Below are 288,358 nucleotides of genomic sequence, written 5' to 3'. Positions count from 1 at the left end.
CATTCCGACAAATAATACAAAAGGATTCCCCTTTCTCCACAATATCTATTGTTTCCTGAGGTGTTAATTTTAGCCATTCTGACAGCTGTGAGGTGGTAGCTCGTTGTGGTATTGATTTGCATTTGCCTGGTGATGAGTGCTGTTGAGCATCTTTTCATGTGTCTCAGTCATCTGATGTCTTCTTTGGAAAACTGTCTATTTGTGTCTGTTGCCTATTTATTCACTGGATTATTTGTTGTTTTGGGTGTTGAGTTTGGTAAGTTCTTTGTATCTTTAGATAGTAACCCTTTATCCAATATGCCTCTTGAAAATACTTTTTGAATAAAAATCTTCAATAAGAATAACTAAAAAATATATGGAATGCTTGTCATGGGCTAAATATTTTTTTCTGGTACCATCTCCATTAATGTTCAATATTTGCACAAAATCACAGACCTATAAGTGGTAACTTAGGAATCCAGTGTCTGCATTCTTATCCCAAATTACAGGATTTTTAATGCATGATCTGGATATACTTACAAGGAAAGAAAACAATGACACAATATTGTTAACAAGTACTAGGAAAATAAAATGTAGTATAATGTATAATTAAATTTTTAATCCAAAATAACTCATACAACTCAATAGAAAAAATGCTTTTAATTAAAAAAAGGGCAGAGGAACTAAATGGACGTTTTTACAAAGAAAAAATACAAATGAGAAACAGATACATATAAATGTACTCAGCATCACTAATCAATGGGGAAATGCAAATATCACAATAAAATATCACTTCATCTGTTAATGGCCATTATCAAAAGAGCAAGAGACAAGTGTCAATGAGGATGTGGAGGAGAGTGAACTTTGTACACTGTTGGTATGGAGGCAAATTGGTACAGTCACTATGGAAACGCTATAGAGGCTCCTCAATAAATTTTTTTAAATAACAAAAAAATAAAAATAGAACTATCATTTAAACCATCAATTTCACTATTGAGTATAGGAATAAAAATTACTATCTTTTTTTTTTTTTACCTTTATTTATTTTTGAGACAGAGAGAGACACAGCATGAACGGGGAGTGGCAGAGAGAGAGGGAAACACAGAATTGGAAGCAGGCTCCAGGCTCTGAGCCATCAGCCCAGAGCCCGACGCGGGGCTCGAACTCGCGGACCGCGAGATCGTGACCTGAGCCGAAGTCGGACGCTTAACCGACTGAGTCACCCAGGCGTCCCTAAAAATTACTATCTTGAAGAGATATTGACATCTTCTTGTTCATTGCAGCATTATTTAAATCTAGACATGAAAACTATTTAAGTGCTTATTGAGGGATGAATGGTTGAAAAAAAAAGAATTAATGGTTGAAAAGATGAATGGTTGAAAAAAAAGAGATTGGTGATTGCCAGAGGTGGGGGGCAGTTGTGGGCAAATGGGTAAAGCTAATAAAAGGTACAAACTTTAAGGAGTTGAGATGGCAGAGTAGTATGGTGATGCTGAGTTTGTCTTGTCCTTAAAACCAGATAGATCAGCAACAAATCTCTTTGAACACCTAAGAAATTGATCTAAGGATTAATGCAACAATCTGCATAATATGAACCAGAGAATGTGGCAGGTACAGGTGTAGAGAAGTGAACTGGAGGAGAGAAAACCTGTGGAACCCCAGAGGGTAGGGAGCCATTTTCATGGAGAGGACAGAGACAGAGAAAGGGGGAAAGTGCAGCACATCAAGGTAGTGCAAGAAAAGCACTCCCCCTGAAAGTTGCTGGAGAGAAAGACAAAGAGTGAAAATACTCTCAGGGGACAGGACAAAAAAATCTGTTCCCCCAAAACATTGATGGGGAAAAAGAAAAGGTATTCAATACTGCCAGGATTGAGTCTAAAGGTTCAGAGCTCAGTGCCTGGTGGTGCTCTGGTGAGGAGATAGGGTGAATCTTCACGAGAAGGCAGCATGGTCTGGGGGTTTGTGTGCCACCTGGGGAGAAGTGGATCTCCTGATTGGAGTGCATTTGGTAGAGACCAGATGGCCTTCCAACAGGGAAAGATCCCAGCAGATCCAGGAGAGCAGCCAGGTTTCCTGATATTGGAACAAAGACACCAGAGGGAGCAAAACCTGGTGCAGGCTCTGTGGTGCAATTTGCCATGAACTCTGGGCCTCTGCTCTTTAGTGATTGCACAAAAGTTTTCTGGGACAAGCCAGCACCTGGCCATTGCTCTGTGAGTCACTGCCCCAGACAGTCAGGCCCAAGCTGCAGGGTCTCTGAAGTATGAGGTTTTGAGATAAAACTTTGAGATAAAACTTTGGAGGGAGGTGTCACCTGGCAGGTAGATAGCTTAGACACAGAGTAGAAGAAAGGAACAGATCAAGGCCTGAAATAAAGGAGGGGTGCCTGATCACAGGTCAGTGAGGGCATGGGACTCCTACACCAGAGACTAGGGAGATGGGTGAATCCATTTTTCACTTCTAGCTTGTGCACATACACACACACACACACACACGGATCAACCCCAGTAAGCTAAGCAGCACCACCAAGTGGAGAATGGAGCTGTTACACCAAGTTCTGCCCACCTGTGCCCTCCAGGCACATCCCTCAGAAGCCAGCACAAATCCCTTCCACCTGCTTAGTCTATGGACATTAGTGTGCTGCATACTTTCAGTTCTAGGAGAAACCAGTTGTAATTTCATTTGTTTCATTCTGTTTGCTGGTTAGTTTATTTGTTCATTTTCTTTGCTCCTGTTTTTGCTTACATCATTTTCTTTTCTTCTTTCTTCCTTTCTCTTTCTTAGACACAAAAAGAGAAATTTCTTTTATACTTTTTAAAAATTTTTTATCTGATTTATTTTATTTAATTATATTTCATTATTTAATTTTTTATTTTATTTATTTTATTTTTTTAACGTTTATTTATTTTTGAGACAGAGAGAGACAGAGCATGAACTGGGGAGGGTCAGAGAGAGGGAGACACAGAATCTGAAACAGGCTCCAGGCTCTGAGCTGTCAGCACAGAGCCCAACGCAGGGCTTGAACTCACGGACCGTGAGATCATGACCTGAGCCGAAGTTGGCCACTTAACCAACTGAGCCACCCAGGCGCCCCTTAATTTTTTTTTTATTTTAAACAATTTTTTTAACTTTTTTTTTGTATTTGTCTTTTTTCTCAATTCTGACAAGCTTCTCTCCACAAGCAGACTGACACACACCTAGGAGCTACCTTTTTTATTTGATTTGTTTTGCTTCTTTTTTTTCTTTTTTAATTTTCATTTTTTCAATTTTTTTTTCTTCCTCCAAAATGAAAAGATGGAAGAACTGGCCCAAAAATAAAGAACAGGAAGAAATTAGCCAGGGATTTAATCAACACAGATATAAGTAAGATATCTTAAAATTGAAAAAGCATAAAGACACGAGAAAATCCCTCTCTGTGAAGATAAAAGAATGAATATTTAGTCAGGCTGAAATTAAAAACCCAATTACTGAGATGCAATCTCAAAAAGATGCTGTGATGATAAGGATGGATGAAACAGAGCAGCAAATCAGTGAGATAGAAGATAAAATTATGGAAAATAATGAAGTAGAAAAAGAGAGGGAAACAAAGACAAAAGATCATGACACAAGACTTAGAGAACTCATTGACTTATTAAAAAAGAATAACAATTAAATTATAGAAATCCCAGAACATGAAGAGAGATAAAAAGGGGCAGAAGGTTTATGTGAACAAATTATAACTTAAAATTTTCCTAATCTGGGGAAGAACACAGACATTAAATTCTAAGAAGCACAGAAAACTCCCATTAGATTCAACAAAAATTGACATCACAAAGGCATATAATAATTCACAAAATACACAGTTAAAGAAAGAATTATGAAGGCAATAATGGAAAAAAGCTGTTTACTCACAAGGGAAGACAGGTCAGGTTTGCAGCAGATCTTTCCACAGAAACTTGGCAGGCCAGAAAGAAGTGGCAGGATATATTCAAAGTGTGGAAATGGAAAGATATGCAGCCAAGAATTCTTTATCCAGAAAGGCTGGATTTAAAATAGAAGGAGCAATAAAGAGTTTTCCAGACAAACAAAAACTAAAGGAGTTTGTGATTATGACACCAGGCCTTCAAGAAATGTTGAATGATGAAGGAGCCTGGGGCAGGCTGAGGGCAAAATATAAGCTAGCACACCCCTCCCCCCAGGTGGGATATGTGTGATAATCTTCAGGCACTTTGGCTGCCCAAGGATAAAGGAAAGGAAGGAAACAAATGGCTAACTGATAGGGATTACAGTAATACAGGACATGAGTCTCCATCAGTTTATAAATATCTTAGTAAATTACAAGAAAAATGCAGTCTTATCAATAGCCTAATATCCAGAAACCTATAGATTCAGTTCCCTAGAAGCCCAACATCACCCTTCCATAGTGATATGGGGAACAAAGGCAAAAAAGAAATGACAGGTAAAATTATATTTCCTTATAACCTGCAGCCCAATAACAGATACTTGAGGCAGGCAGAGTAAAACATTTCTGCAGGAACTCCATACTTTCTTAATGTTAATGCTTTGCTAGAGGAAAAACCAACCTTAGCATGACAATAACAAGGCCTCAAGTATCTGAGGAGTCGTCTTTAGCTTATCAAAGTCCCTCTGGAGGCCTCCTATTTGACTTTACCTCCCCAACTTCATTTTATATAAGGAGCCACTTTTCACAACCCCAGTGCAGCTCTTTTGCCCATGGGTCCTGTCCCTGTACTTTTTAATAAAATCACCTTTTTCACCAAGGATGTCTTTCTTGGCTGTTGGCTCCACACCCCATGAACACCCCTAAAACCTCATCATTGATGGTGCTTTGAGTGGTGAAAAAACAAAACAAAACAAAAAAGACCAAAAGCAAAAAAGACTAGAAGGGACCAGAGAACATCACCAGAGACATCAATTCTACAGGCTACACAATGGCACTAATAATCACTCTAAATGTAAATGGACTAAATGCTCCAACAAAATGACAGAGGGTATCAGAATGTATTTTTTTAAAAATTCATCTATATCTTGCCTACAAGAGACTCATTTTAGCCCTAAAGAAACATGCAGATTGAAAGTAAGGGGATAGAGAACTATGTGTCATGCTAATGGATGTCAAAAAAAATTGCCAAAGTAACCATACTTACATCACACAAACTAGATTTAAAAGAAAATAATGTAACAAGAGATGAAGAAGGACATTATATCATAATTAAATGATCTATCTACCAAGAATATCTAACACTTATAAATATTTATAACCCCAACTTGGAAGAATCCAAATATATAAAACATTTAGTTACAAACATAAAGAAACTCATTGATAACAATACCATAATAGTAGGGAACTTTAATACTCCACTTATAGCAATGGACAGATTATCTAAGCAGAAAATCAACAAGGAAACAATGGCTTTGAATGACACACTAGATCAGATAGACTTAACAGATATATTCAGAACACTTCATCCTAAAGCAGTGGAATCACATTCTTCTAAAATGCACATGGAACACTATCCAGAATAGATAAGATACTGGGTCACAAATCAGCCTTCAATAAGTGGGAAAATATTGAGATCATACCATGCATATTTTAGACTACAGTGCTAGGAAACTGTAAAAACAACCACAAGAAAAAATTTGAAAAGACCATGAATATATGGATACTAAAGAACATCCTACTAAGAATGAAGGAGTCATTAATGAAGAAATTAAACAAGAAATTAAAAAGTAGCTAATGAAAAGGAAAACATGACAGTCCAAATCCTCTGGGATGCAGTAAAGGCAGGAATAAGAAGGAAATATACAGCAACCCAGGCCTTCCTAAAACAGGAAGAAATATATCAAATACACAACCTAACCTCACACCTTAAGGAACTGGAAAAAGAATAGCAAATAAAGCCCAAAATAGCAGAAAAATGGAAATAATAAGGATTAGAGCAAAAATTAATGATATCAAAAGAAAAAACAAAACAAAACAAAACAAAACGGTAGAACAGATCAATGAAACCGGGAGCTGGTTCTTTGAAAGAATTAACAAAATTTATAAACCCTTAGCCAGTTTTATCAGAAAGAAAAGGGAAAGGACCCAAATACATAAAATCAATAATGAAAGAGGAGAGATCATAGCCAGCACTGCAGAAATGCAAACAATAATAAGAGAATATTATGAGTAATTGTATGCCAACAAATTGGATAATCTGAAAGAAATGGACAAAATCCAAGAAACATATAAACTACCAAAACTGAAACAGGAAGAAGTAGAAAATTTGAACAGACCCATAACCAGTAAATAAATTGAATTAATAATCAAAACTCTCCAAGGGTGCCTGGGTGGCTCAGTCAGTTAAGCGTCTGACTGGTTCAGGTCGTGGTCTCATGGTTCGTGAGTTCGAGCCCCACATCGGGCTCTGTGCTGATAGCTCGGAGCCTGGCGCCTGCTTCGGATTCTGTGTCTCCCTCTCTCTTACCCTGCCCTGCTCTCTCGCTCTCTCTCTCTCTCTCTCTCTCTCTCAAAAATAAATAAACATTAAAAAAATTAATAACCAAAACTCTCCCAATAACCAAGAGTCCAAGGTTGGATGGATTCCCAGGGGAATTTTACTAAACATCCAAAGAAGAGTTAATACCTATTTTTTCAAGTTGTTCAAAAAAGTAGAAATGGAAGGAAAACTTACAAAGTCATTCCATGAGGTCGACTTTACCTTGATCCCAACACCAAAGATCCCACTAAAATGTAGAATACAGACCAATCTCCCTGATGAACATGGATGCAAAAATTCTCAACAAGATACTAACAAACAGATTCTAACAATACATTAAAAGAATTTATCACCATGATCAAGTGGAATTTATTTCCCAACTTCAGGGGTTGTTCAATATCACAAATCAATCAATGTGATACATCATATCAATAAAAGAAAGGAAAAGAACCACATTATCCTCACAATAGATGCAGAGAACGCATTTGATAAAATACAGCATCCTTTATTGATAAAAACCCTGAAGAAAGTGGGAATAGAAAGAACATACCTCAAGATCATAAAGGTCATATAAAAAAGAACCATGGGTAATATCCTCAATAAATTTTGAAAAGGTACAGGACATAAAATTAGTGTACAGAAATCTGTTGTATTTCTATGCACCAATAATGAAGGAGCAGAAAAACAAATCAAGGAATTGATCCCATTTGTATTGCACCAAAAAAAAAGATACCTAGGAATAAACCTAACCAAAGATTTAAAAAATCTGTACTCTGAAAATTATAGAACATTAAAGAAAGAATTTGAAATGGAAAAGTATTTCATGCTCATATATTGTAAGATCAAATGTCATTAAAGTCTGTATAGTACCCCAAGCAATTTACACGTTTAATGCAATCCCCATAAAAATACCACCAGTATTTTTCACATAGCTAGAGCAAACAATCTTAAAATTTGTATGAAACCACAAAAGACCCTGAAGAGCCAAAGTAATCTTTATTAAAAAAAAAAACTGGAAGCGTCATGATTATGGATGTCAAGCTATATTATAAAGCTGTAGTCATCAAGACAGTATTGTACTGACACAAAAACAGATACACAGATCAGTAAAACAGAATAGAAAACCCAGAAATTGACCCACCACTATATGGTTAACTAATCTTTGGCAAATCAAGAAAGAATATTCAGTGAAAAAAACTTTCTCTTCAACAAATAAAATTGGGAAAACTGGGCAGCAACATGCAGAGGGTTGAGCCTGGACCACTTTTTTACACCATACACAAAAATAAATTCAAAATGTTTGAAACACCAAAATGTAATATAGGAAAGCATCAACATCCTAGAAGAGAACACAGGCAGCAACTTCTTTGACCTTGGCTGGAAAAACTTCTTGCTAGACTCATTGCCCGAGGCAAGGGAAACAAAAGCAAAAATGAAGTATTGGGATTTCATCAAGATAAAAACTCCTACATAGCGAAGGAAACACTCAACCAAACTAAAAGACAACCCACAGAACTGGAGAATATACTTGCAAATGACATATCTGATATAAGGTTAGTATTCAAAATCTATAAGAAACTTATCAAACTCAACACCCCCCCAAAACAAAACAAAACAAAACAAAACAAACAAGCTAAGAAGTGGTCAGAAGACATGAATATACATTTTTCCAAAGGAGACCTCCAGATTGCTAACAGTCATATGAAAAGATGTTCAACATCACTAATCATCAGGGAAATACAAAGCAAAACCACCTCACACCTGTCAGATGGCTAAAATTAAAACACAAGAAAAAGCAGGTATTGGCATGGATGTAAAGAAATGAGAACCCTCTTGCACTGTTGTGGGAATACATACTGGTGCAGCCACTCTGGAGAACAGTATAAACATTTCTCAAAAAGTTAAAAATAGAACTATGCTAAGACCCAGCAATTGCACTACTAGGTATTTACCAACAGGATACAAATATACAGATTTGAATGGGTACATGCACCCTGATGTTCATAAAATCATTATCAACAAAAGCCAAGCTCTGGAGAAAGCCCAAATGTCCACAACTAATGAATGGATAAGGAAGATTTGGTATATGTATGGTATATCTATATGAAGCTAGAGTGTATTATGCTAAGTGAAATAAATTTTTCAGAGAAAGACAAATACCATATGACTTCACTCATATGTAGAATTTAAGAAATAAAATAAATGAACATATGGGATGGGGGAAAGAAGAGAGAGGGAAACAAACCATAAGAGACTATTAACTATAGAGAACAAAATGAGGGTGGGTGGGGGATGGACTAGATGGTGATGGGTGTTAAAGGAGGCACTTATTATAATGAGCACCAGGTGTTGTATGTAAGTGATGAATCACTGTATTCTACTCCTGAAACAAAATTTTGAAAAAATAAAGATTGATGCTGGATTAATTTGCATTGAGAAAAGTGTTGGAGAAGGACTCTAATGTACTTAAGAATAAAAGCTTTAGAGTTAGACCTGATTTTGCATCTCAGCTCAGACACAAGCCTACTCTTGTGATTTGGGACAAGCTGACCCAACACATCAAAGTCTCGGGATTCTTATCTGCAAATTCAGATTTGACTTATCCTGCAAAATTGTTGCAGTTATCAGTCTGTTATCTGTTAACTGCTGTTATCAGTCAGGAGTCTTAGCTGTAGTACCGGAAATTAACCTAATTGACTTTAAAACAAGTAAATTCACTAAATATGCAAGCTGGAATTGTATGCTAAGGGTTTTATAGATTCAATTAAGCTGTCAAAAACAGTTGGGAGAATCAAATACTCCAGCTTACTCTGCATCTCCAACCTCATAGGTGCTGGAATTCTGTCACCTGCACTGCTTCCCTCACTTCCCCCAGGAACTTGACTTCCTGGTAGCTGTCCCTCAGGGGGAGCACCTGTAGTTCCCAGAAGTCAAGAATGGTCATGAAAACTGGCAGAGCTGAACATGAGTCTATTCTATCTCCAAAATAGTCTAGGAAAGGCCTGACGTTTTCATCTCAGTACTAGAGGTTCACTGTGCTTATAATATTGGTAGTCTGCAAACACAGGAGGGTTTCAGCCAAAGAGGATAAAAATGTCCCCTTTAAAAAAAGCATATGTTGGAGTACCGGGAGGCTCAGTTGGTTAAGCATTCATCTTCAGCTCAGGTCATGATTTCATGGTAAGTAGTTTCGAGACCTACATCGGGATCTGTGCTGACAGCTTGGAGCCTGTGCTGTCAGATTCTGTGTCTTCCTCTCTCTCTCTGACCCTCCCCCACTCACACTCTGCCTCTCTCTTAAAAGTAAATAAACGTTAAAAATTTTTATAATAGCATATGTAATGCTCCTGATACGAATCTGGAACTTAAGACATTTGATTAATGCTGACAATTAATATTTTAAATATAGTGTAAGAGAAAGAAAAGAACATAGATATTTGGAGTTAGTAGCACTGGAGGATAGCACTAACTATCCTAGGAAGCTTCTAGCAGGTGCACTGGTTCAGGCAGTAGAAAACTCTCAAGACTTTCCAAACAGAGTGGAATAAAATTCAAGAAATTAGATATATAGGTGTTAGAAGACAGATGGAACAAAAAGTAGATACTAAGGTAACCTAGATACTCAGAAATTAAAAAGAATTGTTATTCCTAGTCTTTGGGGAACAAAATAGAAGTGACATTACAGAATTCCAGTAGTCAGAAAGAGTTACCATCTGTCAAGTGCTGAAAACTTTGTGGGTTTGCCAAGTATCTGATTCTCAGAACTGTGGAGGTCTAACTTGTATTCGAGTTAAGACTTCTAAGAAAAACATGTCTTGGATCCTGAGATGTCACATGTAGCTAATGCTCTGATTTGTGAGAATATTAAGGGGGCTAAAGGTAAGGAGCTGCAGTTCCAGACTGTTGCTGCAACATGACAGTAGGAATCAGAATAGAGAGACTCTTCCCAACCCGCAGTCTCCAGTCACATTCCAGTGCCTCTTATTGTCAGGAACTGACTGAAACTCAGTTGACAAGGTGTCTATAAACATGTAGTTTGAAACTTTCAGCCCCAGCATCACAGAGCACACTGGGCAAGGGTGATTTGGATTGAGATTATGTAGTCAATGTAAGTAGTTTGTTTTTTTTTCTTCATATCATGGGGATAATTTCTCAGATGCAAACATTAGAAGTTGTTAAAAAGGAAACCATATGCCCAAGATGTAGCCACTTTTATTAGGCCACATCACCAAACCAGGGCATAATACCTAACCTAATTATAGTTTCAACCTCCCCCAGAAAATATAGTTTTCACTGGTCAGTTAGAAATTTTCTGATCAGCACCAATAAGGTAATCTGTCACATGGGCCCTACCCATCACTCAAAGGAATATGAGGCAATTCACCTAATAAGACACTTTTGTTCCCAAAAGGTGACTTCATCTGAAATAATCCTTTTTTTTCACTTTTTATGATTTTCTTATCCTTTAATAACATTTTCCTTTATATGGCCCTTTGGAGCTTCCCTCTGCTTGCTAGGTGAGATGCTGAAAATTCTTTAATTAACAAAGTCAATTAAACATTTAAAATTTCCAGGTTGAATTTTTTTATTACTTAACAAGGTAAAGCAAATATAGATTCTAAAACGATGCCTAGCCTATGGTATAATCAATGATAGCTAGTATTATTATTGTGTGATTATCAATGCTTAAATCTGAATAGATATTTAGAATTTTAAAATATGCTCACATCTATTTTCACATTTAATACTAAGAATCCTCGTGGGAAAAGAAATACATTTGGGCACTAATGCCCATTTTACTCAATGATCTATCACAGTCACCAACTCAGGAAATAAATGGGTAAGCCCTGGTACACTGCCATAATCAAGTGCCCTGACCCATAGCACCTCAAAAGGGCTGGAGAAATCAAAGGCACAGCTCCTAGCTAGGTTTTCCAACACTGTTGTGGAACAACTCAAGAGATAAAGGTTTGGAAAAAAGAAATGGAGAAATTTATTTTGGGTGCCCACTGCTAGGAGGAGGTGGCAGTCTAAAACCTTAACAATCCATCTCTCCACCTACATGATGGATACTTAGATTTTTATAAGGAGAGGTTCAATGGTGGTATGTGCAAGGGAGTAGGCAGAGAGCTTGTGATCATGGGCGGGGTTGGTATGTACTCAGCCAATGATCATGTACAGGGAAAGAGTTGTGTGGGGTGTGGTCTTCTAAGAATTCTGTTGCTATCAGGGCTTTTCTGGTCTGGTGGTAGAGATGTTTCAGTCATAGCCAAACACCTTCACCAGTGCATCAAGAAAGTGTAATAAGAAGTAAATGCAATTGGAAGATGGCAGAACAACATGGAAATTTTTTGAATCCCTCATCCCTGAAATGCAGCTAGATCAACACTAAACAATCTTGAACACCTATAAAATTGATCTGAGGATTAACACAATAGTATGCATAACTTGAACCACAGAACTCAGAAGGTACACAGTGCAGAGAGGAGAATTGGGGGGAAGAGAAACCCTGGTGGGTAGGGAGCTGTTTTTGCTTGAGGAGAAAGAGGGAGATTGGGGAGAATACAGGAAAAACACTCCCCCAAATAGCAGATGGAGAGAAAGAGAAAGAGTGGAAACACCCATAAGGAACTTAACAAGAAAGGGAGAAATGATAAAGGACAAAGGATAAAGGTGAGGGTTTGGATACCCTTAAAACTCTATGAACAGGGGAGTGCAGAGTCTGAAAATCCACAGCTCAATACCTGGTGGAGCTCTGGTAGGAAGGGCAAATCACCAGAAGCAGACAGAAAGGTCTGAGGGGTCCTCAGATCACACATGGAGAGGCAGTTCCCCTGCTGAGGGAACATTTGGTAGAGGCTGTGCAGCTTCCCCACAGGCAAAGGTCCCAGCGGGTCTTGGAGAATAGCCACATTTGCTGGTGTTGGAATAAGGACATTAAGGCGTGCTGAAGCTTGGCACCAGATGTGTGTTGAGATTAACCATAATCCCTGAAATGCTGCTACATAATCACGTGAACTTTTCTGGGGTCGGCTGGCACCCTGCTGCAGTATCTGGGCATCTGCAGCAGCACAGTCATGTGAACGTTTCTGGGGGCAGGCTGGCACCTGGTCATTGCACAGTGAGACCTTCCCTCATAGGGTCTGAGAGGATCAAAGCTGCTGGGACCTCAGGAGTGATGAGTTTGGAAACACAGCCCCATCTGAGATAAAACTCAGGAGGGAGGTGCCACTTAGCAGGCTGATGCCTTGGTCATGGATGGTGTAGGAGTTGGGAGTGGATGGAAGCTTGACAAGGGAGGGGTGCTTGATTGCCGGTTGGTGAGAGCACAGAGTTCTGATACCAGAGACTAAGTAGCTGGGTGATGCCATTTTAACCTCTCCGGTGCATGCACATACAAGCATACACACACCACAAGGATCCACCCCAGTAAGTTAAGCAGCACCATCTAGTGGAAAATGGAGCAGTTACACCAAGCCGTGTCTAACTTTGCCAACTGCGCTCTGGAGGAAAACTGCAAGCCACTCCAACTGCTTACGTTACAGACTACAAAGTGCTTCATAGTTTGACTTCTAAGGAAAACTGGAGGCAATTTCAATCATATTCCCTTTGTTCACTAGTCCTTCTGTTACTTTTTATTACTTTTCTTTTGTTTTCTTATTCATGAATACAGAAAGAGAAAAAATTTGTTTTTATTTTCCGTTTTTAAAGAAAAGATTTTTCTTTAATTTTTTTTGTTTTTTTTACTTTTTTGTAAATTTTTAAAATTATGTTTTACTTTCATCATTTCATTTTATGCTATTTAATTGTATTACTTTTTTAATTTTCAAACGTTTTCCTTATTTTCCTCTCTTTTCTTTTCTTTCCTTTTCTTTTCCTTTCTTCTTTTCTTTTCTGTCTTTTCTTTCCCTTTCTTCTCAATTCTATCAAGCTTCTTTCAACAACCAGACTGAGCACATCTAGGACCTAGAATCCTTTATTTGATTTTTTTGGTCTTGCTTTTAATGTTTTAACTTTTTTTTTTAATTTTTTCTTCCTCCAAAATGATATAACAAAGTAATTCACTCCAAAGGAAAGAACAAAAAGAAATGGCAGCTAGGATTCAATCAATAGAGATCCAAGCAAGACGTCTGAACCAGAATTTAGAATCATGATAATAAGAATACTCGCTAGGGTTGATAAAACCATAGAATCCATTTCTGCACAGATGAAAGAAGTAAAATCTAGTAGGGATGAAATTAAAAATGCTGTAACTGAGATATAATCTCAAATGGATGCCACGGTGGCAGGGATGGATGAAGGAGAGCAGTGAATCAGCTATGTAGAAGACAAACTTATGGATAATAATGAGGCAGAAAAAGAGGGAAACTAAGACAAAAAAAAAAAACATGATATAAGAATTAGAGAATTCAGTGGCTCGTTAGAAAAAAAATAGTATCTGAATCATAGGGATCCCAGAAGATGAAGAGAGGGAAAAAGGGGTAGAAGCTTTATATGAACAAATCATAGCAGAAAACTGTCCTAAGCTGGGGAAAGGCACAGCCATCAAATTCCAAGAACTCCCACTTGATCCAACAAAATCGAACCATCAACAAGGTATACCATAGTCAAATTCACAAAATACACAGATGAGGAAAGAATCATGAAAGCCACAAAGGAATAAAAAGTCCTTAACTTACAAGGGAAGAGAGATCAGGTAGGTTCAAAGCAGACCTATCCACAGAAACTTGGCAGGCCAGAAAGGAGTGGCAGGATATATTCAATGTGCTGAATCAGAAAAATACACAGCCAAGAATTCTTTATCCAGCAAGGCTCTCATTCAATATAGAAGGAGAGATAAAAAGTTTCCACACAAACAAAAACTAAAGGAGTTTGTGACCACTAAACCACCCCTGCAAGATATTTTAAAGGGGACTCTCTGAGGGGAGAAAAGACAAAAAAAGTCAAAAGCAACAAAGACTGAAAAGAACCAGAGAATACCACCAGAAACTCCATCTCTACAGGTGACACAATGGCAATAAATTCATAGCTTTCAATACTCACTCTAAATGTCAATGGACTAAATGCTCTAATCAAAAGACATAGGGAGACAGGATGGGTCAGGAAACAAGATCCATTTATATGATTCTTACAAGAGACCCATTTTAGACCTAAAGTCACCTTTAGATTGAAAGCAAGGAGATGGAGAACCATCTCTCATGCTAATGGTCACCAAAAGAAAGCCAGAGAAGCCATACTTATATCAGACAATCTAGATTTTATTTTATTTTATTATTTTTAAAATTTTTAATGTTTTTTTTTTGAGAGAGAGAGAAAAAGAGAGAGACAGAGCTTGAGTAGGGAAAGGGCAGAGAAAGGAGACATAGAATCCAAAACAGGCTCTAGGCTCTGAGTTGTCAGCACAGACCCTGACATGGGGCTTGAACTTGTGAACCACGAGACCATGACCTGGGCTGAGGTCGGACGCTCAACCAATTGAGCCACCCAAATGCCCCTCAGAAAAATCTAGATTTTAAAAGAAAGACTGATTTAAAAGAAAGAGATGAAGAAAGGCATTATATCATAAATAAGGGGTCCATCCACCAAGAAGACCTAACAATTATAAACATTTATGCCCCTAATATGTAAACACCTAAATATATAAATCAATTAATCACAAACATAAAGAAACTCATTGATAATAAGACCATAATAGTAGGGCACTTCAACACCCCACTTGTGGCAATGGACAGATCATCTAAACAGAAATCAATAAGGAAGCAATAGCTTTGAATGACACACTGGACTAGATGGACTTAACATAAACATATATATGCAGAACATTTCATACTAAAGCAACAAATGCACATTATTCTCAAATGCACATGAAACATTCTCCAGAATAGATCATACATTGAGACACAAATTAGCCCCAAACAAGTACAAAAAGTTCAAGATCATACCACGCATTTTTTCAATCCACAACACTATGAACTTGAAATCAACCACAAGAAAAAAAAAAATGGAAAGAAAACAAATACTTGAAGACTAAAGAACATTCTACTAAAGAATTGATGGGTTTACCAAAAAGTTAAAGAGGAAATTAAAAAGTACCTGGAAGCCAATTAAAATAATAACACCACAGCCAAAACCTCTGGGACACAGCAAAGGCAGTGATAAAAGGGAAGCATATAGCAATCCAGGCCTTCCTAAAGAAGGAAGAAAGGTCTCAGATACACATCCTGACCTTATATCTTAAAGATTAGGAAAAAGAACAGGAAATGAAATCCGAAACTAGCAGAAAACAAGGAATAACAAAGAGTAGAGCAGAAATCAATGCTATCAAAATAACAAAAACAGAAATAGTAGAACAGATCAATGAAACCAGGAGCTGGTTCTTTGAAAGAATTAACAAAATTGACAAAATTGTCTGTGCTTACAGCTCAAATCCTAGCTAGTTTGATCAAGAAGGAAGAGAAAAGGACCCAAATAAATAAAATCAAGAAATAATGAAAGAGGAAAGATCACAACCAGCACTGCAGAAATATAAACAATAATAAGAGAATATAATGAGCAATTATATGCCAATAAATTGGGCAATCTAGAAGAAGTATCAAATTCTTAGAAACATACAAACTACCAAAACTGAAACAGTAAGAAAAAGAAAATTTGAACAGACCCATCACCAGTAATCAAATTAGAAATCAAAAATCTCCCAAAAAACAAGAGTCTATGGCCAGATGTCTTTCCAGGGGAATTCTACCAAACATTTAAAGAAGAGTTAATATCTATTCTTTTGAAGCTACTCCAAGAAATAGAAATGGAAGGAAAACTTCCAAATTCATTCTATGAAGCCAGCATTACCACAACCAGACAAAGACCCCTCTAAAAGGAAAACTACAGACCAATTTCCCTGATGAACATGGATGTAAAAATCCTCATCAAGATACTAGCCAATGGATCCAACAATACATTAAAAGAATTATTCACCACGACCAAGTGGGATTTACACATGGGAGGCAGGGCTGGTTCAATATCCGCAAAATAATCAATGTGATACATCACATCAATGAACGAATGGACAAGCACCACATGATCCTCTTACTAGATGCAGAGAAAGCATTTTACATAATACAGGATCCTTTCTTTATAAAAACCCTCAAGAAAGTAGGGATAGAAGGATCATACCTCAAGATCATAAAAGCCATATATGAAAGTACCACCTCTAATATTTATCCTCAATGGGGAAAAACTAAGAGCTTCCCCCCGCTAAGTTCAGGAACATAATGGGATGTCCACTCTTGCCACTGTTATTCAACATAGTTTTGGAAGTCCTAGACACAGAAATCAGACAACAAAAAATAATAAAGTTATCCAAATTGGCAAGGAGGAAGTCAAGCTTCCATTCTTCACAGATGACATAATACTCGATGTGGAAAACCCAAAAGATTCCATCAAAATAGTGCTAGAACTGATCCACAAATTCAGCAAAGTTTCAGAATATAAAATCAATGCACAGAAATCAGTTACTTTTCTACACTCCAATAATGAAACAACAGAAAGAGAGGTCAAGGATTTGATACCATTAAAAATTGCATCCAAAACTATAAGATACCTAGGAATAAACCCAACCAAGGAGGTGAAAACCGTATACACTGAAAACTATAGACACTTATGAAAGAAATCAAAGAAGACACAAAAGAGTGGAAAAATATTCAATGCTCATGGGTTTAAAGGAAAAATATTGTTAAAATGTCTATACTACCCAAAGCAATCTAGATATTCAATGCAAACCCCATCAAAATAACAGCAGCATTATTCACAAGAGCTAGAAAGAAAAAATCCCAAAATTTGTATGGTACCAGAAAAGACCCCAAATAGCCAAAGAAATCCTGAAAAAGAAAACCAAAGCTGGAGGCATCAAAATCCTGGACTTCAACATGTATTACAAAGCTGTAATCATCGGTACAGTATGGTACTGCACAAAAACAGATGCTTAGACCAACTGAACAGAAAATAGAACCCAGAAAACGACCCACAAATGTATAGCCAACTAATCTTTAACAAAGCAGGAAAGAGTATCCAATGGAATAAAGACAGTCTCTTCAGCAAGTGGTGCTGGGAAAACTGGGCACTAACATGCAGAAGATTGGACCTGGACCACTTTTTTAACACTATACACAAAAATAAACTCAAAATAGATGAAAGACCTAAGTGTAAGACAGGAAGCCATCAAAATCATAGAGGAGAAAGCAGGCAAAAACCTCTTTGATCTTGCCTGCAGCAACTTCTTACTGAACACGTCTCCGGAGGCAAGGGAAACAAAAGCAAAAATGAACTACTGGGACCTCATCAAAATAAAAAGCTTCTGCACAGTGAAGGAAACAATCATCAAACTAAAAGCAACCAATGAAATGGGAGAAGATATTTCCTTTTTTTTTCAATATATGAAGTTTGTTGTCAAATTGGTTTCCATACAACACCCAGTGCTCATCCCAAAAGGTGCCTTCCTCAATACCCATCACCCACCCTCCCCTCCCTCCTACCCCCAATTAAGCCTCAGTTTGTTCTCAGTTTTTAAGAGTCTCTTATGCTTTGGCTCTCTTCCACTCTAACCTCTTTTTTTGGGGGAGAAGATATTTCCAAATGACATATCATATAAAGGGTTAGAACCCAAATTCTATAAAGAACTTATCAAACTCAACAACCAAAAAACAAATCATACAGTGAAGAAATGGACAAAAGACATGAATAACACTTTTCCAAAGAAGATATCCAGGTGGCTCACAGAAACATGAAAAAAAATGCTCAATATCACTCATCATCAGGGAAATACAAATTAAAACCACCTCACACCAGTCAGAATGACTAAAATTAACACCCCAGGCAACAACAGATGTTGGCAAGGATGTGGAGAAAGAGGATCTCTTTTGCACTACTTTACTGAATACAAACTGGTGCAGCCACTCTGGAAAACACTAAGGAGGTTCCTCAAAAAGTTAAAAATAGAACTACCCTTTGACCTAGCAATTGCCCTACTAGGTATGTATCCAAGAGATACAAGTATGCTGTTTCAAAGGGGTGCCTGCAATGTTTATACCAGCACTATCAGCAATAGCCAAAGTATGGAAAGAGCCTAAATGTGTATCAACAAATGAATAGATAAAGAAGGCATTTTATATATATATATATATATATATATATATATATATATATATATTCAATGGAGTATTGCTTGACAATCAAAAAGAATGAAATCTTGCCATTTGCAATAACATATATGGAACTAGGGGGTATTATGCTAAGCAAAATTAGTCAGAGAAAGACAAATATGTGATTTCACTCATATGTGGAATTTAATATATAAAACAGATGAACATAAAAGAAGAGAAGCAAAAATAATATAAAAACAGAGAGGAGGACAAAACATAAGAGACTCTTAAATACAAAGAACAAACTGAGGGTTGATGGAGGGGTTGTGGGTAAGGGGATGGGCTAAGTGAATAAGGGGTATTAAGGAAGACACTTATAGGGATAGCACTGAATATTATACATAGGGGATGAGTCACTGGAATCTACTCCTGAAATCATTATTGCACTATATGCTAGCTAACTTGGACACAAATTAAAAAATAAAAATTAAAAAAAATACAAGAAAAACAACAAAGAAATAAGTACAGTTAGTTTTAGTTAGAACATAACTTAAGCAGTATTGTCTGTTTCTGGTTTTAATTGTTGGCGCCTATAGTTAAATAAGAGATCTCACTTATACTCAGATAGGTTTTATTTGCTTTGTTTTTTTGTTTGTTGTTAGAACAACTTAGCAAAACAAAATTCCAGCTTCTTGTTGGACAAAATTGTCTCACACATACGTCAAACAGGCCAAAACAAACAAATAAACAAACAAAAAACCATCAACCTCATAAATAAAAAAGGAAAAACAAAGAAACCTTTTAACTTTGGCCTTTTTAACAATCTCATAAAAACTATTTATAGTGCAGCTAAGTACATGCAAAAAAAAGTTACTAGAATGCTTGGAATAAGATTTTTTGTTGCTGTTGGTTTTGCTTTTTTTTTTTTTTACAAGTTTTTTTTTCTCTTTTGAGATTATAATGAACATGGTCACACCACAGGTAAAGTCAGAAGTAGGAAATAGAATGCGTTGAGGACTAATTTGGTAATCCGATATCATTAAAAATGGCTGACCCCTAAAATTATGTACAAAAATATAAAATGTAAATAAAAAATACAAAATTTCCTTTTTAAAGTACTTTTAAGAAAAATAGCAGCGCCTTGGAAATTTTGGTTCTTTTTCTTCTCCCGTTGCAGATTCCCATTGTGGCTTTGGGTGGCAGGGCATGAGTAGTACCTGCCACAGCGCTGCCCATGTGGGACTACTGGGCAGGTCACCACTCAAAGGTGACCTTGTTTAGAGTCTGAGATGGGAAGCAGAGGCTGTGCATGTTATGGGGTTGGGTGGGGGCTTTGTTTTTGCTAAGTTTAGTTTTTCTCTTTTTGCTATGCAGTCATCCTCCTCAGTCTTCTGCTTCAGGGTGTCCACATCTTCATCCTCATCATCTTCAGCTGCCATGTGCCCATGGTTGCCTCAGTCTCCTCACCTTCCCCTCCATCTTGTTCCTCACTGTCTCCTTCCTCCTCCTTTTCCTCCCCACCGCTTTCTCTTTTCCATCTACGTAGGTTTTGGCCCCCAGTTCCACATTTTCCTCTTGAGAGTTCCCATCAGCAGGCACATCTCTTCCATTCTCAACTCCTCCACAACTTCCTTCTTCTCTGGTAAGTCCTGGCTGGTGATATCAAAGCTGATGTCCACAACTACTTGTGACAGGGTTGGGCACTTCTGTGACCTGATGCAGCAGATTAAAAGGAAAACAAGCGTTCGAGGATTCTGGCAATAAAGTGTCCAGAGTTCGAGATGGAGGTGGTTGCAGCCAGCAGGAGACCCATCCCCTTGGACAATGCAAAGATGGCTTTTCAGAGCAGCCAGTGGGGTAACATAGGTTTTAAATGATGATGTCCTCACTGTGGCTCTGGACTTAGACCCTGGGTAGGAGGATCACTTCATGTAGGTAACCGATGTCACTAGGAAACAGGGCTGTTCCTATCCAGAGTGAAGTGTACATCTGCTTTTATCTGCATATTCTGCTTTCACTAAGGACCTCTTCTTCATATCCCCCCAAATGCGGACATCATCCTGTGATTAAATCAGTTGCAAATAAGTTGGAATCAGTCCCAATCAATTGGAAAAGTAAGATCCTGAAATACAATTGCCTTCTTAAAAAATCCACAAATTTAAATATTTTATAAGACACCTTGTCATAATTCTACATGAAATATAGATCAGGTAAGTTTTGCTATAGAAGTGGAGACTAGGTCTGGAGCTTGTGGCATTGTGTGAGGAGTTAAACCTGAGAGTAGTGATACTGATGAGGGAATGTGGGACAAGCTGAGGGCAAAATACAGGCTAACAGCACCACCTGCCCCAGGTGGAATATGTGTGATATTTCTTGGACACTTCTGGCTACCCAAGAACAAAGGAAAGGTATTTAGGTACTTGCTGTGGTAATGTAGGAAAACAAAATAAATGAAAATTAAATTCTCTTCGTGCCTACAGCCCACTGACAAATCCTTGAAATCGGCAGATGCTTCTAGGGCAAAAGAGAATTTTAACTTAACATTATCCCATCCTCAAGGATCCTGTAAGGCTAATTTAACATATAAAAATTCCTTTGGAAACTTCCTTTATCTCAGCTCCCCCGAGATATATGCTGGAAATCATACTCTAAGCTTAATGGCCAACTATACTCAAACTTATGATATACATCTGAAGGGTCTCATGACTGAAGTTTTACTAAACAGTAAAAAAAGGCATTTCCTTAGCAACAGCTGGACCGTCAAGGTCCTGGAAACCTTGCTTCCAAAATACCTTAGACACTTGCTCTATCCCTAACCCCCTCCCAACGTGAGTGTATATAATGAGTTACCTGTCACGATCCTAGTAGAGCTCTTCCTGCCCACAGGCCCTGTCCCCATGTTTAAATAAAATCATCTTTTTGCACCAAAGATGTATTCAAGAATTCTTTATTGGCTGTTGGCTCCAGACCACCCCACCATCATCACAAAACCTCATCATTTAGCACCCAATGTGTGGGGCTATGAATCTTTTCATCTGAACTCTGAGCTTCGGTGCAAATTTGCTGAATACTTGTTCTTTTCTTCGTTTACTCTCACTTCATGGGATTTTCAAGAAGTATGGTCTTACTGGAACACTTTTATGTCAATTGCTCAGGATGGAATCCTCTATCCTATGGCTACTCTATGGGGAGGAGAAAGCCTTCTTTTTTGCTGAAAGTTGGTACCCTGGCCAGAATGGTATAAGACCCAGAAACTTGATGTCCTCTCTTTATTCCTGTCCTTATACAAAATTGTCTGGTTTGGGTATGGGATGGCTACCTAAGTGACTAGCATGGCTGCCAATCTTAAGACTCCCATATGAGATTTCCTCCTCATTGGTCTAATGTGATCCCCTCCACATCTCTGATCTATCTGCTCAGGCCTCAAGACCTCCATCGGGAGCTAGCCAAAACCAGTACCCAATTGAATTAAAACCCAACTCGGGACTGTTTCCTAGGGAAGTTGGCTATAAAGAATATACGTGTTGAAATGCATTTAGATCATGATGGACTTTTTCCTTTACTGTTTTCAGTTAATGTCCTCTACTACCACTTAAATTACAAACTTGGTTAATTCCCTCTTGTTAAACATTTCTAGAGTTTTTCTTGGCTTAAAAATGTTGGTTTCTTCTGTGCTTTCTCAGTAAGGCAAACTCAGGTCCAGGTTCTGGTACCTATTTTTAGTCTAGAATGCAATGGGGAAGTGGGAGGGATGGGGAGAATGCTGGCATCCCTCCTTCAGGGGCCCTTAGTTGGCTGGTCAGTGATCATAGCAACTTCGTTTGAGGAATGCCTCAGGTTGCTTTGATTCCAGGAACCTCTGACATATCCTGCGTGTGGGACACCAACTGGGAGTCAGGGGGGATTCTTCTGGCAATGGACCTTCTCTCTACATTTCTGTCTACTTTTCTCTCTAGGAGGAACATGGGAGCTTCTTCTTCTGTCCCCAAGGATTCTCCCTTGAGATGCCTTTTTAAACCACTGGAAACATTTTGGATTGCAAAATTTAGGAAAGGACTGATCTCCTGTAACACTGTCTGGCCTTAGTAAACAGAGCAAATGGGCCTTTTTATTTGGTATGCTAAGTTACTTGGAAAAGCACTGTCATATAATGGTAAACCTTAAGCTGTATTGTTTGGGTAAATGCTATGACTGCTCAAATAAACTGCAATTCCTATAGTTTTAATATTTTGATAATAAGTTCATCAATTGATATTTATGATTAGAAGTGTTATGTGTCTTAGAAATAACCAAATTTCCTTATCAATTGCATCATAATGAACTCTCATCAGATCTTCAAAAAAAAGGACTTTTAGGACACATACAGGTATTTGACATCTTGAAAATTCTAAAACTAAAATGGGTAAGACTTTTCAAAACTAAAAAGGCTGGCTGCATTCAAACTGAATAAGAATTAGGAACATGGGACTAAATGAACTGAGGAAGATTGCAGTTTTTCTGACTCTTGTTTTATAGTATTGCTGGTTCTCTAATGTTTGCTCTTCCAGATTAAGAAAACTTTCTCTTAAGATATCTATGATATACAGAAATGTCATAAAGTATTTGTTTTTAAACTGAAGCATTGATTTTTTCCCTCTACCTGAAACCTCTAAAATTCAAAAACTCTTAGTAAGTATTCTTTCTTTCATGGAAATTACAATTATTTGCATAAATTCAATAAGAATCTGTTCATTTTTTAACAGGACACCATTGGAATTACTGGTTATTTTACCAAGGTTTTGACTGAAATGTCATATTTGAGAGACATGAATAGACTCAGATATGATCCTACAGCTTTACAGAACTAAGGTTGACTTTATGAAACATGTACCCATAAAGCCTTTTTGAAATGTTGCTTACAGAGTTCCCAGAAGCCTTACCAGGTGAGTAAAGAATGTCACTTCCTGGCAGGTGAAGGCACCTCAGGATATCTTGGGGGACCTCATGAAGAGGAATTCACCCAGTTCTAGACATATTGTAGACATGTCTAATGGCAACTACTTGGCTTGGCTTCTGGTCTGGATAGGCTACTAAAAATTCTATCTGGAGATTCCTTATAAAAGGTTCCAGCAAAGCAAACTTTAAAAGATCCTTATGATCAATCGCTATTCTTGCTGAGCTTATGTAAATAATTAGGCCAAGTTTGTTAAAAGTGGACTTATTTTACAAATTAATTAGTCTTGATTTGGTTATCTCTAGAAATGAAGGTTTTTAGAGAGAAAAACTATGTTTTAATTATACACCCTTATGGATGTTAAATTCTAGTTCTGATATCTTTAAATGTTTGTTGTTTGCCTAAACTAGACAACTTGTGGTAAACTTTAGAAAAATTGTCACAATAACACAGGTATAGACAATCTTCTTGCTTGTTATTCTGTGGGAATAATAACCCCATAGACATATCATTTAAATAACTGGAATATGGGATGGATTCCCCCAATTATTGTATATAAAAATATTTTCTTGTTGTAAACCTATCAATAGATAGAGACTATAGTGATTTATTAAATTATGCACTTGAGGCCGAGTTAACTCATAAATCTCTAAATATGCAAACCATATGCTTTCTAAACCTAATCTGACATTACTAGAAACCCACCCCATATAAACCCCAAAGACTTGGTTTATCTGAAGATGTAAAGTCTATACAACAGGGGATTTAACTTCAAAATAAAAGGGTCCTTACTTGGTCATATTATATACTCCAACTGCGGTAAAGTTTGAGGGGCATACTTCATGGGCTCCTTCCTGTATCTAAGTAAAACCTGTACCCCTTTACAGGAAATCAATGAGCAAACTAGTGTGCCTTATTATTCCTGTAAACATGTGAAAGACTTCAAACTTCTCTTATGATAGCGGTACCTTTCTTTTTCATCCCCCTTTCCCCAATTTCTGCTAACAATTCCTTCTTACAATAGGTCTTTCAGAGGATCACCACAGACATTTGAGTTACAAACTGGAAAGACCAATCTGATTCCTGCTGCCTGTTCTCACTCCCATCTGAGGAGGCTTCAAGGCTGACATCTAAATATCTTACTGACAGCACTGTTGGACACCCGGTTTGTAATATGCTCTAACAATTAACCTATATTTTTTCTTGTTTCTGTACAAGTACCTCTTAATACTTGATTGCTTAATGAACAAAACAGAGTCTATATGATGGCTAAACACCACCTATTACCCACTTAAGACCTTAAATGACTCTCAAAATAACATATTATTAAATACTAAAATAATTCAAATGCATAAAACAGTGCTACAAAATAGAACGGAAATAAATGTTTTAACTACTGCGTAAGGTGGAATTGGTGCTCTCATAAAAACAAAATGCTATGTATACATTCCAGATTACCACAGAAATATTTCTGGATTTCTAACTGACATGAATACTTAAATTGGCACTTTAAACAATCCCTCTCTTTCCTTTAATGATTGGTTAAACATCTAGACTGGAGGATTTTTGTCAGCTACCAAAGGACTTTCATTTAGGCTAATCTTTCTAGTTATTCTAATTATGTTTTGTTGTTTTCTCCCATGTCTCTCTGCCTGGTGCCAAGACTCCATTACTTCAATAAGTTCAAGCCAACAGATGATCCTTTCTACTCGAGGAGATTCATACATGTTGCCCACATTGGATTCAGCTGCCTCTATGTTTTTGTAACTTCCCTATATTTTCCCCAACTGATCAATATTGACCCATATAGGTAGGTACAACTCTATGCCCCTACTCAGCAGGAAGAAGCTACAGAAGATGAGACCTTCAACAACCTTAGGGATTTAAGGGTTGAATTTGTTCAGGGAGAAATGATGAGGGAGTGTGGGGCAAGCTGAGAGCAAAATACAGGCTAACAGCACTCCCTCCACCCCAGTAGAATATGTGTGATATTCCTTGGACACTCCTGGCTACCCAGAAACAAAGAAAAGGATTCCATGGTGATGTGGGAAACAAGGCAAATGAAAAATTAAATTCCCTTAGTGTCTGCAGCCCACTGACATGTCCTTGAATCTGGCAGAGTGACCTCCCTGTAGGAGTTCAGCTGCCTCACTTTCCTAGGGGCAAAAGAGAATTTTAGCTTAACATTATCCCAACCTTGAGGATCCTGTAAGTCTACTTCCTTTATCTCAACTGTCCAAAGATATATGCTGGCAATCCTACTCCAAGCTTATGGCCCCATGATATACATGTGAAAGGTTTCATGACTGAAGTTTTAGTAAATGGTAATAAATGGTATTTTCCTATTTCCCTAACAGCTAGCCCCTTAAGGTCCTGGAAACCTTGCTTCCAAAATACCTTAGAGACTTATTCTATCCCTGACCCCTTCCCAACCTGAGGGTATATAATAAGTTACCCGTCACGACCCCAGTACAGCTCTTCCTGTCCACGGGTCCTGTCCCCATGTTTTAATAAAATCACCTTTTTTGCACCAAAGACATCTTCAAGAATTCTTTCTTGGCCATCAGCTGTGGACCACCCACCATTATCCCAAAACTTCACTGTGGTATTCTTCTGTTTTGTTTGTTTGTTTTATTTTTAATTAAGAAAAAAATATTGAGTAATTATCAGGAACAAAGTACGTTGCAGAAGACAGGATAAAAGTTAGAAGTTTGAGGAAACTTTAATAAAAAGCAAACTGGGATTATCAGGCATTTAATAAGGAGGAAAAGATTAAGCTAACAAATAAGAACCTTGGAGATGATGTGAACATAAATATTGCCATTGGGACTCAAGGAAACTTACTAGTAAGGCTTGGCTGTTTTAATTGTGAAAGGATTTCAACTTTACAGAAAAATAGAGAATAGTATAGCAAACACATTTTTACAAGTTAAATTTAATAGTAGTTAATGTTTTATTGTATTTTCTTTCTCTGTTCCTCTTTGAAAATATATGTTAAAATAAAGATATCATTACATTTTACTCTGAAATAAGGTAGAATAAATCTGTAAACAAATCAAGACTTACAAATACAAATTTTAATGTTGAAATCTGAGAACCCCCAGAAGACATGTGAGGGCGTTCGCTTTGCAGACTACGGTGTGGAAGCTATAAATTCTAACATAATTGTTTGGGATAATGGAGGGGTATTTTAAAAGTTGTTTAAAAGACTTAAAGGTGGAAAAATATGGAGCTGAGTGCAAGGACCTGAAAAGGAGACAGATATTTAAGGCAAGTTTGATTAAATCCTGCTATTTGGCATATGATTTAACCATTTTTTCTATCTCCTCATAATGTCTTAATTTAAAGTTACATTTTAAAATTGAGTCATAATTGGTATATGGCACTATATTAGTGTCAAGTATAAACCATAATGATTCAATTTGTGTATGTTGCAGAATTATCACCGCAAAAAGTTTACTTAATATTAATCGCCATACATAGTTACATTTTTTCCTTGTGATGAGAACTTTTAAAATATACCCTTAGCAACTTTAACATATACAATATATTATTGTTAACTATAATTACCATGCCATATGTTGTATCCTCATGACTTGTTTATTTTATAACTGGAAGTTTATAACTTTTGACATCCTTCACCCATTTTGTCCACCCTCATCTTCTGTCTCTGGCAACTACCAGTCTGTTCTCTTGTATCTATGAGTGTTTTTATTTTATTTTTAGATTCCACATATAAGTGAAATCATGTGATACTTATCTTTTTCTATCCGACTTATTTCATTTAGCATAATGTTTTCAAAGTCCATCCATATTGTCACAAATGGCAAGTGTTCATCCTTTCTTTATGACTTCCATGTGATATTTATACATATATATACATATATCAAACAATTGTGATATTATATATATATACACATACATGTATGTGTATACACATACACATACATGTATGTGTATACACATATATGTGTGTGTATATATATATATATATATATATATATAATCACAATTTCTTTATCTGTTCATTTGTCAGTGGACACTTAGGTTGCCTCCATGTCTTGCCTATGGTAATTACTGCTGCAATAAACATGGGGGTACACATATCTTTTGAGTTAGTGTTTTTATTTCCCTCAGATAGTGGACTTGGTGGATCAAATGGTAGTCCTATTTTTTTTATATTTTGAGGAAACGTCACACTGTTTTCCATAGTGGCTACACCACTTTATATTCTCACCAATAGTGCATGAGGATTCCCTTTTCTCCACATCCTTGGGGACACTTATTTCTTGTCTTTTTGATGTTAATCATTCTAACCGGTGTGAGATGATATCTCACTGTGGTTTTGATTTGCATTACCCTGATGATCAGTAATATTGAGGTATAGGGAAACTATACCTGTTGGCCAACTATATGTCTTCTTTGAAAAAAAAATGTCTAGTCAGTTCCTCTGCCCACCTTGTAATCAGTTTTGGGGTTTTTTGTTGTTTTTTTTTTGTTTTGTTTTGCTTTGTTTGCTATTGAGTTTTTTGAGTTCCTTATATGTGTTGGATATGACTCTCATTCGTTATATGATGGACAAATATTTTCTTCCTTTCTTTAGTTTACCTTTTCATTTTGTTGACATAGTAATGGTATTCTTTTTTGTTTTGTTTTGTTTTGTTTTGTTTCATGGTTGTTTTCATTATTTTTTTCAATTTTTTATTTAGATTGTAGTTAGTTAACATATAGTGTAATATTGGTTTCAGGAGTAGAATTCACTGATTCATCATTTACCTATTATGCCCAGTGCTCATCATAACAAGTGTCCTCCTCAATACCCATCACCTATTTAGCCCATCCCCTGCCCACTTCCATTAATGCTCAGTTTTTTTCTCTATAGTTAAGAGTATATTACAGTTTGCTTCCCTCTCTCTTTTTTTCTCCTTCCCCTATGTTTGTCTATATGTTTCTTAAATTTCACATATGAGTAAAATCCTATGGTATTTGTTTTTATCTGACTGACTTATTTTGCTTACCATAATATACTCTAGCTCCATCTACATTGTTGTAAATGGGAAGATTTCATTCTTTTTGATGGCTGAGTAATATTCCACTGTTGTATATGTGTGTGTGTATGAGTATTTTTTATTTTATTATAATGGAATGAATATATATATATATATATATATATATATATATATAACATCTTATTTAGCCATACAGTAGTGATGGTATTCTTATTTTGAGATGGTTGTGTTTGTATTTAAAGGGAAAATTAATAACCTGATGCCACTGAAAACCATAAATTTCAGTGAAGGAGACATTTAAAGACATAAGATTGGTAAGGAAATAAAAATCTTGTAGTCATAAATTGAATTGGCATTACCAACATGAATTTATGATTTATTTCATCTTTAAATCAATATATATTATCTACAAATACTTAGGCAAAATACCCACTTTAGTGGCAGTGGACACATAACAGTTCCAAGAAAAGTAATCAGGTTGATTAAAGACTTAACTGGAAATGTACCAAATGAACCTAGGACATCTTACCACACTAGAAAGCAATGTATTTGTTAATGTGACTACAGTAATGTTAACAGACTCAGAATCAACTAAATGGGGCTCCCACTGGCCAAAGAAGAGATCACTTGAGAACCAGTAAACATTAACTGAAATGGATAGAAACAAATTGTGTTTATGAGTCCATAATGTTTTTAAAACAAAAATAGTGGTATGGTTATTAATGTTATTAAAGCAGCATCATTGTCAAAAAAATGTAAATAAATTCATCATATTAAAAACTATAAATACAGAGAAATATGTAAACACTTAAGTTCTCTTTCCTATACAAACTGTAACTAAAGATAATCTAATAGTTTATGAAGGTAAATTTATCTTCATAGAACTATCCCAGCTAGTAAATAAAGGTGGAATGACAGAAAGAGTATCACATTTTGTCAACTTCCTATAAAATGACTCAAAAGTACAATCACTAATGACTGCTAACATTTTTAAAAGATATTATATATTTTCTAGACAGGTACACAATATAACCTAGAACATATTTTTGCCCAAAATTTAAACCTGAATTTAGTTAAACATTTAGATATTATTGATAAGGGGCACCTGGGTGGCTCATCAGCATGGAGCCTGCTTGGGATTCTTTTACTCCCTTTCTCTCTACCCCCCCCCCCTCACTTGCACTCTCCCTTAATGTAAATAAATAAACTTTCTAAAAAAGAGAGATAGTACACCCTAAAAAAAGATATTGTTGACAGGATATACAGGAGTCAGAAGAAACTATATATTATCAATAACACAGGAATGAACTAAGTAAAAGCTATAGTATGGGAAACTTCACATTGAAAAACAATTCCTTTCTTATTTAACAACAACAAAACTAAAACAAAAAATATGAAGAGAAATGTATAGAGGAATCAATCTATCCCTTAAAATAACTTTTAAAAATAAATTAATGAAATTTCAATATATGAATCTTTCTTGGATCCTTTTAAAGCTTTTTATTTTAATTCCAGTTAGTTAACATACAGGGTTATATTAGTTTCAGGTGCCCAATATAGTGATTCAACATTTCCATACATCACCCTGTGCTCATCACAAGTACACTCCTTAATCCCTATCACCTATTTAACTCTTCCCCCAATAACTTGACTCTCCTAACCATCAGCTTTCTCTCTATAGTTAAGAGTCTGTTTTTTAGTTTCTCTCTTTTTTCCTTTGCTCATTTGATTTTTTTCTTAATTGTCACATATGAGTGAAATCATATGGTATTTGTCTTCTTTCACTGACTTATTTCACTTATCATTATGCTCTCTGGCACCATCCATGTTGTTGCAAATGGCAAGAATCCATTCTTTCTTATGGCTAAACACACACACACACACACACACACACACACATATGTGTGTATATATATATATATATATATATACACACACAGACACATATATATACATATATATATATGTATATATATATATATATCACATTTTCTTTATCCATTTACCTATTGATGGACATGTAGGATGCTTCCATAATTTGGCTATTGTAAATAATGCAATAAACATAGGGGTGCTTGTACATTTTTGTATTTTGGGGGCAAATACCCAGTAGTACAATAACTGGATTGTTGGTTAGTTCTATTTTGAATTCCTTAAGGAACATACATACTGTTTTTCACAGTGGATGTACCAGTTTGAATTCCCACCAACAGTGCACAAGTGTTCTTTTTCCTCCATGTCCTCACCAGCACTAGCTATTTCTTATGTTTTTTATTTTAGTCATTCTTACAGGTGTGAAATACCTTATTTTGAAGAAATAAGCATGTAAAATTGATTTTATTAAAAAATAATTAGGGGCGCCTGGGTGGCTCAGTTGGTTAAGCGTCCGACTTCGGCTCAGGTCACGATCTCGCGGTATGTGAGTTCGAGCCCCGCGTCGGGCTCTGTGCTGACTGCTCAGAGCCTGGAGCCTGTTTCAGATTCTGTGTCTCCCTATCTCTCTGACCCTCCCAAATTCATGCTCTGTCTCTCTCTGTCTCAAAAATAAATAAACGTTAAAAAAAATAAAAAAAATAAAAAAAAATAATTATTTTAATATATCATTGAGTTTGGCTTTTTTAATGGGTATATTTTTTAAAAGTGTGTGAAATTTGAATATAAATTATGTATTAGATAATTTCAAAATTAAATTGTTGAGTGGGATCATTGTATTTTAGTAAGAATGTTCCTATTTTTAGGAGATAGTTGCTAAAATATTTATGGTGAAATATCAAGATATATAAAAACTACTTTCAGTGATTTAGTAAATCAAAAAAAGAAAAATATGACTATTAATATACCACACTGGTAACATTTTGACTGTGCATCAAAGACTTCGTCTCTAAGTAGTCCTTTCAGTAGAAAAGACAGAGATTCCAGTTATGAAAGGTGTGGTATGATCACTTCACTCTGCCTCTCCCAATTAGTGCAGTTATAAAAACCTGGAACGAATGCATGGAGCTACTTTGAGAAGTAAATAGTGGGGTACCTGGGTGGCTCAGTTGATTGAGTGTCTGACTTTGGCTCAGGTCAATTCTCATGGCTTACAAGTTCGAGCTCCTCATGGGACTCTGTGCTGACAACTCAGAGTCTGGAGCCTGCTTCTGATTCGGTCTCCTCTTTCTCTGTTCCTTCCCCATTTTGCTCGCCCTCTCTATCAAAAATAAATAAACATTAAAAATTTTACATTAAAAAATAAGTAAATAAGGTGATTGGAGGAAAAGATCAAAATTTACACTAACATCAAACCGATGGTGGGTTTCACCCATTACTTCCCTCCAACATCCCCCAGTCAGGTTTCAAGGCAGCTTTAAAGGCAGAAGTGGACCCTGGACACAGGAACAAAGATAGATCCAGGAGCAGCCTTCCGAATTCTGGCTGAAGGAACAGGAAAAGGGTCTCCTGGCAGCCAGGATCACAGGGGCCTTAACTCTTAAGGAAAGGAAGTTTCCTCCTCTGTATAAGAAAAGCTGTGATCTTGAACATGTGGAACAAATCCCCATTTGTTTCTCTCTCTCCCTCCCTCCCTGTCTTTCAATCACTTGTACCCAAACATAGGTGAAGTCATGGAAAGTGATTGGCAGAGTGGACGTGAATAAAGCTCTAGTCTTTTGGACAGAGGGCCACAAAGGAGAGTCCTGGAAAACTGGAAAGTATTGTGAGGCTGAAGGGAGGGAAGAACTAGGAAAAGTGACCCCATAAAGTCGTTTATGAACTCCAGGCTCGGCCCTGAGCTGTGTATGCGTAGATATGACTCTAAACAGCATGCCAAGAGAATGTAACTAAAAGATGGGCCATTATCCAGGTCTCACACTACCTGCTGGGTGACTGACATTAGGACAGATCAGAATAGCACTTAAAAAAATTTGAAATTGGAATTGAGGTTGAAACCACAACCCACAGAAGTCCATCAGAATGTGTGGTCTGTACCCAATCTCCTTGATTGCCTTCAAAAATAAAGTTACCAAGATTCTCAAGATTTAAACAAGAATGAGTATCATAAAAAATATTCAAAATGTCCAGGATACAATCCAATTACTTGGCCTAGGGAAAACCAGGAAAAACACCTACTCATATGTGAAAAGCCAACATGCCAACACTTGTTGACCCAGAGAGTAGAATTATCTGATAAAGGCTTTAAAACAGTTATTATAAAAAATATTCCAGCTAGAAACTGTGAATGTTCTTGAAATTAATGGAAAATAGAAAGTCATTGTGACATTATAACTTGATGTCATAATAATATCTAAGAAATTTACATCTAATAGAAAATAACATTTAACAAACTATGCCATTATAACATCTAACAAGCTTATTAATTTTTAAAATCATCTCATACCCAAAAATATCTTCTTGGGGCACCGGGGTGGATCAGTCCATTAAATCTCTGACTCCTGGTTTTGGCTTAGGTCATGATCACATGGTTCATGGGTTTGGGCCCCATGTCAGGCTCCATGACTGGTGAGGCAGAGCCTGCTTGGGATTTTCTTCCTCTCCTTCTCTCTCTGCTCTCTCTCTCTCTCTCTCAAAATAAATAAACTTAAAAAAATCTTATAGGGGTTGGTTTGAATAGGGATCCTGTCCACACATAGCATTTTATTATGTTACTTAATTTTCTTTGATTTCGTAACATCACACTCTTAATTTTTGAAGCTGTTGATTTTATTATAGACTAGGACATTTGCCCTATAAATGGTCCCACGTTATGAATTTGGGCAATTGCTTCATTGTGATTTTGTTTAATTGTTATACTAGCCTTATAAACTGGTAATCAGTTCTAGAGCCTTGGTTAGATTTAGGTTTTATTTCAAAGACAAAAATATTTTATATTTGGCACTGAATATCTCCTATTGAATTGCATCATGAGTCTTGTACAATCTAGCTATCACACATTTAATAATTCGAGATTGATCAGTGGCTCAAATGGTGTCAGTTTAATCTCTGTTATAGGCATTCTATTCTATAGGGCATTTCTATTATCAATTGCTCAATTGATTTTCTGTCTAATGATTTTAGCACCTACTAATGATCATTGTCTATATCCATTAGTTAATAGTTGAGAAAATGTTGATTTTGAAAAATTTACTCATTTCTTCTGTTCTTATTAGCCAGAATTTTTAAAAAAGTATTTTACTCATAAAGCATTTGCATATGCTACATTACAGTTTATTCAAAAAAGACAGAAAAAGTAAAAACACACAGTTGTTCACATTATTCAGAGTAATGAGTTAGTGCACTAGTTACCTTCAGCACTAAACAAAATTTTCAAAAATTATTTTATAAACTCATGAATTCATATATATTTTGTTGTTTCAATCTGTATCGGTTAGTTTTCTTTTTTTATGTTCAGATTGTCACTTTTTGGGACAATAAGAGCCCTGTTAATAGTAGACTGCTGTGTCTTTCTCATATGACATCTTCTTATTTTATAGTACAAAAATATATCCTAGGATTATTTTGTACATTTTCTCACCTGAAATTGGTAACTTCTCCAAAGAACCATGCCTCTTTTAGTGGGAAATAGCACTTATAGGCTAGAATCTAGGTATTGGGAGTATGCTATGTTATTCAACCTTCATAATGATTCTGAAATATAGTTATAGTACACATTTTTTAGTAAAGATTTTAAGGTTCAAAGAAGTTGATAAAAATACTCAAGGTCATAAAGTCATTCAGTGATAGAACTCAAAACTTTTATATGTGCTATAGCAGAGTACACAAAACAGAGATGTGACATTTGTGATTTGTAATCTAGTTGATCAAAAATGAAATGGTTCAAGTGTATTATGAGATGGCCAAGAATAACGGTGAATTTCATAGCAATGGAAACATGGTTACTGACATAAACTATAAAGGTAGAGATGATGTTTGAAGAGTTGGGTTTATGCCTTATTGGTAGAATAAGTTGTACCAGTAAGAGGAAGAAAATAACAGCCCTGGTATTTTAGTTTGAGTGATTCTCAAAAACAGCCCCTGAGATAAAAACCTGAATGGTAATGGCTTATTTTGGGATTCTAGGAAGTTGAAGTAAGGAAGCAGAGAGAATGAGGTAGAAGAGAGTAAAGGCCAATCAAGGGTGCATTATCAAAGTTGCTGCTAATGGTTCAAGGGCTCAATTCTGCCTCCAAGAAGTGTACCGAATACCACCCAAATTGTTTATCTTGATACTTGTCCATGGGCTTTCCTACACGTTTTACATAATACCCTTTGCACTTCTGCACTGTATCTGTTTGTAGGTAGGTCGGGCCTAGAGAGGGTTTTAGAGAAGACCCTCAAGCAGATAAATAAAGAGGAGAGGTCTGCACTTAGGTAGGACTCTGTCATTGTGCAGGGAACTATTTGTCACAACTGTGTCTTAAATGACTTAAATGTGGGGAAGTCAGTTGTCTTTGAACCCAGTTCTATGGCCTTCTTCCATTCTGCTTTCTCTAGGATGTCCTCCCCTATTCTTACTACTGCTGAGGGTTTTTCTTGGACAGAGAAGCTTCAGAAGGGATAACAGTGAAAGGACTGAGTCGAGGTGTCACACATGTTTTCTGAATCCTGCCCATGATCCTCCTTTGATCCCCTATGGGAAATGTAGTCCACAGAATAATCTCATTATTATCTCTAATTGGAGATGAGGAGAAGAGTGGAAGAGTCCCTTTTTTATAAGGTCAGGTCTCTGGGTCTTCTAAAGATTTTGTTCCTGTATTTTTAGTTTTAGAGAACTCCACATAAAGTAATGAAACAAGTAGCATTCTTGGGGGACAGAAAATAAACACTAAGATTTTCTATACTAATCACATTCTCACTCACAGAAGAAAGAAGGGAAAACACAAAGGGAAAGGCCTGCTGAGGAAGAATAGTAAGGCAGGTGAGAAAATGCCAGCAGGATATCTGAAAAAGATATCTCCCATGCCTTTCCTAGAAAAGTCCCCACCAGCTGAGTGCCATGCTCCACCTACCCAGCATCCCCTAGCATTATTCTTCTTCCTTCTTTTCTCCATACCATCTAATCCTAATGTCTTAATAACAACACTGCCAACACGTCTTCACATACAAATTTAAAAAAAAAAGCAAAAAACAAACAAACAAAAATACAAAGAAAATAATAAAGTCCTGAGAACATTGAGAATGCTTTATTACTGGCAGCAAATCACTATGTGTATTCAGGAGTCTGATGCTGTGTGTCTATGTGTAGGTGCGCAACCTCAAGAGTCCTTGCTGTATCTTTTTTTTTTCTTAACAGTTATAAAATTTATGTGGTCTGTTACCAGACCTTTCATACACCCAAGACAGTATATAGTAGCTATGTAATGGCAAACATTAATTAATAATAATGACAATTATAATGATTATGAAAGTGGCTAATACAGATATTTACAAGGAAAGGACAGCTCCTTTTATGAGAGTGAACAGAGCTGAGGAACTTCCAGAAGAGTTTTCATTTTCTAACCAACTTATCAAGTTTCCATATATGACTTTTCTTCAAGCATGCACAAATGAATTTCTTTACTTCCTGAAAGAAACCTAACAAATGAGAACGTTTATTTATACATTTTTAAAATTTTATTTATTTGTTGATTGATCGATTGATTTACAACCAAGTTAGTTAGAAAATAGTGTGATAATGATGTCAGGAGTAGATTCCAGTGATTCATCCCCTATGCATAACACCCAGTGCTCATCCCAACAAGTGTCTTCCTTAATGCCCCTTATCATTTAGCCCATCCTCCCATCCACAACCCCTCCAGCAACGCTCAGTTTGTTCTTTGTATTTAAGAGTCTGTTATGTTATGATCCTCTCCTTGTTTTTATATTATTTCTGCTTCTCTTCCCTTATGTTCATCTGTTTTCTATCTTAAATTTCACATATGAGTGAAGTCATACGATATTTGTCTTTCTCTGACTAATTTCTTAGCATAATACCCTCTACTTCCAGCCACATAGCTGCAAATGGCAAGATTTCATTCTTTTTGATTGCTGAGTAATACACCATTATATATACTCCATTATATATACTCCATATATATATATATATATATATATATATATATATATATATACCGCATCTTCTTTATTCATCTGTTGATGGAAATTTGGACTCTTTCCATATTTTGGCTATTGTCAATAACACTGCTATAAACATTGAGGTATATGTTCCCCTTTGAAACAGCACTCCTGTATCCCTTGGATAAGTACCTAGTAGTGCAATTGCTACAGCACTCAATGAAAATCACTCTTGTGTTTCAATGTAAACTAATCACACTGTAAGTGTTTGAAAATATTTTCCATGGATAAATAATAAAGGAAAGCTTTGAGGTGAATTTATATTTTTAATATCACTCAAGGAAAAATTCATAAATATCTTTGATCTATTATCTGGCACTCATTGTCCAGGATCCACAGGGGTTTCAACTTTATATGATATCATTGCTTTACATTGCCCTGGAAGATTTTATAATCACAATTACTACTGAACTCAAATTGTTTCAGTGTTCCAGATAAAACTATTATTATTACTAATAAATACTATTTCTTTGAGAAAGCAGCTCCCAGTTGTTCTTTTCAGCTAGGTTTTGTAAATTATTGTGAAACAGGCTGTTCTTGTCCTCACTTCTTCTTCTGTGAGACTGGCAAACATCTGGGTACCTTTTCCATTCTGAGAGCTTCATTTCCTAAGACATCATGGCAGCTCAGGCAGCTCCTATTATGATATTTGTTCTCCATTCAGATAAGCTCCATTCAGCATAAAAGAGTAAAGACCTGCATTTCTGATGGGGGAGAGGTCCGTGGGGAGTGGGAGTGGCAGACTGATTTCTGCCAAGAAAGTTTTTCCTCTGTCTGAAAATTTCTCACTACAAAGGTTATTCTTTTTTTTTTTATCTTGTGTATTCATCCAATGTATCAATAATAATTTGCTAGGCATTACTCTTGGCACTTAAGTAATAATATATGAGATGATAAAGACATGAATAAAGTGACTTTCTTTAAATACAAATGGAAGGATACCAAAAGCATTGCCCATAAAAGAAATTAGCTAAAAATTAGATTTTATTAAAATTGAAAATTATTTGTGAAAGATACTATTAAAAGACTGGAAAGTCACCCACTGTATGGAGAGGGGAAGTTGGTTTGCAAAGCATATATCTGACTAAAGACTCTTATTTAGAATATATAAATAGCACCTAAAATTCAACAATTAAAAAAAAACAATCTTAAACAAAATAACTGAATGGATAATTCACCAAAGAAGATATGTATATAGAAAATAAACATAAGAGAAGACGTTCCACATAATTTGTTACAAAAGAAATGAGATACTACAACATATCTATTAGAATTATTTTAGGAAAAAAAACATGACAATACCTCATTTGTTACTGGTGTGAGTTTAAAATAGCACAGTAACTTTGAAGGACAGTTTGGGAATTTCTTTTAATATTAAATGTAAACACCAGCATACCAGCAATCTCACTACTGGCTATATATACAAGTGCACTGAAAAAAAAAATACATTCATGGGGCGCCTGTGTGGCTCAGTCTGTTGAGGGTCGACTTTGACTCAAGTCATGATCTTGCATTCATAGGTTTGAGCCCTGCATCAGGCTCTGAGTTGATAGCTCAGAGCCTGGAGCCCGCTTTCAGTTCTGTGTCTCCCTCTCTCTCTGCCCCTCCCCTGCTCACACTCTCAATAGAATAAAATAAAATGTAAAAAAAAAAAAAGAAAAAATACATTCACACAAAAACCTACATGTGAATGTCTATAGCAACTTTACTCACAAATGCTAAAAACAGAAAACAACCATGATGTCCTTCAAAACATAAGGGGATAAACTAGTTCTAGTCCATCCATCACATATAATATTAGCAATAAAAAGACAGGAATAGTTTACTTATGAAACAACACAGAGGAAGCTTAGCTGCAGTTTGCTTAGTGAAATAAGCCAAACCACAAAGACTATGTAGTGTATGATTTAATTTGTATGACATTCTGGAGAAGGTGGAACGATAAAAATAAAAAAAAAAAACAGATTAATGTTTGCCAGGGATTGAGGAAACAGAAAGTGATTCACTGCAGTGGGTCACATAGGGGATTTTTAGGTTATAGAATTATTTTAGCATGACTTGATATGTGTGCGTACATGGGTTAGGATGCATACACATATTTTGTATCTCTGTCCACTGAGATCTAAGAGCAGTAATACCCCAGTAATAATGAGTATTCCCACCATCCAGATCTCTGTTTCTAAATATCATTTTACAATAAAACATAAAATAATTATTGGAGAAATGGCTAATTCTATGGAAGGGACATGGAAAATGCAAGATGATCCTGAAGCATCTTGTAATGTCAAAGTAAGGAAATATTAAAAACAACAATACTACTGGAAACATGAGCAAAATCTGAATGAAGTTAATATTTATTAATCACAGTTTTTTAGTTTTGGCAATTATAACACAGCAATGAAAGATGTCAACACTGAGGAATTTCAGTAAAGTGTATACACATTCTCTCTGTACTATCTTTGCAACTTTTCTTTAATTGCATTAGTCCTGGCAATCACCTGGCTGTTGTCTGGCAAATCATCTGTCTTTCTGCTTCAACATGGAGAAGTTCCTGAGACTCTTACACGTGTGTGTGTGTGTGTGTGTGTGTGTGTGTGTGTGTGTGTGTGTCTTCATGCTTTTGTGGTACAATCAAGGCCAGATGGGGGGCACCACTGAGGGAAAGCTAGAGCTGGACAGAAATGTCTCCTAAGCTTTCATTCACATTACTGCATTTCACAGTGTGAATGAGCCAGGCAGAGGATAGGACACTACATCAGGAAGCTGGTCATCCCCTGCAGGCTGATGTGGCTGTCAATTTGCACCCTTCAATCAACAAAAGAGCCACCTCCTGTAAGATCATTCCCATTTGACTTTATCCATCTTATCAGTGCCCCATGAAAATAATTATTTAAAACCCTAATGAAATATGGATCTATTGTCTAAACAGATCTCTAACATTTCAAAAAATCATGGAAGTACAAATAAGCTCCCTGGAACAATGAAGCAGAATAATAACCCACTTTAATAACCAACCTCTGAGAAAAACATCACTTCCTTTCCTCTTATTATTTCATTTTCTACCCTTTCCCACCTTTACGTCTTCTAACATCAACAGTAAAGCCTGTTGGAACCATTCTTAGATCAGCCAGGGAAGCTGCAGAGGGCTAAATAGTTTCATAAATAAACTATGTTGATTCCTCCTTTCATCCTCTCTCCTTCTCTCCTGTGACCCTGTGTCAGGACCTGTTTGACACCTTAATATCTCCTAATCAGGGAAGACACTTCTACTGACATGATGCAAGGGATAGAAGTGCAGATGAGGAGATGCCTCCAGCTTGGGAGAGGAGTTGGACCCAGGGAACTCAGCTGATATGTGGTCATCATGGGGAGAAATGGTGGCAGAACCAGCATGTACCAGGTGCAGCAGAGGGGGAGGTGCAACTGGGAGAGAGAATCCCAGTCAATAAAACAGTCTTTCACTTAGAGAACAGGAGAGCTTAATGAGGTGTTCAAACAATAAAATTTTAAAATAAAAGTGACTAGTCTTAACTCTTCCACTAGTGTTCCTCTGCAGTGGTCCCTTGAATCAATGGATGAGTAAGCTGTGGGGGCCACCTGATGCTAGATGGATCAGTGGTTTCCTCCTGCCTGGCTGCGAAGGTAAGGTCAATGACTCTGAGATGAGGGATACCTGACATTCTACAGGCTCTGCAGTGGACCTTTGCCAGACCCCTCTTCCTCCTTCTCTCTGACCAAAAAATGCATCCTCACTCCTTCAAATTCAAGCCCATTGTGTCTCCCTTTACTTCACAGAGAAATAAATATCTGTTGTTTAGTGTTGCTGATGGGCCCATCCAGCTGTTTTTCAGCCTATAGCCCTTCTGTAGCCACTCTCCCTGCAACCCTAATTTCAGAGCAATATCTGTCATGTTCACTTCCATCTGCTGTTCTTATTGCTAAAACCTGAGCAAGAACCAGGTATTCAAAAACCTGTAGAAGAGAGGATGGGTCTGGCAGTGGGGTTGCTTGGGAGAAGAGGCAGCCTTACTACAGCTGTGCTCATACTCTGTCACTTCATGTGCCCAGCCTCTGCCTCTTTCCTCCTTCCCAGGGAATGACAACTCCTGTCCTCACCTTCAAGCTGAGTCCTCTCACTGTTCATAAAATCAGGGCTAATCTGACACAGGACAAGTTTGCATTTTGTTGAATTTTTTTTTTTTTTTTTTTTTTGGCCATCATGATAAAAGCAATATAAATTCATTGTAGAAAATGCATTGTCAAATAAGAAAAAAAGAGAAAGTACAAAATACAAATTATACATAATCCCATTATGCAGAAACTATTTTTTAACACTCCTGTTTTATCAGCTTTTCCAATAGAAGACTTGGGAATAAGATTTCTGTAGTCAAATATGTTTGAGAAACATGGTGCATGTCAGGATCTCTGAAGGGCCCTGTGATGGATATCTGCTGGTCTGAATTTTTCAATTTTTTTTCACCACAGACACCACCCCCCATTTATTTTTTAGTAACATTTGTTAAGAAAATGCTTGCTCTAAGTAGAGAAGCATTGATATAGCTCTCTGCATATATACATGTATGTAGTGTGTGTGTGTATTTTTGTGTGCACACCCATATACATATGCATAAAATTATTTAATACTGTTAAATATTATTATCGTGGTGCCTGCATTGCTCCATCAGTTGAGCATCTGACTCTTGATTTCGGCTGAGGTCATGATCTCATGATTTGTAAGATTGAGCCCCATCTTGGGGTATGTGCTGACAGCATGGAGCCTGCTTGATATTCTCCCTACCCCCCCACATTTAAAAAATAAATACTCTTTATTATTAATAACACAAACATATTTTATCTCCTAACCAATAGATTGTTTAACCAAATAGATACTTGTTTTTAGCTATTGATTAAAATGGTGCATATAGTACTTCTATAGCCCTTATCCAGATCCTGCCTCACCCAGGGAGCCCATGTTAGGGTTTGTTTTTACCCCTTTTATGCTGCCCCTCCCTGCTCATATAAGTCCTATGTATTAAGGGATGACACTCTCCAAAATTGCCCTGAGGAGGTGTTTGATGGAGGTGCTCTTGGCTGTGTCACTTTGAGCAGAGAAGCCTCCTCTGCACTGCCTGCTGCCACTGCAGTGTCTTAAATATATGCACCCATGCTACCCTAGAAGGATTATCTATAGATAGCATTTTCCCTCTCGTCCTGAAAGTCACAGCTTAAGGGATCTCACTCACAACAGGATAAGCTCCTCCACTTTGTAATGACCACGAAGGATTCTGCATAGGAACATAACATACCTTATCAAAATCAAACCCAAATCTCCCAAGATGGTCCCTGGAGGGGAAACATTCCCATAGGGAGAGTATGTGTACTGTTAGGTCAAAGAAGATCCATTTGAAGATCAAAGAGGAAATAATTCTACCAAAATATTTCAGATCCCTTCTTGTATAAATTGGAATTCTAATAAAATACCCTTAATACTCATTATCTCAAATGTGGGCATCCTTCTGAGAGTGAAAGGGGTTGGTTTATCTTAGGTACATACATCTAACTCTCTATCCTCCTCAAATGAGAAGAAAAGATAAAAGAATCCATTGAGTTAAAAATAATGAAAATAATCTCTCTCTCTCTCTCTCTTTTGGACGGGGTCTTTGAAGCTTTGGATTGTGTTTTATTTTTGTAAATAATGAAAGTAGCTTGTTTTCTTTAAAGTTAAACCACCAATAATGAAAGTCATATCTTGGAATATGCTAAGATTTTGGGAAATAACTTCATCCCTATTTAAATTTCCAGTATTCACTCACATGTCCTGAGTTTCCCTTTTCACTTGTGCTGCTGGCAGTGAAAATACTAACAGTATTTCCTTCTTTTCTCTCATCTCTCCTCCTGCCCATCTAGTGTGCTCTAGGAGGCTAAACCAAGGACACCAGGCTTGTATGAAGTATATTTGGCCTCTGGAGAAAAATCCACCTTTTAGAACTTCCCTTTGAAGCCTGCAGCCACTTCCAGAGGGACACAGAACTCTTGCTTGTTACTTTCTGCTTCTTGGATTGTAAACACCAGACTACCTACCAGATACCAGAAGGTGGTGGAAGGCAATGGCCTGTCAGCCTTCCTGTCCCTGCAGAGGCAGAAAACATGTCCAGTAAGGGCCTGGATCTCCATGGCTGTTATTTTGCCAGTATCCACCCCCTCCCCCCTACCCCCAAAGACTGAGCTGCATCTTCATCATATCCCTGCTCTGCCTGCTCTCTGGTTTTGTCTTATTATTGTTCCCTCTTGTCTTTTCCAGCTGTCTTCATGACACTAATGTCCTTGCCGAGGTTTGGGCACCTTTGTAGTAGAGGGGAATTATTATTCCCTGAATGGTATATTAAAAGCCCAGCCATTGTGGGTTGTGAAAATATATTTTGCCTGAATTTTGTTTTATTTATCTTGATAATATAAGATACAACCACAAAAGCTATACCTAGGTGGCCCTAGAAAACTTATTTTTGGGTTTCCTTACTTAAGGTTTCAAGGTTCTTGAGAAGACTCAAGACTTCTCTGAGTGTACCTGCTCCTGTATTCAGTACCTCAGTCCCTGTGTGAGACCATGGGGGTATAAATAAAGACCCATTAGGAATCCCCACGCTAATGATTATCAACTATATGAATTACTGGTGTAAACTTTTTAACCTTAAAGCTGTCCCAGTCCACAGTCATCAAATGAGAATTGTTTGTCTTAGAACAGTGCACTATTGACTTTAAACAATTCTTCAGATAATTGCTATGCATATTTCTGGATAATCCTCAAATTGAGTCCAAAAACAGTATATTAATGTAAGGGCATTGAAGGTCAAACAGGTGAAATTACTTATGCAAGAGTTTTATCCAACTCCAGTTCTCCTCATTGGTGAAGGAGGAGCTCTCAGTATAGAGGTAATGGGGATAACCAAGCACATGACACTTGAGAGTGGATAGATGATATTGACAGTTCTTTAGTCATGTATACCCACATCCTGGGAGAGGAAGACACCACATTCCATGCAGGGTCACATAGGGCTTTACAGACTGAATATCAGGAGCTGTCGGAGGAAGACTATAGTATCAAGAATGTGGGGTCCTCCTTAGTTCCAAAGTGGAGGAGCTTCTGCTGTTGTGAGTGAGATCCCTTAAGCTGTGACTTTCAGGAAAAGAGGGAAAATGTTATCTATAGATAATCCTTCTAGGGTAGCATGGATGCATATATTTAAGACACTGCAGTGGCAGCAGGCAGTGCAGAGGAGGCTTCTCTGCTCAAAGTGACACAGCCAAGAGCACCTCCATCAAACACCTCCTCAGGGCAATTTTGGAGAGTGTCATCCCTTAATACATAGGACTTATATGAGCAGGGAGGGGCAGCATAAAAGGGGTAAAAACAAACCCTAACATGGGCTCCCTGGGTGAGGCAGGATCTGGATAAGGGCTACAGAAGTACTATATGCACCATTTTAATCAATAGAGAAAAGCAAGTATCTATTTGTAGGCCCAAGCCTACAGACAAATTGTGGTTCCCCCTCAGGCAGCCTTCACCATATCATGGCATCAGTTAGCCAGGAGAAGCTAGTTAAAGCTGACTAGGTGCCATTGGTCTTGTTTGGGCCACCTTGTTTTTGATACCAATTATTTTCATCACCTGTTATTCATAAGGCAAGGGAGAGTCTCACTCTGGAATTAGGTGGTTGACCAAACACATGACACCTGACACTGGAAAGATAAGCTTGTCAGTTGTTTGTTAGTCACATATACTCAGGAGGAAGGACACCATATGCTACACATGGGCATTGCACTTCTGAACAGAGTGAAGAACTGAAGCCTGTGGGGGTTTCCTCTCATTCCCATGGGAGGATGTTACTGGATTGAACAAATGATTGTGCAGATTGGCGGGGATAAGTAGGCACTGTACCTGGTTTCTTGATAAGGAGGATTGCTTGGGTAAGGGACCTTATCCACATGAGCAGAGTGTGGAGGAGAAACTGCACTTTAGTCATTCAAGGCCCTTCTGGCTTCACCAGATGTCAAGGTACCACCTAATACTGGGCTTTACTTTTAGGCCTTATATAACATCAATGTCATGCACAGGCCTCAATATTATTAGAGAAAGATTGAGGCATTTACAGTCCTATGTTGTATTTCTTCTCCATGCATAATCTTTGAGGTTGAAAGTCCAATTACATCATATAATCAGGACAAATTCCAGAGAATAAAAGGGAAATATAGTGTAGCTTAACAATACAATTAAGTTCATTATGTCAAGTGGGCTAGACAGTTTCTGCTCACAGTTTCTGCTTCTTGAAATTAATCAAACTATTATATTTTTTATTCATATAAAATTAACATAAAATAAAATTAACAATTTTAAAGTGTACAATTCAGTGACATTTAGCACTGATTTTCAACGTTGTGCAATCATTACCTCTGTCAAGTTGCAAAAATTTTTCAGCATAAAAAGAAATTCCTATATCTGTTAAATAGGCACTCTCCATTGCCTTTTTCCCTTAGCCCCTGACAGCCACTAATATGTTCTCTCTCTGCATAGATTTACCCATTCTGAATATTTCATATAAATGGAATCATATTATAAATCATTTTTTGTTTGACACTTTTTACTTAGAATAATATCTCCAAGCTTCATGCATGTTGTAGCATGTTTTAATTTTACTTTTTAATATTTTTTGTAGCTGAGTAATATTCTACTGTGAATGCATCACATCTTCTTTATTCATTCATGTATGTTAACAGAAGTTTGTGAGTTCCATTTCAAATGTCAGAAATTAAAAATGTTTAGAATAGTTTGAAAATTTGTTGGTCCCTAACAATTCATAACATAATCACAATACCCAGTGACAGTATTATAGGCATCAAGTGTTTGCATTAAAGTTTTAATTATTGTATATTTTCAGAATTACTTTGTCTTTTATAACACATTAGACTGTATATTAAAAAATGTTTTTAAAATACCTACCTGGTAAAGAAATTTCATATAGAATATGTAAAGAGGCTCAAAATTTGATAATAAAATTAATAATCCATAAAAATGGGCAAACTATTTAGAGAGACACTTAATGAAAAATAATAACTGAGGTGTTCCCAGGTGGCTAAGTCAGTTAAATGTCTATATCTTGATCTCAGAATTGTGAGTTGAAGCCCTGCACTGGGCTCACATCATGGAGCCTAGTTAAAAAAAAAAGATAATGTCAAATAAGCATATGAAAAAAATACATCACTAGCTGTTATGAAATACAAGCTAAAACCACACTGAGATACCACCATACATTTAATAGAATAGATTAGAATAGAATAGATTAGATAGATGATAGATGATAGCTAGCTAGCTAGATAATAGATAAGTAATTGTAACTCTATCAAGTTCCTTTGTGCATGTGAAGCAGATGTAACTCCGCTACATTGCTGATAGAAATGCAAAACTGGTATAGCCTCTTTGGGAAACAGTTTGGTGGTTTCTTATAAAATTAAATTTATACTTAGCATACAAACAGCAATGCCACTCCAATAAATTTGCCTGATTGAATACAAGTTTATGTTTATGGAAAACATTGCACAATTGTTTATTGTAACTTTATTTGCAAACAAATTAAAAAATATCCTTTAACCGGTAAATAAATTAACTAAACTGTGATACATGCATGCAATGTAATATTACTTGGCAACACAGAGAAATGAACTGCTGAAACATAACAACATGAATGAATCTTAAATGCATTATTGAGATGTGAAAAAGACTGAATACCATATGGTTTCATTATATGATATTGTAGAAAAGACAAAACTTTAGAGTCTGAAGACAAATTGGTGGTTGACAGGGGCTGCAAGTGGAGGGATGAGTTAATTATAAAGCAGTGTAAAAAGTTTTGAGTCTGATGTAAATATACTCCATCTCATTAGCAGTGATGGTGGTTGGATAATGGAATGAATTTCCCAAAACTTATAAACCTTACAAGTGTGTTTTACTCTATATGAATTATGCCTTGCTAAAGAAAAATTTAAAAATCATACAGAGTATGATGCATACAATGCAAGTATGCTAGAAATCAGTAAACACAAGATAAGAAATCCCCTTATATTTGGAAACTAAATAATGTACTTTTTGACAGAATTAAAATATCATCACTTTAAAACCCTAATGAAAACATTTATTAGACTACAAACATTATTACACTACTAAAGCCATTAGAAGTAATGGTAACTGGAAATTTTACACCATCTCTCATGAATTATTTTTGCTAAAAATAAGATCTGAATTTGATCAAAATTTAGATCTAATATATATTTTTTAGGAAATTTTACAAAAGTCAAGGGAGAGAGAAATGTGTTCAGTCAAGCCATGAGTATACAATGATATACAGAACATGGAATTAATGACTCAGTTTCTTCAACAAATAAATGACAATAAAATGACAAAGAATATCAAACTTAAAACAGGGTGGGGAAAGAGAGAAAGAGAGACATAATAAACCAAATACAATGTATGTGGACTTTCTATATCCTGATTTGAACAAATCAATTATTAAAAGGAGTTCTGGACTAAGATGGTGACATAGAAAAAACCTGAACTCACCTCCTCTCACAGAGATAATGAGTATATGGCTACATATAGAAAAATTTTATCTTAAAAATAAAAGTAAATACTGGCTGAGTGATGCTTACACAGTGGGAAAGAAAAAAGAAAACCACGTGAAAGCAGATAGGAGAGGCTAGGACATTATTATCATAAATCCCCACTCCCTGGCATGAAGACCTACAATTGAGAATGAACTGAAAACATGGAGCTTCTGCTTGAGGAGCAAAGGATTCAAACTATACATCATGCAGCCCAACTATTAAGCCATATATTCAAGAGACAAGTGGCCCAAACATCCAGCATTGAAAACCAACAAGGATCATGTTCCCAGTCCCACAAGACTTAGTAATCTCAGAAACTGCTCTTTAAAATGTCCATGCATATGCTTCATTTCTAAAGTCTGGGTATGATTTCACCTACACTGAAAATAAAGAAGGCTTACCTGCTTATATTAAAACATCACACTGAGGGACAGTTATCTAATTTAATATACACATCTAGGAAACTGCTGGAACACTCTCCAGGGTCAGAGAATGGCAAACACCATCTTCATGTTCTCTCTTTGCCATGTTCCAAATGGACCAATATTTCTTGAAAGGGGGCTTTTACATGTGTCTAGTGCCCAATTTTTTTTGTCTGCTACCTACCTTGATTGCCTGGCTCTGGATGCCAGGGAAACTTGTGCTACTGTTCCCATGGAACTGCTCCCTGGTCCCATGTAATAGTTGGTACCAACAAGAAAGGTAGTCATATCCCTATCTGGTGCCCAAATTTTTGTAACTGCTATTAGGGGGAACCTCTACATTGCCTGGATCTAGTAGCAAATGGGGCTTACTTTCATAGTTCCTGCAGAACTGTAACCAATAGAGAAAGTTTTTAAACAGCTACCACACCCAGGGCAAGAGGCAAAAAACCCAGGAGCTCAGTATTTCTATGAAAGAGGCCTATTAACTAACCATTATGACTGCAGCCTGAAAGGGAGCCTTCTAAATAAATATGCACTTGGTAGCTAATTGTAATCCTTTCCAGAGATAGCAGAAACCAGGCAGTATCTTTATGCTCACCTCTCTGTCATGCTCCAGAGCACCAGTATCTCCTAGAGAGGAGATTTATATACATTTGGTGCCTTTGGTGTGTGTGTGTGTGTCTGTCTGTCTGCCTCCCAGGAAAATCCACTTGATGGACTAGCTCTGGTGGCTAGTCTGGAGGGTTTGCATTTCTGGGTCCTGTGAGACTGTGTCAATTGGAGAGATGGTTCTTGGAAGGCTTCCACTCCCTGGTACTGCAACGAAAACAGACTGAGACACATCCCACAGTATTTTTTTTTTTTAAATTTTTTTTTTCAACATTTATTTATTTTTGGGACAGAGAGAGACAGAGAATGAACGGGGGAGGGGCAGAGAGAGAGGGAGACACAGAATCGGAAACAGGCTCCAGGCTCTGAGCCATCAGCCCAGAGCCTGATGCGGGGCTTGAACTCACGGACCGCGAGATCGTGACCTGGCTGAAGTCGGACGCTTAACCGACTGCGCCACCCAGGCGCCCCCACATCCCACAGTATTTATGTGAAGGACTTCCCTTTTTTTTCCCTGGAACTTTGGCTTCAGAGGCTTGCTTCAGGTTTGGTACACACTCCATGGTTTGTGGAGCATCTCTAAAGACACAGATAATATGGATGGGGCGCCTGGGTGGCGCAGTCGGTTAAGCGTCCGACTTCAGCCAGGTCACGATCTCGCGGTCCGTGAGTTCGAGCCCCGCGTCGGGCTCTGGGCTGATGGCTCAGAGCCTGGAGCCTGTTTCCGATTCTGTGTCTCCCTCTCTCTCTGCCCCTCCTCCGTTCATGCTCTGTCTCTCTCTGTCCCAAAAAAATAAATAAACGTTAAAAAAATAAAAAAAAAAAAAAAAGACACAGATAATATGGATACCATCATGGCACTCTATATCTGCCTTGCTCCAGCTTCCTGGCATCACCTAAAGAAGGGCTCACCAGGAACTCCGATTTTTGTGATTGCCACTCAGGGAACACTTTCATATCACTTGGCTCTGGTGGTCAGTGGAAATTATGCTTGTGATCCATAGGACTGTGTATGTTTGCATATTTCCAAAAGTTGATGTCTGACATTCTGAATTCCAGCCTGAAACTAGGGGCTGATATCCTCCCCTTTGGGACACTAACAGGTTTTAGCATATACTCAAATACTGTGAAATATTGAAATGGGCTGCTTGGACAAGTACAAAGCTTTGAGAGACAAATAAGAGTTGAAGTTGGGTTGAATGACAAGATTTATCTCCTACATGAAGTCATTCCTTTGAGACTGAGAGAGGCGATTGTCTCATTTACTGTGTAGAAACCAGCATAGAGAGCCAAGAAAAATGAATGGAGGAATATTATCCAAATGAAAGAACAACATAACGCGTGCACACACACACACACACACACACACACAAACACACACACACAAAACCAAAGCAACAACAACAACAACAAAAACACAAACAAACAAAAACCCTTAATTCACCTTATAAAGACTTCAAAATCATGGTAAAAGAAAAAAAAAGATGCTCAAAAAACTAGGAAGAAGAATGGATGAATACATTAAGAACTTCAACAAAGATATGGAAAATGTAAGAAAGTACCAAATAGGAGTTGCAGAGCTAAATAATACAAAAACTGAGCTAAAAAATACAATTAGAGGTGTTCAATAGCAGACTAGATAAAAAAGAAGAAAGGGCCAGTGAAGTTGAAGACAAGACAGTGGAACTAAACCAATCAGAACAGAACAGAAAACAAATACTTAAAAATAAAATCAAGATAAATAAGGACTAAAAAGATAGTGAATTATCCTTTAGAGTTAGTGTTTTCTTATTATTTGGGTAAATACCACGTATTATAATTACTGGATCATATGGTAGTTATATTGCTAACTTTTTGAGAAAACCTCATACTGTTTTCCACAGTGTTTATGCCAGTTCGCATTCCCACTGACATTGCACAAGGGTTCCTTTTTTTCGCCACATCTTTGCCAAAATTTGTCTCTTTTGTTTTTGATTTTAGCCATTCTGACAGGGATGAGGTGATACTTCTCTGTGGTATTGATTTGTATTTCTCTGGTGATCAGTGACATTTAGCATCTTTTCATGTGTCTTTTGGCCATCTAGATGTCTCCTTTGGAAAAATGTTGATTCATATCATCTGCCTATTTTTAATTGAATTATTTGGGGTTTTTTGGTGTTGAATTATATGAGTTTTTTATATTTTTAGATACAAGCCCTTTATCAGATATGTAATTTAAAATTACCTTCCCTTTCTGTGACTTTTCTTATAGTTTTGTTGGTTGTTACCTCTGCAGTGCAGAAGCTTTTTGGTTTCATGCAGTACCTAAAGTTTATTTTTACTTTTGCTTCCTTTGCCTCAGGTGATATATCTAGGAAAATGTTGTTATGGATGATGTCAGAGAAATTACTGCCTGTTCTCTTTTCTAGATTTTAACATTTCAAAGTCTCACATTTAGGTCCTTCATCCATTTTAAGTTTATTTTTGTGTAGAGTGTAAGAAAGTGGTTCAGATGCATTATTTGCAAATGTAGTTGTCCAGGTTTCCCAACACCTTTTGTTGAAGACATGGTCTTTTTCTCATTGGATATTCCTGCATCTTTTGTCAAAGATAATTTATATACATATAATTGTGGATTTATTTCCAGGGTTTCTATTCTGTTCCATTGATCTATGTGATAAAGAAAAAAATGGAAAAACTAGGGAATAAGGGCAAGAGAGAAGAAAAGGGGAAGAGAGGACACAGAGGATAAGAAAAAAATTAAGAAAATGGGAGAGTAAAGAAAAGGAATAATACCAAAGTGAGGAAACAAAAGAAACAAGCAAGAAAATAGAAAGAGATGGTGAAGAAGATTAAGGAGGGTGCATAATTTTCATGCTTCCAAACAATTTCCCAGAAATAGATAAAATATATGGAATATCTGAGATCGGAAAAAAAATTCACAAATCTATAGGAACACTCAAAAAGTTTAATGAATTATTTAGCAATCTCTAGATACAGAGATATACAGGGGTGGGGAATAGACATAAACCCTATAGATCTTATACAACCCTGCACCACGCCAAACGCCAAAGTTACTTTCATTTGATAAAAATTTCCCTTAATTAAGGGAAATGTTGATGCTCCTTTTTATTTTTAATCTAAACAAAATCACTATTTATATACTAGAATGTGTTATCAAATATCTTACAAATGGGATTTTTCAGTTATATTTTAAAATTTTTTAATGTTTATTTATTCTTGAGAGAGAGAGAGAGAACAGCAGAGGAAGGGGAGAGAGAGAGGTAGACACAAGTCTGAAGCAGGCTGTAGGCTTCAAGCTGTCAGCACAGAGCCCCACGCAGGGCCAGAACTCACAAACTGGGAAATCATGACCTGAGCCAAAGTTGGATGCTTCACCGAATGATCCACTCAGGTGCCCCTAGGATTTTTTCATTCTGAGGGTAAGCACATTTGGTAGCTCGCAAATTCCACAAAACACCAAAACTTTATATTAAAATAGCACAGCTTTGAGGAAGATGGTGGCATAGGAGGACGCAGGTCTCACCTCGTCCTGCTGATCGCTTAGATTCCACCCACATTGGCCTAAATAACACAAAAAACCTCCAGAAGACTAGCTGAACAGACTCTCTGCAACCAAGAGTACACAAGAGGCCCACGGAAGAGGGAAGGAAGGGCTTGAGGCAGTGCATGCTATGCAGACTGGAGGGGAGGGGGGGAGCCGGAGTGGTGGAAGGGCAGCCCATGTGGCAAGGCACAGCCCCCAAAGTCTGGCTTGGAAAGTGGAGTGGCCGGACTCAGTGAGTTCTGACAGCAAGTGGGACTTAACATCTGGAAGGTTAAAAGTCAACAGTTCTACTCTTGGAGAGCCGGGAGGGTGAGAGGAACCCGGGAGGGAGAGTTGTTGAGCCCTGAAGACAGAGCTTAGCTCGGTGGGGGAACAAAGGCGATGGCAAGAACAATTTCCCTCTCCCATCCCCCAGCCAAAATTCCAAAAAGAACCAGTTCCCGTCACCGAACTTGCTTGCGCCACACAAACGCCCAATGCTGTGCTTCTGTGGATTCATCCCTCTGATGGGCCTGCCTCCCTCCCTGTGCTGCAGGGCCCCTACCACAGGGGCCACCAACAGCAAAGCAAGCTAAGCCTTCCTCTCCCACCCCTGTGCACCTTGCAGATCCACCCTGGCTAATATGCCTTTGGACAGATCCCATTGATTTAGCACTATAAGCCTGGCAGTGTGCAAATATCCCAGAAAGGGGTCACACCACTCCACAGTGAGTCCTGCCCCTGGAAAGGGGAAGAAAAGATACACACCAGTATGAATGTGCCCCAGAGGTGGGCTGGGGGCAGATATCTGGTCTGACTGCAGCCTTGCCCACCAACACAAGTTACTCCTGACAGTATAGGGGAAGTGACCTGCAGTTTGGAGCTACCACAGGGACTACTCAAAATGATGAAATGTAGGAATTCTCCTCAACAAAAACTCCAGAAAGCAATGACAGCTAAAAATTGATCAAAAACTATTTAAGCAATATGATGAAACAAGAATTTAGAATAATAGTCATAAAATTAACCGCTGGGCTTCAAAAAGCATACAGGACAGCAGAGAATCTATTGCTACAGAGATCAAGGGACTAAGAAATAGACATGAGGAGGTAAAAAATGCTAAAAATGAGGTGCAAAATAAAATGGAGGCCGCTATAGCAAGGATTCAAGAGGCAGAGGAGAGAAAAGCTGAATTAGAAGATAAAAATATGGAAAAATAAGTTGAGAAAAAGAGAGATAAAAAAAAAATCCAGGAGTATGAGGGGAGAATTAGAGAACTTAGTGAGGCAGTCAAACACACAATATCCATATAATAGGGATTCCAGAGGAGAAAGAGAGAGAGAAAGAGGCTGAAGGTGTACTTGAACAAATCATAGCTGAGAACTGCCCTGATCTGGGGAAGGAAAAGGCATTGAACTCCAAGAGGCACAGAGAACTCCCTTCAGATGTAACTTGAATCAATCATTTGCACGACATATCATAGTGAAAATGAAAAAATACAAGGATAAAGAGAAAATTTTGAAAGCAGCTAGGGATAAACAACCTCTAACTTACAAAGGTAGACCCATAGGAGTAGTGGCAGACCTATTACTGAAACTTGGCAGGCCAGAAAGGAATGGCAGGAAATCTTCAATGTGATGAACAGAAAAAATATGCAGTTGAAAATCCTTTATCCAGCAAGCCTGTCATTCAGAATAGAAGGAGAGATAAAGGTCTTCCCAAACAAACAAAAACTGAAGGAATTCATCACGACTAAACCAGCCCTACAAGACATCCTAGGGGGGATTCTGTGAGTGAAATGTTGCAAGGACCACAAACTACCAGAGACAGCGCTACAAGCATGAAACCTATAGGCATCACAATGACTCTAAACCCATATCTTTCTATAAGAACACTGAATGTAAATGGACTAAATGCTGCAACCAAAAGACATAAGGTATCAGAATGGATTAAAAAAAAAAGACCTATCTGTGTGCTGTCTACAAGAGACTCATTTTAGACCTGAGGACACCTTCAGATGGAAAGTGAGGGGATGGAGAACTGTTTATCATGCTACTGGAAGTCAAAAGAAAGCTGGAGTAGCCATACTTATATCTGAAAAACTAGACTTTAAATTAAAGTCTGTAACAAGAGAATAAGAAGAGCATTATATAATAATTACAGGGTCTATCCATCAGGAAGAGCTAACAAGTATAAATGTCTCTGCACCAAATACAGAAGCCTCCAAATATATAAAACAATTACTCACAAACATAAGCAACCTTACTGATAAGAATGTGGTAATTGCAGGGGACTTTAATTCACCACTTACAACAATGGATAGATCGTCTAGACACAGGATCAAAAAAGAAATAAGGGCCCTGAATGATACATTGGATCAGATGGACTTGACAGATATATTTACAACTCCTCATCCCAAAGCAACAGAATATACGTTCTTCTCAAGTGCACATGGAACATTCTCCAAGATAGATCACATACTGGGTCACAAAACAGCTTTTAAGAAGAATAAAAGAATTGAGAGCATACCAGGCCACAGTGCTATGAAACTTGAAATCAACCACAGGAAAAATCTGGAAAACCTCCAAAAGAATGGAGGTTAGAGAACACCCTACTAAAGAATGAATGGGTCAACCAGGCAATTAGAGAAGAAATTAAGAAATATATGGAAACAAATGAAAATGAAAATACAACAATCCAAATGCTGTGGGAGGCAGCGAAGGCAGTCCTGAGAGGAAAGTACATTGCAATCCAGGCCTATCTCAAGGAACAAGAAAAATCCCAAATACCAAATCTAACAGCACACCTAAAGGAAATAGAAGCAGAACAGCAAGGACACCCCAAACCCAAAAGAAAAAGAGGAATAATAAAGGTCACAGCAGAAATAAACAATATAGAAGCTAAAAATCTATAAAACGGATCAATGAAACCAAGAGGTTTTTTTTTTTTTTTTTTTTTGAAAAAATAAACAAAATTGATAAACCTATAGCCAGGCTTCTCAAAAAGAAAAGGAAGATGACCCAAATAGATGAAATCATGAATGAAAATAGAATTATTACAACCAATCCCTCAGAAATACAAGAAATCGTCAGAAAATACTATGAAAATTTATATGCCAACAAACTGGACAACCTGGAAGGATTGGACAAATTCTCCTAAGCACCCACACACTTCCAAGACTCAAACAGGAAGAAATAGAAAACTTGAACAGACCCATAACCAGTGAAGAAATTGAATCAGTTATCAAAAATATCCGAACAAATAAGAGTCCACTACCAGATGGCTTCCCTGGGGAATTCTACCAGACATTTAAAGCAGAGATAATACCTATCCTTCTGAAGCTGCTTCAAAAAATAGAAAGGGAAGAAAACTTCCAGACTCATTCTATGAAGCCACCATTACTTTGATTCCCAAACCAGACAGAGACCCAGCAAAAAAAAAAAAAAAAAAAAAAAAAAGAGAGAGAGAGAGAGAGAGAGGAAGAGAACTACAGGCCAATATCCCTGATGACTATGGATGCAAAAATTCTCAACAACATACTAGTAAATTGAATTCAACAGCATATATAATGAATTATTCACCATGATCAAATAGGATTCATTCCTGGGCTGCAGGATTGATTTGCAAATCAATCAACGTGATACATCACATTAATAAAAGAAAATATAAGAATCATATGATCGTTTCAATCGATGCAGAAAAAGCATTTGACAAAATACAGCATCCTTTCTTTTTTTTTTTTTTTTCAACGTTTATTTTATTTTTGGGACAGAGAGAGACAGAGCATGAACCGGGGAGGAGCAGAGAGAGAGGGAGACACAGAATCGGAAACAGGCTCCAGGCTCTGAGCCATCAGCCCAGAGCCTGATACGGGGCTCGAACTCACGGACCGCGAGATCGTGACCTGGCTGAAGTCGGACGCTTAACCGACTGCGCCACCCAGGCGCCCCTACAGCATCCTTTCTTAATAAAAACCCTCAAGAAAGTCGGGATAGAAGGAACATACTTAAACATCATGAAAGTCATTAATAAGAGCCCACAGCTAATATCATTCTCAATGAGGAAAAACTGAGAGTGTTCCCCCTGAGAACAGGAACATGACAGGGATGGCCACTTTCACTGCTGTTGTTTAACATAGTGCTGGAATTTCTAGCATCAGCAGACAACAAAAGGAAATCACAGGCATAAAAATTGGCGAAGATGAAGTCAACCTTTCACTTTTTGCAGATGACATGACATTATACATGGAAAACCCAATAGACACCACCAAAAGTCAGCTAGAACTGATACATGAATTCACCAAAGTCGCAGGATAAAAAATTAATGTACAGAAATCAGTTGAATTCTTATACAGTAACAATAAAGAAACAGAATGAGAAATAAAGAAAGTTATCCCATTCACAATTGCACCAAGAAGCATAAAATGCCTAGGAATAAACCTACCCACTGATGTAAAAGATCTGTATGCTGAAAACTATAGAACATATGTGAAGGAAATTGAAGATATAAAGAAATGGAAAAACATTCGGTGCTCATAAATTGGAAGAATAAATATTGTTAAAATGTCAATACTACCCAAAGCTATCTACACATTCAATGCAATCCCAATCAAAATTGCACCAGCATTCTTCTCGAAGCTAGAACAAGTAATCCTAAAATTTGTATGGAATCACAAAAGACCCCGAATAGCCAAAGTAATTTTGAAGAAGAAGGCCAAGGCAGGAGGCATCACAAACCCAGACTTTAGCCTCGATTACAAACCTGTGATCATCAAGACAGCATGGTACTGGCACAAAAACAGACACATAGACCCATGGAATAGAATAGAGACTCCAGAATTGGACCCACAAAAGTATGGCCAACCGGTCTTTGATAAAACAGGAAAGAATATCCAATGGAAAAAAGACAGTTTCTTTAACAAATGGTGCTAGGAGAACTGGACAGCAACATGCAGAAGAATGAAACTAGACCACTTTCTCACACCATTCACAAAAACAAACTCAAAATGGATAAAGGACCTGAATGTGAGACAGGAAACCATCAAAACCCTAGAGGAGAAAGCAGGAAAAAACCTCTGACCTCAGCCGCAGCAATTTCTTACCTGACACATCTCCAAAGGCAAGGGAATTAAAAGCAAAAATAAACTATTGTGACCTCATGAAGATTAAAATCTTCTGCAGTGCAAAGGAAACAATCAACAAAACTAAAAGGGAACCAGTGGAATGGGAAAAGATATTTGCAAATGACATATCAGAAATAGGGCTAGTATCCAAAATCTATAAAGAGTTCACCAAACTCCACACCCAAAAAACAAATACTCCAGTGAAGAAATGGGCAGAAGAAATGAAGAGACGCTTCTCTAAAGAAAACATCCAGATAGCCAACAGGCACATGAAAAGATGCTCAATGTCACTCCTCATCAGGGAAAGACAAATCAAAACCACACTGGGATATCACCTCATGCCAATCAGAGTGGCTAAAATGAACAAATCAGGAGACTATAGATGATGGAGAAGATGTGGAGTGCAACTGTTGTACTGTTGGTGGGAATGCAAACAGGTGTAGCCACTCTGGAATCAGTGTGAATGTTCCTCAAAAAATTAAAAATAGACCTACCTATGACCCAGCAATAGTACTACTAGGAATTTACCCAAGGTATACAAGAGTGCTGATGCCTAGGGGCACTTGTACCCCAATGTTTATAGAAGCACTTTCAACAATAGCCAAATTATGGAAAGAACCTAAATGTCCATCAACAAATGAATGGATAAAGAAGTTGTGGTTTATGTATACAATGGAATACTACTTGCCAATGAGAAAGAATGAAATATGGCCTTTTGTAGCAATGTGGATGGAACTGGAGAGTGTGATGCTAAGTGAAATAAGTCATACAGAGAAAGATAGATACCATATTTTTTCACTCTTATGTGGATCCTGAGAAACTTAACAGAAGACCATGGGTGAGGGGAAGAAAAAAAAGTTAGAGAGGGAGGGAGCCAAACATAAGAGACTCTTAAAAACTGGGAATAAACTGAGGGTTGATGGGGGTGGGAGGACGAGGAGGGTAGGTGATGGGTATTGAGGAGGGCACCTTTTGGGATGAGCACTGGGTGTTGTATGGAAACCAATTTGACAATAAATTTCATAATTAAAACACAAAAATAAATAAATATTACAGCTTCTTCCAGGTGTGGCAAGTGTTATATATTCTTCTGAGGTCCACACAAAAGTCTACTTACAGACATATTCTATACTCTGTGTTTGATTGTGTGTGTGTGTGTGTGTGTGTGTGCGTGTGTGCACACACGTGTGTTCATTCCTTAGCCCTGGAATCAGACGTACTTTTTGCTCCTGATTTTGGGAGATTGCATTCAAAGTGATTATTAAGACATCATTGATAGCAAGACTTATTCTTTGTGTCCAAGTTGGGTTTCAAATTATTTATATGGAAAATGAGACTCAACTATGATTACAAATAAAATATTTCTATGCTTAACTTCTCAAAAAATTTAAAATTCAAGTAATCAGTCACTATGTCTGCCCATAGCATCACATATTTGTTTGAGGCTGCTTTTCTCCTACACCCTCAAGTGCCAAGGGAAAGATGCACAGTTGATGGCAACTTCTAGTTAATATATCTTCCTGAATCCCAGGCCTCCAAGTGGCTATTCTGGTAGACACTAAGAAAGCTGGTCTTAGGTAGATTTCAGTTTTTATTGACCTTAATGTGTTAGCAATGTCTTTTATTTTCTGTATTTCTGTTTTTATTTATCCTAAAAGGACTGCCTTTTCTAAGGTTAGCCAGTCCCTAGAGATAGTAAACAACAGGCCTTAGAGTGAGATGTTCAAATGCAAAGCAACCAATCCAGAAGCTACATCCTAATCATATCCTTTATCGGACATACACACTCTGGGCCACTATCCACCTGCCCTAATCACCCTAAGGCCAAGTGTCAGACAAAAGATGACTACTCTGACCCAGAGCCTACTGAAATTTTTCATATTAGCTGATTATAAGCCTCCTTACTTTGTCTTTTCAAACATAAAGACCAACACCTTTATCCTCCTGGCTATCCATGATGTCTGCCCCATGATGTGGCATGCCTTCTTCTCTTAAGACCTGTGAGTATAACAAACTACCTTTTGAAAAGCAGTCATATCCTGATCCATTCACCTTGCCATGCCTAAATCATAATAAAACTATAGTTTAAAATACTTATATGGGTCCATACAGATTCAGATAAATGCTGTCTGAATATCTCTGAAAAATTTGGAAGAAGTAACAGAAAATCCTAATATAGTAAATAATAAACTCCATACCCTGAGAATATGTTACCCTGAATGCTAAAATGGACTTTGCAAATATGGTTAATGTAAAAATCTTGAGATAGGGAGATTACTTGGAATTATCTAGGTGATTCAATAATCTTGTTTCCTCATAAGAGGGAAACAGAAAGATCAGAGTGATAAAGACAGATTAGAAGATGCTATTCTATTCACTTTGAAGATGGAAGGTAGAACCATGGGCTGAGATATGCCAGCAGCTTTTAGATGTTGGAAAAGACAAGAAGACACTTTCCTTTAGAGCCTCCTAAAGGAGCAGAGTGTTGCTGACAGTTTGGTTTTAGTCCAATGAAACTTACAGTTTTCTGGCTTCCAGAACAATCAAAGAATAAATTTGTGTTGTGTTAAGCTTTTAAGCTAGTGGTAATTTGTTAAAACAGCAAAAGGAATGGTACTAGAAGTGGTATCTTCTATAACAGTGGTGCTGATGATATAACAAGTATCTGGAAATGTGGAGGAGGCTTTGTAACTGGGTAGAGGGTGGATAAATTTTGAGAAGTATAAGATTATAAGTTTATATTGCCTTTAGCATACTGTAGAAATGTGGATGTTAAATACACTGCTGTTGAGAGCTTAGAAGGAATTGAGTAGCATGGTACTGGAAACCTATATCAACTTGTATAATACCTAAATCAGGGGCGCCTGGGTGGCTCAGTTTGTTAAGCAGCTGATTTCTGTTCAGGTCATCTCATAGTGCATGAATTGAGCCTCACACTGGGCTCTCTCTGTCAGCACAGAGCCTACTTTGGATCCTCTGTCCCCTCTCTCTCTCTCTCTGCCCCTCCCCAGCTTGCACTTTCTCTTTTTATCTCTCTCAAAAATAAATAAACATTAAAAAAGAATACCTAGATCATTATAAACAGATCATAGAACTCAGAAAGAAATGAGAAACATGTTATTGAAAACCAAAGGGAATAGAATTCTTCTTATATAATGGCAAAAAAAAAATTAGCTGAATTGTGCTCTACAGTTATGTGGAAAGCAGAACTTGTAAGTAGTGAATCTGTATATGTAGCCAAGGAGACTCCCAAACAAAGTGTTAAAGGTATGCCTAATTTCTTCTTGCTGTTTATAATATAATGTATATATAGGGGCGCCTGGGTGGCGCAGTCGGTTAAGCGTCCGACTTCAGCCAGGTCACGATCTCGCGGTCCGTGAGTTCGAGCCCCGCGTCGGGCTCTGGGCTGATGGCTCGGAGCCTGGAGCCTGTTTCCGATTCTGTGTCTCCCTCTCTCTCTGCCCCTCCCCCGTTCATGCTCTGTCTCTCTCTGTCCCAAAAATAAATAAACGTTGAAAAAAAAAATTTATAATATAATGTATATATAAAGAGACAGATTGAAAAAAAAAACTGTTAAACAAGAAGAACTAGGGTTTGATCATTTGGAAAATTCTCAGGCTATTCAGATTGTATAATAATAATACTTAAAATTAATAGATTCACTGATAGGAAGCATGCTCTGGAGAGAAAGCCAATGCTGCTAACTTGCTTAGAAAGCCTTAGAAGAGTCAAAATAACAGAGTATTCAACCATACAGGTGGCTATTTAAGAGCTTAGGCATTCAACCCAAGGATCCATTTAGTCATATAAGTAGAAGTCGGAAACAGAGATTGAATTATCCTGGAAAGAGCTGTGAAGGAAAAGTCTTGTATCTAATGAAATGAATATCCAAGAAATACATAAGAGATCCAAAAATTTCTGTAGAATGTTATACCAGCATAAATAATGTCAGTGTGGACAGAAAGGGATGAAGAAAAGATAAAATAAAAGAAGGTTATAAGATTCCCAAAATTATATATAGAGGCAGGAAACAGACTGGTAAAAACTACTCAGTTACCAAAACATGCTATCTCTCAAGAAAACAGAAGGATTACTCTATGGGTAGATCTGGGAGTCCAGAGACCATAGTTATGAGCCACAAATGACTTTTGCAAGTCTTGAAACCAACTGCAATTTGTCCAGTTATATTTCAAATTTCCTGGGACATAAGTGACTTCGTTTTAACTCTCTTTTTTTAACTAATACATATACATATGTATATATGTGTGTGTGTGTGCATGTATATGTATATATATATATTTTTTTAATTTACTTTTTATTTTTTAAAATTTACATCCAAATTAGTTAGCATATAGTGCAACAATGATTTCAGGAGTAGATTCCTTAGTACCCCTTACCCATTTATCCCATCCCCCCCCACAACCCCTCCAGCAACCCTCAGTTTGTTCTCCATATTCATGAGTCTCTTCTCTTTTGTCTCCCTCCCTGTTTTTATATATTGTTGTTTCCTTTCCCTTATGTTCATCTGTTTTGTCTCTCATATGAGTGATGTCATATGATTTTTGTCTTTCTCTGACTAATTTCACTTAGCATAATACCCTCCAGTTCCATCCATGTAGTATGAAATGGTAACATTTAATTATTTTTGATTGCCAACTAATAATCCATTGTATATACACCACTTCTTCTTTATCCATTCATCCATCGATGGACAGTTGGGCTCTTCCCATACTTTGGCTATTGTTGATAGTGTTGCTATAAACATGGGGGTGCATGTGTCCCTTTGAAACAGCACACCTGTATCCTTTGGATAAATGCCTACTAGTGCAATTGCTTGGTCGTAGGGTAGTTCTATTTTTAGCTTTTTGAGGATCCTCCATACTGTTTTCCAGAGAAGCTGCACCAGCTTGCATTCCCATCAACAACGCAAAAGAGATCCTCTTTCTCCGCATCCTGGCCAACATCTGTTGTTGCCTGAGTTGTTAATGTTAGCCATTCTGACAGGTGTGAGGTGGTATCTCATTGTGGTTTTGATTTGTATTTCCCTGGAGATGAGTGAGGTTGAACATTTTTTCATGTGTCGGTTGGTCATTTGGATGTATTCTTTGGACAAGTGTCTATTCATGTCTTTTGCCCATTTCTTCACTGAATTATTTGTTTTTTGGGTGTTGAGTTTGATAGGTTCTTTATAGATTTTGGATATTAACCCTTTATCTGATATGTCATTGGCAAATGTCTTCTCCCATTCTGTCGGTTTCCTTTTAGTTTTGCTGATTGTTTCTTTCACTGTGCAGAAATTTTAATTTTGATGAGGTCCCAGTAGTTCATTTTTGCTTTTGTTTCCCTTGCCTCTGGAGACGTGTTGAGGAAGAAGTTGCTGCAGCCAAGATTTTTAAAGAGGCTTTTGCTTGCTTTCTCCTCGAGGATTTTGATGGCTTCCTGTCTTACATTTAGGTCTTTCATCCATTTTGAGTTTATTTTTGTGTATGGTGTAAGAAAGTGGCCCAGGTTCATTCTTTTTCTTGTTGCTGTCCAGTTTTCCCAGCACCACTTGCTGAAGAGACTGTCTTTATTTCATTGGATATTCTTTCCTGCTTTTTCAAAGATTAGTTGGCCATACGTTTGTGGGTCCATTTCTGGGCTCTCTATTCTGTTTCATTGGTCTGAGTGCCTGTTCTTGTGCCAGTACCATACTGACTTGATGATTACAGCTTTGTAGTATAGCTTGAAGTCTGGGATTGTGATGCCTCCTGCTTTGGTTTTCTTCTTCAAGATCGCTTTGGCTATTTAAGGTCTTTTCTGGTTCCATAAAATTTTAGAATTATTTGTTCTACTTCTGTGAAGAATTCTGGTGTTGCTTTGATAGCGATTGCATTGAATATGTAGATTGCGACTTAGCTTTGGAATTTTCTTTCACAAGGTAAAACTGGGGGCTTCTGGATTGCCTTGTCAGGATTGGGCCAGGCAGACAGGCTGGAGTGTCCTTCACCTAAAGACACCTGGGAGCCTTGAACTGGGCTGGATTTCACGAGCTGGCTGATATATCTTCCGAGAAGAGACTCGTGGGAACCTTGATTGCTGCAGAAGCCCAGGACACCAGCAAATGGAAGATGGCCACGTAGGAGATGCTGGGCTCATCGTGTCTTGCTGATCACTTAGATTCCACCCACACCTTCCTAAACAACCCAGAAAACTGCCAGAAGACTACCAGAATGGATTCTCCAGAGCCAAGCATAGACAAGAGGCCCACAGAAGAGGGTAGGAAGGGCAGAGAGGCGGTGCATGCTACACAGACTGGCGGGAGAGAGCCAGGGAGGAGGGGCAGCCCACCGGCAAAGCAGAGCCCCTGAGTCTGGCTTGCAAGAGCAGAGGGGCTGGATGGAGTGTGTTCTGTCAGCAAGCGGTACTTAACATCTGGAAAGTTATAAGTTAACAGCTCTGCTCGGAGAGTGGGAGGGCTGGAGGACAATGGGAGGGAGAGTTGTTGAGCCCCAGACAGACAACAGAGCTCAGCTTGGTGGCGAACAAAGGCACTCGCCAGCGCCATCTCCTTCGCCCATCCCCCAGCCAAAATCCCAAAGTGAACCAGTTCCTGTCAGGGAACTTGCTTGCACCGTGCAAACACCCAATGCTGTGCTTCTGCAGATCCATCCCTCTGGAAGCAGGTCTGACTCCCTCCCAGTGCCACAGGGCCCCTCCCGAAGCAGATCACCGAAGGATAAGTGAGCTGAGCCTGCCCCTCCTGCCCTGTGCACCTTGCCTATCCACCCCAGCTAATGCACCAGATCCCCAGCACCACAATCCTGGCAGTCTGAAAGTAGCCCAGATGGGTCACACCACACCACAGTGAATCCCACCCCTAGGAGAGGGGAAGAGAAGGTACACACAAGTCTGACTGTGGCCCCAGTGGTGGTCTGGGGGCAGATATCAGGTCTGACTGTGGCCCCGCCCACCAACTCAAGTTATTCAAGACAGCACAGGGGATGTGCCCTGCAGTTTCGCACCACTCCAGGGACTATCCAAAATGACAAAATGGAAGAATTCCCCTCAAAAGAATGTCCAGGAAATAGCAACAGCTAACGAACTATCAAAAATGATTTAAGCCATATAACAGAAAGTGAATTTAGGATAATAGTCATAAAATTAATCGCTGGACTTGAAAACAGTATAAAGGACAGCAGAGAATCTATTGCTACAGAGATCAAGGGACTAAGGAACAGCCAGAAGGAGCTAAAAAATGCTATTCATGAGCTGCAAAATAAAATGGAGACAACCACAGCTCGGATTGAAGAGGCAGAGGAGAGAATAGGTGAACTAGAAGATAAAATTCTGCAAAAAGAAGAAGGGGAGAAAAAGAGAGATAAAAAAAATCCAGGAGTATGAGGGGAAAATTAGAGAACTAAGTGATGCACTAAAGAGAAATTATCCGCGCGTAATTGGTATTGTAGAGGAGGAAGACAGAGGGAAAGGTGCTGAAGGTATACTTGAAGCAATAATAGCTGAGAATTTCCATGATCTGGGGAAGGAAAAAGACATTGAAATCCAAGAAGCAGAGAACTCCCTTCAGACGTAACTTGAATCGATCTTCTGTGGGACATATCATAGTGAAACTAGCAAAATACAAGGATAAAGAGAAAATTCTGAAAGCAGCTAGGGATAAACGTGCTCTAACATATAAAGGGAGACTGATAAGACTCATGAGGGATCTCTCTACTGAAACTTGGCAGGCCAGAAAGGAATGGCAGGAAATCTTCAATGTGATGAACAGAAAAATATGCAGCTGAGAATCCTTTATCCAGCAAGTCTGTCATTCAAAAGATCCTAAGGGGGAGCCTGTGAGACCAAGTACCAGAGACATCGCTACAAGCATGAAACCTACAGACATCACAATGACTCTAAACCCATATCTTTCTATAATAACACTGAACGTAAATGGACTAAATGCACCAACCAAAAGACATAGGGTATCAGATTGGGTAAAAAAACAAGACCCATCTATTTGCTGTATACAAGAGACTCATATTAGATCTGAGGACACCTTCAGATGGAAAGTGAGGGGATGGAGAACTGTCTACCATGCTACTGGAAGTCAAAAGAAAGCTGGAGTAGCCATACTTATATCAGACAAACTAGACTTTAAATTAAAGGCTGTAACAAGAGATGAAGAAGGGCATTATATAATAATTACAGGGTTTATCCGTCAGGTAGAACTAACAATTATGAATGTTTATGCACCGAATATGGGAGCCCCCAAATATATAAAACAATCACTCACAAACATAAGCAACTTTATTGGTAAGAAGGTGGTAATTGCAGGGGACTTTACTACTCCACTAACAACAATGGAAAGATCATCTGGACACACGGTCAATAAAGAAACAAGGTCCTTGAATGATACATTGGATCAGATGGACTTGACAGATATATTTAGAGCTCTGAATCCCAAAGCAACAGAATATACTTTCTTCTTGAGTGCACATGGAACATTCTCCAAGATAGATCACATACTGGGTCACAAAACAGCCCTTCATAAGTATACAAGAATTGAGATCATACTATGTATACTTTCAGACCACAATGAGATGAAGCTTGAAATCAACCACAGGAAAAAGTCTGGGAAACCTCCAAAAGAATGGAGGTTAAAGAACACCCTACTAAAGAATGAATGGGTCAACCAGGCAATTAGAGAAGAAATTAAGAAATATATGGAAACAAACGAAAATGAAAATACAATGATCCAGACTCTTTAGGATACAGCAAAGGCAGTCCTAAGAGGAAAATACATTGCAATCTAGGCCTATCTCAAGAAACAAGAAAAATCCAAAATACAAAAACTAACAACACACCTAAAGGAAATAGAAGCAGAACAGCAAAGACAGCCTAAACCCAGCAGAAGAAGAGAAATAATAAAGAGCAGAGCAGAAATAAACACTATAGAATCTAAAAAAACTGTAGAGCAGATCAATGAAACCAAGAGTTGGTTTTTTGAAAAAATAAACAAAATTGATAAACCTCTAGCCAGGCTTCTCAAAAAGAAAAGGGAGATGAACCAAGTAGATGAAATCATGAATGAAAATGGAATTATTACAACCAATCCCTGAGAGATACAAGCAATTATGAAGGAATACTAAGAAAAATTATATACCAACAAACTGTACAACATGGAAGAAATGGACAAATTCCTAAACACGCACACCCTTCCAAAACTCAAACAGGAGGAAATAGAAAGCTTGAACAGACCCATAACCAGCGAAGAAATTGAATGAGTTATCCAAAATCTCCCAACAAATAAGAGTCCAGGACCAAATGGCTTCCTACAAGACGTTTAAAGCAGAGATAATACCTATCCTTCTCAAGCTATTCCAAAAAATAGAAAGGGAAGGAAAACTTCCAGACTCATTCTATGAAGCCAGCATTACTTTGATTCCTAAACCGGACAGAGACCCAGTAAGAGAACTACAGGCCAATATCCCTGATGAATATGGATACAATACTTCTCAACAAGATACTAGCATATAAAAATTATTCACCATGATCAAGTGGGATTCATTCCTGGGCTGCAGTGATGTTTAGACACTCGCAAATCAATCAACGTGATACATTACATTAATAAAAGAAAACATGAGAACCATATGATCCTGTCAATTGATGCAGAAAAGCATTTGACAAAATTCAGTATCCTTTCTTAATAAAAACCCTCGAGAAAGTCGGGATAGAAAGAACATACTTAAACATCATAGAAGCCATTTATGAAAAGCCCACAGCTAACATCATCCTCAATGGGGAAAACCTGAGAGCTTTCCCCCTGAGATCAGGAACATTACAGAGATGTCCACTCTCACCGCTGTTGTTTAACATAGTGTTGGAAGTGCTACCATCAGCAATCAGACAACAAAAGGAAATCACAGGCATCAAAAGTTGCAAAGATGAAGTCAAGCTTTCACTTTTTGCAGATGACATGATATTATACATCAAAAATCCGATAGACTCCATCAAAAGTCTGCTAGAACTGATACATGAATTCAGCAAAGTTGCAGGATACAAAATCAATGTGCAGAAATCAGTTGCATTCTTATACACTAATAGTGAAGCAACAGAAAGATAAATAAACTGATCCCATTCACAATTGCACCAAGAAGCATAAAATACCCAAGAATAATTCTAACCAAAGATGTAAAAGATCTGTATGCTGAAAACTTTAGAAAGCTTATAAAGGAAATTGAAGAAGGTATAAAGAAATGGAAAAACATTCCGTGCTTATGGATTGGAAGAATAAATATTGTCAAAATGTCAATACTACCCATTCAATGCAATCCCAATCAAAATTGCACCAGCATTCTTCTTGAAGCTAAAACAAGCAATCCTAAAATTCATATGGAACCACAAAAGTCCCCGAATAGCCAAAGTAATTTTGAAGAAGACCAAAGCAAGAGGCATCACAATCCCAGACTTTAGCCTCCACTACAAAGCTGTCATCATCAAGACAGCATGGTATTGGCACAAAAACAGACACAGAGACCAATGGAACAGAATAGAACCCCCAGAAGTAGACCCACAAAAGTATGGCCAACTAATCTTTGACAAAGCAGGAAAGAATATCCAATGGAAAAAAGACAGTCTCTTTAACAAATGGTGCTGGGAGAACTGGACAGCAACATGCAGAAGAATGAAACTAGACCACTTTCTCACACCATTCACAAAAACAAACTCAAAATGGATAAAGGACCTGAATGTGAGACAGGAAACCATCAAAACCCTAGAGGAGAAAGCAGGAGAAAAACCTCTCTGACCTCAGCCACAGCAATTTCTTACTTGACACATCCCCAAGGGCAAGGGAATTAAAAGCAAAAGTGAACTATTGGGGCCTCATGAAGATAAAAGCTTCTGCACAGCAAAGGAAACAATCAACAAAACTAAAAGGCAACCAACGGAATGGGAAAATATATTTGCAAATGACATATTGGACAAAGGGCTAGTACCAAAAATCTATAAAGAGCTCACCAAACTCCACACCCAAAAACAAATAGTCCAGTGAAGAAATGGGCAGAAAACATGAATAAACACTTCTGTAAAGAAGACATTCTGTTGGCCTAGTCTGGGTGCAGTATTCCCTTCAAAGTCTCTTTGTGCACTGACCAGTGCAGCCAGGGGAGGGAGGCCAGCTGTCTACTTATTCTTGCAATGACTCTAGCTAATCACCAGGCCTCCAGGGACACAGGGGACTGCCTTCCTCTGGGTTACCAGACACTGAACTGAGCGCTGCAATTTGGCTCATCAACTGGGAACTCCACAGCCCGAGATGTGTACCTGACCCAGACCCATGGATCCTGGAATGTTTTAGTTTAAACAGAGTACATTCTTCTGAGGATCTTGCCATTAATGGCTCCCAGGTAGTACCTAGTTTGAAAAAAAGGAACAAGAAAATGCAAATGGGTACCCAGAGGACCAAAGTTCTTCACAACAGAACACAATGGGCTCCAGTTAGAATTAAGTGCCTACTCTTATCTCCTGGCAGGCTGGCTGTCTGGGGAGTAAGAAATACCTGAGGGCTGGCGTCAAAGGAAACCTCCACTGGCTACACCTGAGAGTGAAATTCTGCAGGCGGTCTGTGCCTTTCCTTCAGAAACAGGGAAAACTGGATTTTGTGTTTTTTCCTGTCCTTCCCAAGAGGAAACAAACGTAACAGTGATTCAGAGGCAAGGGGTTCCTCCTCCCAGCTGGTGATCAAGTGTTTGGAACCTGGACCTGATGGAGTAGTTCTTGAAAGAGTCATTTCTGTGCTGAGCAGGTCCTGGGGCATAGTGTGCCTATGGGAATCATGTTTGACACAGAATGAAGGCATGTGTACCCTTCACTGCACTTACCAGAGCTGGCCTAGCACCAAGCACTCAGGGACAAGAAGGCTCCCTTTTTGTGATGTAAAGTTACTGTTTGCTTTCTCGGAGCACAGGACCAGAGTGGGAGTTTGGCATCAGTCTTTGGGCTCTGCTTGGGTCAAGGGAGTGAAAGACTAGTCGTCCCTGAATCTGACCCAAGACATAGAAAATAGCAAATTGTTGGGAATGGCTACAAAGGAAACTGAGGCTCTACATTACAGATGGGAATGGGATAATGCCTGCCACACATATCTACCTCATGTCCCTTTGCAGCATGTGTAAGGCCAGACCCTCCCCCAACCCTCTGGGACTGCCTGCAGATAACCATACATAACCTGCTTGGCAACTTCTTATGACCTAGGCCTCTCATTGTGAACAGAGTTCTAATGGGAAGTTACAAGGGGTCGTGGTGCCAGTCAACCTATGACAGAATCCCCAGGACTCGGCCAGGGCCCACAGTTTAAAGTGGAGGATATTACTCTGAGACACTGACTCTGAATGGACTCCAGTGAGATTGTAGTTTAAAAAAACAAAAGGAGCGAAATGATGGAAGGGCCAAACTGCTTCATTACAAAAGGAGCAGGATGAAGCTGGGAAGCAAGTGCCTACCTAAATCTCCTGAGAAATTAACTGTTGTCTATAAGGAGAAACACCTGTGGGCAGGGGCAAAGGGAAATGTCCATTGCCTACTCTGGGTGCTCAGTTAGCATGAGGCCTGCACTTTTCTTTGAGAAAGAGAAGGCAGGTTCCTTACCTTGGATCCTTTGTATGCCCTATCCCTCAGGACATCAAAAGGGCAGGGATTCAGTGGTAGCAGGTTAGTGGTCACGTTGGTGCCTTAGATATTGTAACCAAGTAATGGTGCAGTATTGCTTGTTAATGGCTTTTTTGGCCTAATTGCCCTGCAGAATACTGTGCACGTCTGATCCTTCTGCCTTAGAAATGAAGACATTTCAATCAGCCAGGGGAGGGAGGCAAGATGGCTACCCACCAAAGAGATTACCAGGGGCTATCAAGCAACAGGTGCTCATGGGAAAGAGGGTCATTCTTCTTTGGGATAACGTAACCGCTTGCTCTCACATAGCACAGGACTAGAGTGTAGTTTATCACAAATCCTGGATGTTGGCTGTGTGGCTGACAGACCAATTCCTCCTGGTTGTGATGCATGACATAGTTATGAAAACAGGAAATGATTGGCAAGGGCTAGAGGGAAGGCCAAGGTTCTACATTCCAGAGGAGATTAGGATAAAGCTGGGAATGAAATGTCTAACATCGTTTCTCCTTCAACCAGAAGTGAGGCCAGCTCCCTCCCAAACCCTGGCATTGCCTGCACATGGGTTCTCTGCTGGGCACCTTCAAGGGCCCTATTCCTCCCATTGTCAACATAGTTCTGAAAGGCAAATAATGAGGGGTTCCTGGTCCCAGCCTATGCCAGAGACATAACAACTTGACCACATTCCCCAACTTAAAGGAAAGGATATTTCTCTGAGACACAGGCTCTGAATGTCACCCAGGGAGAAACTACTTTGCAAAAAGAAAACAGGTCTTCATTGAACTTGAAATGGGGAAGGCCAATGTGCCTCATTATTGATGAGAAGGGGGCAAACATTAGAAATGAGGTGTCTAGAATGACAATTCCTTGCAAGGTCCTGTATAAGGAGGAAGAAACACCTGTGGCCAGAGACAAAGTAAACCTCTAAAGGGAAACCTCCTGAGAGCCCAGTCTACAAGAGGTCTGCATATTTCCTTCTGAAAGACAGGGAAAGCTTGTGGCCTTGGCTCTTTTTCCTGACCTTCCCATCAGGGAATACATGAAGCAGGGATTCAAGGGTAGTGGGTCCAGGCTCCAGGTTGCTGCTCAAGTGTTGGGAACCATTGTTGTGATGCATTAGGTTTTGAATGGCCACTTTCTGCCTAGGTCCTGGAACAAACCTGGTATGCATGGATTATGGGCTCTTCAGACTCCTAGGTCAAGCACTAAGTACTCTCTGCCAGCAGGACAATCTTTCTTGTGGGTTGTCAGAAACTAATTACTCTTGGTTAGCAGGGAAGCAGAGTGAGAACTCACCACCAATCCCTGGGGGCTCACTGTGTGATTGACAGCCTCACTTCCCCACCCAGCCTACAAACCAAGTCTTAGTTAGCAAAGAACACCCCCAGGAGCTTTATGTGTGACATTCCTCAGGCGCTCATGGTTGCCCAAGGACAAAGGAAAGGACAGAAAACAAATGGTTAAACTGACAGAGCCTCCATGTTCCTGGCTCTTGAGTTCCAGTCCCATATGGGGCTCTGTACTGACAGCTCAGAACCTGGAGTGGGCTTCAGATTATGTGTCTCCCTCTCTCTCTGCCTGTCTCCCAATACATATTCTTTCTCTCTCTTTCCCTCTCTCTCGCTCTCTCTCTCTCTCTGTCTCTCTCTCCCCCTACTCTCAAAAAATAAACATTTAAAAAATTAAAATTTAATTTCCTTCTCATCTGCAGCCCATGGACAAATACTTGAGGCTGGCAGAGTAAAATGCTTCTTCAGGAACTCCTTATTGTCTTAATGTTAATGTTTTGCTAGAGGGAAAAACAACCTTAGCTTGAGAATAGCTAGGCCTCCAGGAATCTGAGTCTTTAATATATGGAAGTGCTTGCCACTTGCCATTTGACTTTACCTTCCCCAAGCCCATATTATATAAACAGTCATTCTTCACATTATTAATAACAACAACAACAACAACAACAACATAACAACAACAACAACAACAAAACAACAACAACAATAATAAAATAAATTCGAAGAAGCACACTGAGGACCAAAGTTGTTCACCTCAGGTGAAAACGGAATGAAGCTGGGACCTTTGACATGAGCACCACTTCCTAGGCAATTTGGTGTCCTGAGAGTAAGAAGGAAACCCCTGTGGGGTTGGGATGCAAGGAAGAACCAGTCACAGGAACGTGGCATCCTGACCTGGATGGCACAGGAAGGCTTGTAGCTCTTGCCTTACTCTTCTATTCAGTGGGTCTATCTGAATGTTGGCTTGTCTGTGCTGGCTGGCAGCCATGCCTGTGGAATTGGGTTCTGGACCCAGAGTTTTTGAATGGACTCTCTGCCCTGACCATCTGGAGAAAAACAATGCTCATGCTCCAACTTTGATCTTCTCAGAATGCAGGATCATCACAGGGGCCAGTGGGGTCTGAGTGGCCAACAAAATCAGAAGCCTGCCAAGTGCAGACATCTCCATGAAGGAGGGCAATATGTGTCCTTAGGAATCACCATGTGTTAGCTGGTTGTAAATGCTGGGCACATGGTTCCTGACTCTGACCTCTGATCTTCATCTCCCCTTGCACAGAGGGAGGATGGCTCCCTCCCAATAACACTTGCCCCTTTCCAAGACTTGCCTTCTTTTGCCAAGATAGGTCTCACAGGTGAGCCCATGGAGAATGAATATCCCACGTTCTCCTGGATTCAGGAGAACTTAGCAGGACTTCACAAGTAAAATTGGAGAGAAATACTTCCAGGCTCGGATCCCCACACCCTGAATGGAACACCTGTTTAGAAAAAGATGAAGGGAATTGGAAGGGATGTACTTTGGTCCAAATTCTTTGTCTCAGATGATAATGGAATAACGCTTGGAAAGAAGTGACTGACACACATCCCCAGGGAAGCTTGGAAACCTGTGGGCTATAGACAAATGGAACATAGTTTAACTACACATGGGAATGCCAAAGGAGCATAAACACCCTACAATTGACCTCAAAGAGTGTAGGAGAGCTCGGGACATTTGCCAGATTTGCAGCTGTTCCTGCCAGGGGGTAGAAGCGGTAGGATTTGGAGGGCAGAGTCTCTGCCTGGGCTGGTGTCCGAGTCTGTGGGACTGGGTTCTCATTTTTTAAGTTTTGAGTAGTTTAATTCACATTCACCTGCTGTGGAAACCCCTAGTGGCTCAGAAATCAGGATGTTCAGGCAGACTATGGCAGCAGAACAGAGCACAGTAATAGTCACTGCAAAAACATAAGACGTCAATGCCCCCAAGTTTTTAGAAGGGCAACATTATTCTCTTGATATCAGCAATTAGTTGCTGTGGGGGCAGAAAACAACCTTCATGTATGCTCATTCACAGTTAATCAGCCCTATCAGTGTGGCCTTTTTTTTTTTTTTAACTTTTGACTGTGGCCCTAAAGGCCACATCTTCATCAGCTTTGGCCACAGAAGTGAGGCAAACTGACTCCGAATGTCACCTGCCGCTACCCACAAGAAATCCTCTTGTGCTCAAGACATTCAAGTCTCCAAGGTTGGTCTGGCAGACACCCCAGGGGCGCCTGTTCCTCAAGCGATTCCAAACACATGAGAACTTGGCATGACTCCACAATTGAAACTGGAGCAAAAGGCTGCCAGACTCTGGCACTGAATGTCTCACAGTGAACACAAGATTGGGATAAGTGTAAGGGAAAGGATACATTGAAAAGGATACACTGAGGCATAAGGTTCTTCATCTCAGAGGAGACCAGAATGAAGCTGTAGATAATGTTACTGGCACAATTCCCTAGGCAAGTTTGGTGATCCAAGGAGTATGAAAGACCTGTGGCCTGAAGAGAAGTGGAACATCCAGTAGCTATACCAGGGAGTTCTGTGGGCAAAGGTCATGCACCCCAACTTCAATAAGATCAGGAATGTGTCAAGCTCTCACCAGCTTTCAAGCCCTTCGTATCTATGGACAGACAGAGTTGTGACTCACAAGGTAGTATCTTGCTCCTGGCAAGTGTGCAGATTCAGCTCTGATATTTCAGTCTTTGAGTATTTTTGTGCCCTAATCTGCTCAGTGAATGGACTTTACATGCATGAACCAGAGTGTCTCAGGAGGTAGGGAGCTCAGGTTTTCCTGAAAGGGGTGGAAAGAGAGCAGGACACTGGTCCCATGCCAACAGAATCCTGCGAAACACAGAGTTCTTACTGGCTGGAAGTCAACCTTTAAACTTTGGTATCAGAAGTTAATTGCTATGTGATGACAACACGGTGTGAGTGCAGGCTCTCTGCGAATTACTGGGCGCTGTCCGAGTGACAGCCATAGAGCTCCTGAATTTGCCCTTAGGCCCTTGCTTCCGAAAGGAGATCAGGTCCTTCCCAACATCATCTGCCCCTGTGCACATGCAAACCTTTTCTGGTGAACAGTTTCAAGTGCCCGGTGCCTCTTTGTGCCAAGGTAGTGCTTGCAGAAGAGTTCCATCGACTCCTGTTTCCCAGTGAAAAGAACAGCTTTAAATCCAAATGAGAACCCTGCCTTAGTTTAAAGCTAAGTTCTCTTTTCTGCTTATTATGGATCTTTGATAAGAAATACAATTGGTGAGAAGTCTGTTTTGCTTGCTGTTTGCTACGAGCATTGTGAGACCTTTCCTGAATGTAACCCGCTGTGTAGTAGAATGGGTTGTGAAACTTCCTAAATGTAGTCTGATATGTAATGGAATGAGTGATTGTACATAAACTAACCGGCATTTCTCGCTTCTGTAAACCTGCTTGCTTAACACATTCCTCCCCTTCCCCCTTCCCCCTTCCCCCTTTTTCTCCCGACAAAGCTTTCCCGCCAAAGGACAAAGGACGCCCAATCAGAGAACGACAAATCTCCTTACTTTAAAATCAACTAATCAGGCCCCTCATAATTTGAAACCTCCCCTGTGCTATTTTTCTCTGTCTATAAAAACGCTGTACCAACCCTGATCGGGACCTCTTAGCGTCACTGGCAACCAGTGAGCAGAGTTCCAGGTTCGAACCTGCAATAAATGACCCTTGCCGCTTGGCTTTGGCTTACGACTCTGGTGGTCTCTTGCGGGGGTTCCGCGACCTCAGGCATTACACCAGACCCTCCCACATTACTGAGAACTAGTCACGACTCCGTGATTAACATCAGAAAATGCTCCCAGATTGTGTCTGTGAATGTCCCCTAATGAAATCCTCAGTCATGAAAGAGCAAGGGAATCTGAAGGGATGCACCGAAGGCCAAAAGTCTTCATCTCACATGAAAATGGTATAAAGCTCCATGTGAAGTCACTAGCACTTTTCCCTAGGCAAGGTTGGTGTCATCACCAACATGAGTGGGCCAGATAGATCTAAGGGGAAACATCCTTTTGTTACACTTAGGAGCCCTGTGTACAAACGGGCTGTCACTAGTTTCCATTCCTTTCCTTCAGTGATAGAACGGTGATTTGGGGGCTCTTGCCTGGTTCCTGCCTCACACCCAAGTCTGTTGAAACGGGCTCTGGTCTTTTAGCTCTTGAGTTTCTTGTTTCTATCCCTACATCTTCAAGGTATGGGCATTGCATGGACAAACCATTTGTATCTCAGAATGAAGGAAGTTCAGGCATTCCAGGAGTTTGGTAGAGAGCAGGGAGTGACCATCTGGGCCAACACAATCCAGCCAAGCACTGAGTTCTCAGTAACAGAAGAACAAACTTTCCTCCCCAAAATCAAAAATGAATTGTGGTGTGGTAGCACACCACCAGCGTGGGAGCTTGCCTAACGTTTCTTGTCACTGTCTGAGGACAGACCAGTTGATCCTGACTCTGACCCCTGATCTCAGTCTCTTCTTGCCCCTGAAGCGAGTTGGGCTCTTTCCAGCACTACCTGCATTGAAGTGCATTTGGGTTTTATATTCTCGACTCCATTTAACATCTCAGCTGATTGCTTGGCAGCATGAAAGCTGTCTTTGGATTTCATTAAACACACAGGAACACATCACTCTGTTTTTATGTCTTCGCCTGCATAATTACATATGGGACTAAATGGAAAGCCATCCAGAGGTTGGTTGAGCTTTCAGTAATTCTATGTGATCTCCAAACAGGTAACTGACATCTGACATACATTTACAAATATCTATAATAATTTTTTTAATGTTCATTTTATTTTTGACACAGAGAGGCAGAGCATGAGTGGAGGAGGGGCAGAGAGAAGGGGAGACACAGAATCCAAAGCAGGCTCCAGGCTCTGAGCTGTCAGCACAGAGCCCGACGTGAGGCTGGAACTCACAACCGTGAGATCATGACCTGAGCCAAAGTCGGACGCTCAACCGACTGAGACAGCCAGACACCCCTACATATACAAATATCTAAATTCCCTTGAAAGACAGTCTGTCATTTGTGGTTCCTGCATTTTGTGAAATTCTGCTATCACCTAAAAATGAGGAGTTTGAATATTTTGAAACACCTCTGACTAGGAAATTTCAAAAGGAACCATTGAAACTTCATCATAACACATCCTGTGCTCATTTATTTCTTCATTTATTCTATATATCTGAGTGGCAAACATTTGCTTTTATGATGTTAGTGCTGAACTATAAGCATAAAGACAAAATAAAAGCTAGCATTCTAGGAATGAGTCAGTCACAACAAACCATAAGAAAGTATTTCTTCTTTTTCTTAGGTTTTTTTTTCTTTCAAAGTGTTCTTTGGAATATGTTCAACAATGATGCCTCCAGCTTTCCTTTTATTTCTCAGGATAACTTTGGTGCTTCAGGGTCTTTGGTGATTCCATATGAATTTTAGGATCGTTTTTCTACCTGTGTGAAAGTTTCTGGTGCTATTTATTTTCCTAGGGATTGCCTCAATGTGCACATTGCTTTGGGTAGTATAGACATTTTAACCATGTTTGTCCTTCCAATGCATGAGCATGGAATGTTTTCCCATGTCTTTGTGTCATCTTCCATTTCCTTCATAAGTTTTCATAGTACAGACCTTACACCTCTTTGGTGAGGTTGATTTCTAAGTATATTACAAAGTAACCTTGGTGCAATTGTCAATGGGATCAATTCACTGATTTCTTTTTCTGGGTGGGTGGAGGCTGGGATAGATGGGTGATGAGTATTGAGGAGGGCACTGGTTATGATGAGCCTTGGGTGTTGTCTGTAAGTGAGGAATCGCTGAATTCGAATCCTGAAACCAATATTGCACTGTATGTTAACTAACGAGAATTTAAATAAAAGTTTTGGGGGGAAAATCTCAGAAAAAAATGAGCAGATGATGTGTTCTAGCCATTTGCACACCTCCATTTTGACCCTGGTATCCTGACTCAGACATTTTATCTTGGAGAACGTAGCTCACACACACACAATTTTGTTTGGGTGCTGTGCTTTATTAACATTGATATCAGAAATATACGAGCACAGAATATCTTTGGATAAAGTGTTTCTCAGGTTGGAATACTAAAAATGTCATTTACTTGATCAATTTAAAAATGTATAGCTCAACGTTCCAGTTCTAGTTTATCTGAATTCATTATATTGAATGATTTTTTTTTCAGGTCTAGTTAATTTTTATGTAAATGACTTGAGGTTCTAGCCACACCACAATGCATTAAGTATATATTCTGCTTTTTTTTAATTTAAAAAAGGAAATATGCTACTGAGATGTAAGAGGAGGGAGATCAATAATATGTGATCTCCCATGGTGGGCAATCCATAGTCAGTATAGACTAGCCACATCCGGGGTTCATGTATATGAAGAAGAAACACATGTGTATTCCATTTGTGCCACTGTTACTTTGAAATCTACTGCAGGTGTCCCAATTTCACCCCTAACCAAAGCAGAACTTCACCGTTGGAACATCGTGTGACTTGGGAAAGGAGCTATGTCTTTCTGAAGGAAAGACCTCTGCATGCCTAGCAGCAGAGGTAGGTGTGGAGGTAGACTGATGCTGAGATATAATGCTTCTGCCTGGTTGATAGCCGTGCCTTCTCTCCTGGGAATAGTAGGTGGTAGTGGGGTGGAGTTGATGCTTCAGACCTACATCTTGAGCAGTGTCTTTACTGCATTACCTTTCCTCATAAGACAGGGAGCACACTCATGCACTGCTGGGTTAGTGATGTCCTGGTACCTGGTGGTGGACTCAGACCTGATTTTTCCTCATTGGTTCAAAACACTTGCCTGTTTCATGCAGGTTTTTATGCCTGTTGAAAGTAAGCCTGTATCCTTAGTATAAGGGTGTGGCTGAGTACTCCCTACTGGACACCCTAAGCAGTGTTAATAGAGCCTGACCTCACATCCTCTGGAGAACTGGCCTTTAGATTTGTGTACTCAGGCTCTCAAGGTACAGAGGGATGAGTGATCTAATCAAGACACTAAGACTGTTCCAGATTACAGGAGGTGGGACGAGTCCAGAGGACAAGGCTCGGCTCTGCCTTTTTAAGCCATGGCTCAAATCCTTCCAATCATTTATGCTTCAGAAATGAGAGAATCTACTCTTCTGGAAGACATCCTGACCACTTGCTCTCCATTTGGGATCATTTTACTCTCCAATGTGCTCTGGCACACACATACTGACATTGTGTTCAAGAAACAACAGACACTGGGGAAGTGACAAGAGAGAAAGAAGAAAGCGGTTAGAGGGAGATCGGCCATGGGGCAGTAGCATCCATTTTCGTAGCTGCATGTTCAAAGACCCAAAGTTGGGCAAGGATTTCCTAATGTTAATAGGTTTCTGCTGGACCCAGGGTCATCCTTGGCCCAGCCTCCAGAGGAAAGGCCTATGGTACTGCAGTCCAACTCTGTGGGAACCTGGAATTATGATGAGCTGCGTCCCCTTAAGTTAGATAATAGCTACAGGAGAAAAGGCTTCAGTGTTCTCCTGTATTTTGTTCTCCATAGTTTCATATAATCATAAAGTGTCAAGTGGCCTTTTTTCTCTATCACTGTGTTCCAATTTAGTAGGGACATGCTTTATACTTGATGGAATTCTTTTAGTGACAAGAGAAGCTTGGAGACTTGGGTTGGTGAGGACTTGGGATAGGAAAGCACATGTCAGAGCACTATACACTGAGTCTAGAGTGCAACCAAAAATACCAGTCCTTGTTGGACCCCCAAGGTCTTCATTTGGAAATAAGGGGTCATTTTTCTGGTTGACATGAGGATGACTAAAGAGTAAAGAGTATACTCAGGGGATGGTCAGACAAAGGGGAATGGCCAGCTCCTGAGTTCCCTTGTACAACCCTGAAGCCTGTAGGCCCTGAGCTTTACCCTGGGACCTCCAAGGCCCACTGCCTTCATGTCATCCACATAAAAGTGCTGATTTTGTTTGGTGTTCTTCATGCCTATGGCTCAACTGCTAGTGCTGGACACCAGCGACCAGGCAGCCTCCTGTGTCAGTGGTGCCCACTGAGATTTGCTGGAGGAACTGGATCAAGGAAAGGTCATGCAGAGGTCGTTCTGGTTTTCACCTACCTCAGATACAACAGGAATTTCCCATTACTACCAGCCTTATCCACAGATGAAGCTGGTTAAAATCTAGATGAAGGGCCACAAGGTCCTTCTCTTTATTCATTCAATAACTGCTCCAAGCACTCACCTTGTGCTTGGGATCTGGTGGGCCTAAGTACAAGGCTTACAATGACAAAGTGGCCTCTGCCTGCCAGGTCTTCACAGTCTGTAGGGGAGATGGACATTGGTATCAAAGACAGGACATGTGAAAAAAAGGCAAGAACTGTAATAGTGAAAAGAATGAGTGTGCTGAGAGGACAGGCTGGGGAGTCATTGGAAGGTATGAGAGGCTTCACTGAGGTGACATTTACTGGCGCCAAAATGACAAGTGGGAACCACACTGCACATGTCTGCAGTGTGTCAGGGAGAAGATACTGCTGGTGCAGAGACTAGGAGACAGAATTGAGTTTGTCCATTAGAAACATTAGAATGGTGCAAAATACACTGTGAGTTCCTGAGAGGGGAGAAGCATGGAGGAGGCAGAGCATAGACCAGATTCTGTGACTATGAATTATCCATTCCTCTCTTGCAGCATTATCCAAATACCTTGACTCTTAAAGCTACAAATATTTAAGAGCTCACATTTTTGTGCAAGAGGAATCCAGGCACAGCATAGCTTTGTGACAATGCCTCAAACGCTCTATGAAGCCAGGGCCATCGTCTCAAAGGAGACTGAACAGGGTGCTATTTTGCTCCCAAGCTCACTCACACAGACAATGCCAGAATTCAGTTTGAACTGCGAGCCCATTTCAATCTTTTGACCTGAGAACTTGTATCTGTCTCGCCTATATAGGGGTCTCATATGGTAGCCCCTAACTTAAATGCTTGAACCTCCACTCCGTGGGTAGAGGAGAGACAGAGAGAGCACATGAGCGCAGAGAGCAGAAAGAGAAGAGAAAGAGAGAGACAGAGAAAGAGGACTAGGGAGACATAGAGGGAGAATGAACAAACTCAGAATAAAGAAGAAAGTAACAGAATTTGTGTCATGAAATCTTGAAACTGGCCTCTCATCACTCCAAATGTGTTCTGCTGGTTAGAAGGCAGTTACTCACAGCTTAGTGGCTTTACAAGTAGTGGTGTTTACTGGTAGGAATGGATCACTGTCTGTGTCCCCTGGCAAAGTCCATGAGAGTGTGTTGAACAGGCTCACCCCAGAATTAAGAAGAGTGGCTACATTTTTGGAAATGGCTTTAAGTGATGAACATCGAGCCTCACTCATCACTAGAAAATTGAACATAGGACAATGGATTTGGTGGAATTTCTCATCCACAAAACCAGCAAAAATATTTCACCAAACCCCTAAACTAGACTCCTTGTTGTGCATTAGAGATAAGGGCACTCGTTTTTCAGTAGTGAGAGGGGCCTCAACTCTGTTACTGGAGGCTGATTGTTGCCATGATTTCAGCTGCCATCCCCTTTGATTCTGGTGGGGAGGGGTCTGCTTCCAGAAATCAGTCAGTGATTGGAGATTTGCACAAAGAATTCACGTAGGCATGTATCTTCTCTGCTTTGACACTCAGAGGCCTGAATGGGACACCTCCTCAGACAGAGAGCAACCCTTTCCTCTGGCAGCAGGACCATGCTACAGCCATGTAAAATGATGGTGTCAGACAGAATGTCTCACACTGTTGTCAAAACCCTTTACTGGGCCATTAGCAAGTGAGTGGGCTGTTATGATATTTTTTCTTTTTTAATTTAAATGGTAGTTAGTTAGTTAGTTAGTTAGTTAGTTAGTTAGTTAGTTAGCATTTTGGTTTCAGAAGCAGAATTCAGTGATTCATCACTTACATATAACATCCAGTGTTCACAAGTGTCCTCCTTAATGCCCATCAATCATCCAGCCCATCTCCCACCCATCTCCCGCCATCAACCCTCACTTTGTTCTCTATCATTAAGAGTCTCCCTTTCTTTTCTTTTGCACCTTCCCAAATGTTAAATTCTACATATAAGTGAAATGGTATGATATTTGCTTTTCAGATGGACTCATGACGCTTGGCGTAATACATTCTAGTTCCAACCATGTAGTTATGAATGGCAAGAATCCATGCTTTTTGATGGCTGGGTAATATTCTCACCAAGATAAAAAAAAAAACCTTCTAGATAGTGAAGGAAACAATCAACAAAACTCAAAGCACTTTAAGGGTTGGGAGAAAATATTTGCAAGTGACATGTCTCATGAAGGGTTAGGATACAAAATCTAGAAAAAACTTATGAAACTCAACACCCAAAAACAAATAGCCTAGTTATGAAATGGGTAGAAGACATGAGTAGACTCTTCCCCACAACTTTCAGATGGCTGCCAGACACATGGAAAGATGTTCAACATCACTGTTCATTAGGGAATGCAAAGCAAAACCATAATGAGAGACGACCTCACACCTGTTAGAATGGCTAAAATTAACTTCATAAGAAACAACAGTTGTTGGTGAGATATGGAGAAAGAGGAACACTCTTGGACTGTGGGTTGGAACGCCAACTTGTGCAGCCACTGTGTTATGATTTTTTAAAGGAAAATGTTAGAGAGCACTCCTCCTTCTATGGTTACTTGTTGCTTTCATTTCTGTCTACTATTTAGGGCACTGTCAGCAAGTGAAGTTTTTCCCTATGATGAGTAGAGTAAAAACAAATTGAAAACCAATATAAATCAGTATTTAAAGATATGGAGTAGGGTTTACTCAGTTAAAATTAAAACAGAACAAAAACAAAAACAAAACAGTTTACCCAACCAAATAACCAAATTCCCATTGTGAAAAAAAATGCTCATGTGTAGAAAAATATGTTGGGCTGTGACAGTCTTTGAATACCAGGATTTTTATTTTCTTCATTGTCCTTGTCTTTCCAAACAATACAGAAAGCTGCTGGGGGCACCTGGGTGGCTCAGTCAGTTAGATGTCCCACTTCAGCTGGGGTCATGATCTCACCGTTTGTGAGTTTGAGCCCCGTATCAGGCTCTGTGCTGACACCTTGGAGCCTGGGGCCTGCTTTGGATCTGTGTCTCCCTCTCTCTCTCTGCCCCTCCCCTGCTCGCATTCTGTCTCGCTCTCTCAAAAATGAATAAACATTAAAAAAAATTAGCAAAAATACAGAAAGCTGCTGGCAAATGTAACCTGGTTTGGTTAAGCTTCTTCACCTAGTAAATGATTGGATAGGTCCTCACTTAATGTTCTTTCTTCTTCACTGTGTATTTTCTTTTTGGTTTATTTACTTCCAATTAGTTAATATGAAGAGTTATATTACTTTCAGGTCTACAATTCCATATATCACTCTGTGCTTATTATGACAAGTACACCTCTTAAACTCCATCTCCGATTTCACCAACAGCCCCCGCACGCACTACCCATCAAGTACTATCAGACTGTTCTCTATTCTTGAGTGTACTTCTTGATTGTCTATTGCCTCTCTCTCTCTCTCTCTCTTATTTTTTCCATTTGGTTGTTTGTGACTTTAATGCCACATATGAGTAAAATTATTGGATGGTATTTGTCTTTTTCTGACTGACTTATTTCACTTAACATCATACTCTGTACCTCCATCCATGTCCTATAGATGAGTATATATAGATATAGATATATAGATATAGATATATGTAGGTAGATATATATGAATGTATATACATGGATATATATATAGACAGAGATGGATATATAGATGATAGATGGATATATAAGTGGATACACATTTATGTGGATATACACCTATGGATATATATATATATATACACATTTATATTTATATTCATATTATTTATATTCTGGTGTCTTTTAAACAACTGTGTGACACAGGGCAGTATTCCCAACTAAGGCAGCAAACCCAGCTTCATATCACTGTCAGTAAAGCAATGCACTAAAATAGTGCAGTGAATTTTACACAGGCTACCCTATTATAGGGGATTCTAACTCTCTGTTTCTCACTCTTTCTCCCTATACACTCTGGTTACTCTATGTGTGAGGGCTTCTCCCTCATTCATTTCCTGGATTCATAGCCAACTGTCTCTGGCTGGTGTACCTGGGGATGGAGATTTTAAGAAATATTCCCAAGCAGCTGCCAAAACTCCTTTTGTTTCAGGGAACTTCTCTATCTTCTCTGGCCTGAGATAGACTGCCTAATTCCACTAGTGGAAAACAAAACAAAACAGCACAAAACACAAACAAAACAAAAGTAGTATCTTTTCATCTATCTGAGTTGACAGGCTTTAGGAACCATGTGAAGTCTTTTCTCTGCCCTCTGTGGCCTCTTGGTGGCTTCTCACCTTTTCTGCCTTCCCTTCCCCCTCCTCCCTTTTCTGCATAGCCTGCATCTGCAGGGGCAAATTTGCAGGTGATGCCTGCAAATCTGGCACTTCATTGTCTCAGACAACACTCCTCCTCCCTACGCTGTCAAAAGGGGAAAACACACACACACATACACCCTTAAACTTTAAAGTTCCTCACTGGTTCCATGGGAAAAAAATTGACAATGGTAAACTTTTGAGGGGACAGAGATGAAATATTATTAAGATAGGCATGTCTTTTAAATTATAAAACTTTATTAAGGTTAACTGAAGGTCAAATAAACTCATGTTATATCTGTTCCAATTTATTATCAAAAGGATGAATTAAAGTAATGGCTAACTTTGTGTGTCTCATAGTTTTCATGTGTAATTGTTAAAATAGATTTCAGAGTCTTTGGTGACCTAAAACTTGAACGTTTTGCTTAAATGATAAATCGAATTAACTTCATCAGACGTTTAGGCCTCTTTCAAATCAAATGAAATGCTGAAAAATTTCTTACTAAACGTAGGTTGATGCTTCTGACTTCTATGGTAAAAAAAAAAAAACCCACTAAAACTATTTCAATCCAGTAAAAAGCATGCTTTATGGTTAATGGATTCCTAAGTCTACCACATTAAAAAATATTCTGATGTAACATACAAGTCACAATTAGTTACTACTTAGTTTTCACTGGAAACTAAGGTTTCTAAGTGACGATTCTGCATAATGTAATTAATAGAAAAAAGTGAGATATGTAAAAAACATATTAAAAATAAAAGCACATTTTTGCTAAAGGGAGTAAATAATCAAGTCAATAAATGAGTAAATATGCTTATTTATGTAACGAATGAACATATAAATGTTTGTTTATACATAAATGAATATATGAATATATTTACATATAAATTATAAATAAATAAATAAAGTAGTTAAATATAATTTTAATAAAAGGGAAAAACAAGAGGACAACATGCCCTTTTAAGTTGTTTTACTTAAGCCTTGTTTGGAATTACCCATTCCTGATAAACCACAAGGCCAAGCAATTGAAAAATTAGCACATAATGGGCTCAAAAACATGTTAAAAAAACAAAAAGGGGAGATACACCTGGCTGTTTGTATGACAACCTCAGCTGCTTCTTGATCACGCTATGATTACTCTTAACTTTTACAATCTTAATCCTCAAGGGCTAATTGCATCTGAGTGACATTCTTCAAAATAAGATAAAACCTCTCACCCTATGGTGCTATGCAAAACCCCCGAAGGGGGCCCACACGGACTGGGCCCACTAAACGTCTCACCTAGGGTCGAGGATAGGCTTGTGTTCTTTAAGATTCCGAACCTCTGTGGATTTCCTCTCAGTTGGCAAACACTTACCATGGCATCATGGAGACCCCCAGGATATCTTCCAATGAACCAAGACTTCCAGAGAATGACTGAGTAAGCAGCCACTGTCCCCCTTTTTCAAGATGAAAGAAGCTTCTTCATGGACTCCTCATCCTGATGCCACTCCACAAATGCACGTCCTTGCTCCTGATATCACGTGGGGAAGCCTGAAATGCCTAACCAGGCCGGCATCCTGGTTAGATGATATTGCATATACCCCTCATTCACATCTGATGGCCATGATTTCTGTCATGAACAAAAATGTGATATGTGTAACCCTGATTCTTCTCCTTGCCCTCATGTGTCCAGCCCAGGCTCAATATTCATATTGAGCTCATCTCCTTAACCCACCTCTATTTGAGAGCATAACACTCCTAGCCCAGGACATTTCTATTAGCAATAATGACACAGAGTTCATGGAAGGAGGCAATCTTAACCCGCCCTTCCAAACGGAGCAAGAACATTGGCTTTATATGCCAAGACCTCAATGGTGGCTTCCTCCAGCACCTCCTATGTGTGTCACTGAATATAGCATCTTCTTGTCTCCAACTAAAACTCAACTGGCTTTCACATGCACAGCCCAAAACCTCGACAAGACCAGACAATTCTACCCTTTTCTCAGCCACAAGCTTTGATATACCTCAAAAAACAAGCACATCTCACACTCCTAATGTTATAGCTTGCTCTAGTCTCAAATATTCAGACCATCCCTGGAATAATAGTCCTTGGACAACTTGCTATGGAGAGATTGAGCATAATCTTTACTGGGGTACTTGGACTAGTGTTGACAGGGGCTCCAGAGGACATCTTGAAACAAAATGTTCAAATAAGACCATGTCCTTTGACCAGTCTAGTAGGAAGAATATTTTTGGAAAGATGGAGGCTTGTCTGGCCCTCTAATTTATGTACCTAAAAGGAAATTGAAAGGACCTTGGCTTGTCAATCTTTGAAAGCATGGTCTTCCCTTCTTGACTCTTGCTATTAGCCACAGTGAAATTTATGCAAATTGACATATTAACATAACTTTGGTCTCCCTTCACAACAATCAATTTGCATAGACCAGTTTGTGTCCTTCTCCCTAAATTCTCTTTGCGACCCCCACTTTACAGATCAAACAACTAGAAAATAAGTATAATATCCCTACTTCCCAGGGCTGGTTTATGTCCTGCGTAAGTAATGATAACATCATCCAATGAAATATGTCCTCTTTATTAGTACTTAGTGCGTCTCAGCCTGGGTTCCTGTTAATAGCTCTGAGCCCTATATGCATCCTGCAGGACTAGGCACACTTTCCAACCTTGTTCACCTCAGTGAGACGCTTTCTACCCTCCAGTGACTCCCCAACCTGGGCTCACAGCACACTTGTTCTTTTCACTATTACAGTTCTTGCCCCACCACCCTTTCATTTTCACATGTCTTGTCTTTCATACCTTTGTTCATCTCCCCACCAGACTGTGAAGGCCCCTGGCAGGCAGGGACCACTTTGTCATTGTAAGCCTTGCACTTAGGCCCACCAGATCCCCAAGCACAAGGTGAGTGCTTGGAGCAGTTACTGAATGAATACATAGAAGCACCCTGGAGCCCTCCCTCTAGACTTTGATTGGCTCACTCTGTGGAGATGACTGCTACTAATGGGAGATTCCTATTGTGTGTGAGGCAGAGGAAATCCAGAATGACCTCTGCATGACCTTTCCCTGGTTCCATTCCTCCCACAAATCTCAGTGAGCACCACTGACACAGGAGGTGGCCTGTTCCCTGCTGTCCAGCGCTTGCACTGGAGCCACAGGCATGAAGACCACCAAACCAAATCAGCACCATTGTGTGGCGGACATGAAGGCAGTCGCCTTTTAAGGTCCCTGGGTAAAGCTCAGGACCTACAGGCTCCAGGGCTATGCAGGGGATCTCAGGCTTCTGCCATTACACTTTCTGTGTCCATCCCCAGTGTATACTCTTGACTCATGAGTCATCCTCCTTCAGCCAGGAAAATTACACCCCCCCCCCCCCGTTTCCAAATGAAGAGCCTGGGAGCCTAACATGGATTTTATTGGACTTGGACTCTAGACTCAGTGTCTAGGGTTCTGACATGTCCTTCCCTATCCCAAGTACTCACCACCTCAAGTCCCCAATCCTCTCTAGACTCCAAAAGGCTTCCAGCAAGTATCAAGCACTTCTCTAGTATCCCAGAACACAGTGAGTCATTGATGGAGAACGAAGGCCATTTGACACTTTATGATTACATGGAACTCTCAAGAAGCCCACTGATAACACAATACTATATGGGAGTATATGGGAATACCCTTAAGCCTTTTTTCTAGAGCTATTATCTAAACTATGGGGAGTTAGCTCATCATAATTCCAGGTGCCCACAGAGTTGGGCCCAGTCCTTTCCTCTAGAGGCTGGGCCAAGGATAGCCCTGGGTCCAGCAGAAACCTACAAACTTCAAGAATTCCTTGCCCATATTTAGAACTTTATTCATGCAGCTATGAAAATGGATGCTGGTACCCCATGGCAGAACTCTCTTTCTTTCCTCTTCTTTCCATCTTGTCACTTCCCCAATGTCTGCTCTTTCTTGAACACACCTTTCAGTTTGTGTGTGCCAGTGCACATGTGAGGATTTGGATAGCAAAATGATCCCAAATGGACAAGTGCTGGCATGATTCCTCCCAGAATATCAGGGTCTCTCATTTGTAAAGCAAGCGTGATGGGAGGGGTTTGAGCCATTGCCTAAAAAGGCAGAGCCCAGCCTTCTCCTCTGTACTCTTCCCACCTCCTGTGATCTGAGCCAGTCCTAGTCTCTTTATGAGATCAGTCACCCCATTGTACTAGAAAAGCCAGGTCTCCAAGAGGAAGTAATGTCAGTCTCCATTAACACGGGATGTGGCGTGAGCTTGGGAGTGCTCAGCCACACTCGTGTACTAAGTATTCTGGTTTATTTTATACAGACATAAAGGCCTGCATAAAACAGGCAAATGTGTGGAACCAGTGAAGATAAATCAGGTCTGTGTCCACCACCAGGTACGTAGGACATCACTAACCAAGCAGTGTATGAGTGTGTTCCCTTGCCTTATGATGCATGGTAATGCAGCAAAGTGCTTAAGAAGTAGGTCTTCAGCACCCACCCCACCCCACTACCACCTACTATTCCCAGTAGAGAGGGCATGGATAACAACCAGGCAGAAACACTATATCTCTGAATCATATAGTCTACTTCCACACCTACCTCTGCTGCTAGCCCTACGGAGAACTGTCCTTCAGGAGGACATAGATCCTTTCCAATGTGACACAATGTTCCAAAGGTAAAGTTCTTGCTTTGGTTAGGCTTAGATTTGGGCCCCTGTAGTATATGTCTAAGGAAGAAACAGGACACAGATGTGTTTCTTTTTCACATAAATGAAACCTCGTTGTGGCTAGTTTATAACTGATTATGGACTGCCTACCATGGGAGATCACATACCATTGAAATCCCTGCTCTAACATCTTAGTATATGAATTTCTTTCTAAAAATTTAAAGAACCAGCATCTATACTTCATGCATTATGCAGTGGATAAAACATCAAATTTTTTACATAAAAATTAACTGGTCCTGAAAAAATTTCCTTTAATTATAAAAGAAATTCAGATAAACTAGAACATGTACATTGAGCTATAGTGTTTTAAGTTGATCAAGCAATTGAAATGTCTTATTATTTTTCTCTTAAAAACACTTTATCCACAAACATCCTATGTTGCTAATGTTTCTGACTTTGATGTTTATGAAGCACAGCACCGAAACAAAATTGTTTGTGTGTGTGACCAAAGTTTTCCAGATAAACTATCTCAGTCAGGATAGAAGGGTCAAAATGGAGGTGTAAGAGTAGCAAGACTAAACCATCGGCTCATTTTTTTCCTAGTTTTCTTCCAAGTTTTTATTGAAATTCTCGTTAGTTAACATACAGTGCAATATTGGTTTCAGGATTCGAATTCAGTGATTCCTCACTTACACACAACACCCAGTGCTCATCATAACAAGGGCCCTCCTCAGTGCCCATCACCCATAGCCCATCCTCCACCCACCCAGAAAAGAAATCAATGAAATGATCCCATTGATAATTGCACCAAAGATACTTTGTAAAATACTTAGAAATCAAGAGGTATAAGATGTCTACTCTGAGAACTTATGAAGGAAATGGAAGAGGACACAAGGAAATGGGAAAACATTCCATGCCCATGGTTTGGAAGTACAAAATTCATTAAAATGTCTATACTACTCAAAGCAATCTACCCATTCAAGGCATTCCCTAGCAAAATAGCACCAGCATCTTTCACAGAAGAAACAATCCTAAAATTTGTATGGAATGAAAAAAGACCCTGAAGCACCAAAGCAACCCTGAAGAAGAAGCTCAAAGCTGGAGGCATCATTTTGAACATATTCCAAAGAGCATTTAAAAGAGAAAAAAAGAAAATGAAAAAAAAGCATAATGATTTACTGTGACCAGCTCACTAATTCCAAGAATGCTTGTTTTTATTTTGTCTTTATGCTTATAATTCAGCAGTAATCAAATAAAGTCAAATGTTAGCCACTCAGATATTCAGAATAAATGAAGAAATAAATGAGAGCAGAATGTGTTGTCATGAAGTTTCAAAGTTTCTTTACGACATTTCCTAGTCAGAAGTATTTCAACATGTTCCAAAACCTCGTTTCTAGCTGATAGCTGAACTTGACAAAATTCAGGAACCACAAATGACAGACTGTCTTTGAAGTGAATTTAGATATTTGTATATGTATTTCAGATGTTAGTTACCTGTTTGGAGATCACACAGAATTACTGAAAGCTCAACCAACTTCGGGATGGTTTCCCATTTAATCACACATGTTATTACAGTGACTATGTAGCCGAAGACATAAAAACAGAGTGATGTGCTCTTGTGTGTTTAATGCAATACAAAGGCAGCTTTCATGCTGCCAGGCAATCATCTGAGATGTTAAATGGAGTCGAGAATATAAAACCCAAATGCGCTTCAATGCAGGGGGTGCTGGAAAGAGCCCACCTCACTTCAGGGGCAAGAAGAGACTGAGATCAGGGGTCAGAATTAGGAGTGACTGGTCTGTCCTCAGACAGTGACAAGAAACACTACGCGAGCTCCCACTCTGATCAGAGCTAGGGAGCTAGGGAGCTCCCACTCTACCACACAACACTGTGTATTTGGTGTTGGGGAGGAAAGGTTGTTCTTCTGTTACTGAGAACTCAGTGCTTGGCTGGATTGTGTTGGTCCCGATGGTCACTCCCTGCTCTCTACCAATCTCCTGGAATGCCTATGCTTCTTACACCCTGAGATATACTACCGGTTTCTCCTCACCAAGTCCATACCTTGACGAGGTGAGGATAGAAAAAATAAACTCTAGAACTAAAAGACCAGAGCCCATTCCCACGGACTTGGGTGTCATCTAGGAGCCAGACAAGAGCCACCAATACATCACTGCTGTATCAATGAAGGAAAGGAATGGAAAACAGTGATAGCCCTTTTGCACACAGAGTTCCTAAGTGTAACTAATGGATGTTCCCCTTAGACATACCCCATTCATGTTGCTGATGACACCAACCTTCCCCAGGGAAAAGTGCTAGGGACTTCATTTTAACTATACCATTTTTATTGGTGATGAAGATATTTGGGCCTCGGTGCATCCCTTCAGACTCTCTTGCTTTTTCATTATTGACGATTTCATTAGGGAACATTCATATACATAAACTGGGAACATTTTCTAATGTTAATCACGGAGTTGTGACCAGTTCCCAGCAATCTGGGATAGCCTGGGCAATATGAGCCCATTGAATTCCTCTGCAAGACCTACCTTGGCAAAAGAGATCATAGGGCTTTGGATACTGCTCAGCACAGGAGATTTGCCTGTGCACAGGGGCAGATGATGTTGGGATGGATCCGATCTCATTTGTGGAATAAGGCCCTAGGCTGAATTCAGAAGTTACAGGGCTGTCATGCAGACAGCACCCAGGAATTCCCACGGAGCCTGCACTCACACCCTGTGTCATCACATAGCAATTAATTTCTGGTATTGAAAGGGAAAGACTGACCTCCTGCCAGTAAGAACTCTGTGTTTGGTCGGCTTCTGTTGGCATTGGACCATTGCCCTGCTCTCTGTCCACCCCTTTCAGGAAAGCCTGAGGTACCTAACTCCTGAGACACTCAGGGTTCCTGCATGCAAGTCCACTCACCAAGCATGTTAGGGCACAAAAATACTCAAAGACTAAAATACCATGGCCCAAATATGCAGACTTCCCAGGAGCAAGAGTCCACCTTGTGAGTCACAACTGCTTCTGTCCACAGATGGGAAGAGCTTGAAACCATGGCGATAGCTTGACACATTCCTGACCTTGTTGACATTGGGGTGCATGACGTTGCCCACAGGACTCCCTGGTATAGCTAGTGGTTGTTCCATTTGTCTTCAGGTCACAGGTCTTTTTATCTCTCGTAAACCAAACTTACCCAGGGAATTGGGCTCGTGACATTATCTACAGCTTCATGCTGTTATCATCTGAGATGAAGAACTTTAGCCCTCAGTGTGTCTTTTTCAATTCCCTTACATTTATCCTAACTGTGTGTTAACTGGGAGACATTCTATGCTGGAGTCTGGCAGCCTTTTTCTCCAATTTTATTTGTGGAGTCTTGCCAAGATCCCATCAGTTTGGAATAGCTTGAGTAACAGGTGCTCTTGGGGTGTCTGCCAGATCTAACTTGGGAACAGGAGGTATTGGGGACTTGAATGTGTTAAGCACAAGAGGAGTGCTTATGGGTAGGGGTAAGTGATATTGGGAGACAGTTGGCCTCATTTCTGTAGCAAAACCCATGCAGATGTGGCCTTCAGGCTGTTTGTAACTGTTGTTTCCCCTTCCTTTCCCCCATGGTCTTCTGTTAAGCTTTTCAAGAACCATGTATGGGTGAAACCATATGATATCTGTCCTTCTCTGACTTCTGTCCCTCAGCATAATACCTTCCAGTTCCATCCACGTTGCCACAAGTGGCATGATTTCCTTCTCTCTCATTGCAGACAGGGCTAGTTAACTCCGAGTGAGCATACATGAAGGTTGTTTTCTACCCCCACCATAACTAATTTCTGATATCAAGGAAAACATGTTGTCCTGATGAAAACTTGGGTCATTCAAGTCTTATGGTTGTGCAGTGACTGTTACTGTGCTCTCAGCCCCCACCATAGACTGCCTGAACATCCTGCTTTCTGATAATCTAAGAGATCCTGCATGCTCCATCGTTTCACCATCAGGTGAAGTTAGAGAGAAACGACTCAAAAAACTAAACAAAATCAGAACCCAGTCCCCCAGACTTGGGCATCATCCCATAGTGAGACTCTACCCTCCAAATCAACACTGCTGTTACCTCTGGCAGGAAAAGCTGCAAAGCTGGCAAGAGCCCAAAGCTCTCCTACACTCTTTGAGGTCAATTGTAGGGTTTCTTATGCTAAATTAAGTCTCCTGTGTGTAGCTAAAATATTTTCCATTCGCTATAGCCCACAGGTTTTCCAAAGTCGCCACCCAGCTTCCCTCAGGCACTGTGCCAGTTACTTCATTCACAGCTTTCTTCCTTTATCATCTGAGACAAAGAATTTGGACCCAAGTGCATCCCTTCTGACTTCCTTGATGTCTTTCTAACAAGGTTTTCCTGTGAAGGATTGAGAGTCTGAGCCTGGATGTATTTCTCTCTGATTTTAATTGTGGAGTCCTGCTAAGTTCCCCTAAATCAAGGAGAACCTGGGCAATGGGTTCTCCATGGCCTCATCTGTGAGACCTATCTTGGCAACAGAAGGCAAAAAGCATGGGAATGGTGCAAGTGTTCCTGGGAGGGAGCCATCCTCCCTTCTGTGCAAGGAAGGGGAGATGGAGATCAGAGGTCAGAGTCAGGAACCATGTGGCTGTTATGCAGACAGGGCCCAGCATTCACAACCAGCCATGTGTTAACATGGTGATTCCTAAGGACACATTGCCCTCCTTTCTGAGACCTGTGTGCTTGGCAGGCTACTGTTGGCCTGATTATTTTGGTTACCCAGATCCCACTGGCCCCTGTGAGGTTCCTGCATTCTGAGAAGATAAATGTTGGAGCATGAGCATTGTTCTTCCCCAGATGGTCAAGGCAGAGAGTCTGTTCAAGGACTCTGGGACCAGAACCCAATTCCACAGGGATGGCTGCCAGCCAGCACAGGGAAGCCAACATTCAGAAAGATCACGAGTGCCTCTGACCACTGGTTGGAAGTCTAAGGTAAGAGCCAGAAACCTTCCTGCCCTGTCAAGGTTTCTTGTGGACCCCACAAGTTTTCTTGTGGCTGGTGCTTTCTTGCATCCCAACCCCACAGGTGATCCCTTTGTACTCTCAGGACACCAAGCTTGCCTAGGAAGTGCTGCTCAGGTCAGCAGTCCCAGCTTCATTCCATTTTCATCTGAGGTGAACAACTTCGGCCCCCAGTGTGTTTCTTCTAATTTATTTCATTATGATTATGGTTATTATTATTATTATTATTAACAACCAATTGTTTCCTGTGGGGCTTTGGGGGCAGGAGTCTGGAAGTCTCTCCTCCGATTTTAATTGTCAAGTCTTTGGTAGTAAGTTCCCTGATTGTGTGATCTCTTGGACAAAGGGTGCCTCATGGGCTTCCCTGTCAAACTTACCTTGGCAACAGGAGGCAGGAGCCTGAGAACATTGGGAAATGTTTAGCACAAGAGGTTTGCCTATGGACAAAGGGCAGTGTTTAGAGCACACTGTCTTACTCCTAGGGCACAGTAAATATATCAGGAGTAAGGAGTCAGGGGCAATGCAGCTGTCACCTAAACAGCAATCTTCCAGCAGTAGGCAGCAAGCTCCCACTCCCTTCCTGTGCCAACCTGGACAAATCTGTTTCTGATATCACTGAGGAAACATTGTCATCTTCTTCCTGAGAAGAAGGTGCTTGGCAGGCTGTGGTTGTCATGACAATGATCACCCTGCTGAGACCTTCCCCGTGTTGCCTGAAATGTCTGCATTCCTAGCAGCTGTAGTTTTACCTATGCACACTGCAATCCCTGAGCTTGTCAGCCAAGAAAAAGATCAATCAACGTGTATAAGACCAGAGTCCCATTCCGCACTCTTAAGCGTTAGCTGAGAACCAACACCACCATCACCTAATTACCACTGCCTCTATCCATTGAAGGAAAGTGCTGGAGAAAAGATGAGGGTCCAAAGACTCTTTGACCTATATGAGATAAAAATGTACAGAGTTTGCAGATGGGGCTCTCAGGTTTAGAGTGATAAAGCTTCGGGGGATGATGGTGGGGTTTGTGGGGTCCAGAGCTGACGGCCAGGAAAGAATTCTTGGAGACTTCTTTGGTGCAAAAAGGTGATTTTACTAAAGCAGCGTGACAGGACCTGTGGACAGGAAGAGCTGCCTGCACTGGGGCTGTGAAGAGTGACTGGTTATATACTATGGGCTTGGGGAAGGTAAAGTCCAAGACAAGTTTCCAAGGAGACTTTCATATGCTAAAGACTCACAGATCACTGGAGGCATAGCTATAGTCAAGCTAAGGTGGTTTTTCCCTTCTAACAAAGCTGAACATTCAGACAGTAGGGAATTCCTGGAGAAACATTTTTACTCTGCCAGCCTCAAATATTTGTCATTTAGCTGCAGGTTGCAAGGAAATTCAAATTTAATTTTTTAATGTTTCTTTATTTTTTATCAGAGAGAGAGTGAGAGAGAGAGAAGGAGAGAATGAGTGGAGGAGGGGGAGAAATATAGATAGATAGATAAAGAGAGAGAGAGAGAGAGAGAGAGAGAGAGAGAGAGAGAGAATCTGAAGCAGGCTCCAGGCTCTGAGCTGTCAGCACAGAGCGTGACATGGGGCTGGAACTCAGGAACTGTGAGATCATGACCTGAGCCAAAGTCAGAAGCTTAACTGGCTGAGCCACCCAGGCACCCCAGGAAATTCTATGTTTTCTGCCATTTCCTTCTTGCCTGTTTTCACCATATCACTATGGAGAGGAGGGTGATGTTGGGACTCCAGGAAACTGAGTAGATAGGTTTCTGGAGATTAGGCTTTTGAGAAGATTGTCTTTTTCTTGTAATTTACTAAGATATTGAGTGGGGTAGGGCCAGAAAGAGGGAGACAGAGGATCCGAAGCAGGCTTCACGCTGTAATTGCAAAGCCAGATGCGGGGCTTCAACTCATGACCCTGATATCATGACCCGAACCAAAATCAAGAGTCAGCCTCTTAACCCACTGAGCTACCCAGGCACCACATCTCTTGCTGTTTTTCTAATTCTATCTTGGTTCCTACAAGGCACAGTGGGCCTATCAATAACTCAGTGAAAAACTAGGGTTTGGTGGAGAGCTCGCACTCTGCTCCCATGCTACCTGAAAGCAATCAGTTTCTATATACAAAAGGATCCATTGACCTCCTGTCACTGATGACTTGGTGCTCGAAAGGCTGGAGGTGGCATGGTAATACTTATGATGAGGGAGCATGAGGCAGGCTGAGGGGTAAAGTGCAAGCTAGCACCCCCCTGCCACCCCAGGGGGATCTGAGTGATATCCCTTGGACACTCCTGGCTACCCAAGAACAAAGGAAAGGGACTTAAGTTGTTGCCGCCAGCAATGTGGGAAACTAAAGCAAATGAAAAATGAAATTCCCTTACTGCCTATAGCCCACCGTCAAGTCCCTGAAACAGGCAGAGTTCCTCCTTCTAAAGGGAAGAGCTCAGCTGCCTGGATGATGGCACTTTGCCAGGGGCAAAAGAAAACTTTAACTTAACATTACCCCAATTTTGAGGACCCTGTAAGTCAACTTCCTTTCTGTCAACTGCCCCAAGATATATGCGGCCAATCATCCCGCAAGCTTATGCTATGGCCCCTGATACACATCAGTCTCATGACTGAAGTTTTATTAAATGGTAATAAATGGTATTTCCCTACCACAGTTAGCCCCTCAAGGTGCTGGAATCCTTGCTTCTAAAATTCAGTAGAGACTTACTCAATCCCTGACCTCCTGCCAACCTGAGCATGTATAATGATGAGTTACCCATCAGAACTCCAGTGAAGCTCTTCCATGCTTGAATAAAATCACCTTTTTGCACCAAAGACGTCTTCAAGAATTCCTTCTTGATCATCGGCTCTGGACCTCTCCACCGTCATTCAGAAACGTCATCATTTTCGAGTGCGGATGTGGGGCTTCGGGTCTCGTCAACTGGACTCCGTGCTTCAGTGCAAATTTGGTGAGTATGCTTTCTCTTTCCTCCGTTACTCTCATTTCAGGGGATTTTTGAGAAGTGTGGTCTGATTGGAACACTTTTATGTGGATTGCTCAGGCTGTAATCCTCTAGCCTGTGGCTACTCTACTGGGAGGAGAAAGCCTGCCTTTTGGTAGAAAGTGAGGACTTTGGCCAGAATGGTAATAAGATCCAGAAACTTGATGCCCTGTCTTTATTCCCGTCCTTATAAGAAGCTGTCTGTCTTGGGCAGGGGACAGCCACCTAAATGACTAGCATGGCTGCCAATCTTAAGACTCCTGTGTGAGGTTTCCTTCTCATTGGTGTAACGTGATTCCCTCCACATCTCTGGTCTAGCTGCTTCTGGTCATGAGACCTCCACTGAGAGCTAGTGGAAACCAGTGCCTGATTGAATTAAAAGCCAACTGGGCACCCTTTCCTATGGGAGTTGGCTTTAAAGCCTATATGGGTTCGGGGCGCCTGGGTGGCGCAGTCGGTTAAGCGTCCGACTTCAGCCAGGTCACGATCTCGCGGTCCGTGAGTTCGAGCCCCGCATCAGGCTCTGGGCTGATGGCTCAGAGCCTGGAGCCTGTTTCCGATTCTGTGTCTCCCTCTCTCTCTGCTCCTCCCCCGTTCATGCTCTGTCTCTCTCTGTCCCAAAAATAAATAAACGTTGAAAAAAAATTAAAAATAATAATAATAAAGCCTATATGGGTTGGAATGTTGCTTAGATCATGATGGATTTCTGTCTTTACTGTTTTCCATCAATGTCCTTTACTAACTACTACTTAAAATTGGGTAATCCCCCTTGTCAAACTTTTCTAGTGTCTTCCATGGGTTAAAAATGGCAGTTTCTTCTGTGCCTTTTTGGCAAGGCAGACTAAAGTTCATATGCCAGGCACCCATCTGTAGTCTAGAATACAACGGGTTAGCAGGGGGATGCTAGCATCTCTCCTTCAGGAGCCCTTGGTCAGCTGGTCGGTGGTCGTAGCTATTTTGTTCGAGGGATGCCTCAGGCCATTTTGAGACCTCGGGAACCTCTGACATATCTTGTGCATGGGACGCTACCGGGGAGTCAGGATGGATTCTAGGGGTGATGGACTCTCTCTCTCTCTCCTTTTCTCTCTAGGTGGAACATGGGAGCGTCGCTTTGGTTCCCAAGGATTCTCCCTTGGAATGCCTTTTTAAGCCACTGGTAACAATTTGTATTGCAAAGTGTAGAAAGGACTGATCCTGTAACATTGCATAGCCTTACTAAACAGGGGAAATGGATGGAGGCTACCCTAGGTCCAGGCCTTCACAGCTACCCGGACCCAGAAGCCTCTTGCAGAATGTGTTTGGTTAGTAACCAGGCCAGTTAGCTCCCTCCTGATATACTGGATGACCAATGTCTAAACAGGCCTCATCCTCATACAACCCAGTTGCTGAAGGAAACATAGGCCTTCCCTGGAAAGGGGACGCTGACTCTTTCTCTCTGTTCCTCGGCCTAATAGATGTGAGGGCCTCTCCCTCATTCCTTTCCTGGATTAAGGGCTATTATTGGAGCCAACTGTGTTTAGTCTATCTCAGGAAGGGGACTTTAAGGAATATTTCCAAGCAGCTGCTGAAAGTCCACTTGTTTCGGGGAAATTCCCTGTGTTCTCGGGCCTGACATGAACTGCCTAATTCTGCTTCGGTGGAACAAAAGACATGGCATCTGCTCCTCTGTCCCAGCTGACAATGTTAGAACTGGGAAATGCCTTCTCTGCCTTCTGCTGGCACCTCCCCTTTTCTGCCTTCCCTCACTCTCCTCCTGTTTCTGCACCACCTTGGGTGTGACATACCTAACTGGTTCCTATATCATCCTCAGTGCCTCAGGCACCATCAGCTCCTCTTCCTACCCTAAATGTCAAGGAGCAAAGAGCACCCCTTAGACCACCCACTTCAGATTCCTGGGCGCCACAGGCGTCCCAGGTGAAAACTGATAATAGGCAACAAATGGATTGTCTTTTCAGTGGATGCAGGTGAAACAATTTGGTGTTTAAACTACTTTAAGTTTACTGGTTTAACTAAGATAGACCTGCCTTTAGAGTTATCAGGATTAAATATTACACTTTTATTCTACCAAGGTTTACTAAAGGTGAAATCTCATTTTATCTTGATTGCAAATTGTTAGGCAAATGATGACTTGAAATAATGATTAATTTCAACCATCTCCAAGTATTCATGGGTATTGTTAACAGAGCTCTCAAAGTCTTTGGTAACCTGAAACTTTAAAGTTTTGCTTTAGCTTGCACGACAAATGAGATGAAATTCATGGGACATCTAGGTCTTTTCCAAATGGAATGCAGTGCAAAGCTATGGTTACTGAACATCGGTTTGTGCTTTTAACTTCTTATTGCAGAGAAACTAAGGCTATTTGAGCCTACTGGAGTACATGCTTTGTGCTTAACTGATTCATGAACTTGTGGCCTAAGGAATTCTGCCATAAACAGTGCTCAACTGGTTACCAAGTTGGCATTGGAGACTAAGGTTTCTAGCAGTTAAAATTCTGCAAACTGGACTTAAAACTGATGGAAATAAGGAAAGCAACTCTGTATGTAGGAATGTAGGAGGTATGTGAGAAAGACAGAAGGAATGGGAATACATTTTTCATTGAGGGTAAAAGAACGTAATTTTGTTTGGATGGGTTGTTTGGAGAGAAATGACTTGGGACAAAATCTGGAGGTAAAAGAAAGTTGTAGAAAGTTCGTGAAGGGAAATCTTTGGAAAGGAATTTTATGTGTGGTAAGGATGAACTAAGTCTGCCATGGATGGATTTTACAACTTCACTCCTGTAGGATTAAAAGCCTGCTTTTCTCTTTTTTGGAAAGACAAAGTTCTCTTGGATTGTTGATCTGCTCTTGATAAGAAAATGTAAACAAAGCTTTGTTTTGTTTTATATTGTTTCTCTTTTCTCTGCCAGGAAAACCAAGGTTTTAGGTTTCCTCTTTATGAAGTCTTTGATTACTTAAAGTTAAAACTTCTCAATGGTAAAGGAGCTACGTTGTGCCAACAACTATATGATGCTACACATTTGCCTTTGGAATCTCTTATCGCCACTTTTGTTAAATAAGTAATTTAAAGTTTGAGATTTGTAATGATCTGTCATCGTATTTAGAATGTGCTCTATCATTTCCTAAGGTTTGAACAAACTCTCCCAAGATTTCAATTGTAAATGAGGTCTTTTTGACGAAATAGGCGTTTTGATGTGGTATGCTGAGTTGCTTGGAGAAGCATTGTCAAATAGTGGAAAACCTTAGGTTCTATTGCTTGGGTAAATACGGTAACTGCTCAAAGATATATGCAATTCCTAAAGTTTTGATTTGTTTCGCTGTAAGGTCCACCTTTGATATTCTGATTATCAAAATGTTACGTGCCACAGAAATCACCGAATTCCCTTGTCAGTTGCATCATCATGAACTCTCATCAGATCCTTACCAATGTCCATTTCTGAGATTGACTCATTTGTAATTGTTCTTATTCTCTCACAAAACATATTTCATCTTTGAGGATATTACAGAACGAGGCTGGAACACTGGCAGAAAAACCAAGCAGCACTCGGAGATCTTGGTGGATTGGAGACTTATTTTACACCAGTGGGCTCAGAGGAGACTGTTTCTCCAAAGTTCTGAGCACGGCATGCCAGTGGGGAGGGTAATGTACAGCTGACAGCCTCCATATCTGTGGGAGTTTTGCATGCACAGCAAACAAAGGAAGAAGAAACCGGAGAAGTGTTCTCTAAGCTAGAGACCAGAGTTTGTTTTAGTCCAATCTGCAATCTTTGGGGTACTTTATCCATTTCTCCAGCATTCCCCCTTTTGATTCCTTGAAAAAAACTTTTAGTAGGCATAACCTTTCAGTTTTATAGGTTGGTACTCTCATAAGGCTAAGACATGTGCAGTAGTTTGGCAACCAACAGTGTTTTCAATAAAACGTACCATGGCATTCAATATACAGGGGCCGATGGTTACATGTAACAGTATGGATAGGAGGGGCCCCACCAACGCAGGAAGCCAGGATGCCCAATCTGTGAGATCCCATCCTTTCCATGGATTGATATTTTCCTGTTATCTATGTTGAATTATTTCCTTGAGTTCCTTAACCTTAGTTGTAACTATTCCTGACTGGTTTATGAAATAACAACATTCCTTCCCCAGAAAGATGCAAGTCCCTCCTTTTTCTGAAGTGAGGAGTTTGAGGGCTCACCTATTGCGGAGGGTCACTGCCACCAGAGAGTTTATTTGGCTTTGTAAGATTACCAGAGAATCTGCCACCCATTCCATGTCTTCATTTATCTCTTGAGATAGTCTATGGTATAGTCCTATGGATGAACCTATGCCCCCTATTCCAGTTCCTATTCCTGGCACAATTCCTGCTCCTATCAGAACAGGTAGCAGGATTGCCCGTTTAGTCCAGGACTTGGGGCTAAAGGCCGTTAGGAGCTGATCTTCAGTGTGTATGGATATCTCTGGGGTTAGGAAGATGGAATAACACATCTGAGTCCAGATGGCCTCTAAGCATCGGTAGGCCAGATTAGAACACAAGGGAACACCCCAGGGGTTGAACATAGGGTTGTATTCCTCTTTAAGGTTATATTTCTTCCATATAGAGAGGTACCATTCATATCATCAGGGACTGTACAGATTAGATTTTTGGCATTTGTGACATGGATCCCAGGGGTCAGGGGTCCAATTAAGACAGAGGTGTTGGTTTTGAGATTTTCAGGAGCTTCCCAGGTCAAGGGATAGGAGTAGCTAAGTAAGCCCTCCGGCTGAGGGGAAGCACATCCAGCAGGCTTGGGTGTGATTATCTATTTTATGGAGGACTTGTAGAGTAGTGTTAGTTCAATGCTGGAGTGGGGAATTGGTAAGCATCTGATTGAGGGCTGAAAGGCTCAAACCCTGGTAGGCTTCCAGGGAAGTGGTCGCCTATATGGCTTATATTACCCTGTATTGGGTATCCTTTGTAACCTTTTGAAGGGCCGTGTCTTGCATCTCTTCCCCGAGATTCCAAGATTCTCCCATTGAAGAAGGTGAGTGTAGCAAGCTCCTTCCCTCTCTAGAGGCCCTTGTTGTGACATGGTTTCCTGACATTTTAGGTTATCTCAATGGTCCAAAACTTAGTCCTTGGGGCAACAGGTGACTGACAGAGAGTGGGTGTTTTTCCCTTTTAGCAATCTTTGTGGAGGGAGGTGAAGGCACTGAATGCCCTGGATCCCTTTATTGTCATATAACAATCCTGGGGGAAAAGTGGGTAAGCGGCAGTTGTGAGGATGAAAGAGGTTATCATAAAATACAGGCAATACTTAATAATCCTCCCATCCAGAGGAGGTATGTGAGACCCATCGGGCATCTTTTTGTCCCATGTCCAGCTTGTTCGTGCAGTCTCTATCATCCCAACAGTAAGAAGTAGGATAAGGGCTATGACAGCAGTGAAGGGCAAGGGCTGGCAGAGTTGCATCCAAACCCCTGGGCTTGGTCCACATGTTGATTCCTCAAGCTTCTGTTGTGTGCAGGCCAGCCAGCTTCTGGAGTGTGGCTAGAGCAGGGCCAGAAATCTCAGGTGCCAGTGTCTTTTTGAGGGTCAGTTTAAGCGGGTTGACTGGATCTGGATCACTTTGCCAGATTGAGGGCTCCTCTGAGTTGGCCTTCTTAGCTCTGGTGTGATGTACCCATTGAGTGATACCTGAAACTGAATACTCTGTTTGGTTATATGTCTGTAAAGTCCACCTCCAAGTCTTCAAAAGGGGCAGGTTTCTGGTAACTGTCAGATCAAGTTTAGGGAAGATACGGTATGCATATTTAGAGTTCCATCCTGTTTTCCAGTTGTTTAAATAATCATATGCCCATGGGGTCTTATTATTATCCCCATAGTATAACAAGCACACAAGATTGCCTATATATGAAATACTGTGACAATTTTCTGAACTTTGTCTCAAGTTGTCTAGTTTAGGCAAACAAGAAACATTTAAAGGCAATCATAACTAGAATTTAACATCTATAACGGTACATTATTGAAACACAGTTGTTCTCTCTAACTCCCCCCCCCCCCTTTCCGGGGATACCCAAATTGAGACCAATGCATTTATAGAACAAATCCAGTGTTCACAAATCTGGCCTAATTATTTACATAAGCTCAGCAAGAATAGCGATTGATCATGAGGATCTTTTAAAGTTTGCTTTGGGGGCGCCTGGGTGGCGCAGTCGGTTAAGCGTCCGACTTCAGCCAGGTCACGATCTCGCGGTCCGGGAGTTCGAGCCCCGCGTCGGGCTCTGGGCTGATGGCTCAGAGCCTGGAGACTGTTTCTGATTCTGTGTCTCCCTCTCTCTCTGCCCCTCCCCCGTTCACGCTCTGTCTCTCTCTGTCCCAAAAATAAAAATAAAACGTTGAAAAAAAAATTTTAAGTTTGCTTTGTTGGAATCTTTCATAAGGAATCTCTGGGTTGAATTTTTAGTAGCCTCTCCAGACCAGAAGCCAAGCCAAATACTTGCCATCAGACAGGCCTGAAATACCTGTAGAATTTGGTGAATTCCTCTTCATGAGGTCCCCAAGATATCCTGAGTTTCCTCCACCTGCCAGGAAGTGACCTTCTTTACTTACCTGATGAGGCTTCTGGGAACTCTGTAAGCAAGGCACCAGACCAACAATTACAAGGGGCTTTATGGCTCCATGTTTTATAAAGCCAACACTAATTCCTTAAAGTTGTCTGGTCATATCTGAGTCCATGAATGTCATCCTCAAATATGGCATTCCAGTCAAAGCCTTGGTAAAATAACCAGTATTTCCAAATGGTGACCTGTTATAAGATGAACAGATTCTTATTGAACTTATGCACACAATTGTAATTGCCATGAAAGAAAGAATACTCATTGAGAGTTTTGAATTTCAGGGGAATTAAGTAGAGAAAAGAAATAAATGCTGCAGTTTACAAATGCATACTTTATGACATTTTTTTATATCATAGATATCTTAAGAGAAAGTTTCCTTAATCTGGAAGAGGAAACATTAGGGAACAAGCAACATTTTCAACAAGAATCACAAAACTATAAGCTTCCTCAGTTCATTTAATCCCAAGTTCCTAATTCTTGTTCAATTTGAATGCAGCTTTTTAGTTCTGGAAAATTTTACCCATTTTAGTATTATTCTTAAAGATGTCAAATACCTGTGTTTATCCCCAAAGTCCTTTTTATAAATCTCCTTGAAGAAGAAACACGTTTTGTGAGAGAATAAGAACAATTATAAATGGCAAAATCTCAGAAATAGACATCGTTAAAGATCTGATGAGAGTTCATTATGATGCAATTGACAAAGAAATTTGGTTATTTCTGTGACACATAACATCACAAGTAATCATAATATTAAGTGATGACCTCACATCAAAACATTAAAATTTTAGGAATTGCATATATTCGTGCAGTTACAGCATTTACCTGTGCAATACAATCTAAGGTTTACCATTGTATGACAGAGCTTTTCCAAATAACTTAACATCCCAAATAAATGGACTTAATTGGTCAAGAAGACTTCATTTACCATTTAAATGCTGAGAAGTTTGTTAAAACCCGAGAAGTCATAAGTGCATCCTAAATAGGATTTGCAGATCATTACAAATCTTACAATTTTATATATTCAACCAAAGTGGAAATAAAAGATCCCAAAGGTGAATGTATAGCACTCTACAGTTGTTATCAAAACCTAGCTCCTTTAACATTCAGAAGTTTTAACTTAGTGATCAAAGACCTGATAGAAATGAGACCTAAAACTTTGATTTTCCCAGTGGATAAACCTTTGTTTGCATTGCCTTATCAAAAGCACATCAACAGTTCCAGAAAACTTTGTCATTTGAGCAGAGAGAAAAGCAGGATTTCAACCTTATACCAGTGTATTTTTAAAATTTCATTCATCTCAAACCTTCTATAACTTTTTTTTGCTTCTAAATTTTGTACAAAAGCCATTTCTTTCCAAATAACCGGTCTCATTTAGGACAAAATTACTTTCTTCTGCCCTCAACAAAACTGTATCTCCATTCCTTATATCTTTCTTATATACCTCCTATTTTCCTACATAAAGAGTTGCTTTCTTTATTTTCATCAGTCTTAAGTACCTTTCGCAGAATTTTAACTCTTAGGAAACCTTAGCCTCCAATTTAGGACTTAGTAACCAATTGAGAGGTGTTTACATCAGAATTTTTTTTAGATGGTAAATTCATGAACTAATTAAGTACAAAGCATGTTTTCCAATATGTCTGAATAGCCTTAATTTCTCAGCAATAAGAAGTTAAAAACACAAACCTATGTTCAATAATCAAAGCTTTAGCATTCCATCCTATTGGGAAAGTTTCAGGTTACCAAGGACCTTGAAAGTTATCTTAACAATTACCCATGAAAACTTTGAGACAGACAAAATTAACTATCATTAACAAATTGCAACAGAGATAACATGAGCTTATTTGACCTTTGCTGATAACTTTAAAGACAGGTCCAATAAACTTAAATTATTTTAAACATCGAATATATTTCACCTGCATCCACCTAAAAGTCAATCATTTTTTTCCCAGTGTCAATTTTCATTTGGGGCACCAGTGGAGGTATCTGAAATGGGTGGTCCAAGGAGAGGGGGTGCACTTTGCTCCTTGACTTGGAGGGTTGGAGGAGGAACCAATGGTGCCTGAGACACTGAGGATGGTATAGGACCACACCCAAGTTGGCGCAGAAACATGAGGGGGAGGGGAAGGCAGAAGCAACAACTCCTTGGGAATATTCCTTAAAGTCCCTGTCCTGAGGTAGACTAACCACAGGTGGCTCTCATTATAGCCATTACTCTGAGAAATGAGGGAGAATCCCTCACATCTGTTAAGCAGAGGAACAGGGAGAGAGAGTCAGTGTCGCCTTTTAGTCTGGTTCTATCTAGGCTAGACCAATAAGGTCCCCTTCTCGAGGTTCCTCCTGATTTCCAGTAGGTTTTGGGGACTTTCTCTGGTTGAGACATTTATTCTTTTTAATGTCCTTTCCCCTTGCAGCTGGGTGTATTTATGGCCTTCTCAGCCCTCTGATTTGATTCCCCTGAGGGCCTCTTGATATCAGCGGATGTGAACTGGCATCTGGAGAGCGGAGAGCGCCTGCTCCTGGCCAAGGGCACAATCTGGCTGGGGGGCCTCTTGGGGGAGTGTTTTCTGGCCTGGAAGGGGGGAAGAAATGGGCGGCTGCCATGGCAGCGTCCTGGCTGTGGTGGCCAGCAGCAGCAGCGGCAGTGGCAGTGGCAGCAGTGAGTCCACCAGAGCAGGAGTTTCAAGCTCAGGGGAGAGGGGGAGGGAGCCTAAAGAGTCATGAAGAGGGGAACATTAGGGGAGGGGTGGGTCGCTTCTTTGGCTCCCTTGGTGAGTCTAGGGATAAAGCAGCTAAAACATTTGCCTGGCTCTCTTGGCTCCATCCTGACTTCACAATGCTCCTGTGAGGTGGAGTCACAAAGACAGAGGGACAGGGACACCCCCTCCAATGAGGAGGCCAGCCAGATGCCCACCTGGCAGTGTCCTGAAGGAACCCAGGTGATGCTCAGCCCCACAGGTCCCAGCCCTGCGACCGATGATCAGAAACATCCTGATATCGCCACAGACCGAGCACCATCCATCACGGAATCGCAGATGGGCCCACTCAGGTTCCATGGCCCCCCTGGGGAGCCCAAGGATGCCTGCCTGTGGAGCCACAGAATCAAACTCAGCAGGCAGGCTAGACCGAGTCACACATTCACATTCACATACACATCAGAGGTTATTATATTCCCTACCATAGAATCCCTACCTGTGAGACTTCTGAAGTCTCGGGAAGTGATCAGGTCCCCCTTCCACTCTTGCGAGTGGGCCTGACTAGATTGGGCCCCAGTCTTACCGGTTCTGACATCAGGTCCAGGTCCTCACCTGCCAAGACTCCTTGAGTCTGGCGGGAATGGCGGAGCGGGGTGGCCTGAAGGGGACAAAGAAAGAGACTGCTGAAATTTAGGTAGGGCGTGCGCTCTCCCTTGTGATCCCTCATTCCATCACTGCCTGGCTGTTCTCCCAAACCGGTGGCAACAATGGGCCAGCATGGTTGGTTTTCCTGGTCAGGGAACCAAGTATGTTACAGAACCAGGCTGGAAGGCTGGTGGAAAAACCAAGCGGCACTGGGATATCTTGGTGAATTGGAGATTTATTTTACACCAGTGGGCTCAGAGGAGACTGTTTCTCCAAAGGTCTGAGCCCAGAATGCCAGTGGGGAGGGTAATGTACAGCCTACAGCCTCCATATCTGTGGGGTTTTTCATGCACACAGCAGACAAAGGAAGAAGAAACTGGAGGAGGGGTCTCTAAGCTAGAGGCCAGAATTTGTTTTAGTCCAATCAACCATCTTGGTGTACTTTATCCATTTCTCCAACAATGAGATTCACCAAAATAAAGGCCTTTTGGGACAAATAGAGGTATTTGAAATCTTTTAGATTAATACTAAAATGGGTAAGAATTTTGAGAACTACAAAGCTGCATTCAAACTAAACAAGAATTAGAAACATGGGACTAAATGAGTTGAGGAAGATTATAGTTGTGTGGCTCTTGTTGGAAATATTGCTGGTTCTCTAACATTTGTTCTCCCAGATTAAGGAAAAGTTCTTTTCAGATATCTATGATATACAGAGATGTTGTCAAATATTCACTTGTAAACTGAAGTGTTGAACTTTTCTCTACCTAAACCCTCTGAAATTCAAACACTCTCAGCGAGTATTCTTTCTTTCATGGCCATTACAGTTATTTGCCTAAGTGCAGTAAGAATCTTCTCCTTGTAACAGGACACCATTGGAAATACTGGTTATTTTACTAAGTCTTTGACTGGAATGCCTTATTTGAGAGACATGCCTAGACCCAGAAATGACCCTATAGCTTTAAGGAACTGACGTGGACTTCATGAAACATGGAGCCAATAAAGCCCATTGGAAATGTTGGCCGGATATCTTGCTTACAGAGTTCCCAGCAGCCTCACCAGGAGAGTCAAGAATGTCACTTCCTGGCAGGTGCAAGAACCTCAGGATATCTTGGGGACCTTGTGAAGAGGAATTTGCCCAATTCCCAAGGCATTGCAAGCCTACCTGATGGGAAGTACTTGGCTTGGCTTCAGGCCTGGAGAGGCTACAAAAGTTCAGTCTGGAGATTCTTTATGAAGGCTTCCAGAAAAAGCACACTTTAAAAGATTCTTAAGATCAATGACTATTCTTGCTGAGCTCATGTAAATAATTAGGCCCATTTGGTAAGACTGGACTTGTTTTACAAATGAATTAGTCTTGATTTGGCTATCTCTGGAAATTAGGGTTTTTAAAGAGAAAGATAACGCAGTTATGGATGTTAAATCCTAGTTGTCTTTAAATGTTTGCCTAAACTGGACAACATGAGGTAAACTTGAGAGATCCTGTCACAATAGCACAGGTTATCCTGTGGGGATAGTAAGAGGACCCTATGCATATATTATTTGAAAAACTGAAAGCTGGGGTGGATTCCCCCAACAACTGTACATAAGGACCTTTCTCACTATAGACCTGTCAAGAGATAAAGATGATAGTGATTTATTATTCACTTAAGTCTGGGTTAATTCATACATCTCTAAGTATGCAAACCATGTCCTCCCTAAACCTGATCTGACAGTTACTAGAAACCCACCCCATATAAACCCCAAAGACCTGGTTTATTCAAAGGAGGGAAATTCTCATACAATAGAGAATTTAACTCCAAAATAAGAGGAACCCTACTGGGTCATATTATGTACTTCTACTGCCATAAGTTAGAGGAGCATTCTTCATGGGCTCCTGTATCTAAATAAAACCTGTACTCCCTTTACAGGAAGTCAATGAGCAAACAAATGTGACTACCTATTCCCAGGAACCTGTGCAAGACCTCAAACCTCTCTTATGATGGTTGTCCCTTTCTTTTTCTCTTTCCTTTAGCCATTTATACTAACAGTTCCTTCTTACGATGGGCCATTCAGAGGATCACCACAGACATTTGAGTTACAAACTGGAAAGACCAATCTGATTCCTGCTGCCTGTTCCCACTCCCATCTGAGGATGCTTCAAGCCTGACATCTAAAAACCTCACTGGCAACACTGGTAGACACCAGGTTTGTAGTTTGCTCTAACAAAATGTTGTGCATCCATTCCAGATTACCACAAAAAAAAAAATTCTAGACTTCTAACTGACACGAATACTTAAATTGGCTCTTTAAACAATCTCTCTCTTTCCTTCAGTGATTGGCCAAACTCCTGGACTGGAGCATTGTTGTCAACTACCAAAGGAATTTTCTTGGGGCTTCTCTCTTGTTATTCTAATTATGTTTTGCTCTTTTCTCTCATGCCTCTCTGCCTGGTGCCAAGACTCCATCACTACAATCAGTTCAGCCAACAGATGAGTCTTGATCTTCAAGAAGGCCTACCTTGGATTCACCTGCCTCTGCCTTTTGTAACTCCTCTATGTGTTCCCCAACAGACCAATATTGACCCATCTAGGTATGGAAAACTCTACACCCCTACTCAGCAGAAAGAAGCTACAGAAGATGAGACCTTCCATATTCCTCAAGCTTAAAGATTTAAGGGTCAACATTGTTCAGGGGGGGATATGATGAGGAAGAATGAGGCAGGCTGAGGGGTAAAGCACAAGCTAGGCCCCCCCACGCCAGGTGGGATCTGAGTGGTATTTCCTGGACACTCTTAACTACCCAAAAACAAAAAAAAGGGGGATTAAGCGCTTGCCATGGTAATTTGGAAATGAAGGCAAAGGAAAAATTAAATTCCTTTACTGCCTATAGCCCATTGCCAAGTCGCTGAAACAGGCAGAGTGACCTCCATCTAGGAGTTCAGCTGCCTCGATGATGACACTTTGCTAGGGGCAAAAGAGAACCTCAGCTTAACACTATCCCAAACTCAAGGGCCCTGTGAGTTTACTTCTTTAATTTCAACTGACCCCAAGATGTATCCTGGCAATCATCCTCCAAGCTTATGCCCCCCCCCAATATACATCCAATGGGTCTCATGACTGAGAGACCCGTTACTTAAGTGGTAATAAATGGTATTTCTCTAGCAACAGCTAGCCCCTCAAGGTCCTGAAAACCTTGCTTCCAAACTTCCTCAGAGACTTACTCTATCCCTGACCCCTTCTAACCTGATGGTATATAATAATGAGGTACCCGTCAGGACCCCAGTGAGGTTCTTCCTGCACATAGGTCCTTTCCCCATGATTTAATAAAATCACCTTTTTTTTGCACCAAAGATGTCTTCAAGAAATCTTTCTTGGTGGTCGGCTCTGGACCACCCTCACCATGACCCGCAAACTTCATCAGTTTGACAGCACAACTCCAACCACTGGCTGCTACAGATGCCTTCATTCTGAAGAACAGACAGTTTACCAATTGACAGTCTTCTTCAGGAACTGCTATGTTCAGGAAACAGCCCATTCGAGAACTAATGCACCAGAGCCACTTTCTAAATACCTGAGGGTAAGCCACAAGCCAAAACCTGCTAACTAGGAGTTATTCCTGGCCTCAAAGGACAGGGCAAAAAAAGCAAATATCAGAAACTTTCCATCTCTTTCTGAAAGAACAGTGCAGGTTTCCCTTGTTCCTAGCTCAAACATCGTTCTTACTCCTGAGGCAACAATCTTACCAGGAGATTGTGCTAGTCACGTTCATGTTTTGCTCTATGACTTTCTCTTCTGCTAAGAGGGAACATTGGCCTTCTCTGTATCCTTCTCCATCCTGTTTCTCTTTTCCAACAAATTTCTCCCTATTGTCTATTCAGAAACAATGTCTCAGAGCCATTTTTTTCTACTTTTAACTTGGGTGTCGGGCCATATTTTTGTCACTCCAGGATATGTTGGGCCACAGGGTCCCTCAAAAATTGTCTCTCAGTATTGTGTTGACAAAGGTAAGCCCAGGGCACTTCAAAGTGCCCAGCAGGAATGCTCATGTGTGGTCAGGGTCACCGATATTGGGAGGAAGCTATCCTCACTTCTGGGACCATGGAGCTAGACATTTCATTCTATGCTTGATCCCATTCTCAGCTGAAATGGAAAACTTTGACCCTGTGTATAGCTATTCCAATTTCCTGATTGTATTGATAACTATGTCTTGGGCCCCAAACAAGGGCACTGAGGCTATCCCCCAGGTCGTGAGTACCCAGCCATTCCTAATGAGCTCTGACTCTGGTCTCTGCTAACCAAGAGCAATCAGTTTCTGATATCCCAAAGGAAAGATTGCCTTCCTGTCAGTATTTGGTGTTTGGCTGGCAGATATAAGAAATAATGGTTAGACAACTTGTTTCCCTCCCTGGCCATTAAAGATGCTTTCACTCTGAAGAGGAGTTGGTTCACCCAGGTGCAGTGTTCTTGAGGACCTGCTTTGCTCAGAAAGAGAGCATTCGAGAACTACTGCACCACAGCCCAGTTCCAAACACTTGAGCATTAGTCTGGAGCACAAACCTGCTACCTTTGAATCACTGCTGCCTCTATCCACTGATAGGATAGGAAGGGAAAACAGTGAACCTCAGAGTCTTTCCCTCTCTTTCTGAAGTAAGGATATAGGTATCTTGCCTTTGGGCTCCCTCTGTAGACCATGGAGGTTTCCCTTTGCCCTAGCCCATGTGTGTTTTTTATCTATGTGATTCTTATTCCTGAGACTGTCAGCTTGCTTGCCAGGGGATTGTACTTGGCATTTCCTCCTCCGGTTTATCACATTCTCGTCTCTCATAAGGAACATTGTCCCTCGGTGTATTCATTTCCATCCTTTTACTCTTCTTTTAAATATTCTTTTATTTTTGAGGGAGAGAGAGAAAAGAGGGAAGGCATATGCAAGCGGGGAAGGGGCAGAGACAGAGGGATGGAGGATCCAAAGCAGGCTTTGCGCTGACAGCTGAGAACCCCCGGCAGAGCTCAAAATTGCAAACCATGAGGTCATGACCCCGAGACAAAATCGGATGCTTAACCCACTGAGCCTGGCAGACGCCTGGGTAGGTATCTCATCCCTTTTCACTTTTCAAAATTAGATTCTCCCATGGGCCAATCAGGGCCCTGGGAGCAATTCCTTCGGATTTTAATTATGGGTTCAGGAGGAATTTTTGTGACAACAGAATAAGTTGGGCCACAGGAGCCCTGCCAACTTGCCTTCCAGATCTATATCGACAACACTAGATGTAGGTCAGTGGCAGGTACCCAGCACAGAATATTTGTGTGTTGGTAGGACTAGAGGTGTTGGGAGGGAGCTTTCCTCACTTCAGGGGCAAGCGCAAATGGAGACATTTCTTTCTCAGATTTATTTCATTCTCATCTAAAAGGAAAGTTGTCCATAGAGTCATTCCCATCCCATTGCTATTTGCTCACGAGGACTTGGTTTGCAGGCTGGGTGGGGCAGTGAGGCTGTCAATCACACAGTGAGCTCCCAGGGATTGGTGGTGAGTTCTCACTCTGTTTCCCTGATAGCCAAGAGTAATTAGTTTCTGACAACCCACAGGAAAGATTGCCCTCCTGGCAGAGAGCACTTAGTGCTTGGCCTAAGATGCTGAAGAGCATATAATTCACACATACGAGATATGTTCCAGGACCTAGACGGTGCATAAAGTGGCCACTGTAAAAGTAATGGGCCACAGGAACCAAGTTTCCAAACATTTGAGCAACAGGCTGGAGCATGGACCCACTACCCCTAAAGCCCTGCTGCCTCTATCCTCTGATGGGAAGGCCACAAGCTTTCCCTCTCCTTCAGAAGGAAATATGCAGACCTCTTGCAGCCTGGGCTCTCAGGAGGTTTCCCTTTAGAGGTATCCATTGTCTCTGGCCACAGGCGTTTCTGAGTCCTTAGGGAGAACCTTGCCAGGAAATTGTGCTAACACTCCCTTCTAACCTTTGTCCCATTCTCATCAATAATGAAACACTCTGGCCTTCTGCTGTTCCATTTTTTTTTTCTTTTTGCAAAGTAGTTTGTCGCTGGATGCCATTTAGAGCCAATGTCTCAGAGAACTAACCTTTCCTTTAAGTTGGGGTGATCTGGTCAAGTTTTTATGTCTCTGGCATATATTGGGACACAGGACCCCCACTATTGACCTTTCAGAACTATGTCGACAATGGGAAGTATAAGGACCTTGAGGGTGCCCAGCAGAGTGTCCATGTGTAGACAATGTCAGGGTTTGTGAGGGAACTGGCCTCACTTCTGGTTGAAGGAGAAACCATGGTAGACATCTAATTCCCAGCTTTATCCTAATCTCCTGTGTCATATAGAGCCTTTGTCTTCTGTACAGCCATTCCCATCAATTTTCTGTTTTCCTAACAAGGCCATGGGTCACAGCCAGGAGAAATTAGTCTGTCTTCCACACAGCCAACATCCACAATTTGTGATGAACTATCACTCTGGGCCTGTGCTATGTGAGAGCAATTAGTTACTTTATCCCAGACAACAATGACCCTCCTGTCCATGAGCGCTTGTTGCTTAACAGGCCCTGGTAATCTCTGTGATGGGTAGCCAGCTTGCCTCCCTCCCCTGGCTGATTGAAATATCTTCATTCTCTAAGGCAGATGGATCAGGCATGCACAGTAGACTGCAGGACTATTCAGCCCAAAAAAAGCCCTCACAGGGAATACTGCACCATGACGTGGTGACAAAACCTAGAGGACCAATGGGAGCACGGACCTGCTACCACTGAATCACTGCTTTTTCTATGCCCTGAGTGGTAGGGCATACAAAGGAGCCCAGGGCATAAGCCTTCTTTCTCTTTCTAAAAGACAAGTGTAGGCCTCGTGGCAACTGGGCACCCAGGTGTAAGCCATGGATGGGTCCCTTTACCCCAGCCCACAGGTGTTTCTTACTACAGACAACAGTTAACTTCTCAGGAGATTGTGCTGGGAGATTGTGTTTCTCAGCTTCATCCCACTGTCATTTGTAGTGAAGCACTTTGGCCCTCGGTGTCTTTATTTCCATCCATTTTTTCTTTTTTTCAAACTAGGATCTCACTGGAGTCCATTCAGAGTCAGTGTCTCAGAGCAACATCCTCCACTTTATACTGGGGGCTCTGGCTGAAACCTGGGGACTCTGAATAGACTGGAAACAGGACCTCTAGTAATTGCCCATTAGAATTCTGTGCACAATGAGAGATGTAGTGCATAGGAAGGTGCCAAGCTGTGTATGTATGGATGCGTGTAGGTGGTCCCAGAGGTTTAGGGAGGGACTGGCCATACACATACAGCTGGGAGAAAAGAAGGTAGATAGATGTGCCCAGCAGCATCATCCAATTCCCGTGTGTAATGGAGAGCCTTGGCCTCCCTTGTAGCCATTCCCACCAACTTGCTATTTCTAAGTCTTGGGTCACATTTAGGGACAACTGGGCTTTCACTCCCATAAGCAGAACCCAAAGATTGGTGCTAAATTTCCACTCTGGTCCTGTGCCTGTGAGAGCAAACAGTACCCTTATATCAGAGGAATGATGGCCTTCTTGTCCTTGAGTGCTTGATACTTGGCCAGCTCTGGTGAGTGCAGTGAAGTACAGAGATGCCTTCATTCTGAGTCACCCATGGCTCCCATATGCACACTAGGCATCGGGACCTGGTCAGCACTGAGAGGGCCCTTTCAAGAACTTTCAAGTCCAGGTTGCAAACACTTGATCACCAGCTGGGAGCAGGAACACCCTGCCTCTGAATCAATGCTGCATTTATTCCCTGATGGGAAGGACAGGAAAAACCTCCCAAACCACTTTTCCCTCTGTCTCTGAAGGAAGAAAACACAGCTCCTGCAGAATTTCACACTCAGCTGTAGCCAATGGAGGTTTCCTTTGACACTGGCCTTCAAGTGATTCTTACACCCCAGACAGCCAGCCTGCCAGGAGATAGGAGTAGACAATTCTCACTTTAGCCCATTCTGTGTTGTAAGGAAGAACTCTAGTCCTCCAGGTCCCTACTTGCATTGTATTGCTCTTTGCTCAAATTAGGTGCTACCTGGGAGCCATTCAGAACAAGAGGTTCAGAAGAATGTCCTCTGTTTAAACTAGAAGATTACAGGATCCACGGGTCTGTGCCAGGTACACAGACTGGGTGCAAATATTGCTGTGCGGTGCCCACTCAGTTCCTGAGCCAATGGACAGCTCTCCACGTCTGGTATCCCAGAGGAAAGCAGGTCCCTTTGTCGCCAAGGGTTTGGTGCTTAGTCAGCTGGAATAATTGCAGGGATGGGCAGCCTGTTGGCCTCCCTCCCCTGGCTGACAGAGGTGCATTCATCCTGCAGAGTAGATGGTTCATGCATGCTCACCATGTTACAGGTCCTGGTCAGGGTGCAAAGGGACTTTGAAAGGAGTACAGCACCAGGCTGGGTTTTAACCACTTGACCATCGGCCACAGCTAAATCCCTGCGCCCCTGTCTACTAGTGGGAAAGGGCAAGAAACACACCCAAAGGCAGGGCTTTCCCTCTCTTTCTCAGGGAAAAATGCAGCCCCCTTGCTGACAGAACTCCCAGGTGTAGCCTATGGCGGGGGGGGGGGGGTCCCTTCACCAAAGCCCACAGGTGTTGCTTCTTCCTGAGACAGCCAGCTGGCTACAACATGGCACTAGTCGCTTGATTATCCACATCATCCCATTCTCATCCCTAATGAAGAACTCTGACCCCTGTGGATCCATTTTCACCCTTTAGGTCTAATTCCAAACTAGGTCCTCTTTGGGGCCCATTGCATATAGTCTCTTAGTGGAATATCCTCAGCATTCTGCTGAGGATCCTAGTCTGGTGCTGGTGACTGTGTGAAAGGTTTGGCCACAAGGGCCCCTGGCAGGTTGGTGTCGAAACCATGGAGGCATTCAGAGGCCAAAGGCACTGGAAGGGCCCAGAAGAGAACATTTGCCCTTCGACTGGGCCAGAAGGCTGGGAAGGGAGCTGGCCTCCTTTCTTAGCTGAGGGTACATGAAGTTGCATAGCCCCTTTTGAGATCAATCCCATTGCCATTGGAGATATTGAGCTTTGGCCTCCTTATGGCCATTCCCTTCCCTTGGCTCTAGGTCTGACTATGTCTCCATTTAGACTCAGGAGCCATGGAGTTGTCACACACTCAGCCCACGCCCATGGATAGATTTTCACCCAAGCCTGTGCATATGGGAGGTGGGCACCAAGCAAGGCAGACCAGCCCCTGCTAATGGCAGCACTTGCACTTACTCGGACTTGGATTTACCTTCCAGCTGAGTCAGAGAAGCCAGCAGCATCACAGGCATCAGTGCTGGGTTCAGGACACAGCCACAAGGAGGCTTCTAGGTCAGGTGCCAAGGCCGAACAGCCCCGTGCATTAGGCAGTGCCACAGTTGCCTCAGCTTCCCTGTGGTCATGGTGTGGCAACTATTACATTGGCCTATGCAGCCCTCTCCTTCAGCACACTCAACAGTAGCATCAGTGACAGTTCTGGCTGGCAGAACAGGGTGTACAAGAGCCTCAGGACAGTGGCAGAAGGCAGGGACTGTCAGGGTGGAACCCATGAGAACAGCACCTGGTCCTTGCCTCCTTTCCAGGTCACTTCTCTCAGCCCACATTTGTTAGATTAACGCACTCTCACACGTGGATCCTCACACAAAAGGGATATGCATGATGGGATGTGTTGAACAAAGCCAGGAATAACCTCTAATGAGGATGAACTGAGTAGAGGTGCTGGCCAGCGTGCAATACATCTGGAAGAAATGCAGAGGGAGGTACCAGAGCAGGGTTGCCTTGCCTGTTCACATATAATTAAAGTTGCAGTGGTTTAAAAGAAATAGATCTTGCCCTCTATAGAGGGCAAATAGATCAGCACCATTCACCTATTGTAAGGACTTCCCATTTTACAGCTATTCTTGTCTTTTCAAGGTCTGTGAAAGCCTGAGAGGATCTGAGGATCTGTCCCTGTGGTAATACAAAAACAAACACAAAAATACAAGCCTATTTGCCCGAAATCCAAGTACTGAGACAGACATGCAGAGATGAACCGTTATACAGAGAAGACTCTCTTGTTGAAGAGCCAGGGGCCTGTTGGCCAAGCAGATTCCACAGTCACAGGAAATGGACCAGAATGCCCAGTTGAGGGCCAGGTCATGACTCTCAGACACTCACATGGAATGGAGCCCAGGGAGGGCTCAGTGTGAAAATAGAGCAAAGGGGTGACAGTGGGTAGAGGGAGGGCCAGAGTCGTGCATTAGGGATAAGAATGAGATCATGTGGAGAGTGACGTGACTAGCACTGTCTTCCCCCCCCCACTATTGACTCAGGAATGAGAAACACCTGTGGGCTTTGGCAAATGGTGCTGTCTATAAGTTCCACCTGAAAGCCCGGTTGGCAAGAAGCCTGCCCAGATTCTTTCAGCATCAGAGGGAAAGATCTGTCTCTGGCTATGTGTCCTGCCCTTCCCATCTGTCCATAGGGGCCACCGTGATACAGCTGTAGCAGGGATGTGCTCCTGGCTGATGGGCAAGTGTTTGGAAGTGGGGCGTCATGCAGGATTCCATCCCAAGGTACTTTGTGTGCAGAGCAGATCCTGGAGCATCCTGCCCACACAAAAACCTGCTGCTCTTCCAAATGAAGGGGTCTCCGTTAGTGATGGGAGGGAGGCTAACTGGCTTCCCATACTCGTGCATACCTTAGCTGGCTAAGCAACACCATGTGGTCCGGCATGGAAGGACCAGGGTTCCTCTGGGATATTAGACCCAGAGAGCCTTCAATTTCCTCAGGAACTGACTGGGAAACTGACACCATTCATACAGCCATGGTTGTCTAAGTGGAACACACACCAATGGTCCTGGAATGTGAAAGGAGACCTAGTGAGAAAAGCAGCAATGGCATGGGGATGAGTACGAGCAGGGCAAAATTTCTGCATCTCCAAAGGGAATGGCATCCATCTAGGAAAGAGATATCTTTCTTAATTCACTCTCGATCCAGACAGGAGACTGGCTCCTTTCCTCAATCCTCTGGCTTGCCTACTCACAAGCAGTTTCCACGGGGCAACTGCAGATACCCTAGGCCTGGTGATGTCCACAAATTCTGAAACCCAATTCCCACGGCCCCTTGGCCAAACCTCTTGCACACTCACCAGGATTGTATCAGACTCCTCACTTCATAAGAAAGAAGAGGACTCTGAGACGCTGACTGTGACTAGACTCCAGGGAGAACCTGGTTGCCAAAGAAGAGCAATTATTTACTATTGCTATAATACCCTGCTACACAACAGGAGCTACGGGACAGAGGGTCAGCTGACCAATGGGACATCAGCCTCTGAGAGTCCTCTATGGACTCAGGACTGGAAACTCGCCTCCAATCCTTGGAATTTAGTTCTGGACAGGACAGCCCTGATGGGTGTCTTGATGGGTGACTGTGACCAAGGGAGAAAAGCAGCAATGGGATAGGAAGTTGCGTCTAAGTCCTGCATTCCAGTGGGCATGAGTCAAATCAAAGAAGGAGATATTTCTATCATCCCTTCATCTTCTCCCACACAGGAGGCAGTATCCTCCCCTAACCACTGGCTTCAACTACCCTCAGGCATTCACCCTGGGTATCTTTACACACCCTAGGTGTGTGGTTGGCCACAAATTTTAAAACTATCTTGAGGAGGACCCAAAGTATAACCTATATCGCCATCCTAAGCACACTGCCAAACCCCAGGCTGAAAGAAGAGGATATTCCTGTAAGACGCTGGCTCTGCATAAACGCCATGCAGAAACTTTTGGACAAAGAAGACTAAGTGGTGGAAATGGAGACACAGACCCTCCAAGTTTTTCATCACACTTGAGATGTGGAGAATTTTGAGAATGAAGTACCCAGAACAGTCTCCTATCAAGCTGTTTGTATCTGGAAATAGAAATGCCCATGGGCTTAGGCAAAGGGAGCCCTCTGAAAGGGCACACCTGAAAGCCCTGTCAGGTAGAAGCCTCCATTCATTCTTTTGGACCCAGAGATTTCTGGCTATGTCTGTCCCTCCAATTTTTTGTAGCAGTTGGTGGAGGCAGCAGTATTTGAGGTGTCATTATTGGGTTCTCCTGGTTCTTGCTAAGGAGTCTGGAATGAGGATGTCGTTCCCTATTCCTGGAAAAAGCTCTCCCTGTGCTCACCACGGCCTGCTCCATACTGCCCATGTGCAAACTGTGTGCTTCCTGGAATGAAGGCAACTCAACCATCCAGTTCAGGGAAAAAAGATGGCTCCCCTTCACCTCCCATACCACAGAAAGCAAAGCAACAAAAACTCAGGGACTAAAGGCCATCTTTCCGTGGTTAAATCAGAGTCTGAGAGCTCTCCCTGAGAATAGGAGCAGAGTGGGAGTTTGATGCCCACCCAGAGGTGCCAGCTGAGTGATGGCTCTGTGGCTCATAAGGGGAGGGGGGGTGGAAAGTCAGAAATAAAGCTAGGGGAAGGACATGGGCCCAAGGGGGACCAAAGGTTGACATTTCCAGTGGGAATTGGGACCCAATTGAAAAGAAGATGTCTTCCTTCATTGGCCTTTGGCCAAAAGGAGACCAGCTCACTGCCCAAATCTCTGGCACAGCCTTCACACAAACATCTCTTTTGAGGCAATGACAAATCCCTGGGGCTATTGAGGGCCACAGACTTCTGAAACCCAATGAATTAATGAAGAAGCCCTGTGGGAAAATATCTCCCACAGTCACAAGGACTGAGTTAGACTCCCACCTGAAAGGCAGAGGATGTGACTGTGAGAAACTGACTCTGCACAGACTGTGGGAAGAACCCTGTTTCTAAAAATGAGCAACCATGTGTGATGGTGATAAGGAAGGCCTGAGCTCTTCAGAGATAGGAGAAAGAAGTGCCCAGCACCTGATCCTGGGAAAATGGCTCTGGGAAAAAGAAGAAACTCCTGAGGACTTATGCAAAAGCCTCTAGAGTCTGCATTTGGGAAGCCTGGGAGCAACAGGCCTGCCTTCTTCCTTCAGAAGGACCTAGAGAGCCCTGGGACTTTGTCTGCTTTTTTTGTTTTCCCAGCACTGAATGGAGTAAGCAGTGACAGTGCTGTGGCCATGAGGTGCCCCCAGCTGTTGTTGCAAAGTGTGGAAAGGGACCTTGGTGCCCTCTTCCTGTAATGGGCTCTTTCTGGACTGACCAGCTTCTGGAACCTCCTGCCCGTGTGAACAGTTTGTTTTTCAGAAGGAAGGCCCCTCCATCAGGCAGAGCAATGAGGCCATCTGGCTCCCCTCCCACCACCCGATGCTACAAACCGCCCACCACCTAGCTCAGGGATTAGAGGGCAATTCTTTTGGATATCACTTACTCATGGCTGTCACTGAGCGAGAGACTGAGTGGGCACCCAAAGCCCATCCCTTGGTGCCCTCTGCATGACTGCCAGCTCCATGGCTCCTAAGAGTGAACAAAGACTGAGTCAGAAAGGCTGTAAGCAAAAGGGACTGGCTGAATCCCGGACCAAAGGGAGTTTGATATGTCTATCCAATGGGAATGTGATCAATATGAAAAGGACATGGGAAACTCCATTTGTCCTAGACCCAGCAAGGAGGCCAGCTCCCCCATAATATGGCTGGCCCAGCCTCCACCCCAACAGTTCTAGGCTGGACCCTTTCAAATGACCTAGGGCTCTGCATGTCCATGGAGTCCTGAAACCAACTTGGTCTCAGCCTGTACCACAGACACAAGGGTTGGTCCACACTGGACATTGCAAGCCTGAGCTATTATTCGGGCAGACAGAATTGTATGGACCCCAAGACAAACCTTGATGGATAGTAAAGCACTCTCATGAAACTTGAGACTCATACGGTTACAGATCTTCACTCAGGATGAGGGTTGCATGATGCTTAGAAAACACAGACCAACACAATAAAGGAGCAAGCAGGCTTGGTCAGGAGTCATAAAAATCTTTGTGGGCTTTGGCTATGGTACTACCCCAAAGGATTCCCCTTGGAGCCCTGTGAACAAGAGAGCCTCATTGTCCCTTAACAAATAGAAGGAAACTTTGGATTTTGGTGTGTTTCTGTCCATCATATCAGTAGATAGGGGCAGCAGTGACTCTGAGATATGAAGAAGGTGCCTCCACGTGATGATCAAGAGGTGGGAACAAGGCCTTAGTGCATGATATTTTCAAAGGGTGTTTTGTGCACTGATCAAGTCATGCAGCAAATGGCAGATGCACAGACTGAATGTTCTTCTGAGTGAGGGTATCCCCTTCAATTACAGGTGGAAATCAATGTGGCTATGCAATCCTTGGATACTGTAGCCTGCTAAGCACTGAGGGCTCAGGGACAAGGGTGTTAGCTGTCCTCTCAGACATCAGAATCTTAGAACCCTGCATTGGCTCAGTAACTTCCTGGAAGGTCACCTCCAATCCATGGACATTGGTTGTGTATGGAATGGCCCCATGACCTTGGTGTGTGAACTGAGACCACATTACCAAAGCAGCAATGGGTTAGTAATGACTCCCAGGCCAAAGTTCTGCATTCAGATGGATATGGGTCAACTCGAGGAAGGAGATGTCTATCTTCCCTACCATCCATCTTCCCACACATGAGGCAGGATCCACTCCTAACCCGTGGCTGAGCCTATGCACAAGTATTCAGCCTCATCACCTTCACACACCCTAGGATTGGTGATGTTCACATCATTCTGAAACCAGATTGAGAGGGGCCCTATGTCACCATCACAGGGACCCCACCAGACTCACAAGCCAAAAGAAGGGAATAGTACTCTCAATGGCATGAATACATGCCATTCAGAACCTTATTCAACAAGAGGGTAATGGTTGGACATGGAGACACAGACAGGCAGAGTTCTTCATCACACATGAGATGTGGGAAATGTTGAGAATGAAGTACCCAGCACCATCTCCTATCAAGCTGGCTGAATCTGGAATAAGGAATGGTTAGGCAAAGGGAACCCTCTGAACAACTACACCTGGGAGCGACTATCAGCAACAAGTCTGCAATTTTTCCTTAGGAGCCAGAGATTTCTGGTCATGTCTCTCCCAGCCACTTTTTCTATCAGTTGATCGGAGTTATCAGTGTGTGAACTGTAGCTACTGGGTTCTGCGGGCTCTTGCTCAGGAGTTTGGAACAATGTCATTGTTCCCTATTTCTGGAAAGGGCTTTCCCCATGCTGACACCCTCCTGGCCCATACTGCCCATGTGGCAACTGTCTGCTTCTCAAAATGAAGGTAACTCAATCATCCAGGTCAGTGAGGGAGGCTGGCTCCCCTTCACCTTCCATACGACAGCAGGCCTATCCCCAAGCACTCGGGGACTAAAGGCCTGCTTTCCTTTGTTAGATTGGAGACTGATAGCTCTCACTGAGCACAGGAAGAGAGATGGAATTAGCGGGCTACCAAGGAGTGCCAGCCAAATGCGTGATGGATCCATGGCTCTAAAGGGAGAAAAAAAATTGTCAGAAATGCAGCAGGGTGAAGGAAATGGGCGCAAGAAGGGCCAAGGCTCCACAATTCTCCATCAGGAATTGGGATCCACTTGGAAAGAAGATGTCTTCCTTCCTTTTCCCTGGGCCCACAAGGCATTCAGCTCCCTGCCCAAATCTCTGGCCCAGCATACACACAAACATCCTCTGCTGGGCCCCTTCAAATGCCCTGGACTCCTGAATGACAACACACTTATGAAACCCAATGCATTCATGAAGAAGAAGCCCTGTGGCAAAAATCTCTCCCACAGTCACAAGGAGCAGACAAGTCTCCCAGGTGGAAGGCAGAAGAGACAAGTGTGAAACACTGACTCTGGACGAACTGTGGGAAAACCCTGGTTTCTACAAAAGAGCAAAGATGTGTAAGGTGGATAAGGAAGGCCAGAGCTTTTCAGAGATGGGAAGGGAGTTATGTGGAGAAGGAAGGGCCCAGCACCAGGTCCTGCCAACCTGGCTATGGGAAAAAGAAGCACCAGAAGCCTTAGGGAAACGCCCTCTAGTGTCTGCATCTGGGAACCCTGAGAGCAAGAAGCCTGCCTCTTTTCCTTCACAAGGACCTAGAGACTCCTGGACTTTGTCTGCTTTTGTTCCTTTTCCCATCACTGAATGGAATGAGCAGTGAGGGTGCTGTGGCCTTCACTTGCCCCCCGCTGTTACCCAACGAGGGGAAAGGGGCATGGGGACCCTCTTCCTGTAAAGGACTCTTTTGGGGTGCCTGAACTTCTCGAGCCTCCTGCTCTTGTGTGAACCGTGTGTTTTTCAAAAGGAAGCCTCCTCCATCAGGCAGAGCAACAAGGCTGGCCGGCTCCCCTCCCCACCTCTTCCTACAAAGAACCAAGCATCAAGCTCAGGGGTAGGAGGGCTATTCTCCTTTGGTATAGCCAATGCTTATGGCTGTCACTGAGCACTGGACCAAGCGGGAAGCTATAGCCCACCCTTTGGTGCCCGCTGAGTGAGTGCCGGTGCCATGGTTCATAAGGGTAAAGAAATAATGAGTCAGACATTAAGGAAAAGTGCACAGCTGCATCCAGGACCAAAGTGTGCAATATTTCCAACCAATGGGAATATGATCGATGTGGACAAGACACGTTAAACTTCATTTCCTCTAGGCATAGCATAAAGGCCAGCTCTCGACTAATACCTCTGGCCCATCCTCCACACAAACACATCTCAGCTGGACCCCTTTCCTTGCCCTACATCTCTGGATGTCCATGTAGTCCTGAAACAAATATGCCGGCCCCTTTACCTCAACCTGTCGTCACAGCAGCCACACGGGCTGGTCCATATTGGACATTTGTAAGGCGGGTCTATGACTGCAAGGCTGAAATGTATGGAGCCCAAGACAAACCTTGATGGCTAAACAGCAATGTCATGAGACTTGATAAGCCTAGGGTAAGAATTCTTCCTTAAGGATGAGAATGGGATAATGTTTAGAACAAACTGACTAGCTCAATACATTAGTAAGCTGGATTGCTGAGAAATCAGATCTGTTGTGGGATTTGGCTACAGAGTTGTCCAAAGGGAACCACTTGGAGCACTGTGAGCAAGAGACCCACATTCTCCCTTAAGAAGTAGAGGGAAACGGTAAGCTGTTTGTGTGCTTCTCTGTCCATTGTATCAGAAGATCGGGCCCTAATGACACTGAGATACAAAAAATGTGCTTCCATGGGAGGATCCAGTGGTGGGACCAAGGCCTGGGGCAGGATACATTCAAAAGGCCTTGTGTGCTCTGGTCAGGTCATGGAGCATGCTGCACATGCACATCCTGTCTCTTCCTCCGCATGAGGGTATGTCCATCAATTAGGGTCGGCGGTCCATGTGGCTCACCATTCCCATGGTACAGTAGTCTGCTATGAACCTAGGGTTCAATGACACAATATATAGCTCTCTTCAGCGATATCAGACTCTGAGAGTCCTGCCTTGACTCGGGAATGTTCTGGAACCTACATGTCCATCCTTGCAACTTGCTGGTTTACAGAACAGCCCCGTGGTCTTGGTGTGTCAAGTGAGGTTAAGTTAGAAATGCAGAAATGGGATAAGAGTGACTACCAGGTGAGTCAAAGTTCTGCATTCACAAGGCCCCTGGTCAAATCGAGGAAGGAGATATCTAGCTTCCCTCACCCTCTAAGCACACAGGAGGCAAGATCTACCCCCAACTTCTGGATGAGCCTACCCACAAGCATTCTGCCTCGGAACCTTCACACATCCTGCGTTAGGAGATGGTCACATAATTCTGAAACCAAATGGAGAGGGACCCATTGCCACACCTATATCATAACCACAGGACAACACCGGACTCGAGTGCTGAAAGAAGAAGATATTATTCAAAGACACTGGCTCTGATAAATTCCATGCAGCACCGCTTTTCAAGAAAACGGAAAATGGTGGGCCTTTTGAGACACAGACTTCCAGAGTTCTTCCTCACACATGGGATGTGGAGAATCTTGAGAATAAATACCCATCATGGTCTCCTATCAAGCGGGTTGTATCCAGAATAAGAAATGCTTGTGGGCTTAGGCAAAGGGAGCCCTCTGAAGGAATACACCTGGGGGCCCTGCCTTCTGATTTTAGGAGACAAATTTCTGGCTATGTGTGTCCCTCCCACATGTTCTATCAGTTGATGCAGACCCCAGTTTTGAACTCTAAGTATTCGGTTCTGCTGGCTTTTACTCAGGAGAGTGGGACAAGGAAATCCTTCTCTGTTCCTGCAAAGGGCTTCCTCTGTGCTGACCCTCTCCTTGTCCATACTGTTCATGTGCAAACTGTCTACTTCTCAGAAAGAAGGCAACACAGTCATCCAGGACAATGAGGCAAGCTGGCTCCCCTTCTCCTTCCATACCACAGCAGTCCAGTCACCAGTCTTCCAGGGAATAAAGGCCATCTTTCCTTTGGTACTTCAGAGCCTCAGCACTCTCACTGAGCACAGGAGCAGAGTGGGAGTTTCATGCCTATCCGGGTGACCTCCCTGGGTTTCTGACAGCTCCCTAGCTCCTAAGGGGGAAAAAATAGTCGGAAATGCAGTAAGGTGAAGGAAATGGGCACAAGGAGGGCCAAAGCTCGGCATATCCAGTGGGAATTGGGATCCACTTGGAAAGAAGGTGTCTTACTTCGTTTGCCACTGGCCAGAAGGCCAACTCCATTCCCAAATCTCTCGTCCAACCTATACACAAACGTCTTCTGCTGCAACCCTTCCATTGGCCTGGGTCTCTACATGCTTCTGGAACCCAATGAATTAAGGAAGATGGAGCCCAGTGGCCAAAATCTCTCCCACTGTCTCAGGGTTGAGCCAGACTCCCAGGTGGAAGGCAGAGGATAGGACCGTGAGACACTGCCTCTGAACCCATGGTGGGAAGAACCTTGTTTCTAGAAGAGATCAAAGATGAATAAAGGTGGATAAGGAGGGTCAGAGATTTTCAGAGATTGGAAGGGGAATTATGTGGGAAAGGAATGGTCCAGCACCAGCTCCTGGCAAGGTGGCTGTGGGAAGAAGAAACAGGGGTTTCTGTTGCCTCAGGCAACAGTGCCATCTAGCATCCACATCTTGGAGCCCTATCAGCAACAGGCCTACCTCCTTCCTTCAGAAGGACCTAGAGAGCCCTGGACTTTGCTTTTCTTACTTTTCCCATCATTGAATGGAGTGAGCAGTGAGTGTGTTGTGGCCATAACGTGCCCCCAGGTCTTCTTCCAAAGTGGGCCCTCTTCCTGTAAAGGGCTCTTTCTGTGCTGACCACCTTCTGGAGCTTTCTGCTCCTGTGTGAACTGTCTGCTTTTCAGAAGGAAGGAAACTCCATCAGGTAGAGAAATGAGGCAGGCTGGCTCCCTTCCCCTCACCCCTTGCTAACAACAGCCAATTACCAAGCTCAGGGATTGGACTTCTCTACTCCTTTGGGATAGCTGATGCTCATGGCTGTCCCTGAGCATGGGACTGAGTAGGAACCTGATGCCCATTACTTGGTGCCCGCTGACTGAGTGCCAGCTCCATGGCTCCTCAGGTTGAACAAAGACGGAGTCAGAATGACAGTTAAGGAGAAGGAATGGCTCCAGCCTGGAACAAAGGGCATTCAGTATTTCCGGGAAATAAACTTTATTTTCCCTAGGTATGAGGGCCAGCTCCCCACTAATACACCTGCACAGCCTCCGCACAAACAGTTCTCAGCTGGACCTCTTTGAATGGCCTAGGGCTCTGCATGTCCATGGAGTCCTGAAACCAAAATGCCAGGGCCCCTTGTGCCACAAGTCACAAGGGCTGGTCCACATTGGACATTTGCAAGCTGGTGCTATGACTCTGCGTGACTGAATTCGTGGGGATCACAAGAGGAACCGTGGTGGAGAATAAAGCAATGTCATGAAACTTGAAACCCTGAGGGCCAGAGCTCTTTATTAAGGATGAGATTTGGGAATGTTTAGGACACTCTGACCAGCACTGTATATTAGCACGCTCGCTGGCTTGCTCAGGCATCAGAAGAACCCTTAGTTGCCTTGACTAAAGGAGTACCCAAAGGATGCCCCTTGGGGCCCTGTGGGCAAGAGACCCACCTTATCCCTTAAGACATAGAGGGAAGCTTTGGCTTCTGTTGTCCTTTCTGCACATCGTATCAGTAGACAGGGGCACAGGTTATTCTGAGTCATGGAAACATATGCTTCCCTGTGATGATGAATAGGTTTGAACGAGGCTATGGTGCAGCATTTATTCAAAAGGCTTTTGGTCTACCCTAGGGTGCCAGCTGAGAGAGGGACAGTTCTGTGGCCCTTACGTGTGAACAAAAATTTATTTTGAAACACAGCCATGGGAAGAAAATGACTAAGTGGACCCAAGTGCGACCTTCCAAAGGGGAATTGGATCAGTCTGAAAGGAGATGTCTCATTTCATTTCTTCTCAGCGCATAAAGGAGGCAAGCTCTCTCCTGCAACCTCCGGCCCAGCATACATACAAATGCCTCCATTAGGCATCTTCCAATGACCCAGGCCTCTTGATGTCTGTATATTTCTGAAACCAGATGAAGCGGTGGTCCTGCTACCAAACCCATTGCACACTCGCAAGGACGTCACCACACTCTACACTTGAAAGTAGAGCCCGGTGCTCTGAGAGACTCACTTGGCATGAACCCCAGGGAGAAACCCCTTTGAAAGTAGAGCAAAGGGGTTCAAAATGATAGTCAGCTTGCTAGAGTCTGTCGTCAGATGATGGGAATGGGAGACTGTTATGAATGAAGTGACTAGCACAATCTTTCAGCAAGTTGACTGTCTCAGAAATTAGAAAGAGCCAAGGGCTTCGGTAGAGGGACCTCTCTCCAGGCCACACCTGAAGCACTGTCATCATGAGGCCTGGGTCTTTAAATAGAGAGGGAAAGCCTTTAAATAGAGAGGGAAAGCCCTGGCTTTGGATGTCTTTCCTGCCATCCCATCAGCAGATAGGGTCAGCAGAGATGTAGCAGAGTATATGTAGAGCATTGGTGTGTTGTGTTTGTTATGTGTGTGGTGTATGGAAAGGGCATGTGTAGGTGGTTTATAAGCAGTATGTCCCTGGTGGATGTGTGGTGTGTGCATTTCTGTGCATGGCATATGTGAAGTGTGTGTGTGTGGAATATGTGTGCTGTATAGGTAGTGTGGTGTGTGTGTGGTGTTCGGACTGTGTGATGGATATTTTGTCCATGTGATGTAGTGGGTTGGCCATGTTACCTGCATATTGTGCATGTCGTTTCTATATGTGGTATATGTCCCATGCGAGTTTTAAGTAGAATAAAAGCATTCTCCATAGGATATTTGAATGTGTCTGGTGCTTGCGGTATGTTGGGGTGTGTTTTGTCCGTGTGTGATGTGTTTGGTGTTTGTGTGTTTCCTAGGCACTGTGGGATGCTGAAGTGTGGTGTCTGTGGTGTTTAAGAGGTAGGTGTGTGGAGTGTGCTTGGTGTGCAGACCTTGGTGAGTGTTGACTAAATGTTGGTTGTAGTGCGCTGTATGTGAAACAAGATGGTTGTTTGGTGTATTAACTGGGAGGCAGTTTCTCAACATTGTTGTTTCACATGGTTGAGGATATGGCACTTTCCTTAGAGTTCCTTGCATAGGTTTTCAAACACTTCTCATGTAGTGAAACAAGATGTTAGGGGAAAGATGGTTTCTCCATAGTTTTATTTCAAGGACTTGAGGGTGTATGGTACTGTCCCTATACGTTTAGGCCTAGATTTTCAAACACTTCTCAGGTGGGGAAAGAAGGGGTTAGTTGAAAGATGCGATCTCCACAGTGTTTTCTCACAGTGTTGCGTATATGGAACTCTCTTTTTTCTTCCCCGCATAGCTGTGCAAACCCTTGTCACTCAATGAAACATGGTGTTACTTTAAAAATAGTTTCTCCACACTATTGTTTCACAGTGTTGAATTCGGCACAACTCTAAAAACATGGCTTGGAGTTCACCTCTTCCATTTCAAACACTTCTAAGGTAGTGAAAGAAAATGTTAGTTGCAAGGTCGTGTCTCCATGTGTTGTGTCAGAGTTAGGTACATGGCACTTTCCTCATAGTTGCCAGCTTAGGTTTTCCGACACTTGTTACACAGGGAAATGAGAGATTCATTGAAAGATGGTTCCTCCACAGTCTTACTTCACAGTGCTGAGTCTATGCCATTCCCCTATATTTTCTGCATAGGTTTTCCAAGACTTCTTTCTTAGTGAAACAAGAAGTTCTTTGAAACGTGGTTTTCTCCACAGTATCATTTCACCAAACGGAGTATATGGCACTTTTCTTACAATTCCTCACACATGTTTTCAAACATGTCTAAGTGAAACAGGAATTTGGTTGAAAGACAGTTTCCCCACAGTGTCTTTTCACAGAGTTGAGTATATCCTGGCCCTTTTCTTATGGTTCCCTGTAAAGGTTTTGAGAAACTTGTAACTCTGAAAGAAGACATTAGTCAAAAGATGGTTTTATTTCAGAGTTGAGCATATAGCACTCTCACTGTACATTTAGGCCTATATTTTTCAAACACTTCTCACTCAATGAAACATGATAGTTAAAAATGGTTTCTCGAGAGTGTTGTTTGCAAAACAGAGTTAAGTGTATGGCATTTGCCTTAGAGTTTGCCGCTTACTTTTTCAAACACTACCAACTTGGTGAAAAAAGAGGTTAGTTGAATGGTGGTTTCCCTGCCGTGTTTTCTTTCACAGAATTGAGGTGAGGCCACCGTCCTCATAGTTCCCTGCTTGGGTTTTCAAACAATTTTGAAAAAAGTGTTTCAAAACACCTGAAACAATGCATTAGTTGAAGGATGGTCCCTCCACAATGTTATTTCATACAGTTGAGTAGATGGCACTTTCTTTAGAGTTACCAGGACAGGTTTTCCAACACGTCTAACTTAGTGAGACAAGAAGTTGGTTGAAAGACGGTATCGCCATAGTGTTTTTTCTGAACTCAGCATGGGATCCTTTCCTTAAAGTTACCTGTAAAGGATTTCAAACACCACTCGATTTGAAAGCAGACTTTAGTTGAAAGTTGTTTCTCCATGGTTTTCCTTCAAGGAGTTCAGCGTATGGCACCATCATTGTACATTTAGTCCTAGATTTTTACTCACTTCAAACTTAGAAAAGATGTTACTTGAAAGATGATTTGTCCACAGTGTTTATTCAGAGAGTTGAGTGTATGGAACTTTCCTTAATGTTTTCAAACGCTTGTAACTCAATGAAACATGGTGTTAGTTCAAGAATGGTTTCTCCACACTGCTGAATCTATGGTATGGCACTTGCCTTCGAGCTCACCACTTACATTTTCAAACACTTGTATGGTAGTGAAACAAAATGTTCATCTAAAGGTCGTTTCTCCACGCTGTGTTTTCCTCAGAGTCCGGCATAGTATTTCAGACAGTGGATACTTAGTGAAACAAGGAATTAGTAGAAAGGTGTTTCTCCCACCATATTATTTCACAGTGGTGAGTCACTGCCATTCCCCTTTATTTTCTGCATAGGTTTTGGAAGGCTTCTAAGTACGTGAAATAAGAAGTTATTTGAAAGATGGTTTCCCCACAATATTATCTCACAGAGGTGAGTATATTGACTTTCCCATGATTCCACACACAGGTTTTCAAACATGGCTAGCTAAGAAGTTGGTTCAACAAGAAGTTGGGTGAAAGACCTGTTCCCCAGTGTTATTTTCGGAGAGTTCAACTTCCCGAAAGGTAATGGTAGCTGAAAGATGGGATACCCACAGTGTTGCTTCACAGAGTGTGGATATGTTACTTTCCTTATATTATTCGGTTGCATTGATTTTCAAAACGCGTTTTCAGACACAAGAAGTTATTTGAAAGATGGTTTCCGCACAGAGTTGTTTTGCAGAGTTAAGTATGTGGCACTTTGCATATTCTTCCCTGCATATGTTTTCAAACATTTCTAACACTGTGAAGGAAGCAGGTCGCTGAGAGCAGTTTTCTCCACAGTGTGGATTCACAGAGAGGAGAGGAGTTCATGGCACTTTCCTTATACTTGCCCACAATAGAGAGTCAAAGCTTCCTAACCTACTGAAACAGGGAGTTGGTGGAAGGATGGTTTTCCCCTGTGTTTTCTCAGAGTTGACTGTATGACCCTTTACCTAAGTTCTCAGTGTAACCTATCAACCCCCTAACCTAGTGAAACAGGATGTTATTTGAAAAGCAGTCTCCCCACTCTGTTATTTCACAAAGTTGAGTATATGACAGTTTCCTTACATGTAGTTCCCAGCATCGATTCTCCAAAACGTCTGAAATGAGAAGTTGGTTGAAAGACCATGTCCCTGTTGTGTTTTTCACAGCGTTAGGATTGTGGCCTTTTCCTTATTCTTCCATCTAAAGGTTTTCAAACACTTCTAACTGGAAAGAAGATGTTAGTTGAAAGTTGGTTTCTTGACAAGGTTTTAATTCAAGGAGATGAGCTTATAATACTCTCGGTTTACATTTAGGCCTAAATGTTCAAACACTTCTAACTTAGGGAACAACAACGTTATTTGAAGGGTCGTGTCTCCGGTATGTTTTTTTTTTTTTTCTCACAGAGTTAAGTACATATCACTGCCCTCATCATTACCCACCTAGGTTTTCATACACTTCTTAGTGAAACAAGAGATTCGTTGAACCTGGTTCCTCCAGAAGGTTATTTCACAGAGTTAAGTTGAAGGAACTTTATAGTCCCCAGATTAGGTTTTTCAACACGTCTAATGTTGTGAACCAAGAAGTTGGTTGAAAGACGGTGTCTCCATAGGTTTTCTCCCAGAATTAAGTATAAGCCATATACTTCTTATACAGCTTACAGTTCTCTGTAAAGGATTTCAAACACCTCTCAATGTGAAGCCAGACTTTCGTTGAAACGTGGTTTCTCAGTTGTTTTATTTCAAGAAGTTGAGTGTATGGCACTGCCATTATACATTTAGGACTACATTTTCAAACACTTCTAACTTCGTGAAGGAAGGTTTTCAGTAAAAGAGGCTTTCCCAATGGTAATTTTTCACAGACTTGAGTCTAGAGCCCGTCTGTTATCATTTTTGGTTTAGGTTCTCACACACTTGAAACCTAGGGAACAAGGGGTTAATTGACAAAAGTATTTCCCCCCACAGTGGTGGGCATAGGGAACTTCTCCTGAATGTTCCCTGCTTAGGTGTTCAGACACATCTCAATGAAACAACATGTTAATTTAAAATCCATTTCCCCATGGTGGTTTTTGTAAACCAGAGTTGAGTATACGGCACTTGCCTTAGAGTTCGTCCCTTATTTCAAAGACTTCTAACATCATGCGACAAGTTGTTGGATGCAAGCTGGCTTTTCCACATGTTTTGTCACAGTGTGGAGGAAATGCCACTGTGTCCAGGAAGACCCACATAGGTCCTCAGACACTTCTACTTAGTGAAGCAAGAAAGTAGTTGAACGATGGTTCCTCCACTATTATATTTCACAGAGTTGAGTAAAAGGTACTTTCCTAATAGTTACCAGGACAGGATTTCCCACACGTCAAAACTTAGTGAAACAAGAGGTTGGCTGCAAGCTGGTTTCTTTTTCTGAATTAAGTAGAAGGCCCTTCTGTTTTAGTTCCCTGTAACTATTTCAAACACCACTCAAAGAGAAACCAAAGGTTGGCTGTAAGATCGTTTCTCCACAGGGTTCCTTCAAGGAGTTGAATGTATTGGCACTGTCATTATACATTTTAGGCCAAGATTTTCAGTCACTCCTACTTCCTGAAAGATGTTGCAGAAAGACGCTTGTCACATGATTTTTCACAGAGTTAACTGTATGGCACTTTCATCTTAGTTGCCCGCCTAAGTTTTCAGACACTTCTTACATAGTGAAACAAGAAATTATTTGAAAGATGATTTCTCCACAGAATTATTTAAACAAACTGAGTAAATGGTCCTTTTTCATAATTCCCCACAACCATTTTCAAGCATTTCCAACTTAGTGAAAACACATGTGAGGTCGAAGATGGTTTCCTCAAAGTACAGTTTCACAGAGTTCAGAACATGGCACTTTCCTCCTGGGCCGTGCAAGGTTTTCAAACCTTTCTAACGTAGTGAAACGAGATGTTATTTGAAAGCTGGTTACGACACAGTCTTGTTTCAGAGAATTGAGTCTATGGCACTTTCTGCATAGATCTGCACAGCTTTCAAACACATTAACATAGCAAAACCATATGTTGGTTGAAAGATGGTTCACCACGGTATTTTTTCATAGAGTGGAGTATACGGTACTTTCCTGTTAGTTCCCCACATAGGTTTTCATACACTTCGAAATTAGTGAAACAAAATGTTAGTTGAAAGATGTCCCAGAGTGTTCTTTGACAGAGGTGAATATATGGCCTTTTCTGCATAGGTCCATGTAGCTTCCCACAATATTTCCCATAGTGAAACCAGATGTTAGTTGAAAGATGGTTTCACCTGACTGTTGAGACTAAAAATTGAGTCTATATCACGTTCTGCCTAAGACCAGCATAAGTTTCCCAACGCTTATAACTTAACGAAACAAGATGATAGTGAGTAAACAGATGGTTTGCTCACAGTCTTTCATTCTACTGACTATGTGGCTCTTGCTGTGTTGGACCTGCATTTGTTTTCAAATTTTCTGAGTGAAACAAGATTGTTGAAAGATGGTTTCCACAGTTGGTCACTAGAAAGATGGTTTCCTCACTGTCATGGGTCAAAGACGTGTGTATACTGCACTTTCCATATAGGCTCCGTATCACTTTCAAAACTTTTAACTTAGTGAAGCCAGATGTCAGTTGAAAGAACCTCCTGTCACCACATAGCTGATATCAGGGTTCAGTTGATGCCTCCTTCCATATAGGCTCACCTAGGTTGTCAAAAACTTCTACCTTAGGAAAACCAGATGTTCGTTGAAAGACGGTTTGCCCACAGTGCACTTTAAAACAGCAGAGCAGGGGCGCCTGGGTGGCTCAGTCGGTTGAGCGTCCGACTTCAGCCAGGTCACGATCTCGCGGTCCGTGAGTTCGAGCCCCGCGTCGGGCTCTGGGCTGATGGCTCAGAGCCTGGAGCCTGTTTCCGATTCTGTGTCTCCCTCTCTCTCTGCCCCTCCCCCGTTCATGCTCTGTCTCTCTCTGTCCCAAAAATAAATAAAAACGTTGGAAAAAAAATTAAAAAAAAAACACAAAAAAAAAACAGCAGAGCACAAGATTCTATCACACTACGCAACGCCCGCATTTTCAAACACTTGGTAACTTAGTGAAACCCAATGTTCAGTGAAATATTGTTCTTCCACAATATTGTTGAACACAGTTGAGGGTATGGCACTTTCAATGTAGGGCCCGCACGGTTTTCAGACACGACAAATGTCGTGAAATGAGAGGTTAGTTGCAAGATGGTTTCCCCACAGAGCTGTATCACAGAGATGAGTACCTGGCACTTCCCTCAAGGTGGCCCACATGTGTTTTCAAACAGTACTAACTTAGTGAAAGAAGATGTAACTGGAAAGGCGGAGGGCTGCACTGTCCTTAGACAGAAGTGAGTGCAGGGAACTTTCTGCATTGGCTCCGAGTAAGTTTTCGAATACCTCTAACGTGGAGAGCCAAGATGTTAGTTGAAATCTTTTCAACACACTGTGGTTTAACACCTGCGAATGTGACACTTTCCCTGTGAGCCCTGCCTAGGTTTCCAGACACTTCTAACTTAGTGAAACCAGAAGTTAGTGGGAAGCCTGTTTCCCCCGTGTTCTTTCACAGAGTTGAGGACATGGCATGTTCTGCTCAGATGCCGCACAGGTTTTCAAACACGGCAATCTTCGTGAAACCAGGAGTTACTTGAAAGATGGCTCCCCCACAGTGTGGTCTCACAGAATTGAGTACACAGCCCTTTCCGAATAGCACCCGCATGGGTGGTCCCACACGTCTAACTTACTGAAACAAGATGTGGGTGGAAACACGGTTTCCCCCAAATGCTCTTTGACCCTATGGAAGTACAATGGCACTTTTCGCCTAAGCCCCGCACCGGGGTTCAAACAATTCTAACTTTGTGAAGTGAGGTGACAGTTGAAAGATGGTTGCAGCTCAACGTCGTTTCACAAAGTGGAGTGTATGGTACTGTCCGCGCAGGTCGCTCATAGGTTTTCGAACACTTCTACGTCTGTGAAGCAAGACGTAGACTGAAAGATGACTGGCTATGCCACCGTTTTTCCCAGAGTAGACTGGAAGGCCCATCGCATTATGTGGACTTGGCAGCCAAACACTGATCCTAACCGGCACACTCCCTTGTGCCCTCAACTCAGCCCTTCAGGGAGACCACTGCCTTGCTGTGGGTTCGGCACATGGAGCCTCCTGGGACCTAACCCTAAACCTAAACTTACGCAAAACTGGAACCCTCCATTGAAACCTAAGCCGCCCTCGAAACCTTAGCCTCCACTTGAGCCACCCTGTCGCATGGGCCCTCACTTCAGCCCTCGAGGGAGATCACGAATCCAGAGTCGCTTCGGCCCTGGCGACATCCCTGGAAGGAACCCTAAGCCTAGCTAAGCCTCTCTCCACGTGGGGACCCAATCCCAACATCTGACAACACCACACGCCTGTGGTCCAGAAGTGTTGCAGGCTGAATCGGCATGGAACTTGGAAGCCCATCATGTTGTTTCCCAGGCCCGGCTGCAGCTGCCCGAGCAGATTCCTGAGGCCTACCTTACCAGGGCCCATCGAATTATATGGCCTTGGCAGCCAAAGACTAATCCTGACTGGCACCATTCCTTGTGCCCTCAACTCAGCCCTTCAAGGAGACCATTGCTGTGCTGTGGGTTAGGAACCTGGAGCCTCCTGGGACCTAACCCTAACCCTACCCCAAGACAGAACCCTCCACTGAAACCTAAGCTGGCCTCGAACCCTATCCCTACAATTTACCGCCCCATCGCATGGACCCTCACTTCAGCCCTCGAGGGAGATCATGAGATTGGAGGCGCTTTGTCCCTGGCCATGTCCGTGCACCACCCTAAACCTAGCTCAGGCTCTCTCCCCATGGGGACCCAATCACAAAGAATGTCAACACCACGTGCCTGGTGTTCAGAAGCAGTGCCGGCTCACTCGGAATGGAACCTGGAAGGTCAGTATGTCGTTTCCCAAGCCCAGCTGCAGCTGCCCGAGAGGATTCCTGAGGCCTCCCTTAACAGGGGCCCATCGAATTATGCGGCTTGGGGGCCAAAGACTGATTCTAACTGGCACCCACCCTTCTGCCCTCAACACAGCCCTTTGGGGAGACCACTGCCCTGCTGTGGGTTCGGCCCATGGAGCCTCCTTGGACCTGACACTAACATAATCATACAACGAGACAGACCCCTCCACTGGAACCAAAGCCGGCGACGAACCCTAACACAGCAATTGAGATGCCCTGTCACATGGGTACTCACTTCAGCCCTTGAGGGAGATCACGAGACAAGAGTCACTTTGGCCCTGGCTACGTCCCGGGAACGAACCCTAACCCTAGCTAAGGCTCTCTCCCCATGGGGACCCAATACCAAAGTCTGAAAACACCACGCTCCTGGGATCCACAACCGATGTAGGCGAATATGGCATGGAACCTGGAAGCTCAGCATGTCGTTTCCAGTCCCGGCTGCATTTGCCATCGAGGATTCCTGAGGTATCCCCGACTAGGGACCCATCGAATATTTTGGGCTTTGCAGCCAAACACTGATCATGACCGGCCCCATCGCTTGTGCCCTCAACTCAGCCCTGCAGGGAGACCAGGGCACTGCTGTTTGTTCGGCGCCTGGAGCCTCGTGGTACCTAAACCTAACCCTAACCCTACCCTGAACCGAAACCCTCCACCGAAACCTAAGCCGGCCTCAAACCCTAACCCTACACTTGAGCCGCCGGGTCGTATGGGCCCTCACTTCAGCCCTTGATGGAGATTACGAGACCGGAGTCACTTCGGCCCTGGCGGCGTCCCTGGGCTGAACCCTAACCCTAGCTAAGGCTCTCTCCCATGGGGTCCCAATCCCAAAATCTGATGACACCACGCGCCTGGGGTCCAGAAGCAGTGCAGGCTGACTCGGCATGGAACCTGGAAGCTCTTCATGTCGTTTCCCAGTCCTGGCTTAAGCTGCCCAAGTGTATTCCTGAGGCCACCCCAACTAGGAGCCAACCGACTCTTGTGGCCTTGGCATACAGAGACTGATCCTGAAAGGCACCCTCCGTTGTGATCTCGCCTCAGCCCTTAGGGGAGACCACTGCTCGAGGACTGAAGTGATGGCCCATGCGACAGGGCGGCTCAAGTGTAGGGTTACGTTTCGAGGCCGGCTTAGGTTTTTTTGGAGGGTCTTGTTTTGGGCAGATTTAGGGTTAGGGTTAGGACCCAGGAGGCTCCAGGCTCAGAACCCACAGCAGGGCAGTGGTCTCCCCGAAGCGCTGAGTTGAGGGTAAATGGGAGGGTGCCTCTCAGGATCAGTCTTTGGCTGCCAAGGCCACACACGTGGATGGGCCCCTGGTAGGGGAGGCCTCAGGTATCCTCTTGGGCAGCTGCAACCAGGCCTGGGAAACGACATGGTGAGCTCCCAGGTTGCATGCTGTGTGAGCCTGCACCGCTTTGGGACCCTAGACGCGGGGTGTCATCAGACTTTGGTATTGGGTCCCCATGGGGAGAGAGCCTTAGATAGGGTTAGGGTTATGTCCAGGGATGTCGCCAGGGCCGAAGCGACTCTGGTCTCATGGCCTCAATCGAGGGGTGAAGTGAGGGCCCATGCGACGAGGCGAGTCAAGTGTAGGGTTAGGGTTCAAAGCAGGCTTAGGTTTCGGTGGAGGGTCGTGTTTCAGGGTAGGGTTAGGTCCCAGGAGGCTCCAGGATCCAAAACCACAGCAGAGCAGTGGTGTCTCTGAAGGGCTATGTTAAGGACACAAGATACGGTGTCGGTCAAATTAAGTCTTTGGCCCAAATGTCAATGGGCCCCTGGTTGGGTAAGACTCAGGAATCCTCTCGGCCAATTGCAGCCGAGCCTGTGAAACGACATGGTGAGTTTTCAGGTCCATGTCGAGTAAGTCTGCACCACTTGTGGACCCCAGGTGCGTGGTGTTGTCAGACTTTCGTATTGGGGTCCCATGGGGAGAGAGACTTAGCTAGGGTTAGGGTTCGGACCAAGGACGTCGCCAGGGCCAAAACGTCTCCAGGCTTGTGATCTCCCTCGAGGGGTGAAGTGAGGGCCCAGGAGAGGGGGCAGCTCAAAAGTAAGTTTAGGGTTCGAAGCCGGCTTAGGTTTAGGTGGAGGGTCCCAGTTCGGGGTAGGTTTAGGGTTAGTGTTAGGTCCCAGGAGGCTCCAGGCGACAAAAATACAGCAGAGCAGTGGGCTCACTGAAGGGCTGAATTGAGGGCACAAGGGAGGGTGCCAGTCAGGATCAGTCTTTGGCTGCCAAGGCCACAACATCGATCGGCCCCTGGTCGTGAAGGCCTCAGGGATCCTTTCAGGCGGCTGCAGCCTGGCTTGGGAAATGACATAGTTAGCTTCGAGGTTCCATGTTGAGTGAGGCTGCACAGCTTGTGGACCCCAGGCTCATGGTGTTGTCAGACTTTCTTATTGGGACCCCATGGGGAGAGACCCTTCTATGGTTGGGGTTCAGACCACGGACATCGCCAGGACTGAAGCGACTCCGGTCTTGTGACCTCCCTGAAGGGGTGACGTGAAGGTTCATACGATGAGTCGGCTCAAGTGTATGTTTAAGTTTCAAGGCCGGCTTGGTTTTCTGGGGACATTCCAGGTTCTGGGTAGTGTTGGGGTTAGGATTAGGTCCTAGGAGTCTCCAAACGCCGAACGCACAGCAGGGCAGTGGTGTCCCTGAAGGGCTGAGTTGGGGGCACATGGGAGGGTGCCGTTCAGGATCAGTCTTTGGCTGCCAAGGACACACACGTCAATGGGCCTCTGGGCGGGGAGGCCTTAGGAATCCTCTTGGAAGCTGCACTAGGGCCTGGGAAACGACATGGTGAACTTCCAGGTTCCATGCCAAGTCAGCCTGCACCGTTTGTGGACCCTGGGCGCATGGTGTTGTCAGATTTTGGAATGGGTTCCCATGGGGAGAGTACATTAGGGTTTTGGTTAGGTCCAGGGACGTCGCCAGGGCTGAAGTGACTCCAGTCTCGTGATCTCCCTCGAGGGCTGAAGTGAGGGCCCTTGCCAGAAGGTGGCTCAATTGTAGGGTTAGGGTTCGGGGCCGGCTCAGGTTTCGGTGGAGGATCCTTGCTCAACGGAGGGTTAGGGTTAGGGTTAGGTCCCAGGATGTTCCAGGCGCTGAACCCAGAGCAGGGCGGTGGTCTGCCCAAAGGGATGAGTTGAGGGCACAGGGATGGGGCTGGTCAGGATCAGTCTTTGGCTGCGAAGGACACACACGTCGATGGGCCCGCGGTCAAGAGAGCATCAGGAATCCTCTCGGGCAGCTGCAGCCCGGCTTGGGAAATGAAAAGGTGAGCTTCCAGGTTCCATGCCAAGTGAGTCTGCATCGCTTCTGGACCCCAGGCGCGTGGTGTTGTCAGACGTTGGGATTGGGTGACCAGGGGAGAGAGCCTTAGCTAGGGTTAGGATACCGTCCAGGGATGTCGCCAAGGCTGAAGCGACTCCAGACTCATGATCTCCCTCGAGGGCTGAAGTGGGCGCCATGCCACAAAGTGGCTCAAGTGCAGGGTTCGATTCAAGGCAGGCTTACGTTTAGGTGTAGGGTCCCGGTTTGGGGTAGGGTTGGGGTTAGGGTTAGGTCCCAGGAGGCTCCAGGAGCCAAACCCACAGCAGGGCAGTGGTCTCCCCGAAGGGTTGAGTTGAGGGCACAAGGGAGGGTGCCGGTCAGGATCAGTCTTTGGCTGCCAAGACCACACACGTCAATGGGCCCCTGGTCGAGGTGGCCTCTGGAATCCTCTCAGGCAGATGGAGCCGGACCTGGGAAATGACATCATGAGCTTCCAGGTTCCATGCTGAGTGAGACTGCAAGGCTTCTGGGCCCCAGGCAAGTGGTGTTGTCAGAGGTTTTAATTAGGTCCCCATGAGGAGAGAACCTTACCTAGGGTTAGGGTTCGGTCCAGGGACGTCGCCAGGGCCAAAGTGACTTCGGTCGCTTGTTCTACCTCGAGGGCTGAAGTAAGGACCCATGCCATGAGGCGACTCTACTGCATGGTTAGGTTGCGAGGCAGGCTTAGCTTTCGGTGGAGGGTCCCAGTTCGGGGTAGGGTTAGGGTTAGGGTTAGGTCCCAGGAGGCTCCAGGCGCCGAACCCAGAGCAGGGCGGTGGTCTCCCCTAAGGGCTCAGTTGAGGGCACAAGGGAGGGTGCCAGACAGGATCAGTCTTTGGCTGTGAAGGACACACATTCGATGGGCCCCTGGTTGAGGAAGCATCAGGAATCCTCTCTTGCAGCTGCAGCCCGGCTTGGGAAATGGCATGGTGAGCTACCAGGTTCCATACTGAGTGAGCCTGCACCGCTTATGGACCCTAGGCGTGTGGTGTTGTCAGACGTTGGAATTGGGTCCCCATGGGGAGAGAGACTTAGCTAGGGTTAGGGTTCGGTCCAGGGACGTTACCAGGGCCGAAGCGACTCCGGTCTTGTGATCTGGTTGGAGGGCTGCAGTGAGGGACCATGCCACAAGGTGGCTCAAGTGCGGGTTTACTTTTCAATGCAGGCTTAGGTTTTGGTGGAGGGTCCTGGTTTGGAGTAAGGTTAGGGTTAGGGTCAGGTCCCAAGAGGCTCCTGGGTCCGAACCCACAGCACGGCAGTGGTCTCCCCGATGGGCTGAGTTGAGTACACAAGGGAGGGTGCCGGTCAAGTTCAGTCTTTGGCTGCCAAGGACACACACCTCGATTGGTCCCCGGTCGACCAGTCCTCGGGAATCCTCCAGGGCAGCTGTAGCCCGAACGGGGAAATGGCATGGTGAGCTTCCAGCCTCCATGCTGAGTGAGCCTGCACCGCATCTGGACCCCAGGCGCGTGGTGTTGTCAGACGTTGGAATTTGGTCCCAAGTGGAGAGAGCATTAGCTATGTTTAGGGTTCGGTCCAGGGACGTCACCTTGGCCGAAGCGACTCCTGTATCGTGATCTCGTTTGAGGGCTGAAGTGAGGGCCCATGTCACAAGGCGGCTCAAGTGCAGGGTTAGGGTTCCAGGCAGGCTTAGGTTTAGGTGGAGGGTCCTGGTTCTGGTTAAGGTTAGTGTTAGGGTCAGTTCCCAGGAGGCTCCAGGTGCCGAACCCACAGCAGGGTAGTGGTCTCCCCGAAGGGCTGAGTTTAGGGCACAAGTGAGGGTGCCGGTCAGGATCCATCTTTGGCTGCCAAGGCCACACACATCGATGTGCCCCTGGTCGAGGTGGCCTCAGGAATCTTCTCATGCAGCTGCAGCCAGGCCTGGGAAACGACATGGTGACCTTCCAGGTTCCATGCCGAGTCAGCCTGCACCGCTTGAGGACCCCAGGTGCGTGGTGATGTCAGACGTTAGAACTGGGTCCCCATGGGGAGAGAGCCTTAGCTAGGGCTAGAGTTCGGTCCAGGGACGTTGTCAGGGCCGAAGCGACTCCGGTCTCCTGATCTCCCTCAAGGGCTGAAGTGAGGGCCCAGCCAGAATTCGGCTCAAGTGCAGGGATACGATTCGAGGCAGGCTTAGGTTTCGGTGCTGGGGCCTGGTTCGTAGTTGGGTAAGGATTCGGGTTATGTCCCTGGAGGCTCCACATGCTGTACCCGGAGCAGGGCAGTGGTCTCCCCGAAGGGCTGAGTTGAGGGCATAAGGGAGGGTACCGGTCAGGATCCGTCTTTGGCTGCCAAGGACACACAGGTCGATTGGCCTCTCATTGAGGGAGGCCTCTGGAAACATCTCGGGCAGCTGGAGCCGGGCAGGGAAACGACATGGTGAGCTTCCAGGTTCCATGCCGAGTCAGCCTGCATCGCTTCTTGACCCCAGGCGCGTGGTGTTGTTAGACGTTGGACTTGGGTCCCCATAGGGAGTGAGCGTTCGCTAGGGTTTGAGTTCGGTCCAGGGACATCATCAGGGCCGAAGCGACTCCGGTCTCGTGATCTCCTTCGAGGGCTGAAGTGAGGGCCCATGCCACAAGGCAGCTCAAGTACAGGGTTAGGGTTCGAGGCAGGATTAGGTTTCAGTGGAGGGGCCCGGTTCAGGGTAGGGTTAGGGTTAGGGTTAGGTCCCTCGAGGCTCCAGGCACCGAACCCACAGTGCAGCAGTGGTCTGCCTGAAGGGCTGATTTGATGGCACAAGAGAGGGTGCCGGTCACTATCCTAATTGGATGCCAAGGCCACACATTTCGATGGACCCCTGTTCGAGAACTCCTCCGGAATCCTCTCGGGCAGCTCTACCGGGCCTGGGAAAGGACATGGTGAGCTTCCAGGTGCCACGCCGATTCAGCCTGCACCGGTTCTGCCCCCCAGGTGTGTGGTGTTGTGAGACGTTGGAATTGGGTTCCCATGGGGAGAGTGCCTGAGGTAGGGTTAAGGTTCGGTCCAGGGATGTCGCCAGGGCTGAAGCGACTCCGGTCTCATGATCTCCCTTGAGGGCTGAAGTGAGGGCCCATGTAGCAAGGCGGCTCAAGTGCAGGGTTAGGGTTCGAGGCAGGCTTAGGTTTCAGTGGAGGGGCCCGGTTCGGGGTAGGGTTAGGATTAGGGTTAGGTCACAGGAGGCTCCAGGCGCCAAACCCACAGCAGTGCAGTGGTCTCCGCAAATGGTTGAGGGCACAAGGGAGGGTGCCGGACAGGATCCGTCTTTGTCTGCCAAGGCCACACACATGATTGGTCCCCTGGTCGAGGCGGCCTCCAGAATCCTCTCGGGCAGCTGCAGCCGTACCGGGAAACAACATGGTGAGCTTCCAGGTTCCATGCCGAGTCAGCCTGCACTGCTTCTGGACCCCAGGCGCGTGGTGTTGTCAGACGTTGGAATTGGATCGCCATGGGGAGAGGGCTTTAGCAAGGGTTAGGGTTCTGTCCAGGGACGTCGCCAGGGCCAAAGCGACTCCGGTCTCGTGACCTCCCTCAAGGGCTGAAGTGAGGGCCCATGCCAGAAGGCAGATCAATTGCAGGGTTAGGGTTCGAGGCAGGATAAGGTTTCATTGGAGGGTCCTGGATTGGGGTAGGGTTAGGGTTAGGGTTAGGTCCCAGGAGGTTCTAGGCGCTGAACCCACAGCAGGGCAGAGGTCTCCCTGGTGGGCTTAGTTGAGGGCACAAGGGACGGTGCCGGTCAGGATCGTCTTTGGCTGCAAAGGCCACACACGTCGATCAGCCCCTGGTCGAGGAGACCTGTGGAATCCTCTCGGAGAGCTGCAGCCGGGCCAGGGAAATGACATGATGAGCTTCCAGGTTCCATGCCGTGTCAGCCTGCCCCGTTTCAGGACCCCAGGCGCGTGGTCCTGTCAGAAGTTGGAATTGGGTCCCCCAGGGAATAAAGAGCTTTAGCTAGGGTTACGGTTCGGTCCAGGGATGTCGCCAGGGCAGAAGTGACTCTGGTCTCCTGATCTCCCTCGAGGGATGAAGTGAGGGCCCATGCCAGAAGGTGGCTCAAATGCAGCGTTAGGTTTCGAGGCAGGCTGAGGTTTCAGTTGAGGGTCCCGGATTGGGGTAGGGTTAGGGTTAGGGTTAGGTCCCAGGAGGCTCCTGGTGCCAAACCCACGGCAGGGCATAGGTCTCCTGGATGGGCTGAGTTGAGGGCACAAGGGTTGGTCTCAGTAAGTTTCCTTCTTTGCCAAAGCCACGCACGTAATTGGGCCCCTGGTCGAGGAGGCCTCTGGAATCCTCTCGGGCAGCTGCAGCCCGGACTGGGAAACAACATGGTGAGCTTCCAGGTTCCATGCCGAGTCAGCCTGCACCGCTTCTGGACACCAGGCACGTGGTGTTGTCAGAGGTTGGAATTGGGTCCCCATGGGAAGAGAGAGCTTTAGCTAGGGTTAGGGTTTGGTCCAGGGACGTCACCAGGGCCGAAGCGACTCTGGTCTGGTGATCTCCCTCGAGGGCTGAAGTGAGGGCCCATGCCAGAAGGCAGCTCAAATGCAGGGTTAGGGTTCGAGGCAGGCTTAGGTTTCCGTGGAGGGTCCCGGTTCTGGGTAGGGTTAGGGTTAGTGTTAGGTCCCAGGAGTCTCCAGGCGCCGAACCCATGGCAGGTCAGTGGTCTCCCAGATTGGCTGAGTTGAGGGCTCAAGGGATGGTGCTGGACAGGATCCGTTTTTATCTGCCAAGTCCACACACGTGATTGTGCCCCTGGCCGAGGAGGTCTCCGGAATCCTCTCGGACAGCTGCAGCTAGGCCTGGGAAACGACATGGTGAGCTTCCAGGTTCCATGCCGAGTCAGTCTGCACTGCTTCTGGACCCCAGGCGTGTGGTGTTGTCACACTTCGGAATTGCGTCCCCATGGGGATACAGCCTTAGCTAGGGTTAGGGTTCGTTCCAGCGACCTCGCAGGACTGAAGCGACTCCGGTCACGTGATCTCCCTCGAGGGCTGAAGTAAGGCCCATGCCAGAAGGTGGCTCAATTGCAGGGTTAGAGTTCGAGGCAGGCTTAGGTTTCGGTGGAGGGTCCTGGATCGGTGTAGGGTTAGGGTTAGGGTTAGGTCCCAGGAGGCTCCAGGCGCCGAACCCATGGCAGGGCATTGGTCTCCCCGAGGGGCTGAGTTAAGGGCACAAGGGAAGGTGCCGGTCAGGATCCGTCTTTTGCTGTAAAGGCCACACACGTCGATTGGCTCCAGGTTGAGGAGGCCTTCGGAATTCTCTCGGTCAGTTGCAGCCGGGCCTGGGAAAACATGGTGAGCTTCCAGGTTCCATGCCGAGTCAGCCTGCACTGCTTCTGGACCCCAGGAGCGTGGTGTTGTCAGACGTCGGAATTGGGGCCACATGGGGAGAGAGCCTGAGCTACGGTTAGGGTTCGTTCCAGTGATCACGCCAGGGCTGAAGCGACTCTGATCAGGTGATCTCCCTCGAGGGCTGAAGTAAGGCCCATGCCAGAAGGCGGCTCATTTGCAGGTTTAGGGTTCGAGGCAGGCTTAGGTTTCACTGGAGGGTCCCGGATCCGTGTAGGGTTAGGGTTAGGTCCCAGCAGGCTCCAGGTGCCGAACCCACAGCAGGGCAGTGGTCTCCCAGATGGGCTGAGTTGAGTGCACAAGGGATGGTCCCGGTAAGGATCCTTCTTTATCTGCCAAGGCCACGCACGTGTTTGGGCCCCTGGTCGAGGAGGCCTCCGGAATCCTCTTGGGCAGCTGCAGCCCGGACTGGGAAATGACATGTTGAGCTTCTAGGTTCCATGCCGAGTCAGGCTGCACCCCTTCTGGACCCCAGCGCTGGTGTTGTCAGACGTTGGAATTGGGTCCCCATGGGGAGAGGGCATTAGCTATGGTTAGGGTTCGGTCCAGGGACGTCGCCAGGACCGAAGCGACTCCGGTCTCGTGACCTCCCTCGAGGCTGAAGTGAGGGCCCATGCCAGAAGGCACCTCAATTGCAGAGTTAGGGTGGTAGGCAGGCTTAGGTTTCGGTGGAGGGGCCTGGATCGGGGTAAGGTTATTGTTAGGGTTACGTCCCAGGAGGCTCCAGGCGCAGATCCAACAGCAGGGCAGTGGTGTCCCCGAAAGGCTGAGTTGAGGGCACTAGGGACAGTGCCTGTCAGGATCCATCTTTGGCAGCCAAGGCCCCACACGTCAATGGGCCCCTGGTTGAGGAGGCCTCAGGAATCCTCTCGGGCAGCTGCAGCCGGGCCTGGGGAACGACATGTTGAGCTTCCAGATTCCATGCCGATTCAGCCTGCAACACTTCTGGACACCATGCACGTGGTGTTGTCATACGTTGGAATTGGGTCCCCATGGTGAGATAACCTGAGCTAGGGTTAAGGTTCGTTCCAGGGGTTCGCCCGGGCTGAAGCGACTCTGGTCTCGTTATCCCCCTCGAGGGCTGAAGTGAGGGCCCATGCCAGAAGGCGGCTCAATTGCAGGGTTTGGGATCGAGACAGGCTTGGGTTTCAGTGTAGGGTCCCAGTTTGGGGTAGGTTTAGGTTTAAGGTTAGGTCCCAGGAGGCTCCAGGCACCGAACACACAGCAGGGCAGTGGTCTCCCCGAAGGGCTGAGGTGAGGGCACAAGGGAGGGTGCCGGTCAGGATCCTTCTTTGGCTGCCTAGGCCACACTCGTCGATGGGCCCCTGGTCTAGGCGGCCTCCGGAATCCTCTCGGGCAGCTGCAGCCAGGCCTGGGAAACGACCTGGTGAGCTTCTATGTTCCATGCAGAGTCAGCCTGCACCGCTTCTGGACCCCAGGCGCGTGGTGTTGTCACACGTTGGAATTGAGTCCCCATGGGGAGAGCAACTTAGCTAGGGTTAGGGTTCAGTCAAGGTACGTCGCCAGGCCCGAAGCGACTCCTGTCTTGTGATCTCCCTGGAGGACTGAAGTGAGGGCCCATTGCAGAAGGCGGCTGGAATGCAGGGGTAGGGTTCGACGCAGGCTTATGTTTCGGTGGAGGGGCCCGGTTAAGGTAGGGTTAGGGGTAGCGTTAGGGCCCTGGATGCTCCAGACCGCGACCCGCAACAGGGCCGTGGTCTCCCCGAAGGGCTCAGTTGAGGGCACATGGGAGGGTGCCGGTCAGGATCCGTCTTTGGCTGCCACAGCCACACGTGATTGCGCCACTGGTCGAGGAGGCCTCCGGAATCCTCTCGGGAAGCTGCAACTGGCCTGGGAAACGACATGGTGAGCTTCCAGGTTCCATACTGAGTCAGTCTGCACTGCTTCTGGACCCCAGGCGCGTGGTGTCGTCAGACTTTGGAATTGTGTCCCAATGGGGAGAGAGCCTTAGCTAGGGTTAGGGTTCGGTTCAGGGACGTCGCCATGGTTGAAGAGACTCCGTTCTCGTGATCTCCCTCGAGGGCTGAAGTGAGGGCCCATGCAGCAAGGCGGCTCAAGTGCAGGGTTAGTGTTCGAGGTAGGCTTAGGAGTCGGCGGAGGGGCCCAGTTCAGGTTATGGTTAGGGTTATGTTATGGTCCCTGGAGGCTCCAGGTGCCGAACCCACAGCAGGGCAGTGGTCTCTCCGAAGGGCTGAGTTGAGGGCACAAGGTAGGGTGCCGGTCAGGATCCTTCTTTGGCTGCCTAGGCCACACACCCCGATGGGCCCCTGGTTGAGGATTCCTCCGGAGTCCTCTAGTGCAGCTGCATCCGGGCCTGGGAAACGAAATGGTGAGCTTCCTGGTTCCATGCCCAGTCAGCCTGCACTGCTTCTGGACCCCAGGCGCGTGGTGTTTCAGACGTTGGAATTGGGTCCCCATGGGGAGAGAGCCTTAGCTAAGGTTAGGGTTAGGTCCAGGGACTTCACCACGGCAGAAGCGACTCTGGTCTCGTGATCTCCCTCGACGGTTGAAGTGAGGGCCCATGCCAGAAGGCGGCTGGAGTGCAGGGTTAGGGTTCGACGCAGGCTTAGGTTTCGGTGGAGGGGCCTGGTTCAGGGTAGGGTTAGGATTAGGGTTAGGTTCCTGGAGGTTCCAGGCCCCGACCCGCCGCAAGGCAGTGGTCTCCCCGGAGGGATGAGTTGAGGGCACAAGGGAGTTTGCCAGTCAGGATCAGTCTTTGGCTGTCAAGGACACACACATCGATGGGCCCCCGGTCGACGAGGCCTCTGGATTCCTCTTGGGCAGCTGCAGCCCGGCCTGGGAAATGACATGGTGAGTTTCCATGTTCCATTTCGAATGAGCCTGCACTGCTTCTGGACCCCAGGCGCGTGGTGTGAGACGTTGGAATTGGGTCCCCATGGGGAGAGAGCTAGGTTTAGGGTTCGGACCAGGGACGTGGCCAGGGTCGAAGCGACTCCGGTCTCGTGATCTCCTTTGAGGGTTGAAGTGAAGGCCCATGCCACAAGTTGGCTCAAGTGCAGGGTTTGGTTTCGAGGCAGGCTTAGGTTTTGGTGGAGGGTCCCGGTGCGAGGTAGGGTTAGGGTTAGGGTTAGGTCCCAGGAGGCTCCTGGCGCCGAACCCACAGCAGGGCAGTGGTCTCCCCAATGGGCTGAGTTGAGGGCACAAGGGAGGGTGCCGGTCAGGATCTGTCTTTGGCTGCCAAGGCCACACACGTCAATGGCCCCTGGTCGAGGAGGCCTCCGGAATCCTCTCAGGCAGCTGCAGCCTGACCTGGAAATGACATGGTGTGCTTCCAGGTTCCCTGCCGAGTGAGCCTGTACCACTTCTGTCCCCCAGGCGTGTGGTGTTGTGAGACGTTGGAATTGGGTCCCCATGGGGAGAGAACCTTAGCTAGGGTTAGGGTTCAGACCAGGGACGTCACCAGGGCCGAAGCGATTACGGTGTCGTGATCTCCTTTGAGGGCTGAAGTGAGTGCCCATGCACCATGACAGCTCAAGTGCAGGTTTAGGGTTTCTGGCAGGCTTAGGTTTAGGTGGAGGGTCCCGTTTCTGGGTAGGTTTAGGGTTAGGGTCAGGTCTCAGGAGGCTCCTGGCTCCGAACCCACAACAGGGCAGTGGTCTCCCTGAATGTCTGAGTTGAGTGTACAAGGGAGGGTGCCGTTCGGTGTCAGTTTTGCCTGCCAAGGAAACACATTTCGATGGGTCCCCGGTTGAGGAGGCCTCCGGAATCCTCTCAGGCAGCTGCTGCCCGGCCTGGGAAAAGAAATGGTGAGCTCCCAGGCTACATGCTGAGTGAGCCTACATTGCTTCTGGATCACAGGTGCGTGGTGTTGTCAGACATTGGAATTGGGTCCCCATGAGGAGAGAGCCTTAGCTAGGGTCAGGGTTCGGACCAGGGAGGTCGCCAGGGCCGAAGCGACTCCAGTCTCATGATCTCCTTTGAGGGCTGAAGTGAAGGCCCATGCCACAAGATGGCTCAAGTGCAGGGTTACGGTTCCAGGCAGGCTTAGGTTTCAGTGGAGGGTCCCGTTGCGGGGTAGGGTTAGGTTTATGGATAGGTCCCAGGAGGCTCCAGGCTTCCAACCCACAGCAGGGCAGTGGTCTCCCCGATGGGCTGAGTTGAGGTCACAAGGGAGGGTGCCTGTTAGGATCAGTCTTTGGCTGCCAAGCACACACACGTCGATGGGCCCCCTGTCGAGGAGGCCTCCGGAATCCTCTCCGGCAGCTGCAACCCCACCTGGGAGATGACATCGTGAGCTTCCAGGTTCCATGCAGAGTGAGCCTGTACCGCATCTGGACCAAGGCGCGTGGTGTCGTCAGAAGTTGGAATTGGGTCACAATTGGGATAGAGCCTTAGCTAGGGTTAGGGTTCGGTCCAGGGACATCGCCAGGGCTGAAGCGACTTTCGTCTCTTGATCTCCCTCGAGGGGTGATGTGAGGGCTTATGCCTCAAGGCAGCTCAAGTGCAGGGTTTGGTTTGAGGCAGGCTTAGCTTTCGGTGGAGGGTCCCGTTTCGGGGTAGGGTTAGGGTTATGGTTAGGTCCCAGGAGGGTCCAGGCGCCGAACCCACAGGAGGTCAGTGGTCTCCCTGAGGGCTTAGGGTTAGGGGTCGTGTTGAGGGCACAAGGGAGGGTGCCGGTAAGGATCAGTCTTTGGCTGCAAAGGCCACACACGTCAATGTGCCTCCGGTCAGGAGGCCTCCGGAATCCTCCTGGGTAGCTGCAGCCAGGCCTGGAAAACGACATGGTGAGCTTCCAGGTTCCATGCTGATTGAGTCTGCACAGCTTCTGGACCCCAGGCACGTGGTGTTGTCAGAAGTTGTAATTGGGTCCCTTTGGGGAGAAAGCCTTACCTAGGGTTAGGGTTTGTTGCATCCACGCGACTCCTGTAACAGAATGCTACGGGCACCAGTGACAGTTGCAACAAAGTTTTTTACAATGAGAGGCAAGGTCGGCCGATCGGGACCAAAACTCTTCATAAGAGTGTGTCCCCGAAGAGCCGAGGTACAGAGTTTTTAAAGCCTATCATATCGTTTTATCATTATCTGGGAACAGAACAGAGAAACAGTTCCCAGATGAGTCAGAAACAGTTATCAAGTGAGGTGATTATTTTAGACTTTCTGCCGCTAAGTTGCAACCTGTGGATCTCCTTGACCTTGTCTCTGATGCTCTTTTTTGAGATTTTGTTTCCTTCATTGGTAAAGCCTGATTCCCAAGAGTATGAAGTATGACAAGAGTAAAAGCAAGGTTGTTATCTTTTGACCTTCAGTGTCAGAACAAAGTTGTTATCTTTCAAGCTAAGCTTTAGCCTTACAGTACAATTTAACCCTTACATTTCCCCCTTTTCTTGTCAGTGAATCAATCCCTTGATTCATCATTAGGAACTAAGGGGACATAGTTGGCCTTAATTATAATTTTTTTTTCCAACTCGCCTTTTGACAACTGTACTAATCAAATGATAATGTACGGGCCAATAGTTAACCCGAGAAATAACAATAGCAGTGGCCCAGCTATGGTGGTTACAGTGATATGAGCCAGGGGGACCAAGAGAATAAACTCTGAGCCAGTTTTTGTTCTTGATCCCTGTGTCTACATTTATAAAGTCACCCATGAGTCCCCCACACTTATCATTATATAACCCCAGAAAATTTAAGCACCAGCCATGGCACCTTCAGTTTTCCAGCCTTCCTGGTTCTTACCTAGAGCTGGAAGCCCAGCCCACCTAAGATTTCCCAACACCAGTACACTAGACCCAGCCCCCATCCTGCCACTTTTCTTGTCCACCATCTTTCTTTTTCTACTTTCAACACACCTGTCTCCTACTTCCTGGTTCCTCCTCTAAATTACACACTTCCTCTGCCAGGCTTAGCGTCTCCTTTTCACTCAAGACAAAGTGCCCTCAGTGGCTTGGCATAGAGGCACAGACAGCCATGGATAGTAGGTGACAGTGCCTAACAGCGGAGTCAGGACACCAACCCTCAGCCGGCCGCAGGCTTGCAGCTCCGAACACACAGCCACACTGGGCTGGCCTGGGCACAACGTGGGCATTCCCTCCAGCAACCTATGCAACCCAGCCTGTATGTGAACATGGATTACTTCCTTCCCTCATCACCAGCGGCTGCATGTTGATGTCACAGGAGGGTGGGAATCACAAGCTTTATCTACTTTAAACAGTCACACATCTCATCAATAGTCTTAGAAGCATTACAACCTTCACAGAGATTTTTTTCCTTGCTTCTTGGTGACAAAGGGGTAGAGGAAGGAGATGGGGCACAGACAGTGCCTCTGCTGCCCTGGGAACTGAAGGCAAACCATAACCCCAAACGAACATGGGCTTAACTCTGTGGGATTGTCCATTTGAGCCACCTGTGTCTTAGAGTCATGAAAAGCTCAGCAGATGGGCAGGGATGTTCCATTCACAGCATTCATCCAATTTAACAAGGAAAGCCATTGTCTTCCTCCAAGGATTTTGTGGGTTCAGGTCTGAAATGGTCCCGGATTTACAGGCTCCTGGAACAGGAGAGCGTCTCTCTTTTCTCCAGCACTCCCGCCACCCGAGTGCCACGGGTAAGAGTATCTTACCTTCAGGATCCTGAAACCACTTTTGTCCCGGCATCTTCCCCCTTTTCTTGAAATTCACTCCAAATCTTTAGGAGTGTAACCGGGCTCTGGTGGAAGCAAGGGCTCTGTCAAGATCAGTAGCTCCAAGGCACTTTTGACTTGTTTCTTCTAAGTTTTAGGGCTTTTGTTAGTGTGATGAGCTCTGTGTGCTGGGCTGTAGTTTCTGGGGGAAGGGTCTGTTGCCATAAAACTTCATGGTCTGTCATCACTGCAGTACTGGCATACTTTTGCCCTTGAGATACAAAATTACTGCCATCTGAAAACATGCTGATATCACGGTCTGGTAAGGGAATGTCTGTAAGATCAGAGCAGAGGGACGAGATCATTGCCAAGGTTTCTGGGCAAGAGTGCAGAGGGGGCAGCCACTTAGTCCCATCAAGATTCTTATTCTGAGCTCCAGATGGGCTGCCTTTGAGTACTAAAAGCCTGTACTTTAGGGAGGCAAGGGGGAAGAGGAAGAAGTTTTCGAGAATCTGGAGGTTTTTCAATGAGGGTTCTCCATGCCCCAATGTATGGGATTTGGTCTTTGTGCCTCGCAGAGAGTTCGAAGGACTGGCTTCTTAACGTGGAGTCTGAAAATTGAGGCAGCTCTCCTATAGTCCTGGAAATGGGTTAGTATGAGACTCAGAGGTGTGGGGGTACCCTGATTTTGACCCATGACAAAGATAGGCAAAATTAACAAAGACACACAGACAGTCAACAGGAAGAAGACAATTAAGACATGGAGAAAACACAAGTTTGAGATCTCAAGACCAGTAGGCCGTGGCAGCCACCTGAAAATAGGTTCCTTCTTGACAAAAGCCAAACCAAATGGAGTCCACCGGCGTCCCAGTAGGATCCCTGACTCTGGGTCTATAGCCACGTCCGGCAGACCCTCCTGAGTCATTCAAATGGTGCGCCCCAAGAATTCCTTACCTCTCCCAATCCTGAGCTTCCTCTCAGGGGTCGGTGGAGCAATCTGAGGAAAGGGCCCTGTTTCAGACCTTTAACTTTCCCAGCCAATGCACCAAAAGTTGCATACACGCAACTCCTGAAACAGAATGCTACGGGCACCAGTGACAGTTGCAACAAAGTTTTTTACAATGAGAGGCAAGGCTGACCGATCGGGACCAAAACTCTTGATAAGAGTGTGGCCCTGAACAGCCAGGGTACAGAGTTTTTAAAGCCGATCACATCGTTTTATCATTATCTGGGAACAGAACAGAGAAACAGTTCCCAGATGAGTTAGAAACAGTTGCCAGATGAGTCAGAAACAGTTATCGAGTGAGGTGATTATTTTAGACTTTCTGCCACTAAGCTGCAACCTGTGGATCTGCTTGACCTTGTCTCTGATGCTCTTTTTTGAGCTTTTGTTTCCTTCATTGGTAAAGCCTGATTCACAAGAGTATGAAGATTGATTTACAAGAGTAAAAGCAAGGTTGTTATCTTTTGACCTTCAGTGTCAGAACAAAGTTGTTATCTTTCAAGCTAAGCGTTAGCCCTACAGTACAATTTAACCCTTACATGTTCGGTCCAGGAATGTTGCCAGGGCCAAAGTGACCTCGGTCTTGTGATCTCCCTCGAGGGCTGAAGGGAGGACACATGCCACAATGCGGCTCTAGTGCAGGGTTAGGTTGCGAGGCAGGCTTAGCTTTTGGTGGATGGTCCCAGTTCGGGGTAGGATTAGGGTTAGGGTTAAGTCCAGCGTCCAGGCGCCAAACCCACAGCAGAGCAGTGGTCTCCACGAAGGGCTGAGTTGAGGGCACAAGGGAGGGTGCTGGTCAGGATCAGTCTTTGGCTGCCAAGGCCAGACAAGTCGATAGGCTCCTGGTCAGTGAGGACTCAGGAATCCTTTGGGGCCCATGAAGTCGGGCCTGGGAAACAAAAATGTGAGCTTACAGGTTCCATGCCGAGTGAGCTTGCACCGCTTGTGAACCACTGGCGCGTGGTGTTGCCATATTTTGGAATGGGTCCCCATGGGGACAGTGCCTAAGCTAAGGTTAGGGTTCGGTCCAGGGACGTCGCCAGGGCCGAAGCGACCTCGGTCTCGTGATCTCCCTCAAGGGCTGAAGGGAGGACCATGCCACAAGGTGGCTCAAGTGCAGGGTTAGGGTTCCAGGCAGGCTTAGGTTTTGGTGGACGTTCTCGGTTCGGGGTAAGGTTAAGGTTAGGGTTAAGTCCCTGGAGGCTCCAGCGGCTAAACCACATCAAGGCAGTGGTCTCCCTGAAGGGCTGAATTGAAGGCACAAGGGAGGGTGCCAGTGAGGATCAGTCTTTTGCTGCCAAGGCCACACACGTTGATGTCCCTTTGTCGAAGAGGCTTCCAGAATCCTCTCGGGCACCTGCAGCCGGCCCTGGAAAACGACATGGTGACATTCCAGGTTCCATGCCATGTAAGCCTGCACCGTTTCTGGACACCAGGCACATGGTGTTTTCAGACGTTGGAATGGGACCACATGGGGAGAGAGCCTTATCTAGGGTGAGGGTTCGATCCAGGGACGTCACCAGGTCCGAAGCCACTCCGGTCTCGTGATCTCCCTCAAGGGCTGAAGTGAGGGCCCAAACCACAAGTTGGCTCAAGTGCAGGTTTAGGGTTCGAGACAGACTTAGGTTTCGTTGGAGGTTCCCGGTTGGAGGTAGGGTTGGGTTTAGGGTCAGGTACCAGGAGGCTCCAGGTGCTGAAACCACAGAAAGACGAGGGTATCCCGGAAGCGCTGATTTGGGCGTACAAGGGAGGGTGCAGGTCAGGATCAGGCTTTGGATGCCAAGGCAACAGATGTCCATGGGCCCCTGGATTGGGAGGACTCAGGAATCCCCTCAGGCAGCTGCAGCCGGGCCTGTGAAAGGACATGGTGAGTTTCCAGGTTCATACTGATTGAGCCTGCACCGCTTGTGGACCGAGGATCGTGGTGTTATCAAACATTGCTATTAGGACCCCATGGGAGAGAGCCTTAAGTACGGTTCGGGTTAGGAACAGAGACGTCGCAGGCGCTGATGGGACTCCACTCTCGTGATTTCCCTCCAGGGGTGAAGTGAGGGCCAAGGCGACTGGGTGGCTCAATGGTCTGTTTAGGTTTCTAGCTGCCTTAGGTCTGATGGAGGGTCCATGTTCGATGTAGGGTTAGGGTTAGGTTAGTTACCAGGAGGCTCAAGGCGCCGAACTCACAGCAGGGCAGTGGTCTCCCCGAAGGGCTGAGTTCAGGGCACAAGGGATGGTGCCGGCCACGATCCGTCATTGGATGCCAAGGCCACACACGTCGATTGGCCCCTGGTCGAGGAAGCCTCTGGAATCCTTTCGGGCAGCTACAGCCGGGCCTGGATAACGACATGGTGAGCTTCCAGGTTCCATGCCCAGTCAGGCTACACTGGGAAAAGACACTGTCGGTAAAGCATCGTACAACGAACATCTTTTCCTCTAAGAAGAGTTTGGACACCACTGCGAGGCCTACCCACAAGGGTGCCAAACCCTCGACTCTGGGGGAGGGGAGGGGGGTGGGGAAGTTTGGCGACACCATCTCTCAACTAGCGTCCGGTTTCACGAAGCTAAACTCTCGCTCGCAAACTATGCAGGACTTAATGCGGAAAAGTGCCAGACACTCAACTACGTGATCTAACGCTGTGGGGACACCATCTTTCAACGCTCATCTCTTTACACGAAGTCGGAAGTGCCGGGAACTCGAGGTGGGGCCTACGCGGGAAGTGCCATTACATACACGCAACTCGGTGAAACAGAACCCTTTCACCTAACGTCAGGCTTCAATAAGTTGCAAGTGTTTGAAAACACACGCGGTGCCTGGGCGGACGCTGCCACAGGCCCCACTCTGTCAAACAACACTGTGGGGGAAACCATCTGGTTTCGCAAAGCTAGAAGTGGTGGAAAACCTATGCGAGGCCTACAAGGAAAGTGCCGTCTATACTCAACTCTAAGAAACCGCATTGTGATGAGAAGACCTTTCAACTGACATTCGGTTTCGCTAAGGTAGATGGTATGGCAGCTCGACGCGGCCCGTGCGGACACTGCAATGTACTCACCTCCGTGACACAACACTTGGAAAGCCATCTTGCAGCTGACGTCGTTCTCGCTCACTGAGAAGGGATTGATGCGTACGCGCGGCCTCGGCGGAAAAGTGCCACGCACGCAACTAGGTGAACAACGCTGTGGTGAAATCAGCGTGCGACTGTCATCCCGTTTCACAAAGTTAGAAGCGCTCGAAAATCCACGTGGGGGCCCTACCAAGTGCCATAGAGTCAACGCCGTAGAACCACACCGAGGGGAATTCATCTTTCGCCTAACTTCTCGTTTCACGGAGGCAGAAGTGGCTGCAAAGCTCTGCGGGTTCTACCCAGAAAGTGTCACGTCCTCAACTTTCGCAACCAACACTCACTGTGCTCAAACCGTGTCTCAAATAACTTCTGGGGTCACTTGTCCCGAAGGGTTCGAAAACCCTATGCAGAAGCTACAGGGGAAGGGCCTACAGGGGAAGTCTACTCCGGGAAACACGGTGGCATAGCCAGCCATCTTTCGGTCTACGTCTCGCTTCACAGACGTAGAAGTGTTCGAAAACCTATGAGCGACCTACGCGGACAGTACCATACACTCCGCTTTGTGAAACGACGCTGAGCTGCAACCATCTTTCGACTGCCACCTCACTTCACAAAGTGAGAATTGTTTGAACCCCGGTGCGGGGCTTAGGCGAAAAGTGCCATTGTCCTCCCATGGGGTCAAAGAGCATTTGGGGGAGACCGGGTTTCAACCCACATCTTGTTTCCGTAAGTTAGACGTGTGGGACCACCCATGCGGGTGCTAGTCGGAACGGGCCGCGTACTCCACTCTGTGAGACCACACTGTGGGGGGGCCATCTTTCAAGTAACACCCGGTTTCACGAAGATCGCCGTGTTTGAAAACCTGTGCGGCGTCCGAGCGGAACGTGCCATGTCCCCAACTCTGGGAAAGAACACGGGGGAAACAGGCTTCCAACTAACTTCTGGTTTCACTAAGTTAGAAGTGTCTGGAAACCTAGGCGAGGCTCACAGGGACAGGGCCACATTCGCAAGTGTGAAACAAACCACGGCGTGTTGAAAAGATCTTTCAACTCACGTCTTGGCACACCACGTTAGAGGTGTTTGAAACCTTACGCGGGGCCGATGCAGAAAGTGCCCTACGCTCCCTTCCTGTCTAGGGACACTGCGGCCGTCCGTCTTCCCAGTTAACATCTTCGTTCACGAAGTTAGTACTGTTCGGAAACCCTTGCGGGCAACCATGCACCTCAGGGAAGTTGCCAGGCACTCAGCTCTGTGAATACAGCTCTGTGGGGGTGGGGGGGGGGGTGGGGCGGGGGGGAAGCATCTTGCCACGAACCTCTCGTTTCACGACATTGGTCGTGTCTGAAAGCCATGCGGGGCCTAGGTCGAGAGGGCCGTACACCCATCTGTGTTCAACAACATTGCGGGGGGACCATCTTTCGGCTCTCACCAGGTTTCGCTAAGTTACCGAGTGTTTGACAACACGGGCGGTGCCTTGGGGGATGGAGCCATGCGCTCAGCGGTGCGAAAGAGCGCCGTGGGCGAGCCAAACCGTCTTTCAACGAGCCTCTGGTTTCCCTAAGGGAGAAGTGTTTGACAACCTAGGCGAGCCCACACGGAAAAAGAGGCCTCGACTCAACCCCGAACACCACGATGTGGTGACGGGAGGATCTTTCCAACTGACATCGGGTTTCACTTCAGTTTAATAAGACTTTGGAAACTGATACGGGGCCTCGGTGGAAAGTGCACTAGACTCACCTCTGTGACCCGTGACAGTGAGGAAACCATCTTTCAAGCGACCACCTTGTGGAAGCCGTCTTTCAACAATCCCGTTTCACTCAGCCAGAAGTGGTTGCAAACCATTGCGAGGCCTACAAGGAGAGGGCCACAGGGACTCAACTCTGTGAAACCACATTGTGATGAGAAGCTCTTTCAGCTGACAGCTTGTGTCACCAAGTTCCAAGAGCTGGGAAGCCGATGTGGGTGGGGCCTATGCAGAAAGTGCCCGACACTCACGTCTGTCCGGCAGTTCTGCGGGGAATCCATCCTTCAAGCAACGTCTTGTTTCTCTAAGCCAGCCGTGCTTGAAAACGCAGGCGGGCAACTGTGAGGGAAGGGTCACACACTCAGCTCTGTGATACTCAGCTCTGTGGCCGACTCGCTCTAAGGAGGGTCTGAAGACCACGCAGGGCCCACACCGAAGGGGCCGTATGCTCAGCTCTGTAAAACCACACTGTGAGGAAACAGTCTTTTACCTACCGAACATCAAGTTCCGCTAAGTAACAAGTGTCTGAAAACACATGCGTGGGGCGGGGGGGGGGGGGGTTGTCTACGGGGATGGGGCCCTACACTCGACTCGGTGAAACAACACTGCGGGGAGTCCAGGTTTCAAGTAGCACCTGGTCTCACGCAGACAAAAGTTTCAAGCAGATACAACTTACGCAGCGCCTATGCAGAGTGTGTGGCGTGTACTCAACTCTGTGAAGGAACACTGTGGTGAAACTGCCTTTCCACTAGCCTCTGCTTGCACTCCCTTCGAAGTGTTTCAAAACCTATAACGAGGCCTACCGGGAAGGCGACGTACACGTCAAGTCTGGGACACCGCACGATGGTTGGACAGGTCTGTCGCCTAACCTCTGGCTCCACTCAGAAGTGCTTGAAAACCTATGCGGGGCCTAGGCAGAAAAGCGCCGTTCACTGAAGTCTGTCAGACAACTCTGTGGGGGGGATCCCTCTTTAAAGAGCATCTTGCTTCGGTGAGTTGGTACCGTTTGAGAACCCGTGCCGGAAACCACGAGGGAAGAGCAGTATCCTCAGCTCTGGGAGACAGCTCGGCGAGAAAAGCACCTTCCAACTGAATTCTTGTTTCACTACGTTAGTGGTGTTGGAAAACTACGCAGGGCCTCCAGGGAAAGTGCCATACACTCGACTCTGTGACACGAAACTCTGGGTAAACCACCTCTCACCCAACGTCAGGTTTCCGCGAGTTGCCGGTGTCTGAAAACACGTGCGGTGCCTAGGCGGACAGTGCCGCGGGCTCAACTCTGTCAAACCACACGGCGGGGAGGCCGTCTTTCAACTCTCGCCTCGTTTCCCAAAGCTACAACTGTCTGAAGACCCATCCCTGGATACCGTGAGGGAAGGGCAATATATTGCCTCAGCTCCGGGAGACACCTCGGCGAGAAAAGCACCATCTTCCAACTACACACCCTTGTTTCACTACCTTAGTAGTATTTGAAAACTACGCGGGGCCTACCGGGAAAGTGCCACACACACAGACTCAAGTCTGTGAAACGAAACTCTGGGTCAACAATCTTTCGCCCAACGTCAGGTTTCAGTAAGATGCAGGTGCTTGGAAGCACGTGCGGTGCCTCGGCGGATAGTGCCACAGGCTCCACTCTGTCAAACAACACTGTGGGGAAACCGTCTTTCAACGACCGTCTCGTTTCACAAAGTCAGAAGTGCTGGAAAAGCCAGGCGGGGCCTACAGCCAACGTGCTGTCCACTCTGTATCACAGTCGACCCTGCATAGCAACCCTGTGGGGGGATTTCCTCTGTCAAGTAGCCCCTCGTTTCACGTGGCTACAAGTGTTTGAAAACCCGTGCGCCACTTACGGGGCAAGTGCCAAAGACTCAACTCTGTGAAACGACGCGGAAGGGAAACCCTCTTTCAACTACCACCGCGAGTCACAAAGTTGGCATGGTTTGCGAACCCAGGCGGAGAGTGCCAGTTCCACGCAACTCTGTCAAAGAGCATGTTGACAGAGGGCGAAACCGGCTTTCAACTAACGTCTCATCTCACTAAGTTAGAAGTGTCTGGAAACCATGGCGGAGACTGCGGCAAGTTCCATGGACTCAACTCTCTCATGCAGCACTTTGGGGACACGGTCTTTCCACTAGCCTCTCTTTTCACCAAGACTTGCTTGAAAAACCAAGGCGGGGCCTACCCCGAAAGGGCCCTGGGCTCAGCTCTGGGAATCACTCTGGGGAAACCCTCTTTCAACTCACAGCAGCTGCACGTCACCAGCAGACAGGTGTTTGCACACCATCCAGGGCCCAGGCGGTACGTTCCATGGGCTCCGCGCTGCGAATCCCTGTGGGGAAACCCTCTTGCAACGTTAGTTAACGTCTCCTTTCCCTCACTCGGCAGTTTCTGAAAACTCCTGCGGAGCCCGGGCAGGAAGTTTGCACACACTCAACTCTGAAGCAGCACTTTAGGGAACCTGCCAGTCAACTGAGGGTCTCCTTTCACTACGTGACCTGTCTTTGAAAACCAATGCGGGGCCTACCCCGAACGGGTCACACACTCAACTCTCAGACACGCTGTGGGGTATCCCCTCTTTCGACGAACCGCTTGTTTCCCTGAGTTAGGAAGTGTCTGAGACCTTAGGAGGGGCCTACAAGGCAAGTGCCATATGCTGAACTCTGGGAAACGACAGTGTCGGTAAAGCGTCGTTCAACGGACATCGGCTTCCTCTAAGTAAGAAGGGTTTGGACACCACTGCGAGGCCTACCCACAAGGGTGCCAAACCCTCGACTCTGGGGGAGGGGAGGGGGGTGGGGAAGTTTGGCGACACCATCTCTCAACTAGCGTCCGGTTTCACGAAGCTAAACTCTCGCTCGCCAACTATGCAGGACTTAATGCGGAAAAGTGCCAGACACTCAACTACGTGATCTAACGCTGTGGGGACACCATCTTTCAACGCTCATCTCTTTACACGAAGTCGGAAGTGCCGGGAACTCGAGGTGGGGCCTACGCGGGAAGTGCCATTACATACACGCAACTCGGTGAAACAGAACCCTTTCACCTAACGTCAGGCTTCAATAAGTTGCAAGTGTTTGAAAACACACGCGGTGCCTGGGCGGACGCTGCCACAGGCCCCACTCTGTCAAACAACACTGTGGGGGAAACCATCTGGTTTCGCAAAGCTAGAAGTGGTGGAAAACCTATGCGAGGCCTACAAGGAAAGTGCCGTCTATACTCAACTCTAAGAAACCGCATTGTGATGAGAAGACCTTTCAACTGACATTCGGTTTCGCTAAGGTAGATGGTATGGCAGCTCGACGCGGCCCGTGCGGACACTGCAATGTACTCACCTCCGTGACACAACACTTGGAAAGCCATCTTGCAGCTGACGTCGTTCTCGCTCACTGAGAAGGGATTGATGCGTACGCGCGGCCTCGGCGGAAAAGTGCCACGCACGCAACTAGGTGAACAACGCTGTGGTGAAATCAGCGTGCGACTGTCATCCCGTTTCACAAAGTTAGAAGCGCTCGAAAATCCACGTGGGGGCCCTACCAAGTGCCATAGAGTCAACGCCGTAGAACCACACCGAGGGGAATTCATCTTTCGCCTAACTTCTCGTTTCACGGAGGCAGAAGTGGCTGCAAAGCTCTGCGGGTTCTACCCAGAAAGTGTCACGTCCTCAACTTTCGCAACCAACACTCACTGTGCTCAAACCGTGTCTCAAATAACTTCTGGGGTCACTTGTCCCGAAGGGTTCGAAAACCCTATGCAGAAGCTACAGGGGAAGGGCCTACAGGGGAAGTCTACTCCGGGAAACACGGTGGCATAGCCAGCCATCTTTCGGTCTACGTCTCGCTTCACAGACGTAGAAGTGTTCGAAAACCTATGAGCGACCTACGCGGACAGTACCATACACTCCGCTTTGTGAAACGACGCTGAGCTGCAACCATCTTTCGACTGCCACCTCACTTCACAAAGTGAGAATTGTTTGAACCCCGGTGCGGGGCTTAGGCGAAAAGTGCCATTGTCCTCCCATGGGGTCAAAGAGCATTTGGGGGAGACCGGGTTTCAACCCACATCTTGTTTCCGTAAGTTAGACGTGTGGGACCACCCATGCGGGTGCTAGTCGGAACGGGCCGCGTACTCCACTCTGTGAGACCACACTGTGGGGGGGCCATCTTTCAAGTAACACCCGGTTTCACGAAGATCGCCGTGTTTGAAAACCTGTGCGGCGTCCGAGCGGAACGTGCCATGTCCCCAACTCTGGGAAAGAACACGGGGGAAACAGGCTTCCAACTAACTTCTGGTTTCACTAAGTTAGAAGTGTCTGGAAACCTCGGCGAGGCTCACAGGGACAGGGCCACATTCGCAAGTGTGAAACAAACCACGGCGTGTTGAAAAGATCTTTCAACTCACGTCTTGGCACACCACGTTAGAGGTGTTTGAAACCTTACGCGGGGCCGATGCAGAAAGTGCCCTACGCTCCCTTCCTGTCTAGGGACACTGCGGCCGTCCGTCTTCCCAGTTAACATCTTCGTTCACGAAGTTAGTACTGTTCGGAAACCCTTGCGGGCAACCATGCACCTCAGGGAAGTTGCCAGGCACTCAGCTCTGTGAATACAGCTCTGTGGGGGTGGGGGGGGGGTGGGGCGGGGGGGAAGCATCTTGCCACGAACCTCTCGTTTCACGACATTGGTCGTGTCTGAAAGCCATGCGGGGCCTAGGTCGAGAGGGCCGTACACCCATCTGTGTTCAACAACATTGCGGGGGGACCATCTTTCGGCTCTCACCAGGTTTCGCTAAGTTACCGAGTGTTTGACAACACGGGCGGTGCCTTGGGGGATGGAGCCATGCGCTCAGCGGTGCGAAAGAGCGCCGTGGGCGAGCCAAACCGTCTTTCAACGAGCCTCTGGTTTCCCTAAGGGAGAAGTGTTTGACAACCTAGGCGAGCCCACACGGAAAAAGAGGCCTCGACTCAACCCCGAACACCACGATGTGGTGACGGGAGGATCTTTCCAACTGACATCGGGTTTCACTTCAGTTTAATAAGACTTTGGAAACTGATACGGGGCCTCGGTGGAAAGTGCACTAGACTCACCTCTGTGACCCGTGACAGTGAGGAAACCATCTTTCAAGCGACCACCTTGTGGAAGCCGTCTTTCAACAATCCCGTTTCACTCAGCCAGAAGTGGTTGCAAACCATTGCGAGGCCTACAAGGAGAGGGCCACAGGGACTCAACTCTGTGAAACCACATTGTGATGAGAAGCTCTTTCAGCTGACAGCTTGTGTCACCAAGTTCCAAGAGCTGGGAAGCCGATGTGGGTGGGGCCTATGCAGAAAGTGCCCGACACTCACGTCTGTCCGGCAGTTCTGCGGGGAATCCATCCTTCAAGCAACGTCTTGTTTCTCTAAGCCAGCCGTGCTTGAAAACGCAGGCGGGCAACTGTGAGGGAAGGGTCACACACTCAGCTCTGTGATACTCAGCTCTGTGGCCGACTCGCTCTAAGGAGGGTCTGAAGACCACGCAGGGCCCACACCGAAGGGGCCGTATGCTCAGCTCTGTAAAACCACACTGTGAGGAAACAGTCTTTTACCTACCGAACATCAAGTTCCGCTAAGTAACAAGTGTCTGAAAACACATGCGTGGGGCGGGGGGGGGGGGTGTCTACGGGGATGGGGCCCTACACTCGACTCGGTGAAACAACACTGCGGGGAGTCCAGGTTTCAAGTAGCACCTGGTCTCACGCAGACAAAAGTTTCAAGCAGATACAACTTACGCAGCGCCTATGCAGAGTGTGTGGCGTGTACTCAACTCTGTGAAGGAACACTGTGGTGAAACTGCCTTTCCACTAGCCTCTGCTTGCACTCCCTTCGAAGTGTTTCAAAACCTATAACGAGGCCTACCGGGAAGGCGCCGTACACTTCAAGTCTGGGACACCGCACGATGGTTGGACAGGTCTGTCGCCTAACCTCTGGCTCCACTCAGAAGTGCTTGAAAACCTATGCGGGGCCTAGGCAGAAAAGCGCCGTTCACTGAAGTCTGTCAGACAACTCTGTGGGGGGGATCCCTCTTTAAAGAGCATCTTGCTTCGGTGAGTTGGTACCGTTTGAGAACCCGTGCCGGAAACCACGAGGGAAGAGCAGTATCCTCAGCTCTGGGAGACAGCTCGGCGAGAAAAGCACCTTCCAACTGAATTCTTGTTTCACTACGTTAGTGGTGTTGGAAAACTACGCGGGGCCTCCAGGGAAAGTGCCATACACTCGACTGTGTGACACGAAACTCTGGGTAAACCACCTCTCACCCAACGTCAGGTTTCCGCGAGTTGCCGGTGTCTGAAAACACGTGCGGTGCCTAGGCGGACAGTGCCGCGGGCTCAACTCTGTCAAACCACACGGCGGGGAGGCCGTCTTTCAACTCTCGCCTCGTTTCCCAAAGCTACAACTGTCTGAAGACCCATCCCTGGATACCGTGAGGGAAGGGCAATATATTGCCTCAGCTCCGGGAGACACCTCGGCGAGAAAAGCACCATCTTCCAACTACACACCCTTGTTTCACTACCTTAGTAGTATTTGAAAACTACGCGGGGCCTACCGGGAAAGTGCCACACACACAGACTCAAGTCTGTGAAACGAAACTCTGGGTCAACAATCTTTCGCCCAACGTCAGGTTTCAGTAAGTTGCAGGTGCTTGGAAGCACGTGCGGTGCCTCGGCGGATAGTGCCACAGGCTCCACTCTGTCAAACAACACTGTGGGGAAACCGTCTTTCAACGGCCGTCTCGTTTCACAAAGTCAGAAGTGCTGGAAAAGCCAGGCGGGGCCTACAGCCAACGTGCTGTCCACTCTGTATCACAGTCAACCCTGCATAGCAACCCTGTGGGGGGATTTCCTCTGTCAAGTAGCCCCTCGTTTCACGTGGCTACAAGTGTTTGAAAACCCGTGCGCCACTTACGGGGCAAGTGCCAAAGACTCAACTCTGTGAAACGACGCGGAAGGGAAACCCTCTTTCAACTACCACCGCGAGTCACAAAGTTGGCATGGTTTGCGAACCCAGGCGGAGAGTGCCAGTTCCACGCAACTCTGTCAAAGAGCATGTTGACAGAGGGCGAAACCGGCTTTCAACTAACGTCTCATCTCACTAAGTTAGAAGTGTCTGGAAACCATGGCGGAGACTGCGGCAAGTTCCATGGACTCAACTCTCTCATGCAGCACTTTGGGGACACGGTCTTTCCACTAGCCTCTCTTTTCACCAAGACTTGCTTGAAAAACCAAGGCGGGGCCTACCCCGAAAGGGCCCTGGGCTCAGCTCTGGGAATCACTCTGGGGAAACCCTCTTTCAACTCACAGCAGCTGCACGTCACCAGCAGACAGGTGTTTGCACACCATCCAGGGCCCAGGCGGTACGTTCCATGGGCTCCGCGCTGCGAATCCCTGTGGGGAAACCCTCTTGCAACGTTAGTTAACGTCTCCTTTCCCTCACTCGGCAGTTTCTGAAAACTCCTGCGGAGCCCGGGCAGGAAGGTTGCACACACTCAACTCTGAAGCAGCACTTTAGGGAACCTGCCAGTCAACTGAGGGTCTCCTTTCACTACGTGACCTGTCTTTGAAAACCAATGCGGGGCCTACCCCGAACGGGTCACACACTCAACTCTCAGACACGCTGTGGGGTATCCCCTCTTTCGACGAACCGCTTGTTTCCCTGAGTTAGGAAGTGTCTGAGACCTTAGGAGGGGCCTACAAGGCAAGTGCCATATGCTGAACTCTGGGAAACGACAGTGTCGGTAAAGCGTCGTTCAACGGACATCGGCTTCCTCTAAGTAAGAAGGGTTTGGACACCACTGCGAGGCCTACCCACAAGGGTGCCAAACCCTCGACTCTGGGGGAGGGGAGGGGGGTGGGGAAGTTTGGCGACACCATCTCTCAACTAGCGTCCGGTTTCACGAAGCTAAACTCTCGCTCGCCAACTATGCAGGACTTAATGCGGAAAAGTGCCAGACACTCAACTACGTGATCTAACGCTGTGGGGACACCATCTTTCAACGCTCATCTCTTTACACGAAGTCGGAAGTGCCGGGAACTCGAGGTGGGGCCTACGCGGGAAGTGCCATTACATACACGCAACTCGGTGAAACAGAACCCTTTCACCTAACGTCAGGCTTCAATAAGTTGCAAGTGTTTGAAAACACACGCGGTGCCTGGGCGGACGCTGCCACAGGCCCCACTCTGTCAAACAACACTGTGGGGGAAACCATCTGGTTTCGCAAAGCTAGAAGTGGTGGAAAACCTATGCGAGGCCTACAAGGAAAGTGCCGTCTATACTCAACTCTAAGAAACCACATTGTGATGAGAAGACCTTTCAACTGACATTCGGTTTCGCTAAGGTAGATGGTATGGCAGCTCGACGCGGCCCGTGCGGACACTGCAATGTACTCACCTCCGTGACACAACACTTGGAAAGCCATCTTGCAGCTGACGTCGTTCTCGCTCACTGAGAAGGGATTGATGCGTACGCGCGGCCTCGGCGGAAAAGTGCCACGCACGCAACTAGGTGAACAACGCTGTGGTGAAATCAGCGTGCGACTGTCATCCCGTTTCACAAAGTTAGAAGCGCTCGAAAATCCACGTGGGGGCCCTACCAAGTGCCATAGAGTCAACGCCGTAGAACCACACCGAGGGGAATTCATCTTTCGCCTAACTTCTCGTTTCACGGAGGCAGAAGTGGCTGCAAAGCTCTGCGGGTTCTACCCAGAAAGTGTCACGTCCTCAACTTTCGCAACCAACACTCACTGTGCTCAAACCGTGTCTCAAATAACTTCTGGGGTCACTTGTCCCGAAGGGTTCGAAAACCCTATGCAGAAGCTACAGGGGAAGGGCCTACAGGGGAAGTCTACTCCGGGAAACACGGTGGCATAGCCAGCCATCTTTCGGTCTACGTCTCGCTTCACAGACGTAGAAGTGTTCGAAAACCTATGAGCGACCTACGCGGACAGTACCATACACTCCGCTTTGTGAAACGACGCTGAGCTGCAACCATCTTTCGACTGCCACCTCACTTCACAAAGTGAGAATTGTTTGAACCCCGGTGCGGGGCTTAGGCGAAAAGTGCCATTGTCCTCCCATGGGGTCAAAGAGCATTTGGGGGAGACCGGGTTTCAACCCACATCTTGTTTCCGTAAGTTAGACGTGTGGGACCACCCATGCGGGTGCTAGTCGGAACGGGCCGCGTACTCCACTCTGTGAGACCACACTGTGGGGGGGCCATCTTTCAAGTAACACCCGGTTTCACGAAGATCGCCGTGTTTGAAAACCTGTGCGGCGTCCGAGCGGAACGTGCCATGTCCCCAACTCTGGGAAAGAACACGGGGGAAACAGGCTTCCAACTAACTTCTGGTTTCACTAAGTTAGAAGTGTCTGGAAACCTAGGCGAGGCTCACAGGGACAGGGCCACATTCGCAAGTGTGAAACAAACCACGGCGTGTTGAAAAGATCTTTCAACTCACGTCTTGGCACACCACGTTAGAGGTGTTTGAAACCTTACGCGGGGCCGATGCAGAAAGTGCCCTACGCTCCCTTCCTGTCTAGGGACACTGCGGCCGTCCGTCTTCCCAGTTAACATCTTCGTTCACGAAGTTAGTACTGTTCGGAAACCCTTGCGGGCAACCATGCACCTCAGGGAAGTTGCCAGGCACTCAGCTCTGTGAATACAGCTCTGTGGGGGTGGGGGGGGGTGGGGCGGGGGGGAAGCATCTTGCCACGAACCTCTCGTTTCACGACATTGGTCGTGTCTGAAAGCCATGCGGGGCCTAGGTCGAGAGGGCCGTACACCCATCTGTGTTCAACAACATTGCGGGGGGACCATCTTTCGGCTCTCACCAGGTTTCGCTAAGTTACCGAGTGTTTGACAACACGGGCGGTGCCTTGGGGGATGGAGCCATGCGCTCAGCGGTGCGAAAGAGCGCCGTGGGCGAGCCAAACCGTCTTTCAACGAGCCTCTGGTTTCCCTAAGGGAGAAGTGTTTGACAACCTAGGCGAGCCCACACGGAAAAAGAGGCCTCGACTCAACCCCGAACACCACGATGTGGTGACGGGAGGATCTTTCCAACTGACATCGGGTTTCACTTCAGTTTAATAAGACTTTGGAAACTGATACGGGGCCTCGGTGGAAAGTGCACTAGACTCAGCTCTGTGACCCGTGACAGTGAGGAAACCATCTTTCAAGCGACCACCTTGTGGAAGCCGTCTTTCAACAATCCCGTTTCACTCAGCCAGAAGTGGTTGCAAACCATTGCGAGGCCTACAAGGAGAGGGCCACAGGGACTCAACTCTGTGAAACCACATTGTGATGAGAAGCTCTTTCAGCTGACAGCTTGTGTCACCAAGTTCCAAGAGCTGGGAAGCCGATGTGGGTGGGGCCTATGCAGAAAGTGCCCGACACTCACGTCTGTCCGGCAGTTCTGCGGGGAATCCATCCTTCAAGCAACGTCTTGTTTCTCTAAGCCAGCCGTGCTTGAAAACGCAGGCGGGCAACTGTGAGGGAAGGGTCACACACTCAGCTCTGTGATACTCAGCTCTGTGGCCGACTCGCTCTAAGGAGGGTCTGAAGACCACGCAGGGCCCACACCGAAGGGGCCGTATGCTCAGCTCTGTAAAACCACACTGTGAGGAAACAGTCTTTTACCTACCGAACATCAAGTTCCGCTAAGTAACAAGTGTCTGAAAACACATGCGTGGGGGGGGGGGGGGGGGGGTGTCTACGGGGATGGGGCCCTACACTCGACTCGGTGAAACAACACTGCGGGGAGTCCAGGTTTCAAGTAGCACCTGGTCTCACGCAGACAAAAGTTTCAAGCAGATACAACTTACGCAGCGCCTATGCAGAGTGTGTGGCGTGTACTCAACTCTGTGAAGGAACACTGTGGTGAAACTGCCTTTCCACTAGCCTCTGCTTGCACTCCCTTCGAAGTGTTTCAAAACCTATAACGAGGCCTACCGGGAAGGCGCCGTACACTTCAAGTCTGGGACACCGCACGATGGTTGGACAGGTCTGTCGCCTAACCTCTGGCTCCACTCAGAAGTGCTTGAAAACCTATGCAGGGCCTAGGCAGAAAAGCGCCGTTCACTGAAGTCTGTCAGACAACTCTGTGGGGGGGATCCCTCTTTAAAGAGCATCTTGCTTCGGTGAGTTGGTACCGTTTGAGAACCCGTGCCGGAAACCACGAGGGAAGAGCAGTATCCTCAGCTCTGGGAGACAGCTCGGCGAGAAAAGCACCTTCCAACTGAATTCTTGTTTCACTACGTTAGTGGTGTTGGAAAACTACGCGGGGCCTCCAGGGAAAGTGCCATACACTCGACTGTGTGACACGAAACTCTGGGTAAACCACCTCTCACCCAACGTCAGGTTTCCGCGAGTTGCCGGTGTCTGAAAACACGTGCGGTGCCTAGGCGGACAGTGCCGCGGGCTCAACTCTGTCAAACCACACGGCGGGGAGGCCGTCTTTCAACTCTCGCCTCGTTTCCCAAAGCTACAACTGTCTGAAGACCCATCCCTGGATACCGTGAGGGAAGGGCAATATATTGCCTCAGCTCCGGGAGACACCTCGGCGAGAAAAGCACCATCTTCCAACTACACACCCTTGTTTCACTACCTTAGTAGTATTTGAAAACTACGCGGGGCCTACCGGGAAAGTGCCACACACACAGACTCAAGTCTGTGAAACGAAACTCTGGGTCAACAATCTTTCGCCCAACGTCAGGTTTCAGTAAGTTGCAGGTGCTTGGAAGCACGTGCGGTGCCTCGGCGGATAGTGCCACAGGCTCCACTCTGTCAAACAACACTGTGGGGAAACCGTCTTTCAACGGCCGTCTCGTTTCACAAAGTCAGAAGTGCTGGAAAAGCCAGGCGGGGCCTACAGCCAACGTGCTGTCCACTCTGTATCACAGTCAACCCTGCATAGCAACCCTGTGGGGGGATTTCCTCTGTCAAGTAGCCCCTCGTTTCACGTGGCTACAAGTGTTTGAAAACCCGTGCGCCACTTACGGGGCAAGTGCCAAAGACTCAACTCTGTGAAACGACGCGGAAGGGAAACCCTCTTTCAACTACCACCGCGAGTCACAAAGTTGGCATGGTTTGCGAACCCAGGCGGAGAGTGCCAGTTCCACGCAACTCTGTCAAAGAGCATGTTGACAGAGGGCGAAACCGGCTTTCAACTAACGTCTCATCTCACTAAGTTAGAAGTGTCTGGAAACCATGGCGGAGACTGCGGCAAGTTCCATGGACTCAACTCTCTCATGCAGCACTTTGGGGACACGGTCTTTCCACTAGCCTCTCTTTTCACCAAGACTTGCTTGAAAAACCAAGGCGGGGCCTACCCCGAAAGGGCCCTGGGCTCAGCTCTGGGAATCACTCTGGGGAAACCCTCTTTCAACTCACAGCAGCTGCACGTCACCAGCAGACAGGTGTTTGCACACCATCCAGGGCCCAGGCGGTACGTTCCATGGGCTCCGCGCTGCGAATCCCTGTGGGGAAACCCTCTTGCAACGTTAGTTAACGTCTCCTTTCCCTCACTCGGCAGTTTCTGAAAACTCCTGCGGAGCCCGGGCAGGAAGGTTGCACACACTCAACTCTGAAGCAGCACTTTAGGGAACCTGCCAGTCAACTGAGGGTCTCCTTTCACTACGTGACCTGTCTTTGAAAACCAATGCGGGGCCTACCCCGAACGGGTCACACACTCAACTCTCAGACACGCTGTGGGGTATCCCCTCTTTCGACGAACCGCTTGTTTCCCTGAGTTAGGAAGTGTCTGAGACCTTAGGAGGGGCCTACAAGGCAAGTGCCATATGCTGAACTCTGGGAAACGACAGTGTCGGTAAAGCGTCGTTCAACGGACATCGGCTTCCTCTAAGTAAGAAGGGTTTGGACACCACTGCGAGGCCTACCCACAAGGGTGCCAAACCCTCGACTCTGGGGGAGGGGAGGGGGGTGGGGAAGTTTGGCGACACCATCTCTCAACTAGCGTCCGGTTTCACGAAGCTAAACTCTCGCTCGCCAACTATGCAGGACTTAATGCGGAAAAGTGCCAGACACTCAACTACGTGATCTAACGCTGTGGGGACACCATCTTTCAACGCTCATCTCTTTACACGAAGTCGGAAGTGCCGGGAACTCGAGGTGGGGCCTACGCGGGAAGTGCCATTACATACACGCAACTCGGTGAAACAGAACCCTTTCACCTAACGTCAGGCTTCAATAAGTTGCAAGTGTTTGAAAACACACGCGGTGCCTGGGCGGACGCTGCCACAGGCCCCACTCTGTCAAACAACACTGTGGGGGAAACCATCTGGTTTCGCAAAGCTAGAAGTGGTGGAAAACCTATGCGAGGCCTACAAGGAAAGTGCCGTCTATACTCAACTCTAAGAAACCACATTGTGATGAGAAGACCTTTCAACTGACATTCGGTTTCGCTAAGGTAGATGGTATGGCAGCTCGACGCGGCCCGTGCGGACACTGCAATGTACTCACCTCCGTGACACAACACTTGGAAAGCCATCTTGCAGCTGACGTCGTTCTCGCTCACTGAGAAGGGATTGATGCGTACGCGCGGCCTCGGCGGAAAAGTGCCACGCACGCAACTAGGTGAACAACGCTGTGGTGAAATCAGCGTGCGACTGTCATCCCGTTTCACAAAGTTAGAAGCGCTCGAAAATCCACGTGGGGGCCCTACCAAGTGCCATAGAGTCAACGCCGTAGAACCACACCGAGGGGAATTCATCTTTCGCCTAACTTCTCGTTTCACGGAGGCAGAAGTGGCTGCAAAGCTCTGCGGGTTCTACCCAGAAAGTGTCACGTCCTCAACTTTCGCAACCAACACTCACTGTGCTCAAACCGTGTCTCAAATAACTTCTGGGGTCACTTGTCCCGAAGGGTTCGAAAACCCTATGCAGAAGCTACAGGGGAAGGGCCTACAGGGGAAGTCTACTCCGGGAAACACGGTGGCATAGCCAGCCATCTTTCGGTCTACGTCTCGCTTCACAGACGTAGAAGTGTTCGAAAACCTATGAGCGACCTACGCGGACAGTACCATACACTCCGCTTTGTGAAACGACGCTGAGCTGCAACCATCTTTCGACTGCCACCTCACTTCACAAAGTGAGAATTGTTTGAACCCCGGTGCGGGGCTTAGGCGAAAAGTGCCATTGTCCTCCCATGGGGTCAAAGAGCATTTGGGGGAGACCGGGTTTCAACCCACATCTTGTTTCCGTAAGTTAGACGTGTGGGACCACCCATGCGGGTGCTAGTCGGAACGGGCCGCGTACTCCACTCTGTGAGACCACACTGTGGGGGGGCCATCTTTCAAGTAACACCCGGTTTCACGAAGATCGCCGTGTTTGAAAACCTGTGCGGCGTCCGAGCGGAACGTGCCATGTCCCCAACTCTGGGAAAGAACACGGGGGAAACAGGCTTCCAACTAACTTCTGGTTTCACTAAGTTAGAAGTGTCTGGAAACCTAGGCGAGGCTCACAGGGACAGGGCCACATTCGCAAGTGTGAAACAAACCACGGCGTGTTGAAAAGATCTTTCAACTCACGTCTTGGCACACCACGTTAGAGGTGTTTGAAACCTTACGCGGGGCCGATGCAGAAAGTGCCCTACGCTCCCTTCCTGTCTAGGGACACTGCGGCCGTCCGTCTTCCCAGTTAACATCTTCGTTCACGAAGTTAGTACTGTTCGGAAACCCTTGCGGGCAACCATGCACCTCAGGGAAGTTGCCAGGCACTCAGCTCTGTGAATACAGCTCTGTGGGGGTGGGGGGGGGGGTGGGGCGGGGGGGAAGCATCTTGCCACGAACCTCTCGTTTCACGACATTGGTCGTGTCTGAAAGCCATGCGGGGCCTAGGTCGAGAGGGCCGTACACCCATCTGTGTTCAACAACATTGCGGGGGGACCATCTTTCGGCTCTCACCAGGTTTCGCTAAGTTACCGAGTGTTTGACAACACGGGCGGTGCCTTGGGGGATGGAGCCATGCGCTCAGCGGTGCGAAAGAGCGCCGTGGGCGAGCCAAACCGTCTTTCAACGAGCCTCTGGTTTCCCTAAGGGAGAAGTGTTTGACAACCTAGGCGAGCCCACACGGAAAAAGAGGCCTCGACTCAACCCCGAACACCACGATGTGGTGACGGGAGGATCTTTCCAACTGACATCGGGTTTCACTTCAGTTTAATAAGACTTTGGAAACTGATACGGGGCCTCGGTGGAAAGTGCACTAGACTCACCTCTGTGACCCGTGACAGTGAGGAAACCATCTTTCAAGCGACCACCTTGTGGAAGCCGTCTTTCAACAATCCCGTTTCACTCAGCCAGAAGTGGTTGCAAACCATTGCGAGGCCTACAAGGAGAGGGCCACAGGGACTCAACTCTGTGAAACCACATTGTGATGAGAAGCTCTTTCAGCTGACAGCTTGTGTCACCAAGTTCCAAGAGCTGGGAAGCCGATGTGGGTGGGGCCTATGCAGAAAGTGCCCGACACTCACGTCTGTCCAGCAGTTCTGCGGGGAATCCATCCTTCAAGCAACGTCTTGTTTCTCTAAGCCAGCCGTGCTTGAAAACGCAGGCGGGCAACTGTGAGGGAAGGGTCACACACTCAGCTCTGTGATACTCAGCTCTGTGGCCGACTCGCTCTAAGGAGGGTCTGAAGACCACGCAGGGCCCACACCGAAGGGGCCGTATGCTCAGCTCTGTAAAACCACACTGTGAGGAAACAGTCTTTTACCTACCGAACATCAAGTTCCGCTAAGTAACAAGTGTCTGAAAACACATGCGTGGGGCGGGGGGGGGGGGGGGGTGTCTACGGGGATGGGGCCCTACACTCGACTCGGTGAAACAACACTGCGGGGAGTCCAGGTTTCAAGTAGCACCTGGTCTCACGCAGACAAAAGTTTCAAGCAGATACAACTTACGCAGCGCCTATGCAGAGTGTGTGGCGTGTACTCAACTCTGTGAAGGAACACTGTGGTGAAACTGCCTTTCCACTAGCCTCTGCTTGCACTCCCTTCGAAGTGTTTCAAAACCTATAACGAGGCCTACCGGGAAGGCGCCGTACACTTCAAGTCTGGGACACCGCACGATGGTTGGACAGGTCTGTCGCCTAACCTCTGGCTCCACTCAGAAGTGCTTGAAAACCTATGCGGGGCCTAGGCAGAAAAGCGCCGTTCACTGAAGTCTGTCAGACAACTCTGTGGGGGGGATCCCTCTTTAAAGAGCATCTTGCTTCGGTGAGTTGGTACCGTTTGAGAACCCGTGCCGGAAACCACGAGGGAAGAGCAGTATCCTCAGCTCTGGGAGACAGCTCGGCGAGAAAAGCACCTTCCAACTGAATTCTTGTTTCACTACGTTAGTGGTGTTGGAAAACTACGCGGGGCCTCCAGGGAAAGTGCCATACACTCGACTGTGTGACACGAAACTCTGGGTAAACCACCTCTCACCCAACGTCAGGTTTCCGCGAGTTGCCGGTGTCTGAAAACACGTGCGGTGCCTAGGCGGACAGTGCCGCGGGCTCAACTCTGTCAAACCACACGGCGGGGAGGCCGTCTTTCAACTCTCGCCTCGTTTCCCAAAGCTACAACTGTCTGAAGACCCATCCCTGGATACCGTGAGGGAAGGGCAATATATTGCCTCAGCTCCGGGAGACACCTCGGCGAGAAAAGCACCATCTTCCAACTACACACCCTTGTTTCACTACCTTAGTAGTATTTGAAAACTACGCGGGGCCTACCGGGAAAGTGCCACACACACAGACTCAAGTCTGTGAAACGAAACTCTGGGTCAACAATCTTTCGCCCAACGTCAGGTTTCAGTAAGTTGCAGGTGCTTGGAAGCACGTGCGGTGCCTCGGCGGATAGTGCCACAGGCTCCACTCTGTCAAACAACACTGTGGGGAAACCGTCTTTCAACGGCCGTCTCGTTTCACAAAGTCAGAAGTGCTGGAAAAGCCAGGCGGGGCCTACAGCCAACGTGCTGTCCACTCTGTATCACAGTCAACCCTGCATAGCAACCCTGTGGGGGGATTTCCTCTGTCAAGTAGCCCCTCGTTTCACGTGGCTACAAGTGTTTGAAAACCCGTGCGCCACTTACGGGGCAAGTGCCAAAGACTCAACTCTGTGAAACGACGCGGAAGGGAAACCCTCTTTCAACTACCACCGCGAGTCACAAAGTTGGCATGGTTTGCGAACCCAGGCGGAGAGTGCCAGTTCCACGCAACTCTGTCAAAGAGCATGTTGACAGAGGGCGAAACCGGCTTTCAACTAACGTCTCATCTCACTAAGTTAGAAGTGTCTGGAAACCATGGCGGAGACTGCGGCAAGTTCCATGGACTCAACTCTCTCATGCAGCACTTTGGGGACACGGTCTTTCCACTAGCCTCTCTTTTCACCAAGACTTGCTTGAAAAACCAAGGCGGGGCCTACCCCGAAAGGGCCCTGGGCTCAGCTCTGGGAATCACTCTGGGGAAACCCTCTTTCAACTCACAGCAGCTGCACGTCACCAGCAGACAGGTGTTTGCACACCATCCAGGGCCCAGGCGGTACGTTCCATGGGCTCCGCGCTGCGAATCCCTGTGGGGAAACCCTCTTGCAACGTTAGTTAACGTCTCCTTTCCCTCACTCGGCAGTTTCTGAAAACTCCTGCGGAGCCCGGGCAGGAAGGTTGCACACACTCAACTCTGAAGCAGCACTTTAGGGAACCTGCCAGTCAACTGAGGGTCTCCTTTCACTACGTGACCTGTCTTTGAAAACCAATGCGGGGCCTACCCCGAACGGGTCACACACTCAACTCTCAGACACGCTGTGGGGTATCCCCTCTTTCGACGAACCGCTTGTTTCCCTGAGTTAGGAAGTGTCTGAGACCTTAGGAGGGGCCTACAAGGCAAGTGCCATATGCTGAACTCTGGGAAACGACAGTGTCGGTAAAGCGTCGTTCAACGGACATCGGCTTCCTCTAAGTAAGAAGGGTTTGGACACCACTGCGAGGCCTACCCACAAGGGTGCCAAACCCTCGACTCTGGGGGAGGGGAGGGGGGTGGGGAAGTTTGGCGACACCATCTCTCAACTAGCGTCCGGTTTCACGAAGCTAAACTCTCGCTCGCCAACTATGCAGGACTTAATGCGGAAAAGTGCCAGACACTCAACTACGTGATCTAACGCTGTGGGGACACCATCTTTCAACGCTCATCTCTTTACACGAAGTCGGAAGTGCCGGGAACTCGAGGTGGGGCCTACGCGGGAAGTGCCATTACATACACGCAACTCGGTGAAACAGAACCCTTTCACCTAACGTCAGGCTTCAATAAGTTGCAAGTGTTTGAAAACACACGCGGTGCCTGGGCGGACGCTGCCACAGGCCCCACTCTGTCAAACAACACTGTGGGGGAAACCATCTGGTTTCGCAAAGCTAGAAGTGGTGGAAAACCTATGCGAGGCCTACAAGGAAAGTGCCGTCTATACTCAACTCTAAGAAACCACATTGTGATGAGAAGACCTTTCAACTGACATTCGGTTTCGCTAAGGTAGATGGTATGGCAGCTCGACGCGGCCCGTGCGGACACTGCAATGTACTCACCTCCGTGACACAACACTTGGAAAGCCATCTTGCAGCTGACGTCGTTCTCGCTCACTGAGAAGGGATTGATGCGTACGCGCGGCCTCGGCGGAAAAGTGCCACGCACGCAACTAGGTGAACAACGCTGTGGTGAAATCAGCGTGCGACTGTCATCCCGTTTCACAAAGTTAGAAGCGCTCGAAAATCCACGTGGGGGCCCTACCAAGTGCCATAGAGTCAACGCCGTAGAACCACACCGAGGGGAATTCATCTTTCGCCTAACTTCTCGTTTCACGGAGGCAGAAGTGGCTGCAAAGCTCTGCGGGTTCTACCCAGAAAGTGTCACGTCCTCAACTTTCGCAACCAACACTCACTGTGCTCAAACCGTGTCTCAAATAACTTCTGGGGTCACTTGTCCCGAAGGGTTCGAAAACCCTATGCAGAAGCTACAGGGGAAGGGCCTACAGGGGAAGTCTACTCCGGGAAACACGGTGGCATAGCCAGCCATCTTTCGGTCTACGTCTCGCTTCACAGACGTAGAAGTGTTCGAAAACCTATGAGCGACCTACGCGGACAGTACCATACACTCCGCTTTGTGAAACGACGCTGAGCTGCAACCATCTTTCGACTGCCACCTCACTTCACAAAGTGAGAATTGTTTGAACCCCGGTGCGGGGCTTAGGCGAAAAGTGCCATTGTCCTCCCATGGGGTCAAAGAGCATTTGGGGGAGACCGGGTTTCAACCCACATCTTGTTTCCGTAAGTTAGACGTGTGGGACCACCCATGCGGGTGCTAGTCGGAACGGGCCGCGTACTCCACTCTGTGAGACCACACTGTGGGGGGGCCATCTTTCAAGTAACACCCGGTTTCACGAAGATCGCCGTGTTTGAAAACCTGTGCGGCGTCCGAGCGGAACGTGCCATGTCCCCAACTCTGGGAAAGAACACGGGGGAAACAGGCTTCCAACTAACTTCTGGTTTCACTAAGTTAGAAGTGTCTGGAAACCTAGGCGAGGCTCACAGGGACAGGGCCACATTCGCAAGTGTGAAACAAACCACGGCGTGTTGAAAAGATCTTTCAACTCACGTCTTGGCACACCACGTTAGAGGTGTTTGAAACCTTACGCGGGGCCGATGCAGAAAGTGCCCTACGCTCCCTTCCTGTCTAGGGACACTGCGGCCGTCCGTCTTCCCAGTTAACATCTTCGTTCACGAAGTTAGTACTGTTCGGAAACCCTTGCGGGCAACCATGCACCTCAGGGAAGTTGCCAGGCACTCAGCTCTGTGAATACAGCTCTGTGGGGGTGGGGGGGGGGGGTGGGGCGGGGGGGAAGCATCTTGCCACGAACCTCTCGTTTCACGACATTGGTCGTGTCTGAAAGCCATGCGGGGCCTAGGTCGAGAGGGCCGTACACCCATCTGTGTTCAACAACATTGCGGGGGGACCATCTTTCGGCTCTCACCAGGTTTCGCTAAGTTACCGAGTGTTTGACAACACGGGCGGTGCCTTGGGGGATGGAGCCATGCGCTCAGCGGTGCGAAAGAGCGCCGTGGGCGAGCCAAACCGTCTTTCAACGAGCCTCTGGTTTCCCTAAGGGAGAAGTGTTTGACAACCTAGGCGAGCCCACACGGAAAAAGAGGCCTCGACTCAACCCCGAACACCACGATGTGGTGACGGGAGGATCTTTCCAACTGACATCGGGTTTCACTTCAGTTTAATAAGACTTTGGAAACTGATACGGGGCCTCGGTGGAAAGTGCACTAGACTCACCTCTGTGACCCGTGACAGTGAGGAAACCATCTTTCAAGCGACCACCTTGTGGAAGCCGTCTTTCAACAATCCCGTTTCACTCAGCCAGAAGTGGTTGCAAACCATTGCGAGGCCTACAAGGAGAGGGCCACAGGGACTCAACTCTGTGAAACCACATTGTGATGAGAAGCTCTTTCAGCTGACAGCTTGTGTCACCAAGTTCCAAGAGCTGGGAAGCCGATGTGGGTGGGGCCTATGCAGAAAGTGCCCGACACTCACGTCTGTCCGGCAGTTCTGCGGGGAATCCATCCTTCAAGCAACGTCTTGTTTCTCTAAGCCAGCCGTGCTTGAAAACGCAGGCGGGCAACTGTGAGGGAAGGGTCACACACTCAGCTCTGTGATACTCAGCTCTGTGGCCGACTCGCTCTAAGGAGGGTCTGAAGACCACGCAGGGCCCACACCGAAGGGGCCGTATGCTCAGCTCTGTAAAACCACACTGTGAGGAAACAGTCTTTTACCTACCGAACATCAAGTTCCGCTAAGTAACAAGTGTCTGAAAACACATGCGTGGGGCGGGGGGGGGGGGGGGGGTGTCTACGGGGATGGGGCCCTACACTCGACTCGGTGAAACAACACTGCGGGGAGTCCAGGTTTCAAGTAGCACCTGGTCTCACGCAGACAAAAGTTTCAAGCAGATACAACTTACGCAGCGCCTATGCAGAGTGTGTGGCGTGTACTCAACTCTGTGAAGGAACACTGTGGTGAAACTGCCTTTCCACTAGCCTCTGCTTGCACTCCCTTCGAAGTGTTTCAAAACCTATAACGAGGCCTACCGGGAAGGCGCCGTACACTTCAAGTCTGGGACACCGCACGATGGTTGGACAGGTCTGTCGCCTAACCTCTGGCTCCACTCAGAAGTGCTTGAAAACCTATGCGGGGCCTAGGCAGAAAAGCGCCGTTCACTGAAGTCTGTCAGACAACTCTGTGGGGGGGATCCCTCTTTAAAGAGCATCTTGCTTCGGTGAGTTGGTACCGTTTGAGAACCCGTGCCGGAAACCACGAGGGAAGAGCAGTATCCTCAGCTCTGGGAGACAGCTCGGCGAGAAAAGCACCTTCCAACTGAATTCTTGTTTCACTACGTTAGTGGTGTTGGAAAACTACGCGGGGCCTCCAGGGAAAGTGCCATACACTCGACTCTGTGACACGAAACTCTGGGTAAACCACCTCTCACCCAACGTCAGGTTTCCGCGAGTTGCCGGTGTCTGAAAACACGTGCGGTGCCTAGGCGGACAGTGCCGCGGGCTCAACTCTGTCAAACCACACGGCGGGGAGGCCGTCTTTCAACTCTCGCCTCGTTTCCCAAAGCTACAACTGTCTGAAGACCCATCCCTGGATACCGTGAGGGAAGGGCAATATATTGCCTCAGCTCCAGGAGACACCTCGGCGAGAAAAGCACCATCTTCCAACTACACACCCTTGTTTCACTACCTTAGTAGTATTTGAAAACTACGCGGGGCCTACCGGGAAAGTGCCACACACACAGACTCAAGTCTGTGAAACGAAACTCTGGGTCAACAATCTTTCGCCCAACGTCAGGTTTCAGTAAGTTGCAGGTGCTTGGAAGCACGTGCGGTGCCTCGGCGGATAGTGCCACAGGCTCCACTCTGTCAAACAACACTGTGGGGAAACCGTCTTTCAACGGCCGTCTCGTTTCACAAAGTCAGAAGTGCTGGAAAAGCCAGGCGGGGCCTACAGCCAACGTGCTGTCCACTCTGTATCACAGTCAACCCTGCATAGCAACCCTGTGGGGGGATTTCCTCTGTCAAGTAGCCCCTCGTTTCACGTGGCTACAAGTGTTTGAAAACCCGTGCGCCACTTACGGGGCAAGTGCCAAAGACTCAACTCTGTGAAACGACGCGGAAGGGAAACCCTCTTTCAACTACCACCGCGAGTCACAAAGTTGGCATGGTTTGCGAACCCAGGCGGAGAGTGCCAGTTCCACGCAACTCTGTCAAAGAGCATGTTGACAGAGGGCGAAACCGGCTTTCAACTAACGTCTCATCTCACTAAGTTAGAAGTGTCTGGAAACCATGGCGGAGACTGCGGCAAGTTCCATGGACTCAACTCTCTCATGCAGCACTTTGGGGACACGGTCTTTCCACTAGCCTCTCTTTTCACCAAGACTTGCTTGAAAAACCAAGGCGGGGCCTACCCCGAAAGGGCCCTGGGCTCAGCTCTGGGAATCACTCTGGGGAAACCCTCTTTCAACTCACAGCAGCTGCACGTCACCAGCAGACAGGTGTTTGCACACCATCCAGGGCCCAGGCGGTACGTTCCATGGGCTCCGCGCTGCGAATCCCTGTGGGGAAACCCTCTTGCAACGTTAGTTAACGTCTCCTTTCCCTCACTCGGCAGTTTCTGAAAACTCCTGCGGAGCCCGGGCAGGAAGGTTGCACACACTCAACTCTGAAGCAGCACTTTAGGGAACCTGCCAGTCAACTGAGGGTCTCCTTTCACTACGTGACCTGTCTTTGAAAACCAATGCGGGGCCTACCCCGAACGGGTCACACACTCAACTCTCAGACACGCTGTGGGGTATCCCCTCTTTCGACGAACCGCTTGTTTCCCTGAGTTAGGAAGTGTCTGAGACCTTAGGAGGGGCCTACAAGGCAAGTGCCATATGCTGAACTCTGGGAAACGACAGTGTCGGTAAAGCGTCGTTCAACGGACATCGGCTTCCTCTAAGTAAGAAGGGTTTGGACACCACTGCGAGGCCTACCCACAAGGGTGCCAAACCCTCGACTCTGGGGGAGGGGAGGGGGGTGGGGAAGTTTGGCGACACCATCTCTCAACTAGCGTCCGGTTTCACGAAGCTAAACTCTCGCTCGCCAACTATGCAGGACTTAATGCGGAAAAGTGCCAGACACTCAACTACGTGATCTAACGCTGTGGGGACACCATCTTTCAACGCTCATCTCTTTACACGAAGTCGGAAGTGCCGGGAACTCGAGGTGGGGCCTACGCGGGAAGTGCCATTACATACACGCAACTCGGTGAAACAGAACCCTTTCACCTAACGTCAGGCTTCAATAAGTTGCAAGTGTTTGAAAACACACGCGGTGCCTGGGCGGACGCTGCCACAGGCCCCACTCTGTCAAACAACACTGTGGGGGAAACCATCTGGTTTCGCAAAGCTAGAAGTGGTGGAAAACCTATGCGAGGCCTACAAGGAAAGTGCCGTCTATACTCAACTCTAAGAAACCACATTGTGATGAGAAGACCTTTCAACTGACATTCGGTTTCGCTAAGGTAGATGGTATGGCAGCTCGACGCGGCCCGTGCGGACACTGCAATGTACTCACCTCCGTGACACAACACTTGGAAAGCCATCTTGCAGCTGACGTCGTTCTCGCTCACTGAGAAGGGATTGATGCGTACGCGCGGCCTCGGCGGAAAAGTGCCACGCACGCAACTAGGTGAACAACGCTGTGGTGAAATCAGCGTGCGACTGTCATCCCGTTTCACAAAGTTAGAAGCGCTCGAAAATCCACGTGGGGGCCCTACCAAGTGCCATAGAGTCAACGCCGTAGAACCACACCGAGGGGAATTCATCTTTCGCCTAACTTCTCGTTTCACGGAGGCAGAAGTGGCTGCAAAGCTCTGCGGGTTCTACCCAGAAAGTGTCACGTCCTCAACTTTCGCAACCAACACTCACTGTGCTCAAACCGTGTCTCAAATAACTTCTGGGGTCACTTGTCCCGAAGGGTTCGAAAACCCTATGCAGAAGCTACAGGGGAAGGGCCTACAGGGGAAGTCTACTCCGGGAAACACGGTGGCATAGCCAGCCATCTTTCGGTCTACGTCTCGCTTCACAGACGTAGAAGTGTTCGAAAACCTATGAGCGACCTACGCGGACAGTACCATACACTCCGCTTTGTGAAACGACGCTGAGCTGCAACCATCTTTCGACTGCCACCTCACTTCACAAAGTGAGAATTGTTTGAACCCCGGTGCGGGGCTTAGGCGAAAAGTGCCATTGTCCTCCCATGGGGTCAAAGAGCATTTGGGGGAGACCGGGTTTCAACCCACATCTTGTTTCCGTAAGTTAGACGTGTGGGACCACCCATGCGGGTGCTAGTCGGAACGGGCCGCGTACTCCACTCTGTGAGACCACACTGTGGGGGGGCCATCTTTCAAGTAACACCCGGTTTCACGAAGATCGCCGTGTTTGAAAACCTGTGCGGCGTCCGAGCGGAACGTGCCATGTCCCCAACTCTGGGAAAGAACACGGGGGAAACAGGCTTCCAACTAACTTCTGGTTTCACTAAGTTAGAAGTGTCTGGAAACCTAGGCGAGGCTCACAGGGACAGGGCCACATTCGCAAGTGTGAAACAAACCACGGCGTGTTGAAAAGATCTTTCAACTCACGTCTTGGCACACCACGTTAGAGGTGTTTGAAACCTTACGCGGGGCCGATGCAGAAAGTGCCCTACGCTCCCTTCCTGTCTAGGGACACTGCGGCCGTCCGTCTTCCCAGTTAACATCTTCGTTCACGAAGTTAGTACTGTTCGGAAACCCTTGCGGGCAACCATGCACCTCAGGGAAGTTGCCAGGCACTCAGCTCTGTGAATACAGCTCTGTGGGGGTGGGGGGGGGGGTGGGGCGGGGGGGAAGCATCTTGCCACGAACCTCTCGTTTCACGACATTGGTCGTGTCTGAAAGCCATGCGGGGCCTAGGTCGAGAGGGCCGTACACCCATCTGTGTTCAACAACATTGCGGGGGGACCATCTTTCGGCTCTCACCAGGTTTCGCTAAGTTACCGAGTGTTTGACAACACGGGCGGTGCCTTGGGGGATGGAGCCATGCGCTCAGCGGTGCGAAAGAGCGCCGTGGGCGAGCCAAACCGTCTTTCAACGAGCCTCTGGTTTCCCTAAGGGAGAAGTGTTTGACAACCTAGGCGAGCCCACACGGAAAAAGAGGCCTCGACTCAACCCCGAACACCACGATGTGGTGACGGGAGGATCTTTCCAACTGACATCGGGTTTCACTTCAGTTTAATAAGACTTTGGAAACTGATACGGGGCCTCGGTGGAAAGTGCACTAGACTCACCTCTGTGACCCGTGACAGTGAGGAAACCATCTTTCAAGCGACCACCTTGTGGAAGCCGTCTTTCAACAATCCCGTTTCACTCAGCCAGAAGTGGTTGCAAACCATTGCGAGGCCTACAAGGAGAGGGCCACAGGGACTCAACTCTGTGAAACCACATTGTGATGAGAAGCTCTTTCAGCTGACAGCTTGTGTCACCAAGTTCCAAGAGCTGGGAAGCCGATGTGGGTGGGGCCTATGCAGAAAGTGCCCGACACTCACGTCTGTCCGGCAGTTCTGCGGGGAATCCATCCTTCAAGCAACGTCTTGTTTCTCTAAGCCAGCCGTGCTTGAAAACGCAGGCGGGCAACTGTGAGGGAAGGGTCACACACTCAGCTCTGTGATACTCAGCTCTGTGGCCGACTCGCTCTAAGGAGGGTCTGAAGACCACGCAGGGCCCACACCGAAGGGGCCGTATGCTCAGCTCTGTAAAACCACACTGTGAGGAAACAGTCTTTTACCTACCGAACATCAAGTTCCGCTAAGTAACAAGTGTCTGAAAACACATGCGTGGGGCGGGGGGGGGGGGGGGGTGTCTACGGGGATGGGGCCCTACACTCGACTCGGTGAAACAACACTGCGGGGAGTCCAGGTTTCAAGTAGCACCTGGTCTCACGCAGACAAAAGTTTCAAGCAGATACAACTTACGCAGCGCCTATGCAGAGTGTGTGGCGTGTACTCAACTCTGTGAAGGAACACTGTGGTGAAACTGCCTTTCCACTAGCCTCTGCTTGCACTCCCTTCGAAGTGTTTCAAAACCTATAACGAGGCCTACCGGGAAGGCGCCGTACACTTCAAGTCTGGGACACCGCACGATGGTTGGACAGGTCTGTCGCCTAACCTCTGGCTCCACTCAGAAGTGCTTGAAAACCTATGCGGGGCCTAGGCAGAAAAGCGCCGTTCACTGAAGTCTGTCAGACAACTCTGTGGGGGGGATCCCTCTTTAAAGAGCATCTTGCTTCGGTGAGTTGGTACCGTTTGAGAACCCGTGCCGGAAACCACGAGGGAAGAGCAGTATCCTCAGCTCTGGGAGACAGCTCGGCGAGAAAAGCACCTTCCAACTGAATTCTTGTTTCACTACGTTAGTGGTGTTGGAAAACTACGCGGGGCCTCCAGGGAAAGTGCCATACACTCGACTCTGTGACACGAAACTCTGGGTAAACCACCTCTCACCCAACGTCAGGTTTCCGCGAGTTGCCGGTGTCTGAAAACACGTGCGGTGCCTAGGCGGACAGTGCCGCGGGCTCAACTCTGTCAAACCACACGGCGGGGAGGCCGTCTTTCAACTCTCGCCTTGTTTCCCAAAGCTACAACTGTCTGAAGACCCATCCCTGGATACCGTGAGGGAAGGGCAATATATTGCCTCAGCTCCAGGAGACACCTCGGCGAGAAAAGCACCATCTTCCAACTACACACCCTTGTTTCACTACCTTAGTAGTATTTGAAAACTACGCGGGGCCTACCGGGAAAGTGCCACACACACAGACTCAAGTCTGTGAAACGAAACTCTGGGTCAACAATCTTTCGCCCAACGTCAGGTTTCAGTAAGTTGCAGGTGCTTGGAAGCACGTGCGGTGCCTCGGCGGATAGTGCCACAGGCTCCACTCTGTCAAACAACACTGTGGGGAAACCGTCTTTCAACGGCCGTCTCGTTTCACAAAGTCAGAAGTGCTGGAAAAGCCAGGCGGGGCCTACAGCCAACGTGCTGTCCACTCTGTATCACAGTCAACCCTGCATAGCAACCCTGTGGGGGGATTTCCTCTGTCAAGTAGCCCCTCGTTTCACGTGGCTACAAGTGTTTGAAAACCCGTGCGCCACTTACGGGGCAAGTGCCAAAGACTCAACTCTGTGAAACGACGCGGAAGGGAAACCCTCTTTCAACTACCACCGCGAGTCACAAAGTTGGCATGGTTTGCGAACCCAGGCAGAGAGTGCCAGTTCCACGCAACTCTGTCAAAGAGCATGTTGACAGAGGGCGAAACCGGCTTTCAACTAACGTCTCATCTCACTAAGTTAGAAGTGTCTGGAAACCATGGCGGAGACTGCGGCAAGTTCCATGGACTCAACTCTCTCATGCAGCACTTTGGGGACACGGTCTTTCCACTAGCCTCTCTTTTCACCAAGACTTGCTTGAAAAACCAAGGCGGGGCCTACCCCGAAAGGGCCCTGGGCTCAGCTCTGGGAATCACTCTGGGGAAACCCTCTTTCAACTCACAGCAGCTGCACGTCACCAGCAGACAGGTGTTTGCACACCATCCAGGGCCCAGGCGGTACGTTCCATGGGCTCCGCGCTGCGAATCCCTGTGGGGAAACCCTCTTGCAACGTTAGTTAACGTTTCCTTTCCCTCACTCGGCAGTTTCTGAAAACTCCTGCGGAGCCCGGGCAGGAAGGTTGCACACACTCAACTCTGAAGCAGCACTTTAGGGAACCTGCCAGTCAACTGAGGGTCTCCTTTCACTACGTGACCTGTCTTTGAAAACCAATGCGGGGCCTACCCCGAACGGGTCACACACTCAACTCTCAGACACGCTGTGGGGTATCCCCTCTTTCGACGAACCGCTTGTTTCCCTGAGTTAGGAAGTGTCTGAGACCTTAGGAGGGGCCTACAAGGCAAGTGCCATATGCTGAACTCTGGGAAACGACAGTGTCGGTAAAGCGTCGTTCAACGGACATCGGCTTCCTCTAAGTAAGAAGGGTTTGGACACCACTGCGAGGCCTACCCACAAGGGTGCCAAACCCTCGACTCTGGGGGAGGGGAGGGGGGTGGGGAAGTTTGGCGACACCATCTCTCAACTAGCGTCCGGTTTCACGAAGCTAAACTCTCGCTCGCCAACTATGCAGGACTTAATGCGGAAAAGTGCCAGACACTCAACTACGTGATCTAACGCTGTGGGGACACCATCTTTCAACGCTCATCTCTTTACACGAAGTCGGAAGTGCCGGGAACTCGAGGTGGGGCCTACGCGGGAAGTGCCATTACATACACGCAACTCGGTGAAACAGAACCCTTTCACCTAACGTCAGGCTTCAATAAGTTGCAAGTGTTTGAAAACACACGCGGTGCCTGGGCGGACGCTGCCACAGGCCCCACTCTGTCAAACAACACTGTGGGGGAAACCATCTGGTTTCGCAAAGCTAGAAGTGGTGGAAAACCTATGCGAGGCCTACAAGGAAAGTGCCGTCTATACTCAACTCTAAGAAACCGCATTGTGATGAGAAGACCTTTCAACTGACATTCGGTTTCGCTAAGGTAGATGGTATGGCAGCTCGACGCGGCCCGTGCGGACACTGCAATGTACTCACCTCCGTGACACAACACTTGGAAAGCCATCTTGCAGCTGACGTCGTTCTCGCTCACTGAGAAGGGATTGATGCGTACGCGCGGCCTCGGCGGAAAAGTGCCACGCACGCAACTAGGTGAACAACGCTGTGGTGAAATCAGCGTGCGACTGTCATCCCGTTTCACAAAGTTAGAAGCGCTCGAAAATCCACGTGGGGGCCCTACCAAGTGCCATAGAGTCAACGCCGTAGAACCACACCGAGGGGAATTCATCTTTCGCCTAACTTCTCGTTTCACGGAGGCAGAAGTGGCTGCAAAGCTCTGCGGGTTCTACCCAGAAAGTGTCACGTCCTCAACTTTCGCAACCAACACTCACTGTGCTCAAACCGTGTCTCAAATAACTTCTGGGGTCACTTGTCCCGAAGGGTTCGAAAACCCTATGCAGAAGCTACAGGGGAAGGGCCTACAGGGGAAGTCTACTCCGGGAAACACGGTGGCATAGCCAGCCATCTTTCGGTCTACGTCTCGCTTCACAGACGTAGAAGTGTTCGAAAACCTATGAGCGACCTACGCGGACAGTACCATACACTCCGCTTTGTGAAACGACGCTGAGCTGCAACCATCTTTCGACTGCCACCTCACTTCACAAAGTGAGAATTGTTTGAACCCCGGTGCGGGGCTTAGGCGAAAAGTGCCATTGTCCTCCCATGGGGTCAAAGAGCATTTGGGGGAGACCGGGTTTCAACCCACATCTTGTTTCCGTAAGTTAGACGTGTGGGACCACCCATGCGGGTGCTAGTCGGAACGGGCCGCGTACTCCACTCTGTGAGACCACACTGTGGGGGGGCCATCTTTCAAGTAACACCCGGTTTCACGAAGATCGCCGTGTTTGAAAACCTGTGCGGCGTCCGAGCGGAACGTGCCATGTCCCCAACTCTGGGAAAGAACACGGGGGAAACAGGCTTCCAACTAACTTCTGGTTTCACTAAGTTAGAAGTGTCTGGAAACCTAGGCGAGGCTCACAGGGACAGGGCCACATTCGCAAGTGTGAAACAAACCACGGCGTGTTGAAAAGATCTTTCAACTCACGTCTTGGCACACCACGTTAGAGGTGTTTGAAACCTTACGCGGGGCCGATGCAGAAAGTGCCCTACGCTCCCTTCCTGTCTAGGGACACTGCGGCCGTCCGTCTTCCCAGTTAACATCTTCGTTCACGAAGTTAGTACTGTTCGGAAACCCTTGCGGGCAACCATGCACCTCAGGGAAGTTGCCAGGCACTCAGCTCTGTGAATACAGCTCTGTGGGGGTGGGGGGGGGGGGTGGGGCGGGGGGGAAGCATCTTGCCACGAACCTCTCGTTTCACGACATTGGTCGTGTCTGAAAGCCATGCGGGGCCTAGGTCGAGAGGGCCGTACACCCATCTGTGTTCAACAACATTGCGGGGGGACCATCTTTCGGCTCTCACCAGGTTTCGCTAAGTTACCGAGTGTTTGACAACACGGGCGGTGCCTTGGGGGATGGAGCCATGCGCTCAGCGGTGCGAAAGAGCGCCGTGGGCGAGCCAAACCGTCTTTCAACGAGCCTCTGGTTTCCCTAAGGGAGAAGTGTTTGACAACCTAGGCGAGCCCACACGGAAAAAGAGGCCTCGACTCAACCCCGAACACCACGATGTGGTGACGGGAGGATCTTTCCAACTGACATCGGGTTTCACTTCAGTTTAATAAGACTTTGGAAACTGATACGGGGCCTCGGTGGAAAGTGCACTAGACTCAGCTCTGTGACCCGTGACAGTGAGGAAACCATCTTTCAAGCGACCACCTTGTGGAAGCCGTCTTTCAACAATCCCGTTTCACTCAGCCAGAAGTGGTTGCAAACCATTGCGAGGCCTACAAGGAGAGGGCCACAGGGACTCAACTCTGTGAAACCACATTGTGATGAGAAGCTCTTTCAGCTGACAGCTTGTGTCACCAAGTTCCAAGAGCTGGGAAGCCGATGTGGGTGGGGCCTATGCAGAAAGTGCCCGACACTCACGTCTGTCCGGCAGTTCTGCGGGGAATCCATCCTTCAAGCAACGTCTTGTTTCTCTAAGCCAGCCGTGCTTGAAAACGCAGGCGGGCAACTGTGAGGGAAGGGTCACACACTCAGCTCTGTGATACTCAGCTCTGTGGCCGACTCGCTCTAAGGAGGGTCTGAAGACCACGCAGGGCCCACACCGAAGGGGCCGTATGCTCAGCTCTGTAAAACCACACTGTGAGGAAACAGTCTTTTACCTACCGAACATCAAGTTCCGCTAAGTAACAAGTGTCTGAAAACACATGCGTGGGGCGGGGGGGGGGGGGGGGGGGTGTCTACGGGGATGGGGCCCTACACTCGACTCGGTGAAACAACACTGCGGGGAGTCCAGGTTTCAAGTAGCACCTGGTCTCACGCAGACAAAAGTTTCAAGCAGATACAACTTACGCAGCGCCTATGCAGAGTGTGTGGCGTGTACTCAACTCTGTGAAGGAACACTGTGGTGAAACTGCCTTTCCACTAGCCTCTGCTTGCACTCCCTTCGAAGTGTTTCAAAACCTATAACGAGGCCTACCGGGAAGGCGCCGTACACTTCAAGTCTGGGACACCGCACGATGGTTGGACAGGTCTGTCGCCTAACCTCTGGCTCCACTCAGAAGTGCTTGAAAACCTATGCGGGGCCTAGGCAGAAAAGCGCCGTTCACTGAAGTCTGTCAGACAACTCTGTGGGGGGGATCCCTCTTTAAAGAGCATCTTGCTTCGGTGAGTTGGTACCGTTTGAGAACCCGTGCCGGAAACCACGAGGGAAGAGCAGTATCCTCAGCTCTGGGAGACAGCTCGGCGAGAAAAGCACCTTCCAACTGAATTCTTGTTTCACTACGTTAGTGGTGTTGGAAAACTACGCGGGGCCTCCAGGGAAAGTGCCATACACTCGACTCTGTGACACGAAACTCTGGGTAAACCACCTCTCACCCAACGTCAGGTTTCCGCGAGTTGCCGGTGTCTGAAAACACGTGCGGTGCCTAGGCGGACAGTGCCGCGGGCTCAACTCTGTCAAACCACACGGCGGGGAGGCCGTCTTTCAACTCTCGCCTCGTTTCCCAAAGCTACAACTGTCTGAAGACCCATCCCTGGATACCGTGAGGGAAGGGCAATATATTGCCTCAGCTCCGGGAGACACCTCGGCGAGAAAAGCACCATCTTCCAACTACACACCCTTGTTTCACTACCTTAGTAGTATTTGAAAACTACGCGGGGCCTACCGGGAAAGTGCCACACACACAGACTCAAGTCTGTGAAACGAAACTCTGGGTCAACAATCTTTCGCCCAACGTCAGGTTTCAGTAAGTTGCAGGTGCTTGGAAGCACGTGCGGTGCCTCGGCGGATAGTGCCACAGGCTCCACTCTGTCAAACAACACTGTGGGGAAACCGTCTTTCAACGGCCGTCTCGTTTCACAAAGTCAGAAGTGCTGGAAAAGCCAGGCGGGGCCTACAGCCAACGTGCTGTCCACTCTGTATCACAGTCAACCCTGCATAGCAACCCTGTGGGGGGATTTCCTCTGTCAAGTAGCCCCTCGTTTCACGTGGCTACAAGTGTTTGAAAACCCGTGCGCCACTTACGGGGCAAGTGCCAAAGACTCAACTCTGTGAAACGACGCGGAAGGGAAACCCTCTTTCAACTACCACCGCGAGTCACAAAGTTGGCATGGTTTGCGAACCCAGGCGGAGAGTGCCAGTTCCACGCAACTCTGTCAAAGAGCATGTTGACAGAGGGCGAAACCGGCTTTCAACTAACGTCTCATCTCACTAAGTTAGAAGTGTCTGGAAACCATGGCGGAGGCTGCGGCAAGTTCCATGGACTCAACTCTCTCATGCAGCACTTTGGGGACACGGTCTTTCCACTAGCCTCTCTTTTCACCAAGACTTGCTTGAAAAACCAAGGCGGGGCCTACCCCGAAAGGGCCCTGGGCTCAGCTCTGGGAATCACTCTGGGGAAACCCTCTTTCAACTCACAGCAGCTGCACGTCACCAGCAGACAGGTGTTTGCACACCATCCAGGGCCCAGGCGGTACGTTCCATGGGCTCCGCGCTGCGAATCCCTGTGGGGAAACCCTCTTGCAACGTTAGTTAACGTCTCCTTTCCCTCACTCGGCAGTTTCTGAAAACTCCTGCGGAGCCCGGGCAGGAAGGTTGCACACACTCAACTCTGAAGCAGCACTTTAGGGAACCTGCCAGTCAACTGAGGGTCTCCTTTCACTACGTGACCTGTCTTTGAAAACCAATGCGGGGCCTACCCCGAACGGGTCACACACTCAACTCTCAGACACGCTGTGGGGTATCCCCTCTTTCGACGAACCGCTTGTTTCCCTGAGTTAGGAAGTGTCTGAGACCTTAGGAGGGGCCTACAAGGCAAGTGCCATATGCTGAACTCTGGGAAACGACAGTGTCGGTAAAGCGTCGTTCAACGGACATCGGCTTCCTCTAAGTAAGAAGGGTTTGGACACCACTGCGAGGCCTACCCACAAGGGTGCCAAACCCTCGACTCTGGGGGAGGGGAGGGGGGTGGGGAAGTTTGGCGACACCATCTCTCAACTAGCGTCCGGTTTCACGAAGCTAAACTCTCGCTCGCCAACTATGCAGGACTTAATGCGGAAAAGTGCCAGACACTCAACTACGTGATCTAACGCTGTGGGGACACCATCTTTCAACGCTCATCTCTTTACACGAAGTCGGAAGTGCCGGGAACTCGAGGTGGGGCCTACGCGGGAAGTGCCATTACATACACGCAACTCGGTGAAACAGAACCCTTTCACCTAACGTCAGGCTTCAATAAGTTGCAAGTGTTTGAAAACACACGCGGTGCCTGGGCGGACGCTGCCACAGGCCCCACTCTGTCAAACAACACTGTGGGGGAAACCATCTGGTTTCGCAAAGCTAGAAGTGGTGGAAAACCTATGCGAGGCCTACAAGGAAAGTGCCGTCTATACTCAACTCTAAGAAACCGCATTGTGATGAGAAGACCTTTCAACTGACATTCGGTTTCGCTAAGGTAGATGGTATGGCAGCTCGACGCGGCCCGTGCGGACACTGCAATGTACTCACCTCCGTGACACAACACTTGGAAAGCCATCTTGCAGCTGACGTCGTTCTCGCTCACTGAGAAGGGATTGATGCGTACGCGCGGCCTCGGCGGAAAAGTGCCACGCACGCAACTAGGTGAACAACGCTGTGGTGAAATCAGCGTGCGACTGTCATCCCGTTTCACAAAGTTAGAAGCGCTCGAAAATCCACGTGGGGGCCCTACCAAGTGCCATAGAGTCAACGCCGTAGAACCACACCGAGGGGAATTCATCTTTCGCCTAACTTCTCGTTTCACGGAGGCAGAAGTGGCTGCAAAGCTCTGCGGGTTCTACCCAGAAAGTGTCACGTCCTCAACTTTCGCAACCAACACTCACTGTGCTCAAACCGTGTCTCAAATAACTTCTGGGGTCACTTGTCCCGAAGGGTTCGAAAACCCTATGCAGAAGCTACAGGGGAAGGGCCTACAGGGGAAGTCTACTCCGGGAAACACGGTGGCATAGCCAGCCATCTTTCGGTCTACGTCTCGCTTCACAGACGTAGAAGTGTTCGAAAACCTATGAGCGACCTACGCGGACAGTACCATACACTCCGCTTTGTGAAACGACGCTGAGCTGCAACCATCTTTCGACTGCCACCTCACTTCACAAAGTGAGAATTGTTTGAACCCCGGTGCGGGGCTTAGGCGAAAAGTGCCATTGTCCTCCCATGGGGTCAAAGAGCATTTGGGGGAGACCGGGTTTCAACCCACATCTTGTTTCCGTAAGTTAGACGTGTGGGACCACCCATGCGGGTGCTAGTCGGAACGGGCCGCGTACTCCACTCTGTGAGACCACACTGTGGGGGGGCCATCTTTCAAGTAACACCCGGTTTCACGAAGATCGCCGTGTTTGAAAACCTGTGCGGCGTCCGAGCGGAACGTGCCATGTCCCCAACTCTGGGAAAGAACACGGGGGAAACAGGCTTCCAACTAACTTCTGGTTTCACTAAGTTAGAAGTGTCTGGAAACCTAGGCGAGGCTCACAGGGACAGGGCCACATTCGCAAGTGTGAAACAAACCACGGCGTGTTGAAAAGATCTTTCAACTCACGTCTTGGCACACCACGTTAGAGGTGTTTGAAACCTTACGCGGGGCCGATGCAGAAAGTGCCCTACGCTCCCTTCCTGTCTAGGGACACTGCGGCCGTCCGTCTTCCCAGTTAACATCTTCGTTCACGAAGTTAGTACTGTTCGGAAACCCTTGCGGGCAACCATGCACCTCAGGGAAGTTGCCAGGCACTCAGCTCTGTGAATACAGCTCTGTGGGGGTGGGGGGGGGGTGGGGCGGGGGGGAAGCATCTTGCCACGAACCTCTCGTTTCACGACATTGGTCGTGTCTGAAAGCCATGCGGGGCCTAGGTCGAGAGGGCCGTACACCCATCTGTGTTCAACAACATTGCGGGGGGACCATCTTTCGGCTCTCACCAGGTTTCGCTAAGTTACCGAGTGTTTGACAACACGGGCGGTGCCTTGGGGGATGGAGCCATGCGCTCAGCGGTGCGAAAGAGCGCCGTGGGCGAGCCAAACCGTCTTTCAACGAGCCTCTGGTTTCCCTAAGGGAGAAGTGTTTGACAACCTAGGCGAGCCCACACGGAAAAAGAGGCCTCGACTCAACCCCGAACACCACGATGTGGTGACGGGAGGATCTTTCCAACTGACATCGGGTTTCACTTCAGTTTAATAAGACTTTGGAAACTGATACGGGGCCTCGGTGGAAAGTGCACTAGACTCACCTCTGTGACCCGTGACAGTGAGGAAACCATCTTTCAAGCGACCACCTTGTGGAAGCCGTCTTTCAACAATCCCGTTTCACTCAGCCAGAAGTGGTTGCAAACCATTGCGAGGCCTACAAGGAGAGGGCCACAGGGACTCAACTCTGTGAAACCACATTGTGATGAGAAGCTCTTTCAGCTGACAGCTTGTGTCACCAAGTTCCAAGAGCTGGGAAGCCGATGTGGGTGGGGCCTATGCAGAAAGTGCCCGACACTCACGTCTGTCCGGCAGTTCTGCGGGGAATCCATCCTTCAAGCAACGTCTTGTTTCTCTAAGCCAGCCGTGCTTGAAAACGCAGGCGGGCAACTGTGAGGGAAGGGTCACACACTCAGCTCTGTGATACTCAGCTCTGTGGCCGACTCGCTCTAAGGAGGGTCTGAAGACCACGCAGGGCCCACACCGAAGGGGCCGTATGCTCAGCTCTGTAAAACCACACTGTGAGGAAACAGTCTTTTACCTACCGAACATCAAGTTCCGCTAAGTAACAAGTGTCTGAAAACACATGCGTGGGGCGGGGGGGGGGGGGGTGTCTACGGGGATGGGGCCCTACACTCGACTCGGTGAAACAACACTGCGGGGAGTCCAGGTTTCAAGTAGCACCTGGTCTCACGCAGACAAAAGTTTCAAGCAGATACAACTTACGCAGCGCCTATGCAGAGTGTGTGGCGTGTACTCAACTCTGTGAAGGAACACTGTGGTGAAACTGCCTTTCCACTAGCCTCTGCTTGCACTCCCTTCGAAGTGTTTCAAAACCTATAACGAGGCCTACCGGGAAGGCGCCGTACACTTCAAGTCTGGGACACCGCACGATGGTTGGACAGGTCTGTCGCCTAACCTCTGGCTCCACTCAGAAGTGCTTGAAAACCTATGCGGGGCCTAGGCAGAAAAGCGCCGTTCACTGAAGTCTGTCAGACAACTCTGTGGGGGGGATCCCTCTTTAAAGAGCATCTTGCTTCGGTGAGTTGGTACCGTTTGAGAACCCGTGCCGGAAACCACGAGGGAAGAGCAGTATCCTCAGCTCTGGGAGACAGCTCGGCGAGAAAAGCACCTTCCAACTGAATTCTTGTTTCACTACGTTAGTGGTGTTGGAAAACTACGCGGGGCCTCCAGGGAAAGTGCCATACACTCGACTCTGTGACACGAAACTCTGGGTAAACCACCTCTCACCCAACGTCAGGTTTCCGCGAGTTGCCGGTGTCTGAAAACACGTGCGGTGCCTAGGCGGACAGTGCCGCGGGCTCAACTCTGTCAAACCACACGGCGGGGAGGCCGTCTTTCAACTCTCGCCTCGTTTCCCAAAGCTACAACTGTCTGAAGACCCATCCCTGGATACCGTGAGGGAAGGGCAATATATTGCCTCAGCTCCGGGAGACACCTCGGCGAGAAAAGCACCATCTTCCAACTACACACCCTTGTTTCACTACCTTAGTAGTATTTGAAAACTACGCGGGGCCTACCGGGAAAGTGCCACACACACAGACTCAAGTCTGTGAAACGAAACTCTGGGTCAACAATCTTTCGCCCAACGTCAGGTTTCAGTAAGTTGCAGGTGCTTGGAAGCACGTGCGGGGCCTCGGCGGATAGTGCCACAGGCTCCACTCTGTCAAACAACACTGTGGGGAAACCGTCTTTCAACGGCCGTCTCGTTTCACAAAGTCAGAAGTGCTGGAAAAGCCAGGCGGGGCCTACAGCCAACGTGCTGTCCACTCTGTATCACAGTCAACCCTGCATAGCAACCCTGTGGGGGGATTTCCTCTGTCAAGTAGCCCCTCGTTTCACGTGGCTACAAGTGTTTGAAAACCCGTGCGCCACTTACGGGGCAAGTGCCAAAGACTCAACTCTGTGAAACGACGCGGAAGGGAAACCCTCTTTCAACTACCACCGCGAGTCACAAAGTTGGCATGGTTTGCGAACCCAGGCGGAGAGTGCCAGTTCCACGCAACTCTGTCAAAGAGCATGTTGACAGAGGGCGAAACCGGCTTTCAACTAACGTCTCATCTCACTAAGTTAGAAGTGTCTGGAAACCATGGCGGAGGCTGCGGCAAGTTCCATGGACTCAACTCTCTCATGCAGCACTTTGGGGACACGGTCTTTCCACTAGCCTCTCTTTTCACCAAGACTTGCTTGAAAAACCAAGGCGGGGCCTACCCCGAAAGGGCCCTGGGCTCAGCTCTGGGAATCACTCTGGGGAAACCCTCTTTCAACTCACAGCAGCTGCACGTCACCAGCAGACAGGTGTTTGCACACCATCCAGGGCCCAGGCGGTACGTTCCATGGGCTCCGCGCTGCGAATCCCTGTGGGGAAACCCTCTTGCAACGTTAGTTAACGTCTCCTTTCCCTCACTCGGCAGTTTCTGAAAACTCCTGCGGAGCCCGGGCAGGAAGGTTGCACACACTCAACTCTGAAGCAGCACTTTAGGGAACCTGCCAGTCAACTGAGGGTCTCCTTTCACTACGTGACCTGTCTTTGAAAACCAATGCGGGGCCTACCCCGAACGGGTCACACACTCAACTCTCAGACACGCTGTGGGGTATCCCCTCTTTCGACGAACCGCTTGTTTCCCTGAGTTAGGAAGTGTCTGAGACCTTAGGAGGGGCCTACAAGGCAAGTGCCATATGCTGAACTCTGGGAAACGACAGTGTCGGTAAAGCGTCGTTCAACGGACATCGGCTTCCTCTAAGTAAGAAGGGTTTGGACACCACTGCGAGGCCTACCCACAAGGGTGCCAAACCCTCGACTCTGGGGGAGGGGAGGGGGGTGGGGAAGTTTGGCGACACCATCTCTCAACTAGCGTCCGGTTTCACGAAGCTAAACTCTCGCTCGCCAACTATGCAGGACTTAATGCGGAAAAGTGCCAGACACTCAACTACGTGATCTAACGCTGTGGGGACACCATCTTTCAACGCTCATCTCTTTACACGAAGTCGGAAGTGCCGGGAACTCGAGGTGGGGCCTACGCGGGAAGTGCCATTACATACACGCAACTCGGTGAAACAGAACCCTTTCACCTAACGTCAGGCTTCAATAAGTTGCAAGTGTTTGAAAACACACGCGGTGCCTGGGCGGACGCTGCCACAGGCCCCACTCTGTCAAACAACACTGTGGGGGAAACCATCTGGTTTCGCAAAGCTAGAAGTGGTGGAAAACCTATGCGAGGCCTACAAGGAAAGTGCCGTCTATACTCAACTCTAAGAAACCGCATTGTGATGAGAAGACCTTTCAACTGACATTCGGTTTCGCTAAGGTAGATGGTATGGCAGCTCGACGCGGCCCGTGCGGACACTGCAATGTACTCACCTCCGTGACACAACACTTGGAAAGCCATCTTGCAGCTGACGTCGTTCTCGCTCACTGAGAAGGGATTGATGCGTACGCGCGGCCTCGGCGGAAAAGTGCCACGCACGCAACTAGGTGAACAACGCTGTGGTGAAATCAGCGTGCGACTGTCATCCCGTTTCACAAAGTTAGAAGCGCTCGAAAATCCACGTGGGGGCCCTACCAAGTGCCATAGAGTCAACGCCGTAGAACCACACCGAGGGGAATTCATCTTTCGCCTAACTTCTCGTTTCACGGAGGCAGAAGTGGCTGCAAAGCTCTGCGGGTTCTACCCAGAAAGTGTCACGTCCTCAACTTTCGCAACCAACACTCACTGTGCTCAAACCGTGTCTCAAATAACTTCTGGGGTCACTTGTCCCGAAGGGTTCGAAAACCCTATGCAGAAGCTACAGGGGAAGGGCCTACAGGGGAAGTCTACTCCGGGAAACACGGTGGCATAGCCAGCCATCTTTCGGTCTACGTCTCGCTTCACAGACGTAGAAGTGTTCGAAAACCTATGAGCGACCTACGCGGACAGTACCATACACTCCGCTTTGTGAAACGACGCTGAGCTGCAACCATCTTTCGACTGCCACCTCACTTCACAAAGTGAGAATTGTTTGAACCCCGGTGCGGGGCTTAGGCGAAAAGTGCCATTGTCCTCCCATGGGGTCAAAGAGCATTTGGGGGAGACCGGGTTTCAACCCACATCTTGTTTCCGTAAGTTAGACGTGTGGGACCACCCATGCGGGTGCTAGTCGGAACGGGCCGCGTACTCCACTCTGTGAGACCACACTGTGGGGGGGCCATCTTTCAAGTAACACCCGGTTTCACGAAGATCGCCGTGTTTGAAAACCTGTGCGGCGTCCGAGCGGAACGTGCCATGTCCCCAACTCTGGGAAAGAACACGGGGGAAACAGGCTTCCAACTAACTTCTGGTTTCACTAAGTTAGAAGTGTCTGGAAACCTAGGCGAGGCTCACAGGGACAGGGCCACATTCGCAAGTGTGAAACAAACCACGGCGTGTTGAAAAGATCTTTCAACTCACGTCTTGGCACACCACGTTAGAGGTGTTTGAAACCTTACGCGGGGCCGATGCAGAAAGTGCCCTACGCTCCCTTCCTGTCTAGGGACACTGCGGCCGTCCGTCTTCCCAGTTAACATCTTCGTTCACGAAGTTAGTACTGTTCGGAAACCCTTGCGGGCAACCATGCACCTCAGGGAAGTTGCCAGGCACTCAGCTCTGTGAATACAGCTCTGTGGGGGTGGGGGGGGGGTGGGGCGGGGGGGAAGCATCTTGCCACGAACCTCTCGTTTCACGACATTGGTCGTGTCTGAAAGCCATGCGGGGCCTAGGTCGAGAGGGCCGTACACCCATCTGTGTTCAACAACATTGCGGGGGGACCATCTTTCGGCTCTCACCAGGTTTCGCTAAGTTACCGAGTGTTTGACAACACGGGCGGTGCCTTGGGGGATGGAGCCATGCGCTCAGCGGTGCGAAAGAGCGCCGTGGGCGAGCCAAACCGTCTTTCAACGAGCCTCTGGTTTCCCTAAGGGAGAAGTGTTTGACAACCTAGGCGAGCCCACACGGAAAAAGAGGCCTCGACTCAACCCCGAACACCACGATGTGGTGACGGGAGGATCTTTCCAACTGACATCGGGTTTCACTTCAGTTTAATAAGACTTTGGAAACTGATACGGGGCCTCGGTGGAAAGTGCACTAGACTCACCTCTGTGACCCGTGACAGTGAGGAAACCATCTTTCAAGCGACCACCTTGTGGAAGCCGTCTTTCAACAATCCCGTTTCACTCAGCCAGAAGTGGTTGCAAACCATTGCGAGGCCTACAAGGAGAGGGCCACAGGGACTCAACTCTGTGAAACCACATTGTGATGAGAAGCTCTTTCAGCTGACAGCTTGTGTCACCAAGTTCCAAGAGCTGGGAAGCCGATGTGGGTGGGGCCTATGCAGAAAGTGCCCGACACTCACGTCTGTCCGGCAGTTCTGCGGGGAATCCATCCTTCAAGCAACGTCTTGTTTCTCTAAGCCAGCCGTGCTTGAAAACGCAGGCGGGCAACTGTGAGGGAAGGGTCACACACTCAGCTCTGTGATACTCAGCTCTGTGGCCGACTCGCTCTAAGGAGGGTCTGAAGACCACGCAGGGCCCACACCGAAGGGGCCGTATGCTCAGCTCTGTAAAACCACACTGTGAGGAAACAGTCTTTTACCTACCGAACATCAAGTTCCGCTAAGTAACAAGTGTCTGAAAACACATGCGTGGGGCGGGGGGGGGGGGGTGTCTACGGGGATGGGGCCCTACACTCGACTCGGTGAAACAACACTGCGGGGAGTCCAGGTTTCAAGTAGCACCTGGTCTCACGCAGACAAAAGTTTCAAGCAGATACAACTTACGCAGCGCCTATGCAGAGTGTGTGGCGTGTACTCAACTCTGTGAAGGAACACTGTGGTGAAACTGCCTTTCCACTAGCCTCTGCTTGCACTCCCTTCGAAGTGTTTCAAAACCTATAACGAGGCCTACCGGGAAGGCGCCGTACACTTCAAGTCTGGGACACCGCACGATGGTTGGACAGGTCTGTCGCCTAACCTCTGGCTCCACTCAGAAGTGCTTGAAAACCTATGCGGGGCCTAGGCAGAAAAGCGCCGTTCACTGAAGTCTGTCAGACAACTCTGTGGGGGGGATCCCTCTTTAAAGAGCATCTTGCTTCGGTGAGTTGGTACCGTTTGAGAACCCGTGCCGGAAACCACGAGGGAAGAGCAGTATCCTCAGCTCTGGGAGACAGCTCGGCGAGAAAAGCACCTTCCAACTGAATTCTTGTTTCACTACGTTAGTGGTGTTGGAAAACTACGCGGGGCCTCCAGGGAAAGTGCCATACACTCGACTCTGTGACACGAAACTCTGGGTAAACCACCTCTCACCCAACGTCAGGTTTCCGCGAGTTGCCGGTGTCTGAAAACACGTGCGGTGCCTAGGCGGACAGTGCCGCGGGCTCAACTCTGTCAAACCACACGGCGGGGAGGCCGTCTTTCAACTCTCGCCTCGTTTCCCAAAGCTACAACTGTCTGAAGACCCATCCCTGGATACCGTGAGGGAAGGGCAATATATTGCCTCAGCTCCGGGAGACACCTCGGCGAGAAAAGCACCATCTTCCAACTACACACCCTTGTTTCACTACCTTAGTAGTATTTGAAAACTACGCGGGGCCTACCGGGAAAGTGCCACACACACAGACTCAAGTCTGTGAAACGAAACTCTGGGTCAACAATCTTTCGCCCAACGTCAGGTTTCAGTAAGTTGCAGGTGCTTGGAAGCACGTGCGGGGCCTCGGCGGATAGTGCCACAGGCTCCACTCTGTCAAACAACACTGTGGGGAAACCGTCTTTCAACGGCCGTCTCGTTTCACAAAGTCAGAAGTGCTGGAAAAGCCAGGCGGGGCCTACAGCCAACGTGCTGTCCACTCTGTATCACAGTCAACCCTGCATAGCAACCCTGTGGGGGGATTTCCTCTGTCAAGTAGCCCCTCGTTTCACGTGGCTACAAGTGTTTGAAAACCCGTGCGCCACTTACGGGGCAAGTGCCAAAGACTCAACTCTGTGAAACGACGCGGAAGGGAAACCCTCTTTCAACTACCACCGCGAGTCACAAAGTTGGCATGGTTTGCGAACCCAGGCGGAGAGTGCCAGTTCCACGCAACTCTGTCAAAGAGCATGTTGACAGAGGGCGAAACCGGCTTTCAACTAACGTCTCATCTCACTAAGTTAGAAGTGTCTGGAAACCATGGCGGAGGCTGCGGCAAGTTCCATGGACTCAACTCTCTCATGCAGCACTTTGGGGACACGGTCTTTCCACTAGCCTCTCTTTTCACCAAGACTTGCTTGAAAAACCAAGGCGGGGCCTACCCCGAAAGGGCCCTGGGCTCAGCTCTGGGAATCACTCTGGGGAAACCCTCTTTCAACTCACAGCAGCTGCACGTCACCAGCAGACAGGTGTTTGCACACCATCCAGGGCCCAGGCGGTACGTTCCATGGGCTCCGCGCTGCGAATCCCTGTGGGGAAACCCTCTTGCAACGTTAGTTAACGTCTCCTTTCCCTCACTCGGCAGTTTCTGAAAACTCCTGCGGAGCCCGGGCAGGAAGGTTGCACACACTCAACTCTGAAGCAGCACTTTAGGGAACCTGCCAGTCAACTGAGGGTCTCCTTTCACTACGTGACCTGTCTTTGAAAACCAATGCGGGGCCTACCCCGAACGGGTCACACACTCAACTCTCAGACACGCTGTGGGGTATCCCCTCTTTCGACGAACCGCTTGTTTCCCTGAGTTAGGAAGTGTCTGAGACCTTAGGAGGGGCCTACAAGGCAAGTGCCATATGCTGAACTCTGGGAAACGACAGTGTCGGTAAAGCGTCGTTCAACGGACATCGGCTTCCTCTAAGTAAGAAGGGTTTGGACACCACTGCGAGGCCTACCCACAAGGGTGCCAAACCCTCGACTCTGGGGGAGGGGAGGGGGGTGGGGAAGTTTGGCGACACCATCTCTCAACTAGCGTCCGGTTTCACGAAGCTAAACTCTCGCTCGCCAACTATGCAGGACTTAATGCGGAAAAGTGCCAGACACTCAACTACGTGATCTAACGCTGTGGGGACACCATCTTTCAACGCTCATCTCTTTACACGAAGTCGGAAGTGCCGGGAACTCGAGGTGGGGCCTACGCGGGAAGTGCCATTACATACACGCAACTCGGTGAAACAGAACCCTTTCACCTAACGTCAGGCTTCAATAAGTTGCAAGTGTTTGAAAACACACGCGGTGCCTGGGCGGACGCTGCCACAGGCCCCACTCTGTCAAACAACACTGTGGGGGAAACCATCTGGTTTCGCAAAGCTAGAAGTGGTGGAAAACCTATGCGAGGCCTACAAGGAAAGTGCCGTCTATACTCAACTCTAAGAAACCGCATTGTGATGAGAAGACCTTTCAACTGACATTCGGTTTCGCTAAGGTAGATGGTATGGCAGCTCGACGCGGCCCGTGCGGACACTGCAATGTACTCACCTCCGTGACACAACACTTGGAAAGCCATCTTGCAGCTGACGTCGTTCTCGCTCACTGAGAAGGGATTGATACGTACGCGCGGCCTCGGCGGAAAAGTGCCACGCACGCAACTAGGTGAACAACGCTGTGGTGAAATCAGCGTGCGACTGTCATCCCGTTTCACAAAGTTAGAAGCGCTCGAAAATCCACGTGGGGGCCCTACCAAGTGCCATAGAGTCAACGCCGTAGAACCACACCGAGCGGAATTCATCTTTCGCCTAACTTCTCGTTTCACGGAGGCAGAAGTGGCTGCAAAGCTCTGCGGGTTCTACCCAGAAAGTGTCACGTCCTCAACTTTCGCAACCAACACTCACTGTGCTCAAACCGTGTCTCAAATAACTTCTGGGGTCACTTGTCCCGAAGGGTTCGAAAACCCTATGCAGAAGCTACAGGGGAAGGGCCTACAGGGGAAGTCTACTCCGGGAAACACGGTGGCATAGCCAGCCATCTTTCGGTCTACGTCTCGCTTCACAGACGTAGAAGTGTTCGAAAACCTATGAGCGACCTACGCGGACAGTACCATACACTCCGCTTTGTGAAACGACGCTGAGCTGCAACCATCTTTCGACTGCCACCTCACTTCACAAAGTGAGAATTGTTTGAACCCCGGTGCGGGGCTTAGGCGAAAAGTGCCATTGTCCTCCCATGGGGTCAAAGAGCATTTGGGGGAGACCGGGTTTCAACCCACATCTTGTTTCCGTAAGTTAGACGTGTGGGACCACCCATGCGGGTGCTAGTCGGAACGGGCCGCGTACTCCACTCTGTGAGACCACACTGTGGGGGGGCCATCTTTCAAGTAACACCCGGTTTCACGAAGATCGCCGTGTTTGAAAACCTGTGCGGCGTCCGAGCGGAACGTGCCATGTCCCCAACTCTGGGAAAGAACACGGGGGAAACAGGCTTCCAACTAACTTCTGGTTTCACTAAGTTAGAAGTGTCTGGAAACCTAGGCGAGGCTCACAGGGACAGGGCCACATTCGCAAGTGTGAAACAAACCACGGCGTGTTGAAAAGATCTTTCAACTCACGTCTTGGCACACCACGTTAGAGGTGTTTGAAACCTTACGCGGGGCCGATGCAGAAAGTGCCCTACGCTCCCTTCCTGTCTAGGGACACTGCGGCCGTCCGTCTTCCCAGTTAACATCTTCGTTCACGAAGTTAGTACTGTTCGGAAACCCTTGCGGGCAACCATGCACCTCAGGGAAGTTGCCAGGCACTCAGCTCTGTGAATACAGCTCTGTGGGGGTGGGGGGGGGTGGGGCGGGGGGGAAGCATCTTGCCACGAACCTCTCGTTTCACGACATTGGTCGTGTCTGAAAGCCATGCGGGGCCTAGGTCGAGAGGGCCGTACACCCATCTGTGTTCAACAACATTGCGGGGGGACCATCTTTCGGCTCTCACCAGGTTTCGCTAAGTTACCGAGTGTTTGACAACACGGGCGGTGCCTTGGGGGATGGAGCCATGCGCTCAGCGGTGCGAAAGAGCGCCGTGGGCGAGCCAAACCGTCTTTCAACGAGCCTCTGGTTTCCCTAAGGGAGAAGTGTTTGACAACCTAGGCGAGCCCACACGGAAAAAGAGGCCTCGACTCAACCCCGAACACCACGATGTGGTGACGGGAGGATCTTTCCAACTGACATCGGGTTTCACTTCAGTTTAATAAGACTTTGGAAACTGATACGGGGCCTCGGTGGAAAGTGCACTAGACTCACCTCTGTGACCCGTGACAGTGAGGAAACCATCTTTCAAGCGACCACCTTGTGGAAGCCGTCTTTCAACAATCCCGTTTCACTCAGCCAGAAGTGGTTGCAAACCATTGCGAGGCCTACAAGGAGAGGGCCACAGGGACTCAACTCTGTGAAACCACATTGTGATGAGAAGCTCTTTCAGCTGACAGCCTGTGTCACCAAGTTCCAAGAGCTGGGAAGCCGATGTGGGTGGGGCCTATGCAGAAAGTGCCCGACACTCACGTCTGTCCGGCAGTTCTGCGGGGAATCCATCCTTCAAGCAACGTCTTGTTTCTCTAAGCCAGCCGTGCTTGAAAACGCAGGCGGGCAACTGTGAGGGAAGGGTCACACACTCAGCTCTGTGATACTCAGCTCTGTGGCCGACTCGCTCTAAGGAGGGTCTGAAGACCACGCAGGGCCCACACCGAAGGGGCCGTATGCTCAGCTCTGTAAAACCACACTGTGAGGAAACAGTCTTTTACCTACCGAACATCAAGTTCCGCTAAGTAACAAGTGTCTGAAAACACATGCGTGGGGCGGGGGGGGGGGGGGGGGTGTCTACGGGGATGGGGCCCTACACTCGACTCGGTGAAACAACACTGCGGGGAGTCCAGGTTTCAAGTAGCACCTGGTCTCACGCAGACAAAAGTTTCAAGCAGATACAACTTACGCAGCGCCTATGCAGAGTGTGTGGCGTGTACTCAACTCTGTGAAGGAACACTGTGGTGAAACTGCCTTTCCACTAGCCTCTGCTTGCACTCCCTTCGAAGTGTTTCAAAACCTATAACGAGGCCTACCGGGAAGGCGCCGTACACTTCAAGTCTGGGACACCGCACGATGGTTGGACAGGTCTGTCGCCTAACCTCTGGCTCCACTCAGAAGTGCTTGAAAACCTATGCGGGGCCTAGGCAGAAAAGCGCCGTTCACTGAAGTCTGTCAGACAACTCTGTGGGGGGGATCCCTCTTTAAAGAGCATCTTGCTTCGGTGAGTTGGTACCGTTTGAGAACCCGTGCCGGAAACCACGAGGGAAGAGCAGTATCCTCAGCTCTGGGAGACAGCTCGGCGAGAAAAGCACCTTCCAACTGAATTCTTGTTTCACTACGTTAGTGGTGTTGGAAAACTACGCGGGGCCTCCAGGGAAAGTGCCATACACTCGACTCTGTGACACGAAACTCTGGGTAAACCACCTCTCACCCAACGTCAGGTTTCCGCGAGTTGCCGGTGTCTGAAAACACGTGCGGTGCCTAGGCGGACAGTGCCGCGGGCTCAACTCTGTCAAACCACACGGCGGGGAGGCCGTCTTTCAACTCTCGCCTCGTTTCCCAAAGCTACAACTGTCTGAAGACCCATCCCTGGATACCGTGAGGGAAGGGCAATATATTGCCTCAGCTCCGGGAGACACCTCGGCGAGAAAAGCACCATCTTCCAACTACACACCCTTGTTTCACTACCTTAGTAGTATTTGAAAACTACGCGGGGCCTACCGGGAAAGTGCCACACACACAGACTCAAGTCTGTGAAACGAAACTCTGGGTCAACAATCTTTCGCCCAACGTCAGGTTTCAGTAAGTTGCAGGTGCTTGGAAGCACGTGCGGTGCCTCGGCGGATAGTGCCACAGGCTCCACTCTGTCAAACAACACTGTGGGGAAACCGTCTTTCAACGACCGTCTCGTTTCACAAAGTCAGAAGTGCTGGAAAAGCCAGGCGGGGCCTACAGCCAACGTGCTGTCCACTCTGTATCACAGTCAACCCTGCATAGCAACCCTGTGGGGGGATTTCCTCTGTCAAGTAGCCCCTCGTTTCACGTGGCTACAAGTGTTTGAAAACCCGTGCGCCACTTACGGGGCAAGTGCCAAAGACTCAACTCTGTGAAACGACGCGGAAGGGAAACCCTCTTTCAACTACCACCGCGAGTCACAAAGTTGGCATGGTTTGCGAACCCAGGCGGAGAGTGCCAGTTCCACGCAACTCTGTCAAAGAGCATGTTGACAGAGGGCGAAACCGGCTTTCAACTAACGTCTCATCTCACTAAGTTAGAAGTGTCTGGAAACCATGGCGGAGGCTGCGGCAAGTTCCATGGACTCAACTCTCTCATGCAGCACTTTGGGGACACGGTCTTTCCACTAGCCTCTCTTTTCACCAAGACTTGCTTGAAAAACCAAGGCGGGGCCTACCCCGAAAGGGCCCTGGGCTCAGCTCTGGGAATCACTCTGGGGAAACCCTCTTTCAACTCACAGCAGCTGCACGTCACCAGCAGACAGGTGTTTGCACACCATCCAGGGCCCAGGCGGTACGTTCCATGGGCTCCGCGCTGCGAATCCCTGTGGGGAAACCCTCTTGCAACGTTAGTTAACGTCTCCTTTCCCTCACTCGGCAGTTTCTGAAAACTCCTGCGGAGCCCGGGCAGGAAGTTTGCACACACTCAACTCTGAAGCAGCACTTTAGGGAACCTGCCAGTCAACTGAGGGTCTCCTTTCACTACGTGACCTGTCTTTGAAAACCAATGCGGGGCCTACCCCGAACGGGTCACACACTCAACTCTCAGACACGCTGTGGGGTATCCCCTCTTTCGACGAACCGCTTGTTTCCCTGAGTTAGGAAGTGTCTGAGACCTTAGGAGGGGCCTACAAGGCAAGTGCCATATGCTGAACTCTGGGAAACGACAGTGTCGGTAAAGCGTCGTTCAACGGACATCGGCTTCCTCTAAGTAAGAAGGGTTTGGACACCACTGCGAGGCCTACCCACAAGGGTGCCAAACCCTCGACTCTGGGGGAGGGGAGGGGGGTGGGGAAGTTTGGCGACACCATCTCTCAACTAGCGTCCGGTTTCACGAAGCTAAACTCTCGCTCGCCAACTATGCAGGACTTAATGCGGAAAAGTGCCAGACACTCAACTACGTGATCTAACGCTGTGGGGACACCATCTTTCAACGCTCATCTCTTTACACGAAGTCGGAAGTGCCGGGAACTCGAGGTGGGGCCTACGCGGGAAGTGCCATTACATACACGCAACTCGGTGAAACAGAACCCTTTCACCTAACGTCAGGCTTCAATAAGTTGCAAGTGTTTGAAAACACACGCGGTGCCTGGGCGGACGCTGCCACAGGCCCCACTCTGTCAAACAACACTGTGGGGGAAACCATCTGGTTTCGCAAAGCTAGAAGTGGTGGAAAACCTATGCGAGGCCTACAAGGAAAGTGCCGTCTATACTCAACTCTAAGAAACCGCATTGTGATGAGAAGACCTTTCAACTGACATTCGGTTTCGCTAAGGTAGATGGTATGGCAGCTCGACGCGGCCCGTGCGGACACTGCAATGTACTCACCTCCGTGACACAACACTTGGAAAGCCATCTTGCAGCTGACGTCGTTCTCGCTCACTGAGAAGGGATTGATACGTACGCGCGGCCTCGGCGGAAAAGTGCCACGCACGCAACTAGGTGAACAACGCTGTGGTGAAATCAGCGTGCGACTGTCATCCCGTTTCACAAAGTTAGAAGCGCTCGAAAATCCACGTGGGGGCCCTACCAAGTGCCATAGAGTCAACGCCGTAGAACCACACCGAGGGGAATTCATCTTTCGCCTAACTTCTCGTTTCACGGAGGCAGAAGTGGCTGCAAAGCTCTGCGGGTTCTACCCAGAAAGTGTCACGTCCTCAACTTTCGCAACCAACACTCACTGTGCTCAAACCGTGTCTCAAATAACTTCTGGGGTCACTTGTCCCGAAGGGTTCGAAAACCCTATGCAGAAGCTACAGGGGAAGGGCCTACAGGGGAAGTCTACTCCGGGAAACACGGTGGCATAGCCAGCCATCTTTCGGTCTACGTCTCGCTTCACAGACGTAGAAGTGTTCGAAAACCTATGAGCGACCTACGCGGACAGTACCATACACTCCGCTTTGTGAAACGACGCTGAGCTGCAACCATCTTTCGACTGCCACCTCACTTCACAAAGTGAGAATTGTTTGAACCCCGGTGCGGGGCTTAGGCGAAAAGTGCCATTGTCCTCCCATGGGGTCAAAGAGCATTTGGGGGAGACCGGGTTTCAACCCACATCTTGTTTCCGTAAGTTAGACGTGTGGGACCACCCATGCGGGTGCTAGTCGGAACGGGCCGCGTACTCCACTCTGTGAGACCACACTGTGGGGGGGCCATCTTTCAAGTAACACCCGGTTTCACGAAGATCGCCGTGTTTGAAAACCTGTGCGGCGTCCGAGCGGAACGTGCCATGTCCCCAACTCTGGGAAAGAACACGGGGGAAACAGGCTTCCAACTAACTTCTGGTTTCACTAAGTTAGAAGTGTCTGGAAACCTAGGCGAGGCTCACAGGGACAGGGCCACATTCGCAAGTGTGAAACAAACCACGGCGTGTTGAAAAGATCTTTCAACTCACGTCTTGGCACACCACGTTAGAGGTGTTTGAAACCTTACGCGGGGCCGATGCAGAAAGTGCCCTACGCTCCCTTCCTGTCTAGGGACACTGCGGCCGTCCGTCTTCCCAGTTAACATCTTCGTTCACGAAGTTAGTACTGTTCGGAAACCCTTGCGGGCAACCATGCACCTCAGGGAAGTTGCCAGGCACTCAGCTCTGTGAATACAGCTCTGTGGGGGTGGGGGGGGGTGGGGCGGGGGGGAAGCATCTTGCCACGAACCTCTCGTTTCACGACATTGGTCGTGTCTGAAAGCCATGCGGGGCCTAGGTCGAGAGGGCCGTACACCCATCTGTGTTCAACAACATTGCGGGGGGACCATCTTTCGGCTCTCACCAGGTTTCGCTAAGTTACCGAGTGTTTGACAACACGGGCGGTGCCTTGGGGGATGGAGCCATGCGCTCAGCGGTGCGAAAGAGCGCCGTGGGCGAGCCAAACCGTCTTTCAACGAGCCTCTGGTTTCCCTAAGGGAGAAGTGTTTGACAACCTAGGCGAGCCCACACGGAAAAAGAGGCCTCGACTCAACCCCGAACACCACGATGTGGTGACGGGAGGATCTTTCCAACTGACATCGGGTTTCACTTCAGTTTAATAAGACTTTGGAAACTGATACGGGGCCTCGGTGGAAAGTGCACTAGACTCAGCTCTGTGACCCGTGACAGTGAGGAAACCATCTTTCAAGCGACCACCTTGTGGAAGCCGTCTTTCAACAATCCCGTTTCACTCAGCCAGAAGTGGTTGCAAACCATTGCGAGGCCTACAAGGAGAGGGCCACAGGGACTCAACTCTGTGAAACCACATTGTGATGAGAAGCTCTTTCAGCTGACAGCTTGTGTCACCAAGTTCCAAGAGCTGGGAAGCCGATGTGGGTGGGGCCTATGCAGAAAGTGCCCGACACTCACGTCTGTCCGGCAGTTCTGCGGGAAATCCATCCTTCAAGCAACGTCTTGTTTCTCTAAGCCAGCCGTGCTTGAAAACGCAGGCGGGCAACTGTGAGGGAAGGGTCACACACTCAGCTCTGTGATACTCAGCTCTGTGGCCGACTCGCTCTAAGGAGGGTCTGAAGACCACGCAGGGCCCACACCGAAGGGGCCGTATGCTCAGCTCTGTAAAACCACACTGTGAGGAAACAGTCTTTTACCTACCGAACATCAAGTTCCGCTAAGTAACAAGTGTCTGAAAACACATGCGTGGGGCGGGGGGGGGGGGGGGGGTGTCTACGGGGATGGGGCCCTACACTCGACTCGGTGAAACAACACTGCGGGGAGTCCAGGTTTCAAGTAGCACCTGGTCTCACGCAGACAAAAGTTTCAAGCAGATACAACTTACGCAGCGCCTATGCAGAGTGTGTGGCGTGTACTCAACTCTGTGAAGGAACACTGTGGTGAAACTGCCTTTCCACTAGCCTCTGCTTGCACTCCCTTCGAAGTGTTTCAAAACCTATAACGAGGCCTACCGGGAAGGCGCCGTACACTTCAAGTCTGGGACACCGCACGATGGTTGGACAGGTCTGTCGCCTAACCTCTGGCTCCACTCAGAAGTGCTTGAAAACCTATGCGGGGCCTAGGCAGAAAAGCGCCGTTCACTGAAGTCTGTCAGACAACTCTGTGGGGGGGATCCCTCTTTAAAGAGCATCTTGCTTCGGTGAGTTGGTACCGTTTGAGAACCCGTGCCGGAAACCACGAGGGAAGAGCAGTATCCTCAGCTCTGGGAGACAGCTCGGCGAGAAAAGCACCTTCCAACTGAATTCTTGTTTCACTACGTTAGTGGTGTTGGAAAACTACGCGGGGCCTCCAGGGAAAGTGCCATACACTCGACTCTGTGACACGAAACTCTGGGTAAACCACCTCTCACCCAACGTCAGGTTTCCGCGAGTTGCCGGTGTCTGAAAACACGTGCGGTGCCTAGGCGGACAGTGCCGCGGGCTCAACTCTGTCAAACCACACGGCGGGGAGGCCGTCTTTCAACTCTCGCCTCGTTTCCCAAAGCTACAACTGTCTGAAGACCCATCCCTGGATACCGTGAGGGAAGGGCAATATATTGCCTCAGCTCCGGGAGACACCTCGGCGAGAAAAGCACCATCTTCCAACTACACACCCTTGTTTCACTACCTTAGTAGTATTTGAAAACTACGCGGGGCCTACCGGGAAAGTGCCACACACACAGACTCAAGTCTGTGAAACGAAACTCTGGGTCAACAATCTTTCGCCCAACGTCAGGTTTCAGTAAGTTGCAGGTGCTTGGAAGCACGTGCGGTGCCTCGGCGGATAGTGCCACAGGCTCCACTCTGTCAAACAACACTGTGGGGAAACCGTCTTTCAACGACCGTCTCGTTTCACAAAGTCAGAAGTGCTGGAAAAGCCAGGCGGGGCCTACAGCCAACGTGCTGTCCACTCTGTATCACAGTCAACCCTGCATAGCAACCCTGTGGGGGGATTTCCTCTGTCAAGTAGCCCCTCGTTTCACGTGGCTACAAGTGTTTGAAAACCCGTGCGCCACTTACGGGGCAAGTGCCAAAGACTCAACTCTGTGAAACGACGCGGAAGGGAAACCCTCTTTCAACTACCACCGCGAGTCACAAAGTTGGCATGGTTTGCGAACCCAGGCGGAGAGTGCCAGTTCCACGCAACTCTGTCAAAGAGCATGTTGACAGAGGGCGAAACCGGCTTTCAACTAACGTCTCATCTCACTAAGTTAGAAGTGTCTGGAAACCATGGCGGAGGCTGCGGCAAGTTCCATGGACTCAACTCTCTCATGCAGCACTTTGGGGACACGGTCTTTCCACTAGCCTCTCTTTTCACCAAGACTTGCTTGAAAAACCAAGGCGGGGCCTACCCCGAAAGGGCCCTGGGCTCAGCTCTGGGAATCACTCTGGGGAAACCCTCTTTCAACTCACAGCAGCTGCACGTCACCAGCAGACAGGTGTTTGCACACCATCCAGGGCCCAGGCGGTACGTTCCATGGGCTCCGCGCTGCGAATCCCTGTGGGGAAACCCTCTTGCAACGTTAGTTAACGTCTCCTTTCCCTCACTCGGCAGTTTCTGAAAACTCCTGCAGAGCCCGGGCAGGAAGTTTGCACACACTCAACTCTGAAGCAGCACTTTAGGGAACCTGCCAGTCAACTGAGGGTCTCCTTTCACTACGTGACCTGTCTTTGAAAACCAATGCGGGGCCTACCCCGAACGGGTCACACACTCAACTCTCAGACACGCTGTGGGGTATCCCCTCTTTCGACGAACCGCTTGTTTCCCTGAGTTAGGAAGTGTCTGAGACCTTAGGAGGGGCCTACAAGGCAAGTGCCATATGCTGAACTCTGGGAAACGACAGTGTCGGTAAAGCGTCGTTCAACGGACATCGGCTTCCTCTAAGTAAGAAGGGTTTGGACACCACTGCGAGGCCTACCCACAAGGGTGCCAAACCCTCGACTCTGGGGGAGGGGAGGGGGGTGGGGAAGTTTGGCGACACCATCTCTCAACTAGCGTCCGGTTTCACGAAGCTAAACTCTCGCTCGCCAACTATGCAGGACTTAATGCGGAAAAGTGCCAGACACTCAACTACGTGATCTAACGCTGTGGGGACACCATCTTTCAACGCTCATCTCTTTACACGAAGTCGGAAGTGCCGGGAACTCGAGGTGGGGCCTACGCGGGAAGTGCCATTACATACACGCAACTCGGTGAAACAGAACCCTTTCACCTAACGTCAGGCTTCAATAAGTTGCAAGTGTTTGAAAACACACGCGGTGCCTGGGCGGACGCTGCCACAGGCCCCACTCTGTCAAACAACACTGTGGGGGAAACCATCTGGTTTCGCAAAGCTAGAAGTGGTGGAAAACCTATGCGAGGCCTACAAGGAAAGTGCCGTCTATACTCAACTCTAAGAAACCGCATTGTGATGAGAAGACCTTTCAACTGACATTCGGTTTCGCTAAGGTAGATGGTATGGCAGCTCGACGCGGCCCGTGCGGACACTGCAATGTACTCACCTCCGTGACACAACACTTGGAAAGCCATCTTGCAGCTGACGTCGTTCTCGCTCACTGAGAAGGGATTGATACGTACGCGCGGCCTCGGCGGAAAAGTGCCACGCACGCAACTAGGTGAACAACGCTGTGGTGAAATCAGCGTGCGACTGTCATCCCGTTTCACAAAGTTAGAAGCGCTCGAAAATCCACGTGGGGGCCCTACCAAGTGCCATAGAGTCAACGCCGTAGAACCACACCGAGGGGAATTCATCTTTCGCCTAACTTCTCGTTTCACGGAGGCAGAAGTGGCTGCAAAGCTCTGCGGGTTCTACCCAGAAAGTGTCACGTCCTCAACTTTCGCAACCAACACTCACTGTGCTCAAACCGTGTCTCAAATAACTTCTGGGGTCACTTGTCCCGAAGGGTTCGAAAACCCTATGCAGAAGCTACAGGGGAAGGGCCTACAGGGGAAGTCTACTCCGGGAAACACGGTGGCATAGCCAGCCATCTTTCGGTCTACGTCTCGCTTCACAGACGTAGAAGTGTTCGAAAACCTATGAGCGACCTACGCGGACAGTACCATACACTCCGCTTTGTGAAACGACGCTGAGCTGCAACCATCTTTCGACTGCCACCTCACTTCACAAAGTGAGAATTGTTTGAACCCCGGTGCGGGGCTTAGGCGAAAAGTGCCATTGTCCTCCCATGGGGTCAAAGAGCATTTGGGGGAGACCGGGTTTCAACCCACATCTTGTTTCCGTAAGTTAGACGTGTGGGACCACCCATGCGGGTGCTAGTCGGAACGGGCCGCGTACTCCACTCTGTGAGACCACACTGTGGGGGGGCCATCTTTCAAGTAACACCCGGTTTCACGAAGATCGCCGTGTTTGAAAACCTGTGCGGCGTCCGAGCGGAACGTGCCATGTCCCCAACTCTGGGAAAGAACACGGGGGAAACAGGCTTCCAACTAACTTCTGGTTTCACTAAGTTAGAAGTGTCTGGAAACCTAGGCGAGGCTCACAGGGACAGGGCCACATTCGCAAGTGTGAAACAAACCACGGCGTGTTGAAAAGATCTTTCAACTCACGTCTTGGCACACCACGTTAGAGGTGTTTGAAACCTTACGCGGGGCCGATGCAGAAAGTGCCCTACGCTCCCTTCCTGTCTAGGGACACTGCGGCCGTCCGTCTTCCCAGTTAACATCTTCGTTCACGAAGTTAGTACTGTTCGGAAACCCTTGCGGGCAACCATGCACCTCAGGGAAGTTGCCAGGCACTCAGCTCTGTGAATACAGCTCTGTGGGGGTGGGGGGGGGTGGGGCGGGGGGGAAGCATCTTGCCACGAACCTCTCGTTTCACGACATTGGTCGTGTCTGAAAGCCATGCGGGGCCTAGGTCGAGAGGGCCGTACACCCATCTGTGTTCAACAACATTGCGGGGGGACCATCTTTCGGCTCTCACCAGGTTTCGCTAAGTTACCGAGTGTTTGACAACACGGGCGGTGCCTTGGGGGATGGAGCCATGCGCTCAGCGGTGCGAAAGAGCGCCGTGGGCGAGCCAAACCGTCTTTCAACGAGCCTCTGGTTTCCCTAAGGGAGAAGTGTTTGACAACCTAGGCGAGCCCACACGGAAAAAGAGGCCTCGACTCAACCCCGAACACCACGATGTGGTGACGGGAGGATCTTTCCAACTGACATCGGGTTTCACTTCAGTTTAATAAGACTTTGGAAACTGATACGGGGCCTCGGTGGAAAGTGCACTAGACTCACCTCTGTGACCCGTGACAGTGAGGAAACCATCTTTCAAGCGACCACCTTGTGGAAGCCGTCTTTCAACAATCCCGTTTCACTCAGCCAGAAGTGGTTGCAAACCATTGCGAGGCCTACAAGGAGAGGGCCACAGGGACTCAACTCTGTGAAACCACATTGTGATGAGAAGCTCTTTCAGCTGACAGCTTGTGTCACCAAGTTCCAAGAGCTGGGAAGCCGATGTGGGTGGGGCCTATGCAGAAAGTGCCCGACACTCACGTCTGTCCGGCAGTTCTGCGGGGAATCCATCCTTCAAGCAACGTCTTGTTTCTCTAAGCCAGCCGTGCTTGAAAACGCAGGCGGGCAACTGTGAGGGAAGGGTCACACACTCAGCTCTGTGATACTCAGCTCTGTGGCCGACTCGCTCTAAGGAGGGTCTGAAGACCACGCAGGGCCCACACCGAAGGGGCCGTATGCTCAGCTCTGTAAAACCACACTGTGAGGAAACAGTCTTTTACCTACCGAACATCAAGTTCCGCTAAGTAACAAGTGTCTGAAAACACATGCGTGGGGCGGGGGGGGGGGGAGGGGGGTGTCTACGGGGATGGGGCCCTACACTCGACTCGGTGAAACAACACTGCGGGGAGTCCAGGTTTCAAGTAGCACCTGGTCTCACGCAGACAAAAGTTTCAAGCAGATACAACTTACGCAGCGCCTATGCAGAGTGTGTGGCGTGTACTCAACTCTGTGAAGGAACACTGTGGTGAAACTGCCTTTCCACTAGCCTCTGCTTGCACTCCCTTCGAAGTGTTTCAAAACCTATAACGAGGCCTACCGGGAAGGCGCCGTACACTTCAAGTCTGGGACACCGCACGATGGTTGGACAGGTCTGTCGCCTAACCTCTGGCTCCACTCAGAAGTGCTTGAAAACCTATGCGGGGCCTAGGCAGAAAAGCGCCGTTCACTGAAGTCTGTCAGACAACTCTGTGGGGGGGATCCCTCTTTAAAGAGCATCTTGCTTCGGTGAGTTGGTACCGTTTGAGAACCCGTGCCGGAAACCACGAGGGAAGAGCAGTATCCTCAGCTCTGGGAGACAGCTCGGCGAGAAAAGCACCTTCCAACTGAATTCTTGTTTCACTACGTTAGTGGTGTTGGAAAACTACGCGGGGCCTCCAGGGAAAGTGCCATACACTCGACTCTGTGACACGAAACTCTGGGTAAACCACCTCTCACCCAACGTCAGGTTTCCGCGAGTTGCCGGTGTCTGAAAACACGTGCGGTGCCTAGGCGGACAGTGCCGCGGGCTCAACTCTGTCAAACCACACGGCGGGGAGGCCGTCTTTCAACTCTCGCCTCGTTTCCCAAAGCTACAACTGTCTGAAGACCCATCCCTGGATACCGTGAGGGAAGGGCAATATATTGCCTCAGCTCCGGGAGACACCTCGGCGAGAAAAGCACCATCTTCCAACTACACACCCTTGTTTCACTACCTTAGTAGTATTTGAAAACTACGCGGGGCCTACCGGGAAAGTGCCACACACACAGACTCAAGTCTGTGAAACGAAACTCTGGGTCAACAATCTTTCGCCCAACGTCAGGTTTCAGTAAGTTGCAGGTGCTTGGAAGCACGTGCGGTGCCTCGGCGGATAGTGCCACAGGCTCCACTCTGTCAAACAACACTGTGGGGAAACCGTCTTTCAACGACCGTCTCGTTTCACAAAGTCAGAAGTGCTGGAAAAGCCAGGCGGGGCCTACAGCCAACGTGCTGTCCACTCTGTATCACAGTCAACCCTGCATAGCAACCCTGTGGGGGGATTTCCTCTGTCAAGTAGCCCCTCGTTTCACGTGGCTACAAGTGTTTGAAAACCCGTGCGCCACTTACGGGGCAAGTGCCAAAGACTCAACTCTGTGAAACGACGCGGAAGGGAAACCCTCTTTCAACTACCACCGCGAGTCACAAAGTTGGCATGGTTTGCGAACCCAGGCGGAGAGTGCCAGTTCCACGCAACTCTGTCAAAGAGCATGTTGACAGAGGGCGAAACCGGCTTTCAACTAACGTCTCATCTCACTAAGTTAGAAGTGTCTGGAAACCATGGCGGAGGCTGCGGCAAGTTCCATGGACTCAACTCTCTCATGCAGCACTTTGGGGACACGGTCTTTCCACTAGCCTCTCTTTTCACCAAGACTTGCTTGAAAAACCAAGGCGGGGCCTACCCCGAAAGGGCCCTGGGCTCAGCTCTGGGAATCACTCTGGGGAAACCCTCTTTCAACTCACAGCAGCTGCACGTCACCAGCAGACAGGTGTTTGCACACCATCCAGGGCCCAGGCGGTACGTTCCATGGGCTCCGCGCTGCGAATCCCTGTGGGGAAACCCTCTTGCAACGTTAGTTAACGTCTCCTTTCCCTCACTCGGCAGTTTCTGAAAACTCCTGCGGAGCCCGGGCAGGAAGTTTGCACACACTCAACTCTGAAGCAGCACTTTAGGGAACCTGCCAGTCAACTGAGGGTCTCCTTTCACTACGTGACCTGTCTTTGAAAACCAATGCGGGGCCTACCCCGAACGGGTCACACACTCAACTCTCAGACACGCTGTGGGGTATCCCCTCTTTCGACGAACCGCTTGTTTCCCTGAGTTAGGAAGTGTCTGAGACCTTAGGAGGGGCCTACAAGGCAAGTGCCATATGCTGAACTCTGGGAAACGACAGTGTCGGTAAAGCGTCGTTCAACGGACATCGGCTTCCTCTAAGTAAGAAGGGTTTGGACACCACTGCGAGGCCTACCCACAAGGGTGCCAAACCCTCGACTCTGGGGGAGGGGAGGGGGGTGGGGAAGTTTGGCGACACCATCTCTCAACTAGCGTCCGGTTTCACGAAGCTAAACTCTCGCTCGCCAACTATGCAGGACTTAATGCGGAAAAGTGCCAGACACTCAACTACGTGATCTAACGCTGTGGGGACACCATCTTTCAACGCTCATCTCTTTACACGAAGTCGGAAGTGCCGGGAACTCGAGGTGGGGCCTACGCGGGAAGTGCCATTACATACACGCAACTCGGTGAAACAGAACCCTTTCACCTAACGTCAGGCTTCAATAAGTTGCAAGTGTTTGAAAACACACGCGGTGCCTGGGCGGACGCTGCCACAGGCCCCACTCTGTCAAACAACACTGTGGGGGAAACCATCTGGTTTCGCAAAGCTAGAAGTGGTGGAAAACCTATGCGAGGCCTACAAGGAAAGTGCCGTCTATACTCAACTCTAAGAAACCGCATTGTGATGAGAAGACCTTTCAACTGACATTCGGTTTCGCTAAGGTAGATGGTATGGCAGCTCGACGCGGCCCGTGCGGACACTGCAATGTACTCACCTCCGTGACACAACACTTGGAAAGCCATCTTGCAGCTGACGTCGTTCTCGCTCACTGAGAAGGGATTGATACGTACGCGCGGCCTCGGCGGAAAAGTGCCACGCACGCAACTAGGTGAACAACGCTGTGGTGAAATCAGCGTGCGACTGTCATCCCGTTTCACAAAGTTAGAAGCGCTCGAAAATCCACGTGGGGGCCCTACCAAGTGCCATAGAGTCAACGCCGTAGAACCACACCGAGGGGAATTCATCTTTCGCCTAACTTCTCGTTTCACGGAGGCAGAAGTGGCTGCAAAGCTCTGCGGGTTCTACCCAGAAAGTGTCACGTCCTCAACTTTCGCAACCAACACTCACTGTGCTCAAACCGTGTCTCAAATAACTTCTGGGGTCACTTGTCCCGAAGGGTTCGAAAACCCTATGCAGAAGCTACAGGGGAAGGGCCTACAGGGGAAGTCTACTCCGGGAAACACGGTGGCATAGCCAGCCATCTTTCGGTCTACGTCTCGCTTCACAGACGTAGAAGTGTTCGAAAACCTATGAGCGACCTACGCGGACAGTACCATACACTCCGCTTTGTGAAACGACGCTGAGCTGCAACCATCTTTCGACTGCCACCTCACTTCACAAAGTGAGAATTGTTTGAACCCCGGTGCGGGGCTTAGGCGAAAAGTGCCATTGTCCTCCCATGGGGTCAAAGAGCATTTGGGGGAGACCGGGTTTCAACCCACATCTTGTTTCCGTAAGTTAGACGTGTGGGACCACCCATGCGGGTGCTAGTCGGAACGGGCCGCGTACTCCACTCTGTGAGACCACACTGTGGGGGGGCCATCTTTCAAGTAACACCCGGTTTCACGAAGATCGCCGTGTTTGAAAACCTGTGCGGCGTCCGAGCGGAACGTGCCATGTCCCCAACTCTGGGAAAGAACACGGGGGAAACAGGCTTCCAACTAACTTCTGGTTTCACTAAGTTAGAAGTGTCTGGAAACCTAGGCGAGGCTCACAGGGACAGGGCCACATTCGCAAGTGTGAAACAAACCACGGCGTGTTGAAAAGATCTTTCAACTCACGTCTTGGCACACCACGTTAGAGGTGTTTGAAACCTTACGCGGGGCCGATGCAGAAAGTGCCCTACGCTCCCTTCCTGTCTAGGGACACTGCGGCCGTCCGTCTTCCCAGTTAACATCTTCGTTCACGAAGTTAGTACTGTTCGGAAACCCTTGCGGGCAACCATGCACCTCAGGGAAGTTGCCAGGCACTCAGCTCTGTGAATACAGCTCTGTGGGGGTGGGGGGGGGGGGTGGGGCGGGGGGGAAGCATCTTGCCACGAACCTCTCGTTTCACGACATTGGTCGTGTCTGAAAGCCATGCGGGGCCTAGGTCGAGAGGGCCGTACACCCATCTGTGTTCAACAACATTGCGGGGGGACCATCTTTCGGCTCTCACCAGGTTTCGCTAAGTTACCGAGTGTTTGACAACACGGGCGGTGCCTTGGGGGATGGAGCCATGCGCTCAGCGGTGCGAAAGAGCGCCGTGGGCGAGCCAAACCGTCTTTCAACGAGCCTCTGGTTTCCCTAAGGGAGAAGTGTTTGACAACCTAGGCGAGCCCACACGGAAAAAGAGGCCTCGACTCAACCCCGAACACCACGATGTGGTGACGGGAGGATCTTTCCAACTGACATCGGGTTTCACTTCAGTTTAATAAGACTTTGGAAACTGATACGGGGCCTCGGTGGAAAGTGCACTAGACTCACCTCTGTGACCCGTGACAGTGAGGAAACCATCTTTCAAGCGACCACCTTGTGGAAGCCGTCTTTCAACAATCCCGTTTCACTCAGCCAGAAGTGGTTGCAAACCATTGCGAGGCCTACAAGGAGAGGGCCACAGGGACTCAACTCTGTGAAACCACATTGTGATGAGAAGCTCTTTCAGCTGACAGCTTGTGTCACCAAGTTCCAAGAGCTGGGAAGCCGATGTGGGTGGGGCCTATGCAGAAAGTGCCCGACACTCACGTCTGTCCGGCAGTTCTGCGGGGAATCCATCCTTCAAGCAACGTCTTGTTTCTCTAAGCCAGCCGTGCTTGAAAACGCAGGCGGGCAACTGTGAGGGAAGGGTCACACACTCAGCTCTGTGATACTCAGCTCTGTGGCCGACTCGCTCTAAGGAGGGTCTGAAGACCACGCAGGGCCCACACCGAAGGGGCCGTATGCTCAGCTCTGTAAAACCACACTGTGAGGAAACAGTCTTTTACCTACCGAACATCAAGTTCCGCTAAGTAACAAGTGTCTGAAAACACATGCGTGGGGCGGGGGGGGGGGGGGGGGGTGTCTACGGGGATGGGGCCCTACACTCGACTCGGTGAAACAACACTGCGGGGAGTCCAGGTTTCAAGTAGCACCTGGTCTCACGCAGACAAAAGTTTCAAGCAGATACAACTTACGCAGCGCCTATGCAGAGTGTGTGGCGTGTACTCAACTCTGTGAAGGAACACTGTGGTGAAACTGCCTTTCCACTAGCCTCTGCTTGCACTCCCTTCGAAGTGTTTCAAAACCTATAACGAGGCCTACCGGGAAGGCGCCGTACACTTCAAGTCTGGGACACCGCACGATGGTTGGACAGGTCTGTCGCCTAACCTCTGGCTCCACTCAGAAGTGCTTGAAAACCTATGCGGGGCCTAGGCAGAAAAGCGCCGTTCACTGAAGTCTGTCAGACAACTCTGTGGGGGGGATCCCTCTTTAAAGAGCATCTTGCTTCGGTGAGTTGGTACCGTTTGAGAACCCGTGCCGGAAACCACGAGGGAAGAGCAGTATCCTCAGCTCTGGGAGACAGCTCGGCGAGAAAAGCACCTTCCAACTGAATTCTTGTTTCACTACGTTAGTGGTGTTGGAAAACTACGCGGGGCCTCCAGGGAAAGTGCCATACACTCGACTCTGTGACACGAAACTCTGGGTAAACCACCTCTCACCCAACGTCAGGTTTCCGCGAGTTGCCGGTGTCTGAAAACACGTGCGGTGCCTAGGCGGACAGTGCCGCGGGCTCAACTCTGTCAAACCACACGGCGGGGAGGCCGTCTTTCAACTCTCGCCTCGTTTCCCAAAGCTACAACTGTCTGAAGACCCATCCCTGGATACCGTGAGGGAAGGGCAATATATTGCCTCAGCTCCGGGAGACACCTCGGCGAGAAAAGCACCATCTTCCAACTACACACCCTTGTTTCACTACCTTAGTAGTATTTGAAAACTACGCGGGGCCTACCGGGAAAGTGCCACACACACAGACTCAAGTCTGTGAAACGAAACTCTGGGTCAACAATCTTTCACCCAACGTCAGGTTTCAGTAAGTTGCAGGTGCTTGGAAGCACGTGCGGTGCCTCGGCGGATAGTGCCACAGGCTCCACTCTGTCAAACAACACTGTGGGGAAACCGTCTTTCAACGACCGTCTCGTTTCACAAAGTCAGAAGTGCTGGAAAAGCCAGGCGGGGCCTACAGCCAACGTGCTGTCCACTCTGTATCACAGTCAACCCTGCATAGCAACCCTGTGGGGGGATTTCCTCTGTCAAGTAGCCCCTCGTTTCACGTGGCTACAAGTGTTTGAAAACCCGTGCGCCACTTACGGGGCAAGTGCCAAAGACTCAACTCTGTGAAACGACGCGGAAGGGAAACCCTCTTTCAACTACCACCGCGAGTCACAAAGTTGGCATGGTTTGCGAACCCAGGCGGAGAGTGCCAGTTCCACGCAACTCTGTCAAAGAGCATGTTGACAGAGGGCGAAACCGGCTTTCAACTAACGTCTCATCTCACTAAGTTAGAAGTGTCTGGAAACCATGGCGGAGGCTGCGGCAAGTTCCATGGACTCAACTCTCTCATGCAGCACTTTGGGGACACGGTCTTTCCACTAGCCTCTCTTTTCACCAAGACTTGCTTGAAAAACCAAGGCGGGGCCTACCCCGAAAGGGCCCTGGGCTCAGCTCTGGGAATCACTCTGGGGAAACCCTCTTTCAACTCACAGCAGCTGCACGTCACCAGCAGACAGGTGTTTGCACACCATCCAGGGCCCAGGCGGTACGTTCCATGGGCTCCGCGCTGCGAATCCCTGTGGGGAAACCCTCTTGCAACGTTAGTTAACGTCTCCTTTCCCTCACTCGGCAGTTTCTGAAAACTCCTGCGGAGCCCGGGCAGGAAGTTTGCACACACTCAACTCTGAAGCAGCACTTTAGGGAACCTGCCAGTCAACTGAGGGTCTCCTTTCACTACGTGACCTGTCTTTGAAAACCAATGCGGGGCCTACCCCGAACGGGTCACACACTCAACTCTCAGACACGCTGTGGGGTATCCCCTCTTTCGACGAACCGCTTGTTTCCCTGAGTTAGGAAGTGTCTGAGACCTTAGGAGGGGCCTACAAGGCAAGTGCCATATGCTGAACTCTGGGAAACGACAGTGTCGGTAAAGCGTCGTTCAACGGACATCGGCTTCCTCTAAGTAAGAAGGGTTTGGACACCACTGCGAGGCCTACCCACAAGGGTGCCAAACCCTCGACTCTGGGGGAGGGGAGGGGGGTGGGGAAGTTTGGCGACACCATCTCTCAACTAGCGTCCGGTTTCACGAAGCTAAACTCTCGCTCGCCAACTATGCAGGACTTAATGCGGAAAAGTGCCAGACACTCAACTACGTGATCTAACGCTGTGGGGACACCATCTTTCAACGCTCATCTCTTTACACGAAGTCGGAAGTGCCGGGAACTCGAGGTGGGGCCTACGCGGGAAGTGCCATTACATACACGCAACTCGGTGAAACAGAACCCTTTCACCTAACGTCAGGCTTCAATAAGTTGCAAGTGTTTGAAAACACACGCGGTGCCTGGGCGGACGCTGCCACAGGCCCCACTCTGTCAAACAACACTGTGGGGGAAACCATCTGGTTTCGCAAAGCTAGAAGTGGTGGAAAACCTATGCGAGGCCTACAAGGAAAGTGCCGTCTATACTCAACTCTAAGAAACCGCATTGTGATGAGAAGACCTTTCAACTGACATTCGGTTTCGCTAAGGTAGATGGTATGGCAGCTCGACGCGGCCCGTGCGGACACTGCAATGTACTCACCTCCGTGACACAACACTTGGAAAGCCATCTTGCAGCTGACGTCGTTCTCGCTCACTGAGAAGGGATTGATACGTACGCGCGGCCTCGGCGGAAAAGTGCCACGCACGCAACTAGGTGAACAACGCTGTGGTGAAATCAGCGTGCGACTGTCATCCCGTTTCACAAAGTTAGAAGCGCTCGAAAATCCACGTGGGGGCCCTACCAAGTGCCATAGAGTCAACGCCGTAGAACCACACCGAGGGGAATTCATCTTTCGCCTAACTTCTCGTTTCACGGAGGCAGAAGTGGCTGCAAAGCTCTGCGGGTTCTACCCAGAAAGTGTCACGTCCTCAACTTTCGCAACCAACACTCACTGTGCTCAAACCGTGTCTCAAATAACTTCTGGGGTCACTTGTCCCGAAGGGTTCGAAAACCCTATGCAGAAGCTACAGGGGAAGGGCCTACAGGGGAAGTCTACTCCGGGAAACACGGTGGCATAGCCAGCCATCTTTCGGTCTACGTCTCGCTTCACAGACGTAGAAGTGTTCGAAAACCTATGAGCGACCTACGCGGACAGTACCATACACTCCGCTTTGTGAAACGACGCTGAGCTGCAACCATCTTTCGACTGCCACCTCACTTCACAAAGTGAGAATTGTTTGAACCCCGGTGCGGGGCTTAGGCGAAAAGTGCCATTGTCCTCCCATGGGGTCAAAGAGCATTTGGGGGAGACCGGGTTTCAACCCACATCTTGTTTCCGTAAGTTAGACGTGTGGGACCACCCATGCGGGTGCTAGTCGGAACGGGCCGCGTACTCCACTCTGTGAGACCACACTGTGGGGGGGCCATCTTTCAAGTAACACCCGGTTTCACGAAGATCGCCGTGTTTGAAAACCTGTGCGGCGTCCGAGCGGAACGTGCCATGTCCCCAACTCTGGGAAAGAACACGGGGGAAACAGGCTTCCAACTAACTTCTGGTTTCACTAAGTTAGAAGTGTCTGGAAACCTAGGCGAGGCTCACAGGGACAGGGCCACATTCGCAAGTGTGAAACAAACCACGGCGTGTTGAAAAGATCTTTCAACTCACGTCTTGGCACACCACGTTAGAGGTGTTTGAAACCTTACGCGGGGCCGATGCAGAAAGTGCCCTACGCTCCCTTCCTGTCTAGGGACACTGCGGCCGTCCGTCTTCCCAGTTAACATCTTCGTTCACGAAGTTAGTACTGTTCGGAAACCCTTGCGGGCAACCATGCACCTCAGGGAAGTTGCCAGGCACTCAGCTCTGTGAATACAGCTCTGTGGGGGTGGGGGGGGGGTGGGGCGGGGGGGAAGCATCTTGCCACGAACCTCTCGTTTCACGACATTGGTCGTGTCTGAAAGCCATGCGGGGCCTAGGTCGAGAGGGCCGTACACCCATCTGTGTTCAACAACATTGCGGGGGGACCATCTTTCGGCTCTCACCAGGTTTCGCTAAGTTACCGAGTGTTTGACAACACGGGCGGTGCCTTGGGGGATGGAGCCATGCGCTCAGCGGTGCGAAAGAGCGCCGTGGGCGAGCCAAACCGTCTTTCAACGAGCCTCTGGTTTCCCTAAGGGAGAAGTGTTTGACAACCTAGGCGAGCCCACACGGAAAAAGAGGCCTCGACTCAACCCCGAACACCACGATGTGGTGACGGGAGGATCTTTCCAACTGACATCGGGTTTCACTTCAGTTTAATAAGACTTTGGAAACTGATACGGGGCCTCGGTGGAAAGTGCACTAGACTCACCTCTGTGACCCGTGACAGTGAGGAAACCATCTTTCAAGCGACCACCTTGTGGAAGCCGTCTTTCAACAATCCCGTTTCACTCAGCCAGAAGTGGTTGCAAACCATTGCGAGGCCTACAAGGAGAGGGCCACAGGGACTCAACTCTGTGAAACCACATTGTGATGAGAAGCTCTTTCAGCTGACAGCTTGTGTCACCAAGTTCCAAGAGCTGGGAAGCCGATGTGGGTGGGGCCTATGCAGAAAGTGCCCGACACTCACGTCTGTCCGGCAGTTCTGCGGGGAATCCATCCTTCAAGCAACGTCTTGTTTCTCTAAGCCAGCCGTGCTTGAAAACGCAGGCGGGCAACTGTGAGGGAAGGGTCACACACTCAGCTCTGTGATACTCAGCTCTGTGGCCGACTCGCTCTAAGGAGGGTCTGAAGACCACGCAGGGCCCACACCGAAGGGGCCGTATGCTCAGCTCTGTAAAACCACACTGTGAGGAAACAGTCTTTTACCTACCGAACATCAAGTTCCGCTAAGTAACAAGTGTCTGAAAACACATGCGTGGGGCGGGGGGGGGGGGGGGGTGTCTACGGGGATGGGGCCCTACACTCGACTCGGTGAAACAACACTGCGGGGAGTCCGGGTTTCAAGTAGCACCTGGTCTCACGCAGACAAAAGTTTCAAGCAGATACAACTTACGCAGCGCCTATGCAGAGTGTGTGGCGTGTACTCAACTCTGTGAAGGAACACTGTGGTGAAACTGCCTTTCCACTAGCCTCTGCTTGCACTCCCTTCGAAGTGTTTCAAAACCTATAACGAGGCCTACCGGGAAGGCGCCGTACACTTCAAGTCTGGGACACCGCACGATGGTTGGACAGGTCTGTCGCCTAACCTCTGGCTCCACTCAGAAGTGCTTGAAAACCTATGCGGGGCCTAGGCAGAAAAGCGCCGTTCACTGAAGTCTGTCAGACAACTCTGTGGGGGGGATCCCTCTTTAAAGAGCATCTTGCTTCGGTGAGTTGGTACCGTTTGAGAACCCGTGCCGGAAACCACGAGGGAAGAGCAGTATCCTCAGCTCTGGGAGACAGCTCGGCGAGAAAAGCACCTTCCAACTGAATTCTTGTTTCACTACGTTAGTGGTGTTGGAAAACTACGCGGGGCCTCCAGGGAAAGTGCCATACACTCGACTCTGTGACACGAAACTCTGGGTAAACCACCTCTCACCCAACGTCAGGTTTCCGCGAGTTGCCGGTGTCTGAAAACACGTGCGGTGCCTAGGCGGACAGTGCCGCGGGCTCAACTCTGTCAAACCACACGGCGGGGAGGCCGTCTTTCAACTCTCGCCTCGTTTCCCAAAGCTACAACTGTCTGAAGACCCATCCCTGGATACCGTGAGGGAAGGGCAATATATTGCCTCAGCTCCGGGAGACACCTCGGCGAGAAAAGCACCATCTTCCAACTACACACCCTTGTTTCACTACCTTAGTAGTATTTGAAAACTACGCGGGGCCTACCGGGAAAGTGCCACACACACAGACTCAAGTCTGTGAAACGAAACTCTGGGTCAACAATCTTTCGCCCAACGTCAGGTTTCAGTAAGTTGCAGGTGCTTGGAAGCACGTGCGGTGCCTCGGCGGATAGTGCCACAGGCTCCACTCTGTCAAACAACACTGTGGGGAAACCGTCTTTCAACGACCGTCTCGTTTCACAAAGTCAGAAGTGCTGGAAAAGCCAGGCGGGGCCTACAGCCAACGTGCTGTCCACTCTGTATCACAGTCAACCCTGCATAGCAACCCTGTGGGGGGATTTCCTCTGTCAAGTAGCCCCTCGTTTCACGTGGCTACAAGTGTTTGAAAACCCGTGCGCCACTTACGGGGCAAGTGCCAAAGACTCAACTCTGTGAAACGACGCGGAAGGGAAACCCTCTTTCAACTACCACCGCGAGTCACAAAGTTGGCATGGTTTGCGAACCCAGGCGGAGAGTGCCAGTTCCACGCAACTCTGTCAAAGAGCATGTTGACAGAGGGCGAAACCGGCTTTCAACTAACGTCTCATCTCACTAAGTTAGAAGTGTCTGGAAACCATGGCGGAGGCTGCGGCAAGTTCCATGGACTCAACTCTCTCATGCAGCACTTTGGGGACACGGTCTTTCCACTAGCCTCTCTTTTCACCAAGACTTGCTTGAAAAACCAAGGCGGGGCCTACCCCGAAAGGGCCCTGGGCTCAGCTCTGGGAATCACTCTGGGGAAACCCTCTTTCAACTCACAGCAGCTGCACGTCACCAGCAGACAGGTGTTTGCACACCATCCAGGGCCCAGGCGGTACGTTCCATGGGCTCCGCGCTGCGAATCCCTGTGGGGAAACCCTCTTGCAACGTTAGTTAACGTCTCCTTTCCCTCACTCGGCAGTTTCTGAAAACTCCTGCGGAGCCCGGGCAGGAAGTTTGCACACACTCAACTCTGAAGCAGCACTTTAGGGAACCTGCCAGTCAACTGAGGGTCTCCTTTCACTACGTGACCTGTCTTTGAAAACCAATGCGGGGCCTACCCCGAACGGGTCACACACTCAACTCTCAGACACGCTGTGGGGTATCCCCTCTTTCGACGAACCGCTTGTTTCCCTGAGTTAGGAAGTGTCTGAGACCTTAGGAGGGGCCTACAAGGCAAGTGCCATATGCTGAACTCTGGGAAACGACAGTGTCGGTAAAGCGTCGTTCAACGGACATCGGCTTCCTCTAAGTAAGAAGGGTTTGGACACCACTGCGAGGCCTACCCACAAGGGTGCCAAACCCTCGACTCTGGGGGAGGGGAGGGGGGTGGGGAAGTTTGGCGACACCATCTCTCAACTAGCGTCCGGTTTCACGAAGCTAAACTCTCGCTCGCCAACTATGCAGGACTTAATGCGGAAAAGTGCCAGACACTCAACTACGTGATCTAACGCTGTGGGGACACCATCTTTCAACGCTCATCTCTTTACACGAAGTCGGAAGTGCCGGGAACTCGAGGTGGGGCCTACGCGGGAAGTGCCATTACATACACGCAACTCGGTGAAACAGAACCCTTTCACCTAACGTCAGGCTTCAATAAGTTGCAAGTGTTTGAAAACACACGCGGTGCCTGGGCGGACGCTGCCACAGGCCCCACTCTGTCAAACAACACTGTGGGGGAAACCATCTGGTTTCGCAAAGCTAGAAGTGGTGGAAAACCTATGCGAGGCCTACAAGGAAAGTGCCGTCTATACTCAACTCTAAGAAACCGCATTGTGATGAGAAGACCTTTCAACTGACATTCGGTTTCGCTAAGGTAGATGGTATGGCAGCTCGACGCGGCCCGTGCGGACACTGCAATGTACTCACCTCCGTGACACAACACTTGGAAAGCCATCTTGCAGCTGACGTCGTTCTCGCTCACTGAGAAGGGATTGATACGTACGCGCGGCCTCGGCGGAAAAGTGCCACGCACGCAACTAGGTGAACAACGCTGTGGTGAAATCAGCGTGCGACTGTCATCCCGTTTCACAAAGTTAGAAGCGCTCGAAAATCCACGTGGGGGCCCTACCAAGTGCCATAGAGTCAACGCCGTAGAACCACACCGAGGGGAATTCATCTTTCGCCTAACTTCTCGTTTCACGGAGGCAGAAGTGGCTGCAAAGCTCTGCGGGTTCTACCCAGAAAGTGTCACGTCCTCAACTTTCGCAACCAACACTCACTGTGCTCAAACCGTGTCTCAAATAACTTCTGGGGTCACTTGTCCCGAAGGGTTCGAAAACCCTATGCAGAAGCTACAGGGGAAGGGCCTACAGGGGAAGTCTACTCCGGGAAACACGGTGGCATAGCCAGCCATCTTTCGGTCTACGTCTCGCTTCACAGACGTAGAAGTGTTCGAAAACCTATGAGCGACCTACGCGGACAGTACCATACACTCCGCTTTGTGAAACGACGCTGAGCTGCAACCATCTTTCGACTGCCACCTCACTTCACAAAGTGAGAATTGTTTGAACCCCGGTGCGGGGCTTAGGCGAAAAGTGCCATTGTCCTCCCATGGGGTCAAAGAGCATTTGGGGGAGACCGGGTTTCAACCCACATCTTGTTTCCGTAAGTTAGACGTGTGGGACCACCCATGCGGGTGCTAGTCGGAACGGGCCGCGTACTCCACTCTGTGAGACCACACTGTGGGGGGGCCATCTTTCAAGTAACACCCGGTTTCACGAAGATCGCCGTGTTTGAAAACCTGTGCGGCGTCCGAGCGGAACGTGCCATGTCCCCAACTCTGGGAAAGAACACGGGGGAAACAGGCTTCCAACTAACTTCTGGTTTCACTAAGTTAGAAGTGTCTGGAAACCTAGGCGAGGCTCACAGGGACAGGGCCACATTCGCAAGTGTGAAACAAACCACGGCGTGTTGAAAAGATCTTTCAACTCACGTCTTGGCACACCACGTTAGAGGTGTTTGAAACCTTACGCGGGGCCGATGCAGAAAGTGCCCTACGCTCCCTTCCTGTCTAGGGACACTGCGGCCGTCCGTCTTCCCAGTTAACATCTTCGTTCACGAAGTTAGTACTGTTCGGAAACCCTTGCGGGCAACCATGCACCTCAGGGAAGTTGCCAGGCACTCAGCTCTGTGAATACAGCTCTGTGGGGGTGGGGGGGGGGTGGGGCGGGGGGGAAGCATCTTGCCACGAACCTCTCGTTTCACGACATTGGTCGTGTCTGAAAGCCATGCGGGGCCTAGGTCGAGAGGGCCGTACACCCATCTGTGTTCAACAACATTGCGGGGGGACCATCTTTCGGCTCTCACCAGGTTTCGCTAAGTTACCGAGTGTTTGACAACACGGGCGGTGCCTTGGGGGATGGAGCCATGCGCTCAGCGGTGCGAAAGAGCGCCGTGGGCGAGCCAAACCGTCTTTCAACGAGCCTCTGGTTTCCCTAAGGGAGAAGTGTTTGACAACCTAGGCGAGCCCACACGGAAAAAGAGGCCTCGACTCAACCCCGAACACCACGATGTGGTGACGGGAGGATCTTTCCAACTGACATCGGGTTTCACTTCAGTTTAATAAGACTTTGGAAACTGATACGGGGCCTCGGTGGAAAGTGCACTAGACTCACCTCTGTGACCCGTGACAGTGAGGAAACCATCTTTCAAGCGACCACCTTGTGGAAGCCGTCTTTCAACAATCCCGTTTCACTCAGCCAGAAGTGGTTGCAAACCATTGCGAGGCCTACAAGGAGAGGGCCACAGGGACTCAACTCTGTGAAACCACATTGTGATGAGAAGCTCTTTCAGCTGACAGCTTGTGTCACCAAGTTCCAAGAGCTGGGAAGCCGATGTGGGTGGGGCCTATGCAGAAAGTGCCCGACACTCACGTCTGTCCGGCAGTTCTGCGGGGAATCCATCCTTCAAGCAACGTCTTGTTTCTCTAAGCCAGCCGTGCTTGAAAACGCAGGCGGGCAACTGTGAGGGAAGGGTCACACACTCAGCTCTGTGATACTCAGCTCTGTGGCCGACTCGCTCTAAGGAGGGTCTGAAGACCACGCAGGGCCCACACCGAAGGGGCCGTATGCTCAGCTCTGTAAAACCACACTGTGAGGAAACAGTCTTTTACCTACCGAACATCAAGTTCCGCTAAGTAACAAGTGTCTGAAAACACATGCGTGGGGCGGGGGGGGGGGGGGGTGTCTACGGGGATGGGGCCCTACACTCGACTCGGTGAAACAACACTGCGGGGAGTCCAGGTTTCAAGTAGCACCTGGTCTCACGCAGACAAAAGTTTCAAGCAGATACAACTTACGCAGCGCCTATGCAGAGTGTGTGGCGTGTACTCAACTCTGTGAAGGAACACTGTGGTGAAACTGCCTTTCCACTAGCCTCTGCTTGCACTCCCTTCGAAGTGTTTCAAAACCTATAACGAGGCCTACCGGGAAGGCGCCGTACACTTCAAGTCTGGGACACCGCACGATGGTTGGACAGGTCTGTCGCCTAACCTCTGGCTCCACTCAGAAGTGCTTGAAAACCTATGCGGGGCCTAGGCAGAAAAGCGCCGTTCACTGAAGTCTGTCAGACAACTCTGTGGGGGGGATCCCTCTTTAAAGAGCATCTTGCTTCGGTGAGTTGGTACCGTTTGAGAACCCGTGCCGGAAACCACGAGGGAAGAGCAGTATCCTCAGCTCTGGGAGACAGCTCGGCGAGAAAAGCACCTTCCAACTGAATTCTTGTTTCACTACGTTAGTGGTGTTGGAAAACTACGCGGGGCCTCCAGGGAAAGTGCCATACACTCGACTCTGTGACACGAAACTCTGGGTAAACCACCTCTCACCCAACGTCAGGTTTCCGCGAGTTGCCGGTGTCTGAAAACACGTGCGGTGCCTAGGCGGACAGTGCCGCGGGCTCAACTCTGTCAAACCACACGGCGGGGAGGCCGTCTTTCAACTCTCGCCTCGTTTCCCAAAGCTACAACTGTCTGAAGACCCATCCCTGGATACCGTGAGGGAAGGGCAATATATTGCCTCAGCTCCGGGAGACACCTCGGCGAGAAAAGCACCATCTTCCAACTACACACCCTTGTTTCACTACCTTAGTAGTATTTGAAAACTACGCGGGGCCTACCGGGAAAGTGCCACACACACAGACTCAAGTCTGTGAAACGAAACTCTGGGTCAACAATCTTTCGCCCAACGTCAGGTTTCAGTAAGTTGCAGGTGCTTGGAAGCACGTGCGGTGCCTCGGCGGATAGTGCCACAGGCTCCACTCTGTCAAACAACACTGTGGGGAAACCGTCTTTCAACGACCGTCTCGTTTCACAAAGTCAGAAGTGCTGGAAAAGCCAGGCGGGGCCTACAGCCAACGTGCTGTCCACTCTGTATCACAGTCAACCCTGCATAGCAACCCTGTGGGGGGATTTCCTCTGTCAAGTAGCCCCTCGTTTCACGTGGCTACAAGTGTTTGAAAACCCGTGCGCCACTTACGGGGCAAGTGCCAAAGACTCAACTCTGTGAAACGACGCGGAAGGGAAACCCTCTTTCAACTACCACCGCGAGTCACAAAGTTGGCATGGTTTGCGAACCCAGGCGGAGAGTGCCAGTTCCACGCAACTCTGTCAAAGAGCATGTTGACAGAGGGCGAAACCGGCTTTCAACTAACGTCTCATCTCACTAAGTTAGAAGTGTCTGGAAACCATGGCGGAGACTGCGGCAAGTTCCATGGACTCAACTCTCTCATGCAGCACTTTGGGGACACGGTCTTTCCACTAGCCTCTCTTTTCACCAAGACTTGCTTGAAAAACCAAGGCGGGGCCTACCCCGAAAGGGCCCTGGGCTCAGCTCTGGGAATCACTCTGGGGAAACCCTCTTTCAACTCACAGCAGCTGCACGTCACCAGCAGACAGGTGTTTGCACACCATCCAGGGCCCAGGCGGTACGTTCCATGGGCTCCGCGCTGCGAATCCCTGTGGGGAAACCCTCTTGCAACGTTAGTTAACGTCTCCTTTCCCTCACTCGGCAGTTTCTGAAAACTCCTGCGGAGCCCGGGCAGGAAGTTTGCACACACTCAACTCTGAAGCAGCACTTTAGGGAACCTGCCAGTCAACTGAGGGTCTCCTTTCACTACGTGACCTGTCTTTGAAAACCAATGCGGGGCCTACCCCGAACGGGTCACACACTCAACTCTCAGACACGCTGTGGGGTATCCCCTCTTTCGACGAACCGCTTGTTTCCCTGAGTTAGGAAGTGTCTGAGACCTTAGGAGGGGCCTACAAGGCAAGTGCCATATGCTGAACTCTGGGAAACGACAGTGTCGGTAAAGCGTCGTTCAACGGACATCGGCTTCCTCTAAGTAAGAAGGGTTTGGACACCACTGCGAGGCCTACCCACAAGGGTGCCAAACCCTCGACTCTGGGGGAGGGGAGGGGGGTGGGGAAGTTTGGCGACACCATCTCTCAACTAGCGTCCGGTTTCACGAAGCTAAACTCTCGCTCGCCAACTATGCAGGACTTAATGCGGAAAAGTGCCAGACACTCAACTACGTGATCTAACGCTGTGGGGACACCATCTTTCAACGCTCATCTCTTTACACGAAGTCGGAAGTGCCGGGAACTCGAGGTGGGGCCTACGCGGGAAGTGCCATTACATACACGCAACTCGGTGAAACAGAACCCTTTCACCTAACGTCAGGCTTCAATAAGTTGCAAGTGTTTGAAAACACACGCGGTGCCTGGGCGGACGCTGCCACAGGCCCCACTCTGTCAAACAACACTGTGGGGGAAACCATCTGGTTTCGCAAAGCTAGAAGTGGTGGAAAACCTATGCGAGGCCTACAAGGAAAGTGCCGTCTATACTCAACTCTAAGAAACCGCATTGTGATGAGAAGACCTTTCAACTGACATTCGGTTTCGCTAAGGTAGATGGTATGGCAGCTCGACGCGGCCCGTGCGGACACTGCAATGTACTCACCTCCGTGACACAACACTTGGAAAGCCATCTTGCAGCTGACGTCGTTCTCGCTCACTGAGAAGGGATTGATGCGTACGCGCGGCCTCGGCGGAAAAGTGCCACGCACGCAACTAGGTGAACAACGCTGTGGTGAAATCAGCGTGCGACTGTCATCCCGTTTCACAAAGTTAGAAGCGCTCGAAAATCCACGTGGGGGCCCTACCAAGTGCCATAGAGTCAACGCCGTAGAACCACACCGAGGGGAATTCATCTTTCGCCTAACTTCTCGTTTCACGGAGGCAGAAGTGGCTGCAAAGCTCTGCGGGTTCTACCCAGAAAGTGTCACGTCCTCAACTTTCGCAACCAACACTCACTGTGCTCAAACCGTGTCTCAAATAACTTCTGGGGTCACTTGTCCCGAAGGGTTCGAAAACCCTATGCAGAAGCTACAGGGGAAGGGCCTACAGGGGAAGTCTACTCCGGGAAACACGGTGGCATAGCCAGCCATCTTTCGGTCTACGTCTCGCTTCACAGACGTAGAAGTGTTCGAAAACCTATGAGCGACCTACGCGGACAGTACCATACACTCCGCTTTGTGAAACGACGCTGAGCTGCAACCATCTTTCGACTGCCACCTCACTTCACAAAGTGAGAATTGTTTGAACCCCGGTGCGGGGCTTAGGCGAAAAGTGCCATTGTCCTCCCATGGGGTCAAAGAGCATTTGGGGGAGACCGGGTTTCAACCCACATCTTGTTTCCGTAAGTTAGACGTGTGGGACCACCCATGCGGGTGCTAGTCGGAACGGGCCGCGTACTCCACTCTGTGAGACCACACTGTGGGGGGGCCATCTTTCAAGTAACACCCGGTTTCACGAAGATCGCCGTGTTTGAAAACCTGTGCGGCGTCCGAGCGGAACGTGCCATGTCCCCAACTCTGGGAAAGAACACGGGGGAAACAGGCTTCCAACTAACTTCTGGTTTCACTAAGTTAGAAGTGTCTGGAAACCTAGGCGAGGCTCACAGGGACAGGGCCACATTCGCAAGTGTGAAACAAACCACGGCGTGTTGAAAAGATCTTTCAACTCACGTCTTGGCACACCACGTTAGAGGTGTTTGAAACCTTACGCGGGGCCGATGCAGAAAGTGCCCTACGCTCCCTTCCTGTCTAGGGACACTGCGGCCGTCCGTCTTCCCAGTTAACATCTTCTTTCACGAAGTTAGTACTGTTCGGAAACCCTTGCGGGCAACCATGCACCTCAGGGAAGTTGCCAGGCACTCAGCTCTGTGAATACAGCTCTGTGGGGGTGGGGGTGGGGGGTGGGGCGGGGGGGAAGCATCTTGCCACGAACCTCTCGTTTCACGACATTGGTCGTGTCTGAAAGCCATGCGGGGCCTAGGTCGAGAGGGCCGTACACCCATCTGTGTTCAACAACATTGCGGGGGGACCATCTTTCGGCTCTCACCAGGTTTCGCTAAGTTACCGAGTGTTTGACAACACGGGCGGTGCCTTGGGGGATGGAGCCATGCGCTCAGCGGTGCGAAAGAGCGCCGTGGGCGAGCCAAACCGTCTTTCAACGAGCCTCTGGTTTCCCTAAGGGAGAAGTGTTTGACAACCTAGGCGAGCCCACACGGAAAAAGAGGCCTCGACTCAACCCCGAACACCACGATGTGGTGACGGGAGGATCTTTCCAACTGACATCGGGTTTCACTTCAGTTTAATAAGACTTTGGAAACTGATACGGGGCCTCGGTGGAAAGTGCACTAGACTCAGCTCTGTGACCCGTGACAGTGAGGAAACCATCTTTCAAGCGACCACCTTGTGGAAGCCGTCTTTCAACAATCCCGTTTCACTCAGCCAGAAGTGGTTGCAAACCATTGCGAGGCCTACAAGGAGAGGGCCACAGGGACTCAACTCTGTGAAACCACATTGTGATGAGAAGCTCTTTCAGCTGACAGCTTGTGTCACCAAGTTCCAAGAGCTGGGAAGCCGATGTGGGTGGGGCCTATGCAGAAAGTGCCCGACACTCACGTCTGTCCGGCAGTTCTGCGGGGAATCCATCCTTCAAGCAACGTCTTGTTTCTCTAAGCCAGCCGTGCTTGAAAACGCAGGCGGGCAACTGTGAGGGAAGGGTCACACACTCAGCTCTGTGATACTCAGCTCTGTGGCCGACTCGCTCTAAGGAGGGTCTGAAGACCACGCAGGGCCCACACCGAAGGGGCCGTATGCTCAGCTCTGTAAAACCACACTGTGAGGAAACAGTCTTTTACCTACCGAACATCAAGTTCCGCTAAGTAACAAGTGTCTGAAAACACATGCGTGGGGCGGGGGGGGGGGGGGGTGTCTACGGGGATGGGGCCCTACACTCGACTCGGTGAAACAACACTGCGGGGAGTCCAGGTTTCAAGTAGCACCTGGTCTCACGCAGACAAAAGTTTCAAGCAGATACAACTTACGCAGCGCCTATGCAGAGTGTGTGGCGTGTACTCCACTCTGTGAAGGAACACTGTGGTGAAACTGCCTTTCCACTAGCCTCTGCTTGCACTCCCTTCGAAGTGTTTCAAAACCTATAACGAGGCCTACCGGGAAGGCGCCGTACACTTCAAGTCTGGGACACCGCACGATGGTTGGACAGGTCTGTCGCCTAACCTCTGGCTCCACTCAGAAGTGCTTGAAAACCTATGCGGGGCCTAGGCAGAAAAGCGCCGTTCACTGAAGTCTGTCAGACAACTCTGTGGGGGGGATCCCTCTTTAAAGAGCATCTTGCTTCGGTGAGTTGGTACCGTTTGAGAACCCGTGCCGGAAACCACGAGGGAAGAGCAGTATCCTCAGCTCTGGGAGACAGCTCGGCGAGAAAAGCACCTTCCAACTGAATTCTTGTTTCACTACGTTAGTGGTGTTGGAAAACTACGCGGGGCCTCCAGGGAAAGTGCCATACACTCGACTCTGTGACACGAAACTCTGGGTAAACCACCTCTCACCCAACGTCAGGTTTCCGCGAGTTGCCGGTGTCTGAAAACACGTGCGGTGCCTAGGCGGACAGTGCCGCGGGCTCAACTCTGTCAAACCACACGGCGGGGAGGCCGTCTTTCAACTCTCGCCTCGTTTCCCAAAGCTACAACTGTCTGAAGACCCATCCCTGGATACCGTGAGGGAAGGGCAATATATTGCCTCAGCTCCGGGAGACACCTCGGCGAGAAAAGCACCATCTTCCAACTACACACCCTTGTTTCACTACCTTAGTAGTATTTGAAAACTACGCGGGGCCTACCGGGAAAGTGCCACACACACAGACTCAAGTCTGTGAAACGAAACTCTGGGTCAACAATCTTTCGCCCAACGTCAGGTTTCAGTAAGTTGCAGGTGCTTGGAAGCACGTGCGGTGCCTCGGCGGATAGTGCCACAGGCTCCACTCTGTCAAACAACACTGTGGGGAAACCGTCTTTCAACGACCGTCTCGTTTCACAAAGTCAGAAGTGCTGGAAAAGCCAGGCGGGGCCTACAGCCAACGTGCTGTCCACTCTGTATCACAGTCAACCCTGCATAGCAACCCTGTGGGGGGATTTCCTCTGTCAAGTAGCCCCTCGTTTCACGTGGCTACAAGTGTTTGAAAACCCGTGCGCCACTTACGGGGCAAGTGCCAAAGACTCAACTCTGTGAAACGACGCGGAAGGGAAACCCTCTTTCAACTACCACCGCGAGTCACAAAGTTGGCATGGTTTGCGAACCCAGGCGGAGAGTGCCAGTTCCACGCAACTCTGTCAAAGAGCATGTTGACAGAGGGCGAAACCGGCTTTCAACTAACGTCTCATCTCACTAAGTTAGAAGTGTCTGGAAACCATGGCGGAGACTGCGGCAAGTTCCATGGACTCAACTCTCTCATGCAGCACTTTGGGGACACGGTCTTTCCACTAGCCTCTCTTTTCACCAAGACTTGCTTGAAAAACCAAGGCGGGGCCTACCCCGAAAGGGCCCTGGGCTCAGCTCTGGGAATCACTCTGGGGAAACCCTCTTTCAACTCACAGCAGCTGCACGTCACCAGCAGACAGGTGTTTGCACACCATCCAGGGCCCAGGCGGTACGTTCCATGGGCTCCGCGCTGCGAATCCCTGTGGGGAAACCCTCTTGCAACGTTAGTTAACGTCTCCTTTCCCTCACTCGGCAGTTTCTGAAAACTCCTGCGGAGCCCGGGCAGGAAGTTTGCACACACTCAACTCTGAAGCAGCACTTTAGGGAACCTGCCAGTCAACTGAGGGTCTCCTTTCACTACGTGACCTGTCTTTGAAAACCAATGCGGGGCCTACCCCGAACGGGTCACACACTCAACTCTCAGACACGCTGTGGGGTATCCCCTCTTTCGACGAACCGCTTGTTTCCCTGAGTTAGGAAGTGTCTGAGACCTTAGGAGGGGCCTACAAGGCAAGTGCCATATGCTGAACTCTGGGAAACGACAGTGTCGGTAAAGCGTCGTTCAACGGACATCGGCTTCCTCTAAGTAAGAAGGGTTTGGACACCACTGCGAGGCCTACCCACAAGGGTGCCAAACCCTCGACTCTGGGGGAGGGGAGGGGGGTGGGGAAGTTTGGCGACACCATCTCTCAACTAGCGTCCGGTTTCACGAAGCTAAACTCTCGCTCGCCAACTATGCAGGACTTAATGCGGAAAAGTGCCAGACACTCAACTACGTGATCTAACGCTGTGGGGACACCATCTTTCAACGCTCATCTCTTTACACGAAGTCGGAAGTGCCGGGAACTCGAGGTGGGGCCTACGCGGGAAGTGCCATTACATACACGCAACTCGGTGAAACAGAACCCTTTCACCTAACGTCAGGCTTCAATAAGTTGCAAGTGTTTGAAAACACACGCGGTGCCTGGGCGGACGCTGCCACAGGCCCCACTCTGTCAAACAACACTGTGGGGGAAACCATCTGGTTTCGCAAAGCTAGAAGTGGTGGAAAACCTATGCGAGGCCTACAAGGAAAGTGCCGTCTATACTCAACTCTAAGAAACCGCATTGTGATGAGAAGACCTTTCAACTGACATTCGGTTTCGCTAAGGTAGATGGTATGGCAGCTCGACGCGGCCCGTGCGGACACTGCAATGTACTCACCTCCGTGACACAACACTTGGAAAGCCATCTTGCAGCTGACGTCGTTCTCGCTCACTGAGAAGGGATTGATGCGTACGCGCGGCCTCGGCGGAAAAGTGCCACGCACGCAACTAGGTGAACAACGCTGTGGTGAAATCAGCGTGCGACTGTCATCCCGTTTCACAAAGTTAGAAGCGCTCGAAAATCCACGTGGGGGCCCTACCAAGTGCCATAGAGTCAACGCCGTAGAACCACACCGAGGGGAATTCATCTTTCGCCTAACTTCTCGTTTCACGGAGGCAGAAGTGGCTGCAAAGCTCTGCGGGTTCTACCCAGAAAGTGTCACGTCCTCAACTTTCGCAACCAACACTCACTGTGCTCAAACCGTGTCTCAAATAACTTCTGGGGTCACTTGTCCCGAAGGGTTCGAAAACCCTATGCAGAAGCTACAGGGGAAGGGCCTACAGGGGAAGTCTACTCCGGGAAACACGGTGGCATAGCCAGCCATCTTTCGGTCTACGTCTCGCTTCACAGACGTAGAAGTGTTCGAAAACCTATGAGCGACCTACGCGGACAGTACCATACACTCCGCTTTGTGAAACGACGCTGAGCTGCAACCATCTTTCGACTGCCACCTCACTTCACAAAGTGAGAATTGTTTGAACCCCGGTGCGGGGCTTAGGCGAAAAGTGCCATTGTCCTCCCATGGGGTCAAAGAGCATTTGGGGGAGACCGGGTTTCAACCCACATCTTGTTTCCGTAAGTTAGACGTGTGGGACCACCCATGCGGGTGCTAGTCGGAACGGGCCGCGTACTCCACTCTGTGAGACCACACTGTGGGGGGGCCATCTTTCAAGTAACACCCGGTTTCACGAAGATCGCCGTGTTTGAAAACCTGTGCGGCGTCCGAGCGGAACGTGCCATGTCCCCAACTCTGGGAAAGAACACGGGGGAAACAGGCTTCCAACTAACTTCTGGTTTCACTAAGTTAGAAGTGTCTGGAAACCTAGGCGAGGCTCACAGGGACAGGGCCACATTCGCAAGTGTGAAACAAACCACGGCGTGTTGAAAAGATCTTTCAACTCACGTCTTGGCACACCACGTTAGAGGTGTTTGAAACCTTACGCGGGGCCGATGCAGAAAGTGCCCTACGCTCCCTTCCTGTCTAGGGACACTGCGGCCGTCCGTCTTCCCAGTTAACATCTTCGTTCACGAAGTTAGTACTGTTCGGAAACCCTTGCGGGCAACCATGCACCTCAGGGAAGTTGCCAGGCACTCAGCTCTGTGAATACAGCTCTGTGGGGGTGGGGGTGGGGGGTGGGGCGGGGGGGAAGCATCTTGCCACGAACCTCTCGTTTCACGACATTGGTCGTGTCTGAAAGCCATGCGGGGCCTAGGTCGAGAGGGCCGTACACCCATCTGTGTTCAACAACATTGCGGGGGGACCATCTTTCGGCTCTCACCAGGTTTCGCTAAGTTACCGAGTGTTTGACAACACGGGCGGTGCCTTGGGGGATGGAGCCATGCGCTCAGCGGTGCGAAAGAGCGCCGTGGGCGAGCCAAACCGTCTTTCAACGAGCCTCTGGTTTCCCTAAGGGAGAAGTGTTTGACAACCTAGGCGAGCCCACACGGAAAAAGAGGCCTCGACTCAACCCCGAACACCACGATGTGGTGACGGGAGGATCTTTCCAACTGACATCGGGTTTCACTTCAGTTTAATAAGACTTTGGAAACTGATACGGGGCCTCGGTGGAAAGTGCACTAGACTCAGCTCTGTGACCCGTGACAGTGAGGAAACCATCTTTCAAGCGACCACCTTGTGGAAGCCGTCTTTCAACAATCCCGTTTCACTCAGCCAGAAGTGGTTGCAAACCATTGCGAGGCCTACAAGGAGAGGGCCACAGGGACTCAACTCTGTGAAACCACATTGTGATGAGAAGCTCTTTCAGCTGACAGCTTGTGTCACCAAGTTCCAAGAGCTGGGAAGCCGATGTGGGTGGGGCCTATGCAGAAAGTGCCCGACACTCACGTCTGTCCGGCAGTTCTGCGGGGAATCCATCCTTCAAGCAACGTCTTGTTTCTCTAAGCCAGCCGTGCTTGAAAACGCAGGCGGGCAACTGTGAGGGAAGGGTCACACACTCAGCTCTGTGATACTCAGCTCTGTGGCCGACTCGCTCTAAGGAGGGTCTGAAGACCACGCAGGGCCCACACCGAAGGGGCCGTATGCTCAGCTCTGTAAAACCACACTGTGAGGAAACAGTCTTTTACCTACCGAACATCAAGTTCCGCTAAGTAACAAGTGTCTGAAAACACATGCGTGGGGCGGGGGGGGGGGGGTGTCTACGGGGATGGGGCCCTACACTCGACTCGGTGAAACAACACTGCGGGGAGTCCAGGTTTCAAGTAGCACCTGGTCTCACGCAGACAAAAGTTTCAAGCAGATACAACTTACGCAGCGCCTATGCAGAGTGTGTGGCGTGTACTCCACTCTGTGAAGGAACACTGTGGTGAAACTGCCTTTCCACTAGCCTCTGCTTGCACTCCCTTCGAAGTGTTTCAAAACCTATAACGAGGCCTACCGGGAAGGCGCCGTACACTTCAAGTCTGGGACACCGCACGATGGTTGGACAGGTCTGTCGCCTAACCTCTGGCTCCACTCAGAAGTGCTTGAAAACCTATGCGGGGCCTAGGCAGAAAAGCGCCGTTCACCGAAGTCTGTCAGACAACTCTGTGGGGGGGATCCCTCTTTAAAGAGCATCTTGCTTCGGTGAGTTGGTACCGTTTGAGAACCCGTGCCGGAAACCACGAGGGAAGAGCAGTATCCTCAGCTCTGGGAGACAGCTCGGCGAGAAAAGCACCTTCCAACTGAATTCTTGTTTCACTACGTTAGTGGTGTTGGAAAACTACGCGGGGCCTCCAGGGAAAGTGCCATACACTCGACTGTGTGACACGAAACTCTGGGTAAACCACCTCTCACCCAACGTCAGGTTTCCGCGAGTTGCCGGTGTCTGAAAACACGTGCGGTGCCTAGGCGGACAGTGCCGCGGGCTCAACTCTGTCAAACCACACGGCGGGGAGGCCGTCTTTCAACTCTCGCCTCGTTTCCCAAAGCTACAACTGTCTGAAGACCCATCCCTGGATACCGTGAGGGAAGGGCAATATATTGCCTCAGCTCCGGGAGACACCTCGGCGAGAAAAGCACCATCTTCCAACTACACACCCTTGTTTCACTACCTTAGTAGTATTTGAAAACTACGCGGGGCCTACCGGGAAAGTGCCACACACACAGACTCAAGTCTGTGAAACGAAACTCTGGGTCAACAATCTTTCGCCCAACGTCAGGTTTCAGTAAGTTGCAGGTGCTTGGAAGCACGTGCGGTGCCTCGGCGGATAGTGCCACAGGCTCCACTCTGTCAAACAACACTGTGGGGAAACCGTCTTTCAACGACCGTCTCGTTTCACAAAGTCAGAAGTGCTGGAAAAGCCAGGCGGGGCCTACAGCCAACGTGCTGTCCACTCTGTATCACAGTCAACCCTGCATAGCAACCCTGTGGGGGGATTTCCTCTGTCAAGTAGCCCCTCGTTTCACGTGGCTACAAGTGTTTGAAAACCCGTGCGCCACTTACGGGGCAAGTGCCAAAGACTCAACTCTGTGAAACGACGCGGAAGGGAAACCCTCTTTCAACTACCACCGCGAGTCACAAAGTTGGCATGGTTTGCGAACCCAGGCGGAGAGTGCCAGTTCCACGCAACTCTGTCAAAGAGCATGTTGACAGAGGGCGAAACCGGCTTTCAACTAACGTCTCATCTCACTAAGTTAGAAGTGTCTGGAAACCATGGCGGAGACTGCGGCAAGTTCCATGGACTCAACTCTCTCATGCAGCACTTTGGGGACACGGTCTTTCCACTAGCCTCTCTTTTCACCAAGACTTGCTTGAAAAACCAAGGCGGGGCCTACCCCGAAAGGGCCCTGGGCTCAGCTCTGGGAATCACTCTGGGGAAACCCTCTTTCAACTCACAGCAGCTGCACGTCACCAGCAGACAGGTGTTTGCACACCATCCAGGGCCCAGGCGGTACGTTCCATGGGCTCCGCGCTGCGAATCCCTGTGGGGAAACCCTCTTGCAACGTTAGTTAACGTCTCCTTTCCCTCACTCGGCAGTTTCTGAAAACTCCTGCGGAGCCCGGGCAGGAAGTTTGCACACACTCAACTCTGAAGCAGCACTTTAGGGAACCTGCCAGTCAACTGAGGGTCTCCTTTCACTACGTGACCTGTCTTTGAAAACCAATGCGGGGCCTACCCCGAACGGGTCACACACTCAACTCTCAGACACGCTGTGGGGTATCCCCTCTTTCGACGAACCGCTTGTTTCCCTGAGTTAGGAAGTGTCTGAGACCTTAGGAGGGGCCTACAAGGCAAGTGCCATATGCTGAACTCTGGGAAACGACAGTGTCGGTAAAGCGTCGTTCAACGGACATCGGCTTCCTCTAAGTAAGAAGGGTTTGGACACCACTGCGAGGCCTACCCACAAGGGTGCCAAACCCTCGACTCTGGGGGAGGGGAGGGGGGTGGGGAAGTTTGGCGACACCATCTCTCAACTAGCGTCCGGTTTCACGAAGCTAAACTCTCGCTCGCCAACTATGCAGGACTTAATGCGGAAAAGTGCCAGACACTCAACTACGTGATCTAACGCTGTGGGGACACCATCTTTCAACGCTCATCTCTTTACACGAAGTCGGAAGTGCCGGGAACTCGAGGTGGGGCCTACGCGGGAAGTGCCATTACATACACGCAACTCGGTGAAACAGAACCCTTTCACCTAACGTCAGGCTTCAATAAGTTGCAAGTGTTTGAAAACACACGCGGTGCCTGGGCGGACGCTGCCACAGGCCCCACTCTGTCAAACAACACTGTGGGGGAAACCATCTGGTTTCGCAAAGCTAGAAGTGGTGGAAAACCTATGCGAGGCCTACAAGGAAAGTGCCGTCTATACTCAACTCTAAGAAACCGCATTGTGATGAGAAGACCTTTCAACTGACATTCGGTTTCGCTAAGGTAGATGGTATGGCAGCTCGACGCGGCCCGTGCGGACACTGCAATGTACTCACCTCCGTGACACAACACTTGGAAAGCCATCTTGCAGCTGACGTCGTTCTCGCTCACTGAGAAGGGATTGATACGTACGCGCGGCCTCGGCGGAAAAGTGCCACGCACGCAACTAGGTGAACAACGCTGTGGTGAAATCAGCGTGCGACTGTCATCCCGTTTCACAAAGTTAGAAGCGCTCGAAAATCCACGTGGGGGCCCTACCAAGTGCCATAGAGTCAACGCCGTAGAACCACACCGAGGGGAATTCATCTTTCGCCTAACTTCTCGTTTCACGGAGGCAGAAGTGGCTGCAAAGCTCTGCGGGTTCTACCCAGAAAGTGTCACGTCCTCAACTTTCGCAACCAACACTCACTGTGCTCAAACCGTGTCTCAAATAACTTCTGGGGTCACTTGTCCCGAAGGGTTCGAAAACCCTATGCAGAAGCTACAGGGGAAGGGCCTACAGGGGAAGTCTACTCCGGGAAACACGGTGGCATAGCCAGCCATCTTTCGGTCTACGTCTCGCTTCACAGACGTAGAAGTGTTCAAAAACCTATGAGCGACCTACGCGGACAGTACCATACACTCCGCTTTGTGAAACGACGCTGAGCTGCAACCATCTTTCGACTGCCACCTCACTTCACAAAGTGAGAATTGTTTGAACCCCGGTGCGGGGCTTAGGCGAAAAGTGCCATTGTCCTCCCATGGGGTCAAAGAGCATTTGGGGGAGACCGGGTTTCAACCCACATCTTGTTTCCGTAAGTTAGACGTGTGGGACCACCCATGCGGGTGCTAGTCGGAACGGGCCGCGTACTCCACTCTGTGAGACCACACTGTGGGGGGGCCATCTTTCAAGTAACACCCGGTTTCACGAAGATCGCCGTGTTTGAAAACCTGTGCGGCGTCCGAGCGGAACGTGCCATGTCCCCAACTCTGGGAAAGAACACGGGGGAAACAGGCTTCCAACTAACTTCTGGTTTCACTAAGTTAGAAGTGTCTGGAAACCTAGGCGAGGCTCACAGGGACAGGGCCACATTCGCAAGTGTGAAACAAACCACGGCGTGTTGAAAAGATCTTTCAACTCACGTCTTGGCACACCACGTTAGAGGTGTTTGAAACCTTACGCGGGGCCGATGCAGAAAGTGCCCTACGCTCCCTTCCTGTCTAGGGACACTGCGGCCGTCCGTCTTCCCAGTTAACATCTTCGTTCACGAAGTTAGTACTGTTCGGAAACCCTTGCGGGCAACCATGCACCTCAGGGAAGTTGCCAGGCACTCAGCTCTGTGAATACAGCTCTGTGGGGGTGGGGGGGGGGTGGGGCGGGGGGGAAGCATCTTGCCACGAACCTCTCGTTTCACGACATTGGTCGTGTCTGAAAGCCATGCGGGGCCTAGGTCGAGAGGGCCGTACACCCATCTGTGTTCAACAACATTGCGGGGGGACCATCTTTCGGCTCTCACCAGGTTTCGCTAAGTTACCGAGTGTTTGACAACACGGGCGGTGCCTTGGGGGATGGAGCCATGCGCTCAGCGGTGCGAAAGAGCGCCGTGGGCGAGCCAAACCGTCTTTCAACGAGCCTCTGGTTTCCCTAAGGGAGAAGTGTTTGACAACCTAGGCGAGCCCACACGGAAAAAGAGGCCTCGACTCAACCCCGAACACCACGATGTGGTGACGGGAGGATCTTTCCAACTGACATCGGGTTTCACTTCAGTTTAATAAGACTTTGGAAACTGATACGGGGCCTCGGTGGAAAGTGCACTAGACTCAGCTCTGTGACCCGTGACAGTGAGGAAACCATCTTTCAAGCGACCACCTTGTGGAAGCCGTCTTTCAACAATCCCGTTTCACTCAGCCAGAAGTGGTTGCAAACCATTGCGAGGCCTACAAGGAGAGGGCCACAGGGACTCAACTCTGTGAAACCACATTGTGATGAGAAGCTCTTTCAGCTGACAGCTTGTGTCACCAAGTTCCAAGAGCTGGGAAGCCGATGTGGGTGGGGCCTATGCAGAAAGTGCCCGACACTCACGTCTGTCCGGCAGTTCTGCGGGAAATCCATCCTTCAAGCAACGTCTTGTTTCTCTAAGCCAGCCGTGCTTGAAAACGCAGGCGGGCAACTGTGAGGGAAGGGTCACACACTCAGCTCTGTGATACTCAGCTCTGTGGCCGACTCGCTCTAAGGAGGGTCTGAAGACCACGCAGGGCCCACACCGAAGGGGCCGTATGCTCAGCTCTGTAAAACCACACTGTGAGGAAACAGTCTTTTACCTACCGAACATCAAGTTCCGCTAAGTAACAAGTGTCTGAAAACACATGCGTGGGGCGGGGGGGGGGGGGGGGGGTGTCTACGGGGATGGGGCCCTACACTCGACTCGGTGAAACAACACTGCGGGGAGTCCAGGTTTCAAGTAGCACCTGGTCTCACGCAGACAAAAGTTTCAAGCAGATACAACTTACGCAGCGCCTATGCAGAGTGTGTGGCGTGTACTCCACTCTGTGAAGGAACACTGTGGTGAAACTGCCTTTCCACTAGCCTCTGCTTGCACTCCCTTCGAAGTGTTTCAAAACCTATAACGAGGCCTACCGGGAAGGCGCCGTACACTTCAAGTCTGGGACACCGCACGATGGTTGGACAGGTCTGTCGCCTAACCTCTGGCTCCACTCAGAAGTGCTTGAAAACCTATGCGGGGCCTAGGCAGAAAAGCGCCGTTCACTGAAGTCTGTCAGACAACTCTGTGGGGGGGATCCCTCTTTAAAGAGCATCTTGCTTCGGTGAGTTGGTACCGTTTGAGAACCCGTGCCGGAAACCACGAGGGAAGAGCAGTATCCTCAGCTCTGGGAGACAGCTCGGCGAGAAAAGCACCTTCCAACTGAATTCTTGTTTCACTACGTTAGTGGTGTTGGAAAACTACGCGGGGCCTCCAGGGAAAGTGCCATACACTCGACTGTGTGACACGAAACTCTGGGTAAACCACCTCTCACCCAACGTCAGGTTTCCGCGAGTTGCCGGTGTCTGAAAACACGTGCGGTGCCTAGGCGGACAGTGCCGCGGGCTCAACTCTGTCAAACCACACGGCGGGGAGGCCGTCTTTCAACTCTCGCCTCGTTTCCCAAAGCTACAACTGTCTGAAGACCCATCCCTGGATACCGTGAGGGAAGGGCAATATATTGCCTCAGCTCCGGGAGACACCTCGGCGAGAAAAGCACCATCTTCCAACTACACACCCTTGTTTCACTACCTTAGTAGTATTTGAAAACTACGCGGGGCCTACCGGGAAAGTGCCACACACACAGACTCAAGTCTGTGAAACGAAACTCTGGGTCAACAATCTTTCGCCCAACGTCAGGTTTCAGTAAGTTGCAGGTGCTTGGAAGCACGTGCGGTGCCTCGGCGGATAGTGCCACAGGCTCCACTCTGTCAAACAACACTGTGGGGAAACCGTCTTTCAACGACCGTCTCGTTTCACAAAGTCAGAAGTGCTGGAAAAGCCAGGCGGGGCCTACAGCCAACGTGCTGTCCACTCTGTATCACAGTCAACCCTGCATAGCAACCCTGTGGGGGGATTTCCTCTGTCAAGTAGCCCCTCGTTTCACGTGGCTACAAGTGTTTGAAAACCCGTGCGCCACTTACGGGGCAAGTGCCAAAGACTCAACTCTGTGAAACGACGCGGAAGGGAAACCCTCTTTCAACTACCACCGCGAGTCACAAAGTTGGCATGGTTTGCGAACCCAGGCGGAGAGTGCCAGTTCCACGCAACTCTGTCAAAGAGCATGTTGACAGAGGGCGAAACCGGCTTTCAACTAACGTCTCATCTCACTAAGTTAGAAGTGTCTGGAAACCATGGCGGAGACTGCGGCAAGTTCCATGGACTCAACTCTCTCATGCAGCACTTTGGGGACACGGTCTTTCCACTAGCCTCTCTTTTCACCAAGACTTGCTTGAAAAACCAAGGCGGGGCCTACCCCGAAAGGGCCCTGGGCTCAGCTCTGGGAATCACTCTGGGGAAACCCTCTTTCAACTCACAGCAGCTGCACGTCACCAGCAGACAGGTGTTTGCACACCATCCAGGGCCCAGGCGGTACGTTCCATGGGCTCCGCGCTGCGAATCCCTGTGGGGAAACCCTCTTGCAACGTTAGTTAACGTCTCCTTTCCCTCACTCGGCAGTTTCTGAAAACTCCTGCGGAGCCCGGGCAGGAAGTTTGCACACACTCAACTCTGAAGCAGCACTTTAGGGAACCTGCCAGTCAACTGAGGGTCTCCTTTCACTACGTGACCTGTCTTTGAAAACCAATGCGGGGCCTACCCCGAACGGGTCACACACTCAACTCTCAGACACGCTGTGGGGTATCCCCTCTTTCGACGAACCGCTTGTTTCCCTGAGTTAGGAAGTGTCTGAGACCTTAGGAGGGGCCTACAAGGCAAGTGCCATATGCTGAACTCTGGGAAACGACAGTGTCGGTAAAGCGTCGTTCAACGGACATCGGCTTCCTCTAAGTAAGAAGGGTTTGGACACCACTGCGAGGCCTACCCACAAGGGTGCCAAACCCTCGACTCTGGGGGAGGGGAGGGGGGTGGGGAAGTTTGGCGACACCATCTCTCAACTAGCGTCCGGTTTCACGAAGCTAAACTCTCGCTCGCCAACTATGCAGGACTTAATGCGGAAAAGTGCCAGACACTCAACTACGTGATCTAACGCTGTGGGGACACCATCTTTCAACGCTCATCTCTTTACACGAAGTCGGAAGTGCCGGGAACTCGAGGTGGGGCCTACGCGGGAAGTGCCATTACATACACGCAACTCGGTGAAACAGAACCCTTTCACCTAACGTCAGGCTTCAATAAGTTGCAAGTGTTTGAAAACACACGCGGTGCCTGGGCGGACGCTGCCACAGGCCCCACTCTGTCAAACAACACTGTGGGGGAAACCATCTGGTTTCGCAAAGCTAGAAGTGGTGGAAAACCTATGCGAGGCCTACAAGGAAAGTGCCGTCTATACTCAACTCTAAGAAACCACATTGTGATGAGAAGACCTTTCAACTGACATTCGGTTTCGCTAAGGTAGATGGTATGGCAGCTCGACGCGGCCCGTGCGGACACTGCAATGTACTCACCTCCGTGACACAACACTTGGAAAGCCATCTTGCAGCTGACGTCGTTCTCGCTCACTGAGAAGGGATTGATACGTACGCGCGGCCTCGGCGGAAAAGTGCCACGCACGCAACTAGGTGAACAACGCTTTGGTGAAATCAGCGTGCGACTGTCATCCCGTTTCACAAAGTTAGAAGCGCTCGAAAATCCACGTGGGGGCCCTACCAAGTGCCATAGAGTCAACGCCGTAGAACCACACCGAGGGGAATTCATCTTTCGCCTAACTTCTCGTTTCACGGAGGCAGAAGTGGCTGCAAAGCTCTGCGGGTTCTACCCAGAAAGTGTCACGTCCTCAACTTTCGCAACCAACACTCACTGTGCTCAAACCGTGTCTCAAATAACTTCTGGGGTCACTTGTCCCGAAGGGTTCGAAAACCCTATGCAGAAGCTACAGGGGAAGGGCCTACAGGGGAAGTCTACTCCGGGAAACACGGTGGCATAGCCAGCCATCTTTCGGTCTACGTCTCGCTTCACAGACGTAGAAGTGTTCGAAAACCTATGAGCGACCTACGCGGACAGTACCATACACTCCGCTTTGTGAAACGACGCTGAGCTGCAACCATCTTTCGACTGCCACCTCACTTCACAAAGTGAGAATTGTTTGAACCCCGGTGCGGGGCTTAGGCGAAAAGTGCCATTGTCCTCCCATGGGGTCAAAGAGCATTTGGGGGAGACCGGGTTTCAACCCACATCTTGTTTCCGTAAGTTAGACGTGTGGGACCACCCATGCGGGTGCTAGTCGGAACGGGCCGCGTACTCCACTCTGTGAGACCACACTGTGGGGGGGCCATCTTTCAAGTAACACCCGGTTTCACGAAGATCGCCGTGTTTGAAAACCTGTGCGGCGTCCGAGCGGAACGTGCCATGTCCCCAACTCTGGGAAAGAACACGGGGGAAACAGGCTTCCAACTAACTTCTGGTTTCACTAAGTTAGAAGTGTCTGGAAACCTAGGCGAGGCTCACAGGGACAGGGCCACATTCGCAAGTGTGAAACAAACCACGGCGTGTTGAAAAGATCTTTCAACTCACGTCTTGGCACACCACGTTAGAGGTGTTTGAAACCTTACGCGGGGCCGATGCAGAAAGTGCCCTACGCTCCCTTCCTGTCTAGGGACACTGCGGCCGTCCGTCTTCCCAGTTAACATCTTCGTTCACGAAGTTAGTACTGTTCGGAAACCCTTGCGGGCAACCATGCACCTCAGGGAAGTTGCCAGGCACTCAGCTCTGTGAATACAGCTCTGTGGGGGTGGGGGTGGGGGGTGGGGCGGGGGGGAAGCATCTTGCCACGAACCTCTCGTTTCACGACATTGGTCGTGTCTGAAAGCCATGCGGGGCCTAGGTCGAGAGGGCCGTACACCCATCTGTGTTCAACAACATTGCGGGGGGACCATCTTTCGGCTCTCACCAGGTTTCGCTAAGTTACCGAGTGTTTGACAACACGGGCGGTGCCTTGGGGGATGGAGCCATGCGCTCAGCGGTGCGAAAGAGCGCCGTGGGCGAGCCAAACCGTCTTTCAACGAGCCTCTGGTTTCCCTAAGGGAGAAGTGTTTGACAACCTAGGCGAGCCCACACGGAAAAAGAGGCCTCGACTCAACCCCGAACACCACGATGTGGTGACGGGAGGATCTTTCCAACTGACATCGGGTTTCACTTCAGTTTAATAAGACTTTGGAAACTGATACGGGGCCTCGGTGGAAAGTGCACTAGACTCAGCTCTGTGACCCGTGACAGTGAGGAAACCATCTTTCAAGCGACCACCTTGTGGAAGCCGTCTTTCAACAATCCCGTTTCACTCAGCCAGAAGTGGTTGCAAACCATTGCGAGGCCTACAAGGAGAGGGCCACAGGGACTCAACTCTGTGAAACCACATTGTGATGAGAAGCTCTTTCAGCTGACAGCCTGTGTCACCAAGTTCCAAGAGCTGGGAAGCCGATGTGGGTGGGGCCTATGCAGAAAGTGCCCGACACTCACGTCTGTCCGGCAGTTCTGCGGGGAATCCATCCTTCAAGCAACGTCTTGTTTCTCTAAGCCAGCCGTGCTTGAAAACGCAGGCGGGCAACTGTGAGGGAAGGGTCACACACTCAGCTCTGTGATACTCAGCTCTGTGGCCGACTCGCTCTAAGGAGGGTCTGAAGACCACGCAGGGCCCACACCGAAGGGGCCGTATGCTCAGCTCTGTAAAACCACACTGTGAGGAAACAGTCTTTTACCTACCGAACATCAAGTTCCGCTAAGTAACAAGTGTCTGAAAACACATGCGTGGGGCGGGGGGGGGGGGGTGTCTACGGGGATGGGGCCCTACACTCGACTCGGTGAAACAACACTGCGGGGAGTCCAGGTTTCAAGTAGCACCTGGTCTCACGCAGACAAAAGTTTCAAGCAGATACAACTTATGCAGCGCCTATGCAGAGTGTGTGGCGTGTACTCCACTCTGTGAAGGAACACTGTGGTGAAACTGCCTTTCCACTAGCCTCTGCTTGCACTCCCTTCGAAGTGTTTCAAAACCTATAACGAGGCCTACCGGGAAGGCGCCGTACACTTCAAGTCTGGGACACCGCACGATGGTTGGACAGGTCTGTCGCCTAACCTCTGGCTCCACTCAGAAGTGCTTGAAAACCTATGCGGGGCCTAGGCAGAAAAGCGCCGTTCACTGAAGTCTGTCAGACAACTCTGTGGGGGGGATCCCTCTTTAAAGAGCATCTTGCTTCGGTGAGTTGGTACCGTTTGAGAACCCGTGCCGGAAACCACGAGGGAAGAGCAGTATCCTCAGCTCTGGGAGACAGCTCGGCGAGAAAAGCACCTTCCAACTGAATTCTTGTTTCACTACGTTAGTGGTGTTGGAAAACTACGCGGGGCCTCCAGGGAAAGTGCCATACACTCGACTGTGTGACACGAAACTCTGGGTAAACCACCTCTCACCCAACGTCAGGTTTCCGCGAGTTGCCGGTGTCTGAAAACACGTGCGGTGCCTAGGCGGACAGTGCCGCGGGCTCAACTCTGTCAAACCACACGGCGGGGAGGCCGTCTTTCAACTCTCGCCTCGTTTCCCAAAGCTACAACTGTCTGAAGACCCATCCCTGGATACCGTGAGGGAAGGGCAATATATTGCCTCAGCTCCGGGAGACACCTCGGCGAGAAAAGCACCATCTTCCAACTACACACCCTTGTTTCACTACCTTAGTAGTATTTGAAAACTACGCGGGGCCTACCGGGAAAGTGCCACACACACAGACTCAAGTCTGTGAAACGAAACTCTGGGTCAACAATCTTTCGCCCAACGTCAGGTTTCAGTAAGTTGCAGGTGCTTGGAAGCACGTGCGGTGCCTCGGCGGATAGTGCCACAGGCTCCACTCTGTCAAACAACACTGTGGGGAAACCGTCTTTCAACGACCGTCTCGTTTCACAAAGTCAGAAGTGCTGGAAAAGCCAGGCGGGGCCTACAGCCAACGTGCTGTCCACTCTGTATCACAGTCAACCCTGCATAGCAACCCTGTGGGGGGATTTCCTCTGTCAAGTAGCCCCTCGTTTCACGTGGCTACAAGTGTTTGAAAACCCGTGCGCCACTTACGGGGCAAGTGCCAAAGACTCAACTCTGTGAAACGACGCGGAAGGGAAACCCTCTTTCAACTACCACCGCGAGTCACAAAGTTGGCATGGTTTGCGAACCCAGGCGGAGAGTGCCAGTTCCACGCAACTCTGTCAAAGAGCATGTTGACAGAGGGCGAAACCGGCTTTCAACTAACGTCTCATCTCACTAAGTTAGAAGTGTCTGGAAACCATGGCGGAGACTGCGGCAAGTTCCATGGACTCAACTCTCTCATGCAGCACTTTGGGGACACGGTCTTTCCACTAGCCTCTCTTTTCACCAAGACTTGCTTGAAAAACCAAGGCGGGGCCTACCCCGAAAGGGCCCTGGGCTCAGCTCTGGGAATCACTCTGGGGAAACCCTCTTTCAACTCACAGCAGCTGCACGTCACCAGCAGACAGGTGTTTGCACACCATCCAGGGCCCAGGCGGTACGTTCCATGGGCTCCGCGCTGCGAATCCCTGTGGGGAAACCCTCTTGCAACGTTAGTTAACGTCTCCTTTCCCTCACTCGGCAGTTTCTGAAAACTCCTGCGGAGCCCGGGCAGGAAGTTTGCACACACTCAACTCTGAAGCAGCACTTTAGGGAACCTGCCAGTCAACTGAGGGTCTCCTTTCACTACGTGACCTGTCTTTGAAAACCAATGCGGGGCCTACCCCGAACGGGTCACACACTCAACTCTCAGACACGCTGTGGGGTATCCCCTCTTTCGACGAACCGCTTGTTTCCCTGAGTTAGGAAGTGTCTGAGACCTTAGGAGGGGCCTACAAGGCAAGTGCCATATGCTGAACTCTGGGAAACGACAGTGTCGGTAAAGCGTCGTTCAACGGACATCGGCTTCCTCTAAGTAAGAAGGGTTTGGACACCACTGCGAGGCCTACCCACAAGGGTGCCAAACCCTCGACTCTGGGGGAGGGGAGGGGGGTGGGGAAGTTTGGCGACACCATCTCTCAACTAGCGTCCGGTTTCACGAAGCTAAACTCTCGCTCGCCAACTATGCAGGACTTAATGCGGAAAAGTGCCAGACACTCAACTACGTGATCTAACGCTGTGGGGACACCATCTTTCAACGCTCATCTCTTTACACGAAGTCGGAAGTGCCGGGAACTCGAGGTGGGGCCTACGCGGGAAGTGCCATTACATACACGCAACTCGGTGAAACAGAACCCTTTCACCTAACGTCAGGCTTCAATAAGTTGCAAGTGTTTGAAAACACACGCGGTGCCTGGGCGGACGCTGCCACAGGCCCCACTCTGTCAAACAACACTGTGGGGGAAACCATCTGGTTTCGCAAAGCTAGAAGTGGTGGAAAACCTATGCGAGGCCTACAAGGAAAGTGCCGTCTATACTCAACTCTAAGAAACCACATTGTGATGAGAAGACCTTTCAACTGACATTCGGTTTCGCTAAGGTAGATGGTATGGCAGCTCGACGCGGCCCGTGCGGACACTGCAATGTACTCACCTCCGTGACACAACACTTGGAAAGCCATCTTGCAGCTGACGTCGTTCTCGCTCACTGAGAAGGGATTGATACGTACGCGCGGCCTCGGCGGAAAAGTGCCACGCACGCAACTAGGTGAACAACGCTGTGGTGAAATCAGCGTGCGACTGTCATCCCGTTTCACAAAGTTAGAAGCGCTCGAAAATCCACGTGGGGGCCCTACCAAGTGCCATAGAGTCAACGCCGTAGAACCACACCGAGGGGAATTCATCTTTCGCCTAACTTCTCGTTTCACGGAGGCAGAAGTGGCTGCAAAGCTCTGCGGGTTCTACCCAGAAAGTGTCACGTCCTCAACTTTCGCAACCAACACTCACTGTGCTCAAACCGTGTCTCAAATAACTTCTGGGGTCACTTGTCCCGAAGGGTTCGAAAACCCTATGCAGAAGCTACAGGGGAAGGGCCTACAGGGGAAGTCTACTCCGGGAAACACGGTGGCATAGCCAGCCATCTTTCGGTCTACGTCTCGCTTCACAGACGTAGAAGTGTTCGAAAACCTATGAGCGACCTACGCGGACAGTACCATACACTCCGCTTTGTGAAACGACGCTGAGCTGCAACCATCTTTCGACTGCCACCTCACTTCACAAAGTGAGAATTGTTTGAACCCCGGTGCGGGGCTTAGGCGAAAAGTGCCATTGTCCTCCCATGGGGTCAAAGAGCATTTGGGGGAGACCGGGTTTCAACCCACATCTTGTTTCCGTAAGTTAGACGTGTGGGACCACCCATGCGGGTGCTAGTCGGAACGGGCCGCGTACTCCACTCTGTGAGACCACACTGTGGGGGGGCCATCTTTCAAGTAACACCCGGTTTCACGAAGATCGCCGTGTTTGAAAACCTGTGCGGCGTCCGAGCGGAACGTGCCATGTCCCCAACTCTGGGAAAGAACACGGGGGAAACAGGCTTCCAACTAACTTCTGGTTTCACTAAGTTAGAAGTGTCTGGAAACCTAGGCGAGGCTCACAGGGACAGGGCCACATTCGCAAGTGTGAAACAAACCACGGCGTGTTGAAAAGATCTTTCAACTCACGTCTTGGCACACCACGTTAGAGGTGTTTGAAACCTTACGCGGGGCCGATGCAGAAAGTGCCCTACGCTCCCTTCCTGTCTAGGGACACTGCGGCCGTCCGTCTTCCCAGTTAACATCTTCGTTCACGAAGTTAGTACTGTTCGGAAACCCTTGCGGGCAACCATGCACCTCAGGGAAGTTGCCAGGCACTCAGCTCTGTGAATACAGCTCTGTGGGGGTGGGGGTGGGGGGTGGGGCGGGGGGGAAGCATCTTGCCACGAACCTCTCGTTTCACGACATTGGTCGTGTCTGAAAGCCATGCGGGGCCTAGGTCGAGAGGGCCGTACACCCATCTGTGTTCAACAACATTGCGGGGGGACCATCTTTCGGCTCTCACCAGGTTTCGCTAAGTTACCGAGTGTTTGACAACACGGGCGGTGCCTTGGGGGATGGAGCCATGCGCTCAGCGGTGCGAAAGAGCGCCGTGGGCGAGCCAAACCGTCTTTCAACGAGCCTCTGGTTTCCCTAAGGGAGAAGTGTTTGACAACCTAGGCGAGCCCACACGGAAAAAGAGGCCTCGACTCAACCCCGAACACCACGATGTGGTGACGGGAGGATCTTTCCAACTGACATCGGGTTTCACTTCAGTTTAATAAGACTTTGGAAACTGATACGGGGCCTCGGTGGAAAGTGCACTAGACTCAGCTCTGTGACCCGTGACAGTGAGGAAACCATCTTTCAAGCGACCACCTTGTGGAAGCCGTCTTTCAACAATCCCGTTTCACTCAGCCAGAAGTGGTTGCAAACCATTGCGAGGCCTACAAGGAGAGGGCCACAGGGACTCAACTCTGTGAAACCACATTGTGATGAGAAGCTCTTTCAGCTGACAGCCTGTGTCACCAAGTTCCAAGAGCTGGGAAGCCGATGTGGGTGGGGCCTATGCAGAAAGTGCCCGACACTCACGTCTGTCCGGCAGTTCTGCGGGGAATCCATCCTTCAAGCAACGTCTTGTTTCTCTAAGCCAGCCGTGCTTGAAAACGCAGGCGGGCAACTGTGAGGGAAGGGTCACACACTCAGCTCTGTGATACTCAGCTCTGTGGCCGACTCGCTCTAAGGAGGGTCTGAAGACCACGCAGGGCCCACACCGAAGGGGCCGTATGCTCAGCTCTGTAAAACCACACTGTGAGGAAACAGTCTTTTACCTACCGAACATCAAGTTCCGCTAAGTAACAAGTGTCTGAAAACACATGCGTGGGGCGGGGGGGGGGGGGGTGTCTACGGGGATGGGGCCCTACACTCGACTCGGTGAAACAACACTGCGGGGAGTCCAGGTTTCAAGTAGCACCTGGTCTCACGCAGACAAAAGTTTCAAGCAGATACAACTTATGCAGCGCCTATGCAGAGTGTGTGGCGTGTACTCCACTCTGTGAAGGAACACTGTGGTGAAACTGCCTTTCCACTAGCCTCTGCTTGCACTCCCTTCGAAGTGTTTCAAAACCTATAACGAGGCCTACCGGGAAGGCGCCGTACACTTCAAGTCTGGGACACCGCACGATGGTTGGACAGGTCTGTCGCCTAACCTCTGGCTCCACTCAGAAGTGCTTGAAAACCTATGCGGGGCCTAGGCAGAAAAGCGCCGTTCACTGAAGTCTGTCAGACAACTCTGTGGGGGGGATCCCTCTTTAAAGAGCATCTTGCTTCGGTGAGTTGGTACCGTTTGAGAACCCGTGCCGGAAACCACGAGGGAAGAGCAGTATCCTCAGCTCTGGGAGACAGCTCGGCGAGAAAAGCACCTTCCAACTGAATTCTTGTTTCACTACGTTAGTGGTGTTGGAAAACTACGCGGGGCCTCCAGGGAAAGTGCCATACACTCGACTGTGTGACACGAAACTCTGGGTAAACCACCTCTCACCCAACGTCAGGTTTCCGCGAGTTGCCGGTGTCTGAAAACACGTGCGGTGCCTAGGCGGACAGTGCCGCGGGCTCAACTCTGTCAAACCACACGGCGGGGAGGCCGTCTTTCAACTCTCGCCTCGTTTCCCAAAGCTACAACTGTCTGAAGACCCATCCCTGGATACCGTGAGGGAAGGGCAATATATTGCCTCAGCTCCGGGAGACACCTCGGCGAGAAAAGCACCATCTTCCAACTACACACCCTTGTTTCACTACCTTAGTAGTATTTGAAAACTACGCGGGGCCTACCGGGAAAGTGCCACACACACAGACTCAAGTCTGTGAAACGAAACTCTGGGTCAACAATCTTTCGCCCAACGTCAGGTTTCAGTAAGTTGCAGGTGCTTGGAAGCACGTGCGGTGCCTCGGCGGATAGTGCCACAGGCTCCACTCTGTCAAACAACACTGTGGGGAAACCGTCTTTCAACGACCGTCTCGTTTCACAAAGTCAGAAGTGCTGGAAAAGCCAGGCGGGGCCTACAGCCAACGTGCTGTCCACTCTGTATCACAGTCAACCCTGCATAGCAACCCTGTGGGGGGATTTCCTCTGTCAAGTAGCCCCTCGTTTCACGTGGCTACAAGTGTTTGAAAACCCGTGCGCCACTTACGGGGCAAGTGCCAAAGACTCAACTCTGTGAAACGACGCGGAAGGGAAACCCTCTTTCAACTACCACCGCGAGTCACAAAGTTGGCATGGTTTGCGAACCCAGGCGGAGAGTGCCAGTTCCACGCAACTCTGTCAAAGAGCATGTTGACAGAGGGCGAAACCGGCTTTCAACTAACGTCTCATCTCACTAAGTTAGAAGTGTCTGGAAACCATGGCGGAGACTGCGGCAAGTTCCATGGACTCAACTCTCTCATGCAGCACTTTGGGGACACGGTCTTTCCACTAGCCTCTCTTTTCACCAAGACTTGCTTGAAAAACCAAGGCGGGGCCTACCCCGAAAGGGCCCTGGGCTCAGCTCTGGGAATCACTCTGGGGAAACCCTCTTTCAACTCACAGCAGCTGCACGTCACCAGCAGACAGGTGTTTGCACACCATCCAGGGCCCAGGCGGTACGTTCCATGGGCTCCGCGCTGCGAATCCCTGTGGGGAAACCCTCTTGCAACGTTAGTTAACGTCTCCTTTCCCTCACTCGGCAGTTTCTGAAAACTCCTGCGGAGCCCGGGCAGGAAGTTTGCACACACTCAACTCTGAAGCAGCACTTTAGGGAACCTGCCAGTCAACTGAGGGTCTCCTTTCACTACGTGACCTGTCTTTGAAAACCAATGCGGGGCCTACCCCGAACGGGTCACACACTCAACTCTCAGACACGCTGTGGGGTATCCCCTCTTTCGACGAACCGCTTGTTTCCCTGAGTTAGGAAGTGTCTGAGACCTTAGGAGGGGCCTACAAGGCAAGTGCCATATGCTGAACTCTGGGAAACGACAGTGTCGGTAAAGCGTCGTTCAACGGACATCGGCTTCCTCTAAGTAAGAAGGGTTTGGACACCACTGCGAGGCCTACCCACAAGGGTGCCAAACCCTCGACTCTGGGGGAGGGGAGGGGGGTGGGGAAGTTTGGCGACACCATCTCTCAACTAGCGTCCGGTTTCACGAAGCTAAACTCTCGCTCGCCAACTATGCAGGACTTAATGCGGAAAAGTGCCAGACACTCAACTACGTGATCTAACGCTGTGGGGACACCATCTTTCAACGCTCATCTCTTTACACGAAGTCGGAAGTGCCGGGAACTCGAGGTGGGGCCTACGCGGGAAGTGCCATTACATACACGCAACTCGGTGAAACAGAACCCTTTCACCTAACGTCAGGCTTCAATAAGTTGCAAGTGTTTGAAAACACACGCGGTGCCTGGGCGGACGCTGCCACAGGCCCCACTCTGTCAAACAACACTGTGGGGGAAACCATCTGGTTTCGCAAAGCTAGAAGTGGTGGAAAACCTATGCGAGGCCTACAAGGAAAGTGCCGTCTATACTCAACTCTAAGAAACCACATTGTGATGAGAAGACCTTTCAACTGACATTCGGTTTCGCTAAGGTAGATGGTATGGCAGCTCGACGCGGCCCGTGCGGACACTGCAATGTACTCACCTCCGTGACACAACACTTGGAAAGCCATCTTGCAGCTGACGTCGTTCTCGCTCACTGAGAAGGGATTGATACGTACGCGCGGCCTCGGCGGAAAAGTGCCACGCACGCAACTAGGTGAACAACGCTGTGGTGAAATCAGCGTGCGACTGTCATCCCGTTTCACAAAGTTAGAAGCGCTCGAAAATCCACGTGGGGGCCCTACCAAGTGCCATAGAGTCAACGCCGTAGAACCACACCGAGGGGAATTCATCTTTCGCCTAACTTCTCGTTTCACGGAGGCAGAAGTGGCTGCAAAGCTCTGCGGGTTCTACCCAGAAAGTGTCACGTCCTCAACTTTCGCAACCAACACTCACTGTGCTCAAACCGTGTCTCAAATAACTTCTGGGGTCACTTGTCCCGAAGGGTTCGAAAACCCTATGCAGAAGCTACAGGGGAAGGGCCTACAGGGGAAGTCTACTCCGGGAAACACGGTGGCATAGCCAGCCATCTTTCGGTCTACGTCTCGCTTCACAGACGTAGAAGTGTTCGAAAACCTATGAGCGACCTACGCGGACAGTACCATACACTCCGCTTTGTGAAACGACGCTGAGCTGCAACCATCTTTCGACTGCCACCTCACTTCACAAAGTGAGAATTGTTTGAACCCCGGTGCGGGGCTTAGGCGAAAAGTGCCATTGTCCTCCCATGGGGTCAAAGAGCATTTGGGGGAGACCGGGTTTCAACCCACATCTTGTTTCCGTAAGTTAGACGTGTGGGACCACCCATGCGGGTGCTAGTCGGAACGGGCCGCGTACTCCACTCTGTGAGACCACACTGTGGGGGGGCCATCTTTCAAGTAACACCCGGTTTCACGAAGATCGCCGTGTTTGAAAACCTGTGCGGCGTCCGAGCGGAACGTGCCATGTCCCCAACTCTGGGAAAGAACACGGGGGAAACAGGCTTCCAACTAACTTCTGGTTTCACTAAGTTAGAAGTGTCTGGAAACCTAGGCGAGGCTCACAGGGACAGGGCCACATTCGCAAGTGTGAAACAAACCACGGCGTGTTGAAAAGATCTTTCAACTCACGTCTTGGCACACCACGTTAGAGGTGTTTGAAACCTTACGCGGGGCCGATGCAGAAAGTGCCCTACGCTCCCTTCCTGTCTAGGGACACTGCGGCCGTCCGTCTTCCCAGTTAACATCTTCGTTCACGAAGTTAGTACTGTTCGGAAACCCTTGCGGGCAACCATGCACCTCAGGGAAGTTGCCAGGCACTCAGCTCTGTGAATACAGCTCTGTGGGGGTGGGGGTGGGGGGTGGGGCGGGGGGGAAGCATCTTGCCACGAACCTCTCGTTTCACGACATTGGTCGTGTCTGAAAGCCATGCGGGGCCTAGGTCGAGAGGGCCGTACACCCATCTGTGTTCAACAACATTGCGGGGGGACCATCTTTCGGCTCTCACCAGGTTTCGCTAAGTTACCGAGTGTTTGACAACACGGGCGGTGCCTTGGGGGATGGAGCCATGCGCTCAGCGGTGCGAAAGAGCGCCGTGGGCGAGCCAAACCGTCTTTCAACGAGCCTCTGGTTTCCCTAAGGGAGAAGTGTTTGACAACCTAGGCGAGCCCACACGGAAAAAGAGGCCTCGACTCAACCCCGAACACCACGATGTGGTGACGGGAGGATCTTTCCAACTGACATCGGGTTTCACTTCAGTTTAATAAGACTTTGGAAACTGATACGGGGCCTCGGTGGAAAGTGCACTAGACTCAGCTCTGTGACCCGTGACAGTGAGGAAACCATCTTTCAAGCGACCACCTTGTGGAAGCCGTCTTTCAACAATCCCGTTTCACTCAGCCAGAAGTGGTTGCAAACCATTGCGAGGCCTACAAGGAGAGGGCCACAGGGACTCAACTCTGTGAAACCACATTGTGATGAGAAGCTCTTTCAGCTGACAGCCTGTGTCACCAAGTTCCAAGAGCTGGGAAGCCGATGTGGGTGGGGCCTATGCAGAAAGTGCCCGACACTCACGTCTGTCCGGCAGTTCTGCGGGGAATCCATCCTTCAAGCAACGTCTTGTTTCTCTAAGCCAGCCGTGCTTGAAAACGCAGGCGGGCAACTGTGAGGGAAGGGTCACACACTCAGCTCTGTGATACTCAGCTCTGTGGCCGACTCGCTCTAAGGAGGGTCTGAAGACCACGCAGGGCCCACACCGAAGGGGCCGTATGCTCAGCTCTGTAAAACCACACTGTGAGGAAACAGTCTTTTACCTACCGAACATCAAGTTCCGCTAAGTAACAAGTGTCTGAAAACACATGCGTGGGGCGGGGGGGGGGGGGGTGTCTACGGGGATGGGGCCCTACACTCGACTCGGTGAAACAACACTGCGGGGAGTCCAGGTTTCAAGTAGCACCTGGTCTCACGCAGACAAAAGTTTCAAGCAGATACAACTTATGCAGCGCCTATGCAGAGTGTGTGGCGTGTACTCCACTCTGTGAAGGAACACTGTGGTGAAACTGCCTTTCCACTAGCCTCTGCTTGCACTCCCTTCGAAGTGTTTCAAAACCTATAACGAGGCCTACCGGGAAGGCGCCGTACACTTCAAGTCTGGGACACCGCACGATGGTTGGACAGGTCTGTCGCCTAACCTCTGGCTCCACTCAGAAGTGCTTGAAAACCTATGCGGGGCCTAGGCAGAAAAGCGCCGTTCACTGAAGTCTGTCAGACAACTCTGTGGGGGGGATCCCTCTTTAAAGAGCATCTTGCTTCGGTGAGTTGGTACCGTTTGAGAACCCGTGCCGGAAACCACGAGGGAAGAGCAGTATCCTCAGCTCTGGGAGACAGCTCGGCGAGAAAAGCACCTTCCAACTGAATTCTTGTTTCACTACGTTAGTGGTGTTGGAAAACTACGCGGGGCCTCCAGGGAAAGTGCCATACACTCGACTGTGTGACACGAAACTCTGGGTAAACCACCTCTCACCCAACGTCAGGTTTCCGCGAGTTGCCGGTGTCTGAAAACACGTGCGGTGCCTAGGCGGACAGTGCCGCGGGCTCAACTCTGTCAAACCACACGGCGGGGAGGCCGTCTTTCAACTCTCGCCTCGTTTCCCAAAGCTACAACTGTCTGAAGACCCATCCCTGGATACCGTGAGGGAAGGGCAATATATTGCCTCAGCTCCGGGAGACACCTCGGCGAGAAAAGCACCATCTTCCAACTACACACCCTTGTTTCACTACCTTAGTAGTATTTGAAAACTACGCGGGGCCTACCGGGAAAGTGCCACACACACAGACTCAAGTCTGTGAAACGAAACTCTGGGTCAACAATCTTTCGCCCAACGTCAGGTTTCAGTAAGTTGCAGGTGCTTGGAAGCACGTGCGGTGCCTCGGCGGATAGTGCCACAGGCTCCACTCTGTCAAACAACACTGTGGGGAAACCGTCTTTCAACGACCGTCTCGTTTCACAAAGTCAGAAGTGCTGGAAAAGCCAGGCGGGGCCTACAGCCAACGTGCTGTCCACTCTGTATCACAGTCAACCCTGCATAGCAACCCTGTGGGGGGATTTCCTCTGTCAAGTAGCCCCTCGTTTCACGTGGCTACAAGTGTTTGAAAACCCGTGCGCCACTTACGGGGCAAGTGCCAAAGACTCAACTCTGTGAAACGACGCGGAAGGGAAACCCTCTTTCAACTACCACCGCGAGTCACAAAGTTGGCATGGTTTGCGAACCCAGGCGGAGAGTGCCAGTTCCACGCAACTCTGTCAAAGAGCATGTTGACAGAGGGCGAAACCGGCTTTCAACTAACGTCTCATCTCACTAAGTTAGAAGTGTCTGGAAACCATGGCGGAGACTGCGGCAAGTTCCATGGACTCAACTCTCTCATGCAGCACTTTGGGGACACGGTCTTTCCACTAGCCTCTCTTTTCACCAAGACTTGCTTGAAAAACCAAGGCGGGGCCTACCCCGAAAGGGCCCTGGGCTCAGCTCTGGGAATCACTCTGGGGAAACCCTCTTTCAACTCACAGCAGCTGCACGTCACCAGCAGACAGGTGTTTGCACACCATCCAGGGCCCAGGCGGTACGTTCCATGGGCTCCGCGCTGCGAATCCCTGTGGGGAAACCCTCTTGCAACGTTAGTTAACGTCTCCTTTCCCTCACTCGGCAGTTTCTGAAAACTCCTGCGGAGCCCGGGCAGGAAGTTTGCACACACTCAACTCTGAAGCAGCACTTTAGGGAACCTGCCAGTCAACTGAGGGTCTCCTTTCACTACGTGACCTGTCTTTGAAAACCAATGCGGGGCCTACCCCGAACGGGTCACACACTCAACTCTCAGACACGCTGTGGGGTATCCCCTCTTTCGACGAACCGCTTGTTTCCCTGAGTTAGGAAGTGTCTGAGACCTTAGGAGGGGCCTACAAGGCAAGTGCCATATGCTGAACTCTGGGAAACGACAGTGTCGGTAAAGCGTCGTTCAACGGACATCGGCTTCCTCTAAGTAAGAAGGGTTTGGACACCACTGCGAGGCCTACCCACAAGGGTGCCAAACCCTCGACTCTGGGGGAGGGGAGGGGGGTGGGGAAGTTTGGCGACACCATCTCTCAACTAGCGTCCGGTTTCACGAAGCTAAACTCTCGCTCGCCAACTATGCAGGACTTAATGCGGAAAAGTGCCAGACACTCAACTACGTGATCTAACGCTGTGGGGACACCATCTTTCAACGCTCATCTCTTTACACGAAGTCGGAAGTGCCGGGAACTCGAGGTGGGGCCTACGCGGGAAGTGCCATTACATACACGCAACTCGGTGAAACAGAACCCTTTCACCTAACGTCAGGCTTCAATAAGTTGCAAGTGTTTGAAAACACACGCGGTGCCTGGGCGGACGCTGCCACAGGCCCCACTCTGTCAAACAACACTGTGGGGGAAACCATCTGGTTTCGCAAAGCTAGAAGTGGTGGAAAACCTATGCGAGGCCTACAAGGAAAGTGCCGTCTATACTCAACTCTAAGAAACCACATTGTGATGAGAAGACCTTTCAACTGACATTCGGTTTCGCTAAGGTAGATGGTATGGCAGCTCGACGCGGCCCGTGCGGACACTGCAATGTACTCACCTCCGTGACACAACACTTGGAAAGCCATCTTGCAGCTGACGTCGTTCTCGCTCACTGAGAAGGGATTGATACGTACGCGCGGCCTCGGCGGAAAAGTGCCACGCACGCAACTAGGTGAACAACGCTGTGGTGAAATCAGCGTGCGACTGTCATCCCGTTTCACAAAGTTAGAAGCGCTCGAAAATCCACGTGGGGGCCCTACCAAGTGCCATAGAGTCAACGCCGTAGAACCACACCGAGGGGAATTCATCTTTCGCCTAACTTCTCGTTTCACGGAGGCAGAAGTGGCTGCAAAGCTCTGCGGGTTCTACCCAGAAAGTGTCACGTCCTCAACTTTCGCAACCAACACTCACTGTGCTCAAACCGTGTCTCAAATAACTTCTGGGGTCACTTGTCCCGAAGGGTTCGAAAACCCTATGCAGAAGCTACAGGGGAAGGGCCTACAGGGGAAGTCTACTCCGGGAAACACGGTGGCATAGCCAGCCATCTTTCGGTCTACGTCTCGCTTCACAGACGTAGAAGTGTTCGAAAACCTATGAGCGACCTACGCGGACAGTACCATACACTCCGCTTTGTGAAACGACGCTGAGCTGCAACCATCTTTCGACTGCCACCTCACTTCACAAAGTGAGAATTGTTTGAACCCCGGTGCGGGGCTTAGGCGAAAAGTGCCATTGTCCTCCCATGGGGTCAAAGAGCATTTGGGGGAGACCGGGTTTCAACCCACATCTTGTTTCCGTAAGTTAGACGTGTGGGACCACCCATGCGGGTGCTAGTCGGAACGGGCCGCGTACTCCACTCTGTGAGACCACACTGTGGGGGGGCCATCTTTCAAGTAACACCCGGTTTCACGAAGATCGCCGTGTTTGAAAACCTGTGCGGCGTCCGAGCGGAACGTGCCATGTCCCCAACTCTGGGAAAGAACACGGGGGAAACAGGCTTCCAACTAACTTCTGGTTTCACTAAGTTAGAAGTGTCTGGAAACCTAGGCGAGGCTCACAGGGACAGGGCCACATTCGCAAGTGTGAAACAAACCACGGCGTGTTGAAAAGATCTTTCAACTCACGTCTTGGCACACCACGTTAGAGGTGTTTGAAACCTTACGCGGGGCCGATGCAGAAAGTGCCCTACGCTCCCTTCCTGTCTAGGGACACTGCGGCCGTCCGTCTTCCCAGTTAACATCTTCGTTCACGAAGTTAGTACTGTTCGGAAACCCTTGCGGGCAACCATGCACCTCAGGGAAGTTGCCAGGCACTCAGCTCTGTGAATACAGCTCTGTGGGGGTGGGGGGGGGTGGGGCGGGGGGGAAGCATCTTGCCACGAACCTCTCGTTTCACGACATTGGTCGTGTCTGAAAGCCATGCGGGGCCTAGGTCGAGAGGGCCGTACACCCATCTGTGTTCAACAACATTGCGGGGGGACCATCTTTCGGCTCTCACCAGGTTTCGCTAAGTTACCGAGTGTTTGACAACACGGGCGGTGCCTTGGGGGATGGAGCCATGCGCTCAGCGGTGCGAAAGAGCGCCGTGGGCGAGCCAAACCGTCTTTCAACGAGCCTCTGGTTTCCCTAAGGGAGAAGTGTTTGACAACCTAGGCGAGCCCACACGGAAAAAGAGGCCTCGACTCAACCCCGAACACCACGATGTGGTGACGGGAGGATCTTTCCAACTGACATCGGGTTTCACTTCAGTTTAATAAGACTTTGGAAACTGATACGGGGCCTCGGTGGAAAGTGCACTAGACTCAGCTCTGTGACCCGTGACAGTGAGGAAACCATCTTTCAAGCGACCACCTTGTGGAAGCCGTCTTTCAACAATCCCGTTTCACTCAGCCAGAAGTGGTTGCAAACCATTGCGAGGCCTACAAGGAGAGGGCCACAGGGACTCAACTCTGTGAAACCACATTGTGATGAGAAGCTCTTTCAGCTGACAGCTTGTGTCACCAAGTTCCAAGAGCTGGGAAGCCGATGTGGGTGGGGCCTATGCAGAAAGTGCCCGACACTCACGTCTGTCCGGCAGTTCTGCGGGAAATCCATCCTTCAAGCAACGTCTTGTTTCTCTAAGCCAGCCGTGCTTGAAAACGCAGGCGGGCAACTGTGAGGGAAGGGTCACACACTCAGCTCTGTGATACTCAGCTCTGTGGCCGACTCGCTCTAAGGAGGGTCTGAAGACCACGCAGGGCCCACACCGAAGGGGCCGTATGCTCAGCTCTGTAAAACCACACTGTGAGGAAACAGTCTTTTACCTACCGAACATCAAGTTCCGCTAAGTAACAAGTGTCTGAAAACACATGCGTGGGGCGGGGGGGGGGGGGGGGTGTCTACGGGGATGGGGCCCTACACTCGACTCGGTGAAACAACACTGCGGGGAGTCCAGGTTTCAAGTAGCACCTGGTCTCACGCAGACAAAAGTTTCAAGCAGATACAACTTACGCAGCGCCTATGCAGAGTGTGTGGCGTGTACTCAACTCTGTGAAGGAACACTGTGGTGAAACTGCCTTTCCACTAGCCTCTGCTTGCACTCCCTTCGAAGTGTTTCAAAACCTATAACGAGGCCTACCGGGAAGGCGCCGTACACTTCAAGTCTGGGACACCGCACGATGGTTGGACAGGTCTGTCGCCTAACCTCTGGCTCCACTCAGAAGTGCTTGAAAACCTATGCGGGGCCTAGGCAGAAAAGCGCCGTTCACTGAAGTCTGTCAGACAACTCTGTGGGGGGGATCCCTCTTTAAAGAGCATCTTGCTTCGGTGAGTTGGTACCGTTTGAGAACCCGTGCCGGAAACCACGAGGGAAGAGCAGTATCCTCAGCTCTGGGAGACAGCTCGGCGAGAAAAGCACCTTCCAACTGAATTCTTGTTTCACTACGTTAGTGGTGTTGGAAAACTACGCGGGGCCTCCAGGGAAAGTGCCATACACTCGACTCTGTGACACGAAACTCTGGGTAAACCACCTCTCACCCAACGTCAGGTTTCCGCGAGTTGCCGGTGTCTGAAAACACGTGCGGTGCCTAGGCGGACAGTGCCGCGGGCTCAACTCTGTCAAACCACACGGCGGGGAGGCCGTCTTTCAACTCTCGCCTCGTTTCCCAAAGCTACAACTGTCTGAAGACCCATCCCTGGATACCGTGAGGGAAGGGCAATATATTGCCTCAGCTCCGGGAGACACCTCGGCGAGAAAAGCACCATCTTCCAACTACACACCCTTGTTTCACTACCTTAGTAGTATTTGAAAACTACGCGGGGCCTACCGGGAAAGTGCCACACACACAGACTCAAGTCTGTGAAACGAAACTCTGGGTCAACAATCTTTCGCCCAACGTCAGGTTTCAGTAAGTTGCAGGTGCTTGGAAGCACGTGCGGTGCCTCGGCGGATAGTGCCACAGGCTCCACTCTGTCAAACAACACTGTGGGGAAACCGTCTTTCAACGACCGTCTCGTTTCACAAAGTCAGAAGTGCTGGAAAAGCCAGGCGGGGCCTACAGCCAACGTGCTGTCCACTCTGTATCACAGTCGACCCTGCATAGCAACCCTGTGGGGGGATTTCCTCTGTCAAGTAGCCCCTCGTTTCACGTGGCTACAAGTGTTTGAAAACCCGTGCGCCACTTACGGGGCAAGTGCCAAAGACTCAACTCTGTGAAACGACGCGGAAGGGAAACCCTCTTTCAACTACCACCGCGAGTCACAAAGTTGGCATGGTTTGCGAACCCAGGCGGAGAGTGCCAGTTCCACGCAACTCTGTCAAAGAGCATGTTGACAGAGGGCGAAACCGGCTTTCAACTAACGTCTCATCTCACTAAGTTAGAAGTGTCTGGAAACCATGGCGGAGACTGCGGCAAGTTCCATGGACTCAACTCTCTCATGCAGCACTTTGGGGACACGGTCTTTCCACTAGCCTCTCTTTTCACCAAGACTTGCTTGAAAAACCAAGGCGGGGCCTACCCCGAAAGGGCCCTGGGCTCAGCTCTGGGAATCACTCTGGGGAAACCCTCTTTCAACTCACAGCAGCTGCACGTCACCAGCAGACAGGTGTTTGCACACCATCCAGGGCCCAGGCGGTACGTTCCATGGGCTCCGCGCTGCGAATCCCTGTGGGGAAACCCTCTTGCAACGTTAGTTAACGTCTCCTTTCCCTCACTCGGCAGTTTCTGAAAACTCCTGCGGAGCCCGGGCAGGAAGTTTGCACACACTCAACTCTGAAGCAGCACTTTAGGGAACCTGCCAGTCAACTGAGGGTCTCCTTTCACTACGTGACCTGTCTTTGAAAACCAATGCGGGGCCTACCCCGAACGGGTCACACACTCAACTCTCAGACACGCTGTGGGGTATCCCCTCTTTCGACGAACCGCTTGTTTCCCTGAGTTAGGAAGTGTCTGAGACCTTAGGAGGGGCCTACAAGGCAAGTGCCATATGCTGAACTCTGGGAAACGACAGTGTCGGTAAAGCGTCGTTCAACGGACATCGGCTTCCTCTAAGTAAGAAGGGTTTGGACACCACTGCGAGGCCTACCCACAAGGGTGCCAAACCCTCGACTCTGGGGGAGGGGAGGGGGGTGGGGAAGTTTGGCGACACCATCTCTCAACTAGCGTCCGGTTTCACGAAGCTAAACTCTCGCTCGCCAACTATGCAGGACTTAATGCGGAAAAGTGCCAGACACTCAACTACGTGATCTAACGCTGTGGGGACACCATCTTTCAACGCTCATCTCTTTACACGAAGTCGGAAGTGCCGGGAACTCGAGGTGGGGCCTACGCGGGAAGTGCCATTACATACACGCAACTCGGTGAAACAGAACCCTTTCACCTAACGTCAGGCTTCAATAAGTTGCAAGTGTTTGAAAACACACGCGGTGCCTGGGCGGACGCTGCCACAGGCCCCACTCTGTCAAACAACACTGTGGGGGAAACCATCTGGTTTCGCAAAGCTAGAAGTGGTGGAAAACCTATGCGAGGCCTACAAGGAAAGTGCCGTCTATACTCAACTCTAAGAAACCACATTGTGATGAGAAGACCTTTCAACTGACATTCGGTTTCGCTAAGGTAGATGGTATGGCAGCTCGACGCGGCCCGTGCGGACACTGCAATGTACTCACCTCCGTGACACAACACTTGGAAAGCCATCTTGCAGCTGACGTCGTTCTCGCTCACTGAGAAGGGATTGATACGTACGCGCGGCCTCGGCGGAAAAGTGCCACGCACGCAACTAGGTGAACAACGCTGTGGTGAAATCAGCGTGCGACTGTCATCCCGTTTCACAAAGTTAGAAGCGCTCGAAAATCCACGTGGGGGCCCTACCAAGTGCCATAGAGTCAACGCCGTAGAACCACACCGAGGGGAATTCATCTTTCGCCTAACTTCTCGTTTCACGGAGGCAGAAGTGGCTGCAAAGCTCTGCGGGTTCTACCCAGAAAGTGTCACGTCCTCAACTTTCGCAACCAACACTCACTGTGCTCAAACCGTGTCTCAAATAACTTCTGGGGTCACTTGTCCCGAAGGGTTCGAAAACCCTATGCAGAAGCTACAGGGGAAGGGCCTACAGGGGAAGTCTACTCCGGGAAACACGGTGGCATAGCCAGCCATCTTTCGGTCTACGTCTCGCTTCACAGACGTAGAAGTGTTCGAAAACCTATGAGCGACCTACGCGGACAGTACCATACACTCCGCTTTGTGAAACGATGCTGAGCTGCAACCATCTTTCGACTGCCACCTCACTTCACAAAGTGAGAATTGTTTGAACCCCGGCGCGGGGCTTAGGCGAAAAGTGCCATTGTCCTCCCATGGGGTCAAAGAGCATTTGGGGGAGACCGGGTTTCAACCCACATCTTGTTTCCGTAAGTTAGACGTGTGGGACCACCCATGCGGGTGCTAGTCGGAACGGGCCGCGTACTCCACTCTGTGAGACCACACTGTGGGGGGGCCATCTTTCAAGTAACACCCGGTTTCACGAAGATCGCCGTGTTTGAAAACCTGTGCGGCGTCCGAGCGGAACGTGCCATGTCCCCAACTCTGGGAAAGAACACGGGGGAAACAGGCTTCCAACTAACTTCTGGTTTCACTAAGTTAGAAGTGTCTGGAAACCTAGGCGAGGCTCACAGGGACAGGGCCACATTCGCAAGTGTGAAACAAACCACGGCGTGTTGAAAAGATCTTTCAACTCACGTCTTGGCACACCACGTTAGAGGTGTTTGAAACCTTACGCGGGGCCGATGCAGAAAGTGCCCTACGCTCCCTTCCTGTCTAGGGACACTGCGGCCGTCCGTCTTCCCAGTTAACATCTTCGTTCACGAAGTTAGTACTGTTCGGAAACCCTTGCGGGCAACCATGCACCTCAGGGAAGTTGCCAGGCACTCAGCTCTGTGAATACAGCTCTGTGGGGGTGGGGGGGGGGTGGGGCGGGGGGGAAGCATCTTGCCACGAACCTCTCGTTTCACGACATTGGTCGTGTCTGAAAGCCATGCGGGGCCTAGGTCGAGAGGGCCGTACACCCATCTGTGTTCAACAACATTGCGGGGGGACCATCTTTCGGCTCTCACCAGGTTTCGCTAAGTTACCGAGTGTTTGACAACACGGGCGGTGCCTTGGGGGATGGAGCCATGCGCTCAGCGGTGCGAAAGAGCGCCGTGGGCGAGCCAAACCGTCTTTCAACGAGCCTCTGGTTTCCCTAAGGGAGAAGTGTTTGACAACCTAGGCGAGCCCACACGGAAAAAGAGGCCTCGACTCAACCCCGAACACCACGATGTGGTGACGGGAGGATCTTTCCAACTGACATCGGGTTTCACTTCAGTTTAATAAGACTTTGGAAACTGATACGGGGCCTCGGTGGAAAGTGCACTAGACTCAGCTCTGTGACCCGTGACAGTGAGGAAACCATCTTTCAAGCGACCACCTTGTGGAAGCCGTCTTTCAACAATCCCGTTTCACTCAGCCAGAAGTGGTTGCAAACCATTGCGAGGCCTACAAGGAGAGGGCCACAGGGACTCAACTCTGTGAAACCACATTGTGATGAGAAGCTCTTTCAGCTGACAGCTTGTGTCACCAAGTTCCAAGAGCTGGGAAGCCGATGTGGGTGGGGCCTATGCAGAAAGTGCCCGACACTCACGTCTGTCCGGCAGTTCTGCGGGGAATCCATCCTTCAAGCAACGTCTTGTTTCTCTAAGCCAGCCGTGCTTGAAAACGCAGGCGGGCAACTGTGAGGGAAGGGTCACACACTCAGCTCTGTGATACTCAGCTCTGTGGCCGACTCGCTCTAAGGAGGGTCTGAAGACCACGCAGGGCCCACACCGAAGGGGCCGTATGCTCAGCTCTGTAAAACCACACTGTGAGGAAACAGTCTTTTACCTACCGAACATCAAGTTCCGCTAAGTAACAAGTGTCTGAAAACACATGCGTGGGGCGGGGGGGGGGGGGGGGTGTCTACGGGGATGGGGCCCTACACTCGACTCGGTGAAACAACACTGCGGGGAGTCCAGGTTTCAAGTAGCACCTGGTCTCACGCAGACAAAAGTTTCAAGCAGATACAACTTACGCAGCGCCTATGCAGAGTGTGTGGCGTGTACTCAACTCTGTGAAGGAACACTGTGGTGAAACTGCCTTTCCACTAGCCTCTGCTTGCACTCCCTTCGAAGTGTTTCAAAACCTATAACGAGGCCTACCGGGAAGGCGCCGTACACTTCAAGTCTGGGACACCGCACGATGGTTGGACAGGTCTGTCGCCTAACCTCTGGCTCCACTCAGAAGTGCTTGAAAACCTATGCGGGGCCTAGGCAGAAAAGCGCCGTTCACTGAAGTCTGTCAGACAACTCTGTGGGGGGGATCCCTCTTTAAAGAGCATCTTGCTTCGGTGAGTTGGTACCGTTTGAGAACCCGTGCCGGAAACCACGAGGGAAGAGCAGTATCCTCAGCTCTGGGAGACAGCTCGGCGAGAAAAGCACCTTCCAACTGAATTCTTGTTTCACTACGTTAGTGGTGTTGGAAAACTACGCGGGGCCTCCAGGGAAAGTGCCATACACTCGACTGTGTGACACGAAACTCTGGGTAAACCACCTCTCACCCAACGTCAGGTTTCCGCGAGTTGCCGGTGTCTGAAAACACGTGCGGTGCCTAGGCGGACAGTGCCGCGGGCTCAACTCTGTCAAACCACACGGCGGGGAGGCCGTCTTTCAACTCTCGCCTCGTTTCCCAAAGCTACAACTGTCTGAAGACCCATCCCTGGATACCGTGAGGGAAGGGCAATATATTGCCTCAGCTCCGGGAGACACCTCGGCGAGAAAAGCACCATCTTCCAACTACACACCCTTGTTTCACTACCTTAGTAGTATTTGAAAACTACGCGGGGCCTACCGGGAAAGTGCCACACACACAGACTCAAGTCTGTGAAACGAAACTCTGGGTCAACAATCTTTCGCCCAACGTCAGGTTTCAGTAAGTTGCAGGTGCTTGGAAGCACGTGCGGTGCCTCGGCGGATAGTGCCACAGGCTCCACTCTGTCAAACAACACTGTGGGGAAACCGTCTTTCAACGACCGTCTCGTTTCACAAAGTCAGAAGTGCTGGAAAAGCCAGGCGGGGCCTACAGCCAACGTGCTGTCCACTCTGTATCACAGTCAACCCTGCATAGCAACCCTGTGGGGGGATTTCCTCTGTCAAGTAGCCCCTCGTTTCACGTGGCTACAAGTGTTTGAAAACCCGTGCGCCACTTACGGGGCAAGTGCCAAAGACTCAACTCTGTGAAACGACGCGGAAGGGAAACCCTCTTTCAACTACCACCGCGAGTCACAAAGTTGGCATGGTTTGCGAACCCAGGCGGAGAGTGCCAGTTCCACGCAACTCTGTCAAAGAGCATGTTGACAGAGGGCGAAACCGGCTTTCAACTAACGTCTCATCTCACTAAGTTAGAAGTGTCTGGAAACCATGGCGGAGACTGCGGCAAGTTCCATGGACTCAACTCTCTCATGCAGCACTTTGGGGACACGGTCTTTCCACTAGCCTCTCTTTTCACCAAGACTTGCTTGAAAAACCAAGGCGGGGCCTACCCCGAAAGGGCCCTGGGCTCAGCTCTGGGAATCACTCTGGGGAAACCCTCTTTCAACTCACAGCAGCTGCACGTCACCAGCAGACAGGTGTTTGCACACCATCCAGGGCCCAGGCGGTACGTTCCATGGGCTCCGCGCTGCGAATCCCTGTGGGGAAACCCTCTTGCAACGTTAGTTAACGTCTCCTTTCCCTCACTCGGCAGTTTCTGAAAACTCCTGCGGAGCCCGGGCAGGAAGTTTGCACACACTCAACTCTGAAGCAGCACTTTAGGGAACCTGCCAGTCAACTGAGGGTCTCCTTTCACTACGTGACCTGTCTTTGAAAACCAATGCGGGGCCTACCCCGAACGGGTCACACACTCAACTCTCAGACACGCTGTGGGGTATCCCCTCTTTCGACGAACCGCTTGTTTCCCTGAGTTAGGAAGTGTCTGAGACCTTAGGAGGGGCCTACAAGGCAAGTGCCATATGCTGAACTCTGGGAAACGACAGTGTCGGTAAAGCGTCGTTCAACGGACATCGGCTTCCTCTAAGTAAGAAGGGTTTGGACACCACTGCGAGGCCTACCCACAAGGGTGCCAAACCCTCGACTCTGGGGGAGGGGAGGGGGGTGGGGAAGTTTGGCGACACCATCTCTCAACTAGCGTCCGGTTTCACGAAGCTAAACTCTCGCTCGCCAACTATGCAGGACTTAATGCGGAAAAGTGCCAGACACTCAACTACGTGATCTAACGCTGTGGGGACACCATCTTTCAACGCTCATCTCTTTACACGAAGTCGGAAGTGCCGGGAACTCGAGGTGGGGCCTACGCGGGAAGTGCCATTACATACACGCAACTCGGTGAAACAGAACCCTTTCACCTAACGTCAGGCTTCAATAAGTTGCAAGTGTTTGAAAACACACGCGGTGCCTGGGCGGACGCTGCCACAGGCCCCACTCTGTCAAACAACACTGTGGGGGAAACCATCTGGTTTCGCAAAGCTAGAAGTGGTGGAAAACCTATGCGAGGCCTACAAGGAAAGTGCCGTCTATACTCAACTCTAAGAAACCACATTGTGATGAGAAGACCTTTCAACTGACATTCGGTTTCGCTAAGGTAGATGGTATGGCAGCTCGACGCGGCCCGTGCGGACACTGCAATGTACTCACCTCCGTGACACAACACTTGGAAAGCCATCTTGCAGCTGACGTCGTTCTCGCTCACTGAGAAGGGATTGATACGTACGCGCGGCCTCGGCGGAAAAGTGCCACGCACGCAACTAGGTGAACAACGCTGTGGTGAAATCAGCGTGCGACTGTCATCCCGTTTCACAAAGTTAGAAGCGCTCGAAAATCCACGTGGGGGCCCTACCAAGTGCCATAGAGTCAACGCCGTAGAACCACACCGAGGGGAATTCATCTTTCGCCTAACTTCTCGTTTCACGGAGGCAGAAGTGGCTGCAAAGCTCTGCGGGTTCTACCCAGAAAGTGTCACGTCCTCAACTTTCGCAACCAACACTCACTGTGCTCAAACCGTGTCTCAAATAACTTCTGGGGTCACTTGTCCCGAAGGGTTCGAAAACCCTATGCAGAAGCTACAGGGGAAGGGCCTACAGGGGAAGTCTACTCCGGGAAACATGGTGGCATAGCCAGCCATCTTTCGGTCTACGTCTCGCTTCACAGACGTAGAAGTGTTCGAAAACCTATGAGCGACCTACGCGGACAGTACCATACACTCCGCTTTGTGAAACGACGCTGAGCTGCAACCATCTTTCGACTGCCACCTCACTTCACAAAGTGAGAATTGTTTGAACCCCGGCGCGGGGCTTAGGCGAAAAGTGCCATTGTCCTCCCATGGGGTCAAAGAGCATTTGGGGGAGACCGGGTTTCAACCCACATCTTGTTTCCGTAAGTTAGACGTGTGGGACCACCCATGCGGGTGCTAGTCGGAACGGGCCGCGTACTCCACTCTGTGAGACCACACTGTGGGGGGGCCATCTTTCAAGTAACACCCGGTTTCACGAAGATCGCCGTGTTTGAAAACCTGTGCGGCGTCCGAGCGGAACGTGCCATGTCCCCAACTCTGGGAAAGAACACGGGGGAAACAGGCTTCCAACTAACTTCTGGTTTCACTAAGTTAGAAGTGTCTGGAAACCTAGGCGAGGCTCACAGGGACAGGGCCACATTCGCAAGTGTGAAACAAACCACGGCGTGTTGAAAAGATCTTTCAACTCACGTCTTGGCACACCACGTTAGAGGTGTTTGAAACCTTACGCGGGGCCGATGCAGAAAGTGCCCTACGCTCCCTTCCTGTCTAGGGACACTGCGGCCGTCCGTCTTCCCAGTTAACATCTTCGTTCACGAAGTTAGTACTGTTCGGAAACCCTTGCGGGCAACCATGCACCTCAGGGAAGTTGCCAGGCACTCAGCTCTGTGAATACAGCTCTGTGGGGGTGGGGGGGGGGTGGGGCGGGGGGGAAGCATCTTGCCACGAACCTCTCGTTTCACGACATTGGTCGTGTCTGAAAGCCATGCGGGGCCTAGGTCGAGAGGGCCGTACACCCATCTGTGTTCAACAACATTGCGGGGGGACCATCTTTCGGCTCTCACCAGGTTTCGCTAAGTTACCGAGTGTTTGACAACACGGGCGGTGCCTTGGGGGATGGAGCCATGCGCTCAGCGGTGCGAAAGAGCGCCGTGGGCGAGCCAAACCGTCTTTCAACGAGCCTCTGGTTTCCCTAAGGGAGAAGTGTTTGACAACCTAGGCGAGCCCACACGGAAAAAGAGGCCTCGACTCAACCCCGAACACCACGATGTGGTGACGGGAGGATCTTTCCAACTGACATCGGGTTTCACTTCAGTTTAATAAGACTTTGGAAACTGATACGGGGCCTCGGTGGAAAGTGCACTAGACTCAGCTCTGTGACCCGTGACAGTGAGGAAACCATCTTTCAAGCGACCACCTTGTGGAAGCCGTCTTTCAACAATCCCGTTTCACTCAGCCAGAAGTGGTTGCAAACCATTGCGAGGCCTACAAGGAGAGGGCCACAGGGACTCAACTCTGTGAAACCACATTGTGATGAGAAGCTCTTTCAGCTGACAGCTTGTGTCACCAAGTTCCAAGAGCTGGGAAGCCGATGTGGGTGGGGCCTATGCAGAAAGTGCCCGACACTCACGTCTGTCCGGCAGTTCTGCGGGGAATCCATCCTTCAAGCAACGTCTTGTTTCTCTAAGCCAGCCGTGCTTGAAAACGCAGGCGGGCAACTGTGAGGGAAGGGTCACACACTCAGCTCTGTGATACTCAGCTCTGTGGCCGACTCGCTCTAAGGAGGGTCTGAAGACCACGCAGGGCCCACACCGAAGGGGCCGTATGCTCAGCTCTGTAAAACCACACTGTGAGGAAACAGTCTTTTACCTACCGAACATCAAGTTCCGCTAAGTAACAAGTGTCTGAAAACACATGCGTGGGGCGGGGGGGGGGGGGGGGTGTCTACGGGGATGGGGCCCTACACTCGACTCGGTGAAACAACACTGCGGGGAGTCCAGGTTTCAAGTAGCACCTGGTCTCACGCAGACAAAAGTTTCAAGCAGATACAACTTACGCAGCGCCTATGCAGAGTGTGTGGCGTGTACTCAACTCTGTGAAGGAACACTGTGGTGAAACTGCCTTTCCACTAGCCTCTGCTTGCACTCCCTTCGAAGTGTTTCAAAACCTATAACGAGGCCTACCGGGAAGGCGCCGTACACTTCAAGTCTGGGACACCGCACGATGGTTGGACAGGTCTGTCGCCTAACCTCTGGCTCCACTCAGAAGTGCTTGAAAACCTATGCGGGGCCTAGGCAGAAAAGCGCCGTTCACTGAAGTCTGTCAGACAACTCTGTGGGGGGGATCCCTCTTTAAAGAGCATCTTGCTTCGGTGAGTTGGTACCGTTTGAGAACCCGTGCCGGAAACCACGAGGGAAGAGCAGTATCCTCAGCTCTGGGAGACAGCTCGGCGAGAAAAGCACCTTCCAACTGAATTCTTGTTTCACTACGTTAGTGGTGTTGGAAAACTACGCGGGGCCTCCAGGGAAAGTGCCATACACTCGACTCTGTGACACGAAACTCTGGGTAAACCACCTCTCACCCAACGTCAGGTTTCCGCGAGTTGCCGGTGTCTGAAAACACGTGCGGTGCCTAGGCGGACAGTGCCGCGGGCTCAACTCTGTCAAACCACACGGCGGGGAGGCCGTCTTTCAACTCTCGCCTCGTTTCCCAAAGCTACAACTGTCTGAAGACCCATCCCTGGATACCGTGAGGGAAGGGCAATATATTGCCTCAGCTCCGGGAGACACCTCGGCGAGAAAAGCACCATCTTCCAACTACACACCCTTGTTTCACTACCTTAGTAGTATTTGAAAACTACGCGGGGCCTACCGGGAAAGTGCCACACACACAGACTCAAGTCTGTGAAACGAAACTCTGGGTCAACAATCTTTCGCCCAACGTCAGGTTTCAGTAAGTTGCAGGTGCTTGGAAGCACGTGCGGTGCCTCGGCGGATAGTGCCACAGGCTCCACTCTGTCAAACAACACTGTGGGGAAACCGTCTTTCAACGACCGTCTCGTTTCACAAAGTCAGAAGTGCTGGAAAAGCCAGGCGGGGCCTACAGCCAACGTGCTGTCCACTCTGTATCACAGTCAACCCTGCATAGCAACCCTGTGGGGGGATTTCCTCTGTCAAGTAGCCCCTCGTTTCACGTGGCTACAAGTTTTTGAAAACCCGTGCGCCACTTACGGGGCAAGTGCCAAAGACTCAACTCTGTGAAACGACGCGGAAGGGAAACCCTCTTTCAACTACCACCGCGAGTCACAAAGTTGGCATGGTTTGCGAACCCAGGCGGAGAGTGCCAGTTCCACGCAACTCTGTCAAAGAGCATGTTGACAGAGGGCGAAACCGGCTTTCAACTAACGTCTCATCTCACTAAGTTAGAAGTGTCTGGAAACCATGGCGGAGACTGCGGCAAGTTCCATGGACTCAACTCTCTCATGCAGCACTTTGGGGACACGGTCTTTCCACTAGCCTCTCTTTTCACCAAGACTTGCTTGAAAAACCAAGGCGGGGCCTACCCCGAAAGGGCCCTGGGCTCAGCTCTGGGAATCACTCTGGGGAAACCCTCTTTCAACTCACAGCAGCTGCACGTCACCAGCAGACAGGTGTTTGCACACCATCCAGGGCCCAGGCGGTACGTTCCATGGGCTCCGCGCTGCGAATCCCTGTGGGGAAACCCTCTTGCAACGTTAGTTAACGTCTCCTTTCCCTCACTCGGCAGTTTCTGAAAACTCCTGCGGAGCCCGGGCAGGAAGTTTGCACACACTCAACTCTGAAGCAGCACTTTAGGGAACCTGCCAGTCAACTGAGGGTCTCCTTTCACTACGTGACCTGTCTTTGAAAACCAATGCGGGGCCTACCCCGAACGGGTCACACACTCAACTCTCAGACACGCTGTGGGGTATCCCCTCTTTCGACGAACCGCTTGTTTCCCTGAGTTAGGAAGTGTCTGAGACCTTAGGAGGGGCCTACAAGGCAAGTGCCATATGCTGAACTCTGGGAAACGACAGTGTCGGTAAAGCGTCGTTCAACGGACATCGGCTTCCTCTAAGTAAGAAGGGTTTGGACACCACTGCGAGGCCTACCCACAAGGGTGCCAAACCCTCGACTCTGGGGGAGGGGAGGGGGGTGGGGAAGTTTGGCGACACCATCTCTCAACTAGCGTCCGGTTTCACGAAGCTAAACTCTCGCTCGCCAACTATGCAGGACTTAATGCGGAAAAGTGCCAGACACTCAACTACGTGATCTAACGCTGTGGGGACACCATCTTTCAACGCTCATCTCTTTACACGAAGTCGGAAGTGCCGGGAACTCGAGGTGGGGCCTACGCGGGAAGTGCCATTACATACACGCAACTCGGTGAAACAGAACCCTTTCACCTAACGTCAGGCTTCAATAAGTTGCAAGTGTTTGAAAACACACGCGGTGCCTGGGCGGACGCTGCCACAGGCCCCACTCTGTCAAACAACACTGTGGGGGAAACCATCTGGTTTCGCAAAGCTAGAAGTGGTGGAAAACCTATGCGAGGCCTACAAGGAAAGTGCCGTCTATACTCAACTCTAAGAAACCACATTGTGATGAGAAGACCTTTCAACTGACATTCGGTTTCGCTAAGGTAGATGGTATGGCAGCTCGACGCGGCCCGTGCGGACACTGCAATGTACTCACCTCCGTGACACAACACTTGGAAAGCCATCTTGCAGCTGACGTCGTTCTCGCTCACTGAGAAGGGATTGATACGTACGCGCGGCCTCGGCGGAAAAGTGCCACGCACGCAACTAGGTGAACAACGCTGTGGTGAAATCAGCGTGCGACTGTCATCCCGTTTCACAAAGTTAGAAGCGCTCGAAAATCCACGTGGGGGCCCTACCAAGTGCCATAGAGTCAACGCCGTAGAACCACACCGAGGGGAATTCATCTTTCGCCTAACTTCTCGTTTCACGGAGGCAGAAGTGGCTGCAAAGCTCTGCGGGTTCTACCCAGAAAGTGTCACGTCCTCAACTTTCGCAACCAACACTCACTGTGCTCAAACCGTGTCTCAAATAACTTCTGGGGTCACTTGTCCCGAAGGGTTCGAAAACCCTATGCAGAAGCTACAGGGGAAGGGCCTACAGGGGAAGTCTACTCCGGGAAACACGGTGGCATAGCCAGCCATCTTTCGGTCTACGTCTCGCTTCACAGACGTAGAAGTGTTCGAAAACCTATGAGCGACCTACGCGGACAGTACCATACACTCCGCTTTGTGAAACGACGCTGAGCTGCAACCATCTTTCGACTGCCACCTCACTTCACAAAGTGAGAATTGTTTGAACCCCGGTGCGGGGCTTAGGCGAAAAGTGCCATTGTCCTCCCATGGGGTCAAAGAGCATTTGGGGGAGACCGGGTTTCAACCCACATCTTGTTTCCGTAAGTTAGACGTGTGGGACCACCCATGCGGGTGCTAGTCGGAACGGGCCGCGTACTCCACTCTGTGAGACCACACTGTGGGGGGGCCATCTTTCAAGTAACACCCGGTTTCACGAAGATCGCCGTGTTTGAAAACCTGTGCGGCGTCCGAGCGGAACGTGCCATGTCCCCAACTCTGGGAAAGAACACGGGGGAAACAGGCTTCCAACTAACTTCTGGTTTCACTAAGTTAGAAGTGTCTGGAAACCTAGGCGAGGCTCACAGGGACAGGGCCACATTCGCAAGTGTGAAACAAACCACGGCGTGTTGAAAAGATCTTTCAACTCACGTCTTGGCACACCACGTTAGAGGTGTTTGAAACCTTACGCGGGGCCGATGCAGAAAGTGCCCTACGCTCCCTTCCTGTCTAGGGACACTGCGGCCGTCCGTCTTCCCAGTTAACATCTTCGTTCACGAAGTTAGTACTGTTCGGAAACCCTTGCGGGCAACCATGCACCTCAGGGAAGTTGCCAGGCACTCAGCTCTGTGAATACAGCTCTGTGGGGGTGGGGGGGGGGGTGGGGCGGGGGGGAAGCATCTTGCCACGAACCTCTCGTTTCACGACATTGGTCGTGTCTGAAAGCCATGCGGGGCCTAGGTCGAGAGGGCCGTACACCCATCTGTGTTCAACAACATTGCGGGGGGACCATCTTTCGGCTCTCACCAGGTTTCGCTAAGTTACCGAGTGTTTGACAACACGGGCGGTGCCTTGGGGGATGGAGCCATGCGCTCAGCGGTGCGAAAGAGCGCCGTGGGCGAGCCAAACCGTCTTTCAACGAGCCTCTGGTTTCCCTAAGGGAGAAGTGTTTGACAACCTAGGCGAGCCCACACGGAAAAAGAGGCCTCGACTCAACCCCGAACACCACGATGTGGTGACGGGAGGATCTTTCCAACTGACATCGGGTTTCACTTCAGTTTAATAAGACTTTGGAAACTGATACGGGGCCTCGGTGGAAAGTGCACTAGACTCAGCTCTGTGACCCGTGACAGTGAGGAAACCATCTTTCAAGCGACCACCTTGTGGAAGCCGTCTTTCAACAATCCCGTTTCACTCAGCCAGAAGTGGTTGCAAACCATTGCGAGGCCTACAAGGAGAGGGCCACAGGGACTCAACTCTGTGAAACCACATTGTGATGAGAAGCTCTTTCAGCTGACAGCTTGTGTCACCAAGTTCCAAGAGCTGGGAAGCCGATGTGGGTGGGGCCTATGCAGAAAGTGCCCGACACTCACGTCTGTCCGGCAGTTCTGCGGGGAATCCATCCTTCAAGCAACGTCTTGTTTCTCTAAGCCAGCCGTGCTTGAAAACGCAGGCGGGCAACTGTGAGGGAAGGGTCACACACTCAGCTCTGTGATACTCAGCTCTGTGGCCGACTCGCTCTAAGGAGGGTCTGAAGACCACGCAGGGCCCACACCGAAGGGGCCGTATGCTCAGCTCTGTAAAACCACACTGTGAGGAAACAGTCTTTTACCTACCGAACATCAAGTTCCGCTAAGTAACAAGTGTCTGAAAACACATGCGTGGGGCGGGGGGGGGGGGGGGTGTCTACGGGGATGGGGCCCTACACTCGACTCGGTGAAACAACACTGCGGGGAGTCCAGGTTTCAAGTAGCACCTGGTCTCATGCAGACAAAAGTTTCAAGCAGATACAACTTACGCAGCGCCTATGCAGAGTGTGTGGCGTGTACTCAACTCTGTGAAGGAACACTGTGGTGAAACTGCCTTTCCACTAGCCTCTGCTTGCACTCCCTTCGAAGTGTTTCAAAACCTATAACGAGGCCTACCGGGAAGGCGCCGTACACTTCAAGTCTGGGACACCGCACGATGGTTGGACAGGTCTGTCGCCTAACCTCTGGCTCCACTCAGAAGTGCTTGAAAACCTATGCGGGGCCTAGGCAGAAAAGCGCCGTTCACTGAAGTCTGTCAGACAACTCTGTGGGGGGGATCCCTCTTTAAAGAGCATCTTGCTTCGGTGAGTTGGTACCGTTTGAGAACCCGTGCCGGAAACCACGAGGGAAGAGCAGTATCCTCAGCTCTGGGAGACAGCTCGGCGAGAAAAGCACCTTCCAACTGAATTCTTGTTTCACTACGTTAGTGGTGTTGGAAAACTACGCGGGGCCTCCAGGGAAAGTGCCATACACTCGACTGTGTGACACGAAACTCTGGGTAAACCACCTCTCACCCAACGTCAGGTTTCCGCGAGTTGCCGGTGTCTGAAAACACGTGCGGTGCCTAGGCGGACAGTGCCGCGGGCTCAACTCTGTCAAACCACACGGCGGGGAGGCCGTCTTTCAACTCTCGCCTCGTTTCCCAAAGCTACAACTGTCTGAAGACCCATCCCTGGATACCGTGAGGGAAGGGCAATATATTGCCTCAGCTCCGGGAGACACCTCGGCGAGAAAAGCACCATCTTCCAACTACACACCCTTGTTTCACTACCTTAGTAGTATTTGAAAACTACGCGGGGCCTACCGGGAAAGTGCCACACACACAGACTCAAGTCTGTGAAACGAAACTCTGGGTCAACAATCTTTCGCCCAACGTCAGGTTTCAGTAAGTTGCAGGTGCTTGGAAGCACGTGCGGTGCCTCGGCGGATAGTGCCACAGGCTCCACTCTGTCAAACAACACTGTGGGGAAACCGTCTTTCAACGACCGTCTCGTTTCACAAAGTCAGAAGTGCTGGAAAAGCCAGGCGGGGCCTACAGCCAACGTGCTGTCCACTCTGTATCACAGTCGACCCTGCATAGCAACCCTGTGGGGGGATTTCCTCTGTCAAGTAGCCCCTCGTTTCACGTGGCTACAAGTGTTTGAAAACCCGTGCGCCACTTACGGGGCAAGTGCCAAAGACTCAACTCTGTGAAACGACGCGGAAGGGAAACCCTCTTTCAACTACCACCGCGAGTCACAAAGTTGGCATGGTTTGCGAACCCAGGCGGAGAGTGCCAGTTCCACGCAACTCTGTCAAAGAGCATGTTGACAGAGGGCGAAACCGGCTTTCAACTAACGTCTCATCTCACTAAGTTAGAAGTGTCTGGAAACCATGGCGGAGACTGCGGCAAGTTCCATGGACTCAACTCTCTCATGCAGCACTTTGGGGACACGGTCTTTCCACTAGCCTCTCTTTTCACCAAGACTTGCTTGAAAAACCAAGGCGGGGCCTACCCCGAAAGGGCCCTGGGCTCAGCTCTGGGAATCACTCTGGGGAAACCCTCTTTCAACTCACAGCAGCTGCACGTCACCAGCAGACAGGTGTTTGCACACCATCCAGGGCCCAGGCGGTACGTTCCATGGGCTCCGCGCTGCGAATCCCTGTGGGGAAACCCTCTTGCAACGTTAGTTAACGTCTCCTTTCCCTCACTCGGCAGTTTCTGAAAACTCCTGCGGAGCCCGGGCAGGAAGTTTGCACACACTCAACTCTGAAGCAGCACTTTAGGGAACCTGCCAGTCAACTGAGGGTCTCCTTTCACTACGTGACCTGTCTTTGAAAACCAATGCGGGGCCTACCCCGAACGGGTCACACACTCAACTCTCAGACACGCTGTGGGGTATCCCCTCTTTCGACGAACCGCTTGTTTCCCTGAGTTAGGAAGTGTCTGAGACCTTAGGAGGGGCCTACAAGGCAAGTGCCATATGCTGAACTCTGGGAAACGACAGTGTCGGTAAAGCGTCGTTCAACGGACATCGGCTTCCTCTAAGTAAGAAGGGTTTGGACACCACTGCGAGGCCTACCCACAAGGGTGCCAAACCCTCGACTCTGGGGGAGGGGAGGGGGGTGGGGAAGTTTGGCGACACCATCTCTCAACTAGCGTCCGGTTTCACGAAGCTAAACTCTCGCTCGCCAACTATGCAGGACTTAATGCGGAAAAGTGCCAGACACTCAACTACGTGATCTAACGCTGTGGGGACACCATCTTTCAACGCTCATCTCTTTACACGAAGTCGGAAGTGCCGGGAACTCGAGGTGGGGCCTACGCGGGAAGTGCCATTACATACACGCAACTCGGTGAAACAGAACCCTTTCACCTAACGTCAGGCTTCAATAAGTTGCAAGTGTTTGAAAACACACGCGGTGCCTGGGCGGACGCTGCCACAGGCCCCACTCTGTCAAACAACACTGTGGGGGAAACCATCTGGTTTCGCAAAGCTAGAAGTGGTGGAAAACCTATGCGAGGCCTACAAGGAAAGTGCCGTCTATACTCAACTCTAAGAAACCACATTGTGATGAGAAGACCTTTCAACTGACATTCGGTTTCGCTAAGGTAGATGGTATGGCAGCTCGACGCGGCCCGTGCGGACACTGCAATGTACTCACCTCCGTGACACAACACTTGGAAAGCCATCTTGCAGCTGACGTCGTTCTCGCTCACTGAGAAGGGATTGATACGTACGCGCGGCCTCGGCGGAAAAGTGCCACGCACGCAACTAGGTGAACAACGCTGTGGTGAAATCAGCGTGCGACTGTCATCCCGTTTCACAAAGTTAGAAGCGCTCGAAAATCCACGTGGGGGCCCTACCAAGTGCCATAGAGTCAACGCCGTAGAACCACACCGAGGGGAATTCATCTTTCGCCTAACTTCTCGTTTCACGGAGGCAGAAGTGGCTGCAAAGCTCTGCGGGTTCTACCCAGAAAGTGTCACGTCCTCAACTTTCGCAACCAACACTCACTGTGCTCAAACCGTGTCTCAAATAACTTCTGGGGTCACTTGTCCCGAAGGGTTCGAAAACCCTATGCAGAAGCTACAGGGGAAGGGCCTACAGGGGAAGTCTACTCCGGGAAACACGGTGGCATAGCCAGCCATCTTTCGGTCTACGTCTCGCTTCACAGACGTAGAAGTGTTCGAAAACCTATGAGCGACCTACGCGGACAGTACCATACACTCCGCTTTGTGAAACGACGCTGAGCTGCAACCATCTTTCGACTGCCACCTCACTTCACAAAGTGAGAATTGTTTGAACCCCGGTGCGGGGCTTAGGCGAAAAGTGCCATTGTCCTCCCATGGGGTCAAAGAGCATTTGGGGGAGACCGGGTTTCAACCCACATCTTGTTTCCGTAAGTTAGACGTGTGGGACCACCCATGCGGGTGCTAGTCGGAACGGGCCGCGTACTCCACTCTGTGAGACCACACTGTGGGGGGGCCATCTTTCAAGTAACACCCGGTTTCACGAAGATCGCCGTGTTTGAAAACCTGTGCGGCGTCCGAGCGGAACGTGCCATGTCCCCAACTCTGGGAAAGAACACGGGGGAAACAGGCTTCCAACTAACTTCTGGTTTCACTAAGTTAGAAGTGTCTGGAAACCTAGGCGAGGCTCACAGGGACAGGGCCACATTCGCAAGTGTGAAACAAACCACGGCGTGTTGAAAAGATCTTTCAACTCACGTCTTGGCACACCACGTTAGAGGTGTTTGAAACCTTACGCGGGGCCGATGCAGAAAGTGCCCTACGCTCCCTTCCTGTCTAGGGACACTGCGGCCGTCCGTCTTCCCAGTTAACATCTTCGTTCACGAAGTTAGTACTGTTCGGAAACCCTTGCGGGCAACCATGCACCTCAGGGAAGTTGCCAGGCACTCAGCTCTGTGAATACAGCTCTGTGGGGGTGGGGGGGGGGTGGGGCGGGGGGGAAGCATCTTGCCACGAACCTCTCGTTTCACGACATTGGTCGTGTCTGAAAGCCATGCGGGGCCTAGGTCGAGAGGGCCGTACACCCATCTGTGTTCAACAACATTGCGGGGGGACCATCTTTCGGCTCTCACCAGGTTTCGCTAAGTTACCGAGTGTTTGACAACACGGGCGGTGCCTTGGGGGATGGAGCCATGCGCTCAGCGGTGCGAAAGAGCGCCGTGGGCGAGCCAAACCGTCTTTCAACGAGCCTCTGGTTTCCCTAAGGGAGAAGTGTTTGACAACCTAGGCGAGCCCACACGGAAAAAGAGGCCTCGACTCAACCCCGAACACCACGATGTGGTGACGGGAGGATCTTTCCAACTGACATCGGGTTTCACTTCAGTTTAATAAGACTTTGGAAACTGATACGGGGCCTCGGTGGAAAGTGCACTAGACTCAGCTCTGTGACCCGTGACAGTGAGGAAACCATCTTTCAAGCGACCACCTTGTGGAAGCCGTCTTTCAACAATCCCGTTTCACTCAGCCAGAAGTGGTTGCAAACCATTGCGAGGCCTACAAGGAGAGGGCCACAGGGACTCAACTCTGTGAAACCACATTGTGATGAGAAGCTCTTTCAGCTGACAGCTTGTGTCACCAAGTTCCAAGAGCTGGGAAGCCGATGTGGGTGGGGCCTATGCAGAAAGTGCCCGACACTCACGTCTGTCCGGCAGTTCTGCGGGGAATCCATCCTTCAAGCAACGTCTTGTTTCTCTAAGCCAGCCGTGCTTGAAAACGCAGGCGGGCAACTGTGAGGGAAGGGTCACACACTCAGCTCTGTGATACTCAGCTCTGTGGCCGACTCGCTCTAAGGAGGGTCTGAAGACCACGCAGGGCCCACACCGAAGGGGCCGTATGCTCAGCTCTGTAAAACCACACTGTGAGGAAACAGTCTTTTACCTACCGAACATCAAGTTCCGCTAAGTAACAAGTGTCTGAAAACACATGCGTGGGGCGGGGGGGGGGGGGGGTGTCTACGGGGATGGGGCCCTACACTCGACTCGGTGAAACAACACTGCGGGGAGTCCAGGTTTCAAGTAGCACCTGGTCTCACGCAGACAAAAGTTTCAAGCAGATACAACTTACGCAGCGCCTATGCAGAGTGTGTGGCGTGTACTCAACTCTGTGAAGGAACACTGTGGTGAAACTGCCTTTCCACTAGCCTCTGCTTGCACTCCCTTCGAAGTGTTTCAAAACCTATAACGAGGCCTACCGGGAAGGCGCCGTACACTTCAAGTCTGGGACACCGCACGATGGTTGGACAGGTCTGTCGCCTAACCTCTGGCTCCACTCAGAAGTGCTTGAAAACCTATGCGGGGCCTAGGCAGAAAAGCGCCGTTCACTGAAGTCTGTCAGACAACTCTGTGGGGGGGATCCCTCTTTAAAGAGCATCTTGCTTCGGTGAGTTGGTACCGTTTGAGAACCCGTGCCGGAAACCACGAGGGAAGAGCAGTATCCTCAGCTCTGGGAGACAGCTCGGCGAGAAAAGCACCTTCCAACTGAATTCTTGTTTCACTACGTTAGTGGTGTTGGAAAACTACGCGGGGCCTCCAGGGAAAGTGCCATACACTCGACTGTGTGACACGAAACTCTGGGTAAACCACCTCTCACCCAACGTCAGGTTTCCGCGAGTTGCCGGTGTCTGAAAACACGTGCGGTGCCTAGGCGGACAGTGCCGCGGGCTCAACTCTGTCAAACCACACGGCGGGGAGGCCGTCTTTCAACTCTCGCCTCGTTTCCCAAAGCTACAACTGTCTGAAGACCCATCCCTGGATACCGTGAGGGAAGGGCAATATATTGCCTCAGCTCCGGGAGACACCTCGGCGAGAAAAGCACCATCTTCCAACTACACACCCTTGTTTCACTACCTTAGTAGTATTTGAAAACTACGCGGGGCCTACCGGGAAAGTGCCACACACACAGACTCAAGTCTGTGAAACGAAACTCTGGGTCAACAATCTTTCGCCCAACGTCAGGTTTCAGTAAGTTGCAGGTGCTTGGAAGCACGTGCGGTGCCTCGGCGGATAGTGCCACAGGCTCCACTCTGTCAAACAACACTGTGGGGAAACCGTCTTTCAACGACCGTCTCGTTTCACAAAGTCAGAAGTGCTGGAAAAGCCAGGCGGGGCCTACAGCCAACGTGCTGTCCACTCTGTATCACAGTCGACCCTGCATAGCAACCCTGTGGGGGGATTTCCTCTGTCAAGTAGCCCCTCGTTTCACGTGGCTACAAGTGTTTGAAAACCCGTGCGCCACTTACGGGGCAAGTGCCAAAGACTCAACTCTGTGAAACGACGCGGAAGGGAAACCCTCTTTCAACTACCACCGCGAGTCACAAAGTTGGCATGGTTTGCGAACCCAGGCGGAGAGTGCCAGTTCCACGCAACTCTGTCAAAGAGCATGTTGACAGAGGGCGAAACCGGCTTTCAACTAACGTCTCATCTCACTAAGTTAGAAGTGTCTGGAAACCATGGCGGAGACTGCGGCAAGTTCCATGGACTCAACTCTCTCATGCAGCACTTTGGGGACACGGTCTTTCCACTAGCCTCTCTTTTCACCAAGACTTGCTTGAAAAACCAAGGCGGGGCCTACCCCGAAAGGGCCCTGGGCTCAGCTCTGGGAATCACTCTGGGGAAACCCTCTTTCAACTCACAGCAGCTGCACGTCACCAGCAGACAGGTGTTTGCACACCATCCAGGGCCCAGGCGGTACGTTCCATGGGCTCCGCGCTGCGAATCCCTGTGGGGAAACCCTCTTGCAACGTTAGTTAACGTCTCCTTTCCCTCACTCGGCAGTTTCTGAAAACTCCTGCGGAGCCCGGGCAGGAAGTTTGCACACACTCAACTCTGAAGCAGCACTTTAGGGAACCTGCCAGTCAACTGAGGGTCTCCTTTCACTACGTGACCTGTCTTTGAAAACCAATGCGGGGCCTACCCCGAACGGGTCACACACTCAACTCTCAGACACGCTGTGGGGTATCCCCTCTTTCGACGAACCGCTTGTTTCCCTGAGTTAGGAAGTGTCTGAGACCTTAGGAGGGGCCTACAAGGCAAGTGCCATATGCTGAACTCTGGGAAACGACAGTGTCGGTAAAGCGTCGTTCAACGGACATCGGCTTCCTCTAAGTAAGAAGGGTTTGGACACCACTGCGAGGCCTACCCACAAGGGTGCCAAACCCTCGACTCTGGGGGAGGGGAGGGGGGTGGGGAAGTTTGGCGACACCATCTCTCAACTAGCGTCCGGTTTCACGAAGCTAAACTCTCGCTCGCCAACTATGCAGGACTTAATGCGGAAAAGTGCCAGACACTCAACTACGTGATCTAACGCTGTGGGGACACCATCTTTCAACGCTCATCTCTTTACACGAAGTCGGAAGTGCCGGGAACTCGAGGTGGGGCCTACGCGGGAAGTGCCATTACATACACGCAACTCGGTGAAACAGAACCCTTTCACCTAACGTCAGGCTTCAATAAGTTGCAAGTGTTTGAAAACACACGCGGTGCCTGGGCGGACGCTGCCACAGGCCCCACTCTGTCAAACAACACTGTGGGGGAAACCATCTGGTTTCGCAAAGCTAGAAGTGGTGGAAAACCTATGCGAGGCCTACAAGGAAAGTGCCGTCTATACTCAACTCTAAGAAACCACATTGTGATGAGAAGACCTTTCAACTGACATTCGGTTTCGCTAAGGTAGATGGTATGGCAGCTCGACGCGGCCCGTGCGGACACTGCAATGTACTCACCTCCGTGACACAACACTTGGAAAGCCATCTTGCAGCTGACGTCGTTCTCGCTCACTGAGAAGGGATTGATACGTACGCGCGGCCTCGGCGGAAAAGTGCCACGCACGCAACTAGGTGAACAACGCTGTGGTGAAATCAGCGTGCGACTGTCATCCCGTTTCACAAAGTTAGAAGCGCTCGAAAATCCACGTGGGGGCCCTACCAAGTGCCATAGAGTCAACGCCGTAGAACCACACCGAGGGGAATTCATCTTTCGCCTAACTTCTCGTTTCACGGAGGCAGAAGTGGCTGCAAAGCTCTGCGGGTTCTACCCAGAAAGTGTCACGTCCTCAACTTTCGCAACCAACACTCACTGTGCTCAAACCGTGTCTCAAATAACTTCTGGGGTCACTTGTCCCGAAGGGTTCGAAAACCCTATGCAGAAGCTACAGGGGAAGGGCCTACAGGGGAAGTCTACTCCGGGAAACACGGTGGCATAGCCAGCCATCTTTCGGTCTACGTCTCGCTTCACAGACGTAGAAGTGTTCGAAAACCTATGAGCGACCTACGCGGACAGTACCATACACTCCGCTTTGTGAAACGACGCTGAGCTGCAACCATCTTTCGACTGCCACCTCACTTCACAAAGTGAGAATTGTTTGAACCCCGGTGCGGGGCTTAGGCGAAAAGTGCCATTGTCCTCCCATGGGGTCAAAGAGCATTTGGGGGAGACCGGGTTTCAACCCACATCTTGTTTCCGTAAGTTAGACGTGTGGGACCACCCATGCGGGTGCTAGTCGGAACGGGCCGCGTACTCCACTCTGTGAGACCACACTGTGGGGGGGCCATCTTTCAAGTAACACCCGGTTTCACGAAGATCGCCGTGTTTGAAAACCTGTGCGGCGTCCGAGCGGAACGTGCCATGTCCCCAACTCTGGGAAAGAACACGGGGGAAACAGGCTTCCAACTAACTTCTGGTTTCACTAAGTTAGAAGTGTCTGGAAACCTAGGCGAGGCTCACAGGGACAGGGCCACATTCGCAAGTGTGAAACAAACCACGGCGTGTTGAAAAGATCTTTCAACTCACGTCTTGGCACACCACGTTAGAGGTGTTTGAAACCTTACGCGGGGCCGATGCAGAAAGTGCCCTACGCTCCCTTCCTGTCTAGGGACACTGCGGCCGTCCGTCTTCCCAGTTAACATCTTCGTTCACGAAGTTAGTACTGTTCGGAAACCCTTGCGGGCAACCATGCACCTCAGGGAAGTTGCCAGGCACTCAGCTCTGTGAATACAGCTCTGTGGGGGTGGGGGGGGGGTGGGGCGGGGGGGAAGCATCTTGCCACGAACCTCTCGTTTCACGACATTGGTCGTGTCTGAAAGCCATGCGGGGCCTAGGTCGAGAGGGCCGTACACCCATCTGTGTTCAACAACATTGCGGGGGGACCATCTTTCGGCTCTCACCAGGTTTCGCTAAGTTACCGAGTGTTTGACAACACGGGCGGTGCCTTGGGGGATGGAGCCATGCGCTCAGCGGTGCGAAAGAGCGCCGTGGGCGAGCCAAACCGTCTTTCAACGAGCCTCTGGTTTCCCTAAGGGAGAAGTGTTTGACAACCTAGGCGAGCCCACACGGAAAAAGAGGCCTCGACTCAACCCCGAACACCACGATGTGGTGACGGGAGGATCTTTCCAACTGACATCGGGTTTCACTTCAGTTTAATAAGACTTTGGAAACTGATACGGGGCCTCGGTGGAAAGTGCACTAGACTCAGCTCTGTGACCCGTGACAGTGAGGAAACCATCTTTCAAGCGACCACCTTGTGGAAGCCGTCTTTCAACAATCCCGTTTCACTCAG

The sequence above is a fragment of the Puma concolor genome, chromosome D1 (assembly GCF_028749965.1).
Source record: "Puma concolor isolate L17-30 chromosome D1, mPumCon1.1.hap2, whole genome shotgun sequence".
Lineage (NCBI taxonomy): Eukaryota > Metazoa > Chordata > Mammalia > Carnivora > Felidae > Puma > Puma concolor.
The sequence above is the reverse complement of the archived record's forward strand: the minus strand, read 5'-3'. Positions refer to the sequence as shown.